This window comes from Notolepis coatsorum, assembly GCF_963971535.1.
Source record: "Notolepis coatsorum genome assembly, chromosome: 5".
In the NCBI taxonomy this organism is placed as follows: domain Eukaryota; kingdom Metazoa; phylum Chordata; class Actinopteri; order Aulopiformes; family Paralepididae; genus Notolepis; species Notolepis coatsorum.
In genome coordinates, this window is record NC_140169.1 from 149,454,911 (window position 1) to 149,743,268 (window position 288,358).

The window sequence follows — 288,358 nt, forward strand, 5'->3', positions numbered from 1 at the left end:
GCTAAAGCTTGCAGTGTGAACGCAGCCTAATGGACCCAAGGTTTAGATTATATATGGCCTGCTGCTAGCTTTAGCTGGCAAGTGTAACCAAACAACGTTCTCATTCCACAACTGCCTGCCTGCTCATAGACCGTGGGGTCTGGCCTGTTTCCTGCTTGTTTACCGATGACTCTGAGAACATTATTGGCAGCTGTCATAAACGGCAAATTATGATTTTTCATTAGGGTTTGTTTTCGCCGTCCCACAGGGATTCGCCCCCGGTCCCTTAATAATATTATGAGAATTAATTGGCTTGACTAATTACAAAAGGTCACATTTTGTGCAGCCCGGCCTTGTCTAATTCACTCCGCGTCCTCCCGAAAGTACAGGAGATTGACAGCCGCTGGGGAATCGAGGAAATTAGGTTTCATCATCCTGGTACAGACAGAGCGGGTGACTGTCTTGATCTGTGATGATGGGCAACTGGTAGCCCGTTGGCGGCATGGTACCCTACCCACGCACACCCTAAAAACATCCCACTACCATATTATGCTGCCCAAACCGGCTCCTCACATAAACCATTTAAAATCATTTTGAGACAAAGTGTTGTTTGTTTGACAGTGGCTCAGGAGGTAGAGTAGTCTGAAGGTTCCCGGTTCGATTCCCGACATCTAGGAATGTCAGACAGAAACGTGCTCCGTCCGGCATGCGTTCAGGATCGTACCGCCGTCCGAGATGCGTTCAGGATCGTACCGTCCGAGATGCGTTCAGGATCGTACCGCAGTCCGAGATGCGTTCAGGATCGTACCGTCCGAGATGCGTTCAGGATCGTACCGTTTTGAAAACGCCTGAGTGAGAATCATCCAGGCAGCTTTCAGGGAAGCGTTTGGGTACTTGTCTTGAAGTCTGTGGAGATGATTCCATTTAGATTCTTCTCAGAGAAATAGCTATGACGGAATCATATATAATAGCCTACATCATGTGTTTTACAGATGATGCTGAGCTATCTTGGAATTCTTTACATACAAAAATATATGTTGGTAAATGCCAATAACAAAAATAATTATTTTTAGCCAATTTCCAAGCAAACTAGGTTTGCTTGACAAATAAGACCCAATGATTGTCAATCACACCCAAGCAAGTCCAGCTAGGAGGGGAAACATATAATATTAGATTAAAATGTTTTGTCATTATGCAGCACAAGTGCAGTACAAGAAGTTTGGCATCCAACCTGAGTGTAAATGTAACAGTAAAGTGCAATAGTGTTATACAATGTACATGTGATTAAACTGGGTGTGGAATATCTAAATGAGTACTACTGAGTAATAGTGCTAATCAGATGTATGTACAGAGTTGTAGTATTAATATGTACAGTGATACAGGTATAAAGACACTATGGTAGTAAATCATACTGGCCAGCAGTGTAACTAGTAAGAGTAGGATACCGTAATTCCTCTAATAGTAACCCCGGCTTGTATTTGTTTCAACTGTAGCGGATACCAGGCTTGTATTAGGAGGAGGCATGTATAAGAGAGAGGCCTATATTTCAAATTTTCAAACAGATCATAATGAATAAATCAACATTTTGTGTCAGTTTGAACCCAGTCAAATGTACTGGGTTCATTTATTCAAACCAAGTACTGTATGAAATACGGTAGTAAACAGTGCAATTACAGGTGGTCAAAAAAAGTTAAATAAAGTAAAATAGTGCAATCACAATACTGGTATAATAATAATAACTTCGTTTTATACAATTCTGAGGTAGGCTTACTCTCTTGGTAAACATTAACACCATACCATTATATGGTATTTACTGCACAGCCAGGCCAGCATATAACAACAATAACAAAATATATTGCCTATGGTAAATCCGTTGAGGGAAATACCGTAATTCCTCTAATATACATGAAACCCGGCTTGTATTAGGAGGCCGGCTTATAATTGCTTAGCTCAACAGCGCACCCGGTCATTAATAGAGACCCGGTTTTTAATTGAATACCGGTTACTATTAGAGGAATTACGGTATGTACAGATCAGGGTTTTTTTTTTGTCGGTCTGAGTGTCCGGTAGATTTCAATCTACCGGATAAATGGGATCAATTCCGGTCAGAGTTTATTGAGCTTAAAAACAATTGATAGGCCTATATAAAGAATGACATCCTCAAGGCATTTATAATATTTTAACTTAAAACTAGGCAACTTTTGCGTATATACAGTCATTAATATATTCCAAATAAAATAAGTCCCTCGAGACTTCGTGCTGCTGCCGACTTGAGGTGTCGGTGGGCAGTCTGCCCGACATTAATAAACAGCAGTCTGTTATAATCACATTTTTATGAGCTAACGAATTCCGTTATATGGGACATTTGTATTAATTATATCAAGCGAAGAACTGAGAAATTTGGCAGAGAGAGATGGCAACATTATCGTGGGTTTGCGTGATGTATATCTCCACCTCCCAACGACTTGGTGCTGGTCATAATGTCCGGTGAAAATAATTCCCTCTAAGCACAATTTGATTATTTGAATTGTATTAAAATAGGCTAAAATTAAATGGCCTATGCGATGAACGAAACAATCATTACATTTGTTTCATTGTTGCTTCACCAAGCAGGTCTAATAATGTTGTCAGCGGGAGCTTGCTGCTAGATTTGCGAGAAGCATGCAGCTGCAGACCCGCAGAGCAGCAGTGTTTTCAGGTCCGGTCTGGGGACCGCTCAGCAGCGCCCCCCACCCAACAGCTGAATTGCCAATGGCTGAATTGGAGTACTGCACTGTGCCGGCAAGGCTGGTGGGTTCTGTGGCTCCGCAGCTGCATGCTTCTCGCAAACCCAGCACTAAGCTCTCACTGACAACATCGTTAGACCTGCTTGGTGAAGCAACGATGAAACAAATCACAAATGTAATGATTGTTTCGTTCATCGCATAGGCTATTTAATTTTTGCCTATTTTAATACAATTCAAATAATCAAATTGTGCTTAGAGGGAATTATTTTCACCGGACATTATGACTGGAGAGATTAAATATGTTGGACTTCAACAGATTTTGTCGGTCAAATACCGGTAATTACCGGCTAACGGAAACCCTGGTACAGATGTATATAGTAAAGGACTATGTGCAGGTAGGGCCTAAAAAAATAATGGTTTGTTTCCGGTTGCCGACCGATCCTGCCGATTTAGGTGCGACCCAATATATTTTATGAGTTTAAAAAAAAAAAAAAATCATAGAAATCTTAGTCAAACCTTTAGTATTATGATATTAAACATGCTGGCAGAGTACATGCATCCATGTTGTTGTGAACATTTTAATTAAATAAAGAAATTCCCTATCCATAGTCGCCGTGGGAAAGAATAAAATAAAAAAATAAAATAAAATAAATTCCCTACCTACCCATGGCCTTAACTGACAACAAACAGGAAATAAACTATTTTTTTTGTTATGCCAAAGTACAAAGGTATGTATGCAGTCAGAATAAATTAGATTAGATTAACTTTATTGTCATTACTAGGGCTGTCTTAAATACTTCGAAGCTTCGAAGCTTCGTTCGATGGCACAAGCTTCGAACAGTAAAAAAAAATCGAAGTTTAAAAAAAAAAAAAAAAAATTACTTCGATTTGTGTGTGTGTGCACTACCCATCCCAGTTAGGACAGCCGAATCCCGTCCAATCTTTCGCCGTCGACTAAAGACTCACTTCTTCAACCATTATCTGAAATGATTAAAAAAATAAATTAAAAAAAAATCTAACCGTGACTAACCTTACTGTCATGCATTTGTCCTAATAAACTAACCTACACTGTAACACGCAACACTTTGATGAACATTGTTACTCAGCTGATAGAGTTGTACCCTTCTTGCTGTCTTGTCGTACAGAACTTGTAAGTCGCTTTGGATAAAAGCGTCAGCTAAATGACTAAATGTAAGTGTGTGTGTGTGTGTGTGTGTGTGTGCGCGCGCCTTGTAGAATTCCACACATAAGAAAGAAAGATACTGGGATGAATAAACAAAATAGGAAATAAAATGTAGAAATGCATGCAATACATAAATAAATATGAATCTCCATATATGAAATATAACATTTAGATAAGGTGCTACTGAGATGTTTTGGTGAGTTCTTTGTTTTTTTGTGGAAGTTGCCCTTCTTAAAAATGCATGAACATTCACTGATAATTGGTCTGTAGTGGAGTCTACAAGGTCTACATTGCCGGACCATGTAGAATCCGGACCTTGTAGACTGACATAATTCTGTGCATAGTTTAGTCTACACAGGCCATATTTCAAATAATCAAAATCTTAGATCTTCATTCATCTTAAACATTCTTGATTTGGGGGATTGGTAGTTCCCATGAAATCTGAAGTTGTTCAAACGACAACAGCGATCCACCTTGAATTAAATCACACAGCCGAGTGAAACCTTGTTGGATGCGTCACAGTCACGAAAGGGGCTACTTAATTAATTAATCCAACCCACTTTATTTATAGAGCACATTTAAAAACAACAAAGTTTACGAAAGTGCTGTAAAAGTCCCACAACATAAGATAAAAAAAAAAAAAAAAATATTATTTTTTTCTCTCTCGAAGCTTCAAATTAAAATCGAAGCTCGGCCCGAAGCTTCGATTGCCAAAAAAAGCTTCGAAGGTCAGCCCTAGTCATTACACAGTACAAGACAGTGCAACGAGATTGTGTACCTCCAACCAGGATGTGTGACAATCAACAGTCAGTTGCAATATAAGACACATATAAATAAAACTGTACAGTAAAGTGCAATGGTTAGCACAATGTGCAATGGTGAGAATAAAAAATTATAATAAAAATAAAGTCTACATATGCTATGGCTATATACACAGGTATACAAGTAGAGTTTTTGATTCAAAAGTCTTGACAGCTGAGGGGAAGAAACTATTCGTGGTCCTGTTGGTTCTGCCTGGGAGGCTGCGGTAAGCGTGCCCCAGAGTGAGTACCCCGCAGGCGGGTAAACAGTCCATGGTTGGGGTGAGAAGCGTCTCTCTGATGATGTTCCGTGCTCTCCGTGAGCACCGCTTCTCATAAATTGCGCAGATACGGGGGGAGTGGGGTCTTGGTGATGCGTTGGGCTATTTTCACTACCCTCTGCAGTGATTTCCGGTCCTTAACACATTGAGTGCCACGGACGCTTTTTGTCGTTAGTTCATGCCGACCTTTGAGTGCCCCCGACGCTATATAGCGTTTGTTTGTCGTTTTTTTTTATTGGCGATTTGAATTCATATTTCATCAATCGAGCCTCGGGTTAGTGCTGCAGAGTCTCTCTGAGCTCAATTGGGAAGATACTGCACCCTATCGTCTCTCCCTGTATAACTGCACCCCATTACTTTACACTGATGCAGGGGGAGTGGTCAGTTTGCTCATTTAACTTTTCCGTCAGGCCAACTGAAGGATCGATTGTGCTCACCGGCCCGGAAAACGTGTGGATTATGTATTTACAGGACTCGACACTGTAATCAATAAGCGTGATCGATATTTGGAATGGCGATCAGGAATTGGAATAATCTTTTTGGATAACATCTGATCTCGGGTAAGGAATTTATTTTACCAGTCTTAGGATAATCAGAGCTGTTTTCACAGAGATATAAGCGTTTGCCCTGTGTGTGTGTGTGTGCGCGGTGATCGCTGATGAGGTAATGAGAGAATCGATTTTTCAGCCCGCCTCTATAGCGTGCAGAAGTACACGTATACTATCGATAATCTAGCGTTTATTTGAAAACGATTCATAAATAGGCCGAAAAATTACAACGTTTTTGTGTATGCTAGAATATTCCAGTAAATGCCTTTTATCACGGACTCTATATATTTTCCTGAAAAACGAGGGCTTTTCAAAATGCTATAAAACGAAAATGAACCAATAAAAAAAAAAAATAATAATAATAATAATAATAATAATAATAATAATAATAATAATAATAATAATATTAATAATAATAATAATAAAAAAAAAATCCGTTTTGACAATGTTGATTGCAAACAAGTCATTGATAAGCGACAGGCAGATTAGACACATAGCCATAATGTAAGACAGAGATTATGCGTTCACAACGCTATCATTGAAGTGGGTGGTGGCATTTAACCATGTTTCCAATGTTAATGGCTGGCACTCAAACTGTTAACGGTGCAGTTGCCGTACCAGACTGAGATGCAGGTGGTGAGGATGCTCTCAATCGTACAGCGATAAAAGTTCACTAGCACAGGAGGGGGTGGGTTGAGTTTGGCCAGCTGGCAGGGTGTAGTGCTGCGGAGATGGCCGTACTCCTGTTCTGGCGGTAGGCAAACTGGTAGGGGTCAAGTGAGGGTGGTAGGCAGGATTTAAGGTGAGCCAGGACTAGCCTCTCGAAGCACTTCATGATGGTGGAGGTGGTCATTGGGGCTCTCTGGGGAGGTGTGTTTAGGGACAGGAATGATGCCAGAGGTGACTTTGAAGCATGTGGGAACTTTTGCCTGGGCCAGGGACAGATTGAAAATCTCAGCCAGATATATATCTGGTATATACTTACAGCATTATTGTATTTCATCTATCTATATGCTATCATCCAGAGCTTTGGGTTATATGCAGGTGTGTACAAGTAAGTATATAGAGGGGTTATATGCAGGTGTTAATTAGGGGTGGGACGATACATCGATCCAGATCGATACATCGATGTAATTATCAACGATCGAATCGGATCGATGCGATGTAATAAGATCGATTCATATCGATACTCTTATTTTGAAAATCCTGTGGCAAGTCTCATAACTGATTGTGTTAAATGGGCATATGATATCATCTCATATCGATCGCAGGCACCTGAATCTAATCGTATCGTATTGTATCGTGAGAGACTTTGTGATATCGGCAAATATCGTATCGTTGTCCAAAGAATCGATATCGTATCGTATCATGATGAAACTGGTGATTCCCACCCCTAGTGTTAATACAGAGATGTGGGTGATGTACCCCAGTACTAGTAGCTTTCAAACCATGTCAGGCTCATTCAAATGATCAATCTCGAGCATTTTAACATGCTCCCACGCTCCTCCTTCACGACATCATCAAACTCAGTGTCTTGTTATTGTTTTGAGTGAGACCCCTAGCGGCAGAAAATTACATACTGTACATTTAACCAACATAAAACTGAACAAGCTAAGAAAGACGGACGGATCCGTATCGTTCCTAAATGTTTCCTAAAGAGGACTGCAGTCACTCTGCACATTAAACAGAAATGCAGAGCGATGAGTGCACCGCTGTGTGATCCGGCTGCTGGACTTCTTCTTGTTGGGCCCAGGAATGTTTCAGATATTTAGGGCTGCTCCCCTGCTGGCAATAACACTGAGAAGCAAGGTGATGCATTACTACCCCCCCCCCCCCCCCTCCCTCCCTCCCTCCCTCCCGGTGGCCAAGACGAGGACCGCATTCTGTTGCAACCCCAGAGCGGGTGACGTATGTTTATTTGTGTTACGGGCCCTCGCCTTTCCGTCACCCATGGGTGTAAGTTATAACTCAAGACTAGAATATTATCTTAAGAAGTAGCGTATTTGATGCAATATGCCAGGATCCTCATTTTAAGCAGAATTTGCTTTAAATGTGCCTCGATTCTGATATAGATAATGTCTCAAAATGATGAGATGAAAGAATTAAATGAATGAAGAATACATATATATTTCTTTACATTATTTGTACCTTAATGGAATTTTTTTTTGGCCTACTTCTAATAAATACTTTCATTGCAGCATACATTATTTCTCATGCATTTTTCTTCTCAGCTAAGTAGGCAAAATACACACTCAATTAAAAGGATCTGTTGGTTGACACGTTTTGAGTTTTTCCAGATCCGTTCAGCCAGTTAATAGAATGATTAGATTAGATAAAAATGTATTTGTCATCATACAACACAAGTACAGTACAACGAAAAGAGGTTTGGCATCCAACCAGAGTGTGACTGTAGCAGTAAAGTGCGATAGTAATTTACAAGTACAGGTGATTAAACTGGGTATGAAATAGATAAATTAGTAGTACTAATTTATCTAGAATCTAGATCCCTGATTCGCTCATCCCCAGGTGGGGTATCATTGGAAAGCCACACTCATTGGTTACAACTAGGTAGGCCTGCCGCGATAAGCAATAAATCGATTAATTGCTGCGATAATTTAAATGAATGCAATGATTTTGACGGACGCGATTAATTGCTATTTGCGCGTTTGTTTTAATGAGGCGGAACCAGTGCCCCTTGTCAGTCACTGTCCGTGTTGGGAGGCGGGCCGCTGGCTTTACTACAGCACAGCACAGGAGCTCCGTGGGGCAACACCACATAGCTTAACTACATTTCTCAATAGTGTTGCTCCTTTTAACCAAGTAGCGTTATTTGTAGTGTAACGTTAGAATAACACAGAATAACGTTAATACAATTACATGCATCATTGTTTACAATGAACGGGTGGGGCTAGTCAAAGGACTGGAGACGGGGACAAGTTAAACATGAATTAATTTATTATAACAGGTCGTTTTCGAGTCGTGCTGCAGTGCCTACGCACCACAGCTATTCTATTATAATACTGCTTTGACGCTTCCTCCTCATCGTTGATTGCCTGTAGTAGCTGCATCTAACGTTAGTAGCTAACGTTAAAACTAAAAAACACAACCGGACGAGACAAGTTGTCGGCTAGGATAATCACAACAATACTTCCGGTCCGGTCGGTGGGCTTCAAAATAAAAGTCTTAAACACCGGAAAAGACGGAGCGGTGGGCTTCAAAATAAAAGTTTTGGGAAATAAATTTCTCAAAAAAATTCTCTAACCGGTCGCAATAATATCGCTTATCGCGATATTTTCGGGGGCAATTAATCGCCCAGCAAAATGTGTTATCGTGGCAGGCCTACAACTAGGGATGGGTACCGAATTCGGTACTTTTAAAGGTACGTACCGAAACACGTCGGTACTATCGAGTATCGATTCACGTGAGATCCACCGGTGCCAACTTTTGGTACTATGCGCAAAAAAAATTAAAATCCGATGACGTCACGTTTTGTTGACCGCAAAAACGAAACCGCACGTTAAGGCACAATACATGTTTTCAAACTCTCTTTGGGTGTTTGCAATTCATGGGGACTGGGGAGTATATGTCTCTGATATCTATCTTGGTAGTGGGCAGGTTGTTAGAAAGTGTAGCTCAGTTTCCACATCTGCTCTGTCTGACATGGCTGTTAGCCTAGCCACGGAGCGTCTTTAGAGAGGAGATTGAATCCGGGACACAATGGGACACTGGCTCTGTTCATGGTCACAAATGGATTCCAGCTTCATTTATTTACTACAGATGACAAACGTGTTGTTTCTGTTTTTCTTTTTTACATACTTGCGCCACACGGAACAACTGATCACTACAGCCCAGCATCATATTACTGTAGCCAGTCTCTTGAAACACCACTATCTCCAAACGTTCTTTTGCTATGTGCTCGCGCTGCCACGGCGGTGGGTTTTATTTTTAGCGGTCGGCTTACTCCTTCCATAGTTTCACATATTTGTAACCCATTTGACGTTCTTAAGCTGACATTAGCTAAGCTAACCGTCGGACATAACGTTAGCTCCTAGGGCTACAGTGCAAGCTGGCACAACTCAGTCAGGACAGAAGAGTAGAGGATGTGATGTCGGTAAACAACAAGCCACACACACACCGCAGAGCGGGTCTTCTCCAAGCGGGGGTGGAGCAAAAAGAACTGCTAGAATACTCAATCAGCAGCAGCGTAGTTCATTGCTGCTAGATTGTTTGTTTGTTTAATCAGTTGTAAAATACTTTACATTAGTAAGATGTAAATAATAATAAAGTAATAATAATACATTATTTATTTATTAAATATTAAGTTTGGATTTTTTTTTTTACAACTGAGGTAGGTAGATACAATTTTTAGAGACTAAAGTACCGAAAAAAGGTACCGTTGGGTACCGGTATCGGTTCAAATGTGAAAGGTACCCATCCCTAGTTACAACCCTGTCCAATAATTCTCGAGATTGCCAAATGATTTACGGAGCTAGAGCCTCGGAAGTCGGGTGTGGTATTCGGAAAAAAACAAGTCTGCCGTGTACTTCGGCGCACACCTCACATATCAGCATGTAACTCGAGAACCGCTGAACAACAAAGGCAACAAATAGGGCTTTAATTCGATATATATATTGTATTAAAAAATATGCACACCGAGCCGCTAGAGGTCGCCAAAGTACCGGTGGGCAAATCGTCCTCAAGAGGGCCGCGCCGTTGCACGTTAAGAGGTTAACTTAAACAAACTCCAATTCCTGTCTTTCAGATCACCAACAGAAAGTGCCTTTGAGACGACATCCCAGACGTGAAGCCGGTCCGCGTCACCGTTAAGGCCACACCCCCGTGCCTCCGTAGGAATACGCCTCGTTCCCCCTTCTAGTACCCGAGGAACCCCCCCAAGGAACGGGATCGAGTTGGACGTGCCGAAAGGATAATAACAGTCCTGACATCGGTATATTGGGAGGCGTGGTCAGCGGAGTGGGCGTGTCCCCGGAGTGAGCCCCGCCCTCACACCCACACTCCAGCTGTGGTCTGCCGCTGATGTCACTGACTGACGGGTGATTTCTAGCTGATCTATCGGCCAGCTGTCAAGTCTATTCTGCTCGCTGATGGAGGCCTCATCAGGTTCCTGTATTTGAGGATCCCCCCCCCGCCCATCAGAACCAGAAAGATCCCCCCCCTCCCCCCTCCCATCAGAACCAAAAAGATTGCATCAACTTGCAGTTTCTCTTCAGTGTATGGACAACTGATCAACAAGTAGGATAGAGGTCACCCCCCCCAACCCCCCCCCCCCCCCCCCCCCCCTCTGTAAAGATGGCGTTGAACATGTCCTCGATGCGGGACACCAAGTGGCTGACCCTGGAGGTGTGTCGGCAGTTCCAGCGCGGCACCTGCTCGCGGGGCGACGAGGAGTGCAAGTTCGCACATCCGCCCAAGAGCTGCCAGGTGGAGAACGGCCGGGTCATCGCCTGCTTCGACTCGCTCAAGGTGAGGGACGCCGCCACGCACGCCACACTCGCCACGCTCTCTCCTCCCGACGGCCCAACAAGCCTTCATTTTACAATACAAAACATTGAGGTTGTTTTCTGAAAAACTAGTTTTTATGCATTTTACTTAGTACACACAAAGTCTTGGAACTCCATTTCCCTAGCACCTACACACACCAAACTTTCCACATTTCCATATTCCCATCCATATTATATGCTTCTCGGTATGGAGGGGTTTGTGGATATAGCATTCATAGCCGGGGTTTATTGTAAATTTTATACCAAAACTAGGCGAAAAAATAATAAATTATGACAGTATTTACGGATGTATGGGCTGATAAGAGGACATAGCCACAATCCCCTCCCATAAGAAGTTTCGTTTTGAATGTATCGACAAAATGCATACATTTGCATATATAAACATAAAATTCAGAAAACTTGCAATATATTTTTTCTTAGTTTATATGTACATAACAAACTGGGAAAGTTTCATAGTGATATCTATTCAAATATTTTGTTTTGCCTATTAGCGGGTACTGTCTCTTTGTTTCCTCTGTTCTGTAGAATAACCAGCTGAAACTGTGGGCGAACATCTTTATTTACCACGTAATTCGCGGCGACTTTAACCCTTTCACTGCCACACGACAGCCGGGTAACCCTTTCACTGTGACAATACAGAAGGTTATAGCCCTTTACTATCACACAACCGACGGCGATGCTCCCATCATTAGCCTCATTAGCTCCGCGGATGCCGTGGGTTGGTCCAGTGCTGGCTTCCAATTGTTTCTTTTGTTATTGTATTCTTGTTGTTGTTGTGTAATATGGACCTTGAGTCTGAAATAAAGTCTTCATCATCAATTGGATAAGATAAGATAAGATACTGCGCCTGCAATGAGCCTGTTATTTTCATACAGTAAGATAAGATATTCCTTTATTGATCCCCTTGGGGGAAATTTGCGTGTCATAGCAGCATGGAGGAGGGGGGAGGGGAGGTACAGGTATGGGTAGAGTTGTTCCGATACCGATACTGGTATTGGAAAAGCCGCCGATACTGGCTAAAATGCTGGTATCGGTATCGGCGAGTACCCTCTAATGCTGCGCTCCGATACCATATGACGTAATTTATCAACAACACTGGTCTGTTGAGTAAGCATTATAAAACAAACGTGTGCTTAATCGATTAAAGTGTCAATGCCATTTGTCATTTTAACAGCAGATACTTTCTTAAATGTCATCGTCCCGACAGAGCGGTGTTGACGGAGAGCTCATGGGTTCGCTTGGTGGCTGGTGTTATTAGCGTCAGCTAACCGAAAGCTAGCTTTAACATTACCTTGGCTAAAGTTGGGGCTATTCATATAATCCAGCAATAATGGCTGCAGACCTGCAAGCAAAGTACAGCAAGTTGGCAAAGGAGTATTCCAAGTTAAATCACAATGTCACCAGTAACGTTACAGTCTTCTATGGTCTTCCCATATACCGGTAGCTCATGCTAGCTAACGCTAACGTCGTCATTGCACAATTGCACGTCGCGTACACAATTAATGACATGTTGCGGACAGCCATATCGGCGACAATGTTTAGCTTTTAGTGCCAAATGATAAGAGTCTGAGGCGGAGTCTCAAAAGAGAATGTTGAATATTTATTGTGCAAAAATCACAACAGATACGACCAGGGCCGCCTGGGAGAAATGCGAGGCCCTGTGCGAGATTTAACGCGAGGCCCCCCCCCCCCCCCCCCCCAAAAGGTAAAAAAAAAAAATTATATATATATATATATATATATATATTTTTTTTTTTTTTTTTTTTTTATACAGTCAACATATTCTTAAATAATAGCGCTGCCCGAGGCGGGGCATGATACAGTCAACATATAGCAAAAGAGAGAGCGAGAGAGAGCTCCCGTTCTACAGTCAATATACAGTGTACAGAGAGAGAGAGAGAGAGAGAGAGAGACACATTGGAAAGAAATTGAAATGCTATTTGGCCCTAAACAGAGAGTACACAGTGGCAGAATACCTGAGCACTGTGACTGAAGATCCTTGAGCACAGCCTAGCCATCGAGAAAGGCCGCCATAGGCAGACTGTGTGTGTTAGAAAGAGAGAGAGAGAGAGAGAGAACATGTGTGTTTGTCATGTGTGTGTGTGTGTTAGAGAGAGACTATAGCATGTATGAGAGATTCAAAAGGACAAAGATCAACAATCCAACAAGAAGAGCGTCTATACCAGAGAAACCAAAGCAGCAAGGAGCCAATGGCCGACATCAGCTAAATAGGCTAGCCAGGTACTGTGACACCAGGCCACGTGACACACAGCTTTGGCCAACGGCCCAACGCTACCCAAGCTACACAAACGACCATTCACACACAGCACATGTCGTATCTCCAAATGTTGTGAAGTAGCATATGTTTTGCCTGGAAAAAAACATCGTTATTAACAAAACATTCGGGAGGGGAAGGAAGGAAGAGTGGGGTAATGTCATGACATTTTACCTGCACGAGGAACACAGGTCTCCACGTTGACGAAAGGCCTCTCGCTGTCGGGACAAAGCTATGGCCAGAGCCTTGTCATGGTGCAGGCCCGACTACATCTTCTGTCAAAGATGATGTCGTAGTCAGAGTGCCAGGGCCTGCTATTCTCAAGGCTAACTGATAGCATCAAACGAACGTTCCCAGCTGACGCTAAACAGCTAACTGGCTAACAGTTAGCTCAATCAGGCACCTGGCTGCATGTAGTAGCCGCATAGCTTGCTTCTGCGTTAGCTAACAGCTAACAAGCTATGCGGCTACTGTCTACATACAGCCAGGTGCTCTCAGCAGGCACACACAGTTAGCTACTAGTAGTACTATATATTAGCTACTAGTCGACCAGTTTGGCTCCAGAAAGAGAGAAAGATAGATAGGTCAGGACAGGTCCACGGCGGGTATTTAATCATAGGTTGACTCACATAACGCAGTATCAATGAATGCGGCGCGGCCGGCGCCAGTGGTGAAGTTGGAAGGAGACTTGGCCCACGGTGTAATTCTTCTTCTTCTTCTTCTTCGAGTACTTTCCGGCAGACTGGACACCTTTCGGCATATTGCTGCCTAACAGATTTATCTGCTCACAAGTTCTCTTCTTCTTTTGAAAAGACATCCACTCGCCTCGCTCCTCTGAATAGCGCTGAATTATCTACCTCGTGTGTCTTCTTCTTCTATTTGGTATTACGGCGGTCGGCGGACGGGCCGGAAACACTATCCTAAAATCTGTAGAGCAGCAAATCCGCAGAAACCGGAAAACTGCAGTCTGCAGAGCCAGGAAGTCAGACACATTCTACAAACGTGTCTAATGTGAAATATATAAGCATATAAGCAAAACTAGATTTTAGGTCTGTGATGAAAAAGGGCCTCGCGGGAAGGGGGGCCTCGCAAAAAAATAAAAAAAAATAATAAAAAATAATAAAAAAAATAAATAAAAAATATTTTTTTTTTATTTTTTTTTTATTTTTTTTTTGCGAGGCCCCCCTTCCCGCGAGGCCCTGTGCGACCGCACTGCTCGCACACCCCCTGAGGCGGCCCTGGATATGACTGCTACTGAACGGAGCCTTGTAGACAGACTGAGTAGGGTATATCTGCAGAGCCAGTGGGTAGCGAGTGCAGCAACGTATAATGTCCGTGTGGATCATTGGAGTAGGGTATATCTGCAGTGCTGAAGCCCCATACTCATTGATTAATGATACTAATACAAATCTATACAATCACCTGTTGTTGAATAAATACCATTACTTTCTAGTTATGACTAAAAAACAGTATATATAAAACAGTATTTGTTAAAAAAAAAAAAAAAATTATATTTATAAAAAAATTATATAATATCGTTTTTTTTTTTTTTTATGTATGCACTGGTATCGGATAAGTATCGGTATCGGCCGATACCCAAAGCTTAGGTATCGGAATCGGATCGGAAAGGAAAAAATGGTATCGGAACATCTCTAGGTATGGGCAGGGTAATAAATATATACAATTTGATCTGAATATATTAAATATGAGACAAATAAACGGTGTAACCAAAGGTGCAGATGAGGGTCTGTATGCCCCATCGGTTATATATGTTAAAAATAAATATAGGGATTATACTATGAGTAAGAGTATCCACAAGGTGCAGTATACACAAGGTACCCTAACTGGCACGATACACGTTGAAGTCCGTGTAGGTTTTGTGGTCAGACATTCCTAATACTTCTAATAATAGGCCGGCTGGGTTTATATGAAACAGTCCAGCAGCCCACCCATGTATTGTTTCTGCCCAAATATTTGAATCCCAAGATGTCAAGCAGAAGCAGAAGATTTCTTGTCTTTTTTCTTTGCATTATGGTTTCTTGTGTTGCGTTTCCTTCTCAGCGCTGTGGGGCTTCAGAGCGGGTTGCAAGATTAGCCTTATTTAGTGATTTTAGTAGGGCTGTCCCCGACTAAGGATTTGGATGGTCGACTAGGATTGGCAAAAATTTGACGTTAGTCGACTATTGGTCAACAAAAAAGAAATAAAAAAATTATCATTCCTTTTGGGCTGTGGGGGGTGCTTAATGTCTGAAGGAGTCGACTGAAGGCTTGTTGTCCTCTGCAAAAGCATGCAATTGGTCCACTGATGGATACATCTTGATATTTGTCTAGTCTAGTGTGTTCATTAGATGGGTGAAATCCTCTTTCAGTGCCTCTGTGCCTGTTTTCGTAGGCAGTTAGCCTCTGGTATGCGTGCCATTAGCGTTAGCCACGCTCCTAGGACTCTTTTCTTTTGGAAAGAATGATACAAATTAATTTATTAATTTATTATTATATTCGACTAAGAGGTTGGCCAGTCGACTATGGCTCTTTTCGACCGATTAGTCGACTAATCGATTAATAGGGGTCAGCCCTAGATTTTAGTCTGCTGAGTTCCTCATGTGCCCCCCCCCCCCCCCCCCCCTCTCTAGCCCCCGCAGTCCCTGAACCCGAACCCGTGAAGAACGCTCCCGCTAGTCCCGTCTTTGGCCCGGTGTCTTTGGCCCGGGTCGAGACTTTCACCGTGGAATCGATCTCCCATGGAATCGCCATCTTATCGCCTCGCTGTCTAGTCTACACACAGCCCTGTTCTCCTGCCTGACGTAAGGGCCCTGTGCTTTCAGCAATTCGGATAACGAGGGATGGAATCACAGAACCTGGGAGATTTAATTTCAAACCTTAATTTAAACTCGAAAAGGCAACAGAGGGTTTACCTCGTTTAGAGTCGAGTGTAGCTCCAGTCTCTCTCCGCTGAACAGTATTAATCTCTGGTAGCTCCAGTCTCTCTCCTCTGAACAGTATTAATCTCTGGTAGCTCCAGTCTCTCTCTGCTGAACAGTATTAATCTCTGGTAGCTCCAGTCTCTCTCTGCTGAACAGTATTAATCTCTGGTAGCTCCAGTCTCTCTCTGCTGAACAGTATTAATCTCTGGTAGCTCCAGTCTCTCTCCTCTGAACAGTATTAATCTCTGGTAGCTCCAGTCTCTCTCCGCTGAACAGTATTAATCTCTGGTAGCTCCAGTCTCTCTCCGCTGAACAGTATTAATCTCTGGTAGCTCCAGTCTCACTGAACAGTATTAATCTCTGGTAGCTCCAGTCTCTCTCCACTGAACAGTATTAATCTCTGGTAGCTCCAGTCTCTCTCTGCTGAACAGTATTAATCTCTGGTAGCTCCAGTCTCTCTCTCTGAACAGTATTAATCTCTGGTAGCTCCAGTCTCTCCGCTGAACAGTATTAATCTCTGGTAGCTCCAGTCTCAGTCTCACTGAACAGTATTAATCTCTGGTAGCTCCAGTCTCTCTCTGCTGAACAGTATTAATCTCTGGTAGCTCCAGTCTCTCTCTCTGAACAGTATTAATCTCTGGTAGCTCCAGTCTCTCTCTGCTGAACAGTATTAATCTCTGTGGTAGCTCCAGTCTCTCTGAACAGTATTAATCTCTGGTAGCTCCAGTCTCTCTGAACAGTATTAATCTCTGGTAGCTCCGGTCTCTCTCCACTGAACAGTATTAATCTCTGGTAGCTCCAGTCTCTCTCCACTGAACAGTATTAATCTCTGGTAGCTCCAGTCTCTCTCCACTGAACAGTATTAATCTCTGGTAGCTCCAGTCTATCTCCACTGAACAGTATTAATCTCTGGTAGCTCCAGTCTCTCTCTGCTGAACAGTATTAATCTCTGGTAGCTCCAGTCTCTCTCTGCTGAACAGTATTAATCTCTGGTAGCTCCAGTCTCTCTCCTCTGAACAGTATTAATCTCTGGTAGCTCCAGTCTCTCTCCGCTGAACAGTATTAATCTCTGGTAGCTCCAGTCTCTCTCCGCTGAACAGTATTAATCTCCGGTAGCTCCAGTCTCTCTCCGCTGAACAGTATTAATCTCTGGTAGCTCCAGTCTCTCTCTGCTGAACAGTATTAATCTCTGGTAGCTCCAGTCTCTCTCTGCTGAACAGTATTAATCTCTGGTAGCTCCAGTCTCTCTCCGCTGAACAGTATTAATCTCTGGTAGCTCCAGTCTCTCTCTGCTGAACAGTATTAATCTCTGGTAGCTCCAGTCTCTCTCCTCTGAACAGTATTAATCTCTGGTAGCTCCAGTCTCTCTCCTCTGAACAGTATTAATCTCTGGTAGCTCCAGTCTCTCTCCGCTGAACAGTATTAATCTCTGGTAGCTCCAGTCTCTCTCCGCTGAACAGTATTAATCTCTGGTAGCTCCAGTCTTTCTCTGCTGAACAGTATTAATCTCTGGTAGCTCCAGTCTCTCTCCGCTGAACAGTATTAATCTCTGGTAGCTCCAGTCTCTCTACACTGAACAGTATTAATCTCTGGTAGCTCCAGTCTCTCTCTGCTGAACAGTATTAATCTCTGGTAGCTCCAGTCTCTCTGAACAGTATTAATCTCTGGTAGCTCCAGTCTCTCTGAACAGTATTAATCTCTGGTAGCTCCAGTCTCTCTCCACTGAACAGTATTAATCTCTGGTAGCTCCAGTCTCTCTCTGCTGAACAGTATTAATCTCTGGTAGCTCCAGTCTCTCTCCGCTGAACAGTATTAATCTCTGGTAGCTCCAGTCTCTCCCCGCTGAACAGTATTAATCTCTGGTAGCTCCAGTCTCTCTCCGCTGAACAGTATTAATCTCTGGTAGCTCCAGTCTCAGTCTCACTGAACAGTATTAATCTCTGGTAGCTCCAGTCTCTCTCTGTTTAACAGTATTAATCTCTGGTAGCTCCAGTCTCTCTCCGCTGAACAGTATTAATCTCTGGTAGCTCCAGTCTCTCTGAACAGTATTAATCTCTGGTAGCTCCAGTCTCTCTCCGCTGAACTGTATTAATCTCTGGTAGCTCCAGTCTCTCTCCGCTGAACAGTATTAATCTCTGGTAGCTCCAGTCTCTCTCCACTGAACAGTATTAATCTCTGGTAGCTCCAGTCTCAGTCTCACTGAACAGTATTAATCTCTGGTAGCTCCAGTCTCTCTCCGCTGAACAGTATTAATCTCTGGTAGCTCCAGTCTCTCTCTGCTGAACAGTATTAATCTCTGGTAGCTCCAGTCTCTCTCCACTGAACAGTATTAATCTCTGGTAGCTCCAGTCTCTCTCTGCTGAACAGTATTAATCTCTGGTAGCTCCAGTCTCTCTCCACTGAACAGTATTAATCTCTGGTAGCTCCAGTCTATCTCCACTGAACAGTATTAATCTCTGGTAGCTCCAGTCTCTCTCTGCTGAACAGTATTAATCTCTGGTAGCTCCAGTCTCTCTCCGCTGAACAGTATTAATCTCTGGTAGCTCCAGTCTCTCTCTGCTGAACAGTATTAATCTCTGGTAGCTCCAGTCTCTCTCCGCTGTACAGTATTAATCTCTGGTAGCTCCAGTCTCTCTCTGCTGAACAGTATTAATTTCTGGTAGCTCCAGTCTCTCTCCGCTGAACAGTATTAATCTCTGGTAGCTCCAGTCTCTCTCTGCTGAACAGTATTAATCTCTGGTAGCTCCAGTCTCTCTCCTCTGAACAGTATTAATCTCTGGTAGCTCCAGTCTCTCCTCTGAACAGTATTAATCTCTGGTAGCTCCAGTCTCTCTCCGCTGAACAGTATTAATCTCTGGTAGCTCCAGTCTCTCTCCGCTGAACAGTATTAATCTCTGGTAGCTCCAGTCTCTCTCTGCTGAACAGTATTAATCTCTGGTAGCTCCAGTCTCTCTCCGCTGAACAGTATTAATCTCTGGTAGCTCCAGTCTCTCTCCACTGAACAGTATTAATCTCTGGTAGCTCCAGTCTCTCTGAACAGTATTAATCTCTGGTAGCTCCAGTCTCTCTGAACAGTATTAATCTCTGGTAGCTCCAGTCTCTCTCCACTGAACAGTATTAATCTCTGGTAGCTCCAGTCTCTCTCTGCTGAACAGTATTAATCTCTAGTAGCTCCAGTCTCTCTCCGCTGAACAGTATTAATCTCTGGTAGCTCCAGTCTCTCTCTGCTGAACAGTATTAATCTCTGGTAGCTCCAGTCTCTCTGAACAGTATTAATCTCTGGTAGCTCCAGTCTCTCTCCACTGAACAGTATTAATCTCTGGTAGCTCCAGTCTCAGTCTCACTGAACAGTATTAATCTCTGGTAGCTCCAGTCTCTCTCCGCTGAACAGTATTAATCTCTGGTAGCTCCAGTCTCTCTCCACTGAACAGTATTAATCTCTGGTAGCTCCAGTCTCTCTCCACTGAACAGTATTAATCTCTGGTAGCTCCAGTCTCTCTCTGCTTAACAGTATTAGTCTCTGGTAGCCCCAGTCTCTCTCCGCTGAACAGTATTAATCTCTGGTAGCTCCAGTCTCTCTCCACTGAACAGTGCAGTCATTGAGCTCCTCATCCTCATGGCTCGGTAGTAAGCAGGCCTCTCGTGCGTTTCTCTGTCATCCCGCTAACGGCAGCGCTGATCTCAGTCAGACCTGCGAAGGGAGCGAAGGCAGACGGAAAACAAGTTATTACTGTTTCCCACACAGGTAGCCGGGTCTATTTGTGGACCCTGACGCAGTGTGTATAGTGCGCCACCAGACAAATTACATGTGTTCCTGGACATAATTTGTCTGAGGTAACGCATGCTGTGTAGGAGAGAGGGAGACTAGGTTATTTGTGGCGGCAGGCGGTCGGAGGGCAGTGGGAGACAAGAGTTGAGAAGAAAGGTCTGTGTTAAAGGTGCTGTAAAGTGGTGTTTTCTTTGTTAAGATACGCGTTAAATAGCTCTACATTCCAACAGCCATCATTGATATACTGAGTGTCTGGTCAGTAACATGGGTCTCCCAGTCCCTCCGCTCTGCAGTAAACAGCCATCACTGATATAGAGTGTCTGGTCAGTAACATGGGTCTCCCAGTCCCTCCACTCTGCAGTAAACAGTCATCACTGATATAGAGTGTCTGGTCAGTAACATGGGTCTCCCAGTCCCTCCACTCTGCAGTAAACAGTCATCACTGATATAGAGTGTCTGGTCAGTAACATGGGTCTCCCTCAGCTCTGCAGTAAATGGAACATACTATTCTACTATACTATTCGATCGTCAGTAACGGCATTCGCATTGAACACTAAAAACTGTTATCAGCCCGATCGCTATGAAAGCATTGCAGGATCAAGCTAGAATTGACGTCAAATCGCCCTTACCTTCGGCCGGGAGTAATCCAAAAAGAATATTCCAATTTCTTGATCGCCATCTGGCATCTGGTAGATCCAATCCCCATTTGATCGACGGCATAAACGACCATGACATACGGATCGGGCATAGTTGACGGGCTTCGATGTAACCGGCAGAACTGTGCACCTCCCCGAGAATAAAAAATTGAAATCCGAGACCTGGCGTCATTCCACAGCCCAGTATACAATGTTAGAAATGTAGCTCGATATCGTCGCCTGGTAGGATGCGGCCGGTACTGCACCTTTGGATTCCCACTATGCATTTTTCAGGCAACACACAGCTCCCTGAGATTGAATAGGGTATAGGGTATATCGAGACAATACTCATCGTTAAACAGAGGTTCAGCACATAATACAGTCGCACCAACATTACAACAGCTGCTCCCTTATCCTGGATTTTCAACACTGCAGCACTCTCGGTTTCCTTGATATATTGAGTGGTAGTTTGTTCCTCTCCACTCCACCTCTATATCAGTGGCGTCGCGTGGGTAAAATAACAGGGGAAGCCAAAAAAAAATTATTAAAAAAAAAATTATTAAGTCAAGCAGTCACCATGTACACTACAGTATGGCTCGGCGGCCAGTCAAACTTTCTTTTTATTTATTTAACAGATTGCAGAATGGGTACAATACAGTACGGCTCAATACACACAATTATATAAGGGGATGCAGACCAGAGAAAGACGTTTCTTGTTTACATCAGGGTCATTAATACTGCTGGAGCATTGGTTCATTTTTGGTCCGATTTTTCCTTGCACGATTTTGCGCGCTGCGTGGGAGCAAATTCGAGACACATATTCGGTTGCAAAAAGGTGTCCCACGGTCTCCTCTATGGCCGTGAATATTTTCACGCGGATCGGAATCACGGCGCGCCCGTGGGACACTTTTCCGTTTCGGCAAGTTTATTCCACGCTTTCTGTTTTCCTTTTCTAAGCATTTTCGGGGCTACATGTGAATGATTAAAAGTTGCGGGACGCCCAGATGTTTCCACGATAGAAAGCTTGCGTGGATCCCATAATAGGCTCACTTAATACAGCGTTTTTAAAATCACGCGACATTTTCAGGGTCGCAAGCCGACCTTTTCCCCTCGTTTTCGATGATGGAAGTGATTTAGGAAAAGCTTCGGCACGCCGAGAGGTCCCCGTGGATTTAATCTCGCGAGGATCGGGGCAATATTCGGCCCGTGGGAACAGTTACGGGTTAATACAATGTTCAGAGTGCAGAGGGGAAAATATGCTGAGTGTCTTCCTCACAGCCCCGTTTTAAACTTTTAGGGTGTGGCAGTCAGCTCGAATCTGATTGGCTAGGATCGGATTTGGACTCTATAATGCTGGAAGCCTGGAGAAAGAGACCTACCCCCTGCCTCTCTCCTATACTAGCTGCAGTGAGCACAGTGAGTCTGACAGTGTGTTAGAGGGAGTGAGAAGGAGAAGAGGGAGACATTTAAAAAAAAAAAAAAAAAAAAAAAAAATTATAACACAGATGAAAAAGAATGTAAACTATATTAATTTTTTTTTTTTTTTCATATTTGATATTAATTCATATTTTAATATTAGGGAGGCATGGCTTCCATAAGGATTCGCCACTGCTCTATATTTAAATGACAATTGACCTGTCTTCCTGTTGTGCTTACAGGGGACTACATTTCTCAGGCTTCCTCTTGTGTTGTGTGTGTGTGTGCAATCCTTTCAAGGTGGTTGTTAAAATGTGTTGGGGCTCTCCTGTTTAAAATCTTGTGGACCATCCCTAGCTGTAGTTGTTTGGCTCTAGCCTCGACTGGTAGCCAGTGGAGTTGTGTAAATTGAGTCCTCCCTATATGGGTTCTGGAGTTTAGGCCTAAAACTACTCTGATTAGTTTGTTCTGTGCTGTTTGGAGTTTATGTTGCAGGGGTTTGTTAAGGCTCTCCAGTACCATGAGCTGATGGTGTAGTCGAAATGGCACTGGACCATACATGAGGCGAGGGTTTTTATGCAGTCTAAGTTGAGAAAAATTGACTTCCTAGCTAGGAACCTTGTTCTGGCGCTTATCTTGCCCAGGACATTTAGGGCCATGTGGGCACCTCCTAGAGTCTCATCTAGGGATACAGGCCAGCCTAGATATTTAACTGAGGGCTGTGATGTGATAGTTGGACTTGACAGATCAACAATGTAGGGATCCCGTTCTGGCAGTGTCATCATGTCTCTTGTGCTCTGGTAGTGTCATGTATGTCTCTTGTCCCTGTTTTTTCTTGAATGTGTAGAAATGCAGCTGTTTGCCGTATCATGCTCTAAATTGCCCCTTGCGGGACTAATAAAGTTTTTTTAATTGGATAAAAAATTTCCCGACAGTGCAACTTGCTGTATAAAAGCAATAATAGTACACAAGAACCAGTGGAATATCAGGAATATTGCCGCTCTGTGATGCCTACTGTACCTCTCGTGGCTGCGGGCGCATCACAGCCGTGGCAATATTCCTGATATTCTACTTAGGGATGCACCGATATGAAAATTGGCTACCGATACCGATACCGATTGTTCAACTAACACAATCGGCCGATACCGATACCGATACTTGTGGCAAAAAATAAGTATTTGTAATTTTTTTTAAATTTTTTTAATTTTTTTTTTATATATTTTTTTTTAATATATATTTTTTAATGAAACTACTGTATATTTGTATGTGTGTTTGTATTTGTAGGCCTCTTTACTTACTTAAAAAAAGGAAACATCAAGAAATATGTTTATGGTATTAATTCCACCATGCCATGTATCACTATTATTATTATATCCCTCTCCCAGTATCGTCTGGCCGCTCTGGCGGCCTGCAGATGGATACTATTCTCTCAACCAGAGCTTTCAACCAATGCAATAGAACCATTTTGATTGACAGTCGATTCGGCCAATTACGCCACACCGCTAGCACCCACCTCCTGCTGTTCTTACCACCAATCGGCAAGCGTTTATTCATTTTTTACTTCGGGGCATGCCGCCATTGAAATTATCTGCTTGCGAGAGCACAACAAACTTAACGTAGCTAATACGTTAGCTGCCCGCCGACCATCGCTCCACAGGATGACCAAACGAGACACAATGATTTTACGGCAACAAATGTTATAATAAAACAAAGCCTTTCTATACATTTGTCTGGTTGAAAACTTTATTAACAGATTGCAGAATGGGTAGTTGGGTACGGAATGGAACTGAGCTATGAACAACGGAGTAATGCCTTGCTTGCTTGCTTGCTATCTTCGGGTAAATAATATGCTGATATTATTGAAGGTGTAAAACTAACTATATAACGTTAATGCCACAAAACGAATGTTTGTGTCATTTTAACAGCAGATACTTTCTTAAATGCCACATCGTCCCGACAGAGCGCTGTTGACTGGGAGCTGTGATGGGTTCGCTTGGTGGTGTTATTAGCATTGAACAGCTAACCGAAAGCTAGCGTTACCTAACGTTAAAGGTTTAGCCATAACGTTACGTTGGCTAAAGTTGGGGCTATTCATAATCCAGCAATAATGGCTGCAGACCTGCAAGCAAAGTACAGCAAGTTGGCAAAGGAGTATTCCAACGTAAATCACATTTTCACCAGTAACGTTAGTCTTCTGCCTCCCGGTAGCTCATGCTAGCTAACCTAGCTCATGTTAGCGTCGTCACTGAGCGACCACCTCGCGTACACAATTAATGACATGTTGCGGACAGCCATATCGGTGACAATGTTTAGCTTTTAGTGCCAAATGATAAGAGTCTGAAGCGGAGTCTCAAAAGAGAATGTTGAATATTTAGTAGTAACTTTGATGCAGTAGCTTGTGTGTGGGGGACTGGGGGCTGCGCCGTTGGCAGGACGCAACTGAATTTATCGGCTACTGCCATCGGCACATTCCAGCTTATCGGCCGATAGGCCGATAGCAGTCAACAAGGCACTTATCGGCCGATGCCGATACCCGACCGATACATCGGTGCACCCCTAATTCTACTGGTTCTCATGTATTATTGCTTAAATGACAATCAGAAATGTCAAGTTGCATGTTGTTATTCTAACCAGCTTAGTTCTGTTGCATTCCCACAATAAAATGTTCTGTAGGGAGAGATGACGGAGGCTCTCAAGTCTCAACCCAAAATATAACCCCCCATCCAGAGAGTTTAACCAACCGCCTGATCCCTGCATGGTATGCCGTTGAGAAGGGCAATTAGATTTAGGAGCAAAAAAAATTAAGTAAGTTAATAATAAACCTGTATGTACTCTTTTTCCACCCAACAATGTATCAGGAAGCGATAAGGGAATCGATAAATAATCGGATCGATAAGCAGAATCGATAATGGAATCGGTATCGATAGAATCGTATCAATTCCCATCCCTAATCACGACACTCTTAATGCATTTTATTACATGGCGTTTTGCCATTCGCCAAAATGCTTGATTGTGATTGGTCAATAGCGCTCTGTTGCCCCTAACAGTGGTCAATTATTTCTCGATAATTCACTGCTGCTATGGGCAACGCGCAATAATGACCGCTGTTGGGGGCAACAGAGCGCTATTGACCAATCACAATCAAGCATTTTGATCGCAGTCACGAAAGCTAAGCTTTTCCATTATGCACTACAGCTGCACTACATCAGGTGCAATCAAGTCCACACACCTGCCGGCGATGACAGCGGAGCAACAGAACAACTGCGTCTGCATTTGATCTCGTCTTGTCGATGGTGTAAAATGAATTACGTATATTGTTAGTAAGTTAGCCCTGTAATAAGCGGGATAATGTATAGCCTATACTCGGTCATTGTCGCAAAATAATTGACCTTCACTGCGTTTAGAACACCTCGGCTGCGCCTCGGTGTTCCAGAACGCCGTGTCGGTCAATTATTTTGCAACAATGACCTCGTAGCTATACATTATCCCTTACTTATCCACTCATCACAACACTCTTAATGCATATAATCCACTCCTCCAACACAGCAGCATTCACACCAGTAGCAATGGTGCAACGCTTCATCCAGCTGCTACTTTGAGACAGTTGCTTCTATACAATAGCTTGGACTCCTGCAATGGCCGCATTCGGCTATATTTTGTTATTTGTTTTGAAATGTGTTTTGGTAAGCAGCAGCGCTAATGCCCTCACCAAACAGGATTAAAATGCTCGCAGCCTCAGCCCACCCACACACACACACACACACACACACACACACACACACACACACACACACACACTCAAACTCAAACTCACCCATTAGACCGTCAGGATTGTTATGTCACACTGTAAGGTTTGGACCGTGGCTGGGATCTGATCAGACCTGCATTGTAGTACATGTGGTCACTGTCTAGTAGGGTTGGGCATCGTTTGGATTTGAACGATTCCGATTCTCCATTTCGACTCCTGTTCTAAACGATTCTCCATTCCGATTCTTTGAGGTGCAGGTTTGTTCAAATAACAAACTCAGCAAGACCGACGGCTTCTCGGTTACAGTGGGTGACAATATTATCACAAGGAAAGATGAAATTACCTACCTGGGTTCCATCCTAGAGGCTAATCTTTCCTGTGACAAAATGGCATCCAATGTAATAAAAAAAGTCAACTAACGAACGCGATTCTTGTACCGGATCTCCTCTCTGGTAAACAAGAATACCCTGAAGACTCTAGCAGGAGCACTCATTCAAGGGTACTACGACTATGCTTGCACCTCATGGTACCGAAGCACCTCAAAGGCACTAAAAAACAAATTACAAACATCTCAAAACAAGCTAGTCAGACTACTACTTGACCTGACTCCTAGAACCCACCTCACCCCTGCCCACTTTGACAACCTAGGATGGCTTAGAGTAGACGACAGAGTACAGCAACTTGCAATGGGCCTGGTCTACAAGATACACTACGCGACCAAGGTACCCATGTACATGTCAAAATACTTCCCAAAGGTCAGTGAATACCACGATCACTAGGGATGCCCCGATCGATCGGCCACCGAAATATGCAATCTGTGAATTCCGATAATTAGTCATATTCGCCGATAGCGGAAACCGATCAAGCGAAGCTCTCACTCGCTGTCTGTCTCAGACACACACGACCTGCAAACTGCCGCTGCTCCTCCTCCCTAGCCCCGCCCGCCCCCGTGTAGAGTTTGTAAACAAAGAGGTGCGGCTCCTCTGCTCGAGTCTGTAGTGCACTGCATTCGACCTGCGCTAACGTTAGCTACCTAGCTATCGTTACTGTTTAAACAAAATTACCCAGTCAACTATTCACGTTTAGTAGGCATTGTCTAACGGTATTTAGCTGGCTAGCTACCGATAGCTCCTGATATCAACAAATGATCCAGAAAGTCTAGTAGTTCATGTTCATACCTCAGTTAGCTTGCGTTAGCTGACGTTCGTTTACTGTTCAAAACGAAATGTCCCATTGAACTAAAGTTCTGTCTTAACGTCATCTAGCCGGCTAGCAGTAGCTACAGATAGCTCTTGATATCAATGTCTTATAACATTGATTTAATGCGTATTCGAGCTGAGGGCTTGCTGAATGTGAAACGACCAAAGCACTTAACGTTACCAATGGGGTCCCGCTGCAGCGCCGGAGAATCCTTTTGAGCTGGGCTACTAGAGTACACACAGACAGTGGAGCTGTTTGCAGATAGTGAGCATTTTGACTTGTTGCGTGGTGGCGATGTCTCGCAGTCGCAGATAATACAAGTACAAGTCTAATTATATAATATATATATTTTATAAAAAAAAAAAAAAAAAAAAACTTTTTATATAAAATAATTTTTAATTTCTTTTTAATCAAAAACAATCGGTATCGGATCGGTATCGGCCGATATGGATCACGACGATCGGTGATCGGTATCGGTGGCAAAAAACGTGATCGGGGCATCCCTAACGATCACAACACCAGAGGGAGCTCCACAAATCATGTAAAACCCAGATTCGGCTCAAACAAGGGACTAAACACGTTTCGCAATTATGCCACATCAATGTGGAACGCCCTACCTAAAGCTGTAAAGGAATGTGAATCACTACCCACTTTCAAAAACACTCTCAAAAAACACCTACGTGAGACTGCAATTCGAAACTGGCCCCTACAAATGTCCTAACCTAGTTGTACAGTAAATGACCAAGTAAGGCTTTATCAGTATTCCAATGTACAATGTAAAATGTGTGTGTGTCCCCTACCCAACCCCCCCCCCCGCCCCCCCCCCCCACCAATGTACAGCCCTCACCCAACCCCACCCCACCCATCCAACCTCCTCCAATGTACAGTTTCTACGCCAAATGTATATACACCTTTTCTGGACACTTTTGTATCACAAACAGTACTGTATTTGCAAATCTGATATGTCATAAATGTATAGATGTAGCAGTACTGTCTATCTGTATGTCATGTATGTCATATATGTTATGATGAATTGAAAATGGGGGACCCTGATGTAAACAAGACGAAAGTCTTTCTCTGGTCTGCATCCCCTTAACAATTGTATGTATTGAGCTGTACTGTACTGTACCCATTCTGCAATCTGTTAATAAACTTTTCAATCAATCAATCAATCAGGTCAAAACAGGTCACAGCTTATTTAGCAGGAGTTTATTTTTTTTATTTTTTTATCTTAAATTTTTTCAAACTATTCACATTGTCAGTTGACTTGATACAGTTTACTTTGGTTGCTGTACTGTAACTAGGGTATTAATTAACAGTCTTTTTTTTTAAGAATCGAAATGCAGGGGAGCTCCCGTAGCTCACCGCATATCTCGGCGCTATTTCTGCGTCGGGGAAAACCGTGCTCGTCACGGATCTGGGGGACATGAGTTCGATTCCCGGACCCGCCGTCATTTCTCAGAATGTCTTCCCCTGCTCTACATCCCATTTCAACCTGTTTCTGTCGGTCATGCTTGACCAGAAAAGCGATAAACGCTAAAAAATAAAGTAAAAAAAAAAAGTCCTATTAGAACCGGTTCTCGGTGCCCAACCCTTAGTTCCCTGGACATGAAGTGTATTATTCTCATAAGGGACAATTTCATTAAAATGTTGCCGTACAATGGGAAAACGTGCTGCTAGTCCGCCCTTCTCACAAAATCGTACAGATCACACAATCACACAATACTAGAATGAACAACTTAAATACACGCAAATGCAAAAAATAAGGATTATGGGTAGGGGAGGTTGAAGGCTGGGGAAAACAGGTGGGATTTGAAGGTGGAGAGTGTGGGGGAGTCTCTGATGGACTGAGGGAGGGAGTTCCAGAGTCGGGGTGCAGTGCGTGAGAGAAGGCCCGATCACCAACGTTTTTTAGCTTTGATGACGGGACAGTGAGGGAGGCAGTGGAGGAGGACGGGAGGGAACGGGTGTTCCGGAAGTCTACTTGGTAGACGATATAGACAAGACACGAGTGAGTAACATTATTGCACGTTCCGTTCACACAGTGTAGGATCCAGTAGTGTTTATAAATGTAATTGAGGTGACACAGGGTCACAGCAGCAGTTAAAGTGTCTTTAGCGTTCATAGTCTTGCACATTGTACCCGTTGGCGTTACGCTCTCAATACTATACTTTCACTTCTCCGATTCTGTGGAGAACTGTTTGACCTTCGCCCCCCACTGCCTCTGTACCTGCACACCTCTCTGCCTCCTTCACTTCTCTATTAGGCCTTGTCCAGACTCAAACGATTTTGATCTTTTTTGTTTCGTTTTCATTTAAAAAAAGGTTTCCGTAGAAACAAAAACATCTCAAGATAATAAGTGCGTGCCACAAATTTACAAAATAAATGTCTTTCCTGTTTTAGACGTCGCTCTTTTATTTTGAAAACCCCGACCGGAAGTGTTGTTGTGCCGTCCGGTTTTGTGCTTTTGAGCTGACCTAGTTTTCCAGAGACACACACCGCGGCGCAATGTACGTTCGGGAGTGGAAAGAGAGAGAGAGAGAGAGACCGCGGCTCAAACTACCTGTGTTGTATTAAAGTAATTAATTGATTGATGTTTAACTTGTACCTGTGTCTAGTCCTTTCGACTAGCAAACGTTGTCTGTATTTAACGTTACCTCAGGATACCACTGTCTATTGTATTTAGTTGGTTAGCTATTTAGCTAATGTTGATAGCATATCATAGCTTGCTGGCTACAGCTCAACACCATGCCGCCCATGGGGATACTATTTACTAAATTATGGAGGCTTTTTAATCGTCAAGGTAAGAGAGGATTTGTCATGATCAACTGAAGGGGTATGCTATGGAACAGTATGTGCTTGGCTACTACTTGGTTTTCAGAAAAAGTACATTTAGCTGTAAAAGCCCGATCAAGCTCAATAGCTTCTGTAACACTGTAAGGGAGATGTAAATCTGTTGTCGACGGTGGTTGGTGATGTTTGGCTGAGTTTGCACATGCGGGTTAAGGGAGAGGTGGGCTATCGCGTCATCGGTTCAGGAGAAGACGCGTATCGCTTGTAAAGATGGTGACAAATTGCGCACTCTGGAAGCCGGTCTCAGAAAGTAGCGTCTTCAGGCTGCCAGAACCGTGAACGCAGTTCCGTGTGGATGAAAGGTGCACTGCATACGATCAAATACTTTCACTGATACGACCGAAATCGGTTTCGTCTGGACATGGCCTTATTCTAGATTTGAGTTTTTGCCCTCTTTGATTTGAGCACCAAGACAAATTCCTACACGAGTACTTAAACATATAACTTCTTATCTGGTTCTGAGGGTAATGGAAGAAAGACATAAATATAGGCAATACAATTAGATCTGAATATAAGAAATGAGAAAAATCAAAGGTGCAGATGAGCATCTGTATGTCCTATTGGTATTATTATACGTTACAATAAATATAGGCAATAAAGAATTTAAATCTGAATAATATATATACTACTACGTTGTAGTCTGCGCAGGTTTTGGTGGTTGAGTCTTGTACACACTCTTTATCACATAGAGGAAGTTAGCACATGCTATACCATCCCCCACACCTCCCGTTATCACATAGAGGAAGTTAGCACATGCTATACCATCCCCCACACCTCCTTTTATCACATAGAGGAAGTTAGCACATGCTATACCATCCCCCACACCTCCCGTTATCACATAGAGGAAGTTAGCACATGCTATACCATCAGGGGAGGAAACTAACTTTTTGGCTTACCAGCCAACTGGCGAGTATCTGATTTTTTTTACCAGCCAGACAGATTTTTTACCAGACAAAAAAAATCGCTAATTGTGATAATTACTTCTTTGTATGTCAAGCCGCGTCAATGTTGTGTATGCATCTGGGTAGGCACACTGTGCCTTTAAGACAGCACGGTGGTCTTACGACAGTGCTGTGAAACACCGTCAAGTGTTGTGGTAACGTCAGTTGGGTTGGTGTGCTGTTGTGCACAGTGCACTGGTTGAGCTAGCCCCTTTCGTGACTGCGATGTGCAAGCCAGGGGCTTTTGAGCATGAAATAAAATGTCTAACCTTACGTCGTAGTCCGGTGCTTTTTTGGAAACATTATAGTCATAACAGATACATCTAGCTGGCTGCTTTGAGCACACGGGGCTAACGTTAGCTAGCAAGCAGCTATAGCTAAAACGCTAACTAGAAGCTAACCACTGTATACAGTTCCAGTAGACTAACATTACACCTCTGTGATTTAAATGTGTCCTTAGTAACTTATACTCGAGGGTTGTACTAGGGTTGGATGCAGTTTCCTGTTGGTCAGTCTGTCTGTTTTCCATCTTCTGCTGTGTTTAACGGTATCTGTTTGCGAGTGCTCCTGATGGCTAGCCTAGTACCGCGGGACTTTTATTATATGTCCGCGGGTTGGCCAGTACTGCGCAAACGTTTATTAAACGTTATATGTCAGCGGGTGGTCTTGTGCAGTGCTCTCGTGGCACTGTCAACTAAAGCGAACACTCAGAAGACGCGCACCGTTTGCCAGTGCAGTGATTGCAGAATGTTTTATTTTTTTGTATACTCGCCAGCAGGGGAGGAAACTAACTTTTTGGCTTACCAGCCAACTGGCGGGTATCTGATTTTTTTTACCAGCCAAACGTAAAAAATACTAGCATTTGGCCAATAAAGTGGCCTAATTTCCTCCCCTGTATACCATCCCCCACACCTCCCGTTATCACAGAGGAAGTTAGCACATGCTATACCATCCCCCACACCTCCCTTCATCACATAGAGGAAGTTAGCACATGCTATACCATCCCCCACACCTCCCTTTATCACATAGAGGAAGTTAGCACATGCTATACCATCCCCCACACCTCCCTTCATCACATAGAGGAAGTTAGCACCTGATCAATATACCATCCCCCACACCTCCCTTTATCACATAGAGGAAGTTAGCACCTGATCAATATACCATCCCCCACACCTCCCTTTATCACATAGAGGAAGTTAGCACATGCTATACCATCCCCCACACCTCCCGTTATCACATAGAGGAAGTTAGCACCTGATCAATATACCATCCCCCACACATCCCTTTATCACATAGAGGAAGTTAGCACATGCTATACCATCCCCCACACCTCCCGTTATCACATAGAGGAAGTTAGCACATCCTATACCATCCCCCACACCTCCCTTTATCACATAGAGGAAGTTAGCACATGCTATACCATCCCCCACACCTCTCTTTATCACATAGAGGAAGTTAGCACATGCTATACCATCCCCCACACCTCCCGTTATCACATAGAGGAAGTTAGCACCTGATCAATATACCATCCCCCACACCTCCCTTTATCACATAGAGGAAGTTAGCACATGCTATACCATCCCCCACACCTCTCTTTATCACATAGAGGAAGTTAGCACATGCTATACCATCCCCCACACCTCCCGTTATCACATAGAGGAAGTTAGCACATGCTATACCATCCCCCACACCTCCCTTTATCACATAGAGGAAGTTAGCACATGCTATACCATCCCCCACACCTCCCTTTATCACATAGAGGAAGTTAGCACCTGATCAATATACCATCCCCCACACCTCCCTTTATCACATAGAGGAAGTTAGCACCTGATCAATATACCATCCCCCACACCTCCCTTTATCACATAGAGGAAGTTAGCACCTGATCAATATACCATCCCCCACACATCCCTTTATCACATAGAGGAAGTTAGCACATGCTATACCATCCCCCACACCTCCCGTTATCACATAGAGGAAGTTAGCACCTGATCAATATACCATCCCCCACACCTCCCTTTATCACATAGAGGAAGTTAGCACATGCTATACCATCCCCCACACCTCTCTTTATCACATAGAGGAAGTTAGCACATGCTATACCATCCCCCACACCTCCCGTTATCACATAGAGGAAGTTAGCACATGCTATACCATCCCCCACACCTCCCTTTATCACATAGAGGAAGTTAGCACATGCTATACCATCCCCCACACCTCCCTTTATCACATAGAGGAAGTTAGCACCTGATCAATATACCATCCCCCACACCTCCCTTTATCACATAGAGGAAGTTAGCACATGCTATACCATCCCCCACACCTCCATTTATCACATAGAGGAAGTTAGCACATGCTATACCATCCCCCACACCTCCCGTTATCACATAGAGGAAGTTAGCACATGCTATACCATCCCCCACACCTCCCGTTATCACATAGAGGAAGTTAGCACATGCTATACCATCCCCCACACCTCCCTTTATCACATATAGGAAGTTAGCACATGCTATACCATCCCCCACACCTCCCTTTATCACATAGAGGAAGTTAGCACATGCTATACCATCCCCCACACCTCCCTTTATCACATAGAGGAAGTTAGCACCTGATCAATATACCATCCCCCACACCTCCCTTTATCACATAGAGGAAGTTAGCACATGCTATACCATCCCCCACACCTCCCGTTATCACATAGAGGAAGTTAGCACCTGATCAATATACCATCCCCCACACCTCCCTTTATCACATAGAGGAAGTTAGCACATGCTATACCATCCCCCACACCTCCCTTTATCACATAGAGGAAGTTAGCACATGCTATACCACCCCTCACACATCCCGTTATCACATAGAGGAAGTTAGCACATGCTATACCATCCCCCACACCTCCCTTTATCACATAGAGGAAGTTAGCACATGCTATACCATCCCCACACCTCCCTTTATCACATAGAGGAAGTTAGCACATGCTATACCATCCCCCACACCTCCCTTTATCACATAGAGGAAGTTAGCACATGCTATACCATCCCCCACACCTCCCTTTATCACATAGAGGAAGTTAGCACACGCTATACCATCCCCCACACCTCCCTTCATCACATAGAGGAAGTTAGCACATGCTATACCATCCCCCACACCTCCCGTTATCACATAGAGGAAGTTAGCACATGCTATACCATCCCCCACACCTCCCTTTATCACATAGAGGAAGTTAGCACATGCTATCCCATCCCCCACACCTCCCTTTATCACATGGAGGAAGTTAGCACATGCTATACCATCCCCCACACCTCCCTTTATCACATAGAGGAAGTTAGCACATGCTATACCATCCCCCACACCTCCCTTTATCACATAGAGGAAGTTAGCACATGCTATACCATCCCCCACACCTCCCGTTATCACATAGAGGAAGTTAGCACATGCTATACCATCCCCCACACCTCCCTTTATCACATAGAGGAAGTTAGCACATGCTATACCATCCCCCACACCTCCCTCTATCACATAGGGGAAGTTAGCACATGCTATACCATCCCCCACACCTCCCGTTATCACATAGAGGAAGTTAGCACCTGATCAATATACCATCCCCCACACCTCCCTTTATCACATAGAGGAAGTTAGCACCTGATCAATATACCATCCCCCACACCTCCCTTTATCACATAGAGGAAGTTAGCACCTGATCAATATACCATCCCCCACACCTCCCTTTATCACATAGAGGAAGTTAGCACCTGATCAATATACCATCCCCCACACCTCCCTTTATCACATAGAGGAAGTTAGCACCTGATCAATATACCATCCCCCACACATCCCTTTATCACATAGAGGAAGTTAGCACATGCTATACCATCCCCCACACCTCCCGTTATCACATAGAGGAAGTTAGCACCTGATCAATATACCATCCCCCACACCTCCCTTTATCACATAGAGGAAGTTAGCACATGCTATACCATCCCCCACACCTCCCTTTATCACATAGAGGAAGTTAGCACATGCTATACCATCCCCCACACCTCCCTTCATCACATAGAGGAAGTTAGCACATGCTATACCATCCCCCACACCTCCCGTTATCACATAGAGGAAGTTAGCACATGCTATACCATCCCCCACACCTCCCTTTATCACATAGAGGGAGTTAGCACATGCTATACCATCCCCCACACCTCCCGTTATCACATAGAGGAAGTTAGCACATTATATACCATTCCACACACCTCCCTTTATCACATAGAGGAAGTTAGCACCTGATCAATATACCATCCCCCACACCTCCCTTTATCACATAGAGGAAGTTAGCACATGCTATACCATCCCCCACACCTCCCTTTATCACATAGAGGAAGTTAGCACCTGATCAATATACCATCCCCCACACCTCCCTTTATCACATAGAGGAAGTTAGCACATGCTATACCATCCCCCACACCTCCCTTTATCACATAGAGGAAGTTAGCACCTGATCAATATACCATCCCCCACACCTCCCTTTATCACATAGAGGAAGTTAGCACATGCTATACCATCCCCCACACCTCCCTTTATCACATAGAGGAAGTTAGCACATGCTATACCATCCCCCACACCTCCCTTCATCACATAGAGGAAGTTAGCACATGCTATACCATCCCCCACACCTCCCTTTATCACATAGAGGAAGTTAGCACATGCTATACCATCCCCCACACCTCCCTTCATCACATAGAGGAAGTTAGCACATGCTATACCATCCCCCACACCTCCCTTTATCACATAGAGGAAGTTAGCACATGCTATACCATCCCCCACACCTCCCTTTATCACATAGAGGAAGTTAGCACATGCTATACCATCCCCCACACCTCCCTTTATCACATAGAGATTTTATTTTATTTTATTTTATTAGGGATCCCCATTAGCTGGTGCGATAGCAACCAGCTAGTCTTCCTGGGGTCCACACACAAAAAAACACACAAAAACAATCACTATTGCAAAAAACAAAATTATTAAAAGTCAGTACACACAATGCATAATGAACCTACTGTAACAATTAATATAGCTAATAGCTATAGCTATAGCTAATATAGCCATCCCCCACACCTCCCGTTATCACATAGAGGAAGTTAGCACATGCTATACCATGCCCCACACCTCCCGTTATCACATAGAGGAAGTTAGCACATGCTATACCATCCCCCACACCTCCCTTTATCACATAGAGGAAGTTAGCGCATGCTATACCATCCCCCACACCTCCCTTTATCACATAGAGGAAGTTAGCACATGCTATACCATCCCCCACACCTCCCGTTATCACATAGAGGAAGTTAGCACATGCTATACCATCCCCCACACCTCCCTTTATCACATAGAGGAAGTTAGCACATGCTATACCATCCCCCACACCTCCCTTCATCACAGAGGAAGTTAGCACATGCTATACCATCCCCCACACCTCCCTTTATCACATAGAGGAAGTTAGCACATGCTATACCATCCCACACACCTCCCTTTATCACATAGAGGAAGTTAGCACATGCTATACCATCCCCCACACCTCCCTTTATCACATAGAGGAAGTTAGCACATGCTATACCATCCCCCACACCTCCCTTTATCACATAGAGGAAGTTAGCACATGCTATACCATCCCCCACACCTCCCGTTATCACATAGAGGAAGTTAGCACATGATATACCATTCCACACACCTCCCTTTATCACATAGAGGAAGTTAGCACCTGATCAATATACCATCCCCCACACCTCCCTTTATCACATAGAGGAAGTTAGCACATGCTATACCATCCCCCACACCTCCCTTTATCACATAGAGGAAGTTAGCACATGCTATACCACCCCTCACACCTCCCGTTATCAAATAGAGGAAGTTAGCACATGCTATACCATCCCCCACACCTCCCTTTATCACATAGAGGAAGTTAGCACATGCTATACCATCCCCCACACCTCCCTTTATCACATAGAGGAAGTTAGCACATGCTATACCATCCCCCACACCTCCCTTTATCACATAGAGGAAGTTAGCACATGCTATACCATCCCCCACACCTCCCTTTATCACATAGAGGAAGTTAGCACACGCTATACCATCCCCCACACCTCCCTTCATCACATAGAGGAAGTTAGCACATGCTATACCATCCCCCACACCTCCCGTTATCACATAGAGGAAGTTAGCACATGCTATACCATCCCCCACACCTCCCTTTATCACATAGAGGAAGTTAGCACATGCTATCCCATCCCCCACACCTCCCTTTATCACATGGAGGAAGTTAGCACATGCTATACCATCCCCCACACCTCCCTTTATCACATAGAGGAAGTTAGCACATGCTATACCATCCCCCACACCTCCCTTTATCACATAGAGGAAGTTAGCACATGCTATACCATCCCCCACACCTCCCGTTATCACATAGAGGAAGTTAGCACATGCTATACCATCCCCCACACCTCCCTTTATCACATAGAGGAAGTTAGCACATGCTATACCATCCCCCACACCTCCCTCTATCACATAGGGGAAGTTAGCACATGCTATACCATCCCCCACACCTCCCGTTATCACATAGAGGAAGTTAGCACCTGATCAATATACCATCCCCCACACCTCCCTTTATCACATAGAGGAAGTTAGCACCTGATCAATATACCATCCCCCACACCTCCCTTTATCACATAGAGGAAGTTAGCACCTGATCAATATACCATCCCCCACACCTCCCTTTATCACATAGAGGAAGTTAGCACCTGATCAATATACCATCCCCCACACCTCCCTTTATCACATAGAGGAAGTTAGCACCTGATCAATATACCATCCCCCACACATCCCTTTATCACATAGAGGAAGTTAGCACATGCTATACCATCCCCCACACCTCCCGTTATCACATAGAGGAAGTTAGCACCTGATCAATATACCATCCCCCACACCTCCCTTTATCACATAGAGGAAGTTAGCACATGCTATACCATCCCCCACACCTCCCTTTATCACATAGAGGAAGTTAGCACATGCTATACCATCCCCCACACCTCCCTTCATCACATAGAGGAAGTTAGCACATGCTATACCATCCCCCACACCTCCCGTTATCACATAGAGGAAGTTAGCACCTGATCAATATACCATCCCCCACACCTCCCTTTATCACATAGAGGAAGTTAGCACATGCTATACCATCCCCCACACCCCCCTTTATCACATAGAGGAAGTTAGCACATGCTATACCACCCCTCACACCTCCCGTTATCACATAGAGGAAGTTAGCACATGCTATACCATCCCCCACACCTCCCTTTATCACATGGAGGAAGTTAGCACATGCTATACCATCCCCCACACCTCCCTTTATCACATAGAGGAAGTTAGCACATGCTATACCATCCCCCACACCTCCCTTTATCACATAGAGGAAGTTAGCACATGCTATACCATCCCCCACACCTCCCTTTATCACATAGAGGAAGTTAGCACACGCTATACCATCCCCCACACCTCCCTTCATCACATAGAGGAAGTTAGCACATGCTATACCATCCCCCACACCTCCCGTTATCACATAGAGGAAGTTAGCACATGCTATACCATCCCCCACACCTCCCTTTATCACATAGAGGAAGTTAGCACATGCTATCCCATCCCCCACACCTCCCTTTATCACATGGAGGAAGTTAGCACATGCTATACCATCCCCCACACCTCCCTTTATCACATAGAGGAAGTTAGCACATGCTATACCATCCCCCACACCTCCCTTTATCACATAGAGGAAGTTAGCACATGCTATACCATCCCCCACACCTCCCGTTATCACATAGAGGAAGTTAGCACATGCTATACCATCCCCCACACCTCCCTTTATCACATAGAGGAAGTTAGCACATGCTATACCATCCCCCACACCTCCCTCTATCACATAGGGGAAGTTAGCACATGCTATACCATCCCCCACACCTCCCGTTATCACATAGAGGAAGTTAGCACCTGATCAATATACCATCCCCCACACCTCCCTTTATCACATAGAGGAAGTTAGCACCTGATCAATATACCATCCCCCACACCTCCCTTTATCACATAGAGGAAGTTAGCACCTGATCAATATACCATCCCCCACACCTCCCTTTATCACATAGAGGAAGTTAGCACCTGATCAATATACCATCCCCCACACCTCCCTTTATCACATAGAGGAAGTTAGCACCTGATCAATATACCATCCCCCACACATCCCTTTATCACATAGAGGAAGTTAGCACATGCTATACCATCCCCCACACCTCCCGTTATCACATAGAGGAAGTTAGCACCTGATCAATATACCATCCCCCACACCTCCCTTTATCACATAGAGGAAGTTAGCACATGCTATACCATCCCCCACACCTCCCTTTATCACATAGAGGAAGTTAGCACATGCTATACCATCCCCCACACCTCCCTTCATCACATAGAGGAAGTTAGCACATGCTATACCATCCCCCACACCTCCCGTTATCACATAGAGGAAGTTAGCACATGCTATACCATCCCCCACACCTCCCTTTATCACATAGAGGGAGTTAGCACATGCTATACCATCCCCCACACCTCCCGTTATCACATAGAGGAAGTTAGCACATTATATACCATTCCACACACCTCCCTTTATCACATAGAGGAAGTTAGCACCTGATCAATATACCATCCCCCACACCTCCCTTTATCACATAGAGGAAGTTAGCACATGCTATACCATCCCCCACACCTCCCTTTATCACATAGAGGAAGTTAGCACCTGATCAATATACCATCCCCCACACCTCCCTTTATCACATAGAGGAAGTTAGCACATGCTATACCATCCCCCACACCTCCCTTTATCACATAGAGGAAGTTAGCACCTGATCAATATACCATCCCCCACACCTCCCTTTATCACATGGAGGAAGTTAGCACATGCTATACCATCCCCCACACCTCCCTTTATCACATAGAGGAAGTTAGCACATGCTATACCATCCCCCACACCTCCCTTCATCACATAGAGGAAGTTAGCACATGCTATACCATCCCCCACACCTCCCTTTATCACATAGAGGAAGTTAGCACATGCTATACCATCCCCCACACCTCCCTTCATCACATAGAGGAAGTTAGCACATGCTATACCAACCCCCACACCTCCCTTTATCACATAGAGGAAGTTAGCACATGCTATACCATCCCACACACCTCCCTTTATCACATAGAGGAAGTTAGCACATGCTATACCATCCCCCACACCTCCCTTTATCACATAGAGGAAGTTAGCACATGCTATACCATCCCCCACACCTCCCGTTATCACATAGAGGAAGTTAGCACATGATATACCATTCCACACACCTCCCTTTATCACATAGAGGAAGTTAGCACCTGATCAATATACCATCCCCCACACCTACCTTTATCACATAGAGGAAGTTAGCACATGCTATACCATCCCCCACACCTCCCTTTATCACATAGAGGAAGTTAGCACATGCTATACCATCCCCCGCACCTCCCGTTATCACATAGAGGAAGTTAGCACATGCTATACCATCCCCCACACCTCCCTTTATCATATAGAGGAAGTTAGCACATGCTATACCATCCCCCACACCTCCCTTCATCACATAGAGGAAGTTAGCACATGCTATACCATCCCCCACACCTCCCTTTATCACATAGAGGAAGTTAGCACATGCTATACCATCGCCCACACCTCCCTTTATCACATAGAGGAAGTTAGCACATGCTATACCATCCCCCACACCTCCCTTTATCACATAGAGGAAGTTAGCACATGCTATACCATCCCCCACACCTCCCTTTATCACATAGAGCAGTGGTTCTCAAACTTTTTACACCAAGTACCACCTGAGAACGTAGCTGGCTCTCCAAGTACCACAATATGGCCGGCGTTAAAATACAGTCTATTAGCTATGCACAGTTCACGCAGGAGGCAAATGTATTCCTAATACCATTATTTTTTTCATTTTTTATCTGACATTACAAGAAATCTAGAAATAAATGGTTATGATCAGGGCTGAAGTTGAATTAAAGATTTATGACTGTTTAGACTGCACTACTCTCTGTCACAGTGATCTCCTGGTTGTTCCCCACTTAGATTATCTAACTATCGCGCTGCCGCAACCAGAAACACTGTAGTCCAGTCATTATATGAAAAAACCTAGGACAAATTGCAACAGTAGCAAACTCAACTGATTTTGTATCCTCATTATGTCCTTAGTGAGGGAAAAAAAGTCCCAAGGAATCCCATCATGGGAAAGTTTTGAAAACGACCTATATATATTCATATAGAAAAATGCCTGTTATAACATAGTGGTGAAAATTTTACTTTTAGATATCACTATAAAAACTCACAAGCTGATTACACACACAAAGACAAGAAAAAAAGTCAATCACAACTTCATTGAATTATTCTGTTTACTCATGCAAATCACACATTATCTTATTTGATATGCAACAATTAGCATACACGCCAGAACTAATCAAAACATTTGATAAAGACATTTTTTTCTTCTTGGAATATTAGTAGATAGGCTCTGTGGAGCTCAGTCCACGAGGATGGGGCTCAAGGGTTTATGTCCGTGGGGATAGGTCCATGGAGATGGGTTTTTTTATAATAGGCGGAAATTACATATTTGTACAGCATGCAAAACACTACATGAATCTTGCACAAAACTACATGGGCTTAACATAAATGTGGTATGTCTGTATAGGGGAGGCTTGTAGGCAGGGGCGTAGCTGGGGGGGGGGGGGTAGCCTAGGATGATTCCAAGGGCCCAGCACTGGAGGGGGGCCCCACATTTATTATTATTTTTTTTTTTACTAGACATCACTCAGGTGTATTATTGATGCTCTCATTGATACTATGTTTGTTTCTGAAGTGTGTGTGTGTGTGTGTGTGTGTGTGTGTGTGTGTGTGTGTGTGTGTGTGTGTGTGTGTGTGTGTGTGTGTGTGTGTGTGTGTGTGTGTGTGTGTGTGTGTGTGTGTGTGTGTGTGTGTGTGTGTGTGTGTGTGTGTGTGTGTGTGTGTGTGTGTGTGTGAGATATATATAGAGAGAGAGGGGGGGCTTTGGTAGACTATTGCATTGGTCCATTCATTGAAGATGAACGCAATGCGACATCCTTTACTAGGCTCACCCACCAACAGTGCAGGTGCTGAACTGCTGATCCGAATGTATAGGTAAAAACCATATTATGCGTTTTCATCAATAAAAAAATTGCCAATATTACGCGCGCTCGCATTCACTGGGGGCCTACAAATACATTCTTTCATGGGGCCCAGAATCTGGAGCTACACCCCTGCTTGTAGGTACCCATGTAACCCATTTCCATTAACATATATTGAGGTAGAAGGCCAAGGGACCATTTGAAAAATGGTGATGGCCATATTTCCCTCCCCAAAAAATCGTCTTAACTTTGAATAATTAGGTATGTAGCCCCCTTTCCAATGAGGTAACGTGACATGGTTGGTCTCATTGGAAACCCGAGGTTGTCTAGAATCAAATGGTATCTTTACTTTTGAGCTACCTCAAAATTTGAACGCGTCACAATCTCTGAAAGACAGTGTCGTCAGTGATCCTGCCAGCAATCAAGTACATTGAAAAAAAACACATTTCCCATGATGGGATTCCTTGGGACTTTTTTTCTCTCACTAAAGACATATTGAGGATACAAAATCAGTTGAGTTTGCTAATGTTGCAATTTGTCCTAGGTTTAGCCTAATTCTGGCCTATAATGACTGGACTATAGGGGTAACAAAACATTGAAAAAAAAACACATTTCCCATGATGGGATTCCTTGGGACTTTTTTTCTCTCACTAAAGACATAATATGTCTTTAGTGAGAGAAAAAAAGTCCCAAGGAATCCCATCATGGGAAATGTGTTTTTAGCAAACTCAGCAAACTCAACTGATTTTGTATCCTCAATATTATTGAGGATACAAAATCAGTTGAGTTTGCTAATGTTGCAATTTGTCCTAGGTTTAGCCTAATTCTGGCCTATAATGACTGGACTACTGGCCTGGCCTGCTTCTAAGTTCAGAGGCCTGACTGCAAAAAAAAAAAAAAAAAAAAAAAGAAATGTTTTAGCTTTTTTGGAAATGTTTTCAAGTACCACCAGCAGTACCACCAAGTACCACTAGTGGTACGCGTACCACAGTTTGAGAACCACTGACATAGAGGAAGTTAGCACATGCTATACCATCCCCCACACCTCCCGTTATCACATAGAGGAAGTTAGCACCTGATCAATATACCATCCCCCACACCTCCCTTTATCACATAGAGGAAGTTAGCACCTGATCAATATACCATCCCCCACACCTCCCTTTATCACATAGAGGAAGTTAGCACCTGATCAATATACCATCCCCCACACATCCCTTTATCACATAGAGGAAGTTAGCACATGCTATACCATCCCCCACACCTCCCGTTATCACATAGAGGAAGTTAGCACCTGATCAATATACCATCCCCCACACCTCCCTTTATCACATAGAGGAAGTTAGCACATGCTATACCATCCCCCACACCTCTCTTTATCACATAGAGGAAGTTAGCACATGCTATACCATCCCCCACACCTCCCGTTATCACATAGAGGAAGTTAGCACATGCTATACCATCCCCCACACCTCCCTTTATCACATAGAGGAAGTTAGCACATGCTATACCATCCCCCACACCTCCCTTTATCACATAGAGGAAGTTAGCACCTGATCAATATACCATCCCCCACACCTCCCATTATCACATAGAGGAAGTTAGCACATGCTATACCATCCCCCACACCTCCCTTTATCACATAGAGGAAGTTAGCACATGCTATACCATCCCCCACACCTCCCGTTATCACATAGAGGAAGTTAGCACATGCTATACCATCCCCCACACCTCCCGTTATCACATAGAGGAAGTTAGCACATGCTATACCATCCCCCACACCTCCCTTTATCACAGAGGAAGTTAGCACATGCTATACCATCCCCCACACCTCCCTTTATCACATAGAGGAAGTTAGCACATGCTATACCATCCCCCACACCTCCCTTTATCACATAGAGGAAGTTAGCACCTGATCAATATACCATCCCCCACACCTCCCTTTATCACATAGAGGAAGTTAGCACATGCTATACCATCCCCCACACCTCCCGTTATCACATAGAGGAAGTTAGCACCTGATCAATATACCATCCCCCACACCTCCCTTTATCACATAGAGGAAGTTAGCACCTGATCAATATACCATCCCCCACACCTCCCTTTATCACATAGAGGAAGTTAGCACCTGATCAATATACCATCCCCCACACATCCCTTTATCACATAGAGGAAGTTAGCACATGCTATACCATCCCCCACACCTCCCGTTATCACATAGAGGAAGTTAGCACCTGATCAATATACCATCCCCCACACCTCCCTTTATCACATAGAGGAAGTTAGCACATGCTATACCATCCCCCACACCTCTCTTTATCACATAGAGGAAGTTAGCACATGCTATACCATCCCCCACACCTCCCGTTATCACATAGAGGAAGTTAGCACATGCTATACCATCCCCCACACCTCCCTTTATCACATAGAGGAAGTTAGCACATGCTATACCATCCCCCACACCTCCCTTTATCACATAGAGGAAGTTAGCACCTGATCAATATACCATCCCCCACACCTCCCGTTATCACATAGAGGAAGTTAGCACATGCTATACCATCCCCCACACCTCCCTTTATCACATAGAGGAAGTTAGCACATGCTATACCATCCCCCACACCTCCCGTTATCACATAGAGGAAGTTAGCACATGCTATACCATCCCCCACACCTCCCGTTATCACATAGAGGAAGTTAGCACATGCTATACCATCCCCCACACCTCCCTTTATCACAGAGGAAGTTAGCACATGCTATACCATCCCCCACACCTCCCTTTATCACATAGAGGAAGTTAGCACATGCTATACCATCCCCCACACCTCCCTTTATCACATAGAGGAAGTTAGCACCTGATCAATATACCATCCCCCACACCTCCCTTTATCACATAGAGGAAGTTAGCACATGCTATACCATCCCCCACACCTCCCTTTATCACATAGAGGAAGTTAGCACCTGATCAATATACCATCCCCCACACCTCCCTTTATCACATAGAGGAAGTTAGCACATGCTATACCATCCCCCACACCTCCCTTTATCACATAGAGGAAGTTAGCACATGCTATACCACCCCTCACACCTCCCGTTATCACATAGAGGAAGTTAGCACATGCTATACCATCCCCCACACCTCCCTTTATCACATAGAGGAAGTTAGCACATGCTATACCATCCCCCACACCTCCCTTTATCACATAGAGGAAGTTAGCACATGCTATACCATCCCCCACACCTCCCTTTATCACATAGAGGAAGTTAGCACATGCTATACCATCCCCCACACCTCCCTTTATCACATAGAGGAAGTTAGCACACGCTATACCATCCCCCACACCTCCCTTTATCACATAGAGGAAGTTAGCACATGCTATACCATCCCCCACACCTCCCTTTAGCACATGCTATACCATCCCCCACACCTCCCTTTATCACATAGAGGAAGTTAGCACATGCTATACCATCCCCCACACCTCCCGTTATCACATAGAGGAAGTTAGCACATGCTATACCATCCCCCACACCTCCCTTTATCACATAGAGGAAGTTAGCACATGCTATACCATCCCCCACACCTCCCTTCATCACATAGAGGAAGTTAGCACATGCTATACCATCCCCCACACCTCCCTTTATCACATAGAGGAAGTTAGCACATGCTATACCATTCCCCACACCTCCCTTTATCACATAGAGGAAGTTAGCACATGCTATACCATTCCCCACACCTCCCTTTATCACATAGAGGAAGTTAGCACATGCTATACCATCCCCCACACCTCCCTTTATCACATAGAGATTTTAATTTTTTTATTTTATTAGGGATCCCCATTAGCTGGTGCGATAGCAACCAGCTAGTCTTCCTAGGGTCCACACAAAAAAAACACACAAAAACAATCACTATTGCAAAAAACTAAATTATTAAAAGTCGGTACACACAATGCATAATGAACCTACTGTAACAATTAATATAGCTAATAGCTATAGCTATAGCTAATATAGCCATCCCCCACACCTCCCGTTATCACATAGAGGAAGTTAGCACATGCTATACCATCCCCCACACCTCCCTTTATCACATAGAGGAAGTTAGCACATGCTATACCATCCCCCACACCTCCCTTTAGCACATAGAGGAAGTTAGCACATGCTATACCATCCCCCACACCTCCCTTTATCACATAGAGGAAGTTAGCACATGCTATACCATCCCCCACACCTCCCTTTATCACATAGAGGAAGTTAGCACATGCTATACCATCCCCCACACCTCCCGTTATCACATAGAGGAAGTTAGCACATGCTATACCATCCCCCACACCTCCCTTTATCACATAGAGGAAGTTAGCACATGCTATACCATCCCCCACACCTCCCGTTATCACATAGAGGAAGTTAGCACATGCTATACCATCCCACACACCTCCCTTCATCACATAGAGGAAGTTAGCACATGCTATACCATCCCCCACACCTCCCTTTATCACATAGAGGAAGTTAGCACATGCTATACCATCCCCCACACCTCCCTTTATCACATAGAGGAAGTTAGCACATGCTATACCATCCCCCACACCTCCCTTTATCACATAGAGGAAGTTAGCACATGCTATACCATCCCCCACACCTCCCTTTATCACATAGAGATTTTTATTTATTTTTTATTTTATTAGGGATCCCCATTAGCTGGTGCGATAGCAACCAGCTAGTCTTCCTGGGGTCCACACACAAAAAAACACACAAAAACAATCACTATTGCAAAAAACTAAATTATTAAAAGTCAGTACACACAATGCATAATGAACCTACTGTAACAATTAATATAGCTTATAGCTATAGCTAATATAGCCATCCCCCACACCTCCCGTTATCACATAGAGGAAGTTAGCACATGCTATACCATCTCCCACACCTCCCTTTATCACATAGAGGAAGTTAGCACATGCTATACCATCCCCCACACCTCCCTTTAGCACATAGAGGAAGTTAGCACATGCTATACCATCCCCCACACCTCCCTTTATCACATAGAGGAAGTTAGCACATGCTATACCATCCCCCACACCTCCCTTTATCACATAGAGGAGGTTAGCACATGCTATACCATCCCCCACACCTCCCTTTATCACATAGAGGAAGTTAGCACATGCTATACCATCCCCCACACCTCCCTTTAGCACATAGAGGAAGTTAGCACATGCTATACCATCCCCCACACCTCCCTTTATCACATAGAGGAAGTTAGCACATGCTATACCATCCCCCACACCTCCCGTTATCACATAGAGGAAGTTAGCACATGCTATACCATCCCCCACACCTCCCTTTATCACATAGAGATTATTTTTTTATTATTTTATTAGGGATCCCCATTAGCTGGTGCGATAGCAACCAGCTAGTCTTCCTGGGGTCCACACAAAAAAAACACACAAAAACAATCACTATTGCAAAAAACTAAATTATTAAAAGTCGGTACACACAATTCATAATGAACCTACTGTAACAATTAATATAGCTAATAGCTATAGCTATAGCTAATATAGCCATCCCCCACACCTCCCGTTATCACATAGAGGAAGTTAGCACATGCTATACCATCCCCCACACCTCCCTTTATCACATAGAGGAAGTTAGCACATGCTATACCATCCCCCACACCTCCCTTTAGCACATAGAGGAAGTTAGCACATGCTATACCATCCCCCACACCTCCCTTTATCACATAGAGGAAGTTAGCACATGCTATACCATCCCCCACACCTCCCTTTATCACATAGAGGAAGTTAGCACATGCTATACCATCCCCCACACCTCCCGTTATCACATAGAGGAAGTTAGCACATGCTATACCATCCCCCACACCTCCCTTTATCACATAGAGGGAGTTAGCACATGCTATACCATCCCCCACACCTCCCGTTATCACATAGAGGAAGTTAGCACATTATATACCATTCCACACACCTCCCTTTATCACATAGAGGAAGTTAGCACCTGATCAATATACCATCCCCCACACCTCCCTTTATCACATAGAGGAAGTTAGCACATGCTATACCATCCCCCACACCTCCCTTTATCACATAGAGGAAGTTAGCACCTGATCAATATACCATCCCCCACACCTCCCGTTATCACATAGAGGAAGTTAGCACATGCTATACCATCCCCCACACCTCCCTTTAGCACATAGAGGAAGTTAGCACATGCTATACCATCCCCCACACCTCCCTTTATCACATAGAGGAAGTTAGCACATGCTATACCATCCCCCACACCTCCCGTTATCACATAGAGGAAGTTAGCACATGCTATACCATCCCCCACACCTCCCTTTATCACATAGAGGGAGTTAGCACATGCTATACCATCCCCCACACCTCCCGTTATCACATAGAGGAAGTTAGCACATTATATACCATTCCACACACCTCCCTTTATCACATAGAGGAAGTTAGCACCTGATCAATATACCATCCCCCACACCTCCCTTTATCACATAGAGGAAGTTAGCACATGCTATACCATCCCCCACACCTCCCTTTATCACATAGAGGAAGTTAGCACCTGATCAATATACCATCCCCCACACCTCCCTTTATCACATAGAGGAAGTTAGCACATGCTATACCATCCCCCACACCTCCCTTTATCACATAGAGGAAGTTAGCACCTGATCAATATACCATCCCCCACACCTCCCTTTATCACATAGAGGAAGTTAGCACATGCTATACCATCCCCCACACCTCCCGTTATCACATAGAGGAAGTTAGCACATGCTATACCATCCCCCACACCTCCATTTATCACATAGAGGAAGTTAGCACATGCTATACCATCCCCCACACCTCCCTTTATCACATAGAGGAGGTTAGCACATGCTATACCATCCCCCACACCTCCCTTTATCACATAGAGGAAGTTAGCACATGCTATACCATCCCCCACACCTCCCTTTAGCACATAGAGGAAGTTGGCACATGCTATACCATCCCCCACACCTCCCTTTATCACATAGAGGAAGTTAGCACATGCTATACCATCCCCCACACCTCCCGTTATCACATAGAGGAAGTTAGCACATGCTATACCATCCCCCACACCTCCCTTTATCACATAGAGGAAGTTAGCACATGCTATACCATCCCCCACACCTCCCTTCATCACATAGAGGAAGTTAGCACATGCTATACCATCCCCCACACCTCCCTTTATCACATAGAGGAAGTTAGCACATGCTATACCATTCCCCACACCTCCCTTTATCACATAGAGGAAGTTAGCACATGCTATACCATCCCCCACACCTCCCTTTATCACATAGAGATTTTTATTTTATTTTATTTTATTAGGGATCCCCATTAGCTGGTGCGATAGCAACCAGCTAGTCTTCCTGGGGTCCACACACAAAAAAACACACAAAAACAATCACTATTGCAAAAAACTAAATTATTAAAAGTCTGTACACACAATGCATAATGAACCTACTGTAACAATTAATATAGCTAATAGCTATAGCTATAGCTAATATAGCCATCCCCCACACCTCCCGTTATCACATAGAGGAAGTTAGCACATGCTATACCATCCCCCACACCTCCCTTTATCACATAGAGGAAGTTAGCACATGCTATACCATCCCCCACACCTCCCTTTAGCACATAGAGGAAGTTAGCACATGCTATACCATCCCCCACACCTCCCTTTATCACATAGAGGAAGTTAGCACATGCTATACCATCCCCCACACCTCCCGTTATCACATAGAGGAAGTTAGCACATGCTATACCATCCCCCACACCTCCCTTTATCACATAGAGATTTTTTTTTTTATTATTTTATTAGGGATCCCCATTAGCTGGTGCGATAGCAACCAGCTAGTCTTCCTGGGGTCCACACAAAAAAAAAACACAAAAACAATCACTATTGCAAAAAACTAAATTATTAAAAGTCGGTACACACAATGCATAATGAACCTACTGTAACAATTAATATAGCTAATAGCTATAGCTATAGCTAATATAGCCATCCCCCACACCTCCCGTTATCACATAGAGGAAGTTAGCACATGCTATACCATCCCCCACACCTCCCTTTAGCACATAGAGGAAGTTAGCACATGCTATACCATCCCCCACACCTCCCTTTATCACATAGAGGAAGTTAGCACATGCTATACCATCCCCCACACCTCCCTTTATCACATAGAGGAAGTTAGCACATGCTATACCATCCCCCACACCTCCCGTTATCACATAGAGGAAGTTAGCACATGCTATACCATCCCCCACACCTCCCTTTATCACATAGAGGGAGTTAGCACATGCTATACCATCCCCCACACCTCCCGTTATCACATAGAGGAAGTTAGCACATTATATACCATTCCACACACCTCCCTTTATCACATAGAGGAAGTTAGCACCTGATCAATATACCATCCCCCACACCTCCCTTTATCACATAGAGGAAGTTAGCACATGCTATACCATCCCCCACACCTCCCTTTATCACATAGAGGAAGTTAGCACCTGATCAATATACCATCCCCCACACCTCCCTTTATCACATAGAGGAAGTTAGCACATGCTATACCATCCCCCACACCTCCCTTTATCACATAGAGGAAGTTAGCACCTGATCAATATACCATCCCCCACACCTCCCTTTATCACATAGAGGAAGTTAGCACATGCTATACCATCCCCCACACCTCCCTTTATCACATAGAGGAAGTTAGCACATGCTATACCATCCCCCACACCTCCCGTTATCACATAGAGGAAGTTAGCACATGCTATACCATCCCCCACACCTCCCTTTATCACATAGAGATTTTTTTTTTAATTATTTTATTAGGGATCCCCATTAGCTGGTGCGATAGCAACCAGCTAGTCTTCCTGGGGTCCACACAAAAAAAAAACACAAAAACAATCACTATTGCAAAAAACTAAATTATTAAAAGTCGGTACACACAATGCATAATGAACCTACTGTAACAATTAATATAGCTAATAGCTATAGCTATAGCTAATATAGCCATCCCCCACACCTCCCTTTATCACATAGAGGAAGTTAGCACATGCTATACCATCCCCCACACCTCCCTTTATCACATGGAGGAAGTTAGCACATGCTATACCATTCCCCACACCTCCCTTTATCACATAGAGGAAGTTAGCACATGCTATACCATTCCCCACACCTCCCTTTATCACATAGAGGAAGTTAGCACATGCTTTACCATCCCCCACACCTCCCTTTATCACATAGAGATTTTTATTTTATTTTATTTTATTAGGGATCCCCATTAGCTGGTGCGATAGCAACCAGCTAGTCTTCCTGGGGTCCACACACAAAAAAACACACAAAAACAATCACTATTGCAAAAAACTAAATTATTAAAAGTCAGTACACACAATGCATAATGAACCTACTGTAACAATTAATATAGCTAATAGCTATAGCTATAGCTAATATAGCCATCCCCCACACCTCCCGTTATCACATAGAGGAAGTTAGCACATGCTATACCATCCCCCACACCTCCCTTTATCACATAGAGGAAGTTAGCACATGCTATACCATCCCCCACACCTCCCTTTAGCACATAGAGGAAGTTAGCACATGCTATACCATCCCCCACACCTCCCTTTATCACATAGAGGAAGTTAGCACATGCTATACCATCCCCCACACCTCCCTTTATCACATAGAGGAAGTTAGCACATGCTATACCATCCCCCACACCTCCCGTTATCACATAGAGGAAGTTAGCACATGCTATACCATCCCCCACACCTCCCTTTATCACATAGAGGAAGTTAGCACATGCTATACCATCCCCCACACCTCCCTTTATCACATAGAGGAAGTTAGCACATGCTATACCATCCCACACACCTCCCTTCATCACATAGAGGAAGTTAGCACATGCTATACCATCCCCCACACCTCCCTTTATCACATAGAGGAAGTTAGCACATGCTATACCATCCCCCACACCTCCCTTTATCACATAGAGGAAGTTAGCACATGCTATACCATCCCCCACACCTCCCTTTATCACATAGAGATTTTTATTTTATTTTATTTTATTAGGGATCCCCATTAGCTGGTGCGATAGCAACCAGCTAGTCTTCCTGGGGTCCACACACAAAAAAACACACAAAAACAATCACTATTGCAAAAAACTCAATTATTAAAAGTCAGTACACACAATGCATAATGAACCTACTGTAACAATTAATATAGCTAATAGCTATAGCTATAGCTAATATAGCCATCCCCCACACCTCCCGTTATCACATAGAGGAAGTTAGCACATGCTATACCATCTCCCACACCTCCCTTTATCACATAGAGGAAGTTAGCACATGCTATACCATCCCCCACACCTCCCTTTATCACATAGAGGGAGTTAGCACATGCTATACCATCCCCCACACCTCCCGTTATCACATAGAGGAAGTTAGCACATTATATACCATTCCACACACCTCCCTTTATCACATAGAGGAAGTTAGCACCTGATCAATATACCATCCCCCACACCTCCCTTTATCACATAGAGGAAGTTAGCACATGCTATACCATCCCCCACACCTCCCTTTATCACATAGAGGAAGTTAGCACCTGATCAATATACCATCCCCCACACCTCCCTTTATCACATAGAGGAAGTTAGCACATGCTATACCATCCCCCACACCTCCCTTTATCACATAGAGGAAGTTAGCACATGCTATACCATCCCCCACACCTCTCTTCATCACATAGAGGAAGTTAGCACATGCTATACCATCCCCCACACCTCCCTTTATCACATAGAGGAAGTTAGCACATGCTATACCATCCCCCACACCTCCCGTTATCACATAGAGGAAGTTAGCACATGCTATACCATCCCACACACCTCCCTTCATCACATAGAGGAAGTTAGCACATGCTATACCATCCCCCACACCTCCCTTTATCACATAGAGGAAGTTAGCACATGCTATACCATCCCCCACACCTCCCGTTATCACATAGAGGAAGTTAGCACATGCTATACCATCCCCCACACCTCCCTTTATCACATAGAGGAAGTTAGCACATGCTATACCATCCCCCACACCTCCCTTCATCACATAGAGGAAGTTAGCACATGCTATACCATCCCCCACACCTCCCTTTATCACATAGAGGAAGTTAGCACATGCTATACCATTCCCCACACCTCCCTTTATCACATAGAGGAAGTTAGCACATGCTATACCATTCCCCACACCTCCCTTTATCACATAGAGGAAGTTAGCACATGCTATACCATCCCCCACACCTCCCTTTATCACATAGAGATTTTAATTTTTTTATTTTATTAGGGATCCCCATTAGCTGGTGCGATAGCAACCAGCTAGTCTTCCTAGGGTCCACACAAAAAAAACACACAAAAACAATCACTATTGCAAAAAACTAAATTATTAAAAGTCGGTACACACAATGCATAATGAACCTACTGTAACAATTAATATAGCTAATAGCTATAGCTATAGCTAATATAGCCATCCCCCACACCTCCCGTTATCACATAGAGGAAGTTAGCACATGCTATACCATCCCCCACACCTCCCTTTATCACATAGAGGAAGTTAGCACATGCTATACCATCCCCCACACCTCCCTTTAGCACATAGAGGAAGTTAGCACATGCTATACCATCCCCCACACCTCCCTTTATCACATAGAGGAAGTTAGCACATGCTATACCATCCCCCACACCTCCCTTTATCACATAGAGGAAGTTAGCACATGCTATACCATCCCCCACACCTCCCGTTATCACATAGAGGAAGTTAGCACATGCTATACCATCCCCCACACCTCCCTTTATCACATAGAGGAAGTTAGCACATGCTATACCATCCCCCACACCTCCCGTTATCACATAGAGGAAGTTAGCACATGCTATACCATCCCACACACCTCCCTTCATCACATAGAGGAAGTTAGCACATGCTATACCATCCCCCACACCTCCCTTTATCACATAGAGGAAGTTAGCACATGCTATACCATCCCCCACACCTCCCTTTATCACATAGAGGAAGTTAGCACATGCTATACCATCCCCCACACCTCCCTTTATCACATAGAGGAAGTTAGCACATGCTATACCATCCCCCACACCTCCCTTTATCACATAGAGATTTTTATTTATTTTTTATTTTATTAGGGATCCCCATTAGCTGGTGCGATAGCAACCAGCTAGTCTTCCTGGGGTCCACACACAAAAAAACACACAAAAACAATCACTATTGCAAAAAACTAAATTATTAAAAGTCAGTACACACAATGCATAATGAACCTACTGTAACAATTAATATAGCTTATAGCTATAGCTAATATAGCCATCCCCCACACCTCCCGTTATCACATAGAGGAAGTTAGCACATGCTATACCATCTCCCACACCTCCCTTTATCACATAGAGGAAGTTAGCACATGCTATACCATCCCCCACACCTCCCTTTAGCACATAGAGGAAGTTAGCACATGCTATACCATCCCCCACACCTCCCTTTATCACATAGAGGAAGTTAGCACATGCTATACCATCCCCCACACCTCCCTTTATCACATAGAGGAGGTTAGCACATGCTATACCATCCCCCACACCTCCCTTCATCACATAGAGGAAGTTAGCACATGCTATACCATCCCCCACACCTCCCTTCATCACGTAGAGGAAGTTAGCACATGCTATACCATCCCCCACACCTCCCTTCATCACATAGAGGAAGTTAGCACATGCTATACCATCCCCCACACCTCCCGTTATCACATAGAGGAAGTTAGCACATGCTATACCATCCCCCACACCTCCCTTTATCACATAGAGGAAGTTAGCACATGCTATCCCATCCCCCACACCTCCCTTTATCACATGGAGGAAGTTAGCACATGCTATACCATCCCCCACACCTCCCTTTATCACATAGAGGAAGTTAGCACATGCTATACCATCCCCCACACCTCCCGTTATCACATAGAGGAAGTTAGCACCTGATCAATATACCATCCCCCACACCTCCCTTTATCACATAGAGGAAGTTAGCACCTGATCAATATACCATCCCCCACACCTCCCTTTATCACATAGAGGAAGTTAGCACCTGATCAATATACCATCCCCCACACCTCCCTTTATCACATAGAGGAAGTTAGCACCTGATCAATATACCATCCCCCACACCTCCCTTTATCACATAGAGGAAGTTAGCACCTGATCAATATACCATCCCCCACACATCCCTTTATCACATAGAGGAAGTTAGCACATGCTATACCATCCCCCACACCTCCCGTTATCACATAGAGGAAGTTAGCACCTGATCAATATACCATCCCCCACACCTCCCATTATCACATAGAGGAAGTTAGCACATGCTATACCATCCCCCACACCTCCCTTTATCACATAGAGGAAGTTAGCACATGCTATACCATCCCCCACACCTCCCTTTAGCACATAGAGGAAGTTAGCACATGCTATACCATCCCCCACACCTCCCTTTATCACATAGAGGAAGTTAGCACATGCTATACCATCCCCCACACCTCCCGTTATCACATAGAGGAAGTTAGCACATGCTATACCATCCCCCACACCTCCCTTTATCACATAGAGATTTTTTTTTTAATTATTTTATTAGGGATCCCCATTAGCTGGTGCGATAGCAACCAGCTAGTCTTCCTGGGGTCCACACAAAAAAAAACACAAAAACAATCACTATTGCAAAAAACTAAATTATTAAAAGTCGGTACACACAATGCATAATGAACCTACTGTAACAATTAATATAGCTAATAGCTATAGCTATAGCTAATATAGCCATCCCCCACACCTCCCGTTATCACATAGAGGAAGTTAGCACATGCTATACCATCCCCCACACCTCCCTTTAGCACATAGAGGAAGTTAGCACATGCTATACCATCCCCCACACCTCCCTTTATCACATAGAGGAAGTTAGCACATGCTATACCATCCCCCACACCTCCCTTTATCACATAGAGGAAGTTAGCACATGCTATACCATCCCCCACACCTCCCGTTATCACATAGAGGAAGTTAGCACATGCTATACCATCCCCCACACCTCCCTTTATCACATAGAGGGAGTTAGCACATGCTATACCATCCCCCACACCTCCCGTTATCACATAGAGGAAGTTAGCACATTATATACCATTCCACACACCTCCCTTTATCACATAGAGGAAGTTAGCACCTGATCAATATACCATCCCCCACACCTCCCTTTATCACATAGAGGAAGTTAGCACATGCTATACCATCCCCCACACCTCCCTTTATCACATAGAGGAAGTTAGCACCTGATCAATATACCATCCCCCACACCTCCCTTTATCACATAGAGGAAGTTAGCACATGCTATACCATCCCCCACACCTCCCTTTATCACATAGAGGAAGTTAGCACCTGATCAATATACCATCCCCCACACCTCCCTTTATCACATAGAGGAAGTTAGCACATGCTATACCATCCCCCACACCTCCCTTTATCACATAGAGGAAGTTAGCACATGCTATACCATCCCCCACACCTCCCGTTATCACATAGAGGAAGTTAGCACATGCTATACCATCCCCCACACCTCCCTTTATCACATAGAGATTTTTTTTTTTATTATTTTATTAGGGATCCCCATTAGCTGGTGCGATAGCAACCAGCTAGTCTTCCTGGGGTCCACACAAAAAAAAACACAAAAACAATCACTATTGCAAAAAACTAAATTATTAAAAGTCGGTACACACAATGCATAATGAACCTACTGTAACAATTAATATAGCTAATAGCTATAGCTATAGCTAATATAGCCATCCCCCACACCTCCCTTTATCACATAGAGGAAGTTAGCACATGCTATACCATCCCCCACACCTCCCTTTATCACATGGAGGAAGTTAGCACATGCTATACCATTCCCCACACCTCCCTTTATCACATAGAGGAAGTTAGCACATGCTATACCATTCCCCACACCTCCCTTTATCACATAGAGGAAGTTAGCACATGCTTTACCATCCCCCACACCTCCCTTTATCACATAGAGATTTTTATTTTATTTTATTTTATTAGGGATCCCCATTAGCTGGTGCGATAGCAACCAGCTAGTCTTCCTGGGGTCCACACACAAAAAAACACACAAAAACAATCACTATTGCAAAAAACTAAATTATTAAAAGTCAGTACACACAATGCATAATGAACCTACTGTAACAATTAATATAGCTAATAGCTATAGCTATAGCTAATATAGCCATCCCCCACACCTCCCGTTATCACATAGAGGAAGTTAGCACATGCTATACCATCCCCCACACCTCCCTTTATCACATAGAGGAAGTTAGCACATGCTATACCATCCCCCACACCTCCCTTTAGCACATAGAGGAAGTTAGCACATGCTATACCATCCCCCACACCTCCCTTTATCACATAGAGGAAGTTAGCACATGCTATACCATCCCCCACACCTCCCTTTATCACATAGAGGAAGTTAGCACATGCTATACCATCCCCCACACCTCCCGTTATCACATAGAGGAAGTTAGCACATGCTATACCATCCCCCACACCTCCCTTTATCACATAGAGGAAGTTAGCACATGCTATACCATCCCCCACACCTCCCTTTATCACATAGAGGAAGTTAGCACATGCTATACCATCCCACACACCTCCCTTCATCACATAGAGGAAGTTAGCACATGCTATACCATCCCCCACACCTCCCTTTATCACATAGAGGAAGTTAGCACATGCTATACCATCCCCCACACCTCCCTTTATCACATAGAGGAAGTTAGCACATGCTATACCATCCCCCACACCTCCCTTTATCACATAGAGATTTTTATTTTATTTTATTTTATTAGGGATCCCCATTAGCTGGTGCGATAGCAACCAGCTAGTCTTCCTGGGGTCCACACACAAAAAAACACACAAAAACAATCACTATTGAAAAAAACTCAATTATTAAAAGTTAGTACACACAATGCATAATGAACCTACTGTAACAATTAATATAGCTAATAGCTATAGCTATAGCTAATATAGCCATCCCCCACACCTCCCGTTATCACATAGAGGAAGTTAGCACATGCTATACCATCTCCCACACCTCCCTTTATCACATAGAGGAAGTTAGCACATGCTATACCATCCCCCACACCTCCCTTTATCACATTGAGGGAGTTAGCACATGCTATACCATCCCCCACACCTCCCGTTATCACATAGAGGAAGTTAGCACATTATATACCATTCCACACACCTCCCTTTATCACATAGAGGAAGTTAGCACCTGATCAATATACCATCCCCCACACCTCCCTTTATCACATAGAGGAAGTTAGCACATGCTATACCATCCCCCACACCTCCCTTTATCACATAGAGGAAGTTAGCACCTGATCAATATACCATCCCCCACACCTCCCTTTATCACATAGAGGAAGTTAGCACATGCTATACCATCCCCCACACCTCCCTTTATCACATAGAGGAAGTTAGCACATGCTATACCATCCCCCACACCTCTCTTCATCACATAGAGGAAGTTAGCACATGCTATACCATCCCCCACACCTCCCTTTATCACATAGAGGAAGTTAGCACATGCTATACCATCCCCCACACCTCCCTTTATCACATAGAGGAAGTTAGCACATGCTATACCATCCCCCACACCTCCCTTCATCACATAGAGGAAGTTAGCACATGCTATACCATCCCCCACACCTCCCTTTATCACATAGAGGAAGTTAGCACATGCTATACCATCCCCCACACCTCCCTTTATCACATAGAGGAAGTTAGCACATGCTATACCATCCCCCACACCTCCCTTCATCACATAGAGGAAGTTAGCACACGCTATACCATCCCCCACACCTCCCTTCATCACATAGAGGAAGTTAGCACATGCTATACCATCCCCCACACCTCCCTTCATCACGTAGAGGAAGTTAGCACATGCTATACCATCCCCCACACCTCCCTTCATCACATAGAGGAAGTTAGCACATGCTATCCCATCCCCCACACCTCCCTTTATCACATGGAGGAAGTTAGCACATGCTATACCATCCCCCACACCTCCCTTTATCACATAGAGGAAGTTAGCACATGCTATACCATCCCCCACACCTCCCGTTATCACATAGAGGAAGTTAGCACCTGATCAATATACCATCCCCCACACCTCCCTTTATCACATAGAGGAAGTTAGCACCTGATCAATATACCATCCCCCACACCTCCCTTTATCACATAGAGGAAGTTAGCACCTGATCAATATACCATCCCCCACACCTCCCTTTATCACATAGAGGAAGTTAGCACCTGATCAATATACCATCCCCCACACCTCCCTTTATCACATAGAGGAAGTTAGCACCTGATCAATATACCATCCCCCACACATCCCTTTATCACATAGAGGAAGTTAGCACATGCTATACCATCCCCCACACCTCCCGTTATCACATAGAGGAAGTTAGCACCTGATCAATATACCATCCCCCACACCTCCCATTATCACATAGAGGAAGTTAGCACATGCTATACCATCCCCCACACCTCCCTTTATCACATAGAGGAAGTTAGCACATGCTATACCATCCCCCACACCTCCCTTCATCACATAGAGGAAGTTAGCACATGATATACCATCCCCCACACCTCCCTTTATCACATAGAGGAAGTTAGCACATGCTATACCATCCCCCACACCTCCCTTTATCACATAGAGGAAGTTAGCACATGCTATACCATCCCCCACACCTCCCTTTATCACATAGAGATTTTTATTTTTTTTATCTTATTAGGGATCCCCATTAGCTGGTGCGATAGCAACCAGCTAGTCTTCCTGGGGTCCACACACAAAAAAACACACAAAAACAATCACTATTGCAAAAAACAAAATTATTAAAAGTCAGTACACACAATGCATAATGAACCTACTGTAACAATTAATATAGCTAATAGCTATAGCTAATATAGCCATCCCCCACACCTCCCGTTATCACATAGAGGAAGTTAGCACATGCTATACCATGCCCCACACCTCCCGTTATCACATAGAGGAAGTTAGCACATGCTATACCATCCCCCACACCTCCCTTTATCACATAGAGGAAGTTAGCACATGCTATACCATCCCCCACACCTCCCTTTATCACATAGAGGAAGTTAGCACATGCTATACCATCCCCCACACCTCCCGTTATCACATAGAGGAAGTTAGCACATGCTATACCATCCCCCACACCTCCCTTTATCACATAGAGGAAGTTAGCACATGCTATACCATCCCCCACACCTCCCTTTATCACATAGAGGAAGTTAGCACATGCTATACCATCCCCCACACCTCCCTTTATCACATAGAGGAAGTTAGCACATGCTATACCATCCCCCACACCTCCCTTTATCACATAGAGGAAGTTAGCACATGCTATACCATCCCCCACACCTCCCGTTATCACATAGAGGAAGTTAGCACCTGATCAATATACCATCCCCCACACCTCCCTTTATCACATAGAGGAAGTTAGCACCTGATCAATATACCATCCCCCACACCTCCCTTTATCACATAGAGGTAGTTAGCACCTGATCAATATACCATCCCCCACCCATCCCTTTATCACATAGAGGAAGTTAGCACATGCTATACCATCCCCCACACCTCCCGTTATCACATAGAGGAAGTTAGCACCTGATCAATATACCATCCCCCACACCTCCCTTTATCACATAGAGGAAGTTAGCACATGCTATACCATCCCTCACACCTCTCTTTATCACATAGAGGAAGTTAGCACATGCTATACCATCCCCCACACCTCCCGTTATCACATAGAGGAAGTTAGCACATGCTATACCATCCCCCACACCTCCCTTTATCACATAGAGGAAGTTAGCACATGCTATACCATCCCCCACACCTCCCGTTATCATATAGAGGAAGTTAGCACCTGATCAATATACCATCCCCCACACCTCCCTTTATCACATAGAGGAAGTTAGCACCTGATCAATATACCATCCCCCACACCTCCCGTTATCACATAGAGGAAGTTAGCACATGCTATACCATCCCCCACACCTCCCTTTATCACATAGAGGAAGTTAGCACATGCTATACCATCCCCCACACCTCCCGTTATCATATAGAGGAAGTTAGCACCTGATCAATATACCATCCCCCACACCTCCCTTTATCACATAGAGGAAGTTAGCACCTGATCAATATACCATCCCCCACACCTCCCTTTATCACATAGAGGAAGTTAGCACATGCTATACCATCCCCCACACCTCCCGTTATCACATAGAGGAAGTTAGCACATGCTATACCAAATCCCACACCTCCCTTTATCACATAGAGGAAGTTAGCACATGCTATACCATCCCCCACACCTCCCTTTAGCACATAGAGGAAGTTAGCACATGCTAGACCATCCCCCACACCTCCCTTTATCACATAGAGGAAGTTAGCACATGCTATACCATCCCCCACACCTCCCGTTATCACATAGAGGAAGTTAGCACATGCTATACCATCCCCCACACCTCCCTTTATCACATAGAGGAAGTTAGCACATGCTATACCATCCCCCACACCTCCCTTCATCACATAGAGGAAGTTAGCACATGCTATACCATTCCCCACACCTCCCTTTATCACATAGAGGAAGTTAGCACATGCTATACCATTCCCCACACCTCCCTTTATCACATAGAGGAAGTTAGCACATGCTATACCATCCCCCACACCTCCCTTTATCACATAGAGATTTTTATTTTTTTAAATTTTATTAGGGATCCCCATTAGCTGGTGCTATAGCAACCAGCTAGTCTTCCTGGGGTCCACACAAAAAAAACACACAAAAACAATCACTATTGCAAAAAACTAAATTATTAAAAGTCAGTACACACAATGCATAATGAACCTACTGTAACAATTAATATAGCTAATAGCTATAGCTATAGCTAATATAGCCATCCCCCACACCTCCCGTTATCACATAGAGGAAGTTAGCACATGCTATACCATCCCCCACACCTCCCTTTATCACATAGAGGAAGTTAGCACATGCTATACCATCCCCCACACCTCCCTTTAGCACATAGAGGAAGTTAGCACATGCTATACCATCCCCCACACCTCCCTTTATCACATAGAGGAAGTTAGCACATGCTATACCATCCCCCACACCTCCCTTTATCACATAGAGGAAGTTAGCACATGCTATACCATCCCCCACACCTCCCGTTATCACATAGAGGAAGTTAGCACATGCTATACCATCCCCCACACCTCCCTTTATCACATAGAGGAACTTAGCACATGCTATACCATCCCCCACACCTCCCTTTATCACATAGAGGAAGTTAGCACATGCTATACCATCCCCCACACCTCCCGTTATCACATAGAGGAAGTTAGCACATGCTATACCATCCCACACACCTCCCTTCATTACATAGAGGAAGTTAGCACATGCTATACCATCCCCCACACCTCCCTTTATCACATAGAGGAAGTTAGCACATGCTATACCATCCCCCACACCTCCCTTTATCACATAGAGGAAGTTAGCACATGCTATACCATCCCCCACACCTCCCGTTATCACATAGAGGAAGTTAGCACCTGATCAATATACCATCCCCCACACCTCCCTTTATCACATAGAGGAAGTTAGCACCTGATCAATATACCATCCCCCACACCTCCCTTTATCACATAGAGGAAGTTAGCACCTGATCAATATACCATCCCCCACACCTCCCTTTATCACATAGAGGAAGTTAGCACCTGATCAATATACCATCCCCCACACCTCCCTTTATCACATAGAGGAAGTTAGCACCTGATCAATATACCATCCCCCACACATCCCTTTATCACATAGAGGAAGTTAGCACATGCTATACCATCCCCCACACCTCCCGTTATCACATAGAGGAAGTTAGCACCTGATCAATATACCATCCCCCACACCTCCCATTATCACATAGAGGAAGTTAGCACATGCTATACCATCCCCCACACCTCCCTTTATCACATAGAGGAAGTTAGCACATGCTATACCATCCCCCACACCTCCCTTCATCACATAGAGGAAGTTAGCACATGATATACCATCCCCCACACCTCCCTTTATCACATAGAGGAAGTTAGCACATGCTATACCATCCCCCACACCTCCCTTTATCACATAGAGGAAGTTAGCACATGCTATACCATCCCCCACACCTCCCTTTATCACATAGAGATTTTTATTTTTTTTATCTTATTAGGGATCCCCATTAGCTGGTGCGATAGCAACCAGCTAGTCTTCCTGGGGTCCACACACAAAAAAACACACAAAAACAATCACTATTGCAAAAAACTAAATTATTAAAAGTCGGTACACACAATGCATAATGAACCTACTGTAACAATTAATATAGCTAATAGCTATAGCTATAGCTAATATAGCCATCCCCCACACCTCCCGTTATCACATAGAGGAAGTTAGCACATGCTATACCATCCCCCACACCTCCCTTTATCACATAGAGGAAGTTAGCACATGCTATACCATCCCCCACACCTCCCTTTAGCACATAGAGGAAGTTAGCACATGCTATACCATCCCCCACACCTCCCTTTATCACATAGAGGAAGTTAGCACATGCTATACCATCCCCCACACCTCCCGTTATCACATAGAGGAAGTTAGCACATGCTATACCATCCCCCACACCTCCCTTTATCACATAGAGATTTTTTTTTTTATTATTTTATTAGGGATCCCCATTAGCTGGTGCGATAGCAACCAGCTAGTCTTCCTGGGGTCCACACAAAAAAAAAACACAAAAACAATCACTATTGCAAAAAACTAAATTATTAAAAGTCGGTACACACAATGCATAATGAACCTACTGTAACAATTAATATAGCTAATAGCTATAGCTATAGCTAATATAGCCATCCCCCACACCTCCCGTTATCACATAGAGGAAGTTAGCACATGCTATACCATCCCCCACACCTCCCTTTAGCACATAGAGGAAGTTAGCACATGCTATACCATCCCCCACACCTCCCTTTATCACATAGAGGAAGTTAGCACATGCTATACCATCCCCCACACCTCCCTTTATCACATAGAGGAAGTTAGCACATGCTATACCATCCCCCACACCTCCCGTTATCACATAGAGGAAGTTAGCACATGCTATACCATCCCCCACACCTCCCTTTATCACATAGAGGGAGTTAGCACATGCTATACCATCCCCCACACCTCCCGTTATCACATAGAGGAAGTTAGCACATTATATACCATTCCACACACCTCCCTTTATCACATAGAGGAAGTTAGCACCTGATCAATATACCATCCCCCACACCTCCCTTTATCACATAGAGGAAGTTAGCACATGCTATACCATCCCCCACACCTCCCTTTATCACATAGAGGAAGTTAGCACCTGATCAATATACCATCCCCCACACCTCCCTTTATCACATAGAGGAAGTTAGCACATGCTATACCATCCCCCACACCTCCCTTTATCACATAGAGGAAGTTAGCACCTGATCAATATACCATCCCCCACACCTCCCTTTATCACATAGAGGAAGTTAGCACATGCTATACCATCCCCCACACCTCCCTTTATCACATAGAGGAAGTTAGCACATGCTATACCATCCCCCACACCTCCCGTTATCACATAGAGGAAGTTAGCACATGCTATACCATCCCCCACACCTCCCTTTATCACATAGAGATTTTTTTTTTTATTATTTTATTAGGGATCCCCATTAGCTGGTGCGATAGCAACCAGCTAGTCTTCCTGGGGTCCACACAAAAAAAAACACAAAAACAATCACTATTGCAAAAAACTAAATTATTAAAAGTCGGTACACACAATGCATAATGAACCTACTGTAACAATTAATATAGCTAATAGCTATAGCTATAGCTAATATAGCCATCCCCCACACCTCCCTTTATCACATAGAGGAAGTTAGCACATGCTATACCATCCCCCACACCTCCCTTTATCACATGGAGGAAGTTAGCACATGCTATACCATTCCCCACACCTCCCTTTATCACATAGAGGAAGTTAGCACATGCTATACCATTCCCCACACCTCCCTTTATCACATAGAGGAAGTTAGCACATGCTTTACCATCCCCCACACCTCCCTTTATCACATAGAGATTTTTATTTTATTTTATTTTATTAGGGATCCCCATTAGCTGGTGCGATAGCAACCAGCTAGTCTTCCTGGGGTCCACACACAAAAAAACACACAAAAACAATCACTATTGCAAAAAACTAAATTATTAAAAGTCAGTACACACAATGCATAATGAACCTACTGTAACAATTAATATAGCTAATAGCTATAGCTATAGCTAATATAGCCATCCCCCACACCTCCCGTTATCACATAGAGGAAGTTAGCACATGCTATACCATCCCCCACACCTCCCTTTATCACATAGAGGAAGTTAGCACATGCTATACCATCCCCCACACCTCCCTTTAGCACATAGAGGAAGTTAGCACATGCTATACCATCCCCCACACCTCCCTTTATCACATAGAGGAAGTTAGCACATGCTATACCATCCCCCACACCTCCCTTTATCACATAGAGGAAGTTAGCACATGCTATACCATCCCCCACACCTCCCGTTATCACATAGAGGAAGTTAGCACATGCTATACCATCCCCCACACCTCCCTTTATCACATAGAGGAAGTTAGCACATGCTATACCATCCCCCACACCTCCCTTTATCACATAGAGGAAGTTAGCACATGCTATACCATCCCACACACCTCCCTTCATCACATAGAGGAAGTTAGCACATGCTATACCATCCCCCACACCTCCCTTTATCACATAGAGGAAGTTAGCACATGCTATACCATCCCCCACACCTCCCTTTATCACATAGAGGAAGTTAGCACATGCTATACCATCCCCCACACCTCCCTTTATCACATAGAGATTTTTATTTTATTTTATTTTATTAGGGATCCCCATTAGCTGGTGCGATAGCAACCAGCTAGTCTTCCTGGGGTCCACACACAAAAAAACACACAAAAACAATCACTATTGCAAAAAACTCAATTATTAAAAGTCAGTACACACAATGCATAATGAACCTACTGTAACAATTAATATAGCTAATAGCTATAGCTATAGCTAATATAGCCATCCCCCACACCTCCCGTTATCACATAGAGGAAGTTAGCACATGCTATACCATCTCCCACACCTCCCTTTATCACATAGAGGAAGTTAGCACATGCTATACCATCCCCCACACCTCCCTTTATCACATTGAGGGAGTTAGCACATGCTATACCATCCCCCACACCTCCCGTTATCACATAGAGGAAGTTAGCACATTATATACCATTCCACACACCTCCCTTTATCACATAGAGGAAGTTAGCACCTGATCAATATACCATCCCCCACACCTCCCTTTATCACATAGAGGAAGTTAGCACATGCTATACCATCCCCCACACCTCCCTTTATCACATAGAGGAAGTTAGCACCTGATCAATATACCATCCCCCACACCTCCCTTTATCACATAGAGGAAGTTAGCACATGCTATACCATCCCCCACACCTCCCTTTATCACATAGAGGAAGTTAGCACATGCTATACCATCCCCCACACCTCTCTTCATCACATAGAGGAAGTTAGCACATGCTATACCATCCCCCACACCTCCCTTTATCACATAGAGGAAGTTAGCACATGCTATACCATCCCCCACACCTCCCTTTATCACATAGAGGAAGTTAGCACATGCTATACCATCCCCCACACCTCCCTTCATCACATAGAGGAAGTTAGCACATGCTATACCATCCCCCACACCTCCCTTTATCACATAGAGGAAGTTAGCACATGCTATACCATCCCCCACACCTCCCTTTATCACATAGAGGAAGTTAGCACATGCTATACCATCCCCCACACCTCCCTTCATCACATAGAGGAAGTTAGCACACGCTATACCATCCCCCACACCTCCCTTCATCACATAGAGGAAGTTAGCACATGCTATACCATCCCCCACACCTCCCTTCATCACGTAGAGGAAGTTAGCACATGCTATACCATCCCCCACACCTCCCTTCATCACATAGAGGAAGTTAGCACATGCTATCCCATCCCCCACACCTCCCTTTATCACATGGAGGAAGTTAGCACATGCTATACCATCCCCCACACCTCCCTTTATCACATAGAGGAAGTTAGCACATGCTATACCATCCCCCACACCTCCCGTTATCACATAGAGGAAGTTAGCACCTGATCAATATACCATCCCCCACACCTCCCTTTATCACATAGAGGAAGTTAGCACCTGATCAATATACCATCCCCCACACCTCCCTTTATCACATAGAGGAAGTTAGCACCTGATCAATATACCATCCCCCACACCTCCCTTTATCACATAGAGGAAGTTAGCACCTGATCAATATACCATCCCCCACACCTCCCTTTATCACATAGAGGAAGTTAGCACCTGATCAATATACCATCCCCCACACATCCCTTTATCACATAGAGGAAGTTAGCACATGCTATACCATCCCCCACACCTCCCGTTATCACATAGAGGAAGTTAGCACCTGATCAATATACCATCCCCCACACCTCCCATTATCACATAGAGGAAGTTAGCACATGCTATACCATCCCCCACACCTCCCTTTATCACATAGAGGAAGTTAGCACATGCTATACCATCCCCCACACCTCCCTTCATCACATAGAGGAAGTTAGCACATGATATACCATCCCCCACACCTCCCTTTATCACATAGAGGAAGTTAGCACATGCTATACCATCCCCCACACCTCCCTTTATCACATAGAGGAAGTTAGCACATGCTATACCATCCCCCACACCTCCCTTTATCACATAGAGATTTTTATTTTTTTTATCTTATTAGGGATCCCCATTAGCTGGTGCGATAGCAACCAGCTAGTCTTCCTGGGGTCCACACACAAAAAAACACACAAAAACAATCACTATTGCAAAAAACAAAATTATTAAAAGTCAGTACACACAATGCATAATGAACCTACTGTAACAATTAATATAGCTAATAGCTATAGCTAATATAGCCATCCCCCACACCTCCCGTTATCACATAGAGGAAGTTAGCACATGCTATACCATGCCCCACACCTCCCGTTATCACATAGAGGAAGTTAGCACATGCTATACCATCCCCCACACCTCCCTTTATCACATAGAGGAAGTTAGCACATGCTATACCATCCCCCACACCTCCCTTTATCACATAGAGGAAGTTAGCACATGCTATACCATCCCCCACACCTCCCGTTATCACATAGAGGAAGTTAGCACATGCTATACCATCCCCCACACCTCCCTTTATCACATAGAGGAAGTTAGCACATGCTATACCATCCCCCACACCTCCCTTTATCACATAGAGGAAGTTAGCACATGCTATACCATCCCCCACACCTCCCTTTATCACATAGAGGAAGTTAGCACATGCTATACCATCCCCCACACCTCCCTTTATCACATAGAGGAAGTTAGCACATGCTATACCATCCCCCACACCTCCCGTTATCACATAGAGGAAGTTAGCACCTGATCAATATACCATCCCCCACACCTCCCTTTATCACATAGAGGAAGTTAGCACCTGATCAATATACCATCCCCCACACCTCCCTTTATCACATAGAGGAAGTTAGCACCTGATCAATATACCATCCCCCACCCATCCCTTTATCACATAGAGGAAGTTAGCACATGCTATACCATCCCCCACACCTCCCGTTATCACATAGAGGAAGTTAGCACCTGATCAATATACCATCCCCCACACCTCCCTTTATCACATAGAGGAAGTTAGCACATGCTATACCATCCCTCACACCTCTCTTTATCACATAGAGGAAGTTAGCACATGCTATACCATCCCCCACACCTCCCGTTATCACATAGAGGAAGTTAGCACATGCTATACCATCCCCCACACCTCCCTTTATCACATAGAGGAAGTTAGCACATGCTATACCATCCCCCACACCTCCCGTTATCATATAGAGGAAGTTAGCACCTGATCAATATACCATCCCCCACACCTCCCTTTATCACATAGAGGAAGTTAGCACCTGATCAATATACCATCCCCCACACCTCCCGTTATCACATAGAGGAAGTTAGCACATGCTATACCATCCCCCACACCTCCCTTTATCACATAGAGGAAGTTAGCACATGCTATACCATCCCCCACACCTCCCGTTATCATATAGAGGAAGTTAGCACCTGATCAATATACCATCCCCCACACCTCCCTTTATCACATAGAGGAAGTTAGCACCTGATCAATATACTGTAATGGAAATTATTAAAGGACAAACGATGAGCCGCTTACATTAATCATTCTGAGTCATTATTAATAATAATAAGAAGGTTTATTTAATAAAGAAAGTTCATGACAGCGTGGCCACGCTGCCAGACCAGTCACCCCCCCAGAGGCAGACATGTTAACCCACTAGCGTCTGACAGGGGACTGGCCTAGAGGCCTGGTCAGACATACAATTGAATACATGAAATTACGTAGAAGAAAACAAAATGGCTGGTTAGAGAAATTAATAATACGACTATGTTATGGCTAAGCCTGGAAGGAAAAACAGCTCCATCTTACAGTTCCCATGACCTTGGGTTATAGCTCTATGGCTGGTAGGAACAGCAACTTCGTTACGACTGAGAGAATGATAGAGTATCTTAAAGAGACATACACACATTAACCAGTAAATCTGGTTGGACTGAAACTCTAGCTGTATGACATGATAAAATAACAGAGACTCATAATGACATGATAATATATTCCACGACAGTTCCCTCCTATTGATAATTATTAATCACAATCATTTATCATTTCATAAAGACAACAAAAAAATATTATCATTCAAACACAGATTATAATAACCCAGCAAAAACTATTTTTATTATCTAAAAAACAAAAGGTCCTCTGCATAGACCCTGTGTCACGTGCAAAAGAGAAGTTGTCATAACAGCAACCCTCATTAGCGTCTCTTTGCAAATGCCCAGACGGATGGTCGGAGGACTCAAGGGTACAGTGTCCAGTCTCTGGTTTTGTCAAGGCCATACTTCTCCCACCACCAAGCTGAAAAATTGAAATCACAAAAGAAAACACAGGGCAGTACCTTGCAAGATAGACTGCGCTCACGAAATATAACATAGCGAAAACAGAATACACGTGACTGCATTCTCCGGGAGATAGCCAAAACAAAACAAAAACAATCTGCAGACTCCTCACTAAGAATGAAAAAATAACTGGTTACTATTATAATGCACAACATATTACAAAATCTCCACCTGAATCAAAGAAAGTTCATTACATCATTACCTAACATCTTTTAGGACGATACTGTAATATCTGCATGTATTGTGGTTCAAACCTAAGCATTGTGGGTAAAACTTGCCTCATCCCGGAAACGGTCTCTTCTCCCTCCCCCGGTCGCTGGTCCAAGCACCCCCCCTCTGCAGTCCATGTATGCCGTGGCTCGGTCCTGATGATCCTCCCCTCCGATGCAAGGAGCCTGTCCGGTGAATGGCTTAGACCTGCTGGAAACTGTCTCTAAGATCTTTATCTCAGGACCACTGATCCTATCAGACTGGAGTCAGCTGTCGGTTGATGATCTTAGCGCCCCATCGTTCACTAGCCGATAGGCCCTCTGCCTCCTAGTTCTGGAGCAGATTGGGACAGCTTACTTTCACAGAAACCAGCTGTAGTCGGTCCCCCCACTCAGGCCCTTGGTTGTGGCCCTGATGGAACAGGCCTGCTAGAAACTGTCTCAGTGTCCATGCTGTAGCTGCAGAGTGGAGCTCTGGTCCAGTAGATTAGCTGGGCCAGCTTGTCTCCCCGTAATCAGCTGTAGTCGGTTCCCCCGTCAGGTTCTGGAAACCGTCTCACAGATCTGATGGTCACGGAGTACTGTCCATGTGTCACCGCTGTAACTGCAGAAGCCTGGTACAGACAGTGGTCCTCTGCGCGTCCTCCTCTTGGTCAGAGATGGGTGCCCGGACCGCAAGCAGAGTGAAGAGACCGTTCAGCGAGACCCCACCACAGAAAAAAGAAAGAAGAAAAAAAACCCATCAGTACATAGCTAAATCTTTTAATAACGAATCATTCTTAGATGATATTGTTCTTTCTGATACTTATTGTTATGGGAGATTTATAATATAATATGAGCAATAACTTGTAATGTTATCAGTACATGGCTCAAACACAACTGAACACAATCACGTGCACTCCTGTGACATACGAATAAGATTAAAGAGAGAGAAAGAAAATAAAGAATTAATAATAAAAAAACTGTATTCTGAAGCTGGACGAAGGTCATTCAATCACACTGTCACTCAGGGGTGACATGTTGTAGTTCTCACCTCCTTGCCAGAGGACAGGTCTAAGACTGAACTGAACTTAAAGGGGAGACACTGCAGGTGAACTAATATATATCACAATGAAACTTCCCCAGTTGACTACTTACATTAAGACACTACTTTTTTTTTTTTTTTTTATCACAATTGTATGTTCAAACATGCAAATGAGGCCTGATCTACTTAAATATGCACTAATTTGCATATAATTCCAGGACAGAAATCTGAACATTGGATAAAGCCATTTTCAAAATTATAGCTCCATTTTTGTCGACATATTAGAGCCAAAGGGGATTTTGGATATCTCTTTTTATCACTCCATAAATCAGAATATACTCCATTCAGTCATTGTTATGGCAAAATTCCATACTATGCCAAATCAGATATGAATAGAATCTGGACAAACCAAATAAACAAAAAATAAAAACCCACTCTCGCTGGCAGTGTGCTAAACATCCTGCCTCTGAACCACTCCTTCTATCGCCCTTTGCTAAGCCAACACATTTCGATCACCGTGTGTATTGAGCCCCACTGTACTGACTCCCCAATAAATCTACTTTAATATTGACTGGTTGAGTGGTGCTGCTTTCCCAGTTCCCTTTTCAATAAATATGACAGGATCTCAGCTAGTGGGGTTCTCTACCTAGGCATAAGTGACCATTGCCCCACAGTTTTAAGGAGGAATTTTAAATCAAATGTACTGTTCTGCGGGCAAGGCTGACTACTATGGCTGCTTTACAAGGAAAACAAAACGGATCTATGAGCAATAACTTGTTCTGAGGCCAAAGTTTGAAATAAGGAATGGAAAATAGTTTTAATTCCTCACACTGATCAATTGATAAGGAATGCGCAGTTGGTAATCAGACCATGTAAACAAATGTCCGATCACCAAGTGAGAGCGATCTTTCGTTCGGCAAGACAGTTAATACACACATATGACGTGGAAGGAGCTGGAACATCACCCTGAGGATTGGCTGAAATGACTATTATGGCTGCTTTACAAGGAAAACAGAACGGATCCCATAACAATGTCACTTATGGCCTTATAGCAAGGATCAACATAGATCATAACCAAATTGTTTTGACTGGCTAATGTGTGCCTCTCTTAAAGAGAAACGCACATACTACGCTGATACCTGATGACAGCGCCCTCTCATACAATACCAAAATCTTTAAAGAGGACTGTTGTTCATCGTGCCATCAATCATTGGAATAACTGCCCACTGAACATAAGTAAATTGAATAGTAAAGTGTCTTTCAAATACCACCTAAGAATGCACTACTTAAATATGTGAGCTGATGTTGATAATGATGTCTGCCCCCCCATTATACCTGTCTCTCCCCCCAATATATATATATATATATACACATAACATATATATATACATATATATATATACAGTGGCTTCCCCTCGCCACAATGTATAGCAAAATAAAGCGCTTTGACCCTTTTAACCTCCTTCCAGTTAAGAGTACCCTCCTCCCGTTCGGATGCACTCCTTCCCCTACTTAGATGCACCTCTCCCCGTAAGGTTTAGGCAGTCCGCTACGACGCAACAACCAGCTCCTTTCTCAGGACTGCCTTGTCCGACGTCGGCCCCTCTCCCCCAACAGAGATGCAGGTCTCCACTTCCGGCGGTAAGGTCTCCTCTCATGAACGGAAGCAGTCCCCTTATTTTACCTTCAGGTGCTCTATTGGAATGGAGACTTCAGCTCAGGCGACAGCTAATGGGGATCCTTTTCAACAATAAACCCGCCTTCTGGTTGTCATGCGACGTGTTGTCATGACAACTGCGTTTAACCTTTACACACACTTCAAAACGTTTCTCTACTGTTGCATTAAAGAGGTCACCCCTCTCCCTCGCTCTGGGCCTCCAGTACACTCTAATCTCAGATGTTCTAATGAGGAATGTCAACAAACATTCTCTCGCTGGCAGTGTGGCAATATGACTTGCTGCACAGGATAAACTAGGGATGGGCAAAAATAATCCAGATCGATTGATCACATGATGTACTCGAGTACTCGTGGAGGAAAACGCTGTACAAAATAAACTTATTTTCCGGTGTTTTAGACTTTTATTTTGAAGCCCACCGCTCCGTCTTTTCCGGTGTTCTAGACTTTTATTATGAAGCCCACCGACCGGACCGGAAGTATTGTTGTGTGATTATCACGACAGCCGCTTTGTATTCCCTTGTAAACGATAACGAACCAGAGCCGCGTTGGGAACCCTGTTGGTAAAAGCAATGACGCCTGCCGCGGACGTCAAGTTGATAAAGTTCCTATAATAACTTTACGAAACGTGTGAAGACATTTTGATCGACTTCTTTTTTTTTAGTTCATGTTATTAGATTAAGCACTTATTGTATACACATGAAGCACTAGATAGACTATTTGTTTAGTTCAATAGTTGTTCTTAAAGAAACATTCCCATCAGGCACCTCGCGGAACCCCTGTGTGCCCCGTGGTGTGCAGGCAATCTACCCGTTATGTCAGTCCTTTGACCACCCGCTAATGTGTGCCTCTCTCCAACGAGCAGGCAGATTCCCTAAGTCATGACAACAAAAAACAACGTCTCTAAGAGTCTCGTTGGCAAACAGGCCATAATGATTTCTGCAGGTCACATGAAATTAGATGATCGCCGTTGCTAGCAGCTACTATAAACATGCAAGTACTGAACAGGTCAAAACAGACTGAATGGCAAATGACGGTAGGCCTGAAAAACATAGGTAAATTCTCCCCACTCACAGTCCCGCGTTCCCGCCTCTTGTGAGAAAAAAAACCCTTATAGTACAGACAAAAATGGAATTAACCCTCAGAGCACTGCCTCCCTTGTCCATGACCCCATGAGAAAGTACCCGTATACCCTAGTTCTAAAGATAATCAACCCCTGTGGAACATACTGACTCACCTATTCACAGCCCAATTTCTCCGGCAGTAGCTATGTATTGATCACAGACACAAGTGTCAATCTATGTAAATATTGATGAGTATTTTGGTGGCTGATACAATAACAAGATACTAACTGACGTAAATTCACCCATGGCAATGTCAACACACACAAACGATGCAGATAAACACAAACGATGCAGATAAACACAAACGATGCAGATAAAATAGCGAATTGTTTATCCCCTATCACAGCGTGCGTGCATGTAAACGTGTGTGTGTGTGTGCCTACACAGACAGAGGAAAATATTTCTATGTAATATAACAGCGTGCACAGCCTGTGCTACCGTATGCACTTGTTTCTATTCTATCCTGTATTTAATAAAAATAATTACCCATATTTGTGCCTTTATGGCTGCTCTCTTTTTTTTTTTTATGTTGATTCAAAACAGGGTATATATTGAAATGTATTTAAATCCCAGTCTCAAAGGTATACCTAAACCCTATACACTTCATGATAACTTTGGAGCTACTAATACAAATTTCAGAAGGCCCATTGTCAGTGATTTGTTCACATGGCCTTAATATATTGCTGTACCTGTATCTCCATCGATCTGTGTGCGTGCATGTGAGTGTGCGCTATACTTTGCCTGAGCTCAGGTCGATGTCTCCCCGCCGTGCGTCCAGCCAATGCGCTGTGGGCCCGTCCCGTCCTGCACCTCCGCACGCCATTGTGCTTTTTTCCCCTCGAACACCTCCTTATAGGCTCTATAGGTCTTTACACCAATGCCCGGCGCACCGGAGTTGATGGTCGCCGGCGAGACCAGCGGATAGGAGACGGGACGGCCGGTGACGGTGACGCACACGGAAAGACACCGAGCCCAAAATCCAGCCCCGGGCACACCGTGGGAGAAAAGACAGAAAAACAGATTCTTAGCTTCTCCCGTCATGACCCCACAGGCCCCCCTTTCTGGCCCCTCTAAACAAACAGAAAATAAAAACCCACAATATGTGGCAGACAAATCGTTTCCTCTGAACACTTTCGAGAAAAAAGCTCTGTGGAGTAGCGTATCACGCCTAATTATCGGATACAATGCCCCTATCTTATTTCTTTTCAGAAAAAACTGCAGTATGACCAGATAAGACAGTGGAAAACTAATCACACGACCCCCTGACCCCCTATCTTTTGGCATCCCACGCACGGTCCAACTTCCCGCCTCCTTGTTAGGAAAACAACCAAAAAACCCAGAATCAGTGCCTAAAACCCTTTCCACTATACTCCACAGTACATTCTGCACACGCCTACAATATCGATACAAATGTAATTCACGCCTAATTATCGGAACATACCTCTTAATTTAAAGTGTCCAGAGGAAAACCATAAAAAAGGTACCCAAAAAAAACAATACTATGTACAAATTATGTAGCCCCCAAAAATTGGTTCCTCCTGAGCACTCGGAGACAAAAAGCTCTGTAAACAGCGTACAGCCAGAACATACCCCTTAAATCCCAGTACTCAAGGAAACACAGGGGGGTTACACACATTATCCTATATTCAATACCCCACTCGCATAAGTACTTTATAGATAGAAACAAAAACCGCTTTTAAACAGAATGGCTACTTTATACATAACCGCTTTTAAACAGAATGGCCACTTTATAAATAACCGCTTCTAAACAGAATGGCTACTTTATACATAACCGCTTTTAAACAGAATGGCTACTTTATAAATAACCGCTTCTAAACAGAATGCCCAGCTCACCGAATATCTCCCCCACGCTCCCATGGATTCTAGCCGTAGTTGGCAGCCAAACTGACGCTAGCAAGCGGTTCCTCACTCCCTTCCCATCATGTGCGGGGGAGTATTGAGGAGAAGAAAGCGCTTTCCCTGAAGCCCAAGACTTCAACCTGCCCGCATAGCGCCTCGGCTGGCGGCCAACTCGACCCCCATCGCTCTAAAATATATATTAACCTCATTAAAAAAATACCCCATAATTCTTCTCGTCGTCAACATATTTTATTATACTCGTGGTAGGCCCCCGCACCCCGTCTATAAGGCACGAGCCTAATCCCTGCCTAATACATTCGGGACGTACCAAGATTGAGAAACTATAGAAAAAACCATTGCCAGTCTACCAAGCACAGTAATACACCAATACAATGAAAAAAATAACCACTGCAGAGCACATAGTAATATACATTTAAAAAATAGCTCTGACCGGCACCATGTTCTAGTTTAGACCTCTAATTATAAATTTAAAAACAAAAAATGTTTTAAACAGAAATCAGAATGTCAACAGCTCACCGAGTGTTCCCTATCACGCGTCCCCAAGGTTCATGCCGGAGGTGACAGCCAAGCGGACGGCGCAGCTGGTTCTCTCCCCTCGGTGTCTCGCACGGAGGAGCCTCGAGACAGCGCTCCCCCGGAATTCCAGGATTCACCCTTTCTGCAGAGTCCGTTTGGCGGCCGACCTCGACACCCATCGGTTAAAAAAAAAACATCTCGTCGCCATCTGTAATGGAAATTATTAAAGGACAAACGATGAGCCGCTTACATTAATCATTCTGAGTCATTATTAATAATAATAAGAAGGTTTATTTAATAAAGAAAGTTCATGACAGCGTGGCCACGCTGCCAGACCAGTCACCCCCCCAGAGGCAGACATGTTAACCCACTAGCGTCTGACAGGGGACTGGCCTAGAGGCCTGGTCAGACATACAATTGAATACATGAAATTACGTAGAAGAAAACAAAATGGCTGGTTAGAGAAATTAATAATACGACTATGTTATGGCTAAGCCTGGAAGGAAAAACAGCTCCATCTTACAGTTCCCATGACCTTGGGTTATAGCTCTATGGCTGGTAGGAACAGCAACTTCGTTACGACTGAGAGAATGATAGAGTATCTTAAAGAGACATACACACATTAACCAGTAAATCTGGTTGGACTGAAACTCTAGCTGTATGACATGATAAAATAACAGAGACTCATAATGACATGATAATATATTCCACGACAATACCATCCCCCACACCTCCCTTTATCACATAGAGGAAGTTAGCACATGCTATACCATCCCCCACACCTCCCGTTATCACATAGAGGAAGTTAGCACATGCTATACCAAATCCCACACCTCCCTTTATCACATAGAGGAAGTTAGCACATGCTATACCATCCCCCACACCTCCCTTTAGCACATAGAGGAAGTTAGCACATGCTAGACCATCCCCCACACCTCCCTTTATCACATAGAGGAAGTTAGCACATGCTATACCATCCCCCACACCTCCCGTTATCACATAGAGGAAGTTAGCACATGCTATACCATCCCCCACACCTCCCTTTATCACATAGAGGAAGTTAGCACATGCTATACCATCCCCCACACCTCCCTTCATCACATAGAGGAAGTTAGCACATGCTATACCATTCCCCACACCTCCCTTTATCACATAGAGGAAGTTAGCACATGCTATACCATTCCCCACACCTCCCTTTATCACATAGAGGAAGTTAGCACATGCTATACCATCCCCCACACCTCCCTTTATCACATAGAGATTTTTATTTTTTTAAATTTTATTAGGGATCCCCATTAGCTGGTGCTATAGCAACCAGCTAGTCTTCCTGGGGTCCACACAAAAAAAACACACAAAAACAATCACTATTGCAAAAAACTAAATTATTAAAAGTCAGTACACACAATGCATAATGAACCTACTGTAACAATTAATATAGCTAATAGCTATAGCTATAGCTAATATAGCCATCCCCCACACCTCCCGTTATCACATAGAGGAAGTTAGCACATGCTATACCATCCCCCACACCTCCCTTTATCACATAGAGGAAGTTAGCACATGCTATACCATCCCCCACACCTCCCTTTAGCACATAGAGGAAGTTAGCACATGCTATACCATCCCCCACACCTCCCTTTATCACATAGAGGAAGTTAGCACATGCTATACCATCCCCCACACCTCCCTTTATCACATAGAGGAAGTTAGCACATGCTATACCATCCCCCACACCTCCCGTTATCACATAGAGGAAGTTAGCACATGCTATACCATCCCCCACACCTCCCTTTATCACATAGAGGAACTTAGCACATGCTATACCATCCCCCACACCTCCCTTTATCACATAGAGGAAGTTAGCACATGCTATACCATCCCCCACACCTCCCGTTATCACATAGAGGAAGTTAGCACATGCTATACCATCCCACACACCTCCCTTCATTACATAGAGGAAGTTAGCACATGCTATACCATCCCCCACACCTCCCTTTATCACATAGAGGAAGTTAGCACATGCTATACCATCCCCCACACCTCCCTTTATCACATAGAGGAAGTTAGCACATGCTATACCATCCCCCACACCTCCCTTTATCACATAGAGGAAGTTAGCACATGCTATACCATCCCCCACACCTCCCTTTATCACATAGAGGAAGTTAGCACATGCTATACCATCCCCCACACCTCCCTTTAGCACATAGAGGAAGTTAGCACATGCTATACCATCCCCCACACCTCCCTTTATCACATAGAGGAAGTTAGCACATGCTATACCATCCCCCACACCTCCCTTTATCACATAGAGGAAGTTAGCACATGCTATACCATCCCCCACACCTCCCGTTATCACATAGAGGAAGTTAGCACATGCTATACCATCCCCCACACCTCCCTTTATCACATAGAGGAACTTAGCACATGCTATACCATCCCCCACACCTCCCTTTATCACATAGAGGAAGTTAGCACATGCTATACCATCCCCCACACCTCCCGTTATCACATAGAGGAAGTTAGCACATGCTATACCATCCCACACACCTCCCTTCATCACATAGAGGAAGTTAGCACATGCTATACCATCCCCCACACCTCCCTTTATCACATAGAGGAAGTTAGCACATGCTATACCATCCCCCACACCTCCCTTTATCACATAGAGGAAGTTAGCACATGCTATACCATCCCCCACACCTCCCTTTATCACATAGAGGAAGTTAGCACATGCTATACCATCCCCCACACCTCCCGTTATCACATAGAGGAAGTTAGCACCTGATCAATATACCATCCCCCACACCTCCCTTTATCACAGAGGAAGTTAGCACCTGATCAATATACCATCCCCCACACCTCCCGTTATCACATAGAGGAAGTTAGCACATGCTATACCATCCCCCACACCTCCCGTTATCATATAGAGGAAGTTAGCACCTGATCAATATACCATCCCCCACACCTCCCTTTATCACATAGAGGAAGTTAGCACATGCTATACCATCCCCCACACCTCCCTTTATCACATAGAGGAAGTTAGCACATGCTATACCATCCCACCAACCTCCCTTCATCACATAGAGGAAGTTAGCACATGCTATACCATCCCCCACACCTCCCTTTATCACATAGAGGAAGTTAGCACATGCTATACCATCCCCCACACCTCCCTTTATCACATAGAGGAAGTTAGCACCTGATCAATATACCATCCCCCACACCTCCCTTCATCACATAGAGGAAGTTAGCACATGCTATACCATCCCCCACACCTCCCTTTATCACATAGAGGAAGTTAGCACATGCTATACCATCCCCCACACCTCCCTTTATCACATAGAGGAAGTTAGCACATGCTATACCATTCCCCACACCTCCCTTTATCACATAGAGGAAGTTAGCACATGCTATACCATTCCCCACACCTCCCTTTATCACATAGAGGAAGTTAGCACATGCTATACCATTCCCCACACCTCCCTTTATCACATAGAGGAAGTTAGCACATGCTATACCATCCCCCACACCTCCCTTTATCACATAGAGGAAGTTAGCACATGCTATACCATCCCCCACACCTCCCGTTATCACATAGAGGAAGTTAGCACATGTTATACCATCCCCCACACCTCCCTTTATCACATAGAGGAAGTTAGCACATGCTATACCATCCCCCACACCTCCCTTTATCACATAGAGGAAGTTAGCACATGCTATACCATCCCCCACACCTCCCTTTATCACATAGAGGAAGTTAGCACATGCTATACCATCCCCCACACCTCCCGTTATCACATAGAGGAAGTTAGCACCTGATCAATATACCATCCCCCACACCTCCCTTTATCACATAGAGGAAGTTAGCACCTGATCAATATACCATCCCCCACACCTCCCTTTATCACATAGAGGAAGTTAGCACCTGATCAATATACCATCCCCCACCCATCCCTTTATCACATAGAGGAAGTTAGCACATGCTATACCATCCCCCACACCTCCCGTTATCACATAGAGGAAGTTAGCACCTGATCAATATACCATCCCCCACACCTCCCTTTATCACATAGAGGAAGTTAGCACATGCTATACCATCCCTCACACCTCTCTTTATCACATAGAGGAAGTTAGCACATGCTATACCATCCCCCACACCTCCCGTTATCACATAGAGGAAGTTAGCACATGCTATACCATCCCCCACACCTCCCTTTATCACATAGAGGAAGTTAGCACATGCTATACCATCCCCCACACCTCCCGTTATCATATAGAGGAAGTTAGCACCTGATCAATATACCATCCCCCACACCTCCCTTTATCACATAGAGGAAGTTAGCACCTGATCAATATACCATCCCCCACACCTCCCGTTATCACATAGAGGAAGTTAGCACATGCTATACCATCCCCCACACCTCCCTTTATCACATAGAGGAAGTTAGCACCTGATCAATATACCATCCCCCACACCTCCCTTTATCACATAGAGGAAGTTAGCACATGCTATACCATCCCCCACACCTCCCGTTATCACATAGAGGAAGTTAGCACATGCTATACCAAATCCCACACCTCCCTTTATCACATAGAGGAAGTTAGCACATGCTATACCATCCCCCACACCTCCCTTTAGCACATAGAGGAAGTTAGCACATGCTATACCATCCCCCACACCTCCCTTTATCACATAGAGGAAGTTAGCACATGCTATACCATCCCCCACACCTCCCGTTATCACATAGAGGAAGTTAGCACATGCTATACCATCCCCCACACCTCCCTTTATCACATAGAGGAAGTTAGCACATGCTATACCATCCCCCACACCTCCCTTCATCACATAGAGGAAGTTAGCACATGCTATACCATCCCCCACACCTCCCTTTATCACATAGAGGAAGTTAGCACATGCTATACCATTCCCCACACCTCCCTTTATCACATAGAGGAAGTTAGCACATGCTATACCATTCCCCACACCTCCCTTTATCACATAGAGGAAGTTAGCACATGCTATACCATCCCCCACACCTCCCTTTATCACATAGAGATTTTTATTTTTTTTAATTTTATTAGGGATCCCCATTAGCTGGTGCGATAGCAACCAGCTAGTCTTCCTGGGGTCCACACAAAAAAAACACACAAAAACAATCACTATTGCAAAAAACAAAATTATTAAAAGTCAGTACACACAATGCATAATGAACCTACTGTAACAATTAATATAGCTAATAGCTATAGCTATAGCTAATATAGCCATCCCCCACACCTCCCGTTATCACATAGAGGAAGTTAGCACATGCTATACCATCCCCCACACCTCCCTTTATCACATAGAGGAAGTTAGCACATGCTATACCATCCCCCACACCTCCCTTTAGCACATAGAGGAAGTTAGCACATGCTATACCATCCCCCACACCTCCCTTTATCACATAGAGGAAGTTAGCACATGCTATACCATCCCCCACACCTCCCTTTATCACATAGAGGAAGTTAGCACATGCTATACCATCCCCCACACCTCCCGTTATCACATAGAGGAAGTTAGCACATGCTATACCATCCCCCACACCTCCCTTTATCACATAGAGGAACTTAGCACATGCTATACCATCCCCCACACCTCCCTTTATCACATAGAGGAAGTTAGCACATGCTATACCATCCCCCACACCTCCCGTTATCACATAGAGGAAGTTAGCACATGCTATACCATCCCACACACCTCCCTTCATCACATAGAGGAAGTTAGCACATGCAATACCATCCCCCACACCTCCCTTTATCACATAGAGGAAGTTAGCACATGCTAACTCCCCCACACCTCCCTTTATCACATAGAGGAAGTTAGCACATGCTATACCATCCCTTCATCACATAGAGGAAGTTAGCACATGCTATACCATCCCCCACACCTCCCTTTATCACATAGAGGAAGTTAGCACATGCTAACTCCCCCACACCTCCCTTTATCACATAGAGGAAGTTAGCACATGCTATACCATCCCCCACACCTCCCTTTATCACATAGAGGAAGTTAGCACATGCTATACCATCCCCCACACCTCCCTTTATCACATAGAGGAAGTTAGCACATGCTATACCATCCCCCACACCTCCCGTTATCACATAGAGGAAGTTAGCACCTGATCAATATACCATCCCCCACACCTCCCTTTATCACATAGAGGAAGTTAGCACCTGATCAATATACCATCCCCCACACCTCCCGTTATCACATAGAGGAAGTTAGCACATGCTATACCATCCCTCACACCTCCCTTTATCACATAGAGGAAGTTAGCACCTGATCAATATACCATCCCCCACACCTCCCTTTATCACATAGAGGAAGTTAGCACATGCTATACCATCCCCCACACCTCCCTTCATCACATAGAGGAAGTTAGCACATGCTATACCATCCCCCACACCTCCCTTCATCACATAGAGGAAGTTAGCACATGCTATACCATCCCCCACACCTCCCTTTATCACATAGAGGAAGTTAGCACATGCTATACCATCCCCCACACCTCCCTTTATCACATAGAGGAAGTTAGCACATGCTATACCATTCCCCACACCTCCCTTTATCACATAGAGGAAGTTAGCACATGCTATACCATTCCCCACACCTCCCTTTATCACATAGAGGAAGTTAGCACATGCTATACCATCCCCCACACCTCCCTTTATCACATAGAGATTTTATTTTTATTTTATTTTATTAGGGATCCCCATTAGCTGGTGCGATAGCAACCAGCTAGTCTTCCTGGGGTCCACACACAAAAAAACACACAAAAACAATCACTATTGCAAAAAACTAAATTATTAAAAGTCAGTACACACAATGCATAATGAACCTACTGTAACAATTAATATAGCTTATAGCTATAGCTAATATAGCCATCCCCCACACCTCCCGTTATCACATAGAGGAAGTTAGCACATGCTATACCATCCCCCACACCTCCCTTTATCACATAGAGGAAGTTAGCACATGCTATACCATCCCCCACACCTCCCTTTAGCACATAGAGGAAGTTAGCACATGCTATACCATCCCCCACACCTCCCTTTATCACATAGAGGAAGTTAGCACATGCTATACCATCCCCCACACCTCCCTTTATCACATAGAGGAAGTTAGCACATGCTATACCATCCCCCACACCTCCCGTTATCACATAGAGGAAGTTAGCACATGCTATACCATCCCCCACACCTCCCGTTATCACATAGAGGAAGTTAGCACATGCTATACCATCCCCCACACCTCCCTTTATCACATAGAGGAAGTTAGCACATGCTATACCATCCCCCACACCTCCCTTTATCACATAGAGGAAGTTAGCACATGCTATACCATCCCCCACACCTCCCGTTATCACATAGAGGAAGTTAGCACATGCTATACCATCCCACCAACCTCCCTTCATCACATAGAGGAAGTTAGCACATGCTATACCATCCCCCACACCTCCCTTTATCACATAGAGGAAGTTAGCACATGCTATACCATCCCCCACACCTCCCTTTATCACATAGAGGAAGTTAGCACATGCTATACCATCCCCCACACCTCCCTTTATCACATAGAGGAAGTTAGCACATGCTATACCATCCCCCACACCTCCCTTTATCACATAGAGGAAGTTAGCACATGCTATATTATCCCCCACACCTCCCGTTATCACATAGAGGAAGTTAGCACCTGATCAATATACCATCCCCCACACCTCCCTTTATCACATAGAGGAAGTTAGCACCTGATCAATATACCATCCCCCACACCTCCCGTTATCACATAGAGGAAGTTAGCACATGCTATACCATCCCCCACACCTCCCTTTATCACATAGAGGAAGTTAGCACATGCTATACCATCCCCCACACCTCCCTTTATCACATAGAGGAAGTTAGCACATGCTATACCATCCCCCACACCTCCCTTCATCACATAGAGGAAGTTAGCACATGCTATACCATCCCCCACACCTCCCTTCATCACATAGAGGAAGTTAGCACATGCTATACCATCCCCCACACCTCCCATTATCACATAGAGGAAGTTAGCACATGCTATACCATCCCCCACACCTCCCTTTATCACATAGAGGAGGTTAGCACATGCTATACCATCCCCCACACCTCCCTTTATCACATAGAGGAAGTTAGCACCTGATCAATATACCATCCCCAACACCTCCCTTTATCACATAGAGGAAGTTAGCACATGCTATACCATCCCCCACACCTCCCTTTATCACATAGAGGAAGTTAGCACATGCTATACCATCCCCCACACCTCCCGTTATCACATAGAGGAAGTTGGCACCTGATCAATATACCATCCCACACACCTCACTTTATCACATAGAGGAAGTTAGCACCTGATCAATATACCATCCCCCACACCTCCCGTTATCACATAGAGGAAGTTAGCACCTGATCAATATACCATCCCCCACACCTCCCTTTATCACATAGAGGAAGTTAGCACCTGCTATACCATCCCCCACACCTCCCGTTATCACATAGAGGAAGTTAGCACCTGATCAATATACCATCCCCCACACTTCCCTTTATCACATAGAGGAAGTTAGCACCTGATCAATATACCAACCCCCACACCTCCCTTTATCACATAGAGGAAGTTAGCACCTGCTATACCATCCCCCACACCTCCCGTTATCACATAGAGGAAGTTAGCACCTGATCAATATACCATCCCCCCACACCTCCCGTTATCACATAGAGGAAGTTAGCACCTGATCAATATACCATCCCCCACACCTCCCGTTATCACATAGAGGAAGTTAGCACCTGATCAATATACCATCCCCCACACCTCCCTTTGACACAAACTAGACACGAACCAGCACAACAGGAAGTTTGGTGAAAATCAACATGAACGTCCTTTTAAGGTAACAAGTGTCACCCTGGTAATTTTCAAGATGATGTATTGTCATGTGCACAACGGTTAAACGGACAGTTTGCCGTCCAGTGAAGAACTCACTTTGCTAGTCCGCCCTTCACACAACATCACACGGATCGCACAATACTAGAATGAGCAACTTAAATATTAGACACGAATGCTAAAAATAAGGAGATCTTAAAATAATGGTAGAAGATGCAGTATATCCAAGACACGAGTGAGTAACATTAACGTGATTGCACGTTCCGTTCACACAGTGTAGGATCCAGTAGTGTTTACAAATATAATTATATGTGGAGGTGACACCGGGTCACGGCAGCAGTTAAAAGTGTCTTTAGCGTTAGTCTAATACAGAGGTTTTTAGTAAAGCTTGGTAAAATTGAAACATTTGTCTGGAGATCCCTTATTCAAATCTGAACCCACTGGACTTGATTCTTTTTTATATTCTATTTTGGGGTTTTCTCCTGCACTGGGCGGAGAGGGGGGAGGAAGAGACGGGAGATCTACAATCGCTGCAGTCATGTGATGATGTCACGGCCCGCTCTCATGAATAGGCTGTTGTCTGCAGGAGTTCTGCAGTGTTGTCTCTCACTGGCTGGTCACTGGTGGAGCTGCAAACGGAACTTATTGTGCTTCTTTAACCCTTTCACTGCCACGCGACAGAAGGTTTAACCCTTTACTATCACACAACCGACGGCGATGCTCCGAAAGGGTTGACCGGCTGTCGTGTGGCAGTGAAAGGGTTAAGACTGGCCGTCGAAATGCTGCCAATAACCTGGTGGTCAGCTGAGTATTATAATAATGATAATAATAATAATATACTTTATTTGTATAGCACCTTTCATACAAGAATTGTAGCCCAAAGTGCTTCACACAGCAGTAAGACATATGATGGACATAAAATAGCATAGAATTGGCATAAATAGACAGTAGATGGGCATACAATGAGCAGAGAATTGACTAAATAAAAAACATTGCATTATAAAGTGCAGACATAAAAAATAGGGAAACAAGTCCAAGCACGCACTCCAGTTTTTTCAAATGTATTGGCCTGCCTGAAATCATGACGTTTCGGTGTGAACACACCTTCTTCAGAAATGGCTTGCAGGTAAATTTGTTTGTCTACTTTAAAAGATATTTAATGAGATAGCCCCCCTAATGTCCATAGGCAGGGTGTTCCATAGCTTTATCTAGCCCCCCTAATGTCCATAGGCAGTGTGTTCCATAGCTTTATCTAGCCTCCCTAATGTTCCTAGGCAGGGTGTTCCATAGCTTTATCTAGCCCCCCTAATGTCCATAGGCAGGGTGTTCCATAGCTTTATCTAGCCCCCCTAATATCCATAGGCAGGGTGTTCCATAGCTTTATCTAGCCCCCCTAATGTCCATAGGCAGGGTGTTCCATAGCTTTATCTAGCCCCCCTAATGTCCCTAGGCAGGGTGTTCCATAGCTTTATCTAGCCCCCCTAATGTCCATAGGCAGGGTGTTCCATAGCTATATCTAGCCCCTCTAATGTCCCTAGGCAGGGTGTTCCATAATAGCTTTGGTGCGTGATTAGCAACCTTCTTTTGGCTGCTGTTGGGAACCTTCAACCAATCAATCAATCAATCAATCAATCAATGATCGTAATGTTCCTGGAGGCACATAGTTGACAAGAGAACTGGCGATGTAGCTTGGTCCTGTTCCATTTAGTGCCTTGGCTTGTATATGAGGAGGAGGACCTTGAAATCTAAGTATATCTCGGTACAGCTGTAAACTGGAACTAGACCTAGCTAATTAATTAATGTGCTTCTCCAAGCGTCCGTGATACTGGAGTGGCTCTGAGGAAGGCGATGATGTCCAGCGATGAAGACCAGTCCCATGCAACATGAAGGAACCAGGCCTAGTCATTTTCTAAATATATTTTTATGCTCGGACTTCTACTTATAATGCTTAATAATAATAATAATAATTATAAATTTTATTTGTATAGCACTTCTCAGGAACCCGAAGTCGCTGACCGTAGGCAGAGAAACGGAGAAAAACAAAAGGAACATAAGACCACGGGGGAAACAGGGAAAACAGAAACATAAAGCCACAGTAACAAAGATCACAACAGGTTGGAGGGGGCGGGGGGGGTTAAGGTTGGGAGAACAGGTGGGTTTTGAGGCTGGATTTGAAGGTGGAGAGTAGGGCTGCAACGATTAGTCGACATAAAACTCGTCAACGCAGAATTTGTGCGTCGATGCGTCGTATTAAAAAAATATAATAATAATAATAATAAAAAAATGTTGCACTACCTATCTTTGTGAAAGTGGCTTCTCAGCTCTGGTCCAGCTGAAGACAAAGCAGAGGAACGGATTGGACATTGAGCATGACCTCAGAGTTGCTTTGTCTACCATCACCCCAGACTTTGAGACTCATGTCAGGAGCAAACAACATCCCCAGTTATCCCATTAGTTCCCTGGGATGTTAAGCTAAGAAGTCTGCTAAGAAGGATATATTATTTATTATTATTATTATTTTATTTCATTGCGTTTTTAGCCCTAGTTGCACTTTTGTTGCAACCCCAGTTATCCCATTAGTTCCCCCAAACTTACTGTCGGTCTGTTATGTTAAGCTAAGAAGTCTGCTAAGAGCCCGCAAAAGGAGCCGCGCCCACAGGAAGCAGAGACTGAGGGTGTGACAGAAATAATCGTTAGATTAGTCGACTAATCGAAAAAAATAATTGACAGATTAGTCGACTACCAAAATAATCGTTAGTTGCAGCCCTAGTGGAGAGTGTGGGGGGAGTCTCTGATGGTCTGAGGGAGGGAGTTCCAGAGTCGAGGTGCAGTGCGAGAGAAGGCCCGATCTATCACCAACGTTTTTGAGCTTGGATGACGGGACAGTGAGGGAGGCAGTGGAGGAGGACCGGAGGGAACGGGTGTTCCGGAAGTCTATTTTATAGCACTGTCATGCTGTAGCACTCTTAGTGTTACCTCGTATTAGGGCTGACCCCTATTAATCGATTAGTCGACTAATCGGTCGAAAGGAGCCGTAGTCGACTGGCCAACCTCTTAGTCGAATACAATAATAAAAAAAAAATATATATATAATTTTAATAATTCTTTTCAAAAGAAAACAGGCACAGAGGCACTGAAAGAGGATTTCACCCATCTAATGAACACACTATACTAGACAAATATCAAGATGTATCCATCAGTGGACCAATTGCATGCTTTTGCAGAGGACAAGAAGCCTTCAGTCGACTCCTTCAGACATTAAGCACCCCCACAGCCCAAATGGAATGATACACAATTTAAAAAAAATTTAAATAATTCTTTTTTTTTTAAATATATATTTTTTTAAGTCAACCAATAGTCGACTAACGGCACATTTTGGCCAATCCTAGTCGACCATCCAAATCCTTAGTCGGGGACAGCCCTACCTCCGTACCTCGTAGCAAGCACCTAAGTACAGGAAGTCTATTGTGATTCTTATAAAACCTCTCTTATATTCTGGTGCAAGGCTGTCTTTTCGCCACCACAGTGACCCTAGACTGGCCTGGGAGCCAGCGTTACCCTTGCATTCATTCAGCCGTAGTGCTGTGGGCCGTCACAGCGAGAACACGGGGACTTAAAGGAGTGTTGCAACATGTCACAGCAGAACTCAGACCAGTAGACACTTTGAGATCAGTACTGAACACCTAGAACCAAAACACCTAGAACCAAAACACCAACATTAAATTATCATTCTCTGGGATTTTATCTATCAATTACTCTCATTATCTCCTCCTCTCTCTCTTTTGTATATCTCCCTTTCTCACTCGCTCGCTCACTCACACACACACACACACACGCACGCACGCACGCAGTCTCTGGTCCAGAACCTACTGTGACCTCAGTCCAGTCTCTGGTCCAGAACCTACTGTGACCTCAGTGTCTCTGGTCCAGAACCTACTGTGACCCCAGTGTCTCTGGTCCAGAACCTACTGTGTCCTCAGTGTCTCTGGTCCAGAACCTACTGTGACCTCAGTGTCTCTGGTCCAGAACCTACTGTGACCTCAGTGTCTCTGGTCAGAACTTACTGTGACCTCAGTGTCTCTGGTCCAGAACCTACTGTGACCTCAGGGTCTCTGGTCCAGAACCTACTGTGACCTCAGTGTCTCTGGTCAGAACTTACTGTGACCTCAGTGTCTCTGGTCCAGAACCTACTGTGACCTCAGTGTCTCTGGTCCAGAACCTACTGTGACCTCAGTGTCTCTGGTCCAGAACCTACTGTGACCTCAGTGTCTCTGGTCCAGAACCTACTGTGACCTCAGTGTCTCTGGTCCAGAACCTACTGTGACCTCAGTGTCTCTGGTCCAGAACCTACTGTGACCTCAGTGTCTCTGGTCCAGAACCTACTGTGACCTCAGTGTCTCTGGTCCAGAACCTACTGTGACCTCAGTGTCTCTTGTCCAGAACCTACTGTGACCTCAGTGTCTCTGGTCCAGAACCTAATGTGACCTCAGTGTCTCTGGTCCAGAACCTACTGTGACCTCAGTGTCTCTGGTCCAGAACCTACTGTGACCTCAGTGTCTCTGGTCAGAACCTACTGTGACCTTAGTGTCTCTGGTCAGAACCTACTGTGACCTCAGTGTCTCTGGTCCAGAACCTACTGTGACCTCAGTGTCTCTGGTCAGAACCTACTGTGACCTCAGTGTCTCTGGTCAGAACCTACTGTGACCTCAGTGTCTCTGGTCCAGAACCTACTGTGACCTCAGTGTCTCTGGTCCAGAACCTACTGTGACCTCAGTGTCTCTGGTCCAGAACCTACTGTGACCTCAGTGTCTCTGGTCCAGAACCTACTGTGACCTCAGTGTCTCTGGTCCAGAACCTACTGTGACCTCAGTGTCTCTGGTCCAGAACCTACTGTGACCTCAGTGTCTCTGGTCCAGAACCTACTGTGACCTCAGTGTCTCTGGTCCAGAACCTACTGTGACCTCAGTGTCTCCTGTCCAGAACCTACTGTGACCTCAGTGTCTCTGGTCAGAACCTACTGTGACCTCGGTGTCTCTGGTCCAGAACCTACTGTGACCTCGGTGTCTCTGGTCCAGAACCTACTGTGACCTCAGTGTCTCTGGTCCAGAACCTACTGTGACCTCAGTGTCTCTGGTCCAGAACCTACTGTGACCTCAGTGTCTCTGGTCCAGAACCTACTGTGACCTCAGTGTCTCTGGTCAGAACCTACTGTGACCTCAGTGTCTCTGGTCAGAACCTACTGTGACCTCAGTGTCTCTGGTCCAGAACCTACTGTGACCTCAGTGTCTGGTCAGAACTTACTGTGACCTCAGTGTCTCTGGTCCAGAACCTACTGTGACCTCAGTGTCTCTGGTCCAGAACCTACTGTGACCTCAGTGTCTCTGGTCCAGAACCTACTGTGACCTCAGTGTCTCTGGTCCAGAACCTACTGTGACCTCAGTGTCTCTGGTCAGAACTTACTGTGACCTCAGTGTCTCTGGTCCAGAACCTACTGTGACCTCAGTGTCTCTGGTCCAGAACCTACTGTGACCTCAGTGTCTCTGGTCAGAACTTACTGTGACCTCAGTGTCTCTGGTCCAGAACCTACTGTGTCCTCAGTGTCTCTGGTCAGAACCTACTGTGACCTCAGTGTCTCTGGTCCAGAACCTACTGTGACCTCAGTGTCTCTGGTCAGAACCTACTGTGACCTCAGTGTCTCTGGTCAGAACCTACTGTGTCCTCAGTGTCTCTGGTCAGAACCTACTGTGACCTCAGTGTCTCTGGTCCAGAACCTACTGTGACCTCAGTGTCTCTGGTCAGAACCTACTGTGTCCTCAGTGTCTCTGGTCAGAACCTACTGTGACCTCAGTGTCTCTGGTCCAGAACCTACTGTGTCCTCAGTGTCTCTGGTCCAGAACCTACTGTGACCTCAGTGTCTCCTGTCCAGAACCTACTGTGACCTCAGTGTCTCTGGTCCAGAACCTACTGTGACCTCAGTGTCTCTGGTCCAGAACCTACTGTGACCTCAGTGTCTCTGGTCCAGAACCTACTGTGACCTCAGTGTCTCTGGTCCAGAACCTACTGTGACCTCAGTGTCTCTGGTCCAGAACCTACTGTGACCTCAGTGTCTCTGGTCCAGAACCTACTGTGACCTCAGTGTCTCTGGTCCAGAACCTACTGTGACCTCAGTGTCTCTGGTCAGAACCTACTGTGACCTCAGTGTCTCTGGTCCAGAACCTACTGTGACCTCAGTGTCTCTGGTCCAGAACCTACTGTGACCTCAGTGTCTCTGGTCCAGAACCTACTGTGACCTCAGTGTCTCTGGTCCAGAACCTACTGTGACCCCAGTGTCTCTGGTCCAGAACCTACTGTGACCTCAGTGTCTCTGGTCCAGAACCTACTGTGACCTCAGTGTCTCTGGTCAGAACTTACTGTGACCTCAGTGTCTCTGGTCAGAACCTACTGTGACCTCAGTGTCTCTGGTCAGAACCTACTGTGACCTCAGTGTCTCTGGTCCAGAACCTACTGTGACCTCAGTGTCTCTGGTCAGAACCTACTGTGACCTCAGTGTCTCTGGTCCAGAACCTACTGTGACCTCAGTGTCTCTGGTCCCAGCAGACCCTCAGTGTCTCTGGACCCCCAGCAGACCCTCCACAGAGACCCCCAGGATGGATGTCACCACACAGGCCTCTGCTGCTCCTCCAGCTCCTCCTAACACACTTAAGCAGCTTAATGTGGCGCATCATGGGATCACGGTAACTCGGGTCCCATGACCAGCCGCAAATTGGTAAAGAAGCGTGGAGCAGAACAGAGACACTAGAGCCATATGAAATCCGCGTTCACGGAATCGCGGACGGAATCGCGGAATTAACCAATAAAAATGGAATCAACTGCAAAACGTGGAATATTGCAGAATTTGGCCTAATCTGGACTGAAATTTCGTTTTTGTGTGGAACGTTTGGTGCACACGCGACCGGGGAGGCGGGGACTCTACAGCGTGTTACACACAACACAGCCGCGGTGCTCAAGCGTCTGGCTGCTTCAGTGTTAACATCGTCAAGAAGCTAAACAATTCCACAATAAGCCCTCAATTCAGAGCAGAACAGTATCCTAATGACTTTTATGCCTCCGGTGATAAGGTGTTTTGCTAATTCTGTCAATGTTCCGTGGACTGGACCCGCAAAAACACTTGCGACACTATTGTGATTAAATAGCTATAACGTTAGGACATGAATACATGATACATAGCTTCTAGCTAAATCTAGTGCACCCATCCATTTGTTTAATGCAAACGATTGTCATTATACACTGCCCTTTATAAACTAAATACACTTAAATAGCTATGTAACGTTATAGGACTATAGATGGAAATGATAGCTTCTAGAAGTTCTAGCTAAATCTGGTGCACCCATCCATTTGTTTAATGCAAACGATTGTCATTATACACTGCCCTTTATAATCTAAATAAACTTAAATAGCTATGAAACGTTACAGTACATATGACTATAGATGGAAATGATAGCTTCTTGCTAAATCTAGTGCACCCATCCATTTGTTTAATGCAAACGATTGTCATTATACACTGCCCTTTATAATCTAAATAAACTTAAATAGCTATGAAACGTTACAGTACATAGGACTATAGATGGAAATGATAGCTTCTTGCTAAATCTAGTGCACTCATCCATTTGTTTAATGCAAACGATTGTCATTATACACTGCCCTTTATAATCTAAATAAACTTAAATAGCTATGAAACGTTACAGTACATAGGACTATAGATGGAAATGATAGCTTCTTGCTAAATCTAGTGCACCCATCCATTTGTTTAATGCAAACGATTGCCATTATACACTGTGTGTCCTTTATAAACGAAATAAACTAAACTAAAGGTGCCTAAATTATGCATTACTATATTTCATCACAATATAATAGATATAGCTAGGTTACTGACATTGTGATAATGTCAGTAGTAGCTAGCTGTATCTATTGTTTACACTTGAAATATGTATTTTTATTTTGTCACAATATTAATTGAAAAATATTGTGTAAAATTGAACTGTATTTCTGAGTTGCAGCACTTAAAAACATTAAATGGACTGTTATATCTTATTCAATTGTGGACATTTATTCATTCCCACTTATTAGACACTATTTCTGATGGTAAAATGAGCATAAAAAGCAAAATACAGAATTCTGAAATATTAAAACGGAAAAAATGGAATTTGGGAAAAAATAAAATGGAATTTGGAAAATAATTAAACGGATTTCATATGGCTCTAAGAGACACGAGCCGGCGCTGTCCTTCCCTCCCACCTCCTCCTCCCGTGAGGCATGCATTGATACCGCTGTTGGTTACCGGGCCAACACAAGGCTCATAGCGCCACGGTGGTGTAGTGGTTAACACTGTCTCCTCACAGTGGTGTAGTGGTTAACACTGTCTCCTCACGGTGGTGTAGTGGTTAACACTGTCTCCTCACAGTGGTGTAGTGGTTAACACTGTCTCCTCACGGTGGTGTAGGGGTTAACACTGTCGCCTCACAGCACGGTGGTGTAGTGGTTAACACTGTCCTCACAGCACGGTGGTGTAGTGGTTAACACTGTCTCCTCACAGCACGGTGGTGTAGTGGTTAACACTGTCTCCTCACAGCACAGTGGTGTTGTGGTTAACACTGTCTCCTCACAGCACGGTGGTGTAGTGGTTAACACTGTCAGTGTCTCCTCACAGCACGGTGGTGTAGTGGTTAACACTGTCTCCTCACAGCACGGTGGTGTAGTGGTTAACACTGTCTCCTCACAGCACGGTGGTGTAGTGGTTAACACTGTCTCCTCACAGCACGGTGGTGTAGTGGTTAACACTGTCTCCTCACAGCACGGTGGTGTAGTGGTTAACACTGTCTCCTCACAGCACGGTGGTGTAGTGGTTAACACAGTCTCCTCACAGCATGGTGGTGTAGTGGTTAACACTCTTACAGCACGGTGGTGTAGTGGTTAACACTGTCTTACAGCACGGTGGTGTAGTGGTTAACACTGTCTCCTCACAGCACGGTGGTGTAGTGGTTAACACTGTCTCCTCACAGCACGGTGGTTAACACTGTCCTCACAGCACGGTGGTGTAGTGGTTAACACTGTCTTACAGCACGGTGGTGTAGTGGTTAACACTGTCTCCTCACAGCACGGTGGTGTAGTGGTTAACACTGTCTCCTCACAGCACGGTGGTGTAGTGGTTAACACTGTCTCCTCACAGCACAGTGGTGTAGTGGTTAACACTGTCTCCTCATGGTGGTCTAGTAGTGGTTAACACTGTCTCCTCACAGCACGGTGGTGTAGTGGTTAACACTCTCCTCACAGCACAGTGGTGTAGTGGTTAACACTGTCTCCTCACAGCACGGTGGTGTAGTGGTTAACACTGTCTCCTCACAGCACGGTGGTGTAGTGGTTAACACTGTCTCCTCACAGCACGGTGGTGTAGTGGTTAACACTGTCTCCTCACAGCATGGTGGTGTAGTGGTTAACACTGTCTCCTCACAGCACGGTGGTGTAGTGGTTAACACTGTCTCCTCACAGCATGGTGGTGTAGTGGTTAACACTCTTACAGCACGGTGGTGTAGTGGTTAACACTGTCTTACAGCACGGTGGTGTAGTGGTTAACACTGTCTCCTCACAGCACGGTGGTGTAGTGGTTAACACTGTCTCCTCACAGCACGGTGGTTAACACTGTCCTCACAGCACGGTGGTGTAGTGGTTAACACTGTCTTACAGCACGGTGGTGTAGTGGTTAACACTGTCTCCTCACAGCACGGTGGTGTAGTGGTTAACACTGTCTCCTCACAGCACGGTGGTGTAGTGGTTAACACTGTCTCCTCACAGCACAGTGGTGTAGTGGTTAACACTGTCTCCTCATGGTGGTCTAGTAGTGGTTAACACTGTCTCCTCACAGCACGGTGGTGTAGTGGTTAACACTCTCCTCACAGCACAGTGGTGTAGTGGTTAACACTGTCTCCTCACAGCACGGTGGTGTAGTGGTTAACACTGTCTCCTCACAGCACGGTGGTGTAGTGGTTAACACTGTCTCCTCACAGCACGGTGGTGTAGTGGTTAACACTGTCTCCTCACAGCATGGTGGTGTAGTGGTTAACACTGTCTCCTCACAGCACGGTGGTGTAGTGGTTAACACTGTCTCCTCACGGTGGTGTAGTGGTTAACACTGTCTCCTCATGGTGGTGTAGTGGTTAACACTGTCTCCTCACGGTGGTGTAGTGGTTAACACGGTCTCCTCATGGTGGTGTAGTGGTTAACACTATCTCCTCACAGCACGGTGGTGTAGTGGTTAACACTGTCTCCTCACAGTACGGTGGTGTAGGGGTTAACACTGTCGCCTCACAGCAAGAAGGTCCAGGGTTCGATTCCCGCTTGGGGACCAGGTTTCCGCGATGCCAGGTACCCAGGTGGGGTATCTCCCGGGCCTTTCTGTGTGGAGTTTGCATGTTCTCCCCGTGCTCGCAAGGGTTCCCCCTTCCCCCCGATAAGAGAAACCCAATGGAAAAACATGCACAACAGATCGCTGATGCTGTCACGTCCCTGACGAAGACGGGCAGGAGCACTTGGATTGATCCCCGGGGCGCGGTACCTCGCCGACGCCCTGTCTGCTCCCGGTTGCCCATGGGGGGAAGGACGACGGGATGGGTCAAGCGCAGAGCTCAATCGCATCGGCGACCCTAAAAAAACAGTCCATGTGTGTGTGTTCCTGTGTGTGCCGCCCATCACTGCATGTCGTTGCATGCCGAATAAAGACTTCTGAGTTAAGTCCTGCATTATTATATATTATTATTATAAATCCGATAACGGTATTGGTATCGGCCAACACATGGCTGAAATCAGATACCGTATCTTAAAGGAAAACTCCAACATTTTGGGAAATTAGCTTATTTGAAATCAACCCTGGAGTTAGACAAGAAGATGCATACCTTTTTTCTTCTCTGTGCATGCAGTAGGAGTAGGAAGACGTGCACCGTTAGCCTAGCTTAGCGTCAGTCACTGGAAGTAGGTTCCTCCATTAGCCTAGTTCCCAATGTCTTCCTACTCCTACTGCATGCACAGAGAAGAAAAAGGTATGTGTCTTCTTGTCTAACTCCAGGGTAGATGGCAAATAAGCTAATTAGCTTGTTTGTATCCAGGCCCAGAACCCATGGATCAGACCAACTCGGCATTCATTGTTCAACACTTTAACAATAGAATCCGTATCGGCTAGTGAAATAGTGGTATCGTCGCGTCCCTGTCCTTCACCCAGGGGGTGTCTTTGCCTCTTCTTATCAGCATGAGACGTTGTCCTTTTTTGGCTTTTGTGACCGGCCAGCCTCCTCCCTATAGAAACACTGGAGCGATGTGTCTCCCTCTCGGGGCACGTGGCACGTAGATTAATTCAGCCTGGCTGTGCTGAGCTCAGAACAGTTGCGGCCGTCAGTCATGACAGCTGAGTGGAGCTACTTCCTGTGGCACAGTCCTCTGGGACCGCACTGAGTCAGAGGACGTCTCTGAAGACAGTAGAGACCAGAGCAACCCTGCACTGGGTCAGAGGACACGTCTCTGAAGACAGTAGAGACCAGAGCGATGCAGCACTGGGTCAGAGGACACGTCTCTGAAGACAGTAGAGAGTCTAGAGCCATATGAAATCCGTTTTATTATTTTCCAAATTCCATTAAATCTTTTCCCAAATTCCGTTTTTTCCGTTTTAATATTTCAGAATTCTGTATTTTGCTTTTTATGCTCATTTTACCATCAGAAATAGTGTCTAATAAGTGGGAATGAATAAATGTCCACAATTGAATATGATATAACAGTCCATTTAATGTTTTTAAGTGCTGCAACTCAGAAATACAGTTAAATTTTACACAATACTTTTCAAATAATATTGTGACAAAATAAAAATACACATTTCAAGTGTAAACGATAGATACAGCTACTACTGACATTATCACAATGACAATGTCGGTAGCCTAGCTATATCTATTATATTGTGATGAAATATAGTAATGCATAATTTAGGCACCTTTAGTTTAGTTTATTTCGTTTATAAAGGGCAGTGTATAATGACAATCGTTTGCATTAAACGAATGGATGAGTGCACCAGATTTAGCAAGAAGCTATCATTTCCATCTATAGTCCTATGTACTGTAACATTTCATAGCTATTTAAGTTTATTTAGATTATAAAGGGCAGTGTATAATGACAATCGTTTGCATTAAACAAATGGATGAGTGCACCAGATTTAGCAAGAAGCTATCATGTCCTAACGTTATAGCTATTTAATCACAATAGTGTCGCAAGTGTTTTTGTGGCTCCAGTCCACGGAACGTTGACATAATTTGCAAAACACCTTATCGCCGGAGGCATAAAAGTCATTAGGATACTGCTCTGCTCTGAATTGAGGGCTTATTGGGGAATTTCTTAGCTTCTTGACGATGTTAACACCGAAGCAGCGAGACGCTTGGAGACTGCTGTGTTGTGTGTAACCCGCTCTAGCGTCCGCCTCCCCGGTCGCGTGTGCACCAAACGTTCCACCCAAAAACGGAATTTCAGTCCAGATTAGGCCAAATTCTGCAATATTCCACGTTTTGCAGTTGATTCCATTTTTATTGGTTAATTTCGCGATTCCGTCCGCGATTCCGTGAACGCGGATTTCATATGGCTCTAGTAGAGACCAGAGCGATGCAGCACTGGGTCAGAGGACACGTCTCTGAAGACAGTAGAGACCAGAGCAATGCAGCATTGGGTCAGAGGACACGTCTCTGAAGACAGTAGAGACCAGAGCAATGCAGCACTGGGTCAGAGGACACATCTCTGAAGACAGTAGAGACCAGAGCAATGCAGCACTGGGTCAGAGGACACGTCTCTGAAGACAGTAGAGACCAGAGCAATGCTGCACTGGGTCAGAGGACACGTCTCTGAAGACAGTAGAGACCAGAGCAATGCAGCACTGGGTCAGAGGACACGTCTCTGAAGACAGTAGAGACCAGAGCAATGCAGCACTGGGTCAGAGGACACGTCTCTGAAGACAGTAGAGACCAGAGCAATGCAGCACTGGGTCAGAGGACACGTCTCTGAAGACAGTAGAGACCAGAGCAATGCTGCACTGGGTCAGAGGACACATCTTTGAAGACAGTAGAGACCAGAGCAATGCAGCACTGGGTCAGAGGACACGTCTCTGAAGACAGTAGAGACCAGAGCAATGCAGCACTGGGTCAGAGGACATGTCTCTGAAGACAGTAGAGACCAGAGCAACGCTTCACTGGGTCAGAGGACACGTCTCTGAAGACGGTAGAGACCAGAGCAATGCTGCACTGGGTCAGAGGACACGTCTCTGGAGACAGTAGAGACCAGAGCAATGCAGCACTGGGTCAGAGGACACGTCTCTGAAGACAGTAGAGACCAGAGCAATGCAGCACTGGGTCAGAGGACACGTCTCTGAAGACAGTAGAGACCAGAGCAACGCTTCACTGGGTCAGAGGACACGTCTCTGAAGACGGTAGAGACCAGAGCAATGCAGCACTGGGTCAGAGGACGTCTCTGGTTATTTGAGGCTATTTGAGTAAAAGCACAGATTTATTGAAAATTGTATTAACAGATTGCAGAATGGGTACAATACAGTACGGCTCAATACACACAATTGCTAAGGGGATGCAGACCAGAGAAAGACGTTTGTCTTGTTTACATCGGGGTCCCCCATTTTCAATTCATAATGACGTTTATGACATACACGACATACAGATATATATCATGACAATTATGACATACAGATATAGTTACTTTCTAGCCCTGTTGCTAATGGAGATTTGACCTAATATCTTGCTAGTTTTTCTTTACTGATATACAATAGATAATCAATTTGTCTTATTAAATAAACATTCTACATCACTTTCTCCCTCTTGTGTAAGTAGGCCAAGTATTAAAGTAAGTTCCTCGCTTCAATCACATGTGAGGTGTCTTCTTGTACACGTCGAGAGAACTCCCTGGACAGCATGATGGTCCATCAAAGAATTCTCTGTGTAATTATGCTAAACAATTTTGCGGTTATTTAAAGCCCTCATCAGAATGTAGTTTAAAAATGTAGTGTTTGGTTTCTTTCTATGACATGACACAATTTTGTAGTCTAAATCAACAATAAAAAGCAAATAAAAAAGATAGTTCCGATTTACATATTTACACAAAGTGGTATCAAAGTTCCCATGAAACGGCTAGCAGAATGCTATTTGATTCCACATATTGTTGCGTTGTATACTGTAAAAACAGGAAGCTATGGAGGGATTTGTCATGGATATTGATTGGCATTTACAGTAGCCAATAGCGCTGAATGTGCTAGCAAGCAAATTTTAGCAACGTACGTTGCCAACGATACGCAACATTAGCTAGCAAGCTAACATTGAACATTTATTGTTTTATCTCGTATTTTTCTGCTATGATGCCCGAATTTCCCCAAGGGGATTAATAAAAGGAATATCTTATCTTAATACTACTAATGCTAACGAACTATTTTGAGCATAGCTGAAAGTAGGGCTTCACAATTAATCGTATTAACTACATGCCTGCTAAATCAATGTCTGACCAATCGCAGGTGCTATGCAGAGCAGAGGTAGGCTATTAAATATAATTCCATACCAGTGCCAACTCATTCATAATTAACGAGTGTCTTTGCTCTGAGCTGCATTGCACACTCAGCTTCTTCCCCCAGGCCATCAGAGCCTTGAACAATGAACATTGAGTGCCACAGAACACTGAACTATCCACACACAAGCACACATGAACACACACACGACACACTCACACACTAGCAGCCACTTTAACACTTTAACATGAGCGGGCACACACTCATGCCGCACACACGCACACTTATGGCCAAAAGGAAAGGCCACTTTAAATTAGTATAACAACAGGAACAGTGTATTGCACTACCAAAGCTACCTAGCATGTCCTATATGCTCTGTAAATAACTATGTACAGATACCGAGATGTCACACCATGTTACCTGTTACCTGTTTATTGCACAATGTTGTTTGTTTATTGGATTCTATTATATGTTGTACCACTGTATTGCACATCGTTGCGGGCAAGACCACCCGCATTTCATTGTATACTTGTATGCCGTGACAATTAAAACTCTTGACTTGACTTGATTCCTTCACACGTTCCTATTAAAATATACATGATGAGCGATGTAGCCTGCATTCACAGGTAAATAACGGTCTACCTCCATGATTTGGCCTAACCCTTTCACTACCAAAGGGTTAACCCTTTCACTGCCACACGACAAAGGGTTAACCCTTTCACTACCACACTACAGAAGGTTAACCCTTTCACTGTGACAATACAGAAGGTTAACCCTTTCAATGCCACACGACAAAGGGTTAACCCTTTCACTACCACACTACCAAAGGGATAACCCTTTCACTGCGACAATACAGAAGGTTAACCCTTTCGCTACCATTAACCATCTGTAGTGTGGTAGTGAAATGTTAACCTTCTGTAGTGTGGTAGTGAAATGTTAACCTTCTGTAGTGTGGTAGTGAAAGGGTTAAGGACAAACTGTGTAAATAGTAGTAGAATCACCAAGACTCTATCTAATAGGGGAAGATGACAATTACTTTTATTATGACACCAGACAGCCTGCAATTGAGACTTCTCATGTTGCTCTGTTTGTTTTATAGGGTGGGCATTTGCCTGTTATTTTAATTTGTAATTACATAATTTTTTTACCACATACAAAACGGAACCACAGGTGGGGTGTAAAATATGTTGACATTCTGCTATGAGCACAATCGTGCTCGAGGGCGGGGCTCTGGAAAATCTCCCTTAAAACTGTTTTAATATTGGCACTTTGGCAGGTATGTCATTCCATTAACCCTTTCACTGCCGCACTACAGAAGGTTACCCCTTTACTATCACACTACCGACGGGGAGTAAAGGGTTATTTAACCTTCTGTAGTGCGACAGTGAAAGGGTTAAAATATAATAATAATAATAATAATCACACACACACATCATTGGATGGGCAACGCTCTGTTTAGTTGTTTTCTTAACCCTTTCACTGCCGCACTACAGAAGGTTAACCCTTTACTACCCGTCGGTAGTGTGATAGTAAAGGGTTTAAACCTTCAGTAGTGCGGCAGTGAAAGGGTTAACCTTCTGTCGTGCGGCAGTGAAAGGGTTAACCTGCTGTCGTGCGGCAGTGAAAGGGTTAATCCTGATCACAATATCAAGCGAAACAATTGCAATAATTATTTTAGTTATAATCGTGCAGCAGCCCTAGCTGAGAGCCAGTCTGATGAGGAGGTGCAGCCCTAGCTGAGAGCCAGTCTGATGAGGAGGTGCAGCCCTAGCTGAGAGCCAGTCTGATGAGGAGGTGCAGCCCTAGCTGAGAGCCAGTCTGATGAGGAGGTGCAGCCCTAGCTGAGAGCCAGTCTGATGAGGAGGTGCAGCCCTAGCTGAGAGCCAGTCTGATGAGGAGGTGCAGCCCTAGCTGAGAGCCAGTCTGATGAGGAGGTGCAGCCCTAGCTGAGAGCCAGTCTGATGAGGAGGTGCAGCCCTAGCTGAGAGCCAGTCTGATGAGGAGGTGCAGCCCTAGCTGAGAGCCAGTGTGATGAGGAGGTGCAGCCCTAGCCGAGATCCACTCAGCCGATCCACTCTGGCCGATATGGCATACAGCACATCCAGGCCTTTTATAAGGAACTGGGTGTACGTGAAAATGATTTTAAATTGACTGAAGTAACTACTGAAGAGGTTATGAAAAAGCTCAGTATGCTGCAGCCAACAAAAGCCACAGGCCATGACAATATTCCCAGCAGATTTCTCAGAGACTCTGCTTCCATCATAGCTCCCATTGTAGCCCATATCACCAACCTCTCCATCAACCAGGGTCACATCCCGCAAGAACTCAAGCTTGCTAGGGTAACCCCTCTATTTAAAAAAGGAAACAAACTAGATCCAGGTAACTACCGCCCCGTTTCTATCCTTTGTTCCATATCAAAGGTAATTGAGAGGCTGGTATATGAGCAGATAGACAACTACCTGACTGAACATAGACTATTGTACCAGTTCCAATCAGGTTTCAGAAAATCACACTCCACTGACACCTGTTTACTGTACCTGACAGATTATATAAAACGGGAGATGGACAAGGGGAACTACTGTGGGATGGTAATGTTGGACCTGCAAAAGGCGTTTGACACGGTCAACCATTCCATCCTACTAGAAAAATTGAGAGCGATAGGCTTTGATAGCAAGTCAGCCAAATGGGTCAAGTCCTACCTGGAGGGAAGAGAACAGGTGGTAGACATCAATGGCACCTTGTCCTCGTCCCTTCCAGTGACATGTGGGGTCCCCCAAGGAAGCATTTTGGGACCTCAACTGTTTTTAATATATATTAATGACATGAAATCGGCATGCGATTGCAACCTGTTCCTGTTTGCTGACGACTCGGCACTCCTGGTCTCAGACAGGGATAAGTCTAAAGTGGAAAGTGTCCTGAGCAGTGAAATGAAAAAAATCTGCTCCTGGCTCAGTGACAATAAATTGTCTCTACATCTAGGAAAAACAGAGGCCATACTCTTTGGGTCAAACGCCAACCTAAAGAAATCCCAGGGTTTTAAAATTAGAGTAGGTGAAAACATTATTGAGGATAAAGAGGAGGTCACCTACCTGGGCTTTATTTTAAATAACAAACTTTCTAACGAAAAAATGGCACAAAAAGTTATTACTAAGGTCAATCAAAAAACCAAATTTTATTTAGAATTTCCTCATTCATAAATAGGAACGCTCTGAGGACCCTAGCTGGAGCCCTCATCCAATGTCACTTTGACTATGCTTGCACTTCATGGTACAGCAACATATCAAAACAAATGAAGACAAAGCTCCAGACCTCCCAAAACAAACTAGTGAGACTCCTGCACAACCTTCACTTTAGGACTCACCTAACGCCAGCCCACTTTAGCAGGCTGGGATGGCTTAGGGTTGAAGAAAGAGTACACCAGCTTAAAATGCTACTGGTTTTTAAAGTACTAAAAGAAACGGTCCCCAAGTACCTAGTCAATTATTTTAATAAAGTAGGAGATGTCCACAAACACGCCACAAGAGGAAGCCCCACAGACCTGGTCCCGCCGAGAGTCAGGACATGCATGGGGAAAGATGCATTTTTTTTTACTCGGCTACGGTAATGTGGAATGCCCTGCCAACATTTATAAAACTCCTGAACTCTCCTCTCGGATTTAAATCTGCCCTAAAAACATGGCTCAGCAGCAACTCAAATTGGTCTTAAAATGTTTTTTTTATCTCTTTTATCATAACTTGGCTTTTATTTCTTTTATCATGAGTTGCTTTTAAGGGTTTGCGGATTTTCTTTTAACATTAGTTAACTGTATGAGTTGTCAGGTTAGGTGTTTTTATAATTTTTTTTTTAGAATGCGTCCTGTCAGTGTACATGTCCATTTGTGTTTCTGTGCCTTTTTATGTTCCATGTATGGACCACAATGGAAACAAGCCTTGGCTTTATTGTGTTTTATCCATTTTTGACCTGCGTTATTGACACTGTTATTGTCTTGTCTTTTAAAATGTTTTTTGTCATACGATTTGTGTCAAAATAAAGTATTCAAAAAAGAGAGCCAGTCTGATGAGGAGGTGCAGCCCTAGCTGAGAGCCAGTCTGATGAGGAGGTGCAGCCCTAGCTGAGAGCCAGTCTGATGAGGAGGTGCAGCCCTAGCTGAGAGCCAGTGTGATGAGGAGCAGGAGGTGCAGCCCTAGCTGAGAGCCAGTCTGATGAGGAGGTGCAGCCCTAGCTGAGAGCCAGTCTGATGAGGAGCAGGAGGTGCAGCCCTAGCTGAGAGCCAGTATGATGAGGAGCTAATGATGCTAATGATGGAATGTCACCTAGGCTTGGGTATCCTTTTTTTCACACCGTTATACCTTTATCACATAATACCCCGTTAGCGTTACTGCGTTAGCATCTAGCCTTGGCAGACTATTTGATTCGTTAAGGGCTCGAAATTGCATGAGTTTTGGTCATATGCTCCCGAAATGCTCCCGTTGTTTGGCTACTTCTATGTGCAGTGAAAACTACTCGAATGCTTTATAACCTAGTCATTGATTTAGTTCAGGGTAATCTAAGATTAGCCGCAGAGCTAACGCTAGTTAGCGTGAGCTAACGCTAGCTAATCAAGCTCAGTAGCTCACAGAGAGAGATAAACAGCTGACAGCGGATAGTACAGGACGATACAAATACAATAAAAAGGCGGGTGGGGGCTGTTGTGTAAACCTTGTACTCTTTAGTTCACATATAATAAGAGACGGATTATTTGCTTGCTCCACCAGTGCACCACTCCACAACAACACACACCAACTCTCGTCACAACGCTTTACGGTATTTTCACAGCACTGTCGCAACATTACCGTAAAACGTGAACGCCGTTGTGACCCACTCGCTCCACTAGACTGGTCTCGCCCTCTGCTGGCGCGTGTGTGCACTACACTCAACTCCGTTTCACTGTAATAGAAGCTGAAGCGCATCTGTGATTTAGACGGTGACGGACGGTATTGATTTTCAATACCGTCTGTATTTCTAAATACCCCGGTATATCGTAATACCGTCATACCGCCCAAGCCTAGTGTCACCGTCGTTTGTGTGATAGTAACGGGTTAACCTTCTGTCGTGTGGCAGTGAAAGGGTTAAAAGGGCCAGACACTTACCATTCTACACTGGCGTTCTGCTCCCTGCGATGTAGGCCTAGTAGGTAGCAGCACATGTCCTCTTGAAGGACTGCGTGACCCACTTACCGAGGTCCCCGCTGGGCTCCCACTGACACCCTTAGAGACGCCGAAAGTGGGGAAATTATATTAATCCATTCCCACATTCATTTCCAAGCCTCTCGAATGGCTGTCGGAATGCGACTGTGCCATTTTTTTGTCACGACCATGCTGGTGGTTGTTGTTCCAAAGGGGCGAGGCAGGCGGGCCATTTCTCCTCATTACGTTTCTTTATGGAGATTGTGGGATTGATTGATTGATTGATTGATTGATTGATTGATTGAACACTTAACAGATTGCAGAATGGGTAAAAAATACAGTACGGCTCAATACAACAACTGCTAAGAGTATGGAGACCAGAAAAATACTTGTTCGTCTTGTTTGCATAAGGGTCCTCCATTTTCAATTCATCAAAACATTTAGAGACATACAAATATACAGTACTATAAAAATAGAAAACAAAAGGAGAGACAAATGTACATTAGAGGGGGCTGGGGTGGGGGGGGGGGGGGATTTTGACATTTACCGGGGCCAGTTTCGTATTGCAGCCACCAATTCGAGAGCGAATGGGAGAATGGGAGGGAATGGGAATGTCGAGAGGGAGGAAGAATCAGGCGGGATTTTATCCCAGGCCAGCAGGGTTACATGGGGTCCCAGAGGCGGGGTTCTTAACCAGAGGCGGGGTTCGTAACCAAGACCATCTCACTCTTTTCATTCTGATCTTTCTAACGGCTTGTGTGAAAACAGAGCGTGCATTCAGCATGTCGTCTGTTAAAGTACATTGAAACACTGTGGGTTTTTTTTTTAACACAAGAAGCAAATCATTCCCTCGTGTTGCGTTTTGGGAAGCGTTCGTTTTTCAGATGACCGAAAGCTAAGCTGACGCACAAGAACGAGTGTCATGGGACTCGAATGTGATGAGTAAACAAAATATTTACACTGACTGGAATGCGGGGAGTAAACAGAATATGTACACCGTGCTCAGCATTGAACAAAGGCTGGAAGGATTATGACTTATGAAAGCATGCACTGTCCCCTGAAACGTTTCAAATCCCTCCTGACCTGCACCCAGAGCACTAAAGAGTAAATTACTGCCGTTAGAAAACCTTGCGTCTGTGGTCCATTTAAAAGTCTAACCTACATTGCAGGGATGATTCCGTTACTCAAGCACTCGCTGTTTCAGCTGAACTCGACCGGTGTTTGAGGGTGCTGCTCGATTAACATTTTGGTTAGCAAAATGGTGGCGGTACCCTTTTTTCAGTACTTTCATTATAGCTCAATTGTAATTTATGTTGTAAAACTAAACTAAAGTCTAAACTTCTCAATTTCAACATTGTTATCACACAAACTAAAACCCCTCCCTCTCCCAAACCGTTCCTACAACAATTCATTTTTTATGTTGCATGATTGTAGTTCTTTGAATAGAGTGCGGGCAAGAACAGCCGTACAATCTAACAATAATTAGGGATGCCCCGATCGATCGGCCACCGATCGTTATCGGCCGATAATCAGTATAAATATGCGATCGGTGATCGGTGATAATGCTTTATTTTCGCCGATCGTCAAAACCGATCTCACTCGCTGAGTTCTGTCTCAGACACCGGGTGGTGCGGCGTCTGCTCATCCCTCCAGCCCCTCCCACACGCATGTAAACACGGGTCTAGTCTAGTGGGACGGGAGGACGGCGTCTCCCTGAGCTAACGTTAGCTACCGTTACAAAATGACCCAGTCAACTATTCACTTTTAGTTTAATACATGATGAGGCATTGTCTAACCGAACGGTATCTAGCCGGCTAGCTACTGATAGCTCCTGATATCAACAAATGCTCCAGCAATAGTCTAGTAGAGACGTGTATGATATAGGGCTGGGCGATATGGAAAAAAATCATATCGCGATAACGATATGATAATGTTATCATATTTCTCAATATCGATAATTATAGTTATTAATAGTATTAAAAAAAAAATTTACTTTACAATTTTTTATTTTAATTTTTTTTTAACAACAGATGTATGTTTATTTTGCAGCAATTCTTTGTTGTTGCCGCCATCTTTAGTGTTACATCCCCTCACACTCCAGTTCTCAGGCTGCAGCTGGTTTAAAAGCGAAAGTAAACCGGCTTCTCTGCTGGCTGTGGCTCCAGGGGAGTTGAACAGTTCTGGCTCTGCTAGTTTATTTTCTATCTTTTGGCGCTTTTTTGGTGGACAAACCACCGCACATGTGACTCGTGACTGGAGTCTAGCTCTGCTAGCACACAGAGCCTACTGTGTACAGACGGTTTCAAACTGTATTTTAAATTAGAAAGCAAACAAAATAAATGGACAAGAGAAAAATAAATCTCAATTTGGTCAGTATTGTCATTTGGACAAGCAAAGCCATTACTTTAAGTTGCAAGCAAGAAAGACAAGTCTGTCCACTGTCTCTGGTTTTAAAACTGCCCTGTTGCAGGTCACAAAAAAAAAAAAAAAAACGATCTTTCGATTTTTTTTTTATTTCGATATTCGATATCGATTATTAAAATATATCGCGATATTTATCGTTATCGTTATATCGCCCAGCCCTATATACAGTCATTAATATATTCCAAATAAAATAAGTCCCTCGAGACTTCGTGCTGCTGCCGACTTGAGGTGTCTGTGGGCAGTCTGCCCGACATTAATAAACAGCAGTCTGTTATAATCACATTTTTATGAGCTAACGAATTCCGTTATATTGGACATTTGTATTAATTATATCAAGCGAAGAACTGAGAAATTTGGCAAGAGAGAGACGGCAACATTATCGTGGGTTTGCGTGATGTATATCTCCACCTCCCAACGACTTGGTGCTGGTCATAATGTCCGGTGAAAATAATTCCCTCTAAGCACAATTTGATTATTTGAATTGTATTAAAATAGGCTAAAATTAAATAGCTTATGCGATGAACAAAATAATCATTACATTTGTTTCATCGTTGCTTCACCAAGCAGCCGGTCTAATAATGACAACGCTGTGTCAGCGAGAGCTTGCTGCTAGATTTGCGAAAAGCATGCAGCTGCAGACCCGCAGAGCAGCAGTGTTTTCAGGTCTGGTCTGGGGACCGCTCAGCAGCGCCCCCCACCCAACAGCTGAATTGCCAATGGCTGAATTGGAGTACTGCACTGTGCCGGCAAAGCTGGCGGGTTCTGTGGTTCTGCAGCTGCATGCTTTTCGCAAATCTAGCAACAAGCTCTCGCTGACACAGCGTTGTCATTATTAGACCGGCTGCTTGGTGAAGCAACGATGAAACAAATGTAATGATTATTTTGTTCATCGCATAGGCTATTTAATTTTAGCCTATTTTAATACAATTCAAATAATCCAATTGTGCTTAGAGGGAATTATTTTCACCGGACATTATGACCGGACATTATGACCAGAGAGATTAAATATGTCGGACTTCAACAGATTTTGCCGGTCAAATACCGGTAATTACCGGCTAACGCTGGTATGATAGCTCTGTTAGCTCACGTTAGCGCAAGTTAGTTCACTGTTCAAAACGAAATGTCCCATTCAACTAAATAGTTCACAGAGGCTTTGTATTAACGTTATATATCCGGCTAGCAGTAGCTACAGATAGCTCCTGATATCAATGTCTTATAACACTGATTCGACGCGTATTCGAGCTGAGGGCTTGCTGAGCACAGTAACGTTATACCAATAGGGTCCAGCTGCAGCGCAGGAAAATCCTGGCCGTAGCTCGAGGCTACTCGAGTATAGGGTCCAGCTGCAGCTCCGGAGAATCCTGGCCGTAGCTGGTGGCTACTAGAGTACACACAGACAGTGGAGCTTGTTGCGTGGTGGCGATGTCTCGCAGATAATACAAGTACAAGTCTAATTATATAATATATATATTTTATAAAAAAAAATGAAATAAAAATTATATAAAATTATTTGTAATTTTTTTTTAATCAAACGATCGGTATCGGATCGGTATCGGCCAATATGGCTCACGACGATCTATGATCTGTATCGGTGGCAAAAAACGTGATCGGGGCATCCCTAACAATAATTAATGTCAGCGTTTCACTTATATGCATTCAAATCATGAGCGTTGCTGCTCTGAATTAGACTACCCCCCAAATGCAAAAACATTTATAAAAATAAAAAAAATTATTAATATATATAGACATTTTAGATGGGGCGGTCGGGTGGCGTAGCGGAGATTGCGCTAGTCACCAATGCAAGAGGCTGCGGTCTCGACTCCCGGAGTCAGCATTGCCTGCGGCTTGGGCCGATCGTCATACTAACTTGTTTGGCTGAGTTAGCGGGAGGGAAATCGTGGGTGGTAATCTGGCATTGTGGACAGCGACACCTACAGGTCAGGTCTGGGCGCCTGCTCAGCGAAAGGCAGGAAGTGGTGAAGGCAGCGTGACCTCCCACGCGTTACACTTCACAAATGAGAGTCCTCGCTGCCAGGTGAAAAGAGAGCTGCTGGAGCTCGACTTCCGGTATGAGAGCAGACGGGTAACACACGTGCGGTGGAGCTCCTGGTCAAATGAGCGAAAAAACGGATAAATAGAGACCCGAAAAGTGATTAAAAATAAAAGATGCACATGAGAAGTAAGGAAGAGATAACTAATGTGAAGGAAAGAGAAATGGAGAACACACGAGAAGAGGAGAATTTGAAGAAACAGAGTCCCCGAAGCGAAGCCGAGAAGGGACGGGCGGAAGAAGGGGGAGGTCCCGCTGAGGCAGACACGGGAATGCCAGGATGGGCCGTGGTCATGCAGGCCGGGATATTGGAGACCATAACAGCGACGATAAAACGGAACACGGACACGATAAGGAACGATATTGGGAAGTTACGGGAGGAATTGAGGAAGGAACAGGAGGACTTCAGAGGTGAAATGAATACAGAACTCAAAAGGGTGGATGAGAAGATGGCGGAACAGGACAAACTTGACCGAGTTACAGACTAGAACGGCGCAAGCGGAGGAAGGGAACACAGAGATACACGAGGTGTTAACGTGTGCGATACAAGAACAGATGGAGACAAAGATATCGGACATGGAGGGGAGGTCACGGAGAAATAACATCAGAATATGGGGATTGAAAGGAGTCGAAGGGGAATCGGTGATCCAATATGTGGAAAAGCTTATCAAGGAACAACTGGAGGAGACGGGACTGGAAAAAATGGAGATACAGAGGGCCCACAGGGCGTTGGCTCCGAGACCGAAACCGGACAGACCTCCGAGGGCGGTGATTATTAACTTTCTGAGATTTGAGATTAAGGAATTGATACTCAGAACCGCGTGGACCAAGAAGATAGAAATCGAGGGGAAAAGACTGTTGTTTGATCACGATTACTTGAAAGCGGTAGCAATAACACGCAGGTCCTACGCGGGACTGAAGAGAATTCTGAAAGAAAACGGAATGAAATTCCAATCACCCATGACCTCGCTAAGGATTCACTGGAAGGAAGGGACGGTGACGTACGCGACGGCGCGGGAGGCGGCGGAGGAGATGAGGCGACGGGGGACGCAGATGGCGGAGGACGGAGAAGGAAGGGGACAGGAAGGCCAGACGCTGAGCCTGCAGCAGAGATTGGAGAAAGCACGCAGATGGACCAGAGTAGGAGATCGAAACCCGGGAGAGGAGGGAGGAGAGAGGAGAAGGCCGAGGTGAGACGTGACAGACCGAAGGCGGAGACGGACGAGGAGGCCAGAGACGGAGAAGGAGGGGAGAGGAGGCGGGAGGAGACGAACGGATGAGTACACGCACAAGAGATTGAAAAAACTATCCAAATAGAGACAAAATATAGAAACTGAAATAACATATACATAAACACACATTCCCATGTAGAGGCAGGATATAGGAACGAACATAACGTATACATGGACACATAATACACATGCTGATGGAGGAAATAAATGGAAATATAATTAGGTATGATAGACGGAACACAGAACATATTGAAACAAATACATAGACACACGCTGCGAGTAACACAGTTGGAAGGGATTAAGGGGATAAATGGACATCACATAGAAAATAGAGGGGAGGAAAAGAAAGTAAAAAGGGGTACACAGAAGACACCACACACGGGTTTGGGAGGAAGGAGGGACATTGGAACATATGAGCCACATTGAGAGGGACCTAGGAAATGGGGGTCTTTGATCAGAATGAAGGGCAGAGCGCTTTTGACCAGGAGCTCGACAGCAATAAAAACAGTAAGAAGGCTGGACAAAATTTGACGAGCGGTTGGGGGTAAAGGTTTCAAACCCCCAAGCCGTCAGGAGGAGGCCTCTCACTAGGAGAGCAATTACTCCTCACCCACCAGCAGGGGACAGGGGGGGACACAGGGACCCCCCGAACGCCTTGGGAGCACTTTATGTAAAGTTTATGTTTTTTATTTATGTTAATCATTATATGTATTCGGTGAATAGAGCGGAGGCTACAACCGGAGGGGGGAATGAATGTGACATGGGGGGGACTGACAGACGAAAGAAGAAGAAAGATGACAATGGTTAAAGGTATAAAAATGATGTCGTTAATGGAATGAATAATACGATAAAGAGGGGCAAAGTGATGTTGAAGTGTAAAAAAAAGTGAGATGGAAGTGATTTTTCTGCAGGAGACACATTTGGTAGCACAGGATCATGAGAAACTGAAGAGATTTGGATATGAAAATGCATACTATAGTTCCTTTAAACGGAACCTGAGGAGAGGAGTAATCACGTTAATCAAAAACACAGTCAAATTTGAATTGATCAAGGAAGTAAGAGACAAGGAGGGAAGGTTTGTTCTGGTGAAGGGAAAAATGGAGGGTCAAATGATTACGTTAGTGAATGTTTATGCACCCCCAGAGAGTGAGAGGGATTTATATGAGACCATTTTTGATACAGTATGATAGTGATGGAACTAGAAGGGATATTGATATGCGCGGGAGATTTTAATGTAGTATTGAATCACGACCTAGACACCATGAGTACTAGAAAAGGACGGGCACCAATCAGTAGATATATGAATATTCAGATGACTGAAATGGGAATTACAGATGTTTGGAGGGGGATGCACGCCATGGACAGGGAATACACACATTACTCACACCCGCACGTGACATATGCGAGAATAGACTACTTTTTGATGACGACGGGGGACAGCTACAGGGTACGGGAGAGCAGAATAGGAGTAGCGGACATATCGGATCACAGTGCCATATATCTGACAGTAGATCTAGAAGGGAGACTGAGGAACACGATCTGGAGACTAAATGTAGGAATATTGAATAACAAGGGGGTGGTGAGTCAGATCAAGGAGGAGATAGCCAGGTATAAGGAAGAAAATGACAACAGGGCGGTAGATCCGAACATTCTATGGGACACACTGAAGGTGGTGATAAAGGGGAAATTGATGGAGAAGACAGCAATGCTGAAGAAGGCCAGAACGGAGACATATCACAATCTGATAGGGAAGCTGAAGAAGCTAGAGGGGAGACACCAGATATCAAAAGAACAGGAAACGCTCGGAGAAATCAAAGAAGTAAAGGCCAGGATAAATAGGGAATTATTGACGGAAATAGAAAAGAAAGCGAGGTTCATGAAACAAACGTACTATGAAGGGGGACCAAAAGCGACCAGACTGTTGGCTAGGAGAATTAGGACGCAACAGAAGTTGAACACGATACACACAATAAGGGATACAAAGACTAATGAAATATTGAGAGACCCAGCTGAAATAGAGAGGACATTTAGAGAATACTATGAGAAACTATACACACAGCCAAAAGCAGCGGGAGAAGAGGAAATAGAAGCATATCTGGAGAAGCTAGAGTTACCATCGATAGGGAAAGAACAGAATGAAGAATTAAATAAAATAATTACGGAACGAGAACTGGAAGAGGCAATTAGAAGAGCTAAAAACAACAAATCTCCGGGGGGGGACGGATTCCCATCGGAATTCTACAAGACATTTAGAACGGAATTAGCACCCATGTTAGGGGCGGCGTTCAGACACACAATGGAAGAGGGCAAAATGCCCCCCCTCGTGGAAGGAAGCCATAATCACCACGATACCGAAGGAAGGGAAGGATAGAGAATTATGTAGTAGTTTCAGACCTGTGTCCATACTCAACGTGGATTACAAGATGTATACATCGATAATATCAAAGAGATTTGAGACGTTTATGCCAGACATTATAGATGAAGATCAAACTGGATTTATTAAAGGGAGACAGACACAGGACAACGTGAGAAAGACATTACACATAGTAGAGGAGATACAAAAACAAGGTGGTAGCGCGGTACTGATTAGCCTAGATGCAGAAAAAGCATTCGACAGTGTGAGCTGGACATTTCTATATAAAACATTGATGAGGTTCGGACTGAACTGGAGGGCGATGAAGATGATCAAGGCGCTATATCAAGAACCGACAGCGAGGGTTAAGGTGAATGGCAGCCTGACGGATAGAATCAGATTAGAGAGGGCTACCAGGCAGGGATGTTGTCTCTCACCAACGCTCTTCGCCGTTTTCATAGAACCACTGGCACAACTGATCAGACAGACCGAGGACATTAAGGGAGTAAGGATAAAGGGAACGGAATATAAACTAGGACTATTTGCGGACGACGTGATAGTATACATGAGGCAACCAGACAAGAGCTTCCCGGCACTGATGGATCTACTGAAGGAATATGGTCACTACTCAGGATACAAACTAAACGTGACAAAGACACAGACCTTAGCATGGAACTATACCCCAACGACGGAAATTAGGGAACAGTACGGGATAAGATGGGACATGGACAAGATTAAATACTTAGGGGTGAACATCACGAGAGGGGTGGGAAAATTGTTTGAGGTGAACTATACACAGATAAATCAGAACATCAAGAGAGACTTAGAGAGATGGACAGTAATGCCCTTGGACTTCAATTCAAGAATAGAGGTCATTAAAATGAACATACTATCAAGGTTACTGTACCTGTTCCAGTCACTACCGATACAAATACCACAGAATCAATTCAGGGAGTGGGACAGACTGATATCGAGGTTCATATGGGCGGGGAGAAGACCACGGGTCAGATATAAAACACTACAACTACCAAAGGAAGAGGGAGGGATGGCAGTACCCAGCCTACAAGATTATTATTATGCAGCGCAACTGAGAGCAGTGACGTGCTGGTGTAACGACAAATATGAGGCAAGATGGAAAGACATTGAAAAAGAAGGGGAGGGATACAAGGTACAAGCTCTGGTGGGAGATAGGGAACTATTCAAAGAAAAAGAGGGACTGTTAGATTCAATCACCAAATGCACCTTGACCATATGGAACAGAGTAGTAAAAACACACAAATTGGAGAAGCAGTCAGGGGTTCTGAGATGGATAGCACATGACAAGAGATTCAAACCAGGGAGGTTGGACCATGGATTCAGAAGGTAGGAGAGGGGGGGGGGGGGGGGGGGGGGGGCAACAGCGATATGCAAAATGATAGAGAAGGGGGAAATGCAAACATTACAAAAATTAAAGGAGACATTTGGACTAGAAAACAGGGACCACTTCAGATATCTACAGATTAGAGATTACTATAATAAAGAAATAAGAGGGGACAAGGACGAAGAACAGAATGGAATAATTAGGATGATAGTAAGGACATACAAAGGTGGGAAAGGAAGGGTAATATCAGCACTGTACCGGGCTATAATGACCAGCAAGGGACACACGACCGATTACATAAGGGAGAAATGGGAGAGAGAACTAGAGATAGGAATAACAGGGAAGGAATGGGGTAACATATGCAAGGTGCAACATTCAACAACAGGATCGAGGATATGGAAAGAGTTTGGATGGAAAAACATAATCAGATTCTTTATAACCCCAGAGTTGAAGGGAAAATATGCACCAACACAAAGAGCATGCTGGAGGATGTGTGGGAAGGAGGGGGCAAATCACACGCACATATTCTGGGGATGTCGGAAGCTGAAGGGGTATTGGGAGGAGATAGGGGAGACAATGATCAGAATATTAGGATACGGGTTACCACAAACGGGACTGGTGCTTTACTTAGGGGAACTGACACACAAGGGAATACAAGGGGGGGACAAATATTTAATAAAGATAATGTTGATAGCGGCCAGAAAAGCAATAACAAGACTGTGGTACAAAGAAGACCCACCGACAATAGCACAATGGGTAGGAATAGTAGAGGAGATACAGGATATGGAGAGGATAACACACATGCTGAGGTTACAGGAAGAGAAATTTGGAGAAAGATGGGGAAAGTGGGAGGATTACAAGGGGAACGAAAATTACATCACAGAGGAGGAACCAAATACAACACAAGAGGGCGAAGGATAAAGGAGGAAAGAAGCTCAAGGGGGGTCTCTGAACCCGTGTCACACACCTTTGCTTTAGTTAGTTTTTTCTATTATTATTTATGTTGGGTATGACAATTATTTTATGATTTTTGTACTGTATTATTTAGGTCTGTTGAACAGTGTTGTTTTATGGTATGTTTAATTTTAATTTCATGAAAGTACCCATATATGTATGTCGTTAAGTTATGGATGTCAATATAAATGTTATGTTGTATGTCCATAAGTGTTAAATAAAATGTAAGTTTAAAAAAAAAATAAAAATAGCTGCTGGCTGTCTCCGCATGTGTCGGAGGAAGCATGTGGTAGACTCTAGGGTACCGACCAGTAGGGGGAACATGCGCACAACGACCAGGTAGGGGAGGGGGGGAATTGGCATAACGACAAAAATTGGGATGGGGAGAAAAACATCGAAAATCAGGCGGAGAAAAAGAGGATTAAAAAAATATATATATATATTTTTGTATCATTTCATTTGGGCTGTGGGGGGTGCTTAATGTCTGAAGGAGTCGACTGAAGGCTTCTTGTCCTCTGCAAAAGCATGCAATTGGTCCACTGATGGATACATCTTGATATTTGTCTAGTCTAGTGTGTTCATTAGATGGGTGAAATCCTCTTTCTGTGCCTGTTTTCTTAGGCAGTTAGCCTCTCTGGTATGCGTGCCATTTTTTTATTTCGATATTCGATATCGATTATTAAAATATATCGCGATATTTATCGTTATATCACCCAGCCCTATATACAGTCATTAATATATTCCAAATAAAATAAGTCCCTCGAGACTTCGTGCTGCTGCCGACTTGAGGTGTCGGTGGGCAGTCTGCCCGACATTAATAAACAGCAGTCTGTTATAATCACATTTTTATGAGCTAACGAATTCCGTTATATTGGACATTTGTATTAATTATATCAAGCGAAGAACTGAGAAATTTGGCAGAGAGAGACGGCAACATTATTGTGGGTTTGCGTGATGTATATCTCCACCTCCCAACGACTTGGTGCTGGTCATAATGTCCGGTGAAAATAATTCCCTCTAAGCACAATTTGATTATTTGAATTGTATTAAAATAGGCTAAAATTAAATAGCTTATGCGATGAACGAAACAATCATTACATTTGTTTCATTGTTGCTTCACCAAGCAGCCGATCTAATAATGACAACGCTGTGTCAGCACGAGCTTGCTGCTGCTAGATTTGCGAGAAGCATCCAGCTGCAGACCCGCAGAGCAGCGGTGTTTTCAGGTCCGGTGTGGGGACCGCTCAGCAGCGCCCCCCACCCAACAGCTGAATTGCCAATGGCTGAATTGGAGTACTGCACTGTGCCGGCAAAGCTGGCGGGTTCTGTGGGTCTGCAGCTGCATGCTTTTCACAAATCTAGCAGCAAGCTCTCGCTGACACAGCGTTGTCATTATTAGACCGGCTGCTTGGTGAAGCAACGATGAAACAAATGTAATGATTATTTTGTTCATCGCATAGGCTATTTAATTTTAGCCTATTTTAATACAATTCAAATAATCCAATTGTGCTTAGAGGGAATTATTTTCACCGGACATTATGACCGGACATTATGACCAGAGAGATTAAATATGTCGGACTTCAACAGATTTTGCCGGTCAAATACCGGTAATTACCGGCTAACGGAAACGCTGGTATGATAGCTCACGTTAGCGCAAGTTAGTTCACTGTTCAAAACGAAATGTTGATATTTGTCTAGTCTAGTGTGTTCATTAGATGGATGAAATCCTTTTTCAGTGCCTCTGTGCCTGTTTTCTTAGGCAGTTAGCCTCTCTGGTATGCGTGCCATTAGCGTTAGCCACGCTTCTAGACCTCTTGGCTTTTGGAAAGAATGATATATATATATTTTTTTATAATAATAATATCTATATATATATAATAAAAACAATAATAATAATAATTGCATTCGACTAAGAGGTTGGCAGTCTACTACGGCTCCTTTCGATCGATTAGTCTACTATTCGACTAGTCGAGGTCAGCCCTAGTCATTTGTAATCAGATTTGTTATTTGACTTGCCACAAATCTCACCCTCATTGGTCCCACCCCACTTAGTGTCTAGTGATTGATTCCGTATTTACAGGTGAAGACTGACCTGAGGAACAGGCTGCAGGGAGACCATCTGGCCGCTTGTATGCATCTCAGCATCAATGGTCCCCCTACCAGTGAATTCCCCACCAAAGAGCCCTGGAGCTTTTCTTTCAAAAGCCCAGGAAAATGAAATGCTCTAAGGCAGAATGTAGCCTATGCCACCGAGACTTCTTAGGTGTAACGTGCTGTTGTAGTTTTAGACAGTTAGTATGTTCTATGTATGTCTATGTTTTCTATTTATATTATCTATTATCTATTAAATCATATATCTATGTTCAATACAAATAGTGTACATTTTCTTAAGTGTTGAGGCATGTCATTCATCTTGACATTTACCCTGATTACAACTACACTGCAAAAAAAAAAAATCTTATCAAGTGAAAATATCTTGTATTTGGTACAATAAGTCCAATATTGAGTAGAATTATCTTGAATTATCTTATCCCACTGGCAGATAATTTAGCTTATTTCAAGTATTCTTTTCTGATTTTGGTCAATTTAATCTTGTTTTAAGAAAACAAGATTAACATTTTCTTAAAACAAGATCAAATTGACAAAAATAAAGAAAAAAACTTGAAATAAGCAACATTTTCTGCCAGTGGAATAAGATCTATTGGACTTATTGTACCAAATACAAGATATTTTCACTTGATAAGATACATTTTTTTGCAGTGTACACATATGCAGCTACCTGGGCCTCCAGACCACTTCTAGTGTCAGCGGACACACCAAAAACATCCTAGCAAATTCACACACACATGACTTCATGAACATGAATAACCTATCTCGAACAATTCGAAGGTAATTTTAAGTTATTTCTCCGGCAGCGTGCGCTAATATCGATTCCGGTGTTGAACTTTTTTTCAGGGTAAACACTGAACGTATTTACAAGTCGTATTATGTTTTGCAAATAAGGAGACCTATAGATAACATCTCAAAGCACAAAAAATTGCCAATATCTCCATTTCAACCGTTTTCTGAATAGCGTGACATTTTGGGGTTTTCTAGAGAATCGTGACCTCCTTAACACTTTCAGAGCCCAAGCTTAATTCCTTTTTACCCCCTTGAATGCCCAGCACCACTTCAATGTTAGCGTTAATATCGCCTAATCTATGTTTTAAATTATGGCTGTGTCTAATCTGCCCGTCGCTTATCAAAGACTCATTTTCCAGTCAACATTGTCAAAGCGGATTGTTTTTTTATCAGTTCATTTCCGTTTTCTAGCATTTTGAAAAGCACTCGTTTTCACGGAAAAAAGAAGACATTCTATGATAATCGCCCTTTACTGGAATATTCTAGAACGTTGTAATTTTTCTGCCTATTTATGAATCGTTTTCAAATAAACGCTAGATTATCGATAGTATATCTGTACGCATACACGCTCGTGCCGCGAGCTGAAAATCGATTCTCCTAGTTCCTGACCGAAAACGAGTCTGATTATCCTAAGACTGGTAACATAGATTCCTTACCTGAGATCAGATGGTATCCAAATGGATTATTCCAATTCCTGATCGCCATTCGAAAAAATCGATCATTTTATTGATCCACCGCGTATACTGTAAAAACACATAATCCCCGCTGCTCTGAGGCTCCAGAGTGAAGCTGATCGACGCCGGTTACATGAGTGAGAAGTAAAATGTGGAGTCCGGGTTTTTTTTCTCATTCATTTTCATTGAGTTCAATCGAAACGGGTGAATTACCATCTGGGAGACGATAGGGGGTGCTTTTTTCACATCTGAGCGCCTGGGGTGGCTGAATTTCCAACGGTAGACTCGGTTGATGAAATATGAATTCAGATCGCTAATATAAAAAAAAAGAGAAAAACCGAAAACTCGGGTTGGGCAATCAAAGTGTTGACAAGTCGGGTTAGACCGTGCCGGGTCTTATATCAGGCATGCTGTTTTACATGCTCCAACTCATAAGATGGAATCATTATGGATTTAGAATCTGTAATGAATTGTATAATAATATTGGACTATCAATGTGCGTGTGAACCCCAGCCTGTATTGATGCATCCAGTATGAATTCTACACTTGGTGTTTCTGGACGCATCCAAGCTCTAGGACTGTGTTCTGGACGCTTGCCAGCTCTAGGACTGTCTTGTTTTTCTGTGGCATGGTGTTTAAAATTCAGTGCGTGGGCGGAGTGACCACCACAGCGAGCCGCTACACTGTGATTAGTCAACCCTATCTGCTCCAGTACCACTGGTTACATACAGGGACACTGCTGGGATCGTCCACAGAGCGAGACATAGCGACACACGGCAACATACCTGCTGCTTAATGCGTAGATTGATTAATCAGTCAAAACTGTCTGTTACCATTTTGTAATAATAACATCACCTCCGCTCGGCCTGCAGCAGGGCTCTCCGCTCACGGTCCGTACCGACGGCGTACAGGGGGCCCCTAGACTGGCTGGTTCTGAGGCAAGAACTTGAACTTTGAGTGAACCTCTTGACCTAGTTCATTAATAACTTGACCTAGTTCATTAACTCATTGGGTGCCATACCTGAGATAAGTCGGGTTATCTCGCCATGTGTTGAAATGTAAACGTCAGTGATGATGTTGTTGAAGGTGACAGTGCGGCAGGGCTCCTCCTCATGCAGCTGTAATACCAGAGACGGACCAGTGAATAACAATGTATTATACACAAATTACACACTGTGATCCCAGACGCTCTGATGTGACAGGTGGCGGCAGGTACAGGCTGATGTGAGAGTGTGTGTAGAGAGAGAGGCAGGTTGATGTGTGTATGTGTGTAGAGAGAGAGGCAGACTGATGTGAGAGTGTGTAGAGAGAGAGGCAGGTTGATGTGAGTCACGTGTGTGTGTGTGTAGAGAGAGAGGCAGGTTGATGTGAGTGTGTGTGTGTGGAGAGAGAGGCAGGTTGATGTGAGAGTGTGTAGAGAGAGAGGCAGGTTGATGTGAGAGTGTGTGTGTGTTAGGGGTGGACGGTATAAACGGTATGAATTTGCTCTACGGTATGGATTTTGACTATACCTTGTAACCAGGGGAGGAAACTAACTTTTTGGCTTACCAGCCAACTGGCGGGTATCTGATTTTTTTTACCAGCCAAATAGATTTTTTACCAGACAAAAAAAATCGCTAATTGTGATAATTACTTCTTTGTACGTCTTCGTCTAAATTGATTTTCAATCATAGTAAATTAATCACACTGTCTCTACTCTTCAAAATATTACATCATTAAATCACATATTAACATGAAAGAGGGAACTATTCTGGACTGGGTTGGGCTGAACTGGGCAGTGAAAGATGCTGGGTTGGGCTGGTCTAGGTTATACTGAATGATGAATTGAAAATGGGGGACCCTGATGTAAACAAGACGAAAGTCTTTCTCTGGTCTGCATCCCCTTAACAATTGCATGTATTGAGCCGTACTGTACTGTACCCATTCTGCAATCTGTTAAATAAAGTTTTCATTCATCACAGCTCAACTACTAGGAATGTGTGTCTGACTCTTAAGTGCAGGAAATATTCATCAGAAAGGGGGGACATGATGGAGGGAATGGAAAGAGCAGGTTTGACAGGAGCAGGGTTGAAGGGATTGATTGATTGATTGAAAAGTTTATTAACAGATTGCAGAATGGGTACAGTACAGTTCAATACATACAATTGTTAAGGGGATGCAGACCAGAGAAAGACTTTCGTCTTGTTTACATCAGGGTCCCCCATTTTCAATTCATCATAACATATTGGAGTGTGGAGGAAGTGGACAAGGCATTAAGCAAACAGGACTGAAATGGGGGACCCTGATGTAAACAAGACTAAAGTCCTTCTCTGGTCTGCATCCCCTTAACAATTGTGTGTATTGAGCTGTACTGTATTGTACCCATTCTGCAATCTGTTAATAAAGTTTTCAATCAATCAATCAATACTGGGTTGGGCAGTGAAAGAACCAAGCATTTCACTGTAATGTAATAGCTAAATAAAACAACTTGAACTTGACTTGTTACATTTGCACTCTGGTTGTATGCCAAATGTATTCTGGTTGTACTGTACTTGTGCTGTAAGATGACAATACATTGGAACCGAATCGACAACGCTAGGGGTTCAGCAGGTGTGTTCTGAATGCCAAATATGACAACATCACCGTTGTGAAGGGCATATGGGCGAGTGGTGATATGCTGGGAAACCCGGTAATAATAAAATGTCACTCGGCTGCATTTAAGCAAAGCCGCTCAGTATAGTCGTCCACTATGTTGAATGCGCGTTATGGTAGCTTGTTACATGCTAGGTAGCTAGCCGGCTAATGCTGGTTGACTTGTCATTCTCATCCGACTCGAAGGAGACGCGTCGCGTGCTGTTGTTCGCCCCCATGTCAGACCGCACCGATATCCGAAAGCGACGACTCTACATGCAATTATTTTCATCCACTCATGTGTTTTTGTAAGTTTGTCTACGTTGTCAAGCCGGCTGCCGGTGGCAGGAGTTTGTAGGTCTGCGCGCGCAGTGGTCTGTCCACTTCCCCTAGATGGGCGGCATCTTCTAGAAAACGAGTGTTCATTGGAGGAGCTTAGAGCGCATCTGTACAACGATGATGTTCATTGGTTATGGTCTGATTATTATGTGGCGCAAATGGGAGGAATCAAGGGGGGAGTCAGAGTTCGGTTTGTGTCAGTGAGCGAATCAGCAGATTGCAGAATGATTTTTTTGTTTTGTTTTGTAATTACTAGTACTCGCCAGACTGGCGAGTGCTCTTCATGAATTACTCGCCAAACGTAAAAAATACTCGCAATTGGCGAGTAAAGTGGCCTAATTTCCTCCCCTGCTTGTAACCGGTAGAGCAGCTCTAAAATAGCAATGATGTCATGTAACCACAGCGTGACTATTTCACTCATTTGCCCCTAAAAATAGATAGAATTAGTCATAGATAATAGATATGTGCAAACTGGAAAAAGTTATTAGGTGGCTTCGCGCAGTGGGCGTGTCAACACGCAATTGTAATTTCATAATAAACACATATCACCACGGCGCACAGCAAGTTTCAATTTCAGTTCCTGGCATTTTTAACCAGTGGAGAAAGGTACGAGATTTCCCTATCGTTTTTCTTATATGAATTATTCTACGTTAATAAAACATACCTGGTGATCAACTACAGTTTGCTGTGAACATTATGATATGTGTGTAGTGTTCTGATAACGACGGCTGGGCAGCGGGAGCTGGATGCTGGATTTTGCGAGAAGCATGCAGCTGCAGAGCCGCAGAGCCGGGCCGCTGTGCCTGCACAGTGCAATACTCCAATTCAGCCATTGTCAATTCAGCCGTTGGGTGGGGGACGCTGTTGAGCGGGCCTGTGACCGGACCTGAAAGCGCCCCTGCTCTGCGGCTCTGCAGTTGCATACTATTGGGATTTGTTGGGAGCAGCATAAGTCTCGACTCGGGACTTATTTTATTTGGAATATGACTATACGCAAAAGTAGCCTAGTTTTAAGTTAAAATATTATAAATCTACATGCCTTGAGGATGTCATTCTTTATAGCCTGCCTATCAGGCAAAAAAAATAATTCTAACGGAAACACTGATACCGTGATATATACCGTTACCGTCTATGCTTCAAATTATACCGTGATATAAATTTTAGACCATACCGTCCACCCCTATTGTGTAGAGAGAGGCAGGTGTGTGTGTGTGTGTGTGTGTGTGTGTGTGTGTGTGTGTGTGTGTGTGTGTGTGTGTGTGTGTGTGTGTGTGTGTGTGTGTGTGTGTGTGTGTGTGTGTGTGTGTGTGTGTGTGTGTGTGTGTGTGTGTGTGTGTGTGTGTGTGTGTGTGTGTGTGTGTGTGTGTGTGTGTGTGTGTGTGTGTGTGTGTGTGTGTGTGTGTGTGTGTGTGTGTGTGTGTGTGTGTGGGGAGAGGCAGGTTGATGTGAGAGTGTGTAGAGAGAGAGAGAGGCAGGTTGATGTGAGAGTGTGTAGAGAGAGAGAGAGGCAGGTTGATGTGAGAGTGTGTGTGTGTAGAGAGAGAGAGGTAGGTTGATGTGAGAGTGTGTAGACAGTCTCTGTACACACAGTCCTCATATCCCTCCTAGTTACACACAGTCCTCATATCCCTCCTAGTTACACACAGTCCTCATATCCCTCCTAGTTACACACAGTCCTCATATCCCTCCTAGTTACACACAGTCCTCATATCCCTCCTAGTTACACACAGTCCTCATATCCCTCCTAGTTACACACAGTCCTCATATCCCTCCTGGTTACACACAGTCCTCATATCCCTCCTAGTTACACACAGTCCTCATATCCCTCCTGGTTACACACAGTCCTCATATCCCTCCTGGTTACACACAGTCCTCATATCCCTCCTGGTTACACACAGTCCACCACACATGCATTTCATCAGAGAGGTCAGAGTGCAGGGTTCGCCCACAGTGCAGCGCCCCTGGAGCAGTTTTGAGGTTCAGTGCCTTGCTCAAGGGCATTTAGGCACCTTTTACATAGCAGCAGCCATTCGTCCTGGGTTTTCCAATAATTTACATGGTGACGACCCAGAAATATACATTCACTCATCACAAATATTCACAAAACACATGAAAAAAGAAAACAATAAATTACATACCTAAACAAAACAAACACTGCAATTAGACAAAGTAAATAGACAGGCTCTGACTGAATCCATCATGATCTAATTAATAGATGATTATCATTTAACATAGATGGCCCATGTAATCTTATGATGACGTCACAGCAAACATGTCAGTAAGCATGGCACGCCAATGATATTAGAACTGTAGCACTCAACACTTTGATGAACATTGTTACTCAGCTGATAGAGTTGTGCCCATCCTGATGACTTGTCGTACAGAACTTGTAAGTCTCGCTTTGGATAAAAGCGTTCAGCTAAATGACTAAATGTAAATGTAATGTAAATGAGTAACTGCCTTATTTCACTATGTAAGCATAGCACATATTTCTGTAGAGAGAGAGTGAGAGACTTACTGTACTCTCATTGAAAACAAGAGCTGTATTGAAATAGCCATTTGTTGTAAATTGCCACATAATGGCACATTTTTGTAATATGAACCGTGGTGAGTCAGTGCAGTAAAATCAGCCGATGCATGTCATATAGAAGCCTTGTGTTTTAACTTTACGAAACAGATGTTTCAGTGGCTAAAACGAGCACAATCCCTATTCATAGGCCGTAGCCACGCCCCCTCCACCAGACATTCTGTTTGGAAATGCCAGGGAAATAATGGACAATTACATTCCCTGTTACATGGTGATGTGTTTTCGCTGGCGTCTCCATGTGCTCTACTAAGATATCATTATCCCGGCTGTTTAAAATAGATTCATGTCGGGTTGGGTTGGGGGCCGAATCCGTGATTATCCCAGAGCCAGGCACATGGAAGGGCTGCGTTCACACTGCAAGGCCTTAGTGCTGCGTTCACACTGACAGCCTTAGTGCTGCGTTCACACTGCAAGGCCTTAGTGCTGCGTTCACACTGACAGCCTTAGTGCTGCGTTCACACTGACAGTCTTAGTGCTGCGTTCACACTGACAGCCTTAGTGCTGCGTTCACACTGACAGCCTTAGTGTCGCGTTCACACTGACAGCCTTAGTGCTGCGTTCACACTGACAGCCTTAGTGCTGCGTTCACACTGACAGCCTTGGTGCTGCGTTCACACTGACAGCCTTAGTGCTGCGTTCACACTGCAAGGCCTTAGTGCTGCGTTCACACTGACAGCCTTAGTGCTGCGTTCACACTGACAGCCTTAGTGCTGCGTTCTGACAGCCTTAGTGCTGCGTTCACACTGCAAGGCCTTTGTGCTCAATTCTGGTGTATTGCTCAGATCTGACTCTTTGTTTTGTTTGTCTGTTCTTTCTTTCCTGTCTGATTGCCGTGTGAACCAGACCGGCGCAGATGAACAATAAAGAAGTGATGTAAAAGTTGCATGAAAGTCGCACGACTCTTCAGACTGAGGTCGCGTTGCAAAAAGAAAATCAGACCTGTACCTGATTTAGGACCACATGTGAAAGTGGCCTGATTCTGAATTGAAAATATCAGATTTGTACTGTCGTGGAAAAAAAGAAAAAACACATCTGAGTCACATGTGAACAAAGAAATCAGAATCTGACCTTTACTAGTTACTATATCTATCCCTTACCTACTCTTACTAGTTACTATATCTATATCTGTACATATCCCGTACCTACTCTTACTAGTTACTATATCTATATCTGTATATATCCCTTACCTACTCTTACTAGTTACTATATCTATCTGTACATATCCCTTACCTACTCTTACTAGTTACTATATCTATATCTGTATATATCCCTTACCTACTCTTACTAGTTACTATATCTATCTGTACATATCCCTTACCTACTCTTACTAGTTACTATATCTATATCTGTACATATCCCTTACCTACTCTTACTAGTTACTATATCTATATCTGTACATATCCCTTACCTACTCTTACTAGTTACTATATCTATATCTGTACCTCTTACCTACTCTCACTAGTTACTATATCTATATCTGTACATATATCTTACCTACTCTTACTAGTTACTATATCAATCTGTACATATCCCTTACCTACTCTCACTAGTTACTATATCTATATCTGTACATATCCCTTACCTACTCTTACTAGTTACTATATCTATATCTGTACATAACCATTACTAGTTACTATATCTATATCTGTATATATCCCTTACCTACTCTTACTAGTTACTATATCTATATCTGTACATATCCCTTACCTACTCTTACTAGTTACTATATCTATATCTGTATATATCTCTTACCTACTCTTACTAGTTAGTTACTATATCTATATCTGTACATATCCCTTACCTACTCTCACTAGTTACTATATCTATATCTGTACATATCCCTTACCTACTCTTACTAGTTAGTTACTATATCTATATCTGTACATATCCCTTACCTATTTGGTGAAGTGTAACGCGTGGTAGGGCACGCTATCTCCACCAAGTCCTGCCCCCGCTGAGCAAGCGCCGACACCTGACCTGTAGGCATCGCTGTCCACAACGCCAGATTCCCACCCACCAGCTTCCCACCCCCTAATACTGCCAATTATATTAGTATGAACGACCAGCCAAGCTGGTAGCAACGCCGAGCGCTGGGCTTGAACCCAGCATCTCCTGCGTTGGTGACGAGCGCAATCTCCGCTACGCCACCTGACCGCCCTATTTAGCTGAGGCTTTTATCCAGCTTTTTATTACAGATTGTGTACAACAAGTCAGCAGGAAGGGTACAACTCTGGCAGCTAAGGGTCAAATAGTGTCGAACTTGAGTGTTACACTCTGCATAGTAGTATTGGCATGATAGTAGCATAGTAGTAAGTTACATAATAGTAAAAAGACAGTAAGAAGGTAACATCAGGGACCATGATGGAAACACATCGGGGACCATGATGGAAATAAGTGCTTGCACTTTCTCATGTTTTTATCCCTTGGATGCTGTCTTTACTCCACAATAAAAATCGATCAATCAACAAGATCCAGTAATAAGTAGCATTGGGTACCGTTCACATTTGAAACGATAATGGTACCAGTTCCTGTAATTCAGTATCGGTACCCAAAGGTACCTTTTTTGGTATTTACTATTTAGCGCTCTCTGTAATAACAAAAAAACAAACTTCTCAATTTCAACATTGTAATTTATTTAGAACATTTTGTTATTTATTGTTGTAACACACCACACAAACTAAATCACATGATCATGTTTAAATATCAACATTATCTGGCCATCCTCAGTAAATATTATCAGAATCAATCCTCTGATAATAGGTCTTTCTAAAGACCCAAGATATGGGACAGTAATAATATATATATTTGTGGAAAAGGCTCCCTCTTGTCTAGTATATTACACTCCTTACACTAAACATGTAAAGGAATGTGGTACCGATTGATCTAGCATGAATCAGTACTCTGTAGTACCGATGTAATTCGGTCAGTACCCTTAAAAGTACAGAGTACGGTACCCAACGCTAGTAATAAGACGCCAAATGATGAAAAACTTTTTATTTTTTATTTCTTGTATATAACACATAGCCAGCGCTGTGTCTTCCAACATGGAGGATTCTATTATATTAACCAGGGATGAGTGGTTGAGTTTTGAAAAGACGGCAGTCCATATAGACCTCCTTTCTCTGCGTTTCTCATTAAATCTCTCCGTTTCTTTTGGAACAAATGGCATTGGGAGAAGAAGAGCACATGACTGGTTTTCCTCAGTGAACGCTCATTTAAATATGTGCCCCCCCCCCCCCCACTAGGGACTTGTAACCTTTTGTTTACGAACAACACTGAACTGTGTCCCTTTTGGGCTGAGCAAACAGTTAATCTGCGTCTCCTCGATGAGGAATAGTGTCCCATTCATGTGAAATGTAAACGACGCATGGCTTGACCACAAAAGACCTTTAAATATATTCCGCGTCTATAGATTGGCTTCTAAAAGTGCCGTCGTGCATCGAAAAGTCGTTTTAAAAGATTTTTTTAAAAGCATGGTATCTTGTTTAATAAAGAAATATCAGTCTCATATTTTTCTAATATAACATTGTCACAGTGTATTACATTAATAATAATAATAATAATAATAATAATAATAATAATAATACATAATATAGCGCCTTACATAAGGTATCTCGAAGCACTTTACAGACATTGAATTATAGTACATGGACAGACACAGTACATGGACTTTTTTTTTTTTAATATTTCTTTTTTGGCGTTTTATCGCTTTATTTTTCTACTGGGCAGTCCAGTAGAGAGAGACAGAGGAGGAATGGGAGACAGAGTGGGGGGAAGACATTCGTCAAATAACGACGAGTTCGGGAGTCGAACCCGGGTCGGCCGTGTCGCGTCTGAGCGCGCTATGTGGTTCGCCACTGGGGCGCCCGCCCACAGTACATGGACTTTAACGTGTAGACAAAAACAAACAAACTCCGATGAGAAGCAGCAGCCAAACGCGCACGGCGTTCTCTCAGTGGGACGTGACGATGAACAAAGACTATGGTAGTGAGTCATACTCGGAAGCAGCATGACTAGTAAGAGTCAATCTACAGCTACAGCAGCAGAGTAGGGCAGGGCAGGTGGAAGCAGGCCTCAGCTACAGCAGCAGAGTAGGGCAGGGCAGGTGGAAGCAGGCCTCAGCTACAGCAGCAGAGTAGAGCAGAGCAGGTGGAAGCAGGCCTCAGCTACAGCAGCAGAGTAGGGCAGGGCAGGTGGAAGCAGACCTCAGCTACAGCAGCAGAGTAGGGCAGGGCAGGTGGAAGCAGGCCTCAGCTACAGCAGCAGAGTAGGGCAGGGAAGGTGGAAGCAGGCCTCAGCTACAGCAGCAGAGTAGAGCAGAGCAGGTGGAAGCAGGCCTCAGCTACAGCAGCAGAGTAGGGCAGGGCAGGTGGAAGCAGACCTCAGCTACAGCATTTAATAATAATTACATTACAATTACTTAAATTATCTATTTTACTTTTTCAAATTGGTAATGTAATTGACCTATCTCGAGCCATGCCCTCTTTTCTTGATCCTCCAATCACAACAGTCTCTTCACCCCGGAGGGGGGCGTGAGATGGGTCCGTTGGATCAATCCAAGGCTCCTGCATTATCTCGCCTCCAACTCTAATCCAATCACAGCCCTGATAACTAGAAACCTCCCAGTGGTATCGTTGTTCTCTTTGATGAATCGACAGTGTGGGTCAAATCCACAGCGACAATCCTAGAAGATAATTGATATTATTCTCAGGGGAGAAATGCACACACGTTAAAATGAGTTTCTCCGCATGATTGACTGATTTACTCGTTTGAATATGTAGGACAGAAGAGGCTAATCTCTGATTAGGCTAATTCTCCTGCCTGCTTGATTGACAGTGTGTTGGCAAACTAGCAGAGGTGTAAAGTACTTGAGTAATTGTACTTCGTTACAATACTTAAGCACTGTTTTGGGGGATTTGTACTTTACTCGAGTATTATTAGGTTTGTATACCTGTACTTTTACTCAATTACATTTCAGAGAAAAAAAACATACTTTTTACTCCTTACATTTAAAATGCAGACCTACAAAGTACAAATCTCGCAGGTCCAACAATTTAAATTAGTATATTTGTTTTTCTGGCCGAACTAACGTTAACGTTATTAATAATTTTTTTATTTAAAAACAGCCAATCAAATCCCCATCAATGGAAAATTAACCCGCCCATACCCATGCTGATTGGTCCTTGTGCAAGACTAGAAAGCGGGGATCTTTGCTATAGCTAAACACCTGCTATCAGAAGAATAGACTTTCAGAAAAAAGTTTTTACTTTTACTTTTTACTACTTAAGTACATTTAAAAGTAGAAACGTTTTGACTTTTACTCAAGTGTGTTTTTAGCCAGATACTCTGACTTTTACTTGAGTAAGCTGTTGAGACGGTACCCATACTTTCACTTAAGTATAGATTCTGGGTACTTTTCACACCCCTGCAAACTAGATAGTGTCTTCAATCCATATCCAATGGGAATCCAACAAATCCAAACCAAGTCTATGGTATAATGAATGAAAAAAGATGTGAAATGGAAGAATCTCAAATAATGAAAGGAGCATGGAGGAAAACACCAAGCTAAAGGTTCCTATTCGGAGTGTCTGACCACTAAGTGTGTCTGACTCTTAACCACCACAACCTGCACGGACCAGTTCAGCCGCCAGTTCTTTTTTTTTTATCTACTTTTTCTCCTGATTTTTCTATTTTTCTCCCGTCCCCAATTTCGTATTGTCCAAGTCTCGAACGTTGTTAGGCCATGCCTCCCACAAGCCGGCTGCAATGTGGACGAAGCCTTGCATCACGTGTCCCCTCCGGTACTCGAGGAGGCAGCTGTCGCATCTTTTCACCTGCACAGTGCGATCTCTCAGCGGCGAGGGTCTGCGTGGGAGGGACACGCCGCCCTCGTTGCTTCCTGATTCTACTGCGCAGGCGCACCAACCGGCCTGTAGGAGTCGCTGTCCACAACGTCCGATCCCCACCCACCAGCTTCATACCCCCTAATACTGCCAATTGTATTAGTATGAACGACCAGCCAAGCTGGTAGCCACGCCGAGAGCTGGGCTCGAACCCAGCATATCCTGCGTTGGTGGCGAGCACCTTGCCCATTGTGCCACCTAGCCGCCTTCAGCCGGCAGTTCTGTGTTTTTTTTTATTTATTTTTTTGCTAGTATGGGTGTGAAATTGGTATTCAATTTAGCTCTAAGTGGTATTAAAAATGTCTTAAAGTGTTACATTTTACCTTTTCACTGCCACACGACAGAAGGTTAACCCTTTACTATCACACAACCGACGGCGATGCTCCATCATTAGCATCATTAGCTCTGCATCCGTCTCGTTGAGCAATCTTCAAAAATGTTGATTATGAAAGTACAGGTTCTTACCTTCAAAATAACAAATCGGGCGGATATTTTTCAATCTATTTATGAACCATGAGGATTTGAGATGAGCTCGTTTTGAGCCACAGGCCTGGAGCTGTTTCTGTTAACAATGCATGCTAACAGAATGCTAACAATGCATGCTAACAGAATGCTAACAATGCATGCTAACAGAATGCTAACAATGCATGCTAATAGAAATATAGAATGCTTACAATGCATGCTAATAGAATGTTAGATTGATTGATTGAAAACTTTATTAACAGATTGCAGAATGGGTACAATACAGTACGGCTCAATACAGTACGGCTCAATTAGCATGCTGGACTGCTTTACCCAGTGGGGTGGGTTTCACATGGGCTCATGAAGACCGTGTCACAAACATCATTGGTAAGAACGGGGCTGTTGGAACCCATATAGGAGAAACATACAGGGGAAATACATCTATTTGCACTTATTCAAAAGGCAAGTACACAGAAAAGACACAAACTGTGGGGCAACAGTGGCTCAGGAGGTAGAGCAGTCGTCTGGTAATCCAGAGGTTCCCGGTTCGATTCCCGCTCCTCCCAGGCAGCGTGTCGAAGTTTCCATGAGCAAGACACTTAACCCCTAACTGCTCCCGATGAGCAGGTTGGCACCTTGCATGGTCGCCTCTGCCGTCGGTGTGTGAATGTGTGAGTGAATGTGTAAAATGTGAGGAACAAATTGTAAAGCGCTTTGGATAAAAGCAGTTATATAAAAAAGCTGCCATTTACCATTTTAATTATTGCCCCTTGGTGATGTCACAATCAATCAATTAGCTTTAATGACTGAATTAGCTGTGCTTTTTGGAGCCAGGACCGCTGCCTGTCTAACGTGCTGCCCGGTCTGGACACATGTTTTACTCTCGGGTGGAGCCAGACATGTGAAATGTGAGGAACAAATTGTAAAGCGCTTTGGATAAAAGCTGTTATCCATTTACCATTCACAAACTAGTTAGTATACTAGTTAGTCCTTGAGGTAGTCGGAAAGTAACACTCAATATGTACTGTAGACAAAGCACTGGTACTGGGCCCGGTGAGGCCCAACACCTCAATATGTACTGTAGACAAAGCACTGGTACTGGGCCCGGTGAGGCCCAACACCTCAATATGTACTGTAGACAAAGCACTGGTACTGGGCCCGGTGACTAGGCCCAACACCTCAATATGTACTGTAGACAAAGCACTGGTACTGGGCCCGGTGAGGCCCAACACCTCAATATGTACTGTAGACAAAGCACTGGCACTGGGCCCGGTGACGCCCAACACCTCAATATGTACTGTAGACAATAGGGGTGCACCGATGTATCGGTCGGGTATCGGCCGATAAGCTCGGATGTGCCGATGGCAGTAGCCGATAAATTCAGTCGCATCCTGCACAACGCCGGCCCCGCCCCAGTCCCCCACACACACACACACACAAGCTACTGCATCAAAGTTACTACTAAATATTCAACATTCTCTTTTGAGACTCCGCTTCAGACTCTTATCATTTGGCACTAAAAGCTAAACATTGTCACCGATATGGCTGTCCGCAACATGTCATTAATTGTGTACGCGAGGTGGTCGCTCAGTGACGACGCTAACATGAGCTAGGTTAGCTAGCATTAGCTACCGGGAGATGCAAGACTAACGTTACTGGTGAAAATGTGATTTGCGTTGGAATACTCCTTTGCCAACTTGCTGTACTTTGCTTGCAGGTCTGCAGCCATTATTGCTGGATTATGAATAGCCCCAACTTTAGCCAAGGTAACATTATGGCTAAACCTTTAACAATAGTTAACGCTAGCTTTCGGTTAGCTGTTCAATGCTATTAATAACACAACTCCCCGTCAACACCCTCTCTCGGGAAGATGGCATTTAAGAAAGTATCTGTAGGGAGCTCCAGTAGCTCACCACGTACCGCGAGTGCTATTTCAGCGCCGTGGACAACTGGGGCTGAGCGCGTTCGAATCCCGGACGGCAGCCGTGCCTTTCCCAGAGTGTCTTTCCCCCCCATCTGAACCCTTTCAGCCTGCTTCTGTCGGTCGAACTTGACCAAGTATGAATGCGAAGAAAAAGCGATAAACGCTAAAAGAACCAGGTGACTGGTCAAAGTAAAAAAAAAAAAAAAAAGTATCTGCTGTTAAAATGACACAAACATTTGTTTTGTGGCATTAACGTTATATAGTTAGTGTTACACGTTCAATAACAAGCATATTATTTACCCGAAGATAGCAGTAAGCAAGGCATTACTCCGTTAGTCCGTTCATAGCTCAGTTCCATTCCGTTGCTCATTCCGTACCCAACTACACATTCTGCAATCTGTTAATAAAGTTTTCAACCAGACAAATGTATAGAAAGGCTTTGTTTTATTATAACATTTGTTGCAGTAAAATCATTATGTCTCATTTGGTCATGCTGTGGAGCGCTGGTCGGCGGGCCGGGCAGCTAACGTAGCTACGTTAAGTAAGAACAATGGCGGCATGCCCGAAAGTAGAGATGTTCCGATACCATTTTTTCCTTTCCGATCCGATTCCGATACCTAAGCTTTGGGTATCGGCCGATACCGATACTTATCCGATACCAGTGCATACATTAAAAAAATATTATATAAATTATAAAACGTTTTTTTTTTTAATACAGCTACTGTTTTATATATACTGTTTTTTTAGTAATAACTATAAAGTAATGGTATTTATTCAACAACAGGTGATTGTATAGATTAGTATTAGTATCAGTAATTGAAAACTATCTCAATGAGTTCATCCACGGAAAGGTTGTTGGCACATTAGTTCCACACGGACATTATTCGTTGCTGCACTTGCTTCCACAAGAAGGCTCCGTTTAGTACCAGAGGCTCTGTTGTTGTGATTTTTGCACAATAAATATTCAACATTCTCTTTTGAGACTCCGCCTCAGACTCTTATCATTTGGCACTAAAAGCTAAACATTGTCGCCGATATGGCTGTCCGCAACATGTCATTAATTGTGTACGCAACGTGCAATTGTGCAATGACAACGTTACCGTGAGCTAGGTTAGCTAGCATGAGCTACCGCTATATGGAAAGACTAACGTTGCTGCCGGTGACATTATGATTTAACTTGGAATACTCCTTTGCCAACTTGCTGTACTTTGCTTGCAGATCTGCAGTCATTATTGCTGGTTTATGAATAGCCCCAACTTTAGCCAAGGTAACGTCAAAGCTAGCTTTCGGTTAGCTGTTCAATGCTAATAACACCAGCCACCAAGCGAACTCATCAGAGCTCCCCGTCAACAGCGCTGTCGGGACAATGGCATTTTAAGAAAGTATCTGCTCTGCTGTTAATGGCAATTGACACTTTAATTCACGGTCGATTAAGCACACGTTTGTTTTATAATGCTCACCCAGCGAAGTATGAGTATATAAAGTATCTACAGAGCCCAACGTCCGCAGTGTTGTTGATAAATTACGTCATATGGTATCGGAGCGCAACATTAGAGGGTACTCGCCGATACCGATACCAGCATTTTAGGCAGTATCGGCGGCATTTCCGATACTGGTATCGGTATCGGAACAACTCTACCCGAAAGTAGAAAATGAATAAACGCTTGCCGATTGGTGGTAAGGACAGCAGGAGGTGGGTGCTAGCGGTGTGGCGTAATTGGCCGAATCGACTGTCAATCAAAATGGTTATATTGCATTGGCTGAGAGCTCTGGTTGAGAGAACAGTATCCATCTGCAGGCCGCCAGACGATACTGGGAGAGGGATAGTGCTACATAGGGGTGGGACGATACATCGATCCAGATCGATACATCGATGTAATTATCAACAATCGAATCGGATCGATGCGATGTAATAAGATCGATTCATATCGATACTCTTATTTTGAAAATCCTGTGGCGAGTCTCATATCCGCCCAAGAACAACCGCAGTAGCTCCGTGTGTGTAGATGTTACAGCATAGCATTCTCCCTTTCTGTGTGTGTGTGTGTGTGCGCGCGTCTTTGGAAAGACCAGATGAGGTCAGAGGAGTTTGATGTTTAAATGTTATTTAAACATAAACAATATAATACATAATAAATGTAGGCCTATACATGATCATGCAACATCAACAAATTGTTGTAGGAACGGTTTGGGAGAGGGAGGTTGTGAGTTTTGAGTTCCAAAAAATGTAGCTTAAAGTTTAAAGCGCAATATATAAAAACGTGGCACTTTAGTGAACAGGAGGTCTATTTGTATTAAAAACAATAGATTGATTTTCCTTTAAATGTCTGGAAGAGCTCAAAAATACAAATGTCAAATGATATTTTCATTACCTTTTTTTTGTTGATCTAAATGTTACTGATTGTGTTAAATGGGCATATGATATCATCTCATATCGATCGCAGGCACCTGAATCTAATCGTATCGTATTGTATCGTGAGAGACTTTGTGATATCGGCAAATATCGTATCGTTGTCCAAAGAATCGATATCGTATCGTATCATGATGAAACTGGTGATTCCCACCCCTAGTGCTACATGGCATGATGGAATTAATACCATAAACATATTTCTTGATGTTTCCTTTTTTTAAGTAAGTAAAGAGGCCTACAAATACAAACATACACATACAAATATACTAGGGATGCACCGAATGGGAAATTCTTGGCCGAAACCGATACCGAAAATAGGAAACAGTTGGCCGAAAACCGAATGCCGAAAGGCCGAAAATGATTAATATAAATATATATATGTTTTTTTTTTCTTTTTTTTTTTTAGCTACCTGATTATGGCAAAAGACATGATTATGGCTAAACTTAACTTAAATAATATTAATAATCACTATTATGGGCCCATAAAACATTTATTCAGCACTTTTGAATGCATACATTAATTCCAGACTGTTAAGACTAAAAGACTACAACGATTGATGACGACTTCCTGTCCTCGCATTTCCATTTCCGGTTTAACGATACATTTTCAACAACAGATTGCTGCTAATTAAACACTTCATTTAAACGGAGTAACGTTAACGTTATGTCGAGTTCATACGTGTAGTGTAGTATGAACTCGTCATAACGTTAACATTACTCAGTGTCCACTGTTGCTGCCACCGTTGCGTCGCAGGTGGATGGTACACTGTTAGCTCCGTAGCTAATCCGCTCCTAGACTACTGATAGCAGTACCGTTAACGTCGGAGCTGATCAATACTCCGGTTTTTTCTAATTTAGTTTAGAACTGGGTTTCGGGGGGCATCCCTACTCCCAAGAGGAGTTAGTTATTACAGGCTGTAGAATGCAGGAAGAGCTGCCAAGCTGCTCACGTTACATGTTGCGCATGCTACCGGTATGTCTGTAGTCGCGTTTTGATGACGTCATCACAACAACACGTTATTTGACTTTCGGTCATATATTTTCGGTGCTAAAACCCTTTCGGCCGAAAGCCGAAAGAGCCGTTTTAACCATTTTCGGCCGATAATTTTCGGTAGCCGAATTATCGGTGCATCCCTAATGTTGTGAAGGGCCAGATTAAAGCTGAGAATCTACATTTATTGTTTTATATACATTGTATATTATTTATATATACACGGTATATCCCTTTAAGCCTGCGTTCGAATCATAGTAATATTCGCTCTCCTTATTGGATAACGCCGTAGGCGCCAGCCCGCAAGCCCCCAAAGTCAGGTTCAAAGACGAACCCAGGCATGTCACAACATGCCTGGAGACAGCGTATTGATTCGAGACAAGAACTGAGGTTTGGGACTAGATAATCACTTAAGTATATATATGGCGCAGGTGCGCACAGCAGCATTTCGGTAACAGTGAAGTGAGCAGCAGTGCGTCTAACAGAGCGTTGAGAACCACGTGCGAATGGAATAGTAAAGTGTCAGATTAATGCAGTAACGTCAAGTTCGACTTAGTTTAATGTGAAGTAAATAGTCGTTAATTTATTGTATATCGTGCCAACCCCAGTTCGTTCGTGTGTAGCATTACGCAGCGGTTCGTTCGTGTTAGCTAGTGGACCTTAGCCAGTGCGCGTGGACTAACTACCTTAGTACCAGCACACGAGGAGGCCTAGTCGGAGAACCTGCTGGACATGTGCACAGGAGAACCAGCGGCGGCGATTGCAGAACCATTACTGGTTGGATTATATTGATTGTGGAACGTGTTACCCGGAGAAGAGCATCGTTAATCTCCACTGTCGTTTGGAATTTAACCTCGTGAGGATTTACATTCGGGCTGGCCTCATGGACCGAGGCTAGCTGGCTATCATCGTTTGCTATCGAGCATTGGATTACAGTTATTGCTTTTGTTGCTGATCGTTGGATTTACAAGGACTGGCTTCTGTACGTGAATCCCCTTATTCTTCATTGAATCAGACTGAGTATCCGAACATTCCTCTATCCTCCAGACCTTACAACTCTGGGAGGAACCCAGTGTCTCCAGGCGGTACCAGCGTTGCCCTCTATAATTGCTATTATACGCCAGGTGGCGTCAGCCTAGTACCCATCGTAGGAATCATTCTATTCCCAGTGACTTATGCTACTGACTGACTTTATGCATATTCTTCGCCATACAAGCGCGACCCTAATTCTCATTCTGTAACCTAATGTTGCATAATAATAAAATACCCTCCAATACTATTTCTTTGTCAATGCCGTGTTATTATGAGTGTCCACCATATCTATTCGATGTACTGTCTGGCCAGTAATTAAAGTACATACCTAGCAGTGGTTTAATCTATCACAATCTTTAATACAGTCAGGGTTTTGTAACCCCTCATGTAACTGAGGGGTACAATTCCCTGACAGTATTGAATAAGTATGGTATCATTAAACCACTACTGCGTTATGTACATTACTACTGGCCATACAGTACACAGGTATATGTGATGAACACCCCCCCCAATAACACGGCTTAACAAGAAAGTACTGTTTATAATAATATTTATTAGAAGAGCACCAAGATTATCTTACATTATTTATTAAGATTGAGAGTTGCGCTTGTAAGGCGAAGAATGTGCATGAATAGGTCAAGAGCGTAAGTCCATGAGCATATTACGCAGGGGATAATGAATACCACCTGTAACATAAGAATTATATATGGTACACTAGTAGGTCAGCTGGAGATACTAAGGGGGTTCCCTCCGGTTGTAAGCCAGCAGGGGGGAGGAATGTTCGAATGCAAAAGTCTGGATCAACGGGGAATCAATAAGCTCCAGCTACGGGAGGCGGTACATTACTCCCTTGATCGGCAGACGAAAGCAGCAGCTATAATCCAAGTATGCGTGCAGCATAGGTGAAAGCCAGCCAGCCTCTCCTAGAGACGGGCTCGAGTGATGCTCCTCACGGGTAAATCCCACACAGCAGCGGGGTAGACGGTTCTCTGCTCCAGCAGCCACAGTACCAAAGCAATAATCCAGCCGGAAAAGGCTCTGCATTCACCGGTGTAGATTCTCCGGTGCACGGTACTTCACATTTAACTAGGTCGAACTTGACGTTATTTCACTAAGCTCTGACACTTTTACTATCCTATTCGCACGCGGTTATAAGTGCTTTATTCAGACGCAAGGTTTCTCACTTCACTTGGTCGTTGACTCGTGATGAAGGCTTCAACTTGTTGGGTTAACTCGTTTGAGGGTAACTTGACTTTAGGCTAAGTGCTGCTGTATCCACCTGCGCCGTATTTATACGTACGGTGAATAATCTAGTACCAGCCTTATTTCTGTCTCGTATTACTGCGCAAAACCGGGCATGTTCAGGCATGTCTTAGCGGTGACTTTGAACTAGACATTGGGGGTATGGCCGTGGCGCCTAGGGGATCGCTTCCAATAGGAGAACGAATATTATGGTCTGTCCTGTACCAGGTAAAGGGATATTCCGTGTATATGTACAAAGAATATACAAGGGATATCAAACGATATACAAATAGTATACATGGGATCTCAAGCAATAAATATATATATTCGGTTTAATCTGACCCTTTGTAACACCTCAGTTACAATTGGTCCTTCGAGCCGGAGGGTATCGGTAATCTTTAATATCATATTAATATTGATATGGCCAGCGGTGGACACTCTCCAGACGGCTCCCCCAAATTAGAGCGCCCGCGGCGCAAACGTCAGCCACCTCCATACCTGGAGGACTTCGCTTTCGTTTTACCTCCTAGCTTATCTAAAAAGACGTTAAGTACGGATAAAACGGATAGTTTAAGCATGCCCAATCCTATCGACTTGTCGGCCCTTCCAGTAGAGACCCCAGTGGGTTCAAACGAAACTGACTTAGCTCACGGGGGGACCAAGCGGGACATGACGTGACTATACCTCAAGACAGCGCCACCGGGATAGACCCCGGAGCGCCCCAGGATAAAGAAAGCGCCACCGGGATAGACCCCGGAGCACAACCAACCCAAGAGCGCGTACCCGAGACAGACCTCGGCACGCAACCAAGAGAACAGGTCTCCGCCAAGCCCTGTCAGCGCCCGATCACCTCCATCAGTGTCATCCCCCAGCGAGGCTGACCAGAGACTGGCGCAAGCCTTGATCGCCACGCTGACAGCTTCAACCGATAGAGACCGTATCCAGGGTGAGCGCGACCGTCTTCAAGCACAGACGCTTAGTGAGCGCGAACACTCTGCAGCGGAACGAGAGCGCCTCCAGGCGCAACAACGGAGTGAGCACGAACGCATCAGACTGGAGGAGAGGCGCCTCCAGACGGAAGAGAACATCCAGCGAGAACACGCCAATGCACAGCGCGAAGCGGAGCGCGACCGGCTGCAGGCGCAGATGATAGAACAATTGATCGCCAGGGCGACCCCCCCTCCACACGGAGCTCCCGGAGATCATCACGACACGGGTCTAGGGCACCTTCCCCTACCCGACAAATCTACACGGGACCCGGCCAACAGGAAGAACCTGCCTACGTCTCCGAGCCCCCTCCCCGACCGGTCTATACGGGACCCAGCCAACGGGAAGAACCGGCCTACGTCGCCGAGAGACTAACTAGAAGACTCCAAGACCTAGCGGAGGAAGAGGAGGGATATCAAGCCCACCAGCACGAACCTACTTTGGACCAGGAGGCCCAGTACAGCCCCGACCTCAGCCCAGAGTCACTGCGCTACAAACCCCCGACCCAACTCAAGGGTGAGCGTGATGTACAGTCAGGACCGAGGAGCAGCACCTGGGGGCCCGGCCTCTGGTACCCACCCAGTACTAACCCACGACTACCCGTACGGGGAGACTCGCCCAGGAGGCCTCTCCCCCTACGCTCATCGGTGTCCCAGCCATCCATGGCGTCTTACCTTGGCACACCGACGTTCCCAGACTTTACGCGCGAGGACAGAGCACAGTACACAGAATTACGCATGTGTTTAGAGACTATAATGTCCGATGTCCACGACGAGTCTTATAAATATGCCATCCTCCTCAAGCATCTCAAGGTGCCCAGAGCGCATAACATAGCGCTGGCATATTCGAACTCAAGCACCCCATACTCGGCTGCTCTGGTGGCCCTCGACGCGCGCTATGGACGCATATGGGATTACGTGATCCAAGAAATACGAGATATCGACCACCTCCCCCCAGCCAAAGACAATAGAGCACTGGATGACCACTCTATCAAGGTACAATCCCTCGTGGGGATGCTGGGGTCCCAAAAGGAGAAGGGGAGATATGAACTGTATGCAAATTCTAACGTGGAGCGGATACTGGAGAAGCTCCCTCCAGCCCGTCAAGAGCGTTTTCGGCGGCAGAAAGACCACCGTGACCCCAACGGCCCAGAACCATCCCTCCTAGACCTGTTTGATTTCCTCGCCAGGGAGGTCAGCAGTCTACGACTGGACACATTCGTGTGGAGTGGCTCTAGCCCTAGAGATGGACCGCGGAGGTTCAATGACAACCGCCGGTCAGTGACAGTTATGCACCAGGCCGAGTCAGTGCCGCAGCACAAGAACCACAACACCCCCCACGTGAAGGGAAAGTGGAAGATTGCCTGCCAGTACTGTGAAAATGAACATTGGCTGTCTCAATGTGACACCTTCAAGAAGCTGACCGCTGACGAGGTGAGTCAGTGGATCAAAGCGAACCGCCGCTGCTTCCGCTGCGCGCGCAGCCATATGGCAGCTGAGTGCCGCCTAAAGAAAAGATGCAGCAAGTGCGACGGCGCCCACCTGGAGGTCCTGCACGACAGCAACAAGAGGAGACCCGTACCACAAAGCAGCTCGAGAGTAAATGTCATGTATATAGACCCTGCGAAGAGCGGGAGCTCCCGAGTGCTCTTGAAGGTGGTCCGAGTGCTCCTAAGCTACGAGGACAAGGTCATGGACACTTACGCCGTCCTAGATGATGGGTCGGAAAAGACTCTCCTCCTCGCTTCCGCCGCAGCCCAGTTGGGTCTGCGGGGTACCGAAGAAACAATGACAATCCGTACCATTAGAAGAGACCTAAAGACCATAAAGGGTGAAAACATCTCCTTCACGATAGCAGCGGTCGAGCAGCCCGAGAAGCGGTATAGCATCACTAACGCCTTCACAAGCCATGACATAGGTCTGTCACGGTTAGGGATGCCCCCCGGACCCCGGTTTTAAACGGGAACCGGTACTATATTAGAAAATACCGGAGTATTTATAAGCTCCGACGTCCTCGGTACTGCTATCGATACTCTAGAGAAATTATTATTATTATTATTATTATTTACAAGTTGCGAACGATCTCTCCTCTCTCTGTCTCTGCACGAGAAGCGAGTCGCAGCGAGTCATTATTACACACACTCCTCGCGAGTCGCGCTACACATACATACGGGTACTCCTTAATGAAAGCGCTGTCAATAGTATGCAGCTGCAGCACGTCAGACAGCAGCGCTTACAAGCCCCGCACATACAAGCCCCGCACACCTGATGTGCTGCAGCTGGAAGCATCTCGGCGCTGTCTCCGTGCCGACGCGCGCTGCACACAGACACAGACAGCTCTGCATGGACTGAGTCGTGATGGCGGATAGAGCGAAGCGTTCACAAGTGCAACAAAACATTTGACAGTAAGGGTGGCAATACGAGCAATCTATCAAAACATTTGTTTGCAAAACACTATATTAGTGTGCAGAAATGCGCCGTATTCGACTGCCTTGCGCGCAGTGGTCCATCTGCATCCACGTCCACTGCAGCCGGTAAGCCAAGATACGGAGTTTCCTAGGCTAATAACGAATTATTACAAATAGGCTAATAAACAAAATAATTGTTTAGCTACAAATACTACAATCTAAAAACGTTTTATAGATCGTCAAGCTGAGGTCAGCCACCAATGTGTCCCAGGCCAGTGAGCCCACCACACGTCCTCCCTCTACCTCCACCACCCAAAGTCCTTTCTCCCTAGCAGCTAGAGGAAAGATGACAGAGGATAGGGTGAACGAGTGTCACAGGGCTGTGACAAAGTTTGTTGTCAAAGGCCTGCACCCGTTATCTACAGTGGAGTCCAAGGACTTTAGGTAACAACTAATCATTCAGTGTATATCGTTTTTTTTGTATACATAGTTGTCTAACTTGTCTGTTGTTGTTATAAGTTATTATTGAAGCAGCTATTCCCACCACTCCACACAAATTTACAATAATTCAATCATTTCTAATCTTTACTGTAGGGAGATGACCAATGCTCTCAACTGCAAATATAAAAATCATAAAAAAATTATCAAAAAGAACCGATAAGAGTATCGAAAAAGTACCGAACCGTTAAGCAGTATCGATAGGAGTAGTAGTATCGATAAAATCCTAACGATACCCATCCCTAGTCACGGTATACCTACCCCATCACACAGCTGACAGAGAAATACGTGCACCTACGTCAACTACCTATACCGCCCATCGACGGCGCCACCCCGACCCTGCTCATAGGATCCGACCACGCACACCTCATCGTCCCAACGGACCAGGTCCACATCGGGCCCAGAGGCTGTCCAGCAGCGGTCAAGACCCGCCTGGGTTGGACACTACAAGGCCCCCTCTCCGGGTCTTCCAACCGACCGACAGCCACTCGCTGCCTCTACACGAGGATAAACGAAGATGACACCACCCTCTTGCAGCACGTCGAGAGACTATGGACATTAGACTCGATGCCCTTTAAGAACGAAAAGAAACGAGTTAGTTCAAAGGAAGACACGTATGCCATAGCTCTCCTCGAGCAGAAGACAAAGAGGGTCGAGGTCGACGGAGTGATGAGATACGCAACTCCACTCTTGAGGCGAGAGGGGATGCCCACCCTCCACGCCTCAAAAGAAGCGACAGAACGCTATCTACTGAACACCGAGCGGCGTCTAGCCAAGGACCCCACTCAAGCCACTGTGTACCGCGCTGAAATCGACAAACTGATCACAGCGGGACATATCAAGAAAATTGACAATCAAGAGGCAGACCAGACGACCGAATCCTGGTACGTGCCCCACCACAAGGTCCACCACAACGGCAAGAACCGCATTGTATTCAACTGCAGCTACCAGATCGGACTACAGAACCTGAATAAATTGCTCCGACACTCGGCCCCTCCCTCCTCGGCGTACTACTACGTTTCCGCCAAGACAAGGTGGTCATCAGCGGCCACATCAAAGGGATGTTCCTGCAGGTGCGACTGGTGGAGGAGGACAAGCCCCTGCTGCGGTTCCTATGGAGAGAGAGGATCAACGATGAGCAACCCTCCATCTATCAATGGGAGGTCCTCCCCTTCGGCACCACATGCAGCCCATGCTGTGCTACGTTCGCACTACAAAAACACGTGACAGAAGACCCTGAAGCTGACGAGGAGGTCAGACAAAGCGTAGAGAGGAGTTTCTACGTGGACAACTGTCTACAAAGCGTCTCGACGCCAGAAGAAGCCGAAGCCCTCCTGCTTAAGCTCCGCGCCTCCCTGATCAAAGGCGGCTTCGATCTTAGGCAGTGGGCCAGCAGTGACCCTCAAGTACTTCGCAGCCTCTCCCCAGAGACAAAGGCAGCAAGCAGTGAGACCTGGATGGCGACCACCCCAGGTGAAGCACAGGAAATGACATTGGGCCTCGTCTGGCGCTTCAAAACAGACTCGCTCCATTACAAGCACACACCCTTGACCCAGGAGCAGGGAAGGTCGACCCCTCTACCGACCACTAGACGGAGCGTATACAGAACACTCGCAAGCCAATACGACCCGCTGGGGTGTATCCTACCTTACACCACTCGGGCGAAGATGCTTGTGCGAGAACTGTGGGACAAGGAACAGGGCTGGGACGACCCCATACCCGACCACCTAGCTTCCACCTGGAGAGAGTGGGAGAGAGAACTCAGCTCGCTCCAAAATGTGAACATTCGCCGGAGCTACTTCCCACCCACAGTGCGGCTGGAGACGTGCCAGATGGACCTGCACGTCTTCAGTGACGCCTCGGAAGTAGCCTACGGTTCGGTGGCTTACTTGCGAGCCCGAGAGGAGGGAGGAGAAGTACACACAGCTTTCGTCCTAGCTCGCTCAAGAATAGCCCCCCGCAAGCAACAATCGATCCCGCGTCTAGAGCTCTGCGCAGCTCTGGTAGGCGCGCAACTCGCCACGCTGATACAACGTGAACTCGCCATAACGGTGCAAAGAACAATCTTGTGGTCAGACTCCATGACTGTACTCACATGGATCCAGTCCGATTCTTGTAGATACAAGGTCTTCGTGGGAGTCAGAGTCACCGAGATTCAAGACCTGGCAGGTTCAGCGTGCTGGAGGTACGTTGACACCAAACAGAACCCAGCCGATGTCATCACACGGGGGATGTCCCTAGATGACCTCACACGTCCCAATATCTACAGTGACGGTCCTGAGTTCCTCAAGCTCCCGGAGGAGGAGTGGCCTACCCCCACCCCACGGGAGGCTAGTCAAGAGGAGGCAGAGATCAAGAAATCTATGTTCTGTGGGCTGACGCACATCCCAGCCCCCACTGACCCTAACATAGACGACTGCCTAACCTTTGAGAGTGCGCAGATAAAAACATTCTTGTGGCACCACCCTGAGGTTCCCCCCACTACAGACATCGACGCATCGAACTACGCAGAGGCAGAACTCCTTCTGCTACAGCGAGCCCAAAGAGACTCATTTCCAGATGAGCTAGACTGCCTGCAGGGAACAAAGCCAATCCCTTCAGACAGCCGACTGCTCCACTTGGCCCCCGAGCTCGACACCCATGGCCTCATCAGGGTGGGTGGTCGTCTGAGACGGGCCCCGGACTTAACGGATGACGTCAAGTATCCTATTGTCCTCAACAGTCGACACAAGGTCACCGAGCTTATCATAAAGAAATACGACGAGGATGTGCACCACGCTGGGGCAGAGAGAGTCTTCGCTGAGATCCGACGTCGTTACTGGATACTGCAAGGAAGAGAAGCAATACGTCGCTTCCAGCGGACCTGTCTAGACTGTCGCAAGTGGCGAGCACAGCCCAGTATACCTATGATGGCCGACCTGCCTCCCTGCCGCCTCCGACTCGGCGAGAAGGCCTTCCACTCCACAGGCGTGGACTGTTTCGGCCCGCTCTACGTCAAGAAAGGAAGAGGGACAGAGAAGAGGTGGGGCATTGTATACAAGTGCATGACCACCCGAGCAGTGCATATAGAACTCCTGCAGACCATGAGTACGGATTCATTCCTCATGTCCCTCCGGAGATTTATAGCAAGAAAAGGGAAACCATCTGCATTGTTGTCTGATCAAGGGACAAACTTCAAAGGCGGAGAAGGAGAACTGAGAGAGAGCTTCCAGGCCATGGGCCCAGAACTTAAGACCCGCCTCGCTCCCTCTCAGATCGAGTTCCAGTTCAACCCCCCGAACGCCCCTCACTTCGGGGGAACCTGGGAAAGAGAAGTCCGTTCCATAAAGACAGCTCTGTACGCCGTGCTTGGGGCCCAGACCGTGGCGGAAGAATTTCTCACGACAGTCCTCACGGAGATCGAGGGAGTATTGAACTCAAAGCCCCTCGGGTACGTCTCAAGTGATGTAGCAGACGTCGACCCAGTCACCCCCAACACTCTTGATGGGGCGGCTGGACCCTGCCCTTCCACAGGCGGTGTACAGACCTGAAGAAGCGAACGGCCGAAGAATGTGGAGATACAGTCAAGTATTGGCTGACCAGTTTTGGAACAGTTTCCTCCTCCACTACCTACCGTCCCTCCAAACCCGTCAGAAGTGGGTAAAGGACAGGGACAACTTAAAAGTGGACACAGTCGTTATGATCATAGACCAGTCACTACCCCGAGCTATGTGGCCGGCCGGCCGCGTAAGCAAAGTGATCACTGGTGCCGACGGGAAGGTCAGAGCGGCAGAAGTTATTGTCCAAGGGCGGACTTACACCCGACCCGTGGCGAGGCTGATAGAGTTGCCAGAGCTCCCTGACTCCCCTGATGACGATCATGACCCACTGACTTTGTAGATTGCCCTACTCCTCACAACAGATATTGAGCAGTTGACTGGACTATTAATCTGTCTCCCTTAACTAATTAGGTGCGGACTAATTACGAGGCGGCTGTTGTGAAGGGCCAGATTAAAGCTGAGAATCTACATTTATTGTTTTATATACATTGTATATTATTTATATATACACGGTATATCCCTTTAAGCCTGCGTTCGAATCATAGTAATATTCGCTCTCCTTATTGGATAACGCCGTAGGCGCCAGCCCGCAAGACCCCAAAGTCAGGTTCAAAGACGAACCCAGGCATGTCACAACATGCCTGGAGACAGCGTATTGATTCGAGACAAGAACTGAGGTTTGGGACTAGATAATCACTTAAGTATATATACGGCGCAGGTGTGCACAGCAGCAGTTCGGTAACAGTGAAGTGAGCAGCAGTGCGTCTAACAGAGCGTTGAGAACCACGTGCGAATGGAATAGTAAAGTGTCAGATTAATGCAGTAACGTCAAGTTCGACTTAGTTTAATGTGAAGTAAATAGTCGTTAATTTATTGTATATCGTGCCAACCCCAGTTCGTTCGTGTGTAGCATTACCCAGCGGTTCGTTCGTGTTAGCTAGTGGACCTTAGCCAGTGCGCGTGGACTAACTACCTTAGTACCAGCACACGAGGAGGCCTAGTCGGAGAACCTGCTGGACATGTGCACAGGAGAACCAGCGGCGGCGATTGCAGAACCATTACTGGTTGGATTATATTGATTGTGGAACGTGTTACCCGGAGAAGAGCATCGTTAATCTCCACTGTCGTTTGGGATTTAACCTCGTGAGGATTTACATTCGGGCTGGCCTCATGGACCGAGGCTAGCTGGCTATCATCGTTTGCTATCGAGCATTGGATTACAGTTATTGCTTTTGTTGCTGATCGTTGGATTTACAAGGACTGGCTTCTGTACGTGAATCCCCTTATTCTTCATTGAATCAGACTGAGTATCCGAACATTCCTCTATCCTCCAGACCTTACAACTCTGGGAGGAACCCAGTGTCTCCAGGCGGTACCAGCGTTGCCCTCTATAATTGCTATTATACGCCAGGTGGCGTCAGCCTAGTACCCATCGTAGGAATCATTCTATTCCCAGTGACTTATGCTACTGACTGACTTTATGCATATTCTTCGCCATACAAGCGCGACCCTAATTCTCATTCTGTAACCTAATGTTGCATAATAATAAAATACCCTCAAATACTATTTCTTTGTCAATGCCGTGTTATTATGAGTGTCCACCATATCTATTCGATGTACTGTCTGGCCAGTAATTAAAGTACATACCTAGCAGTGGTTTAATCTATCACAATCTTTAATACAGTCAGGGTTTTGTAACCCCTCAGTTACACCTAAAATATACAGTAGTTTCATTAAAAAAAATATATATTACAAAAAAAAAATTAAACTAAAAAAAATTACAAATACTATACAAATAATACACAAATATCGGTATCGGCCGATTGTGTTACTTGAACAATCGGTATCGGTGGCCAATTTTCATATCGGTGCACCCCTAGTAGACAAAGCACTGGTACTGGGCCCGGTGAGGCCCAACACCTCAATATGTACTGTAGACAAAGCACTGGTACTGGGCCCGGTGAGGCCCAACACCTCAATATGTACTGTAGACAAAGCACTGGTACTGGGCCCGGTGACTAGGCCCAACACCTCAATATGTACTGTAGACAAAGCACTGGTACTGGGCCCGGTGACTAGGCCCAACACCTCAATATGTACTGTAGACAAAGCACTGGTACTGGGCCCGGTGACTAGGCCCAACACCTCAATATGTACTGTAGACAAAGCACTGGTACTGGGCCCGGTGACTAGGCCCAACACCTCAATATGTACTGTAGACAAAGCACTGGTACTGGGCCCGGTGACTAGGCCCAACACCTCAATATGTACTGTAGACAAAGCACTGGTACTGGGCCCGGTGACTAGGCCCAACACCTCAATATGTACTGTAGACAAAGCACTGGTACTGGGCCCGGTGACTAGGCCCAACACCTCAATATGTACTGTAGACAAAGCACTGGTACTGGGCCCGGTGACTAGGCCCAACACCTCAATATGTACTGTAGACAAAGCACTGGTACTGGGCCCGGTGACTAGGCCCAACACCTCAATATGTACTGTAGACAAAGCACTGGTACTGGGCCCGGTGAGGCCCAACACCTCAATATGTACTGTAGACAAAGCACTGGTACTGGGCCCGGTGACTAGGCCCAACACCTCAATATGTACTGTAGACAAAACACTGGTACTGGGCCCGGTGACTAGGCCCAACACCTCAATATGTACTGTAGACAAAGTACTGGTACTGAGCCCGGTGACTAGGCCCAACACCTCAATATGTACTGTAGACAAAGCACTGGCACTGGGCCCGGTGACTAGGCCCAACACCTCAATATGTACTGTAGACAAAGCACTGGTACTGGGCCCGGTGAGTGCAATAGAGGCGATGCTCTCAGACGGACATCTGTATTGTTGTGAATAGACTTAGCAGTCCAGTACTATCCACCCAACAAAGAGGAGGCGAGGTCCGTTTTAAGAGATGAAGCTCCGGGGGGGGGGGGGGGGGGGCTCTCTCTGTCCATCCAACCGGTCCTATAAGCCTCTTGTAGCTGCTCGTTTCAAAGTCACCGTTTGAAAGAGTGCCGTGACATCGGCTCGGCTTTCCTCACAGTCGTGCCGCCGCTTAATGAGCCCGTTGTGTTCCTGTGTTTTGTTGCTTCACACATTGAAATGATATTTATCTCTTTACGATGAAGACGCACATGAGTGATCAAAACATACCTCCGGCTCAGTCAATCTTAGACACGCAGGGCGGTGATGGTAGCTCTGTGTGTGTTCAGTCACTGTGGTTTAGTTTTGACGTGGTGCTCTGTGTGTGTTCAGTCACTGTGGTTTAGTTTTGACGTGGTGTTCTGTGTGTGTTCAGTCACTGTGGTTTAGTTTTGACGTGGTGTTCTGTGTGTTCAGTCACTGTGGTTTAGTTTTGACGTGGTGTTCTGTGTGTTCAGTCACTGTGGTTTAGTTTTGACGTGGTGTTCTGTGTGTTCAGTCACTGTGGTTTAGTTTTGACGTGGTGTTCTGTGTTCAGTCACTGTGGTTTAGTTTTGACGTGGTGTTCTGTGTGTTCAGTCACTGTGGTTTAGTTTTGACGTGGTGTTCTGTGTGTTCAGTCACTGTGGTTTAGTTTTGACGTGGTGTTCTGTCTGTGTTCAGTCACTGTGGTTTAGTTTTGACGTGGTGTTCTGTGTGTTCAGTCACTGTGGTTTAGTTTTGACGTGGTGTTCTGTGTGTTCAGTCACTGTGGTTTAGTTTTGACGTGGTGTTCTGTGTGTTCAGTCACTGTGGTTTAGTTTTGACGTGGTGCTCTGTGTGTTCAGTCACTGTGGTTTAGTTTTGACGTGGTGTTCTGTGTGTTCAGTCACTGTGGTTTAGTTTTGACGTGGTGTTCTGTGTGTTCAGTCACTGTGGTTTAGTTTTGACGTGGTGTTCTGTGTGTTCAGTCACTGTGGTTTAGTTTTGACGTGGTGCTCTGTGTGTTCAGTCACTGTGGTTTAGTTTTGACGTGGTGTTCTGTGTGTTCAGTCACTGTGGTTTAGTTTTGACGTGGTGTTCTGTGTGTTCAGTCACTGTGGTTTAGTTTTGACGTGGTGTTCTGTGTTCAGTCACTGTGGTTTAGTTTTGACGTGGTGTTCTGTGTGTTCAGTCACTGTGGTTTAGTTTTGACGTGGTGTTCTGTCTGTGTTCAGTCACTGTGGTTTAGTTTTGACGTGGTGTTCTGTGTGTTCAGTCACTGTGGTTTAGTTTTGACGTGGTGTTCTGTGTGTTTTTTAGTTTTGACGTGGTGTTCTGTGTGTTCAGTCACTGTGGTTTAGTTTTGACGTGGTGTTCTGTGTGTTCAGTCACTGTGGTTTAGTTTTGACGTGGTGTTCTGTGTTCAGTCACTGTGGTTTAGTTTTGACGTGGTGTGCTGTGTGTTCAGTCACTGTGGTTTAGTTTTGACGTGGTGCTCTGTGTGTTCAGTCACTGTGGTTTAGTTTTGACGTGGTGTTCTGTGTGTTCAGTCACTGTGGTTTAGTTTTGACGTGGTGTTCTGTGTGTTCAGTCACTGTGGTTTAGTTTTGACGTGGTGCTCTGTGTGTTCAGTCACTGTGGTTTAGTTTTGACGTGGTGTTCTGTGTGTTCAGTCACTGTGGTTTAGTTTTGACGTGGTGTTCTGTGTGTTCAGTCACTGTGGTTTAGTTTTGACGTGGTGTTCTGTGTGTTCAGTCACTGTGGTTTAGTTTTGACGTGGTGTTCTGTGTGTTCAGTCACTGTGGTTTAGTTTTGACGTGGTGCTCTGTGTGTTCAGTCACTGTGGTTTAGTTTTGACGTGGTGTTCAACATATCGAGAGATGCTCCAGGACTGGATATATTGACTCCAAACAATTGAAGGGGGAGAAATATATATTGCCATTATTCTAAGCAAGTATGTGAAGATTCCTTGTTAATCCAGGATGAATAAATAATACAGTGAATAAGTAATGCAGAAGAAAATCTTATCCTATATATCCTAATGTGTTATCCTGTTTCTCCTCTGTCTGTCTGAACGCAGGGTCGATGCTCAAGAGAAAACTGCAAGTATCTCCATCCTCCTTCGCATTTAAAAACCCAGCTGGAGATAAACGGACGCAACAACCTCATCCAGCAGAAGACTGCGGCGGCCATGTTGGCTCAACAGATGCAGTTCATGATCCCCGGGGCGGGCATGCAGCACATGGTGAGTCAGGCACAACTCGTTAGTAAGAAACTTATATTGTGTAACTTCTCTGTGAGTTGGAAGCCGCCTGAATGCAAAGGCGAAGATAATATTCAATGGTTTTGTTGCAACAGGCGCACGTCCACCTACAAACGCCTCACGTTTTTTGAAGCAACGCTTTTTCGGGCGCTCCCGGTTGAAAAAGTTTCACCTTTAGCCACAGAGCATCACTGACATCAACGCCACCGTCTTGTCGACGGACCAATCAAATCAACCGAGGGGAGGGATTACAAATCCGAGGTATCTGAAGAGAAATTGACAGCCGGCGATGTTCAAAGCGTACGATAGTTAGCGTTAGCCGTCAATGCGAATGGTAGTAACGTATGTATGTAACTTATGTAGCGTTAGCTGAGGTAGCAACGGTAATCAGTAGTAATGTATGTAACTTATGTAACGTTAGCTGAGGTAGCAACAGTAATCAGTGGTAATGTATGTAACTTATGTAACGTTAGCTGAGTTAGCAACAGTAATCAGTGGTAATGTATGTAACTTATGTAACGTTAGCTGAGGTAGCAACAGTAATCAGTAGTAATGTATGTAACTTATGTAGCGTTAGCTGAGGTAGCAACAGTAATCAGTGGTAATGTATGTAACTTGTAACGTTAGCTGAGGTAGCAACAGTAATCAGTAGTAATGTATGTAACTTATATAACATTAGCTGAGGTAGCAACAGTAATCAGTGGTAATGTATGTAACTTATGTAATGTTAGCTGAGGTAGCAACAGTAATCCGTAGTAATGTATGTAACTTATGTAACGTTAGCTGAGGTAGTAACAGTAATCAGTAGTAATGTATGTAACTTATGTAACGTTAGCTGAGGTAGCAGCAGTAATCAGTAGTAATGTATGTAACTTATGTAACGTTAGCTGAGGTAGCAACAGTAATCGGTGGTAATGTATGTAACTTATGTAACGTTAGCTGAGGTAGCAACAGTAATCAGTAGTAATGTATGTAACTTATGTAACGTTAGCTGAGGTAGCAACAGTAATCAGTAGTAATGTATGTAACTTATGTAATGTTAGCTGAGGTAGCAGCAGTAATCAGTAGTAATGTATGTAACTTATGTAACGTTAGCTGAGGTAGCAACAGTAATCAGTGGTAATGTATGTAACTTATGTAATGTTAGCTGAGGTAGCAGCAGTAATCAGTAATAATGTATGTAACTTATGTAACGTTAGCTGAGGTAGCAACAGTAATCAGTGGTAATGTATGTAACTTATGTAATGTTAGCTGAGGTAGCAGCAGTAATCAGTAGTAATGTATGTAACTTATGTAACGTTAGCTGAGGTAGCAGCAGTAATCAGTAGTAATGTATGTAACTTATGTAATGTTAGCTGAGGTAGCAGCAGTAATGTATGTAACTTATGTAATGTTAGCTGAGGTAGCAGCAGTAATCAGTAGTAATGTATGTAACTTATGTAGCGTTAGCTGAGGTAGCAACAGTAATCAGTAGTAATGTATGTAACTTATGTAACGTTAGCTGAGGTAGCAACGGTAATCAGTAGTAATGTATGTAACTTATGTAACGTTAGCTGAGGTAGCAACGGTAATCAGTAATCCTGTAATCCTGTTTGCGGACGACTCAGCCCTGCTGGTCTCTGACAAGAACAAGTTACAGGTTGAAAAAACCCTCAGCTTGGAACTAGGCAGAATCTGCATATGGCTCGTTGATAACAAACTATCATTACACATGGGCAAAACAGAGTCCATTCTCTTCGGTTCAAATAACAAACTCAGCAAGACCGACGGCTTCTCAGTTACAGTGGGTGACAATATTGTCACAAGGAAAGATGAAATTACCTACCTGGGTTCCATCCTAGAGGCTAATCTCTCCTGTGACAAAATGGCATCCAATGTAATAAAAAAAGTCAACCAACGAACTCGATTCTTGTACCGGATCTCCTCTCTGGTAAACAAGAATACCCTGAAGACTCTGGCAGGAGCACTCATTCAGGGGTACTACGACTATGCTTGCACCTCATGGTACCAAAGCACCTCAAAGGCGCTAAAAACAAAATTACAAACATCTCAAAACAAACTGGTCAGACTACTGCTTGACCTTACTCCTAGAACCCACCTCACCCCTGCCCACTTTGACAACCTAGGATGGCTTAGAGTAGACGACAGAGTACAGCAACTTGCAATGGGCCTGGTCTACAAGATACACTACACGACCAAGGTACCCATGTACATGTCAAAATACTTCCCAAAGGTCAGTGAATACCACGATCACAACACCAGAGGGAGCTCCACAAATCATGTTAAACCCAGATTCGGCTCAAATAAGGGACTAAACACGTTTCGCAATTATGCCACATCAATGTGGAACGCCCTACCCAAAGCTGTAAAGGAATGTGGATCACTACCCACTTTCAAAACCTCTCTCAAGGGACACCTACGGGAGACTGCAATTCAACACTGGCCCCTGTAAATATCCTAACCCAACCCCCTCCAATGTACAGTCATTTACCTAGTATGGTTTTGTCAATAGTCCAATGTACAATTTTGTTTGTTTGTACAGTGTCTCCTCCCCCCCCCCCCTCAATGTACAGTTTTGCTTGTTTATACAGTGTGTGCCCCCCCCCCCCAACCACCTCCAATGTAAATTACCCAGTATGGTTGTCAATATCCCAATGTACCCAACCCCCCCCCCCACCCAACCTCCTCCAATGTACAGTTTCTACGTCAAATGTATATACTCCCTTTTCTTGACTCCTTCTGTATCACAAACAGTACTGTATTTGCAAATCTGGTATGTCATAAATGTATAGATGTAGCAGTACTGACTATCTGTATGTCATGTATGTCATATATGTCCTGATGAATTGAAAATGGGGGACCCTGATGTAAACAAGACGAAAGTCTTTCTCTGGTCTGCATCCCCTTAACAATTGTGTGTATTGAGCTGTACTGTATTGTACCCATTCTGCAATCTGTTAATAAAGTTTTCAATCAAGTAGTAATGTATGTAACTTATGTAACGTTAGCTGAGGTAGCAACAGTAATCAGTGGTAATGTATGTAACTTATGTAACGTTAGCTGAGGTAGCAACAGTAATCAGTGGTAATGTATGTAACTTATGTAACGTTAGCTGAGGTAGCAACAGTAATCAGTGGTAATGTATGTAACTTATGTAACGTTAGCTGAGGTAGCAACAGTAATCAGTAGTAATGTATGTAACTTATGTAACGTTAGCTGAGGTAGCAACAGTAATCAGTAGTAATGTATGTAACTTATGTAGCGTTAGCTGAGGTAGCAACGGTAATCAGTGGTAATGGATAACTTATGTAACGTTAGCTGAGGTAGCAACAGTAATCAGTGGTACCGCTCGTTGTGCCCTGTGCACTTGCTCTTCTCTATGTTCACCGCCTCGCGTTTGAGCGCACGAAAAAGGCGTCCAATGTGATCACAGCCTAAAGGTAAGGGGGAAACCCAAAAAGCATAATATGGTCTCTTTAACCCTTTCACTACCACACTACAAAGGGTTAACCCTGTCACTACCACACTACAGAAGGTTAACCTTTCACTACCACACTACAGAAGGTGAAACTTTCACTACCACACTACAGAAGGTGAAACTTTCACTACCACACTACAGAAGGTTAACCTTTCACTACCACACTACAGAAGGTTAACCTTTCACTACCACACTACAGAAGGTTAACCTTTCACTACCACACTACAGAAGGTTAACCTTTCACTACCACACGACAGAAGGTTAACCTTTCACTACCACACTACAGAAGGTTAACCTTTCACTACCACACTACAGAAGGTTAACCTTTCACTATCACACTACAGAAGGTTAACCTTTCACTACCACACTACAGAAGGTTAACCTTTCACTAACGCACTACAGAAGGTTAACCTTTCACTACCACACTACAGAAGGTTAATCTTTCACTAACACACTACAGAAGGTTAACCTTTCACTAACACACTACAGACTGTTAACCGTCTGTAGTGTGGTAGTGAAAGGGTTAAAGACAGCATGTGGATCAGTCGAAGCCCTTCTTCTCTTAGTTTGTCCTGTGCTCTTCGTGGGATTTGAATCCTCACCTTTGCTTTCAGCATCCTCATTTCTGTTTTACGACTAAGGCCTTTTTGGAAGCTCTTACTTTCCTCATTGCTTGTAACGGGGGTTCGCACAAGGTCCTTGAAGTGCTTTATTTTTCAACAAGGTGCTTAAAAAGTCCTTGAAATTAAAATCAACCATTCGCATTGAAAGTTTTGTTCCATGATATTTGTATTTATCCATGATAAAATTGTTCTGAATCACGAAATATAAAAAAAAATTGTTAAAGTGTAACTAATTGTCAGAAATTGGTTTTAAGTAGAGATGTCCGATATATTATCGTCCTACCGATATTATAGGCCGATATTGGCCTTAAAATGTAATATCGGAAATTATCAGTATCGTTTAAAAAAAAATTATATATTTTATTTATATATAAATTTATATATATAACCTTTATTTACCCAGGCAAGTAAGAACAAATTCTTATATACAAAAGCAGCCTCACCAAAAAGCAAACGCCTTTTGAGGGAAGGGGGGGGTGGGAGGCTGCAACAAAAACAATGTATGTACATGCATACAAGTAAATAAAATACAAAATTACAGTAGCAATAGTATACAAGGAAAATTACAATAAATAAGGGAGAGAGAGGGAGAAAGGGAGAGTGAGAACCAGAGGGAGAGAGAGAAGAAAAGGGGAGATGCACAGATAATGTTTACATTTAGAATGCCTTATTGAATGCATCCAGTGAAATTAACACATCAATGCATACTTTTATTGTCAAAAGTATGCATAATGTTGTGTTAATTCCACGACAAGAGATATGCACGTGAAAGACAAGACCCGCATATATCGTATCGGAAATTAAGAGTTGGACAATATCGGTATATCGGATAAAAAAAAAAAAGCCAATATCGAGCATCCCTAGTTTTAAGCCATAAATATTGGATCGGATTTTTATTTTATTTTATCCTTTTAAATGCCCTTTTAAAAATGAAAAATAATGCTTAGGTAAGTACCTTGAATTTCATTGTGCAATGTCTGTGGGAACCCTGCTCTCTCTCTCCTTGCAGCCCACGTTTCCCCTCGCCCAGGGGCTCGGCACCAACCCGGGTCTCAGCTACGCTCCGTACATCACCCCCATGAGCCACGGCATGGGCCTGGTCCACCCTGCCGAGATGATGCCCAGCACCCAGGTCATGGTCCCCGGCAGCCCCCCCGGCGCGCTCCAGGGCTCCTCCTGCCCCTCGCAGAAGCTCCAGCGCACCGATAAACTAGAGGTATCGGAGCACGGCGAGAGATTGTTTAGTTTAAATATTACTATTGACATGCATACCATTTTAAGGCATTCGTATGCACTTACCTTTTGAACGCTGTGTTTTGTGTTGAGGGGGATTTCTTTTTTATTATGGAATTACTTAAACAGCTGTGACCATGTATGCGGGTGCATTCATACACACACTTACATTTATTCATGTAGCATCCAAAGTGACAAGTCAGCAGGAAGTGTACAGCTCTGGCAGCTAAGGGTCAGTAAGATTGTTCACCAAACAGTGCTGAACTTGAGCTACAGTCGAGTGCATAGTAGTAGAGACATATAGCATAGTAGTATAGGCACGGTAGATTCCTTAGTAGCAGAGTGCATAATAGTAGAAGGCAGTACGAAGGTTAGTTGTTTTATTGTTCTTTTACATACTTGACCTCCAGGCCAAACGTCAGCCTCCTAGGGTGAAAACCAACTAGAAGGGTGGTCACACTTTTGTGGACCAACCAACCAAGCAAACAACAGCTATAGAGCTGCTGGTCGCAGCTGATAAAAGTGTCTTTCCCCCCCCGGTCAGGTGTGCCGTGAGTTCCAGAGGGGGAACTGCGCTCGTGGGGAGACGGACTGCCGCTTTGCGCACCCCAGCGACAGCCCCATGATCGACACCAGCGACAACACGGTCACCGTCTGCATGGACTACATCAAGAGCCGCTGCTCCCGCGAGAAGTGCAAGTACTTCCACCCCCCGGGGCACCTGCAGGCCAAGATCAAGGCCAGCCAGCAGCAGGTGAACCAGACAGCCATGGTGAGACAGAGCCCAGCGTGGTGCAACACACACACACACATCAAGGCTATGATGGAGCGGGAAATCTCTTGTAGTCAATGTAGACGAGCAACATTGGCCGACAGTTGTGATCCCAGTGTTTTTGTCTGCATTCAAGACGATAATCACCGCTGCTAGAGAAACGTTTACTGTATCACTTACTACGTAAACTTTATTTCTTTATTACATTTTGGTAATTTTACATTATATAATCCAAAACATTATACAGCCCATTTATTTGGAAACGGTACTCTTTAACGTAATAAAATACCCCCGAAATAAGATGAGCTTTAAAACCTGTGCTAGAACCAAAACTGGGATTTGACTTGGAGCCAAAACCAAAATAATCACACAATCACTACAACCACAAAATAATGTGGTTACACTGCACCACCCTGTGTTGTGTTGTTCCTTATAGCCTACAGTGTTGCCCACATTGCAGCAATACCTCCATCAACGCTGTTTCAGGCAATATTGCTCGTCTCCATTGCTCCAAACAGTTGCCTCTGTACGATTCTTTATACTAACCTGAAGATGAACCTTCGATTAGCATAAAGAGGAGTGCTATGTTCATCATGTCATAGAATGTGGAGCACTGCTTTAAATATTCCTTTTATTGATCTAATTTATTGTACATCAGATATTATTGTTTATGATCTACTAATAGGGTCATTACTTTGAACTTAAATCTACAAATAATGAAAGCATAAAATATTATCTTATGACTCCTGGTACTTTTTTTTTATAAACGAAAAGACCTAAACCTAGCTGAATCTTTGTATTCATGGCTATATCGGAAGTGAAGGAGATACAGTGGATTCTGTATTTTAGTCATTGAACGTCACTAGGTACTTGAGATCTAGTGCATTGGTGCAGTGGATAACGGGAGAGTTGGCTGAATATTCACACATTTTAAGAATCCATAGGTCCAGTCCAATTGATACTACAAAGAACTCAATTCACAAATGTATTGGGACTGTTCCAAATCATAGGAATAGACCTCTCAGATGCATCATATCTTTCCCCTTTTAAGGAGTTTTAGAAAGGCTTACTTACCAGTGGCTAAGACATGGTTTGTGATCAGTACCTGGTGAAGTGCAATGATCCCAAACATCGCAATATCTCTTAAGTGTTTTTAACTTCTTTTAACTTAACTTCTCCCTCTGCTCTTCATGCTTTACAGCAGTAGAGTAGTTTGCTAACATCTGCCAAGTAAACCTGTCTCTCGTCTGCTAAGCCCTCTATCTGACACTCTGAAAGTCTTTCTGAACGTAAACTAGACTTGGTGCTTTTAACAATTATATAATATATATATTAATTAATTTTAAAAAATATATATATTTAGGCACCTGCCCAGTGCCCTCTAATACTTTAACACGGCTCTCTCTCCGAAGCCACCCCGCTTCAATTAGCATACGTTAGATGTTCTTGCAGAAAAGACCTTGCGGACGCCTTGCATGCCTTCCATAGTGGTCTGCAGTGCCTGTGCTGTATGTTAGACTTGTAGACCTGCTACTTTACCTCGTCTTTCATGTATCTACGTACATTCTTTATACTACTTCATATACATTCTCTTTCCTTCTTTAAGTCTTTCTTTCTTTTAGTTTTCTTTGCATGATCTTAAGCTTATACTTTGGGCTCACAATAGCAAGTGATGCTTGTTTGGAATGCTATTGCTTTTCCTTTTTTGTTGCTTTTTGTTCAGCTTTAGACGTGTTCTTGTTTTAAGTAATTCAACTTAATTTCTAAATGATTAGACCTGTAATTAAGATACATCTCCAGGAATTAACTAAAATACAGCACAAATTATATGATCAGGGTATCTGCAGGGTATTAACAAGTCTTTAAAAAGTATTCAACTCATAATTCTCAATTTAAGGCATTAAAAGGTATTAAAACTAGGGATGTTCGATATTGGCTTTTTTTTTTACCGATATACCGATATTGTCCAACTCTTAATTTCTGATACCGATATCAACCGATACCGATATATGCAGGGTTCCCCCCCCCCCCCCCCCCCCCCCCCCAAAACTGAATAATCTCAGTTAATTAACATTACATATCTCTTGTCGTGTAATTAACACAATATTATGCATACTTTTGACAATAAAAAAAATCTGAATTTGTTCTTACTTGCTTGCCTGGGTAAATAAAGGTTAAATAAATGTAAAAAAAAAAAAAAAAAAATTTAATAATTTCCGATACCGATCATTTCCGATATCACATTTTAATGCCAATATCGGCCGATAATATTGGACATCCCTAATTAAAACATCTTAGATTTAATTTGCACAGGTATTACATTTGGGGGAGGGGCAGCCCGCTGTCAGGAGATGAAATAATATAAAATATATGAAATGTTCTTGTATTCAAGTCATTGTTGCGGCGGTCAGGTGGCGTAGCGGAGATTGTGCTCGTCACCAATGCAAGAGGCTGCGGTCTCGACTCCCGGAGAGTCAGCATTGCCTTGGCTCGGGCTGATCGCTATACTAACTCGTTTGGCTGAGTTAGGGGGAGGGGAGCCGTGGGTGGGTCCTGGGCGTTGTGGACAGTGACCCCTACAGTTCGGTCGGGGCACCTGCACAGCGAGGGTAGAATCTGGAGAGAGGTAGTGCGACCTTCCACACGTTACACTCTCCCAGTGAGAATCTGCGCTGCCAGGCTGGCTGCCGGAGGAAAGCATGCGACAGTCTCCGGCCTCCCGGACCAACAGTAGGGGGGAGTGCGCACCAACCAGGAAGGGGGTTGGGAATTGGCATAACGACTGTGGGATGGGAGAAAAAATCGGAAAAAGGAGGGGGGAAAAGATAATAAAAAAAAAATCATTGTTTTTTTGCTACCGGGAGCTTGGTGCGTCTGGCGAGAACTCGTATGGAACGCGTGATAATTTAAATTGCCGCGCAAGTGCAGCTGCCAGTTCAGTGTCGCTATGTGTTTAGTTTTTTTCCTAGTATGATCGTGAAATTGGTTTTAAGTTTATTTGCAAAAGGCAGACAGTGCATATTAATCAACATAACAAATTTAAATACGCCAGAATTAGCCAGAAGGCTAGATTTCATCTGTAGTCCCTGGCCAAGATGTTAAAAAAGGCATCAACCTAAAGTGATAAAAAAGGTTGTCATACATAACATACATCAAATAGGCCTACATAAAATACAATTCATCATCACAATATACAAATGTTTACAAAAATACACATATAAAACAGAATAAAGGTGAATTGCATACACACACAGTTAATGAATTTAGATTTTGTAATTTTTTTGTATTAAAGTGGTATTAAAAAGGTCTTAGAAAGTCTTAAATTTAATTTGTTGTAACCTGCAGATACCCTGATAATGATACAATGTTATTTTCTTGCATCTAAATGGAAAAGTTGTAAAAACCAGTGAAAACAACAGGAGAAGGATTCCAGTCCTACTCTCTCAGGTCTTCTAGGCGGCATTATGCTACAGAAATGTCTCACTTTAGAACCTGTGAATATTGTCTCATTAGACATCAGTATTAAAACAGAGCTCCACATTCTGTGCATTATGATAACCGGGGTGAACTCTTCTCTCTGCTCAGTTACTCTGACATTGTGTTTAGGCTAGCAACGTTTACATTAGGCTACGGTCTATATTTTTGCTTTTTCATTGTGTAATCCTTCATTTAGCTTCAAAATAACACTTTATTTCCTCAGTCTTGCGCATTATATATAATCCACTTCCTTAAAGCAGTAATTGTCAGTGTATGTATTCCTGCATTATATATATAATCCACTTCCTTAAAGCAGTACTTGTCAGTGTATGTATTCGCGTGTTCATCATTGCCTCAGTGTTATAGCTGTAGTGTGTTCTGATCATCATTAATAACCACTGATCAGCTATTATTGTCTTTGAGTGACCACTGTATCAACAAACACGACTGTAGTTACAAATAATAATCTATGCCATTGTACAGTGTTGTTTTTCTAAATCCTATTAGATTAAGCTATTGATGAGTAGTAGACTAGCCGCTGACCTACTAATCCAGGAGCCCTACTGTAGCTACTAGCTAGCTCTACGCGTGTCCTTGAATCAGTTATTTTGGTTACTGTGCATGCGTATTGTTTTGTATGTGGTATACTACATTCAGATTATTTTTGTTTTTGTTTTTTTTCCTTCTCACCTATCCACAATGCAATGCTGTCCCCCCCATGATGCACCTCTGCTTGCTGTTACCTGTATGTTAATACGCTTGACTCCCATTGGCCCACTGCCATCATGTGCTCGCTGCCTGCTATTAAAAGACTCAGTCGACAGCAATGAAGCGACCCCTCGAGGCAGCTGTAGACCTGGTACTTTGACCTTTCACCTTTTGCTTTGCATGGAGCTATTAATTGTACTGTAACAACTCACAAGAGATTTTTGTTTTTAATTTCGATCATTTATTTTGGTTTACTACCTCTTTAAAACCTCATCTCCTGTAGTTTGTGTACAAAATCATTCACCTTCAGTTTATCCCTTTGATTAATTAAGCCGATGGATATTTCTTTAAGTTTAAAATGTTTACCTGTGTTTACTTTAAGTATTACAGCCATTCACTTTAATGTTATCATAAAAACCTTGATGTTGTCATTCTGTTGTAGCTGTAACCATACAGGTATATTGTGCTGTATAGTCATTTCTGAACTGCTGTTTTGTTATTCAAATAGAAGTATAAGGCTGTGATCACATCGGACACCTTTTTCTTGCGCTCAAACGCAAAGTGTGGTGGCGTACATAGAGAATCTAAAGTGCACATACATTACTACTGATTACTGTTGCTACCTCAGCTAACGTTACATACCGGTAAGTTACATACATTACCACTGATTATTGTTGCTACCTCAGCTAACGTTACATAAGTTACATACATTACCACTGATTACTGTTGCTACCTCAGCTAACGTTACATAAGTTACATACCGGTACATTACCACTGATTACTGTTGCTACCTCAGCTAACGTCACATAAGTTACATACATTATTACTGATTACCGTTGCTACCTCAGCTAACGTTATATAAGTTACATACATTACCACTGATTATTGTTGCTACCTCAGCTAGCGTTACATAAGTTACATACATTACTACTGATTACTGTTGCTACCTCAGCTAGCGTTACATACATTACTACTGATTACTGTTGCTACCTCAGCTAACGTTACATACATTACTACTGATTACTGTTGCTACCTCAGCTAACGTTATATAAGTTACATACATTACCACTGATTATTGTTGCTACCTCAGCTAGCGTTACATAAGTTACATACATTACTACTGATTACTGTTGCTACCTCAGCTAGCGTTACATACATTACTACTGATTACTGTTGCTACCTCAGCTAACGTTACATACATTACTACTGATTACTGTTGCTACCTCAGCTAACGTTACATAAGTTACATACATTATTTACCGCTTACTGCCCTCCAGGCGTTGCTGTTCATATCTCGTCGTGGTAAGACCTGCTCGTACAAACAAGGTTTGTCTGAAACTGCCAAAATGAGCTTTGACAAAAGCATCGGAAACTATAGCAAAAAAAGGCAACGGGGGTCGGGGGGAGTGTTCAAAAAAGCGTCCGACGTGATCACAAGAGCTCAGAGCTCTTCAGCCAGTCAGACGGAAGAGTGACGGGTAGACCGTAGCTGGTTATAACATGTCTTCCTGTCGCGCCTGTAGGGGTTCCCGCACAGCATCATGCAGCCCCATCCAAAGAGACAAGCGCTGGAGAAGAGCAACGGGGCCCTGGGCTCTCTGGGGGCCCTGGGAGCTCTGGGCTCTATGGGCACTCTGGGCTCTTTGGGCTCGCTCAGCTTTTTGCACTACCAGCAGGCTCTGGCCAACGCACAGCTCCAGCAGTCCGCCGCTTACTATCCCACAGGTATGTTCTTACCACGAGTGTTGTTTTTTCTTTTCCCAGAGGGATGTGATTTAGGGACAACGTGTGCCTCCCTGAATTGAAAACTTGAGGAGCATGGGAAGGATCTGTGAAAATAATCGATTCTCTGTCTCTGTCTCTCTCTCTTTCTCTCTCTCTCTCTGTCTCTCTCTCTCTCTCTCTCTCTCTCTCTCTCTCTCTCTCTCTCTGGTTTCAGACACGGGCTCCATCTTTGGGTTTCCAGGAAGCACAGCGATGTACTGCCCTGCAGAAGCTAACCGCAGTAACTATAATTTTCTTTCCCAAAATTTGTTATAAGTGCTTATATACTTCTTCTCCGTCTGTTTTTATTTTGTGACAAAGTTTCAATCTTGACGGAGTTCAATCTTGTTCTATTTTAGAGAAAAGGGGTATAAAGAATTGCAGGGTTCGCACAAGGTCTTTGAAGTGCTTGATTTAAAAGAAATTATAATTAATGCCTGGAATTCCTTGAAAACAGCCCATTTTTTAACAAGGTGCTTAAAAATTGTAATTCAAATCAATCATTCGCATTGAAAGTTTTGTTCATCCATGATAAAAAAATTCTGAAACAAGAAATATAATTTTTTTTTATTTAAAGTGTAACTAATTGTCGGACATTGGTTTTAAGCCATAAATATTGGATCCGATTTTTTTTCCTCTAAAAATAACAGCATTTAAAAGTGAATTGTATCCTTTTAAATGCCCTTTTAAAATGAAAAATAGTGCTTGGAAAAGTACTTGAAAGTCATTGAATTTCATTTTGCAATGTCTGTGGGAACCCTGGAATTGATAGTCAAAGAACTTTAAATTATGTTTTTTTTGGTAGATATTTTATTGTTTTTTTCTGGGCAGGGGAGAGAGAGAGAGGAAGTATGGGAGGATAGATGGGCGAGACATTCGGTAAAGGTCGCCGGGTCCGGGAGTCGAACCCGGGACGGCCGTGTTGCACTGCAGTGCTGTATGTGGTGCGCCACCCTGGCACCCCAGTCAAAGAACTTTAAAGTAGGCATGCTCGATATTGGCTTTTTTACCGATACCGATATACCGATATTGTCCAACTCTTAATTTTCCATACCGATATCAACCGATACCGATATACCGGTATGCATGGTTTCCCCCCCAAAAAACGGAATAATTTCAGGTAATTAACATTACATATATCTTGTCGTGTAATTAACACAACACTATGCATACTTTGACAATAAATTAAATAATAATTTGTTCTTACTTGCTTGCCTGGGTAAATAAAGGTTAATTAAATGTTAAAAAAAAAAAAAAAAAAAAAAAAAAATTAAACCGATACTGATATTTTCCGATATCACATTTGTATGCCAATATCGGACATCCCTACTTTAAAGGCATTTATCTCAGTTTCACTGTTTGCGTACTTACCGTGGTTAGCTTCTGCAGGGCAGTGTAGTCTACGGTCATATGCCGTATTTCATAATTTTTTTTGTTTCAAACCTTTATTCCAACTCGTAAGCCACACATTACAGCGACGACGAGCGTACACAACAAGACACAGTTTATCAAAAGTGTATAGGCACAGTAGATGAGAATAAACGATAAAGAAGTCGACACAGTGGTCGGAGATCATACTTTTAAATGCAGCAAAAGAAGGAAGAACCTTCAGCTTCACAGTCGAGTCGAGTCGGAGTCCGAAGCTACGAGTCTTGAATCTTACATTCATATAGCGCCTTTCAGGAGACCCAAGGCGCTTAACAGCTAAGGGAGGGGGACAGGGAACAACGTAACAACAAAATAATAATCAAAAGGAAAGAAAGAAAGAAAGAAAGAAAACAAAAGAAAAAAGGAAATCAAGGGGCGCCCCAGTGGCGAACCACATAACGCGCTGAGTCGCGGCACGGCCGACCCTGGTTCGATTCCCGGACCCGTCGTTATTTGCCGAATGTCTTCCCCCCACTCTGTCTCCCGTTCCTCCTCTCTCTCTCTCTACTGGACTGCCCGGTAGTAAAAAGCGATAAACACTAAAAAATGTATCTATAAAAAAAAAGGGGGGGGGAAATCAGGCAGTCATTTACAAATTTGGTTTTGAGTTGGGATTTGAAGGAGTGCAGGGATGTAGCACTCCTGTAGCACCAGAGTTTTATTTGTCACGGCATACAAGTATACAATGAAATGCGGGTGGTCTTGCCCGCAACGATGTGCAATACAGTAGTACAACATATAATAGAATCCAATAAATAGCACTACGGATAGCACTACGGATGTTTGGAGGGAGTGAGTTCCAGAGGGTGGGTGCGGCCACAGAAAAGGCTCTGGGACCGACAGTCCGCATGTTGGTGGTGGGGATGGAGAGGAGACCGGAGTCAGAGGACCGCAGCCTCCGGGGCGGGATGTAGGGATGGAGGAGGTCCGCTAGGTACCGGGGGGCAAGGGAGTGAAGGGCTTTGTAGGTGATGAGGAGGATCTTGAAATTGATGCAGGACTTGACTGGAAGCCAGTGGAGGTGGATGAGGGTGGGGGTGATGTGGTGCCAGGACTTGGTGAGAACCCTGGCAGCAGAATTTTGCACAAATTGTAGCCTGTTCAGGGCATTACTGGGTAGCCCTATGAGGACAGAGAGAACATAACTTAACCCTTTCACTACCACACTACAGAAGGTTAACCCTTTCACTACCACACTACAGACGGTTAATGGTAGTGAAAGGGTTAACTGTCTTTAGTGTGGTAGTGAAAGGGTTAACCGTCTGTAGTGTGGTAGTGAAAGGGTTAACATTCTGTATTGTCGCAGTGAAGGGGTTAACCATTTGGTAGTGTGGTAGTGAAACGGTTTACAGTAGAGAACATAACTTAACTGCTTTCAACACGCTCATTTTAAGATAAGATATTCCTTTATTGATCCCCTTGGGGAAATTCGGGCGTCATGGCAGCAGGGGGGAGGGGTGGTACAGGTATGGGCAGGGTAATGGTAGAAAGACATAAATATAGGCAATAATATTAGATCTGAATATATAGAAACATGAGAAAAAATAAACAGTGTAACACTGTATGCCCTGTCGGTTATATTATATGTTACAATAAATATAGGCAATAAAGAATTTGAATCTGAATATATATATGATAAGAGCTACAGGTAGTCTCTATATATCTCAATCACCTACTCGAGATATAAACCCGTGGCCGCTCGATATCCCCCGGCGAGGTGCTAAACTCGCCAAGTTCTCGAGTCAATTACTATTTCTGTCTAGATTACTTCAAGTCACTGGTCTAGTTATATCCAGTTGATATGAAATGTAATCATGAAGAGTTGTTAATCTCTTCTTGTTTGTAATAAACCGAATGTATGTCTAGGAGAACTCTTATAGACTATAATAAACATAATATTATTATCATCATCATCATTATTATCATCATTTTACGAAAGGGATTGTAATACTGCTCATTTGAAAGCTTGGTTGTATTACTACTTTGTTAATAAGTATTACCACTGTACTAACACGTAATCATTGTTTGCACGCCCCAGTACCTCCTGTCCTCCTCTCCTCCTCCGCCAGCGGGACCAACCATCCAATCCTGCAGTGATTTAGACGGTCGATTTCCCACATAACTCGACAGAGTCCGTCGGACACAGAGATACCGGATCCCGCAAACAACAAACATTGCCATGTATATTATTTATACAGTACATAGCATATATATATATATATATATATATATATATATATATATATATATATATATATATATATATATATATATATATATATATAATATATCTTTTAGCTGAAAAGCATTAACCAGTCAATTGATTCAATCTGCATTAGGTTACAGTACATTCATAGTCACCCTCCATAAGAAATCAGGGCGTCGGCTGGCATCGGGGCACATTGCTGGCAGAAATCAGTCCAAGGACTCAAAAGATATATTATAAAAAGCTGTTTTTATTTAGAACGGTACAAAAAAGCACTGTATTGGAAATATCCATTACAGTTTAAAAGATTATATAAAACAAAACATCCTATCTTCTAAGATCGCAATGGCCTGACACGGCTTGTGCCTGCCATGGAAAACTCTGAAATTCTGGTCTCTCGACTGGGAGCAGTCCTTTTTATATCATGTCAAGACCTCTGTTCTATTGGCCCAAAAACAGTGATATCACTGTGATGTCATTTCACTAGCCAACCAACCTACACTACATACAGATGAATTCTCCTCCCCCTGTATTCGTCACAGTAACTTGAGCAACCGACTACCTTGTGCTGGAAAATCCCTATTCGTTACTAGCAGAGGCCCAAGGTCGTCTTCACATTCCTTAGTGGCCAAACAGTATTGACATGGAAGCAATATATGTACTATATAGTACATACAGTATATACATATATATACACATACTTGTACCAATCATTGGTTATATGTCTACTCTATGTAGGACAGGCAAGGGTTAACATGTGTGCCAACCTGCTGTTTTTTCATTGTGCAGAGCAGCATGCAGGCGCTGTCTCTATGGCCGCATTCCTAAGGGAAACTCCTTGCTGCATGTTGGGCAGAAGAGAATGGCCTGTGTACACTTGTGAATACAAAGTGAAGTGAATACACTTCCTGCATTATAAGTGTATCAAGAGTATACAGGTCATATACATAGCTCCAATCATATATAAGAACAGGATGTCATAATAACCAGTGTCACTAGTTGACTTGTGGCACTTAACATGTGTTTACACATAACGTGTTTCTTCTCAATTCCTTTCTGACTGGGCATTACCAGCCAGAATACATATCACATCTAGACACATACAGTAACATATGCCTAGATCTAAAACAGATATATACCATAAACATATGCTTAAACCTTTTACATCCCACAATTGACAGAGAGAACAGGATGTCATTATTAACTAGTGTCACTAGTTGGCTGTGACACTTTACAATATACTATGAGTGAGAGTAAAGTAAACCGTGCACACGTTTACTTTATACGTCATGCATTGTAGTAGAGCAGGTTTTTGAGCTTTTCCCCCCGTTGTGCTTCCTTCGCATTTCTTCTGCACTTTAGCGTTTATCTGTGCGCATAATTCACGTTCCTTCTACAAATTTGTTACAAATGAAATGTGAGTTAAGAGCTAAAGGAACTATCTCCAGGTAAATGAGGAAGCTTCAAAAAGTAGCAGTCATCAGGATCTGATCTAAACATTAACGTTGACAGATGGAATAACTGAAAATGAGACAATGGTCACATTCAGCTTTATAATTCACATTTTAGGCTGGAATTATTTGCCTTTTTTGATTTGGTATGTAACTGATTTGAAGTAACCATTTACATTTATTAACACATAATTTGCATTGCTCACGGATGAATGCAGGGGTGATGTGGGAATGAGACACATTTATACAGAGAGCTGTTCATTTGCAAATTATGCACAGTTGATGTCTGCAGTTGATGCCTGCAGACAGACCATTAAAAAGAGTCATCATGTCCTGACAGCAGCCTACCACTCTCTTAGTATGTTACCCGTATGGAGACGGAGTAGGAGAGACACAGGAGAGAAGGTTCTTTATTGAGACAGTAGGAAGGCTGAGAGGGAGACAGAGTAGAGGAGACACAGGAGAGAAGGTTCTTTATTGAGACAGTAGGAAGGCTGAGAGGGACACAGAGGAGAGAAGGTTCTTTATTGTGACAGTAGGAAGGCTGAGAGGGACACAGAGTAGAGGAGGTTCTTTATTGAGACAGTAGGAAGGCTGAGAGGGACACAGAGGAGAGAAGGTTCTTTATTGTGACAGTAGGAAGGCTGAGAGGGACACAGAGTAGAGAAGGTTCTTTATTGAGACAGTAGGAAGGCTGAGAGGGAGACAGATGAGAGGAGGTTCTTTATTGAGACAGTGGGAAGGCTGAGAGGGAGACACAGGAGAGAAGGTTCTTTATTGAGACAGTAGGAAGGCTGAGAGGGACACGGGAGAGAAGGTTCTTTATTGAGACGGTAGGAAGGCTGAGAGGGACACAGGAGAGAAGGTTCTTTATTGAGACAGTAGGAAGGCTGAGAGGGAGACAGATGAGAGGAGGTTCTTTATTGAGACAGTAGGAAGGCTGAGAGGGAGACAGAGAGACACACAGAGAAGGTTCTTTATTGAGACAGTAGGAAGGCTGAGAGGGAGACAGAGACACGGAGAGAAGGTTCTTTATTGAGACAGTATGAAGGCTGAGAGGCAGACAGAGTAGAGGAGACACAGCAGAGAAGGTTCTTTATTGAGACAGTAGGAAGGCTGAGAGGGAGACAGAGTAGAGGAGACACAGGAGAGAAGGTTCTTTATTGAGACAGTAGGGAGGCTGAGAGGGAGACAGAGGAGAGGAGGTTCTTAATTGAGACGGTAAGAAGGCTGAGAGAGAGAGACACAGTTCTCCACGCGGCCCCGGGGGAGTATTTCATAAAGCAGGAACAGCCAGTCGGCCTTTGAACCTTTGACCGGGAGTCAACTATATCTTTTATGTTTTGGATTTGAATCTGTAAAACTAAAGTTGAAACACTTGGTCTGGGAATGTGATTCGTGTTGATAATCGTTAATCGTGAACAAAATATCTCATCTTATCTTAGAGCTTATTGAATGAAATTTTTTGGAAAGTGATCTGGCCACCTGGGCGGTTTGTGAAGCGGCCTCCAGTACTTCAGTGGCGTCAGTGGACACCCCTGTCTCGTCTCGTCATCTCCGTCAGGCGTAGGGATGGGTCACGTCGGTACTACAGAGTACCGATTCACGTGAGATCCGCCGGTGCCACATTTCGGTACTGTAAAAAAAGATACGCAAAATACACGCTTACCTAGGATTTGACTTGATTCAACAACAAAGCAGTTGGGGCAATGGCAAGCCGAAAACTATCGCAAGTGTGGCTACAGACAAGCTCGCTGCAATATTATATATATTAACAAATTGTTCTAAATAAATAATAATGATAATAAATAATTTGAAGTTTGGATACATTTTTTACAACTGAGGTAGTAGGTAGATACAATTTTTAGACTAAAGTACAGAAAAAAGGTACCGTTGGGTACCGGTATCGATTCACAGGTACCGGTATTGTTTCAAATGAACGGTACCCAACCCTAGTCAGGTGAGAGGGTCTCTCGCGAGTCTATAACAAACGGTTCAAAGGATACAAAAAGGGGTGCGGCCTAAGGATCGGGGGAGTGGTCAACATAGACCATTTGAAGACCATTTGAAACTTTCGGACTTTTCAGTTTTACATTTTTTTGGGCTTTTCAGAGTTTATAAAAAAAATTCTGACTTTTCCGAGTTTTTGAAAATGTTTTGACTTTTTCGAGTTTTTGAAAATGTTAGAACTTTTCCGAGTTTTTGAAAATTTTCGGACTTTTCAGAGTTTTAAAATGTTTTCGTATTTTTCCGAGTTTTATAAATGTTTCAGACTTTTCCGAGTTTTAGAAATTTGTCAGACTTTTCCGACTTTTTGAAATTTCGGACTTTTCCGAGTTTTAGAAATTGTTCTGGACTAAGGGGGTGTGGCCTACGGGGGCGTGGTCAACATCGGAAAGAGGATATCCCTACACAGTACAATGGCACAACCCGCAAGTCTCTACGACAAACGGTTCAAGAGATACACTGAGGGGTGTGGCCTAATGGGGCGTGGTCTAATGATCGGGGGAGTGGTCAACATTGACCAATGAAAGAGGATATCCCTACCGAGTACAATGGAACAACCCGCAAGTCTCTACGACGAACGGTTCAAGAGATACACTGAGGGGGTGTGGCCTAAGGGGGCGTGGTCTAAGGATCGGCGGAGTGGTCAACATCGACCAATGAAAGGTGGTCAACATCGACCAATGAAAGAGGATATCCCTACTGAGTACAATGACACAACCCGCAAGACAGAGGGCGCTGTCAAGCAATTCAGTACTGCAACACAGAGGGTAACTTAAGGGTTAAGTCCAGGGGAGGTCATTGGCAGGTCAGCTGAGCCATGAGCCTCACAGCTGTTAGGCTGAACCAATCATGCATCAGGTGATGCAATCACGAATGGCTTTGCATTTTCACTTTGAATGTATTCCAATGGAGGCAGATGCATGACTGCATTGTCACGATAAGAGATGAAGCGTTGTGAAGCGCACATGAGCACTTCAAGGAGTAGGCGAAGGGTTGTGTGCGATATTGTGGCATTCCGTCGACAATTGTGGCCCTGGTGGCGATCGGAACAGAAGGGGAAAAAAGCTCAAAAATCATCGTATTTCTAGAGTGGGATTACATTGGTGTCTATGGGGAGGAGAACCTTCAAACAAATGGTCATCAGTTGAGATAGAAATGTCCAATTCAATTTATTTTTCTTTTGTGAGCGAACAGATGTTTTGATGTTTGTTTTTTTTCTACGTCCAAAATTGAGATCACTCTCGCAATTTACCCAAGGTAGTGGAAAAAAATTATTCCAGCTCCCGCACTCTAACTTGCAATGCATTTCCAATGGGACCGAAATGTTCCCGTTTAAAGTCTATTCGTAGTCAAACGGTGCGGTGAAACTTTCCGAGTTTGAATAGCGAATAGCCGGTCGTTTTGATACCTTTCACGTGTATGGGGCGCGAACGCTCTGGCACGAGTAGTGTTTGCAAAATCGGTGGAATAAAGAAAGAATAATAAAAATAAAAATAGTATAGATTACTATAGCTTAGCCAGGTCACCCACACTAATAAATAATTTGAAGTTTGGATACATTTTTTACAACTGAGGTAGGTAGATACAATTTTTAGACTAAAGTACAGAAAAAAGGTACCGTTGGGTACCGGTATCGATTCACAGGTACCGGTATCTGTTCAAATGAACGGTACCCAACCCTAGTCAGGCGCTGCTTTGTTTCCCCGCCTCGCGTCTCTAGCCTCGCCGGACGGCGATTAGCCTCCACTAAGGCTGTCAATCGATAAAAATATTTAATCTGATTAATCGCATGATTGTCCATAGTTAACTCGTGATTAAACGCAAGTTAATCGCATATTTTTTTTTATCTGTTCTAAATCTACCTTAAACTGATCGTTTTCAAGTTTTAATACTCTTATCAACATGAGACCAATGCTTGCTTTATGCAAAATAATCATGTTTATTTATTGCCACAATGAGAAATACTGTCCAGAATCGTCAAGTAATTAAATTAAATAAAAAGCCCAACAAAAAAATAGATGGGCAGAAAGAAATGATGAGCATACCAATTTACTAACTGTAACATTACATAGTAATGATTACTGACACAGTAGTGTGTTGAACTTTACACTTGAACTATTCATCCCCATTTTTTTGTTAAAGCAGCCATTTAACACAAAAGGATGACCCTCATGCATTGCAAATTTGCATACAATTCAAAACAAACAAAATAATTTAAAAGAAAATAATAATTTAAAACAATGAATAAAGTGTGCATGAAATAATAGGGGGAAGAAAAAGTTAGGAACTTGTTACATTCACCCACACAAGGGCTGAGTACCCCCCCCCCCTCTCTCTTTCACACACACTCCTAGCTCTCTCTGTTGCCCCTTCCTCATCTCTCTCACCCCCCCTCTCTCTCCCTCTCGCTCACACACACACACACACACACTTTGAGTCAGAAACAAACATAGTATCAACGAGAGTATCATTAACATGTTGAGTGCCAGCAACGCGTTTTGTCATTAGTTCATGCCGCCCTTTGAGTGCCGGCAACGCTATATAGCGTTTGTTTGTCGTATTTTCTTTTATTGGCGATTTGAATTCATATTTCATCAATCGAGCCTCACGCTAGTGTTGCAGAGTCTCTCTGAGCTCAATTGGGAAGATACCGCCCCCTATCGTCTCTCCCTGTGGTACCGCACCCCATTAGTTTAGACTTTCCTCATTTTACTTTTCCGTCAAGCCAACTGAAGAATCCATTTTGATCGCAGACCATCAGAACAGCATGGATTATGTATTTCCAGCACCCAATCGTGGGACGGCAAGTTCGGCGCCTATTTCCGGGTCTAACAGCCTGCAAACTACCTAACGCCTAGTTTATCACTGGTTAAGCTTAGGCGACTCTTTCGCAGTTGGTTAAGGTTAGAGTTTGGCATCAGGGCAGGCGTTCTATCGCCCTGCTCTAAGACAAACTCTAACCTTAACCAACTTCAAAAGAGTGCCTAAGCTTAACCAGTGTAGAAACTTGCGGTCCCACGATTGGCGCACATGTCACATGATCAGAAACACGCGTGGCCAATCAGAGACGCGGAAACACAAATTTGTTGTCGAAAGTACATGGACAATTTTTCCATGTCACACGCGCAAGCTTTGGATGATCACAACGAGAGAGAGGCCCATTGAACCCAGCAGGACAGTGAGCTTGTGGATTAAGCTGAAATCCACTTGTCCGGTCCGCTTGAAGCCTTTTTACAACGCTTCCGGGTTCCTGTTTTGCGCTCTGATTGGCCAGGTCATGTGACATGAGCGCCAATCGTGCGACGGCAAGTTTCTACACTGGTTAAGCTTAGGCACTCTTCAAAGTTGGTTACGGTTAGAGTTTGTCTTAGAGCGTGACGGCAAGTTCTTTCGCCGGTTAAGCTTAGGCACTCTTTCGAAGTTGGTTAAGGTTAGAGTTTGTCTTAGAGCATGGCGATAGAACGCCAGGTAGTTTGCAGGCTGTTCGACGCGGAAATGGGCAAACACGCTATTGGGCGCACATGTCACATGACCTGGCCAATCAGAGCGCCGGAAACGCGGATGCATTGTAAAAAGGCTACACGCGTCCGGTCCTTTTGAGTAAAAAAAATAAAAATATGTTTGATTCTAGTTGTGATTTTGAAATAAAATTTTCGGCACCCCCGAAGCTCTTGCCACGGTACACCACTGCTATAGGGATGGCACCGCTACCACCTTCTTCACTAGCCACAGCGAGTCTGGAGTACAGTATCTGCCCATCCCACATCTGATCCTTTACTGTTAATGAACGGTATAGATTGTAGACCATTAGTCACTGGCATCACTGGGCAAACATTATTGAGATAAAAGCCATTTTTCACCTTTTTGAGAGAGCTAACATTCTTCTGTGTTAATTTCAGACGTGTCACACATGGCTCATGGCAGTGGATTTCAGTATCGGGGAAGGGGAAGGGGGGGGGGGGGGTTTCCCAATACCAATGCTATTTTTTTTATAGCCTGGTATCTGTCCGATATCCCATCCCAGTATCGGTAGTTGTGTGTGTGTGGCCTCACGCCTGCTGCCACTAGGATGTCGCCGCTGTGTGTGGATCATGCTGAAAACAGTCTGGGCCTAACCTGCCTCTCTCCTCCCCCCCACCCTACCCACCCCCCCTTTCCATTGCATAACCACACAGGGTCAGTGTTGTGCATGACTCCTGCTACCAGCGTTGGTAGGTGCCTCGCTTGTTTTCTCTAATATGTCTTGCAATGAATAGAGAACATGGGGGGGGGGGGGCTGTTGACTTTAAAAGACATTCTTGTTATTCCAACGCTGCTTAGGATAAACAGCGGTCTGAGGCACGGGGGCGAGGCTAGCGCACTGTTTGAGAGAGGGAGGGAGGGAGAGAGAGAGACACTGTTTTAGGGAGAGAGGGAGAGAGAGAAAAACACTGTTTTAGAGAGAGAGAGAGAGACACTGTTTTAGGGAGATAGTGAGAAACACTGTTTTAGAGAGAGAGAGAGAGAGGGAGACAGAGGGAGAGAGAGAGACACTGTTTTAGAGAGAGAGAGAGACACTGTTTTAGGGAGAGAGAGAGAAACACTGTTTTAGAGAGAGAGAGACACTGTTTTAGGGAGAGAGAAACACTGTTTTAGAGAGAGAGAGAGCAGCACTGTTTTGGAGAGAGAGGGAGGGAGAGAGAAGCACTGTTTTAGAGAGAGAGAGACTGTTTTAGGGAGAGAGAGAGAGAGAGAGAGAGAGACACTGTGAGAGAGAGCAGCACTGTTTTAGAGAGAGAGAGAGAGAGAGAGAGAGAGAGGGGGGGAGGGAGAGAGAGGGAGGGAGAGAGAAGCACTGTTTTAGAGAGAGAGAGACTGTTTTAGGGAGAGAGAGAGAGAGATAGACGGGCCGCTAAACAGCGCTCTGAGGGGAATAAGATTCACCTTCAGTTCTTACTCTCGACTTTCCTCTCACGGGTTTTGATCACGTTGGGACAGACGTGCTTGTTCTTCTCATTGACCCACGTTTTATTTTATTATGGTTTTTTAACCCCTCAATTATTCATAATTATGACTTGTTTTTGCAGTGATAGTGTTGGCCTCCACAGCGCAGCACGCCCACTGCACCCTGGGAAATCTGATCATCAACACAGAGATCCTGTTTTATTTTACTTCTTCTTATATACATATGTAAATTTTTCATACACATACATTAAGTAAATCTCCTTTCAAAAAGCATAGTATTATAACATGACGTGCTGCTGTAGGGTCCACTGACCTCTTACCAGGATCTCAGACGATGAACACATTTCCTAACCTCTCTCTCTCTCTTTAGCGGCCCTTATTGTTTTCTTCTCTCTCTCTCTCCATGCCGTCTTGTTTTGCTGTGTGTGAGTGCTGCCACCTGCTGGTCTAACGATGGCTTTGCCGCTAATGTCATTCTCTGTTCGCCTCGGCAAAAGAAAAGAAAAAATTTATTTTAAAAAGAAAGAAACCGTTGCTACGGTGACCATAATGCTCCGCCTACCTTCTCATTGCTTCCATGGTTCCCCTCCTATCCTAGTCCCTATGATGTACAGTGCTGCGCCCGCTGCTGCGCCTGCCTCAAGCCACCCCTACGCGGCAACAGCGCCAGCCAATCAGGTTTGCTCCTTTTTTAAAGCTTTCTTTCACATGAATCCTTTGAGCTCTAAATAAGTGCTTGTTTTTCCAAATGGGGGGGGGGCTCGCTCTGCCCGACGAGTCGAGGCCGCCACGTGTTTAGAACTAATGACGCTGCATTTTTGCCAGCGGCCCTGACTGCACTTATTTAGAGGTCGCTCATCTGCATACAGTAGTTGTTTTGTGTTGCATTAGTTCCCTTTTTGCATGTATTTTTATTTTTTTTTGCTTTCTTCAATGTCGAGTAAACTTTTCTTCTTCAACATACAGTTACAACCTTCTTGAGTGAGGAGGGAGATTAAACAACAAACAGTTACAACCTTCTTAAAGGGGAACTATCTTATAAATGGCCTTTTTCAGTGTTTAGCATTGTTTCCTAGCTATGTGGACTTATATTAATATGATCTATGTCTCTAATTATCATATTGGCGCATTCTTCCAATTCTCCTCTCACAATATTCACCCTCACTGAACTGAGTCATCTGAAAATGTGCTGATTTGTGATGTCAGAAAGACACCGCTGCATGATAATGTTCAGGCGAGTCAGTAACTTACCATTGTGGTTGGAGCCCAGCCTCAAAACGGCTTAGGATCTTGAGGTAGAAAAATGCTGTTTTTGAGGACTTGATTAGAAATAAAAAACAATGAATTAAAAAAAATAAAAAATTACAGAGGTGTTCCATAAACTCACAGGAATTGTGTAAAAGTGCCCAAATAGTGAAAGAAATAGTAAAATAGTTCCCCTTTAACTCATTGGACGCCAGTCACGAGTATAGTCGGGTTAACTCGCCGACGCTTGAGCGCCAAACACGATTATAGTCGGGTTTTAATCGTTATTTCTTTTATTAGCGATATCCATCCAACCTGATGTTATCGTTGGGAATGGATCTGAGCTCGCAAAAGGGCAAATGCCGCCGCCTATCGTCTCCCGGATGGTATTACACATCATTGGATTGGATTGGCTGGGGATGTGCATAAAAAAAAAAGTCTGGTCCAGGTTTAACTTCTCGCACATGCAGTATCGTTGTACCACGTTGACTGGGGGGACTGGGAGCAGCGTGGATTATGTGTTTTGGATATATAACGTTGGATCAATAAACGCGATCAATATTTGGAATGGCGATCAGGAATTGGATTCATCTTTTTGCAGGACATCAGATGTGAGGTAAGGAATCTATGTTACGAATCTTGGGTTAATCAGATGTTCCTTTCACCGCCATCGGAGCGTGTGTGTGTGCCGTTGGCGCTGACCAATGCACGGATAAGCGATTTTTCAGCCCGCTTCTGTATGGTGCATGATGACACATATACTATCGATAATCTAGTGTTTATTTGAAAACAATTCATAAATCCGCCGAAAAATTTGGTGTTTTGTGTATTCCACTAAAGGGCTATCGCACCTTTCTCTGGAATTACTAGAAATCACCAAAACTATACTCTTATTTAAAACGGAAATGTACCTGAAAAAACAATCCGTTTCGTACATGTTGACTGCAAGCAACTCATTGATAAGCGACGTGTGTATTAGACCCATAGCCATAATTTAAGATATATTCTAAGCACTCGCAAATATCCCCGTCCTCCCATTGATTAAAGTGGTGGCCATCAAGCCATAATTTCCCGGAAGGGGCGTGGCGCTCAATGAGTTAAGTGAGGAGGGAGATTAAACAACAAACAGTTACAACCTTCTTAACACTTTGTGCGCCAACAACGAGTATACTTGTTATTGCCCGCCAATCATTGTGCGCCAACAACGAGGGAACTCGTTTTTGGGATCAATATTTCATTTTTTCGCCATGGCATTCATAATTCATCCAGCCTCCCTCCGGGACGCAGCTGGACCCTGTTCTGATATTGCAACGCCTCAATACCGCCACCTGGTGGATTTCGGGCGAGTTACACTCCACGCCAAACCGGAAGTGGCACTCGGTGCATCGGGGAAATTCCTCCGCCAGAGATATATTGTAACGTGGGTCTAGATACACACTCGAGTGCATTGGGATCGCTTTCGAAACGCAATAATCAATATGATTTCTGCGTTTATTGCGTCATACAAATGGGAAATGGATCTAGCAGATCGACGTCAAATAATTGGAATATTTTTCTCGTCTCTGCGAACGGTAAGAGGAATCTAACGTTATTTTCAGCTTGATTGTCCATTTCTTTGTTTGCAATCAGTCTGATCAACGTATCAACCCATACATTTACATTTAGTCATTTAGCTGAAACGCTTTTATCCAAAGCGACTTACAAGTTCTGTACGACAAGTCATCAGGAAGGGCACAACTCTATCAGCTGAGTAACAATGTTCATCAAAGTGTTGAGTGCTACAGTGTAGGTTAGTTTATTAGGACAAGTGCATCACAGTAAGGTTAGTTAGGGTTAGATTTTTTCTTTTTCTTTTTTTTTTCTTTTTTTAATTATTTCAGATAATTGTTGAAGAAGTGCGTCTTTAGTCGACGGCGAAAGATTGGACGGGATTCAGCTGTCCTAACTGGGGTGGGTAGTTCATTCCACCATTGTGGGGCAAGGACTGAGAATAGGCGGCTTCTCTTTGATGACCCTCCCGGAGCTTGGATAGGAGTAGGTCTGAGGTGGTCAGAAGATGCAGAGCGTAGGGGTCTTGAGGGTGTGTAGTTAGAGACCATTGACCGGAGGTAGGCGGGAGCGGTTCCCTTTGCCGCACGGTATGCTAGGTCGAGGGCCTTGAAGCGGATACGTGCAGCAATGGGGAGCCAGTGCAGGTCCCTAAGAAGTGGGGTGACATGGGCCGACTTCGGTAGGTTTGAGATCAGGCGGGCCGCTGCGTTTTGAATGAGTTGAAGAGGCTTGGTGGCAGTGGCCCGGGAGGCCAGCTAGCAGTGTGTTGCAGTAGTCGAGGCGGGAGATGACTGTTGATTGGACGAGGAGTTGGGTGGCTTCTTTTGTCAGGAAGGGGCGGATCCTTCTGACGTTGCTCAGGAGGAATCTGCAGGTTCTGGTTGTCGCTGCCATGTGAGCAGAGAAGTTCAACTGGTCGTCGAGGACAACACCAAGGTTCTTGGCGGTCGGGGACGTGGTCATGGCTGCATTCTCGACTGTGATGGAAAGGTCTGTCAGGGGGGAGGATTTGGCCGGCAGGTGGAGCAATTCTGTTTTGCTTAGGTTCAGTTTGAGGTGGTTGGTCGTCATCCAGGCGGAGATGTCGGACAGACAGGCCGAGATCCGCTCAGAGACGTGGGAAGGAGAGGAAGAGTTGAGTATCATCGGCATAACAATGATATGAGAAGCCATGAGACGTGATAATGTTACCCAGTGATTTAGTGTAGAGGGAGAAGAGAAGGGGTCCTAGGACCGAGCCCTGGGGGACACCCGTCCGCAGGGGGCGGGTGGCCGACAGAGTCCCTCTCCATGACACTTGGTAGGAGCGGTCATTGAGGTATGATGTCAGCCATGTCAGCGCAGATCCAGCCACTCCCATTCCTGCGAGGGTCGCGAGGAGGATCTGATGGTTGACTGTGTCGAAGGCTGCAGATAGATCTAGGAGAATCAGGACAGAGAGGCCTTTCGCTTTTGCTAAGTGAAGTGCCTCTGTGACCGCAATGAGGGCCGTTTCTGTGGAGTGGCCAGTCCGGAAGCCAGACTGATTAGGGTCTAGGAGTGTAAGAGATAAGCAGTAAGTTGGTTGGATATAGCACGTTCAAGTGTTTTAGAAAGGAAGGAGAGAAGAGAGACAGGACGATAGTTGCCTATGACGGTGGGGTTCAGGGTTGGTTTTTTTGAGGGGCGTGACTCTGGCTTGTTTTAGGGAGGTGGGGACCACCCCCGAGTTGAGTGAGGAGTTGATGGCTGCAGTTAGGAATGGGAGGATGTCCGGTGCTATGGTCTGGAGGAGTGGGGAGGGTAGCTGGTCCAGCTGGCATGTAGTCGGACGGTTCGACGTTACCAGTGTCAGGGTCTCGGCTTCTGTAATGGGAGAGAAATATGACAGAGTGAAGGATGAGGTTCTCGATTCAGTGTTTGGAATGGTTGGGAGAAGGAGCTGCGGATGTTCTCCACTTTTTCCTCAAAGAAGATTGCAAAGTCTTTGGCAGAAAAAGATGAGGGAGGAGGGGGTGGGGGGGGGAGTGAGGAGGGAGGACATGGTAGCATGCAGTTTGCGAAGATTCTTGGCAGAGGCCTCGATCCTATGGTGAAAGAAAGAAGCTTTGGCATTAGTAATGGTTTTGGAGAATGTTAACAAGAGGTTGTGATCGATGTCAGAAGTGAGGCGTGACTTTCTATACTTCCTCTCAGCCACTCTCAGGACCTGTCTTTGTTCTCTCACTGCATCCGTCAGCCATGGACTGGGTGGGAAACGGCGGGCAGGTTTCTCAACGAGGGGACAGAGCTTGTCGAAGGAGGTTCGTCACTGACAATCAAGGAATTATAAACTACACCCCCCCACCTTTCCTTCACGCATGATGAAGCACTGCATAATGTATACCGATCATATACATTTGAATTCTTTTATTCACGCATGATGAAGCATAATGTATACCGATCATATACATTCGAATTTTTTTATATAGCGTGTATAGGAAAGAAACGCCAATCGATAATCTATCATATGCATCGGGCCTATAACTCGCGTTTTAGGAATTACTGCAGAAAACCTTAAAAACATACTTATATTCACGACTGTATTAACACGACAATGTATGAATGAAAAAATATAACGTTCCCACATCCGGAACGATAGATACCCGATGTTGAATGGGCCATAGTCGATATAGCTATAATATTTAAAAAGTTATAGCCCTGCAAAGAAGGTAAACATCTCCATAGGCTTACAGCGCTGGCAGACTGGGCCCAAAGATGGGTACAATGCATGGCGGCCAATGTGTTAAGTGAGGAGGGAGATTAAACAACAAACAGTTACGGGGCGCCCTCGTGGCGCATACCATAGTGCCTCGCGCACCTACGCGGCCAACCCGGGTTCGATCCCAGCTCCCGTCGTTATTTGTCGCATGTCCTCCCCACCTCTCCTCCCGCTCACCCTCTCCTCTGTCGGTCCTGCGTGACCAATAAAGCTGTAAAAATGCTATAAAAAACAAAACAAAAAAACAGTTACAACCTTCTTAACACTTTGAGTGCCAACGACGATATTTCTTGTCCTAACTCGCCATGCATTGATTGTCAATGATGAGTTTTCTCGTTATTTCTTTTATTAGCGATATCCATTCATTTTCATCCATCCAACCTGATGTTATCGTTGGGAATGTGTCTGAGCTCGCAAAAGGGCAAATACCGCCGCCTATCGTCTCCCGGATGGTAATGCACATCATTGGATTGGATTGGGTGGCCATATGCATCAGAAAAAAAGTCCGGTCCAGGGTTTTCCCATCTCTGGCAAGCAGTGTCGTGTTACCAGATTGACTGAGGACCCTCAGAGCAGCGTCGATTATGTGTTTTGGACTATAACGTTGGATCAATAAACGCGATCAATATTTGGAATGGCGATCAGGAATTGAGTTAATCTTTTTGCAGAACATCTGATGTGAGGTAAGGACTCTATTTTACCAGTATTGGGTTAATCAAATGTTTTTTTCATAGCGATCACAACATATCTGTGTGTATGACGTTAGCGCTGACCAGGTCATGGATAATACATTACGGTTAACCTTCTGTGTAGTGAAAGGGTTAACCTGCTGTCGTGCGGCAGTGAAACCTTCCATATTTTTGCAGATAAAGGGTTAAACTGTTTGTTAGTGTGGCAGTGAAAGGGTTAACATGTTATTATTACCTCGGTTCAGATGTCGGAATCATCAAGTTCAAGTTTTGTTTTATTTGTCACGTATATAAGGTGCTTGGTTCAGTTTGAGGCCCCTGAGATTGTGCTTCATACAGTAAAAAAGTTTAAAGTATAAAGTCAAACCACCATACAAAATATACAAACTAAGGTACAACCTAAAGTACAGAATAATTGTATGCAAAATGCAAAAATTAGGTATCAGCAATTTGTTGCGTTGTTAACTAGCTAATGTTTGATATATTGCTTGTATATTACCTCAGATGGGGGTGACAGTGGCTCGGTCAGTAGAGCAGTCGTCTGGTAATCCGGAGGTTCCCGGTTCGATTCCCGCTCCTCCCGGGCAGCGTGTCGATGTGTCCTTGAGCAAGACACTTAACCCCTAATTGCTCCTGATGAGCAGGTTGGCACCTTGCATGGTTGCCTCCGCCGTCGGTGTGTGAATGTGTGAGTGAATGGGTCAAATTAATTGAACAAATTGTAAAGCGCTTTGGATAAAAGCTGTTATATAAATGCAGCCATTTACCATTTAAATAGATGGTATATTTATTTATTTTAATACAGGCTTCAATAGAACTGACACCATTGGACCTCATTCACTTAAGATTTCTCTCACGACAACCTCCTTGGAAGGTCGTAAGAGAAAGCCGATGACAATTACCCCCGGATTCACCAACGCTTGGAGAGGTTGTCTTAACTTGCCTTAGCGGTCCGCTCACAGTACGCCCGACTCTGTGGCGGCCTTAAGATGTGTACTGTACTTACTGTACGTACTACTACTGTATAGGGCAGTGCACACAGTATACTGTCTCCTAATGAAACAAGTAATTTGAATAATATAAGCCTACTGTTCATTCATTACACATGTAGGCTATACAGTGTGTGTGCGCGTGCGCTGAACAGGTGGCCAGGAGCACGCAACAAGACGGTCAGGGGAGGAAATTAGGCCACTTTACTGGCCAAATGCTAGTATTTTTTACGTTTGGCTGGTAAAAAAAATCAGATACCCGCCAGTTGGCTGGTAAGCCAAAAAGTTAGTTTCCTCCCCTGCTGGCGAGTATACAAAAAAATAAAACATTCTGCAATCACTGCACTGGCAAACGGTGCGCGTCTTCTGAGTGTTCGCTTTAGTTGACAGTGCCACGAGAGCACTGCACAAGACCACCCGCGGACATATAATGTTTAATAAACGTTTGCGCAGTACTGGCCAACCCGCGGACATATAATAATAAAAGTCCTGCGGTACTAGGCTAGCCATCAGGAGCACTCGCAAACAGATAACGTTAAACACAGCAGAAGATGGAAAACAGACAGACTGACCAACGGGGAACTGCATCCAACCCTAGTACAACCCTCGAGTATAAGTTACTAAGGACACATTTAAATCACAGAGGTGTAATGTTAGTCTACTGGAACAGTATACAGTGGTTAGCTTCTAGTTAGAGTTTTAGCTATAGCTGCTTGCTAGCTAACGTTAGCCCTGTGTGCTCAAAGCAGCCAGCTAGGTGTATCTGTTATGACTATAATGTTTCCAAAAAAGCACCGGACTACGACGTAAGGTTAGACATTTTATTTCATGCTCAAAAGCCCCTGGCTTGCACATCGCAGTCACGAAAGGGGCTAGCTCAACCAGTGCACTGTGCACAACAGCACACCAACCCAACTGACGTTACCACAACACTTGACGGTACTTCACAGCACTGTCGTAAGACCACCGTGCTGTCTTAAAGGCACAGTGTGCCTACCCAGATGCATACACAACATTGACGCGGCTTGACATACAAAGAAGTAATTATCACAATTAGCGATTTTTTTTGTCTGGTAAAAAATCTGTTTGGCTGGTAAAAAAAATCGGATACTCGCCAGTTGGCTGGTAAGCCAAAAAGTTAGTTTCCTCCCCTGAAGACGGTATAAATATGGAATATTAATAGTCTATTCCACTATAGCTATATCCACGCGATTAGCTTTAGTTTTTATTTATTTATCCACTGTCATTTGCAGTGTTGGTGTAGTGTTTTAATTTATTTGCGGACATCACGATGCCTCTTGAGCCATGACTGTGTAAATGTAAAACTTAATTTTTTATCATACAAATAGTCATATTTTTTATTATTATGATTATTTTATTCCAAGGATGTCTGTAGAGTTGACATGAACGCAATCACCATCATTCCTCCCAAATAAAGCCATTAAGAACACGGCGCACACCAGTCTGTCCGACTTACGACTGCTCTTCAGCACTCTTAGTTAGGACCCAATCCAGGAGAAGGGACCGTTGGTGAATCCCAAAATCGGCACCAAAATGTCTTAAGTGGAGCTAGGAGAAAAGTCTGTTGGTGAATGAGACCCAATGTCTGGCACCAAGCGGAGCATAGAACGCTGATATTCTGACGTATATATGACTATAGTTTTAGAGTAATCCTGTCTAATCCCAGAAAACGACGCTATGCAGCAATACCTGCAATTCACTAAAAACGTTGCCATTTCTCACCTGTACACGCTACTATTTCGAAAATCAGATCTATATTATCGGTATTATGTTTCATCATGAATGCATGAAAGGGTGGGGGGGGTCGTTTTTTGATGCTTTGATCGTCACCAACGTTACACACGTTACACACAAATGTTGTGATCGAAGTGAAGTCATGGTTGGATCACAGCAGGATTGATACCATATAGGCCTTGCCTTCACTAGGATGTACCCCAAAAAGAATATTCCAATTATCTGATCGCGAGTCCCAGTATTGGTGTCGATCGTGTCGCCAACATAATCCGCCACACATCATGCACTGGGAGCATTTCACGCTTCTCAATCCGATCGGGACAACCGCTCCCCTTGCGCGACAAAGAAAAATCAGACGGGAGACTTTTGATCGACGCACAGGCCAAGATATAATGTTTCAAAGGGTGCTCGATACTGCCACCTGGGTGGATGCGGCCGGTATTGCACTTTGGCATTCTCAAGATGATTCCCCATGTTAACCCCGAGTCTGTGTGCCTGTAATGAATGGAAATATCGAATAAAAGAAATAACGATGAAAACCCGACTATACTCTGGTTTTCGGGGGTCCTGGCGCTCAACGCATGGCGAGATAACCCGACTATCATCGGGTCTGGCGTCCAAAGTGTTAAAGATCCAATCCTCGATCAAAACATAAACAAAAGGGTATAAGGCCCCATGACTGAAACCCCAAAGTACGGTATTCGAGGAATTGTTTATTGTCTAATTGATCGACTGAGCTCTTGATACACGGACTATACGACAACAAAACCAAACCGTATAGTTTTAAAAGAGGTTTACATGTGGAAATGTTTGTAAACATTGCCGTAAAAAAGTGCCTGGTTGGCGGCTAAGTGGCGCAGTGGGCAAGGCGCTTGCCACTAACACGGGAGATGCTGGGTTCGAGCCCAGCAATCGGCGTTGCTTCCGGCTTGGCTGGTCGTTCATACTAATACAATTGGCAGTATTAGGGGGTGGGAAAGCCGGTGGGTGGGGATCGGACGTTGTGGACAGCGACTCCTACAGGTCGGTTGGTGCGCCTGTACAGCAGAATCAGGAAGTATCGGGGGCAGCGTGAGCCTCCCACGCGTTCCTCGTCGCCACTGAGAGATCGCGCTGTGCAGATGAAAAGATGCGACGGCTGCCTCCTCGTGTACCGGAGGGGACACGTGATACAAGGCTTGGTCCACATTGCAGCCGACCAGTGGGAGGCATGGTCTAACAACGTTTGAGACAGGGGAGGGGAGAAAGTAGATACAAAATAAAAGTGCCTGGTTGGACCGAGGGGATTCCACGGGTCCCGTCTGAACGCCCCCCCCCGGCTGAGTGTTCCCTCTTCTGCCCCCGAAACAGATTATCCTCAAGTAACCAACAGGAAAGGAGCGGAGTGCCAAGTGGTCGTCCTCAGGGGCAGGCAGCCCCCTACATACCACACCTACAGCCCACCCGCATGCTGACCAGAGGGGAGGGCGTGACCCCCGACCTCCATCAGCCCCCCTGTACATACCACACCTACTCCGCACCCAGCCCACCCGCATGCTGACCAGAGGGGAGGGCGTCACCCCTGACCTCCATCGCAGTACACATTATATACCCCCATCTTTTTCTTTCTTTTTTATATATTATGTAAACGTCACAAGATTTCCATATGTACAGTATAGGTATAACACACAATTGGTAGATTGTGATGGTTTTAATCATCAATATTTAACAATGACCCCCCCCCTACTCTCCTTTTTACTGTTTTGTGTGAACTCACAGGAAATGTATATCTCACAGTAATGATTGTTTTATCTAGTGCCAGATTGATTTTGTTTCTAAGCAAACAAACAAACAAACAGACAAACAAACGGCGCTGATGTTTTTAAACCCCGGATGGAATTCACATGGTCTCTAGACCGGGCTCCCCGAGGAGGAGAGGCTTCCACCTGTCGCTCACGGTGCTCCACCTCCTGGGTGCCTTCAGGTGAGCTGTCGCCGGTCAGCTGTATACCGGCAGCGCTGCCGCTGATGTATCTTTACCGCCTTTAAGGCAGTGAGACGAAAAGATGTTTCTGGCAGGCAGGTATATATATATATATATATATGTTTTTCAGAAAGCGTTGCAGCACGACGTGTCTTTGGCCCGGGTCGTGGCGGGGTCACAGTTTGAACCTTAAGAGATCCACACAACACTGGCCCTAGAAGGTTCTGTTGCTTCCGGACCGCTGGACTAGGTGTGGGGGGGGGGGGGGGGGGGTGCCTCTGCACAGACCTTTCCCCAGGATCCCCCACAGAGATGCACAGAGAGCCATGGAGCCCCGTTTGATGAGGTGTTGTTGTCCCAGGGACCCTGATCTGAGATTAGCTGTGTTGTTGACACCGGTTGTGATTTAGTGTGGAATCAATGTTGGAGGAGAGACGACCCTGCGAAGAGTGAAACCTAATAATCACGATGGACATAGTTACATGTTCTAGAGAACTCTCCCCTCAATCAACCCCTGGGTCGTCCCCAGGAGAACCCTCTTTAGGAACCAGTGGGTCGTCCCCAGGAGAACCCTCTTTAGGAACCAGTGGCTCGTCCCCAGGAGAACCCTCTTTAGGAACCAGTGGCTCGTGCCACTGTCGGGGGTCGTAGGTCAATAGATGAGGGGAGCAGACCAGGCGATCCTGGTTACAAGGTGGTAGCCGAGCTTATGAAGGTATGATCTTAAAACAAAATCAAATGTTCCATCCTGTTTTATTTGAATGTTTAGAAGTGCCTAAAGAAACGTATGTCTGCAGTCGCAAGCATCTTTTAAAGGCTCTGTGTGACAGAACAGTTGACCTATCTCCAACCCTGGGCCTTTTCTCTCCACCTTAGGTGTCCGAGGGCAGCGACGGTCGTGATTGGAGGATGGAGAGAAGAGGGCGGGCGTTTGAGATGCGTCAATCTCTCTTATCTGGCACTAATGTAATCCACCCTACCCGTTCATCTGCTTGCTGGGAGGAAATTAAAATGTTTTTGTGACGCCAATTTGACCTATCTTAAGCCCGCCCCTCTTTTCTTGATCCTCCAATCGCAACTCTCTTCCCTTGGACAAATGAAGTTTGAAGGGAGGATCAAGAGTGACATTATTACTCTATTCGTGGAGGATTCACCGTTACACAATTGTTTTGATTCAAGAATTGATATTGTTTTACTTTTCTTGGAAGACGTGTGAGCTCGGCATACGATAAAGGAAGCGGTCCGATGGAAGAGTCTCACCACGGCGTAGAGCTCGGTAACCCCGCTTTATCTGAAACCCGTCAAATAGAGCGACGGACGACACATTTCTGTGACGTCGGGTATGATGTTTGTCACATTATGCAATTCAAAGTCCTACCATTGATGTCAATCTCTTGTTGAAAACATGACATACTGTACGGAGGTGTGTGTTGGTGGACATGTGTCCAGCCAGCTCGCCTGTTGTTAGTATTCTGCCCCCTGCTGGGTTAGTGCAGAACTGCCCTGACTGACCCACAGACGGAGATGGTGCCCCAGTGAAATTATAACCCCCCTCCCTGCTTAGACATGTACACCTGTATCGATCACCTTTTATAATATACTTTGAGTTCTTGATATTGTTTTTTATTTTGCATAATGTGCAAAATGCTAATGTTTCTTTTTCCTTCTTTTTTTTGTTTCTAATGTCCTTTTCAAGTACGACCGAAATTAAGTTTGTGTTTTAGAAAAAGAAAAACAACCACAAAGTGTTTGTTAGCGTGCGTGTTTGACTAACTCGGACAAGACTTGGTGTTCTTATCAGCCCTTCTTCCGCGTGTTTGTGATTTATGCGTTTTCCTCGTGAACCTTTTTACACACATCGTCGGATGGATTATTAATAAATACACTTAAACGTAGGTTTATTAGTTTTTTCCGCTCGTTTTAGACCCACTTTTATAATGTATTCTGAAATGAATGTAATTTATTAAGCTGGCCTTTTGCTCCTCTGAGGTTTCCTCGTAGGGTCCTGTCTCGTTAGCCAATAGGAACAGCCGTCTGTGTCTCGTTAGCCAATAGGAACAGCCGTCTGTGTCTCGTTAGCCAATAGGAACAGCCGTCTGTGTCTCGTTAGCCAATAGGAAGAGTTTCAGGGATCGTGGGGAGGTGATGACGTACGGGTGGCTTTTAAACACAATAGAGGTGAAAATAGAGGTGATTGGGCAGTGTTGTCGTCAGGAGAGCTGGGGATTATTTAACGGGACAACATTTTGGATAATGAGCATTAAAGGAGCTGTAAGCGGTATTTTCTTTGTTAAATAGCTATTGTCTGACAGTCATCACTGATATAGAGTGTCTGGTCAGTAACATGGGTCTCCCAGTCCCTCCACTCTGCAGTAAACAGCCATAACTGATATAGTGTCTGGTCAGTAACATGGGTCTCCCAGTCCCTTCACTCTGCAGTAAACAGCCATCACTGATATAGAGTGTCTGGTCAGTAACATGGGTCTCCCAGTCCCTCCACTCTGCAGTAAACAGTCATCACTGATATAGTGTGTCTGGTCAGTAACATAGGTCTCTCAGTCCCTCCACTCTGCAGTAAACAGCCATCACTGATATAGAGTGTCTGGTCAGTAACATGGGTCTCTCAGTCCCTCCACTCTGCAGTAAACAGCCATCACTGATATAGAGTGTCTGGTCAGTAACATGGGTCTCCCAGTCCCTCCACTCTGCAGTAAACAGTCATCACTGATATAGAGTGTCTGGTCAGTAACATAGGTCTCCCAGTCCCTCCACTCTGCAGTAAACAGCCATCACTGATATAGAGTGTCTGGTCAGTAACATGGGTCTCCCAGTCCCTCCTGCTCTGCAGTAAACAGCCATCACTGATATAGAGTGTCTGGTCAGTAACATAGGTCTCTCAGTCCCTCCACTCTGCAGTAAACAGCCATCACTGATATAGAGTGTCTGGTCAGTAACATGGGTCTCTCAGTCCCTCCGCTCTGCAGTAAACAGCCATCACTGATATAGAGTGTCTGGTCAGTAACATAGGTCTCTCAGTCCCTCCACTCTGCAGTAAACAGCCATCACTGATATAGAGTGTCTGGTCAGTAACATGGGTCTCTCAGTCCCTCCGCTCTGCAGTAAACAGCCATCACTGATATAGAGTGTCTGGTCAGTAACATGGGTCTCTCAGTCCCTCCGCTCTGCAGTAAACAGCCATCACTGATATAGAGTGTCTGGTCAGTAACATGGGTCTCCCAGTCCCTCCACTCTGCAGTAAACAGACGTCACTGGTATCTCTTTCCAACTTTATCCAATCAGGAGAGAGAACCGTGGATATTTATTTTTACTTATCCAAGTTAAAGAAATTTGCTTACTGCACTGGCAGATTATTTTACCTGTTTAAAGCACATATTATTTTGTATCTAATAAAAGAATACATATATTATTTGCTTAAAACTAGTTCTTATTTCTGTCTGTGTGGGGTTCTCTCCAAACACTCTATCAGTGATGACTGTCGGAATGTAGAGCTATTATTTGAACATGTAGACCACTTATTTTAACAAAATAAATACCACTTACAGGATCTTTTAAGGAACAAAAAGAAATCGAGAACAATACTCCTCATTGTTGATTACTCATATCCACTGCCTCGCGTTGCTGTTGTATTGTCTTTGAGGCAGTGATACACTGAGAACCTTTTTTGGGCAACTCTGACGTACAAGTGGCCCAAGAAGTTACCTCGGCATTGATGCTTTAATCCCATTTAAAGAACATTTCGTTGCCATGACGCCATTGAATAAAACATTTTTACCCTCTGGTTCAATCTGCCTCCTGTTTCTGGGAGCAGGTCACATCCACGTCGCCCAAAACAAACGTGTCTTTGTCTGATGCATCGACTCCCATAGAGCTGTCGAGCTCGACGCATCTAATCCTCGTCACTTGTAGGACGAACACACCTTAGTCCCAGCAAGGCCATAGAATTGCTTTTATCGTGTACAAAAAGTGTATTGTATAGGTCACATTTTACAAAAAAGAAAAGTAATAAGAAAAATAATTTTCATTATAGTGTGGTATATTATAATAATTACATTGATTAGTTGCTGTGGCAACCTGAAGTTGCGATGATGAAAACTGTATTTTTGTAGTTGACGTAATTGTCTAGTTATTTTCTGCACCCCCCATTAGTGTACTACCGGGCCCCAGCGCGTTAGAGTGTACTACCGGGCCCCAGCGCGTTAGAGTACTACCGGGCCCCAGCGTGTTAGAGAGTACTACCGGGCCCTGTTAGAATGTACTACCAGGCCCCAGCGCGTTAAGAGTGTACTACCGGGCACATGGTGCCGGTTCACCAAGGCATCGCTTACCAGTACCTTGCTCTCGTAACCATATACTATTTTTTTTGTGTTTTAATGGCATGTTACACATCTCACGGGAAAAGGAGAAATATCCCACCAAAAGTCAAATGGATCAACAAACAGTCCCCCCCCCCCCCCCCTGCCCCGCCCTGGTGTTTTAGAGACAAACAGTCCCCCCCCCCCCCCCCCCCGCAAAGTCAAGAAGTTGTATTTGATGGTTCAATAGCTGTTTAGAGACAAAAGTCAAGAAGTTGTATTTGATGGTTCAATAGCTGTTTAAAATTGCACTTTGTTCCCAGAGTATAATTCTTATTTTTTTTCAAATTGTAGTTAAACTCTTATGTTTGACAATTTTGACCTAATTTATTTAACCTGAAAACAAAAAGGCATCATTTGACAGCGATACTACTGGTATTTTAAACTGGATGTTTAATTTCTTTTATTTAAATTTTTTGTAAATGCGTGAATGTCATACTACAGTAGTATGCATCTATAGCACGTGCCACTCATCCGAGAGTTCAGATCGCCCAGTCAGATGAGGTTATGGACAGTAAGAGAGTTCAGATCGCCCAGTCAGATGAGGTTATGGACGACAGTCCGAATGTTCGCTCTCACTGACCCCCAACAGCAACATTATCCAAAAGCACTTTCTGAACGGTTGGTAAACTGAACAGACAAGTTTTTTTTTCCTTTTTTTTTTTTTTTGAACTTTGCCTTACCTTTTGATGTACTTGTTTTCTTAAGTTTGTATGTGTTCTTTCTCGTGAAAGTTTATATATAGTGTGGTAAGTCTATTTCAATTAGATTTCAGTGAGTGATTCTGTGAGACGAGATACTCGCTGCAAGTTTTTTTTATTTTTTTTTCTACTTTTAATTATTGTTATTTGTTCGTTTTTCATTTTTGAGGCCAAAATGGTAGATTGTAACACAAACACTTTCCTGAGAAACGCTTGACGAGAGGACTGGCCCGTCATTCCAGATGGTTGTGTGCTCAAGTTTATGCAGAGGGTTTATATCAAGAAGTGGATATTCTCCATTTAGCCAAACATACTAACTGTAAAAAAAATAATGTTTTTACAGTATGTTTGGAATTATTTGTCAAATCACAACTTGGGATATGGGTTCTCGTGGTGGTGGAGGTGCTGCACCGACTGATGACGACCTCTCGTTAGAAACAACACTTTGATGATCATGTGGTCATGTGGCTGTTTGATGAGCGTGCTTGTTGAATTAACCCCTGCAGGAGCCAGAGACTCGGCCTGAAAGGACAAACCTTTATCCATTTTAAATCTGTTTATGTGACTATTTTAAATATTTTATTTGTGCATAATTTTGTGTTCTTTCATGTGAATAATTTTGTTCCAGTAAATAAAAATAAAAAAGCTGTAAAATCTAATGGTAAACAAAAATAAAAAAATAAAGAAAAAACAAAAATAATAAAAAAAAAAAGTTAAGTAAAAAAAGAAACAAGTGAGTTTGTTTGATTGTGCACTATATGAACTGTGTGTTTGCATCTGCGTTTTTCATGTGTGATTAATTTCAAGATGTTTATACTTTTACATTTTACAATTTCATATTCTACCATGGAAGGACAATATCTGACTTACAGTCAAATATATTTGTTAGTCTCATACACATATATTTTCCCTCTGGATCAATAAAGTATTTCTATTCTATATAAAATATATATATATTCTGTAGAAATGGCAGATTATAATAGGAGCATTTGGAACAGAGGACACATTTTTGCTTAGAGGTGTTACTTCTGTGCCATCAGAGGGTTTTGTCTGTTTGTAGACGTTCACTAGTGTAAGTCTGACATATTTCACTAGACGGTCGCATGTGAAGACATCCTGTGTGGTTGTTGCATGAGAGAGAGAGAGACGTTAAGCTGCTGGCTGGATTCTGTACCATAAGGATGAAGTGTTAACAGGTAAGATACGGACGCCCTGCCCTTCAACACTCTAGATCTGATAGACAAAAGAGGCAGCATTATAGGTCTTCTTCACCAATTCCAATTATTACATTTGTTATTTCCTTTCAAATTGAGGGGCCGCGGTTTATAAAATGTTTTTTTTACAACAACTAAAAACGTCTGAAACTCTTTTAACTCAGAGTAGCTTCATGATTTACTGCAGAATTAGTTTTACACCAGTAACTTGGCACCGTTATTGCTTTAATAGAACTGTCGTTATCTCAGTGGCTTTGTGGGATATAGCTCCTGTATGCATAACGGTTATTACAAAATAACAATATAGAGCATATACCCACATGTAAATATAGAGCTAGTTAACAGTTATTACAAAATAACAATATAGAGCACATACCCACATGTAAATATAGAGCTAGTTAACCGTTATTACAAAATAACAATATAGAGCATATACCCACATCATGTAACGGTTACATAATCGGTTTGTGTTACATATCAATGCTGTCGTCTGGTCTGTCCCAAGTTTACCGGCGCTGAGCAGCTTTCGAACAACAGCCCCAGCAGCTAACATCATATCATCAGACAGCAGCGACACTATAGCTGCAGCAGCGGCGGCGTTACCATGGCAACAGCATCATCAGACAGCAGCGACACTAGCTGCAGCAGCGACGTTACCGTGGCAACAGCATCATCAGACAGCAGCGACACTAGCTGCAGCAGCGGCGGCGTTACCGTGACAACAGCATCCGCTGCACTCTGCTCCTCTTGGATACACGTCCCCCGAGCCGCCGCTCTGATTGGACGAGCCCTCCTGGGACGTCATTATCACCGGGGTATAACCGGATGATGATGGGGATTTTAACCCTTTCACCGCCGCCGCACTACCAACACGGTTAACCCTTTCACTGCCCCACACGACAGAAGGTTAACCCTTTACTATCGGTCAGCCGTCGGTTGTGTTGTGTGATAGTAAAGGGTTAACCTTCTGTCGTGTGGCAGTGAAAGGGTTAACACATGATGAACGGATCTCACTGGCTCCCCCGGTGATGAGGGCGGGACAGAGCGAGCGGACGTCACCATTGGGCTGTTGTTCGCACATCTGTCTTCCTGCGCGGGGAGGGGAGGCAGGACCCGGGTGTCTACGGAAGCCGAGTGGGGCCTAGTGGCCGGTAACGGGGGTCTCTCTCTCTCCACCCGAGAGGAGTACGGCGGCCGGGACGGTGCCACGGTGGTGATGATGAGCGAATAATAAAGCAACGAAGAGAAGACATGTCAGGGAGAGATGGTGGTGATGATGATGATGATGATGATAACGAAACAAAGGGACGAAAGTTTGTTTTATTAATAAGACTATATAGTATTTATTATTTCTCAACATTTTCTTAGCTCGCCTCAAATCCGTTCTTCTTCCAGCTGGGGGTCGTCGGCCAGTGTCTTCGATGGAGCAAGTTTTTTTTTTCTGATCATGCAGAGAGAGAGGGAGAGGATGGTGGGCAGATGAAGAACAACCAGCACGATTTATTCTTTTTTCTATTCCTCCTCTGATTTTTGTAAATCGCACCAGTCCTCCCCTTGATGCTCGTCTCGTCATCAATGTCTGGACCTTCTATTATAATGAACTCCGTCCGTCGCGTCTTTGTGCTCCGGAGCTGAGAGGAGACAGTACTGTGTTTATTACTGACAGCCCGTTCAGATGGTTGTGGATGTAATAATAATTCATAACGGTGGTGGGGGGGGGGGGGTATTTTAGCTCGGTTCAATAATGTTGAGATCGATACCTTTCGCCAATAATCTCTTGACGATGATTTCAACTTTCCGCTAATAATAATAACAACCGGGAGGAGAGGAGGGAGCAGCTATCATGCGCGAGTATAAAGTGGTGGTTCTGGGCAGCGGCGGGGTCGGGAAGTCCGCCCTCACGGTCCAGTTCGTCACCGGGACCTTCATCGAGAAGTACGACCCGACCATCGAGGACTTCTACCGCAAGGAGATCGAGGTGGACTCCTCCCCGTCGGTGCTGGAGATCCTGGACACGGCCGGCACCGAGCAGTTCGCCTCCATGCGGGACCTCTACATCAAGAACGGCCAGGGCTTCATCCTGGTCTACAGCCTGGTGAACCAGCAGAGCTTTCAGGACATCAAGCCGATGCGAGATCAGATCATAAGAGTGAAAAGGTTGGTACACAAATAAAAATGATTCATGTCCAGATTGTGTTTCATTGTGGATGTTGTGTAGGGTTCTAATCCCTGCCTGGCATATAGGCCCTGTGCTGCTGTCAGGATGGGGGCCTAGGCCTGCTCCATGTGTCACAAACAGTACTGTATTTGTAAATCTGGTATGTCATAAATGTATAGGTGTAGCAGTACTGTCTATCTGTATGTCGTGTGTGTCATATATGTTATGATGAATTGAAAATGGGGGACCCTGATGTAAACGAGACAAAAGTCTTTCTCTGGTCTGCATCCCCTTAACAATTGTGTGTATTGAGCCGTACTGTATTATTGTACCCATTCTGCAATCTGTTAATAAAGTTTTCAATCAGTCAATCAATCTCTGGAAGCTGCATTAGTGGAGATGCTGGACTCCTTGAGGGCAGTGTACTGTACAGTATAGGCTACACAACGCGTGTCTGTTCGGGTACAGGACGGCTACCTGGCCACCTCCGTGAAGCGTTGCACTCCTCGTGTCCTGTAGTAACGCCTCCACACTGTACTCTCTTCAAGTTCACATCTTCTGATATTTCATAGACATTTTCAAACGCGTTTTCTCTGTAGCCTCTGTGGACTCGTCTCTATAGCTCCCCTGTTCTCACAGCCCGCATGCTGAGTGACAGCCTCTCTTAGACACATCACACATGTCCATCAGGGATGTGAGCGCCAGGCCCTCCTGGCAGCGCAAGGTGCAGTAGATACAGTAGATATCATCAGTGAGAGTACAGTAGAGTACAGTAGATACTGTTCTGATGTTCGCTGGTCAACTGTGCCGGATGCTGCAACCTCTTAAGAAACAGCCAGAATACCCGGGAGTCCATCATCCAACAGAGAGAGAGAGAGAGAGGAGAGAGAGACAGAGAGAGAGAGGGAGAGAGGGAGAGCGAGAGAGAGAGGGGGAGAGAGGGAGACAGGGAGAGGGAGACAGAGAGAGGGAGAAAGATACAGAGACAGAGGGAGAGAGAGAGGGAAAGAGAGATACAGAGAGAGAGAGACAGAGAGAGATAAAGAGAGAGAGAGGGAGACAGAGAGAGAGAGGGAGAAAGAGAGGGAGAGAGACAGAGAGAGAGATAAAGAGAGAGAGAGAGGGAGACAGAGAGAGATAGAGACAGAGAGGGAGACAGAGAGAGAGAGAGAGATGGAGAGAGAGACAGATGGAGAGAGAGACAGATGGAGAGAGAGAGGTAGAGAGAGAGATAAAGAGAGACAGAGGGAGAGAGAGAGAGAGAGAAAGAGAGGGAGAGAGAGAGGCAGAGAGAGATAAAGAGAGAGAGAGACAGAGGGAGAGAGAGAGAGAGAAAGAGGCAGAGAGAGAGAGAGAGGCCTGCTTTATGACACCAGACCCTCAAAAACACAACTAAAGCAATATGGGGGGGGTTCTGGAGTCACAGCATTAGGAGGAAGCACACTTACTGTGAGAGCCCAATTTCTGCCAAGAAGAAGTGTTTTTAATTAACAAGCGCAAGCTGTTTTGGGAAGAAGGGAGAACAGAAAAGCAGAGCGGTCCAAACCAGGAGACAGGATGGAGGTGGTCTGATGAACGAGCGCCGTGACGAGGATGAGGTAGATATGAGGTCACAGGTAGATATGAGGTCACTGCCGGAGTGGGAGAGAGAGAGGGGGGGGGGGGGGGGGGGTGATTGATACACGGAGGGGTTAAGCGAGGGCGTCTGATTAGCCTGTCCGGTTCGCTGGTAGACGAAGTAACGGCTGCACACCCACCGTAACCTCGTTTTAACACTTTGCCAGATTAAAGTCGTGTTTGGGCCTAAGTCGTTCAGTGCCAAAAACGAGAAAATTCATTTCTGGGTCGTTATTCCTTTTTTTCGATATTTGTATTCATTATCCACCCAGGGAGCCTGTTGTTGCCATATGGAATGAGTCTGAGGTCCCCAAGGTGCAATACCGGCCGCATCCCGCTAGACGGCGGTATCGAGCACCCTTTGCAACCTTGTATCTTCCCCTGTGGGACGGCCAAACGTCTCCGGTTTCATGTTTCCTAGTCGGGCGAGGGCAGTCGTTCTGCCGGTTCCATCGAAGCGCGTCAAATAACCCCGATCCATATGTTGTGGTGGATTATGCCGTGGGCCAAATGGGCATTGGATGTACCAGATGGCGATCAAACAATTGGAATATTATTTTTGGAATACTCCCGATCACAGGTAAGAATGATCTGACGTCAATTTTAGCTTGATCGTGCAATGCGTTCATACCGATCGGGCTGATAAGCGTTTTTAGTGTTCAATGCGAATGCCGTTACTGACAATCAAATAATCAGAAACGACCCCCCCCTTTCATGCATTCATGATGGAACATAATACCTATGATATAGATTTGATTTCGGGATAATAACATGTACAGGCAAGAAATGGCAACGTCTATAGTGGAATTGACGTATACGGCTATAACTCAGCATTTCATGAATTACCCTAGACCGCTCTAAAACCATACTTATATTCACCACGGTATAACACAGGAACGTATGGATGGAAACATTTATTCTTTTTCACATATTGAACGATAGATAGGTGATGTCAAATGGGCCATAGTATTGTATCCATATAATATAGAATATAGTTATAGCTCTACAAACAAGGTGACGTATCCCTATCTATCTACTGGTGGCGTCGCCCTCGTGGCGCATACCATAGTGCCTCGCGCACCTACGCGGCCGACCCGGGTGCTACATTCTGAGTGCATAGTAATATAGACTAGGGCTGGGCGATATGGCCAAAAACGTTATCGCGATAAAATGATAAAATTATTTTCATATAACTCGACATCGATAATTATCGTCGATATAATGTCTGTCAAGTTTAATTAACTTCTTATGCCCGGCGCCGATGGACGGGCTATTAATAGACTTGTTTTGCTGCTGCGAATGTCTCGAGTTGATGTCGTCATCAGTCCGCGCACGTTAGCAGTTAGCCAGAGCAAGCAGTGTATCCCATGACAATGTACTAAATATCCCTAAAATACTCCGTTCCGCCCCAATACATTGCAACGACGTCCACCGTATACCCCACACTACTATAACCGTGGCGTCAGAATTCACGCCACACACACACTCGGCACGTAAACTATAAAATAGCGCCGTGCAAGCTAATTATCCTAGTCAGCCAAACTATAAAATAGCGCCGTGCAAGCTAATTATCCTAGCCAGCCATGTTTCCAATGTACTAAATATCCCTAAAATACTCTGTTCCGCCCCAATACATTGCAACGACGTCCACCGTATACCCCACACTACTATAACCGTGGCGTCAGAATTCACGCCACACACACACACGGCACGTAAACTATAAAATAGCGCCGTGCAAGCTAATGATCCTAGCCAGCCTTGTTTACTACCCAGAGGTGCAGCGCGGGTCTCCTTCGCTCTCGGCCATCTCCTTCACTGATTGGTTGTTAGTTCGTGTGCTCATATCCAAGCTTGGAAAATCGATATATCGAAACTTTGCGACCACGTTTCATGTTTATTTCGAGGAAATAATTTATCGCGATAGTTATCGTTATCGTTTTATCGCCCAGCCCTAATATAGACATAATTTAGCATTATAGGTAGTAGTATACATATAGTAGCATAGTACATAGTAGTAAGACTTATTAGCATGATAGGTAGTAGACTAGTAGTATAAGGATAGTAACATAGTAGTAAGGTACATAATAGTAAAAAGACAGTAAGAAGGTTAGTTTTTTGTATAATAAGTCTACCTGTATGTTCTCTAGGGCTTGTTGTTTATCAGTGTTCATCCTTTCTACACCAATGGTAGCCTTGTTGTTTATCAGTGTCTACTCTATAGATATTATATACTATAGAATGATACTAATACTAATCGAACCCCCCCTTCCCCCCATGTTAATAATATGATTTTGTTATTAATAGTGAACGTGACATAATCAAACAAGTGAGCTATCTGGCTGCTGTCATTGCTAACAGCTAGATATTTGCGAGTCGCAGCAGGCTAACGTTGTTTCCAGGAACAAAAGCATTCATTCAGAAAGTTACATCGTTGATGCTTGAAATGTCTGAGCTTCCTGTAATGCTACCTGGCTAGCTAGCGAGCTGTACCCAGCATGCCGTTCAGCGGTGTAACAGTTAATATGGTCCCGTCTCAACACAGTGTAGGTGCCAGTATAAAAACAAGACTATTTGAATATTTGAAAATCGATGCCCATCTCTACTATGTAGTCAATCAACACAAACATAATACTCCATATAATATTTTGTATAATGTATATTTACTGCTGTGATTCGCTCAACCTTCCCACTAGCAATTCTGCTGCCAGTTTCAGTTCTCCATGCTCCCCTGAGAAGGAGCTGCGTCGTTAGCTCGTCTGAGAAGCAGCGTTAGCTCCCCTGAGAAGCCTCGTTAGCTCCCCTGAGAAGCCTCGTTAGCTCCCCTGAGAAGCCGCGTTAGCTCGTCTGAGAAGCCGCGTTAGCTCGTCTGAGAAGCCGCGTTAGCTCGTCTGAGAAGCCGCGTTAGCTCGTCTGAGAAGGAGCAGCCTCGTTAGCTCGTCTGAGAAGCCGCGTTAGCTCGTCTGAGAAGGAGCAGCCGCGTTAGCTCCCCTGAGAAGCCTCGTTAGCTCCCCTGAGAAGCCTCGTTAGCTCGTCTGAGAAGCCTCATTAGCTACCCTGAGAAGCCTTGTTAGCTCCCCTGAGAAGCCGCGTTAGCTCCCCTGAGAAGCCTCGTTAGCTCCCTTGAGAAGTCTTGTTAGCTCCCCTGAGAAGCCGTGTTAGCTCCCCTGAGAAGCCTTGTTAGCTCGTCTGAGAACCCTCGTTAGCTCGTCTGAGAAGCCTTGTTAGCTCGTCTGAGAAGCCTCGTTAGCTCGTCTGAGAAGCCTTGTTAGCTCGTCTGAGAAGCCTCGTTAGCTCCCCTGAGAAGCCGCGTTAGCTCCCCTGAGAAGCCTCGTTAGCTCCCCTGAGAAGCCGTGTTAGCTCCCCTGAGAAGCTGCGTTAGCTCCTCTGAGAAGCCTCGTTAGCTCGTCTGAGAAGGAGAAGCCTCGTTAGCTCGTCTGAGAAGGAGCAGCCTCGTTAGCTCGTCTGAGAAGCCGCGTTGGCTCGTCTGTGAAGGAGCAGCCTCGTTAGCTTGTCTGAGAAGGAGCAGCCTCGTTAGCTCGTCTGAGAAGGAGCAGCCTCGTTAGCTCGTCTGAGAAGGAGCAGCATCGTTAGCTCGTCTGAGAAGGAGCAGCCTCGTTAGCTCGTCTGTGAAGGAGCAGCCTCGTTAGCTCGTCTGTGAAGGAGCAGCCTCGTTAGCTCGTCTGAGAAGGAGCAGCCTCGTTAGCTTGTCTGAGAAGGAGCAGCCTCGTTAGCTCATCTGAGAAAGAGCAGCCTCGTTAGCTCGTCTGAGAAAGAGCAGCCTCGTTAGCTCGTCTGAGAAAGAGCAGCCTCGTTAGCTCATCTGAGAAAGAGCAGCCTCGTTAGCTCGTCTGAGAAGGAGCAGCCTCGTTAGCTCGTCTGTGAAGGAGAAGCCTCGTTAGCTCGTCTGAGAAGGAGCAGCCTCGTTAGCTTGTCTGTGAAGGAGCAGCCTCGTTAGCTCGTCTGAGAAGGAGCAGCCTCGTTAGCTCGTCTGAGAAAAAGCAGCCTCGTTAGCTCGTCTGAGAAGGAGCAGCCTCGTTAGCTCGTCTGAGAAGGAGCAGCCTCGTTAGCTCGTCTGAGAAGGAGCAGCCTCGTTAGCTCGTCTGAGAAGGAGCAGCCTCGTTAGCTCGTCTGAGAAGGAGCAGCATCGTTAGCTCCCCTGAGAAGGAGCAGCCTCGTTAGCTCGTCTGAGAAGGAGCAGCATCGTTAGCTCCCCTGAGAAGGAGCAGCCTCATTAGCTTGTCTGTGAAGGAGCAGCCTCGTTAGCTTGTCTGAGAAGGAGCAGCCTCGTTAGCTCGTCTGAGAAAGAGCAGCCTCGTTAGCTCGTCTGAGAAAGAGCAGCCTCAGAGAGAGAGAGAGAGAGAGAGAGGTCATCATTCGGCACGCATGCGATGCATGAATGCGATTCGTATCTGCGATTAACCCATCCCGTCGTCCTTCCCCCCCAAGGGCAGCCGGGAGCAGACAGGCGTAAACGTGAGCCGCGCCAGGGGACCAATCCAAGTGCTCCTGTCCGTCTTCGTCAAGGACGCCACAGCGTTAGCGATCTATTGTTGTTGTGCATGTTTTTCCATTGGGTTTATCTTATCGGGGGGGGTAACCCTTGCGAGCACGGGGAGAACATGCAAACTCCACACAGAAAGGCCTGGGAGATACCCCACCTGGGTAACTGGCATCATGGAAACCTGGTCCCCAAGCGGGAATCGAACCCTGGACCTTCTTGCTGTGAGGCGACAGTGTTAACCACTACACCACCGTGCCGCCTCGTTAGCTCGTCTGAGAAAGAGCAGCCTCGTTAGCTCGTCTGAGAAAGAGCAGCCTCGTTAGCTCGTCTGAGAAGGAGCAGCCTCGTTAGCTCGTCTGAGAAAGAGCAGCCTCGTTAGCTCGTCTGAGAAGGAGCAGCCTCGTTAGCTTGTCTGTGAAGGAGCAGCCTCGTTAGCTCGTCTGAGAAAGAGCAGCCTCGTTAGCTTGTCTGTGAAGGAGCAGCCTCGTTAGCTCGTCTGAGAAGGAGCAGCCTCGTTAGCTTGTCTGTGAAGGAGCAGCCTCGTTAGCTCGTCTGAGAAGAAGCAGCCTCGTTAGCTCGTCTGTCACTCAACTCAGGCTAAAATACACCGGTGGTTCTAGACTCATATAAACGTTCCCATAAATCTATGACTCCAGGTAAAAGAACGAGGTCAACATGTGTTTCCCTCATAAGAGATTTGCAGGGAGAAAGGTATGTGAGCGCCAAGCCCTCCTGTTACCTTTGGCGTGTGTGTGTGTGTGTGTGTGTGTGTGTGTGTGTGTGTGTGTGTGTGTGTGTGTGTGTGTGTGTGTGTGTGTGTGTGTGTGTGTGTGTGTGTGTGTGTATGAACCACTCCAAAGGCGTCACCCCTAAGCCCTAACCCCTCGTCGGGTAACTGATGCCAAGGGCACTCGGCCGAGCTCTGGAAGTCCATCTCTCACAAACTGGAACTGGCTGATGAGTGGTCCTGCTCTTCCTGTCTGGCAAACCCGTTTTTACCAAGAAACAGCGACGTTCAGATAAATATAGTGGAGTGAGAAGTAGGGTCGGGCTCCGTGTAAGGGTGTGGACGTTACAGGTACTTCTAAATGTAGAAAGTACAGTAGGATATTTTTTTTAGATTCCCACAGTACAAGACAGTGCAACGAGATTGTGTACGTCCAACCAGGATGTGACAATCAACAGTCAGTTGCAATATAAGACACATATAAATAAAACTGTACAGTAAAGTGCAATGGTTAGTGTTGTGAAGGGCCAGATTAAACCGAATATATATATTTATTTATATATATATATTTAATTGTATTTGTATATTCTCTAATATTCCCTGATATCCCTTGTATATTCCTTGTACAATATGCATTGAATATCCATTCTAGCCTACTGAACATCCCATAATAGTCTCCATTCTACTATTGGTCGAGACCTTGGTGCCAGGCTGCCATACCCCTCAGACCCAGTTCAAACGTACCGCTCCACATGTACGAACAAGTCCTAGTTCCGCGTAGGAATCTGACTACCGCACCACTAATGGGACTATTTGTTCATAGTGCGTATATATACTGCGCTACTAAAGTAGGACTTTCTTTTCAGTCCAGTTTCTTACCCTCCAATAGAGTCACAGACGTAAAGCCTCCCCGCGACGCCACGTGTGGGAGTAAGGCCAAGTTCGCCTACCATCGGTATTGAGACATCGTGTATATTAATATTTGAATAGTCATATTTGGCACTATATCGTCGAGTTGGACGTAGTCTATTAAGCTAATAATAGTCTGTTAATATATAGTGCTTCGTGCGGTGAGAATACTACCGTAGTCAGTACCCCATCGTTTCGGGCAGAGAACTGGCTGCTTACCCAGGGTGGTTGACCCCACGTGAAGCTGCACCCGAGGAGCCCCAGAGCCGACGAGCGAGTGGACCTGTATACCGGATTATTCTACCGACGACAGCCCGCCTTCCCAGGCACGGATTATGCTTTGTATACTTTGATTATTCCATGGATAATGACCCCCGACACTGCCGTGTGTTGGAACCCCCCCCCCCCTGGAGAGGACGCAAGGTGAGGAGACGCTCTGCAAGACGAGGTCGCTTCACGTCTCTCCCCCGTGGACCGGAGAGAGCCGGCCCACAAAGAGTCCACCTGCTTTCATCTGTGGTCCAAGGATCGCCGGCGCATTGAACGGCACTACAGTGGGTTCACCTGGGATACCCTTGGCCGGATGAGGCAGCCGGATTCTACCCCCCCCCCACTCCTACTCCTGTCGGCTTACAAGCGACCGGATTAACCCCCCCTAGTGTGTCCAGTATATAATCATTAAAGTATCATTGCTGTTATTCCTTAAACTATTCCAGGTCGTATATGTACCACCTGCGCCTTCAGAGATTGGACATTCTCTATTGATATACCGACGAATACTCTTGCCATAAAAGTGCATACTAATTCCATTCATAAATGTGATTGATTTGATTAAGTGCTTGTTCTACACACCATCGCTGTGTAGAAATAAAGATCTATTTCTAATTCGTACATTTGTGTTGGATCCGTTTCATCTACGTGACAGTGTTCATCATAATATATTTATGCCGTGTACTGGGTGGCCGAATATTAAGTACAAAGGTAGTGGTAGTAAGTATCATATCTAGTAATACAGTCAGGGAATTGTACCCCTCAGTTACAGTTAGCACAATGTGCAATGGTGAGAATAAAAAAAATTTAAAAAATTAAAATAATGTCTACATAAGCTATGGCTATACACAGGTATATAAGTAGAGTTTTGATTCAAAAGTCTTGACAGCTGAGGGGAAGAAACTATTCGTGGTCCTGTTGGTTCTGCCTGGGAGGCTGCGGTAGCGTGCCCCAGAGCGAGTACCCCGCAGGCGGGTGAACAGTCCATGGTTGGGGTGAGAAGCATCTCTCAGATGATGTTCCGTGCTCTCCGTGAGCACCGCTTCTCATAGATACATGAGATGGGGGGGGGGGTCTTGGTGATGCGTTGGTGATGTTCACTACCCTCTGCAGTGATTTCCGGTCCTTAACGGTGCAGTTGCCGTACCAGACTGAGATGCAGGTGGTGAGGATGCTCTCAATCGTACAGCGATATGTACTTCTAAATGTAGGAGAGTAGAAAGTACAGTAGGATATGTACTTCTAAATGTAGGAGAGTAGAAAGTACAGTAGGATATGTACTTCTAAATGTAGGAGAGTAGAGCGGCTGGGTGGCGCAGCGGACATTGCGCTCGTCAGCAATGAAAGAGACTGGTCTCGAATCCGGGGGTCAGCATTGCCTCCGGCTTGGGCCGGCCGTCATACTACCTCAATTGGCAGAGTCAGCGGGTGGAAGTCGATGGGTGGTAATCTGGACGTTGTGGACAGCGACTCCTACAGGTCGGTTGGGGGACGCCTGCACAGCAGAGACAGGAAATGGCGGGGGTAGTGTGAGCCTCCCACATGTTACACCTCGCCAATGAGAGTCCGCGCTGGCAGGTGAAAAGATGTGACAGGCTGCCTCCTCGTGTATCGGAGGGGGGCACGTGATGCAAGGCTTCTATCCTCCCTACAACTGGCCAGTGGGGGGCATATGCGAGCAACGTTCAAGACAGGGGAGGGGAGAATTGGCACAGAGGGTAATTGGGATTGGGAAAAATTGAAGAAAGAGGAGAAAAAGTGGATCAAAAGAATAATAAATGTAGGAGAGTAGAAAGTACAGTAGGATATGTACTTCTAAATGTAGGGGGAAATAAGCAAACAATTTAAAGCATATAAAATCATAACAATAAGACACAAAGACAAGGAAAAAAGCAAGGATAACACTCACATACAGACACACACACAGACACTCTCACACACACATACAGACACTCACACACACAGACACTCTCACACACAGACAGACACACACACAGACACTCTCACACAATCACACATACAGACACACACACAGACACTCTCACACACACACATACAGACACTCACACACACAGACACTCTCACACAATCACACAGACAGACACACACACAGACACTCTCACACACACACACACACACACACACACACACACACACACACACACACACACACACACACACAAACACACACACACACACACACACCGACTCCCAAAGTCTATTATTCTTTTGAGTCACAGAGGATGCATTCTCTCCTGGCAAGACGCCAGCCTCTCAATATACACAACATAAACATAGGCCTAAATAACTTCTAATCTAACCTCGTGGTTCCGTCCACATCATATAGACCCTAAGCTTCACAAGCTTCCAGCGAGATGTAAGACCATTAGCCGACTTAATCTTGTGTTTGTATCATGGAGTCACTAGGCCTTCCTTTGAGATCAGAGGCCTTGGGAAGGAAGTCCTCTTTGATTTCCACTCATAGCCCGTGACCGATGTACGATGTGCGATTCATACTTTATTTAGAGAGGCGTGTCTGGGAACGGTGTGTTCCTGGACCGTTCGTTTACAGGGAAACGTTTAGGCTACATGGAAAAGATCAAGTTAGGGATTGCTTACATTTTACATTTACATTTAGTCATTTAGCTGAACGCTTTTATCCAAAGCGACTTAAGTTCTGTACGACAAGTCATCAGGAAGGGCACAACTCTATCAGCTGAGTAACAATGTTCATCAAAGTGTTGAGTGCTACAGTGTAGGTTAGTATATTCGGATGACAGTAAGGTTGGTTAGGGTTAGAGTTTTTATTTTTTTTATTATTATTTGAATTTTTATTTCAGATAGTGGTTGAATAAGTGCGTCTTTAGTCGACGGCGAAAGATTGGACGGGTTTCGGCTGTCCTAACTGGTGGGCAGTTTGTTCCACCATTGTGGGGCAAGGACTGAGAAAAGGCAGGTTCTCCTTGATGACCCTCCCGGAGCTCGGATAGGAGTGGGTCTGAGACGGCCAGAGGATGCAGAGCGTAGAGACCATTGACTATTGACTGGAATAGTCGTTAGATTGAGTTTATGCAAATATTGTTTTGTAAATATAAAATTAGTTTTTTTTACCGGCACCTACATCGTGTAGTGTATTGAGAGGGGACCCTATTAACTGTTACACCGCTGAATGGCATGCTGGGTACAGCTTGCTAGCTAGCCAGGTAGCATGACAGTCTGTTAACAGCTGGGAGAACAGAAAAGAAAGATGAAGAAAGAGAGACTCGAGATGTTACCAATACCGTGTAGCAACGTTTTAGACACACATTTGCATAAAATAGTGCATTAGTGCAATAAAATAGTTGTCGTCTACAGTACAACAATCACAGTCTGGAATCTGCAAATAGACCCTTCTTTCTCATAGCTGAATGTTCATAATCTACTCTGTAACATTACAAAGCTTTGTTTAAAACACTACAGATGTATACACTATTCAAGACTAAATGTGTTTTGGATATAATACTGCTGTCTAAACACAACCCTGGCAGCCAGATACTTAGTACAGATCCATCCGGCTCTTATAAATGGAACCTCTACTGCAAGGGTGCAGTATGGTTAACGCCTCGTTAACAGCACTGCCAGGTTAATGGTGCATAATTACCACAGTAGCAGTAGCAGAGCAGAGCAGAGCAGAGCTCAGAGTCCTGAGAGCTGCATCTGTACTTCCGGTCACCTTCATCTGGTCACTGTGTTGTTGTAGCCACCGGGTAAATCGCGATTTTTTATTAGTTTGTCATGACAAACCAATTACATAATCCAACATATGTGTAAAGGCACAACATATTCCAGTTAACGGTATCTTTTTTTAATGATTCGTTATGGCGCAATCAATACTTCCATGCGTTCGGGACCTCCATGTTTTGGGGGTATTCATCAGAAAAATCGGATTCGGCTCCCATCCGGGATTCGGCTCCCATCAGTCGGCAAGAACTGCAGGTTTTCAGCCTCTCTCCTCTCTCCTGGAGCTTAAGGGGGAGCTTAGTATTCCTGCCTCTGAGGAGCGCGTCGTGGCTCATGCGCATGTGCGCGCTCGGCCAATCAGAGCAATTCAGAGCAACGCGGAAGGGCATGTTGGTTGCCTAAAGTGTTCACGCATCCCGGCCGTCAGACGTGGTGCAGCAGTAGAAGTGTCCTCGTTCCTCTCAGTGCAGCCATCTTGTATTGTGTTGTTTAAAACCCCTGCAAGAAAACAAGCCCCCCCCCCCCCCTCCCAGATCAATAATCTCCTGATTGGTCAATTAACTAAATCAACTAACTGACCACGTCTGACAATGTCTGACCACTACGTGGGGGCGACAGTGGATCAGGAGGTAGAGCAGTTGTCTGGTAATCCGGAGGTTCCTGTTTCGATTCCCGCCCTTCCGGGCAGCGTGTCGAAGTGTCCTTGAGCAAGACACTTAACCCCTAATTGTCTACTCCGGTCTATTACCATAATACTGTTTCAGCGTCCATGTCCCTCTAATGTTCATAGACTGAGGCCATGCTTTTACTAAACCCATAAATTAGAGCGATGTCATTTTAGTCTCTCTCTCATTCTCTCTCTCTTTCTCTCTCACTCTCTCTATCTCTCTTCCTCTCTCTCTCACACTTTCTCTCTCTCTTTCTCTCTCTTTCTATCACTCTCTTTCTCTCCCTCTCTTTCTCTCTCCCACTCTCTTTCTCTCCCTCCTCTCTTTCTCTCTCTCTCACTCTCTCTTTCTCTCTCTCTTTCTCTCTCACTCTCTTTCTCTCACTCATTCTCTTTCTCTCTCTTTATTTTTCTCTTCCACTCTCTTTCTCTCCCTCTCTCTTTCTCTCTCTATCTCTTTTTCTCTCTCTTTCTCTCTCTCACTCTCTCTTTCTCACTCACTCTCTCACCCTCTCTCTCTCTCTCTCTCCCTCTCCTCTCTCTCTCACTCTCTCTCTCTCTCTCTCTCTCTCTCTCTCTCTCTCTCTCTCTCTCCTCTCTCTCTCTCTCTCTCTCTCTCTCTCTCTCTCTCTCTTTCTCTCTCTCTCTCTGGTGTAGGAGTGTGGTGTAGGAACTAATTTTAGACATTGGGTCAGCATTGCTATTGCTATACATTTCAGATCGCTGGCTCTTGTAATTTGTCAGCGGAGGAATCTGATCAACGGGTGAAATCAAATGCATCTCTTCTAGCCTGTAGAGAGAGTGTGTGTGTGTGTGTCAGCGTTTCCGTTAGCCGGTAATTACCGGTATTTGACCGGCAAAATCTGTTGAAGTCCGACCTATTTACTCTCTCCGGTCTTAATGTCCGGTGAAAATAATTCCCTGAGTCTAAGCACAATTTGATTATTTGAATTGTATTAAAATAGGCTAAAATTAAATAGCCTATGCGATGAACGAAACGATCATTACATTTGTTTCCTCGTTGCTTCTAATAATGACAACGACGTCGTCAGCGAGAGCTTAGTGCTGGGTGTGCGAACTTTTGTGAAGCTGCAGAGCCAGAGCACTATCAGCACAATGCAGTATTCCAGCAGTACTCCAATTCAGCCATTTTCAGCCAATGTTGGGTGGGGGCGCTGCTGTGCGGTTCCCAGAAAAGAGCCAATAACACTGAATCAGCTGCTCTGCAGCGCCATACTCTTTGCAAATAAGTCGTTGCGAGGTGGAGAGAGTCGTCACGCAAACCACGATAATGTTGGACTTATTTTATTTGGAATATATTAATGACTGTATATGTGAAGTTGAACATTATGATATGTGTGACGTGTCTGATACAACGAGGTGAAGCGATGTCGACTCGAGATTCATTTGGGGGTGCGTGTGACAGAGCTGCTGCAGCGGGAGCCTGCGGGGCGGGAGCTTGATGCTGGTAGCGTATCGCACTAACTTGAGAGGCGAGAGATAGTAATTTGATTCTGCAAATCAATTTCTCATTCTTCGCTTGATGTAATTAATACACATGTCCAATTATAACGGAATTCGTTAGCTCATAAAAATGTGATTATAATAGACTGCTGTTTAAAACTCTGACCCGGAATATCTCGAATATGTCCGGTGATAGAAATCTTGCAGGACACCCAGACCGGCACGAATATGTTCTAACGGAAACGCTGGTGTGTGTGTGTGTGTGTGTGTGTGTGTGTGTGTGTGTGTGTGTGTGTGTGTGTGTGTGTGTGTGTGTGTGTGTGTGTGTGTGTGTGTGTGTGTGTGTGTGTGTGTGTGTGTGTGTGTGTGGTGTGTGTGTGTGTGTGTGTGTGTGTGTGTGTGTGTGTGTGTGTGTGTGTGTGTGTGTGTGTGTGTGTGTGTGTGTGTGTGTGTGTGTGTGTGTGTGTGTGTGTGTGTGTGTGAGAGAGAGAGAGAGAGAGAGAGAGAGAGAGAGAGAGGAGAGAGAGAGGAGAGAGAGAGAGAAGAGAGAGAGAGAGAGAGAGAGAGAGAGAGAGAGAGAGAGAGAGAGAGAGAGAGAGAGAGAGAGAGAGAGAGAGAGAGAGAGACTGGGTTACTGACCAGACACTCTATATCAGTGATGGCTGTTTACTGCAGAGTGGAGGGACTGGGAGACCCATGTTACTGACCAGACACTCTATATCAGTGATGACTGTTTACTGCAGAGTGGAGGGACTGGGAGACCCATGTTACTGACCAGACACTCTATATCAGTGATGACTGTTTACTGCAGAGTGGAGGACTGGGAGACCCATGTTACTGACCAGACACTCTATATCAGTGATGGCTGTTTACTGCAGAGTGGAGGGACTGGAAGACCCATGTTACTGACCAGACACTCTATATCAGTGATGGCTGTTTACTGCAGAGTGGAGGGACTGAGAGACCCATGTTACTGACCAGACACTCTATATCAGTGATGACTGTTTACTGCAGAGTGGAGGGACTGGGAGACCCATGTTACTGACCAGACTCTCTATATCAGGATGGCTGTTTACTGCAGAGTGGACTCAGTGGAGGGACTGGGAGACCCATGTTACTGACCAGACACTCTATATCAGTGATGGGCTGTTTACTGCAGAGTGGAGGGACTGAGAGACCCATGTTACTGACCAGACACTATATCAGTGATGGCTGTTTACTGCAGAGTGAGGGACTGGGAGACCCATGTTACTGACCAGACACTCTGTATCAGTGATGGCTGTTTACTGCAGAGTGGAGGGACTGAGAGACCCATGTTACTGACAGACACTATATCAGTGATGGCTGTTTACTGCAGAGTGGAGGGACTGGGAGACCCATGTTACTGACCAGACACTATATCAGTGATGGCTGTTTACTGCAGAGTGGAGGACTGGGAGACCCATGTTACTGACCAGACACTCTATATGTCTGTTTTCACAGAGTGACTCCTGCCACTGAATTGTGATGGATGTCAATCTAGAGTGACGTAAAGGTCACATAAACTTCTGACCTGACTGAGGTCGCGTTGCTCATCACACCTGTATCTGATTTAGGACCACATTATGAAATTGAAAGGATCAGATTCAGATTTGGGGCCACTTTTGCCTGCAGTGTGAACATAGCCATAGATTAGTCCTCTCTCCACCTGATCTTGCTCAGTTTAAATCTGTAGCCCCCCCCCCCCCCCCCCCCCCCCAGGAAGGAATACATTTCCTTTTCGCTACAAGGGAGGATCCAAAAAGAGACTTGAGATAGAGACTTCTAAAGTACTATCTCAGCTGGTAGCTGGTTCTCTTATTATTTATTTTTATTATACTCCTGAATAACGAGCGTCTTCTTCTGGCAGATCCCACCTTTGCAGCGTCTCTGCATTGAGCTCTCTCTGCTTGCCGTCAGTAGAGCCTGTTTTTGAAAAAAGCCTTTTCAGAAATCCCTGAACTGTCCTCAGCCTGTGCTGCACTGTGACAGGGGATGTTGTGGGGGCCCTGACTCGGCTGAAAGCGGTCCCCCTGGGGAGAGATGCTCGGGGCCCCTGACTCTGCTGAAAGCGGCCCCCTGGGAGAGATGCTCGGGGGGCCCTGACTCGGCTGAAAGCGGTCCCCTGGGGAGAGATGCTCGGGGGGCCCTGACTAAGCTGAAAGCGGTCCCCTGGGGAGAGATGCTTGGGGGGCCCTGACTCGGCTGAAAGCGGTCCCCTGGAGAGAGATGCTCGGGGGGCCCTGACTCGGCTGAAAGCGGTCCCCTGGAGAGAGATGCTCGGGGGGCCCTGACTCGGCTGAAAGTGGTCCCCTGGGAGAGATGCTCGGGGGGCCCTGACTCGGCTGAAAGCGGTCCCCTGGGAGAGATGCTCGGGGGGCCCTGACTCGGCTGAAAGCGGCCCCCTGGGAGAGATGCTCGGGGGGCCCTGACTAGGCTGAAAGCGGTCCCCTGGGGAGAGATGCTCGGGGGGCCCTGACTCGGCTGAAAGCGGCCCCCTGGGAGAGATGCTCGGGGGGCCCTGACTCGGCTGAAAGCGCCCCCCTGGGAGAGATGCTCGGGGGGCCCTGACTCGGCTGGAAGCGGTCCCCTGGGGAGAGATGCTCGGGGCCCCTGACTCTGCTGAAAGCGGTCCCCTGGGGAGAGATGCTCGGGGGGCCCTGACTCGGCTGAAAGCGGTCCCCTGGGAGAGATGCTCGGGGCCCCTGACTCGGCTGGAAGCGGTCCCCTGGGGAGAGATGCTCGGGGCCCCTGACTCTGCTGAAAGCGGTCCCCTGGGGAGAGATGCTCGGGGCCCCTGACTCGGCTGGAAGCGGTCCCCTGGGGAGAGATGCTCGGGGCCCCTGACTCTGCTGAAAGCGGTCCCCTGGGGAGAGATGCTCGGGGGGCCCTGACTCGGCTGAAAGCGGTCCCCTGGGGAGGGATGCTCGGGGGGCCCTGACTCGGCTGGAAGCGGTCCCCTGGGAGAGATGCTCGGGGGGCCCTGACTCGGCTGAAAGCGGCCCCCTGGGAGAGATGCTCGGGGGGCCCTGACTCGGCTGAAAGCGGTCCCCTGGGGAGAGATGCTCGGGGCCCCTGACTCGGCTGGAAGCGGTCCCCTGGGGAGAGATGCTCGGGGGGCCCTGACTCGGCTGAAAGCTGCAGACCCCTACGCTAGGGCTGGGCGATAAAACAATAACGATAATTATTGCGATATATTTTAATAATCGATACTAAAAATTATATCGATAAAATTATATTTTTTTTAATACTAATAAAAATATAGATAATTATCGATATCGAACGATATGAAAAATCTTATCGTGATAAAAAAATTTGCCATATCGCCCAGCCCTACCCTATGCAACATGGCTACATTGTGGAGACCAGGTTCTCCAAAGATTCACTCTTTAGTCCCAAACTAAACATCAATGGGACTTTAAAATTGTGTTAGAATTATTATTTTTCCATCAACCCATGCTGTGTTGTTCAATGCACCCATGTGATTGTTTAGTTAAAGGAACATGCCAACATGTTGGGAAATTAGTCAGACAAGAAGATTCTCATCTCTCTGCATGTGGTACAGAGAGAGAGAAAGAGACCAGGGCCTAACAAAATTAATAGTTGGTTTCAGGTTGCCGACCGACCCTGCCGATTTAGGTGCGACCCAATATATTTTATGAGTTTTTTTTTTAAATTATTAAAAAAGAAAAAAAAGATTTTTTTTTTTTTTTTTTTTTTTTTAAGAATAAAGTTTCATAGAAATCTTAGTCAAACATTTAGTATTATGGATATTAAACATGCTGGCAGAGTACATGCATCCATGTTGTTGTGAACATTTTAATTAAATAAAGAAATTCCCTATCCATAGTCGCCGTGGGAAAGAATAAAATAAAAAAATTAAATAAAATAAATTCCCTACCTACCCATGGCCAAACTGACAACCAACCTGAAACCAACTATTAATTTTGTTAGGCCCAGACCCCAGTGTGCCAGCTAGCTTACCCGTTATGACTGAAAGTGGATTCGGACCATTAGCCTACCGTCAAAAGTAATGAAATACACTTTCCACCAACTCCAAAACTGTCTTATTTACATGTTGTGAGTTGTGTGTGTTTATCACGTGTAGCAATAACAGCCTCTGCCTGTTCGACCGCCGCAGCCTCCCTTCTTGCCCACTCCGCTTCCAGGGTTAATTGATTGGCTGGTGGGTTAATTCATTGGTTGGTTGGTGGCTTAATTGGTGGGTCAATGTGTTAGTTGGTGGGTTAATTGGTGGTTGAATTTGTGGTTTAATTGGTGGCTTAATTTGTTACTTAATTGTTGGCTTAATTGGTGGGTGGATTGGTTGGTTGGTGGGTCAAGTGATTGGTTGCGTTTTTAACTGGTGTGTTGCTGGCTTTGAAAGAGTCAGGGACACAAAGATCCACCTGCCAAAGATGGTCAGGAACCACTAGAGTGGAATGAGATAAAAAAATGATCTTGCTTGTTTTTAAAGCTCTTAACACATTGGGCGCCGGGGGTTGTGCCCATCATTGTACCCAGTCTGCCACTGTTGAAAGCCTATGGAGATGTTTACCTTCTTTCCAGGGCTATAACCTTTTACATTTTATTGCTATATTGACATTACTATGGCCCATTAAACATCGATTATCGATCGTTCAGGATGTGGGAACGTTATATTTTTTCATTCATACATTGTTGTGTTAATACCGTCTAGAATATAAGTATGTTTTCAAGGTTTTCTGCTGTAATTCCAAAAACGAGAGTTCTGTTACGTTAAGGCTTCGCTCAGCACCAGTAGCACTGTACTTCACTTCGTGTACATTATATACACTGAATAAAAAAATTCCACCATGTACCTTTACATCCCCATATTCGTCTGACCACACCCCCTTCCGCTTACCTTCATAAGCAGGTGTGTGGTCACCTACTCGCCTCCTTCTTCACTTTCACCACAAGGAAGTGCCTCGGTAGATCCCCACTTGACGAGGTTGTTAGCTGAAGAAAGTTGAGACGTGTTTACATTGTGCTTATTTTTTTCTTCTCTCATATATATTCGATAGAAAAACCTAAGTCATAATGTCTACTCCGGAGGGTCGTGTTCGCAGCGCCACTCTCCACCAGCGATTCTCCATTTCCGCCTCCGCCGTACGTCCTGGAGCGGGGCTGTTGCCTCTCTCGTGGTTGACAGCCACGCCTGGTAGGCGTCCGATGAGTAGTTCGCCTCTCCAAGGAGCTGGTGCACCGGTGCCGTCGCCTATGCGATGGCCTGGTTCTGGCTCTGGTTCCTCTGTTTCCGAGGAATCGTCCGCTGTTGGGCTGCCGGTTCCTTTGGTTCCAGGGGATTTGAGACGCAAACTTTTTGCGTCGGCTCGCTCCCGTCGCAAGATGGTGGCTTGCAAATGCGAACGGCCAGGGTTTGGTGAGTTGCTGGAGCCCAGCGTCGGTCTCTACATGCCCGATGGAAACAGAGGATTACATGGTAGAGGCGGACGGGTTCTTATTTGAAGGCCCGGTGGAGACAGGTATCCCGCCCATCCAGGTAACACTGGAGGGGGGTGAGATGTCTCCTTGGGGCGCCTCGTTTGAAGACGTTGGAGAGGAACCTCTGACTCGTCGGCGGGATGCCCTGCTATCAGCCACATCGGAGTGTGGCTCCTTGACCAGTAGCAGCCTGCTGTATGTGAGGGATGCGGGCTCGGTGGAGGAAAGTCTGCAGGGGGAGCTGCGGGCTTTGTTCCCCGAGCTCATGGCGGTGGCGGCAGTCGCAAACGGCGTGCCGCTGCCGCAGCCACTGCCTGTTCCTGTCCCTGATGATCTCATAGGTCATTTATGGCAGCGTCACCCGGTTGTCAAGGGAAATCGGCTAGGCGGTTGGCTTACTGGAGCGACCAGTCATTTATCGCCGGAACACAATCTCTAGCTGCTGCGTCTAACATCGCACAGCTGGCAAGATTCATGTCCGGGATATTGACGGGCGGCATGGAGCTGAGTGATGTACAACATGACCAGCTCTCCCAGGCGGCAGGAGCTGTCCTGCATCTGACTCAGCTGCAGGCCATAGCCGCTGGGAAAGTGCGCGCCCTGGCGACTCTGAACCAGCGCCACCTTTGGCTGGAGCAGGCGCGTGTGCCGGAGAAGAAGAGGCTTCCACTTCTGACGGCACCCCTCTCCGACGCTGGACTGTTCGGGAAGGCCCTACAGTTGATGACCTCGACCTGTAGAGAAATGCAGGAGGAGCGCTCCGTGCTTCAACCTCATTTTCCCCCTCCCGATGTTGCCGGTGGGGTCAGACGGCTGCCACGACGTCGAGCGTGACTGCTGCTACCACCACAGGAGAGAGAGCGCCGCCGCTACAGCCGACCCATCTACGCCCGGAGGTGACGGTAGGGATCGTCGAGACCAGCCGCCAATTGCTTACCGTCCCTCCGGGGCTCCACGGGGTGGCAAATCCCGAGCGGCTCGTGGCGGCAGGCGCCGCTAGACACAGTGACTTTTTTCCCCTGTGGTCCCCTCTGTTTTTCCCTTCCCGGCCCTAACATATTATGATTTTGTTCAAAAATAAAGAGTCCCCTCTAAAGGGGGACTGTATTTTTTGTTAACAAACTGTGTGTTTATTCACCAAACATATGATGGGGTTGCAAAGTGTGAATCTTCACTAGTATGGGTTGATAGGAGGGTTACGTTCATGTTAAGAGCTTTAAGCAAGGTCTGCAGCCTACACTCGGTTGAAAAAGGTTTTTTTCTGCCTCGGCCTGAGTCTCCACATAAGGTAGAGGTTTATTGTATGTTCTGTTGCTTGCACGAGTAATGTTGAGCTACAACACTGTTGTGTTGGTTGCAGTAATGCTCGTATGAACACGTACCACGGCTCAGCCGTTCTCGCTCTCTCTATCAGTGTTTTTCTATGTTCAACATGGATGCGGGTGTAGGATTCACACACACACACGCGACTTGGTTTTGTTGTAAACCCTGTTCACAGTTGACTAGCATGCATTGTATTAGCTTGCGCTATTCATTAGCATTGCTATTAAAGGTATCGTGTGCTAAAGTTGTTGCTGTGTGCAAGGGAAGGGCTTGTGAGGGGGTACCGGATAAACCCCTCCTTCCCTCTTCTGATTGGTCAGGGGGTTTATTCATCTCTTGTTGGTCCAGTCAGGGCTAAGTCGTTAGACGACTTGGCTGGGAGGGGGGGGGGGGAAGGGTTCCCTAAACTCTGCTCCTATTACACAGGTGTTGAGTATTGGGTTTCCCCCCGTCATAGCACACGTCATTACGCACGTTGCTATTTGACGATGGCTTCCGTGAGTTAGGCCGTATGACGGTCTGTTGTTGTCAAAGTGTCGGGATAGAGCGTCGATACGCTCGATATATGTGTAACTTGAGTCGGTTGGTCACATGACTCAAGATTGCCATGGCTTTTTCACTCTATGACTCACGTGGGAAGCCTCCCTGAGGAGCTCCGTCTAATCCTCTGTGGTGGGGGTGACTGGATATAAAAATGTAAACAGTTTTATCCTCAGCTGTGTCAAATGGGGTTCATACAGTCGGTGCTTCTTTTCTTTTTTAATAAAAGAGTGTGGAGTATAGGAAGCACCACACCCCTCTTGTCATTTCTCCCAGGCGCCTTGAGGATTCAATGAAGGGTCTACATTAGCCTGTTCATTGATGTGGTTGTGTCCCGACGCATGCATGGTGCTAGCTCGGGGTGTTTCTGATGGGAAACATGCGGGTAGCTAGTACGCCTTGGTTGCTTGGGTGGCGCCCTCTTTTCATGTTTTTGATCGACACGCATATCTGTCCCTTCTCACGGAGTAGGCTGGTCGGCGTGGTTAGGGCACGGGACTGGTTCTGGTCACGCTGGTCCAGGTCAGTTAACCCGTTGTCCGCCGGGGATGCAGATCTGCTGTTCTGGTACCCTGAGGGACTTAGGCTTTTTTCGGGGGGAAAAATGCCGGGTCGGCCCGGGGTGTCACAAGGTTAGGCGTTATGGAGACCCTTGTTGGGTACTCTTTTGTACCTGGCACTATCTTAAGGGGCTGGTTCTCTTTTCTTCGCTCCTCTCTCACGCTTGGCGGAGAGAGGGCTGTTGGGGTGGTCTTCTGGACCTCCTCTGGTAACCCTATGTGCTTCCCGAGCCGCCGGGCCCGGTCCGAAGTAAAGTTTCGTTGATACCGTAGACCTGGGATAACCCTTTTTCTTGAGGGGTTATAGGAACAACCACCGCATTGGTACCAAGGGGGTGGTTGATTCCCTGGTGTGTTGGAGCAGAGTCAACTCCCGGGTTACCCGGTTGAGTGTGCCCCTGCACGTTCATGACGTCTGCCAATCATGTCAGCCTTCTCTGGCTCAACCCCTCTGGGTGGGTTTTTTTTTAATGGAGGCTTTGTCATGGTGATCAACAACGCCAGCATGCGCCCCTTCCGCCGGGCGGGCTGTTTTCAGCTGACTCCTTTGGCGCCTGTCTCGTCCGCAGTGCTCCAGGCTCAGGTTACAGCCTGCTGCCTGGTTTCCCCGGTGCGCTGCCTGCTTCCGTTGGTTAACTTGAGTGCTTACGGCCATGCTGACTGCCTGTGTTTCAGAGTCAGTGTGCCAGGTGGTGTGCTATTGGGGGGAAAGGGCCCGCTCTTGGAGGGGCCCTATCCGAATACGCTGGCGATGTGGGGGGCGGTGTCACTAAGTGACCACCTGGTGGGGTCTTGATGCCTGGCGTCATTGACCTCTCCAGGCCCCCTTTTTCCGGGGGATCCAGTCCCTTCAGTGGGACTGGGTCTTCCTTTGCGCTCCGCTGCTACGGCCTTGCCACAGGGTTGGGGTTGCTCTTGACCCCGTGATTTTGGGGGCAGTAACGAGGTTGTTCCTTCTGTTCGTTCCCTGGTGGCATGCAGGTTGTGCGTGTGTGTAGTCGTGGGGTCAAGCCACGGTCTGCTCATCCTGTGCGTTGAGTTGCTTGAGTTCCTCTTCGCCTGGTCGGATCCGTCGCCCTCCCGTAAGCCTCCACTAGGGAGGGTGTCCTCCATTAGGGAGGGTCGGGGGGGCTCGGTCCTCCCCGGTCTGATGGTTGTGGGGGGCCTCAGCGGGGTGTATTTGTCAAGCTAAGGCTCCCGCTCAGCCCCCGTTGTGCTACTGGTGCTGAGCGAAGCCTTAACGTAACAGAACGTAAGGTTATTAATATAACCAAGTTCTGTGAGTTATGGTGCGCTCAGCACCAGGACGCCGCTGCTGCCCTTGATCTCGCCTTGTGGTGAAAGTTTGGGAAGGAGGCGAGTAGGTGACCACACACCTGCTTATGAAGGTAAGAGGAAGGGGGTGTGGTCAGACGAATATGGGGATGTAAAGGTACATGGTGGAATTTTTTTATTCAGTGTATGTACACGAAGTAAAGTACAGTGCTACTGGTGCTGAGCGCACCATAACTCACAGAACTTGGTTATATTCATAACCTTACGTTATAGGCCCTGACGCATATGATAGATAATCGATTGGCGTTTCTTTCCTATACACGCTATATTAAAAAATTCAAATGGATATGATCGGTATACATTTTGCTTCATCATGCGTGAAGGAAAGGGGGGGGGGGTCATTTATAATTCCTTGATCGTCAGTAACGGCTTTATTTAGTATGGGTTGATATGTTGAGCAGATGGTTTGCAGTGAAATGAATAAACAATCGGGCTGAAAATAACGTTATATTCCTCTTACTGTTCGCCGATGAGACTGGAGGAAAAAGATCCCAATTATTTGACGTCGATCTCCTACATCCATTTCCGGTTTGTATGGCACAATAAACGCCGAAATCATATTGATTATTGCGTTTCGAAAGCGATCGAAATGCACTAGAGTGTTTGTCTGGATCCACGTAACAAGATATGACTGCCGGAGGGATTTCCACAACGCACCAATCGCCACTTCCGGTTTTGGCGATTGGTGCGGCGGTATTGAGGTGTTGCAATCTCATACAGGGTACTGCTGCAGTCCGGAGGGAGGCTGGATGAATTATGAATGCCATGGCGAAATTTTTTTATATTGATCCCAAAAACTATTTACGCCATTGTTGGCGTTCAACGCATGGCGGGCAATAACGACTTACGCCGTTTTTGGCGACCAATGTGTTAATGGTCTGGCACCGTCCTGCCTCTGCGACTGCCTACATAGATATGTTCCAAACCGCCCCCTCAGGTCCTCTAGTGCTGACCTGCTCCAGGTGCCTACAATGACAGGTAAAAAATACGGCGAAGCAGCTTTTTGTTTCTATGGGCCGATGGCGTGGAATAATCTCCCACTACATCTAAAACAGGCAGCCTCTGTGGATAGCTTTAAAGCACAGCTCAAGACCTATTTTTATACTCTGAGCTGAGCTGATTTTAAAATCCCTGTTGTCATTTATGCTTTTTAGCTATTTTCTTAATCCTGTTTTGCAATTTTTTTTGTGGTTTTAAACTCCTTCCCAAAATACTCCTTCAAAATACTTCCCAAAGGTGAATACCACGATCACAACACCAGAGGGAGCTCCACAAATCATGTTAAACCCAGATTCTGCTCAAACAAGGGACTAAACACGTTTCGCAATTATGCCACATCAATGTGGAACGCCCTACCCACAGCTGTAAAGGAATGTGAATCACTACCCACTTTCAAAACCACTCTCAAAGAACACCTACGGGAGACTGCAATTCGAAACTGGCCCCTGTAAATGTCCTAACCCAACCCCCTCCAATGTACAGTAAATTACCAAGTGTATGGTTTTGTCAATATTCCAATGTACAGTTTTGCTTGTACAGTTGTACAGTGTTCCCCACCCACCCCTCCTACCAAACCCCCCCCCCCCCCCCCCCCACCCCACCCACGAACCACCTCCAATGTACATTTGAGCTGTACTGTATTGTACCCATTCTGCAATCTGTTAATAAAGTTTTCAATCAATCAATCAATCAATCAATCCTGCTTTTATTTTGCTTTATTGTCAAATGTTGTGTTTTTTGCTCTGTTAACACATTGACCGCCAGCAGCAGGGGGCGCTGATCCCCCTTCAACGCCAGGTCTTTATTCAATGGATATAGTTTTAGAATGGCAAACTTGCGAGTCCTAAAACTATATTTTATATTATATCTATGGATCTAATAACGCTGTCGCCTGCAGTGAGTTGCTTCTGGTCAACATGCAAAAAACGGATTGTTTTTTCATCCGTACATTTCCTTTTTATACCGTTTTGAATAAGAGTATGGTTTGGGTGATTCTGAGTAATTCCAGGAAAAGACGAGAAAAAGGCATTTTAGTGTAATCCAGTCATCAAGTTGTAATTTTTCGGCTGATTATCTAATCATCCTGAAATCAACGCTAGATTATCATTATTATATCTCCTCGTGCATACATGAAATGGCCCTCGTAGCGAGGCGCTCGCCCCCCCCCCCCCCCCCCACCGCAGCCAACGGTAGAAAGCACACACAGAGTCCACACAGATAGCTTTGATCGCGGGAGAAAGAAATATCAGATTTTATATATAGAGTAGCAGTGGTTCTAAAACTGTGGTACTTGGTGGTACTGCTGGTGGTACTTGAAAAAAAATGTAAATACAAATAAAAATAAATGGATATAATTTTTTTAATTTTAATTTTATTTTTGCAGTCAGGTCACTGCACTTAGAAGCAGGCCAGGCCAGTGTTTCTAGTTGCGGCGGTGCGATAATTAGATAACCTAAGTGGGGAACAACCAGGAGATCACTGTGACAGAGAGTAATGCAGTCTAAACAGTCATACATCTTTTATTCAACTTCTTCAGCCCTGATCATAACCATTTTTAAATCTGACATTACAAAAAATCCATCAAAATCTGTGTTGTTGTTAATCATTGACACATGCCTAGTCTGTAATAATCCCCCCCAGAAAAATTTACTTCGCATTTGATATATTGAAAATATTTTACTTTTTGTGTGTACAATTCGAAAATGTATTGAATATGTGTTTAGTTTTTGTTTTTATATATATAATTTGTGATGCCCATCACAAACACTGGAATTTAAAGGGTAAAAATTCTAAAATTCCTGCACCAGAATGCAGGAAATTAAGTCTTTGTAACAAAATAATTCCTGGTTCTCTTAGAGAGAGAATGAAGGACAATTGCTTGCTCTGTGTGAGAGAGAGAGAGAGAGAGAGAGAGAGAGAGAGAGAGAGAGAGAGAGAGAGAGAGAGAAAATTAAGTACATTTGCTGAAGTACAGTTGTTCTTAATTTTCTCACTTGCTATGTGAGAATGTTAGTTATTATGTTCTCAATGCCCCTTGCATTGTATGAGTTGTATGGAAGAGTTTGCTCTAGTGCTACCCCTTTGTACATTGTGGCTTTTTATACCGTTTTGAATAAGAGTATGGTTTGGGTGATTCTGAGTAATTCCAGGAAAAGACGAGAAAGAGGCATTTTAGTGTAATCCAGTCATCAAGTTGTAATTTTTCGGCTGATTATCTAATCATCCTGAAATCAACGCTAGATTATCATTATTATATCTCCTCGTGCATACATGAAATGGCCCTCGTAGCGGGGCGCTCGTGTCCCCCCCCCACCGCAGCCAACGGTAGAAAGCACACACAGAGTCCACACAGATAGCTTTGATCGCGGGAGAAAGAAATATCAGATCAACGCAAGATTTTATATATAGAGTAGCAGTGGTTCTAAAACTGTGGTACTTGGTGGTACTGCTGGTGGTACTTGAAAAAAAATGTAAATACAAATAAAAAAAATGTATATAATTTTTTTTATTTTATTTTTGCAGTCAGGTCACTGCACTTAGAAGCAGGCCAGGCCAGTGTTTCTAGTTGCGGCGGCGCGATAATTAGATAACCTAAGTGGGGAACAACCAGGAGATCACTGTGACAGAGAGTAATGCAGTCTAAACAGTCATACATCTTTTATTCAACTTCTTCAGCCCTGATCATAACCATTTTTAAATCTGACATTACAAAAAATCCATCAAAATCTGTGTTGTTGTTAATCATTGACACATGCCTAGTCTGTAATAATCCCCCCCAGAAAAATTTACTTCGCATTTGATATATTGAAAATATTTTACTTTTTGTGTGTACAATTCGAAAATGTATTGAATATGTGTTTAGTTTTTGTTTTTATATATATAATTTGTGATGCCCATCACAAACACTGGAATTTAAAGGGTAAAAATTCTAAAATTCCTGCACCAGAATGCAGGAAATTAAGTCTTTGTAACAAAATAATTCCTGGTTCTCTTAGAGAGAGAATGAAGGACAATTGCTTGCTGTGTGTGAGAGAGAGAGAGAGAGAGAGAGAGAGAGAGAGAGAGAGAGAGAGAGAGAGAGAGAAGAGAGAGAGAGAAAATTAAGTACATTTGCTGAAATACAGTTGTTCTTAATTTTCTCACTTGCTATGTGAGAATGTTAGTTATTATGTTCTCAATGCCCCTTGCATTGTATGAGTTGTATGGAAGAGTTTGCTCTAGTGCTACCCCTTTGTACATTGTGGCTGTGTCTGACAAAAGTTTACAATAAATAATGGTATTAGGAATACATTTGCCTCCTGCGTGAACTGTGCATAGCTGAATAGACTGTATTTTAACGTCGGCCATATGGTGGTACATGGAGAGCCAGCTACGTCCTCAGCTGGTACTTTGTGTAAAAAGTTTGAGAACCACTGATTTAGAGTATTTAAACCCCGCCCCCACGGCTCAGATTGGCTCAGAAAACACACCAGCCCATTTCCAATGGAGTGCAATAGCTCCGCAAGGCAGTAGAGGGCGGTGTTGACCGTCTGCCAGCTCAGACAGGGTCTGAAGGGTCTGCAGAGGCTGCAGCCATGAATTATGAATAGATATAGCGAATAAAATAAACAACGATCCCAAAATAACTCATTGTTGGCGCTGAACGCATTGGCGGGCAATAATGAGTTAACTCGTTCTTGGCGCAGATTGTGTTAAGCACTTTGAGCTGCATTCTATGTATGAAAGGTGAAATTATTATTATTATTATTGAGCCAGAACTAGGGCCGCCAGACAGGACGTGTCCTCCAGACAGGAAGAGGTGTCCTCCAGACAGGAAGAGGCTGTGTCCTCCAGACAGGAAGAGGCTGTGTCCTCCAGACAGGAAGAGGTGTCCTCCAAACAGGAAGAGGTGTCCTCCAAACAGGAAGAGGCTGTGTCCTCCAAACAGGAAGAGGCTGTGTCCTCCAAACAGGAAGAGGCTGTGTCCTCCAGACAGGAAGAGGCTGTGTCCTCCAGACAGGAAGAGGTGTCCTCCAAACAGGAAGAGGCTGTGTCCTCCAAACAGGAAGAGGTGTCCTCCAGACAGGAAGAGGCTGTGTCCTCCAAACAGGAAGAGGTGTCCTCTAGACAGGAAGAGGTGTCCTCCAAACAGGAAGAGGCTGTGTCCTCCAAACAGGAAGAGGTGTCCTCCAGACAGGAAGAGGCTGTGTCCTCCAAACAGGAAGAGGCTGTGTCCTCCAGACAGGAAGAGGCTGTGTCCTCCAAACAGGAAGAGGCTGTGTCCTCCAGACAGGAAGAGGTGTCCTCCAGACAGGAAGAGGCTGTGTCCTCCAAACAGGAAGAGGCTGTGTCCCCCCCCCCCCTAGGATGGGTGTTTGCAGAGAGAGAGAGAGAGAGAAAGCGCGCGCTCCAGTACAGACTGGCTTTATGTAGGTGTCTGTAGTACATGATGTAGGCTGTGTCTGTAGGCTGGACATCACCGACATCTAAGAAGGGAGATCCCCCCCTTGAATGGCCCTTCTAAGGTTTCTCCCCTCCACATTGCCTGTGTGGTGCTTTTTTCCGATTGCTAGTTTTTTTTGTCTGGAAGCGTTTGTTCTTGATTTATTGTGATGTTTCTTCTCGTCTTGTTTAAAGAAGACTTGTCCGGCCCATGGGTACATTAACCTGTGATTGCGGGCTTTACAAATAACTTTGATTTGGTTTTATTTGATTTCAAATCAAAATCAAATCAAATCAAATGTATTTGTAAGGCCCGACAACACACGTTAATGTCCCCATGGGCCAGACAAGTCTTCTTTAAACAAGTCAAGAAGAAACATAACAATAAGTCAAGAACAAAATAAGAACACCATAAAGTCCAACAAATTTAAAATAAATGAATGCAATGCGAACACTCCCAGACATACCCACGCGAAGGTAAGGAAAAACTCACTAAAACCTAACAATAGAGAAAAATGCACCACAGGCAGTGTGGAGGAGAGAAACCTTAGAAGGGCCATTCAAGGGGGGATCTCCCTTCTTAGGCCATGTTTAGACGGAAACGCTAGCAGGTGAATCCGAAAGAAAAAAAAATCGGATGTGCCTTTTGTTTATACGGCAACGGCATTTTTGTGGGGAGAATCCGCAAAAAAGTGAGACCACTGTTGTGGCTGATGGTTGTTAACACAGCAGGAGACGATAGTTCCAATTTCAACAGGCAATTTGTTTAATGAAAGAAAGTTTAACAGCAGAGCTATGGATCAGCAGACGGTCACCACAGTTGAAGAAAAACACTCTAACTTCTCAATCCCTCTGCTTGTCCCATAAATCCCTTCTCAGCCCTGCCCCCCCATGACAGATATGATGACGTACATATTATATCAGATATGACATGACGTACATTAAAATGACACATAGATTTAACATCGAAGAGAGATGCGATTAAGTGAGATGTGTGTGTGTATATGTATGTGTGTGAAAGAGAGAGTCAAGATTAGTGAGATGTGTGTGTGTATATGTGTGTGTATGAAAGAGAGAGTAGTGAGATGTGTGTGTGTATATGTGTGTGTATGAAAGAGAGAAAAGATTAGCGAGATGTGTGTGTGTATATGTTTGTGTATGAAAGAGAGAAAAGAACAAGATATGATGTATAAGATTAAAGCACCCGATATGATGTACAAGATTAAAAGCACACAACGTGATGTACTGAAATGTCTATCTGCCTATCTCCAAGTTGTTTTAAGAACATCAGCCAGACCGTCTTTCAGTACTGCTTAGTTGACCCATATTAAACTAGTTCACTTCATATACACATTTTCCCCAACACCACCTTCCTGGGTGGAAATCCTAGAAACGATACATTTTTGCGCTATCATCTGAACAGTCAAACCGCATAAAACTATGACGAAAGGCTCTCGTCGCGTACTGCTTGTGTCACAGGCATGCGCCAGTAGCCTAGAAGCGTAAACAAAGCGAACAAGCATGTCTGATTATATCCATGGAGATCACCTGAAGGCTACATTGGCAGTACTTTTAAATACACAAGAATCAGTCCAGTGGCTATCGCAACTATTAGTGACTGGAGCCACTGTCTGTGTGAATCTGCTTTGGATGCCTTTGGTCCAATCACATTCCCCCACCCACAGTCTGCGAATCAGAGGCAGAGTAGGGCGGGTCTTCACAGCATGCCTGGTTGTCTCAACGTCTCAACGACCTGAGGCAGTGTAGCGTTTGGGTTGCGTGAATATTTTCCCTAACGGAGTTGCACTTCCGCGTTCGGTTTGTGCGATCTGATTGGCCACTGACGTTTCTGGTCATGTGACATCTGCGCCAATCGTGTGACAGCGGGGCTCCGTCGTCTCGAGTCGACACAGCCTCGTCTGCACGCAAAATTCCATCCCGAAACACTAGTCTAAACGCAACATTAAAAGTGAGACCGCAAGACGACTTTTGCGGTTTCTGTTCAGACTCTCTCTGTCTAAACATGGCCTTAGATGTCGGTGATAGTAGTGTTGCAGACTGACCGTTGGTAAGCATGCACTCATGTTGGTAGTGAATACTGAAATTGGTATCAGATTGAAGGATCTTTAGTTGAGTCACGTCAACGTTGAGGTCATAGGTCACAGCCTAGCTTCTCACAGCGGGCAGCCTGGAATCACATCTTCTTCCTCTCTCTGTAGCTTACAGAGATATCTGGTTAACCGTCTGTAGTGTGGTAGTGAAAGGGTTAACCGTCTGCAGTGTGGTAGTGAAAGGTTAACTGTCTGTAGTGTGGTAGTGAAAGGGTTAACCGTCTGTAGTGTGGTAGTGAAAGGGTTAACCGTCTGCAGTGTGGTAGTGAAAGGGTTAACCGTCTGCAGTCTGGTAGTGAAAGGTTAACCGTCTGTAGTGTGGTAGTGAAAGGGTTAACCGTCTGTAGTGTGGTAGTGAAAGGTTAACCGTCTGTAGTGTGGTAGTGAAAGGGTTAACCGTCTGTAGTGTGGTAGTGAAAGGGTTAACCGTCTGCAGTGTGGTAGTGAAAGGGTTAACCTTCTGTAGTGTGGTAGTGAAAGGTTAACCTTCTGTAGTGTGGTAGTGAAAGGTTAACCGTCTGTAGGTGGTGAAAGGGTTAACCTTCTGTAGTGTGGTAGTGAAAGGGTTAACCGTCTGTAGTGTGGTAGTGAAAGGGTTAACCGTCTGTAGTGTGGTAGTGAAAGGTTAACCTTCTGTAGTGTGGTAGTGAAAGGGTTAACCTGTAGTGTGGTAGTGAAAGGGTTAACCTTCTGTAGTGTGGTAGTGAAAGGGTTAACCGTCTGTAGTGTGGTAGTGAAAGGTTAACCGTCTAGTGTGGTAGTGAAAGGGTTAACCTTCTGTAGTGTGGTAGTGAAAGGTTAACCTTCTGTAGTGTGGTAGTGAAAGGGTTAACCGTCTGTAGTGTGGTAGTGAAAGGTTAACCGTCTAGTGTGGTAGTGAAAGGGTTAACCTTCTGTAGTGTGGTAGTGAAAGGTTAGCCTTCTGTAGTGTGGTAGTGAAAGGTTAACCTTCTGTAGTGTGGTAGTGAAAGGGTTAAGCTTCTGTAGTGTGGTAGTGAAAGGTTAACCGTCTGTAGTGTGGTAGTGAAAGGGTTAACCTTCTGTAGTGTGGTAGTGAAAGGTTAACCATCTGTAGTGTGGTAGTGAAAGGTTAACCATCTGTAGTGTGGTAGTGAAAGGGTTAACCTTCTATAGTGTGGTAGTGAAAGGTTAACCGTCTGTAGTGTGGTAGTGAAAGGGTTAACCCTCTGTAGTGTGGTAGTGAAAGGGTTAAAGCCCAGCAGTTCTTCCCAGCTGGGAACAGGATGGTTGAGATTAAAGTCGACTGGGGATAATATTCAGGTCTCAGATCAAAGTCGGCTCCTTATTAATACGTTTATTTCGCATTGGAACCTGCCGCCCTCAGGTCTCCTGCGAGACGCTCTGGCTCCTCCTGATGGCTTAAAGGAGCATCACAGCCGCTTATTCCCCCGTGTCTCTCTCTCCAGCTCCGCTTGGTTCGTTGTCACCTGTTACCACAGCGATCAAGGATGAGGGTGAGAGTGAGGTGTTTTTTTTCAGTCAAATAAAAACATACATAATTTAGGAGGATGAATATTTCAGGGGGCAGTGCCGGCCTTTGGAAGCTCTGATGATGCTGAGAAGGTGTCTGGGGGCGCGGACTTCTCCTGTGGTCTGATATCGTCTGCATGGTCTGTGGTCTGATTATATCGGCCAATATCATGACGGACGTCATAAGGCCACAGGGGTTCATGGCCACAGTTCAAACCCCGCTGCACAACCTTCACACTCCACTCTGGTCGGTGGCAGTGACTCAGTGAGGCGCCCGGATGTGTGTCACCGGCCAGGCTACAACCACTCGTCTACCGAGGCTGACCGCCCGCAGGTGCCACTCCTCGGGCAATCAGCCCAATCAGTGAGACGAGTGGCGTCTGGGAAGGGGAGAAAGAAAAAGGAATAAATACAAAGACACCACATACAAACAACATAACAAATATTACATATACTAACCTGATGTTTACATGGTGTTACAAATACGATAATAAATGATAATGACCAACCCACGTACGTCACACTGATTAATCGATAACAAAATAGTCGTTAGTGACAGCCCTAAACATTAGTCCAAATATCATCCCAGTCAAACTCAGAGTTTGTAATCAGGGTATCTGTAGGGTATTAAAAAGTCTTAAAAAGTATTAAATTCATAATTCTCAATTTAAGGCCTTAAAAGGTGTTAAAAAGTCTTACATTTCATTTGAACAGGTATTAAATTGGGGAGCTCCAGTAGCTCACCACGTACCGCGAGTGCTATTTCAGCGCCGTGGACAACCGTGCTCGTCACGGATCTGGGGCTGAGCGAGTTCGAATCCCGGACTGCAGCCGTGCCTTTCCCAGAGTGTCTTCCCCCCCATCTGAACCCTTTCAGCCTGCTTCTGTCGGTCGAACTTGACCAAGTATAAATGTGATAAACGTATAAAAGAGCCAGGGAAATGGCCAAAGTTTAAAAAAAAAAGAACAGGTATTAAATTTGGGGGGGGGGGGGCAGTCGGGAGATGGAATAATATTGAATATATGAAATGTTTTTGTATTCAAGTCGTTGTTTTTTGTGGGGCTACCGGGAGCTTGGTGCGTCTGGCGAGAATTTAAATCTGCGCACAAGTGCAGCCGCCAGTTCAGTGTTGTGTGTTTTTATTGGTTTTTGCTAGTATGGTCGTGAAATTGGTATAGAATTTAGCTCTAAGTGGCATTAAAAAGGTCTTAAAAAGTCTTAGATGGCACTGAGTGCGTTTTCGGGCCTCCTGGAAACAGTCCAGCTCCATCTCGCCCGCCACACGGCAGAGAGTTCAAAGGTCACAGGATTATGGTTCATTCCTGCCCTCAGGGGAAGCAGGGTCCTATCCATTTCCTGTTCACCAGCGGGTCATTCCCTCCCTCCCTCCCTCCCTCCCTCCCTCCCTCCCTCCCTCCCTCCCTCCCTCCCTCCCTCCCTCCCTCCCTCCCTCTCTCCACTGGTTAGACATAGCATCATGAGAATACAGTCCAGCGCGTGGGACAGAGGAGGAGGCTTCGGGCCAGGCTGCCTTCCTCCCTTCCTCTTCCTCCCTCCCTCTCTCCCTGCCTCCCTCCCTCCCTCCCTCCCTGCCTGCCTCCCTCCCTCCCTCCCTCCCTCCCTCCCTCCCTCCCTGCCTCCCTCCCTCCCTCCCTCCCTCCCTCCCTCCCTCCCTCCCTCCCTCCCTCTCTCCCTGCCTCCCTCCCTCCCTCCCTGCCTGCCTCCCTTCCTCCCTCCCTCCCTCCCTCCCTCCCTCCCTCCCTCCCTCCCTCCCTCCCTCCCTCCCTCCCTCCCTCCCTCCCTCCCTCCCTTCCTCCCTCCCTCCCTCCGTCTCTCCCTCCCTGCCTCCCCCCCTCCCTCCCCGCCTCTCTCCCTGCCTCCCTCCCTCCCCCCTCCCTGCCTCCTTGTCTCCCTCCCTCTCTCCTTGCCTCCCTCCCTCCCTCCCTCCCTCCCTCCCTCCCTCCCTCCCCCTCCCTCCCTCCCTCCATCCCTCCCTCCCTCCCTCCCTGCCTCCCCCCTCCCTCCCTCCTTGCCTCCCACCCCCCTCCCTCCCTCCCTGCCTCCCCCCTCCCTCCCTCCTTGCCTCCCACCCCCCTCCCTCCCTCCCCCCTCCCTCCCTCCTTGCCTCCCACCCCCCTCCCTCCCTCCTCCCTCCCTCCTTGCCTCCCCCCCTCCCTCCCTCCCTCCTTGCCTCCCTCCTCCCTCCCTCCTTGCCTCCCACCCCCCTCCCTCCCTCCCCCCTCCCTCCCTCCTTGCCTCCCACCCCCCTCCCTCCCCCCTCCCTCCCTCCCTCCTTGCCTCCCCCCCTCCCTCCCTCCTTGCCTCCCTCCTCCCTCCCTCCTTGCCTCCCCCCTCCCACCCCCCTACCTCCCTCCCTCCCTCCCTCCCTCCTTGCCTCCCTCCCTCCTTGCCTCCCCCCCTCCCTGCGCTCGGATCGCTGGCCCGGTTCAGAAAGCAATATTTCAAGACGATGCACAACAACGTTTTTTAATCAAATTATTTATGGATGGCAATGATTTATTGATAACTGCCTTTACGTGCCAGAGACATTTTCACTTTCGAGCGCAATTACGCCTCGAGCGTGTGGTATTTGTAATGCGTTTAAAGCATGCATTAATTCCCCGTGCATTAATGTGCAGGGACTATCGATGACTGTCTTGACTGGAGGCAGAGAATGAAGTCACTTTGCTCTGATTGACTTCTCCAATACGGACTTATCTATTTAGCCTGACATCAGATCCCCCTACATTATGGATCACCAGCAGACACAGGAGAGCACAGCTATGATACCACATGGAGGACATTAGTGAGCATTTCTTATTGCAAAGTCCATGTTGCTCTTAAAGGAAAACGCCAACATTTTGGGAAATTAGCTTATTTGCCATCTACCCTGGAGTTAGACAAGAAGATGCATACCCTTTTTCTTCTGTGTGCATGCAGTAGGAGTAGGAAGACACGCACCGTTAGCCTAGCTTAGCGTCAGTCACTGGAAGTAGGTTCCTCCATTAGCCTAGTTCCCAATGTCTTCCTACTCCTACTGCATGCACAGAGAAGAACAAGGTATGCATCTTCTTGTCTAACTCCAGGGTAGATGGCAAATAAGCTAATTTCCCAAAATGTTGGAGTTTTCCTTTAAAACCGCAGTGCGTGATGTAGACAGGCAGTCGAAGACCGTTGTTGATGCAGGTGTTGGCAACAGGGACCCTTTCTGCTCCACCACTTGGGTTGAAGAAAATCGGGAGATGGCTGAGGAGAAAAAGCCAATTGGTGGTAAACTGCATTGGGTCCAGTTGCAGATGCTATAGGACGTCCCCCCCAACTTCTCTGATCCATCTTCCTCTGTGGAAATATGAACGAGAGCCAGACCAAATACGTTAAATCATAAACTCTGGAATGTTAACACCAGAAGCGCACATAATGAGTTTCCAATGTAGAGTCTCTCTCTCTCTCTCTCTTTTTTGAATTTCTTTTACACATGCAAAAAAAAATCAATAAGTGATGCCACTTATCGATTTCACGCAGTTATGTGGTCTCAGCCTTAAAGGTCCCATGTTTTGCTATTCCTTTCACTATTTGGGCACTTTTAAACAATTCCTGTGAGTCTATGGAACACATCTGTAAGTTTTTTTTTCCAAAAAATTCATTGTTTTGTATTTCTAATCAAGTACTCTCTAAAGCAGCATTTTTCCACTTCAAGATTTCAAGCTGTTTTGGGCTGGCCTCCGCCCATAAGCGCTTTGAGTGACAGTCACCCACACAGCGTGATACATATGAGAGAGAGAACGAGCGAGAGAGAGAGGATAGATTGCTCCGTGAGCGTGCGTGTGCGCTGTGTGAGCGGCTCCTCGCGATTGTGTGTAAAATGCAGGTGGAGAGAGGGGGAGAGTCGGGGAGAGGGAGACCGCTTCCGCATTATTTCCACTCGCTCCGTGGTAGAGCGAATGGTTGATTGTGGGCGGTGACTACAACCAGATCAGCGCCTTGCCACGTAGGATAGCGAGTCAATTCTGAACGGCTTGGTTCAGTGGGGGAGGATCTTGTCTGAGCTGAACTGAAGAAACAGGAGTGGCTAGAGATTTCACATCAAATCAGTGTTGGTACGACCCCACATTGCTAGAAAACAATGCTAAACACTAGGGCTGTCTTAAATACGTCGAAGCTTCGAAGCTTCGTTCGATGGGCATGGGATTCGAATATGAAAATAAAATTTGAATATATTAAAAAGATTTATTAAAAAAATGTATTATTATTATTTTTTTTTTTTTGCAGAATCAACTCTGCCTCTCTTCTTTAACTACAACAAGCAATGCTGTTTGTTATTTTTAGATGAGGTCGGACTGCCTGTATCAGTTCCGCAACCGTTCCTATTTCCGGGGTAGGCCTGATTGGCCCCGACAGGCACGTGACCCGCCTCGGCCACGCCCCGCGGCAGCCCCAGCGGCAAGCGCGCTACTGCTGGAGTTCGCTTCGCCTTTCACATCGCTGCCGTTGGCGAAAGCAGGATGAGAGGCGAGAGCGTAGATTTCGCTGTGTATCATTTAATCATTTAACATTTGAAAGGCATACATTGTTGTCATACAGAAGTACAGAATACTTTTATCCAAAATGCTTCTTACTGTTACACTGTTAGAGACTGTGCTAGACAAATTAATGACTAATTCGGTCAGAAATAACGTAACTAATAACGTTAGTAAGCACTGCTTATATGCTTATTATGTCTGCGGGGTACAGTAAACGTTTCTCCCGGTACATTCTGAAGAGCACACCGCTGTATGTTGGAGAACCAGCGGTCTTCCGCTCCTCCTCACTCGAGTGAGACTAAAGCCGTGCACAGCTCAGCCCTGTGAGACGCGAGCAGGAAGGAGCTGGGAGTCCTTCCAATCGGAATATGTTGTTTCTTTACACATATGTTGGATTATGAATATGTCTTTATAGCTACAAATGAATGCTGCCAGGCTGGTCCGCGACCCTCCGTGCTGCGATCACCAGCGGGGAGAATATGCTCACGCGAGCGGCATCGCTGAGCTCTGGTGACGGTCTTATTGGGGCTTATGTCGAGAACAGCAGTAACACAACATTGCAACTGTTGTGTTACTGCTTTCTGACCGAATTAGTCATTCATTTGTAGCTATAAAGACATATTCATAATCCAACATATGTGTAAAGAAACAACATATTCCGATTGGAAGGACTCCCAGCTCCTTCCTGCTCACATCTCATAGGGCTGAGCTGTGCACGGCTTTAGTCTCACTCGAGTGAGGAGGAGCGGAAGACCGCTGGTTCTCCAACATACAGCGGTGTGCTCTTCAGAATGTACCGGGAGAAACGTTTACTGTACCCCGCAGACATAATAAGCATATAAGCAGTGCTTACTAACGTTATTAGTTACGTTATTTCTGACCGAATTAGTCATTCATTTGTCTAGCACAGTCTCTAACAGTGTAACAGTAAGAAGCATTTTGGATAAAAGTATTCTGTACTTCTGTATGACAACAATGTATGCCTTTCAAATGTTAAATGATTAAATGATACACAGCGTAGGGCTGGGCGATAAAACGATAACGATAACTATCGTGATAAATTATTTCCTCGAAATAAACATGAAACGTGGTCGCAAAGTTTCGATATATCGATTTTCCAAGCTTGGCTCCGTTCAGCCTCGGCTCAGCACACTCACTAACAACAACCAACGTTACGTGATGACGTGCTTACGCACAACAGCTAACAACCAATCAGTGAAGGAGATGGCCGAGAGCGAAGTAGACCCGGAAGGAGGTAGGACTCACTCAACAACAAGGCTTGCTAGGCTAATTAGCTTGCACGGCGATGTTTTATATATTTACGTGCCGAGTATGTGTGTGGCGTGAATTCTGAGGCCACGTTTATAGTAGTGGGGGTATACAGTGGACGTCGTTTCAATATATTGTGGCGGAAGAGAGTATTTTAGTGTCATATTTAGCACATTGTCATGGAATACACCGCTTAGGACTAGCTCACTAAGCTAGGCTAACTAGCTTGCACGGCACTGTTTTATATATTTACGTGCCGAGTATGTGTGTGTTTTGAATTCTGAGGCCACGTTTATAGTAGTGTGGGGTATACAGTTCGTTTCAATATATTGTGGCGGAAGAGAGTATTTTAGTGTCATATTTATTGTCATGAGATACTCCGCTTGTCGGCTAACTGCTAACGTGCGCGGACTGATGACGACATCAACTCGACTTGAGACATTCGCAGCAGCATAAGAAGTTAATTAAACTTGACAGACATTATATCGACGATAATTATCGATATCGAATTATATGAAAATAATTTTATAATTTTATCGCGATAACGTTTTTGGTCATATCGCCCAGCCCTAACACAGCGAAATCTACGCTCTCGCCTCTCATCCTGCTTTCGCCAACGGCATCGATGTGAAAGGCGGAGCGAACTCCAGCAGTAGCGCGCTTGCCGCTGGGGCTGCCGCGGGGCGTGGCCGCGGCGGGTCACGTGCCTGTCGGGGCCAATCAGGCCTACCCCGGAAATAGGAACGGTTGCGGAACGGTTGCGGAACTGATACAGGCGGTCGGACTCGGCACTGACAGATTTGTGTTCATTGTGCTGCTTTTATAAAGCCTCAAATGACGGCTTACAATATTTCATGAAAGCAAAGTGTTTCGTTTGTCTAAGATTTAAAAAGGTTTAAACGTTACAGCAGTGACAAAGTTGAACAAAGTGCTGTACAAGTCCCACAAAATTTTTATTTTTTATCATTTTCTTTTTTCTTTTTTTTTATCTCGAAGCTTCAAATTAAAATCGAATCTCGGCCCCGAAGCTTCGAATTCCAAAAAGAAATTCGAAGGTCAGCCCACTGGAAAAATTTAGATTTATTTTTTAGCGTTTATCGCTTTTTACTACCGGGCAGTCCAGTAGAGAGAGAGAGAGAGGAGGAACGGGAGACAGAGTGGGGGGAAGACATTCGGCAAATAACGACAGGTCCGGGAATCGAACCCGGGTCGGCCGTGCCGCGACTCAGCGCGTTATGTGGTTCGCCACTGGGGGGCGCCCGGAAAAGGCCATTTATAAGACAGGGGACCTTTAAAAAGCTGTAAATGCACCGTTACCCTTATGAACAGTTCTTGTTTTGCGCGCGTATGTCCCACAGGTACGAGAAGGTGCCGGTGATCCTGGTGGGGAACAAGGTGGACCTGGAGGGCGAGCGTGAGGTGTCCCAGGGCGAGGGCCAGGCACTGGCCGAGGAGTGGGGCTGCCCCTTCATGGAGACCTCGGCCAAGAGCAAGACAATGGTGGACGAGCTGTTCGCCGAGATCGTGCGGCAGATGGACTACGCCGCGCAGCCCGACAAGGACGACCCCTGTTGCTCCTCCTGCAGTATACAATAGCCAATCACACGCGGCCGGGGAGGCGGGGCCAGGAGGAGACAAATGGGGCGGGGCCAGGAGGAGACCAGAGTCTACTTATAGAGGAAGTCAAATCTGGCTTCCAGCAGAGAAATATACATAGACACACATACACACACACACACGCACACGGACACACACGCCTAACTAAATGGACGATTAACAATCTCATGATGGTTTGAACTTGGTGGATTCTAACTATTTTTTGGTGCATAGAAATCAGTCATGACATAATTAATAATAACGATTCATCAATAACGAATGGGGGGATTTGAACGCAAGGAATTTGCCGCAAGAGAAATGGACAGACGGAAGAAGGAACGTGTGACTCGCCTTATGTTTCTCTTCTATGGTTTTGTTTGGGTTCCTCTTTTCTTTTTTTATCGTTTGGGTTGAGGAAAAGGAAGCGTCGTCATCGTCGGCGTAGAACTTTACCGGGACAGGTTTTCTACTTGTTTAGGTTGTTCTACAACTAATCTGCTTTGGTAAAAAAAAATAAACAAGAAAAAAATTATAAAAATAAGGATTTTGTTAACATTTAGTTTTTATGACCCGACTTTCCTCACAGCCACATCTAGTGGGAGCTTTCTAACGTTACGTTGCCATGACGATAGCAATAGCTACTGTAGGCTACTACACACACACACACACACACGCTCACAGACCCCAGATCAGATCATTCCTTCACATGTTTTTTAACATTCGATGAATAATTGATTAGCGTACCGGGGCTTTCTCTCTACCGTCCTCGTCTCACGACGGGCCGGCTGGTGGGTTTTGTACTCATCGCCGTGCCGACGGGCGGAACCAAAGCATTCTCTCTCTCCCTCTCTCTCTCTCTCCCTCCCCCCCCTTCTCTCTATCCCACCCTCCCTCCCCCCTCTCTCTCTCTCCCTCCCCCCTCCCATCCCTCTCTCCCCCCCCCCCCCGGTTGTTTATGTATGCAGAGTATTCTAAATGTATAGTAACAAAATAGTAACAAGGATGATGATGGCGACGATGTTGATAATGGCGATGATGATGATGATGATGATGATGATGATGATGATGATGATGATGATGATGATGATGATGATGATGATAACAAGAATAATCAACGGTAGTGTAAATATTTTGTATGGAAGGCCCCGGCTCAGAACACGTGGGACATGTCGACTGTATGCATGGCTCGTCGAGAACAAACTAACTAAACTGACTTTTATCGTTATGAGATTTAAAACTATAGGCTGTGGAGAAAAGAAATGTGCAAAAAGAAAACCCGAACACATAACACGTCTGGATATGGACACTTTGTCTCTCAACTGTACATATATGTTGCCACGGGAACCAAGCTGTCCCCCCGTGTTACCATGTTTCATTGTTGATTTTCTATTTTTTTATGTGACCATTTCCCTCTTTAGCCCCGCCCCTCCCCCCTCCCCCCTCTTTAAATGAATGGTGACACAGTTTCATTTGACACCTAAACAATTAAAGTGAGTTTAACACGAAATGTGTCAGACTGCTGAGCATTGAATGATGACCAAGGGGAGTGGGGGGGGGGGGGCAATTTAAGCAGGGGGGTCTGGGGGGCACTTTAAGCAGGGGGGTCTGGGGGGGCACTTTAAGCAGGGGGGTCTGGGGGGGGGCACTTTAAGCAGGGGGGTCTGGGGGGGGGCACTTTAAGCAGGGGGTCTGGGGGGGGGGGCACTTTAAGCAGGGGGGTCTGGGGGGGGCACTTTAACACTTTGAGTGCCGGGACACGTCTTTTCACGTCTTTGCTGGCCATGCTAAAGTTGCCGGGGGACGCTCAATATTTCAAAAATCTGCGATCGGATTCATAATGTCCCTCCGCTGGCCTGAGATCCACCAGCAGGACCCACTGAGCTCTCTGGCGGTTCAGGAGCGCCATCTGGTGGCCGATCGGCGCAATCGCCAAAACAGGATGTTGAATAGAGGTTGTCATGACGACCGTAGTACTTCCGGGCGCTCGCTATGGTTCATGGGACTCTGGCTCGTCCCGCTACACGGTGATCGATTGGCAATAACTCGATAAACAACATGATTTGGACGTATATACCATTATACAAGCTGGAGATGGACCGGGTAAAAATATATCCCATAATGATAAAATTTCTACTCAACGATGATCGCCCAACGGCGCGCGGAGACTGGGGTGAGTTTCAGCGTGTAACGTTACCGTCTTAGATACTAACTGTTATTATCAACATTTGACCCACATTAGATGATTGGTATAACGCTGCCCACGGAATTATAAACGCCCCCTCGCCCATCCGGTCAACATCAGATGACGTGTAGTAACTTCTAGAAGTACGTCTAGTTGGAATTTTTTATATCGCGCTGATTGCCATCAAACTGTATTTCATCATCAATATAATGCATTTGGGGCTATATATCACGTTCTGGAGAAAGCTGCAGAAAGAGATGAAAACATACTTATACATTAGACCATACTTTACTATGAATATGTGAATGAAAAAGTTTAACGTTGCTACACAATGAACAATACATATAGGACTTTGAATGGGCCCTAATAATGGCAATGTAGCAATAGAATTTAAAAAGTTATAGCCCTGCAAAGAAGGGGACTTTCTCCATAGACAAATAGCGCTGGCAATCTATGGTATATCATGAATTTAACCTTAGGCAACCAAAGTGTTAAGCAGGGGGTCTGGGGGGGGGGCACTTTAAGCAGGGGGTCTGGGGGGGCACTTTAAGCATCTGGGGGGGGGGGGGGGGCACTTTAAGCAGGGGGGTCTGGGGGGGCACTTTAAACAGGGGGTCTGGGGGGGCACTTTAAGCAGGGGGGTCTGGGGGGGGCACTTTAAGCAGGGGGTCTGGGGGGGTCACTTTAAGCAGGGGGGTCTGGGGGGGGGCACTTTAAGCAGGGGGGTCTGGGGTTCCACTTAATTTCCTGCATTCTGGTACTTTTATGCACAGATTTGTGCCTTTTCTGCATCACTTCATGGTGGAAACGTCTGTATTTATGTCAAGGAGAAGACGACACGTGGCCGGAGAACAAAACCTTCTAGAAAGTGTTGTTTTCTTTCAGAATGCTATTTATATAAGGATACCCAATATAATACACTGCTTTTGGACTATATTACCATATTATGTGTTAACAATACCGACCAGGTTTTAGTGTAAAGTGTAGATAGGAGGTTTTAGTGCCTCACAATGTGTAGATAGGAGGTTTTAGTGCCTCACAAAGTATAGATAGGAGGTTTTAGTGTCTCACAAAGTGTAGATAGGAGGTTTTAGTGTCTCACAAAGTGCAGATAGTAGGTTTTAGCATAGATATATATAGAACACTAGATAGCTTACCCGGGCTGCCGGCCAATGGAGAGCGATGTCACTGAACCGCCGCCATCTTGCCCAGGTCAGCCTTGAGTGAGAGTGAGTGAGCTGCACAGACAAATATACTCATAACTCGCTGAAATATTGACGGATTTACAAACGGTTTGGTTTATTACAAGCATTATTAACGTGGCTATGATTCAAGCGGTTTGTAAAAAAAACATCTTTAAAAAAAGATTTTTTATAAGTATGCAGTATCATAACTACATCTTTGATGTTTATAGCAAACCAACCCGTTTGTAAATCCGTCAATATTTCAGCGAGTTATGAGTATTTTTGTCTGTGCAGCTCACTCACTCTCACTCAAGGCTGACCTGGGCAAGATGGCGGCGGTTCAGTGACGCTGGTGACTCCGCCTTAAGCTATCTAGTGTTCTATATATATCTATGGGTTTTAGTGTCTCGTAAAGTGTAGATAGGAGGTTTTAGTGTCTTACAAAGTGTAGATAGGAGGTTTTAGTGTCTCGTAAAGTGTAGATAGGAGGTTTTAGTGTCTCACAAAGTGTAGATAGGAGGTTTTAGAGCCTCACAAAGTGCAGATAGGAGGTTTTAGTGTCTCACAATGTGTAGATAGGAGGTTTTAGTGCCTCACAAAGTGCAGATAGGAGGTTTTAGTGTCTCGTAAAGTGTAGATAGGAGGTTTTAGTGTCTCACAAAGTGTAGATAGGAGGTTTTAGTGCCTCACAAAGTGCAGATAGGAGGTTTCAGTGTCTCGTAAAGTGTATGTTACACCCGCTAAGTTCCTAGCTTTAAGAAAGACACAAGAGTGTAGGTTAATTTAACCATAATATTTATTACATAAAAAGGAGTGGACAACATTACTATAAGCCCACTTCAACCTCATGCTCAGGAACCCCAATCAGTCTTGACCGGGCAGGGTTTTATTCACAGCAACCTGGTGACACTTCACACAATGAAGGAGTGTAATATCAATTGTCAATAAATAGCATGTCATACGATCAATTGTCAATAAATAGCACTTCATACGATATCGATTGTTAATAAATAGCACTTCACACAATGAAGGAAACTTTATCACACATCAATAAATACCACGTCAAGAACTGTATAAAAAGGGATGTCAAACTTCTCACAATGAAGTAAACAGATATCCTACCACTCTGTGATTCAACTTGTGCAAACTGTGCATAACCACGGCATCCATATGATAATGGCACACTAAGCCTGCCCGTGTTCACGTCTGAGAGAGGTACCTTGTACATGGGTTGGTGTTATGGTGGGGGGGAAACGGACACACAAATAAACATACATGTAAAGAAAACTAATCCGGCCCAAGGGCAAGACCCAATTCTTTTTGCTTGTCTACCGGCCCATTGGCCCGGGCGGATTAGACATTATATTAAACTACCAAACAATATACTAAAAGTGTTTCACGACAAGAGCAGCTGGACCACTGGTGCTCTGCCGGGAAACAAACACAACAGTATTAAAACACTTTATTATTAAAACAATAACACGCATAATTATTAAACAACATTACATGCTAAAACAAAGTACTACATTTAAAATACCTGGTTCGTCGGTGGTCCTATAATCCTACCGACTACTTTCAATCCCGCTGGGAACCAGGCAAGTGATCTGGAACAAACACTCCATGTCACACATATTGCCGAGCACCTTAAAACCTGCTATTCCTATACCATAATACTACCACTGCCTACCTTAGCGTGTAATGCTTGTTCCTGCATTCCGGAGTGAGGTGTGCACCTACCTCACTGCACCGGCCGCAACAAACAATTCCAACTAACGTTCCTCCCGCAGGTATCCCCCTATAACGGAACCTGGCTCATTGAGGCCCCTCCTCCTTTCTCATTAATGCCACCTGTCACATACACCCCCTCCAAATGTATCGGCGTCCCGACGATATACCAATACAATCTACTACTTGGGGAAAACCTTAAACTGCAGATTTAGGGAGTCTAAACGGATTATCGTGTTTGCCTGCAGTACTCCTATTAGACTTCCTGAGGCCTTCCACCACCACTGGGAAATCTGTCTCCAAGTCACCATCCCCTCCTTCCAACACATCATCCTCTGGACCAAGCTCGGATTCTGACATTGACCCCTCACTATACGACTCCAACGGCCGTCCTTCTGTCAATGTAACATCTGTATCCTCCACCCCATTGTCTCCTCCATCCCCCTGCTCCTCCTGCTCTTCCCCCAAATCATGGCCTGCATCAGGCCTCAACCCACCTATGGGCATACCTCTCATCTCAGTCCGGTGGACATGCCGTACCGGACCATCCTGAACTGCAGGGGTGATGGAGTAGACTACACCACGTTCTGCAGGGCACTGTACCACCCGGTAAGGGGTCGGTTCCCAGACATCCTGAATCTTGTTACGACCCTTCACCCCATGGTTACGGACATATACAAGGTCTCCCTCCCCTATAAATGGATCTCTCACTTGCTCTTCCTGTTTCTTATCTCTGTACTCCCTCCTTGTAGCCAGGCACTGTCGTACATGGCTATACGCTCCCTCCAGTGACTCCTGGTGCTCCTTTACCCAGTCCTCTAGACCCTGCTCCGCCTCCTCTAACCCCTCCCCTAGCAAAAAATCCACAGGGAGTCGGGGCTCCCGGCCAAACATTAAAAAGTAGGGAGTCATGCCAGTGGACTGATGCACGGTGGTGTTATAGGCATAGGTTAACTGAGGAAGGTGCCGCGGCCAATATCTCTTCTGGTCTGGGGGCAGTGTGCGCAACAAATCATGTAATGTGCGATTATATCTTTCACACTGACCATTTCCCTGAGGGTGGTAAGGGGTAGTACGAGACTTGCGAATCTTGTAGACCTTGCATAACTGCCTGACCAACCCACTCTCAAAGTTTCTTCCTTGATCTGAATGGATACGTTCAGGAGGACCAAACAAATTAAACCACTGTTTAACCAGAACATCAGCTACGGTACTGGCCCGCTGATCCTTAGTGGGAATGGCCTGGGTGTATTTGGAAAACACATCTGTTAAGACCAGCACATTTTCTCTTCCATTTGAAACTAGTTCCAACATGGTGATATCTATAGCCAGGATTTCATGTGGCCTAGAGGCCTGTAGACTGCCCATAACTGGTTTAATTTTTGGCTGTACAGCTTTAGCCAACACACATCTCCCACACTGCAGACACCATTTCTCGACATCCCTGTACATATTTGGCCAGTAACACCGCGAACGCGCAAGCTGCAACGTCCGCTCCACCCCCTGATGCCCATGATTATCATGCAGCTGAGTGAGCACATCTTTATGTAAACACTGTGGTAGTACAAGCTGATAGATCTCCTTACCACCATCAGGAGATTTACACTGTCGATACAGCACTGTCCCTTCCTCTCTCAGGCGCCCCCATTGGCGTGCAAGCTCCTTGGTACCCTGGCCAAACCTCTCCCTCTCCTTTGCATCGGGTGGCCTGGCTTTTCTCCAACAGGCCAACAGTGGTCCAATAACTGGATCTTGTTCTTGCAACACGGCTCTCCTTGGAACAACCTGGAAGCACAGAAATGTCAGACTGGATGCCAAAGAGCCCTTCCTCCCAAACATCTTCCTCCTCCGAGGCCTCAGTCGTACTGGGCTCCCTGTACCGGCGAGACAAGGCATCCGCATTACCATTCCTAGTCCCAGGACGATATTTTAAAGTAAGGTTAAATGGAGCCAGCTCGCCTGCCCATCGTTGCTCTACTGCACCAAGTTTAGCTGTGTCTAGGTGGGTAAGTGGGTTGTTATCTGTATATACAGTGCAGGAACCCCCTAACAGATACCCTCTGAATTTCTCCGACACTGCCCACTTAAGAGCAAGAAACTCTAGTTTCATAGAGCTATAGTTCTGCATGTTCTTTTCTGTAGGTTTAAGTGCCCTACTAGCATAAGCGACAGGCCTGAGCTTCCCTCCATGTTCCTGGCAAAGTACTGCCCCCAACCCTGCATGACTAGCATCAATCTGTAACACAAATGGCTTATGAAAATCTGCATAGGCCAACACTGGTGCAGAGATCAGCGCCGTCTTTATCTGGCCAAAATTCTCTTCACACTCTGGTGTCCAGACCGGGGCCAGTGGCTTCCTGGGAGTCTTACCCTTTTTTATGCCTGGGGACAATTGTGCTGCTGCATGATTTAAAGGAGCAGCCATCTTTGCAAACCCAGCTATAAAGCGCCGATAGTAACTAGCAAACCCCAGAAAAGATTTGAGCTCGGCCAGATTAGTGGGAGTCCGCCACTCCTTCACAATTGCTACCTTGTCCGGGTCTGTTGCCACTCCCTCAGCCGAAACTACATGGCCCAGATATTTCACTTGCCTCTGAAAGAAATGGCATTTAGAACCCTTTACCTTGAGCCCCTGCTTCTGTAGCCGAGAGAAAACTTCCTCCAGCCTCTCTATGTGCTGCTGAACAGAGGAAGAGAACACAATCACATCATCAAGGTACAGTAAAACAGACTGATAACGGCAATCTCCGAACATGCGCTCCATAAGGCGTTGAAAAGTGCTAGGAGCATTGCACAATCCAAATGGCATCCTATTAAATTCGAATAGACCGAATGGAGTACAGAATGCCGTCTTTGCCCTATCCTTTTCCACAACCTCCACTTGGTTGTAGCCACTGGCTAAGTCCAGAGTTGAAAACCATTTAGCTCCCACCAGTCCATCTAATGACTCCTCAATCCGTGGCAAAGGGAACGCATCTTTCCTAGTCTTAGCATTGAGGCGACGATAGTCTACACACATTCGGTTTCCGCCGTCTTTCTTCTGTACCATGACAATGGGTGATGCATAAGGGCTACAACTCTCTCTGATGATCTGGCTGTCCAGCAGTTGTTTTATGTGGGCCCTCACCATATCATATTGAGACGGGATGATGCGACGGTACGGCTGCCGTACAGGAGCATCATCTAGCAGGGGGATCTCATGCTGAATCAGATTGGTACAGCCCAAATCAGCTTAACTTTTTGCAAACAGACCGTTATATTTATTAATCAAAGCTGCCGCTTGTTGTTGCTCAGATGCATCTAATCCCTCAAAAGAATTAGGCAAAACCCAGTCAGCCCCCCCCCCAGCTTCAGTTCCTGGAAGGGACACAGATGCTGTGCACTCATTGTTAATCACATCCCTGCAAAACTCAACCTGAGGAGCTGGTTCTGATACTATAGTTACCATGCTCACCGTAGCGATGACCCTGCGTGGGGTTAGCCAAACATCAGAGTAGCCCACATTAGTGATTGGTACATATGTTATCCCTGCTTCAGCTGTCACTAGGGCAGGTGAAACCAACAGCCCTTCTGGAAGTACCCCCTCACCTGGCCGTAATGGCTCCACCAATAATTCCATGTGCTGCTGTGAATGGACCTTAGGACATGTTACAGGGACCATTATTAATGTAACGGCAGCTACACAAAATGGCCGCTTACCTCTCACTCTGACTCTGAAGGGCTCAGGGGAATTGGCCATGGTCTCCTCCACTTGGCAGTGTCTAAGGGCTCGTCTCCATTCCGGGGCCTCTGTCACTCTAGGATCCTCAAAAAGACTGGAGCCAGACTGTACAAACAACTCCTGATAAAACCCCTTGATTACATTCATACCCAGTACTCCCGGGGTTAACCTTTTTTTATGCTGCATTTGAGGGTCATCTGCATCTCTTACTACCAGGACACCCCTGCCCGTGATACATTTTCCCAAAATCGTGATGTCCAACTCCAAATAACCCAGGTATGGCAGCTCTAGACCATTTCCTGCCCGAAGATCTAACCATGCACACTCATGTAACTGAGCATCGGTGAGGTGACCAAAATGTTCTTTAAAAAAACTCTCAGTCATCGTTGTGACCATGGACCCAGTATCCAATAATGATGGAACCACAATTTCCCCCATCTTAACCTCCACTACTGGACATTCACTCACAAGTGTCGACATAACAGATGGATTTCGTCCTGAATTAAGCTTAGTCTCAGGGTTTATATGACTTTGCTCGGTAGTAGTGGGCTCTCGTCCCTCTGCTTGGCCTGGTCCCTTTTTGGGCTGGGATGTTTTTGGGAGAGCTGCAGTGCAGTAACGTGCTATATGGCCCCTTTGATCACACCGAAAACAGATAGGCTTTCCATCAGGAGCAGGAGCTCTTCTAAATCTAGATAGAGGTTGAGCCCCACCTTCCTGTTTGAAGGGCTGCAATGCTTTCATTAGCACATCCAATTGTCTCTGTTGAGCCTCAATGAGGGCTTTCAGTTCAGAATAACTTGATTTATTTTCAATTGGCTCACAGGACACTTGTGCCTGGACTTCATTCGAAAATGGAGGGGAGTGATTATCCTTTTTAAATGACCGTTTTTCACACTGCGCTGTCCACTCAACAGCCTCCCTCCGTACATCCCTAATTTTCCAATTAGGGTTCACACAAATTTTGTCTCGTAATCTTATACTCAAACCATGGTCCTTGACCCCCTCACAAAATTGGTCACGCAGGTCTCTTTGGGACTTAGGCTTAGCCTGTGCGTCTGTTTGAACAATCTGATCCATTTGGGACATAAGGGCATGGGAATAGTCCAACAATGACTCCCCCTCACGTTGTTTGCGGTTAAAAAACCTGCGCTGAAGAGAGATTAGAGAGTGTGAACATCCATACACTTCTCTCAATATCTGAATTATTCCACCAACAGTCTCTCTCTCTTGTTTGGGAAGATATTTAACCTCTACCCGGGCCGCCCCTTCTAAATGGTTATACACACAATTAGCGTTTTCTTTTTCAGACGATTTTAACTGGATATGGTTCTCAATCAGTTCAATCCATTCTTCCAGGGTAGGAGAGTCTGCGTTATCCAGATTGCCCGAGAATTTGGGTACCTTTTCACTTTGCTGGATGTACACCAACCGTGTTCCCCCTTGAGCCCCTGCAGCTGGCTCCACATTGTCCCCAGTGCTGCTCGAAGCTCCTGGTTGAACGTCTGGCTGCAGTCTCTGCAACTCCTGCTCCAACTCCTGTATGCGCTGCGCCATCGCGTCTGGCTCTATGGCCTATGAGAACTGATGAGAAGACCACAATGGCCCTGGATCCTCTCTGCTGCGTGGCCCTGGCCCACCGCTGCTCTTGCCGTTTCACGTGCTCAAAAATAAGGAAAAAAAACATGTAATCCGCTTCCCCCATGAAAAGATAAATGCTTACTTAGCTAGGACTACTGACTACGCCAAATGTTACACCCGCTAAGTTCCTAGCTTTAAGAAAGACACAAGAGTGTAGGTTAATTTAACCATAATATTTATTACATAAAAAGGAGTGGACAACATTACTATAAGCCCACTTCAACCTCATGTTCAGGAACCCCAATCAGTCTTGACCGGGCAGGGTTTTATTCACAGCAACCTGGTGACACTTCACACAATGAAGGAGTGTAATATCAATTGTCAATAAATAGCATGTCATACGATCAATTGTCAATAAATAGCACTTCATACGATATCGATTGTTAATAAATAGCACTTCACACAATGAAGGAAACTTTATCACACATCAATAAATACCACGTCAAGAACTGTATAAAAAGGGATGTCAAACTTCTCACAATGAAGTAAACAGATATCCTACCACTCTGTGATTCAACTTGTGCAAACTGTGCATAACCACGGCATCCATATGATAATGGCACACTAAGCCTGCCCGTGTTCACGTCTGAGAGAGGTACCTTGTACATGGGTTGGTGTTATGGTGGGGGGGAAACGGACACACAAATAAACATACATGTAAAGAAAACTAATCCGGCCCAAGGGCAAGACCCAATTCTTTTTGCCCGTCTACCGGCCCATTGGCCCGGGCGGATTAGACATTATATTAAACTACCAAACAATATACTAAAAGTGTTTCACGACAAGAGCAGCTGGACCACTGGTGCTCTGCCGGGAAACAAACACAACAGTATTAAAACACTTTATTATTAAAACAATAACACGCATAATTATTAAACAACATTACATGCTAAAACAAAGTACTACATTTAAAATACCTGGTTCGTCGGTGGTCCTATAATCCTACCGACTACTTTCAATCCCGCTGGGAACCAGGCAAGTGATCTGGAACAAACACTCCATGTCACACATATTGCCGAGCACCTTAAAACCTGCTATTCCTATACCATAATACTACCACTGCCTACCTTAGCGTGTAAAGCTTGTTCCTGCATTCCGGAGTGAGGTGTGCACCTACCTCACTGCACCGGCCGCAACAAACAATTCCAACTAACGTTCCTCCCGCAGGTATCCCCCTATAACGGAACCTGGCTCATTGAGGCCCCTCCTCCTTTCTCATTAATGCCACCCGTCACATGTAGATAGGAGGTTTTAGTGCCTCACAATGTGTAGATAGGAGGTTTTAGTGCCTCACAAAGTGTAGATAGGAGGTTTTAGTGCCTCACAATGTGTAGATAGGAGGTTTTAGTGCCTCACAATGTGTAGATAGGAGGTTTTAGAGCCTCGTAAAGTGCAGATAGGAGGTTTTAGTGCCTCATAACGTGCAGATAGGAGGTTTTAGTGCCTCACAGAGTGGAGATAGGAGGTTTTAGAGCCTCGTAAAGTGCAGATATGAGGTTTTAGTGTCTCACAAAGTGCAGATAGGAGGTTTTAGTGCCTCACAAAGAGCAGATAGGAGGTTTTAGTGTCTCACAAAGTGTAGATAGGAGGTTTTAGTGTCTCACAATGTGTAGATAGGAGGTTTTAGTGTCTCACAAAGTGCAGATAGTAGGTTTTAGTGTCTCGTAAAGTGTAGATAGGAGGTTTTAGTGTCTTACAAAGTGTAGATAGGAGGTTTTAGTGCCTCACAAAGTGTAGATAGGAGGTTTTAGTGCCTCACAAAGTGCAGATAGGAGGTTTTAGTGTCTCGTAAAGTGTAGATAGGAGGTTTTAGTGCCTCACAATGTGTAGATAGGAGGTTTTAGTGCCTCACAAAGTGCAGATAGGAGGTTTTAGTGCCTCACAAAGTGTAGATAGGAGGTTTTAGTGCCTCACAAAGTGTAGATAGGAGGTTTTAGTGCCTCACAAAGTGTAGATGGGAGGTTTTAGTGCCTCACAAAGTGCAGATAGGAGGTTTTAGTGTCTCGTAAAGTGTAGATAGGAGGTTTTAGTGCCTCACAATGTGTAGATAGGAGGTTTTAGTGCCTCACAAAGAGCATATAGGAGGTTTTAGTGCCTCGTAAAGTGCAGATTGGAGGTTTTAGAGCCTCGTAAAGTGCAGATAGGAGGTTTTAGTGCCTCGTAAAGTGCAGATAGGAGGTTTTAGTGCCTCGTAAAGTGCAGATAGGAGGTTTTAGTGCCTCACAAAGTGCAGATAGGAGGTTTTAGTGCTTCACAAAGTGCAGATAGGAGGTTTTAGTGCCTCACAAAGTGCAGATAGGAAGTTTTAGTGCCTCACAAAGTGCAGATAGGAGGTTTTAGTGCCTCACAAAGTGCAGATAGGAGGTTTTAGTGCTTCACAAAGTGCAGATAGGAGGTTTTAGTGCCTCGTAAAGTGCAGATAGGAGGTTTTAGTGCCTCGTAAAGTGCAGATAGGAGGTTTTAGTGCCTCACAATGTGTAGATAGGAGGTTTTAGAGCCTCGTAAAGTGCAGATAGGAGGTTTTAGTGCCTCGTAAAGTGCAGATAGGAGGTTTTAGTGCCTCACAATGTGTAGATAGGAGGTTTTAGAGCCTCGTAAAGTGCAGATAGGAGGTTTTAGTGCCCCGTAAAGTGCAGATAGGAGGTTTTAGTGCCTCACAAAGAGCAGATAGGAGGTTTTAGTGCCTCACAAAGTGCAGATAGGTTTTAGTGCCTCACAAAGTGCAGATAGGTTTTAGTGCCTCACAAAGTGCAGATAGGTTTTAGTGCCTCGTAAAGTGCAGATAGGTTTTAGTGCCTCGTAAAGTGCAGATAGGTTTTAGGGCCTCGTAAAGTGCAGATAGGAGGTTTTAGAGCCTCACAAAGTGCAGATAGGTTTTAGTGCCTCGTAAAGTGCAGATAGGTTTTAGGGCCTCGTAAAGTGCAGATAGGAGGTTTTAGTGCCTCACAAAGTGCAGATAGGAGGTTTTAGTGCTTCACAAAGTGCAGATAGGAGGTTTTAGTGCCTCACAAAGTGCAGATAGGAGGTTTTAGTGCCTCGTAAAGTGCAGATAGAAGGTTTTAGTGCCTCGTAAAGTGCAGATAGGAGGTTTTAGTGCTTCACAAAGTGCAGATAGGAGGTTTTAGTGCCTCACAAAGTGCAGATAGGAGGTTTTAGTGCCTTGTAAAGTGCAGATAGGAGGTTTTAGTGCCTCGTAAAGTGCAGATAGGAGGTTTTAGTGCCTCACAATGTGTAGATATGAGGTTTTAGAGCCTCGTAAAGTGCAGATAGGAGGTTTTAGTGCCTCGTAAAGTGCAGATAGGAGGTTTTAGTGCCTCACAATGTGTAGATAGGAGGTTTTAGAGCCTCGTAAAGTGCAGATAGGAGGTTTTAGTGCCCCGTAAAGTGCAGATAGGAGGTTTTAGTGCCTCACGAAGAGCAGATAGGAGGTTTTAGTGCTTCACAAAGTGCAGATAGGAGGTTTTAGTGCCTCACAAAGTGCAGATAGGAAGTTTTAGTGCCTCACAAAGTGCAGATAGGAGGTTTTAGTGCCTCACAAAGTGCAGATAGGAGGTTTTAGTGCTTCACAAAGTGCAGATAGGAGGTTTTAGTGTCTCACAAAGTGCAGATAGGAGGTTTTAGTGCCTCGTAAAGTGCAGATAGGAGGTTTTAGTGCCTCGTAAAGTGCAGATAGGAGGTTTTAGTGCCTCACAATGTGTAGATAGGAGGTTTTAGAGCCTCGTAAAGTGCAGATAGGAGGTTTTAGTGCCTCGTAAAGTGCAGATAGGAGGTTTTAGTGCCTCACAATGTGTAGATAGGAGGTTTTAGAGCCTCGTAAAGTGCAGATAGGAGGTTTTAGTGCCCCGTAAAGTGCAGATAGGAGGTTTTAGTGCCTCACAAAGAGCAGATAGGAGGTTTTAGTGCCTCACAAAGTGCAGATAGGTTTTAGTGCCTCACAAAGTGCAGATAGGTTTTAGTGCCTCACAATGTGTAGATAGGAGGTTTTAGAGCCTCGTAAAGTGCAGATAGGAGGTTTTAGTGCCTCGTAAAGTGCAGATAGGAGGTTTTAGTGCCTCACAATGTGTAGATAGGAGGTTTTAGAGCCTCGTAAAGTGCAGATAGGAGGTTTTAGTGCCCCGTAAAGTGCAGATAGGAGGTTTTAGTGCCTCACAATGTGTAGATAGGAGGTTTTAGAGCCTCGTAAAGTGCAGATAGGAGGTTTTAGTGCCTCGTAAAGTGCAGATAGGAGGTTTTAGTGCCTCACAATGTGTAGATAGGAGGTTTTAGAGCCTCGTAAAGTGTAGATAGGAGGTTTTAGTGCCCCGTAAAGTGCAGATAGGAGGTTTTAGTGCCTCACAAAGAGCAGATAGGAGGTTTTAGTGCCTCACAAAGTGCAGATAGGTTTTAGTGCCTCACAAAGTGCAGATAGGTTTTAGTGCCTCGTAAAGTGCAGATAGGTTTTAGTGCCTCGTAAAGTGCAGATAGGTTTTAGGGCCTCGTAAAGTGCAGATAGGAGGTTTTAGAGCCTCACAAAGTGCAGATAGGTTTTAGTGCCTCGTAAAGTGCAGATAGGTTTTAGGGCCTCGTAAAGTGCAGATAGGAGGTTTTAGTGCCTCACAAAGTGCAGATAGGAGGTTTTAGTGCTTTACAAAGTGCAGATAGGAGGTTTTAGTGCCTCACAAAGTGCAGATAGGAGGTTTTAGTGCCTCGTAAAGTGCAGATAGAAGGTTTTAGTGCCTCGTAAAGTGCAGATAGGAGGTTTTAGTGCTTCACAAAGTGCAGATAGGAGGTTTTAGTGCCTCACAAAGTGCAGATAGGAGGTTTTAGTGCCTTGTAAAGTGCAGATAGGAGGTTTTAGTGCCTCGTAAAGTGCAGATAGGAGGTTTTAGTGCCTCACAATGTGTAGATAGGAGGTTTTAGAGCCTCGTAAAGTGCAGATAGGAGGTTTTAGTGCCTCGTAAAGTGCAGATAGGAGGTTTTAGTGCCTCACAATGTGTAGATAGGAGGTTTTAGAGCCTCGTAAAGTGCAGATAGGAGGTTTTAGTGCCCCGTAAAGTGCAGATAGGAGGTTTTAGTGCCTCACGAAGAGCAGATAGGAGGTTTTAGTGCTTCACAAAGTGCAGATAGGAGGTTTTAGTGCCTCACAAAGTGCAGATAGGAAGTTTTAGTGCCTCACAAAGTGCAGATAGGAGGTTTTAGTGCCTCACAAAGTGCAGATAGGAGGTTTTAGTGCTTCACAAAGTGCAGATAGGAGGTTTTAGTGTCTCACAAAGTGCAGATAGGAGGTTTTAGTGCCTCGTAAAGTGCAGATAGGAGGTTTTAGTGCCTCGTAAAGTGCAGATAGGAGGTTTTAGTGCCTCACAATGTGTAGATAGGAGGTTTTAGAGCCTCGTAAAGTGCAGATAGGAGGTTTTAGTGCCTCGTAAAGTGCAGATAGGAGGTTTTAGTGCCTCACAATGTGTAGATAGGAGGTTTTAGAGCCTCGTAAAGTGCAGATAGGAGGTTTTAGTGCCCCGTAAAGTGCAGATAGGAGGTTTTAGTGCCTCACAAAGAGCAGATAGGAGGTTTTAGTGCCTCACAAAGTGCAGATAGGTTTTAGTGCCTCACAAAGTGCAGATAGGTTTTAGTGTCTCACAAAGTGCAGATAGGTTTTAGTGCCTCACAAAGTGCAGATAGGTTTTAGTGCCTCACAAAGTGCAGATAGGAGGTTTTAGTGCCTTGTAAAGTGCAGATAGGAGGTTTTAGTGCCTCGTAAAGTGCAGATAGGAGGTTTTAGTGCCTCACAATGTGTAGATAGGAGGTTTTAGAGCCTCGTAAAGTGCAGATAGGAGGTTTTAGTGCCTCGTAAAGTGCATATAGGAGGTTTTAGTGCCTCACAATGTGTAGATAGGAGGTTTTAGAGCCTCGTAAAGTGCAGATAGGAGGTTTTAGTGCCCCGTAAAGTGCAGATAGGAGGTTTTAGTGCCTCACGAAGAGCAGATAGGAGGTTTTAGTGCTTCACAAAGTGCAGATAGGAGGTTTTAGTGCCTCACAAAGTGCAGATAGGAAGTTTTAGTGCCTCACAAAGTGCAGATAGGAGGTTTTAGTGCCTCACAAAGTGCAGATAGGAGGTTTTAGTGCTTCACAAAGTGCAGATAGGAGGTTTTAGTGTCTCACAAAGTGCAGATAGGAGGTTTTAGTGCCTTGTAAAGTGCAGATAGGAGGTTTTAGTGCCTCGTAAAGTGCAGATAGGAGGTTTTAGTGCCTCACAATGTGTAGATAGGAGGTTTTAGAGCCTCGTAAAGTGCAGATAGGAGGTTTTAGTGCCTCGTAAAGTGCAGATAGGAGGTTTTAGTGCCTCACAATGTGTAGATAGGAGGTTTTAGAGCCTCGTAAAGTGCAGATAGGAGGTTTTAGTGCCCCGTAAAGTGCAGATAGGAGGTTTTAGTGCCTCACAAAGAGCAGATAGGAGGTTTTAGTGCCTCACAAAGTGCAGATAGGTTTTAGTGCCTCACAAAGTGCAGATAGGTTTTAGTGTCTCACAAAGTGCAGATAGGTTTTAGTGCCTCACAAAGTGCAGATAGGTTTTAGTGCCTCGTAAAGTGCAGATAGGTTTTAGTGCCTCATAAAGTGCAGATAGGTTTTAGGGCCTCGTAAAGTGCAGATAGGAGGTTTTAGTGCCTCACAAAGTGCAGATAGGAGGTTTTAGTGCTTCACAAAGTGCAGATAGGAGGTTTTAGTGCCTCACAAAGTGCAGATAGGAGGTTTTAGTGCCTCGTAAAGTGCAGATAGGAGGTTTTAGTGCCTCGTAAAGTGCAGATAGGAGGTTTTAGTGCCTCACAAAGTGCAGATAGGAGGTTTTAGTGCCTTGTAAAGTGCAGATAGGAGGTTTTAGTGCCTCGTAAAGTGCAGATAGGAGGTTTTAGTGCCTCACAATGTGTAGATAGGAGGTTTTAGAGCCTCGTAAAGTGCAGATAGGAGGTTTTAGTGCCTCGTAAAGTGCAGATAGGAGGTTTTAGTGCCTCACAATGTGTAGATAGGAGGTTTTAGAGCCTCGTAAAGTGCAGATAGGAGGTTTTAGTGCCCCGTAAAGTGCAGATAGGAGGTTTTAGTGCCTCACAAAGAGCAGATAGGAGGTTTTAGTGCCTCACAAAGTGCAGATAGGTTTTAGTGCCTCACAAAGTGCAGATAGGTTTTAGTGCCTCACAAAGTGCAGATAGGTTTTAGTGCCTCGTAAAGTGCAGATAGGAGGTTTTAGAGCCTCACAAAGTGCAGATAGGTTTTAGTGCCTCGTAAAGTGCAGATAGGATTTAGGGCCTCGTAAAGTGCAGATAGGAGGTTTTAGTGCCTCACAAAGTGCAGATAGGAGGTTTTAGTGCTTCACAAAGTGCAGATAGGAGGTTTTAGTGCCTCACAAAGTGCAGATAGGAGGTTTTAGTGCCTCGTAAAGTGCAGATAGGAGGTTTTAGTGCCTCGTAAAGTGCAGATAGGAGGTTTTAGTGCCTCACAATGTGTAGATAGGAGGTTTTAGAGCCTCGTAAAGTGCAGATAGGAGGTTTTAGTGCCTCACAATGTGTAGATGGGAGGTTTTAGAGCCTCGTAAAGTGCAGATAAGAGGTTTTAGTGCCCCGTAAAGTGCAGATAGGAGGTTTTAGTGCCTCACAAAGAGCAGATAGGAGGTTTTAGTGCCTCACAAAGTGCAGATAGGTTTTAGTGCCTCACAAAGTGCAGATAGGTTTTAGTGCCTCACAAAGTGCAGATAGGTTTTAGTGCCTCACAAAGTGCCTCGTAAAGTGCAGATAGGAGGTTTTAGTGCCTCACAAAGAGCAGATAGGAGGTTTTAGTGCCTCACAAAGTGCAGATAGGAGGTTTTAGTGCCTCGTAAAGTGCAGATAGGAGGTTTTAGTGCCTCGTAAAGTGCAGATAGGAGGTTTTAGTGCCTCACAATGTGTAGATAGGAGGTTTTAGAGCCTCGTAAAGTGCAGATAGGAGGTTTTAGTGCCCCGTAAAGTGCAGATAGGAGGTTTTAGTGCCTCACAAAGAGCAGATAGGAGGTTTTAGTGCCTCACAAAGTGCAGATAGGTTTTAGTGCCTCACAAAGTGCAGATAGGTTTTAGTGCCTCACAAAGTGCAGATAGGTTTTAGTGCCTCACAAAGTGCAGATAGGTTTTAGTGCCTCACAAAGTGCAGATAGGTTTTAGTGCCTCACAAAGTGCAGATAGGTTTTAGTGCCTCGTAAAGTGCAGATAGGTTTTAGGGCCTCGTAAAGTGCAGATAGGAGGTTTTAGTGCCTCACAAAGTGCAGATAGGAGGTTTTAGTGCTTCACAAAGTGCAGATAGGAGGTTTTAGTGCCTCACAAAGTGCAGATAGGAGGTTTTAGTGCCTCGTAAAGTGCAGATAGGAGGTTTTAGTGCCTCGTAAAGTGCAGATAGGAGGTTTTAGTGCCTCACAAAGAGCAGATAGGAGGTTTTAGTGCCTCACAAAGTGCAGATAGGTTTTAGTGCCTCACAAAGTGCAGATAGGTTTTAGTGTCTCACAAAGTGCAGATAGGTTTTAGTGTCTCACAAAGTGCAGATAGGTTTTAGTGCCTCGTAAAGTGCAGATAGGTTTTAGTGCCTCGTAAAGTGCAGATAGGTTTTAGTGCCTCGTAAAGTGCAGATAGGTTTTAGGGCCTCGTAAAGTGCAGATAGATTTTAGTGCCTCGTAAAGTGCAGATAGGTTTTAGTGCCTCGTAAAGTGCAGATAGGTTTTAGGGCCTCGTAAAGTGCAGATAGGAGGTTTTAGAGCCTCACAAAGTACAGATAGGTTTTAGTGCCTCGTAAAGTGCAGATAGGTTTTAGGGCCTCGTAAAGTGCAGATAGGAGGTTTTAGTGCCTCACAAAGTGCAGATAGGAGGTTTTAGTGCTTCACAAAGTGCAGATAGGAGGTTTTAGTGCCTCGTAAAGTGCAGATAGGAGGTTTTAGAGCCTCGTAAAGTGCAGATAGGAGGTTTTAGTGTCTCACAAAGTGTAGATAGGAGGTTTTAGTGCCTCACAAAGTGTAGATAGGAGGTTTTAGTGCCTCACAAAGTGCAGATAGGAGGTTTTAGTGTCTTGTAAAGTGTAGATAGGAGGTTTTAGTGTCTCACAAAGTGTAGATAGGAGGTTTTAGTGCCTCACAAAGTGCAGATAGGAGGTTTCAGTGTCTCGTAAAGTGTAGATAGGAGGTTTTAGTGCCTCACAATGTGTAGATAGGAGGTTTTAGTGCCTCACAAAGTGTAGATAGGAGGTTTTAGTGCCTCACAATGTGTAGATAGGAGGTTTTAGTGCCTCACAATGTGTAGATAGGAGGTTTTAGAGCCTCGTAAAGTGCAGATAGGAGGTTTTAGTGCCTCATAACGTGCAGATAGGAGGTTTTAGTGCCTCACAGAGTGGAGATAGGAGGTTTTAGTGCTTCACAAAGTGCAGATAGGAGGTTTTAGTGCCTCACAAAGTGCAGATAGGAGGTTTTAGTGCCTCGTAAAGTGCAGATAGGAGGTTTTAGTGCCTCGTAAAGTGCAGATAGGAGGTTTTAGTGCCTCACAAAGAGCAGATAGGAGGTTTTAGTGCCTCACAAAGTGCAGATAGGTTTTAGTGCCTCACAAAGTGCAGATAGGTTTTAGTGTCTCACAAAGTGCAGATAGGTTTTAGTGTCTCACAAAGTGCAGATAGGTTTTAGTGCCTCGTAAAGTGCAGATAGGTTTTAGTGCCTCGTAAAGTGCAGATAGGTTTTAGTGCCTCGTAAAGTGCAGATAGGTTTTAGGGCCTCGTAAAGTGCAGATAGGTTTTAGTGCCTCGTAAAGTGCAGATAGGTTTTAGGGCCTCGTAAAGTGCAGATAGGTTTTAGTGCCTCGTAAAGTGCAGATAGGAGGTTTTAGTGCCTCACAAAGTGCAGATAGGAGGTTTTAGTGCCTCGTAAAGTGCAGATAGGAGGTTTTAGAGCCTCGTAAAGTGCAGATAGGAGGTTTTAGTGTCTCACAAAGTGTAGATAGGAGGTTTTAGTGCCTCACAAAGTGTAGATAGGAGGTTTTAGTGCCTCACAAAATGCAGATAGGAGGTTTTAGTGTCTCGTAAAGTGTAGATAGGAGGTTTTAGTGTCTCACAAAGTGTAGATAGGAGGTTTTAGTGCCTCACAAAGTGCAGATAGGAGGTTTCAGTGTCTCGTAAAGTGTAGATAGGAGGTTTTAGTGCCTCACAATGTGTAGATAGGAGGTTTTAGTGCCTCACAAAGTGTAGATAGGAGGTTTTAGAGCCTCGTAAAGTGCAGATAGGAGGTTTTAGTGCCTCATAACGTGCAGATAGGAGGTTTTAGTGCCTCACAGAGTGGAGATAGGAGGTTTTAGTGCTTCACAAAGTGCAGATAGGAGGTTTTAGTGCCTCACAAAGTGCAGATAGGAGGTTTTAGTGCCTCACAAAGTGCAGATAGGAGGTTTTAGTGCCTCGTAAAGTGCAGATAGGAGGTTTTAGTGCCTCGTAAAGTGCAGATAGGAGGTTTTAGTGCCTCACAAAGAGCAGATAGGAGGTTTTAGTGCCTCACAAAGTGCAGATAGGTTTTAGTGCCTCACAAAGTGCAGATAGGTTTTAGTGTCTCACAAAGTGCAGATAGGTTTTAGTGCCTCGTAAAGTGCAGATAGGTTTTAGTGCCTCGTAAAGTGCAGATAGGTTTTAGTGCCTCGTAAAGTGCAGATAGGTTTTAGGGCCTCGTAAAGTGCAGATAGGTTTTAGTGCCTCGTAAAGTGCAGATAGGTTTTAGGGCCTCGTAAAGTGCAGATAGGTTTTAGTGCCTCGTAAAGTGCAGATAGGAGGTTTTAGTGCCTCACAAAGTGCAGATAGGAGGTTTTAGTGCCTCGTAAAGTGCAGATAGGAGGTTTTAGAGCCTCGTAAAGTGCAGATAGGAGGTTTTAGTGTCTCACAAAGTGTAGATAGGAGGTTTTAGTGCCTCACAAAGTGTAGATAGGAGGTTTTAGTGCCTCACAAAATGCAGATAGGAGGTTTTAGTGTCTCGTAAAGTGTAGATAGGAGGTTTTAGTGTCTCACAAAGTGTAGATAGGAGGTTTTAGTGCCTCACAAAGTGCAGATAGGAGGTTTCAGTGTCTCGTAAAGTGTAGATAGGAGGTTTTAGTGCCTCACAATGTGTAGATAGGAGGTTTTAGTGCCTCACAAAGTGTAGATAGGAGGTTTTAGAGCCTCGTAAAGTGCAGATAGGAGGTTTTAGTGCCTCATAACGTGCAGATAGGAGGTTTTAGTGCCTCACAGAGTGGAGATAGGAGGTTTTAGTGCTTCACAAAGTGCAGATAGGAGGTTTTAGTGCCTCACAAAGTGCAGATAGGAGGTTTTAGTGCCTCACAAAGTGCAGATAGGAGGTTTTAGTGCCTCGTAAAGTGCAGATAGGAGGTTTTAGTGCCTCGTAAAGTGCAGATAGGAGGTTTTAGTGCCTCACAAAGAGCAGATAGGAGGTTTTAGTGCCTCACAAAGTGCAGATAGGTTTTAGTGCCTCACAAAGTGCAGATAGGTTTTAGTGTCTCACAAAGTGCAGATAGGTTTTAGTGCCTCGTAAAGTGCAGATAGGTTTTAGTGCCTCGTAAAGTGCAGATAGGTTTTAGTGCCTCGTAAAGTGCAGATAGGTTTTAGGGCCTCGTAAAGTGCAGATAGGTTTTAGTGCCTCGTAAAGTGCAGATAGGTTTTAGGGCCTCGTAAAGTGCAGATAGGTTTTAGTGCCTCGTAAAGTGCAGATAGGAGGTTTTAGTGCCTCACAAAGTGCAGATAGGAGGTTTTAGTGCCTCGTAAAGTGCAGATAGGAGGTTTTAGAGCCTCGTAAAGTGCAGATAGGAGGTTTTAGTGTCTCACAAAGTGTAGATAGGAGGTTTTAGTGCCTCACAAAGTGTAGATAGGAGGTTTTAGTGCCTCACAAAATGCAGATAGGAGGTTTTAGTGTCTCGTAAAGTGTAGATAGGAGGTTTTAGTGTCTCACAAAGTGTAGATAGGAGGTTTTAGTGCCTCACAAAGTGCAGATAGGAGGTTTCAGTGTCTCGTAAAGTGTAGATAGGAGGTTTTAGTGCCTCACAATGTGTAGATAGGAGGTTTTAGTGCCTCACAAAGTGTAGATAGGAGGTTTTAGTGCCTCACAATGTGTAGATAGGAGGTTTTAGTGCCTCACAATGTGTAGACAGACAATCGCTCACTAGATGTAAGTGGAGGGAGAGGACGCAGGCGTTTGTTGTTCGCCGCTTCTCCGTCTGATTTGACATTTTAATTATATACAAAGCCAACTTTTTAGATTAATAACTTTGAGAACTTTTATATTGTTTATATATGTTTTAACTTTTTGTGATTTTTACTCTGATCTCTATACGGATACATTTTTGTTTAATGTTTTTTTCGACGGCTGTTATCAACTACACGGGCCCATTGTCCTCCATTTGAATCCTATTCAACATCCACTGAGATATTTCTCCAAGTTCCATCTTCTTTCCTCGATGCCATGGATCATCTGACCAGCTCCGTGGATCCAGCCCAGGGCTAATTCAACAAATAGCTCCTGGCTAATAACAACAGTTAAGTCCAGGGTTGTCTGGACTTAATATGGCTAAACGTGGTGGTAATCTACACCCTACACCAAGCTAAACGTTAGAGTGTTTCAAAGTGTCCTACCTTGGGATTATTGCACGGGTTTGGAATGATCTGACGGCTGTCAGAGCTTCTTCCTGCATCGCCCAGGCTCTGTTGCTGCCGAGCACCAGCTGACTACCGTTAGCATTCGGCTAACTGTTTCAGCGCCGGTATGCTGAAATACGTCATCCCGCAACTCCTGTGTCTCAACAATTACAACCTCCCAACGCTCGCCACAACAATAAAACAACTTGGACCTCTTCGCCGGCCTCGTTACATCCACAGAGGCACCCAGAGGAAGCTTGTTTACTCCCAACATGGACATGCAGCTATTCCATCAATCTGTTCTGCTGGTCGCCGTGTCGCAGATCTGACGCGTCATCGGAGCTCTGTGACCGCTGGTGCTAGTAGCCCGGGAAACCCCGCGAGACTTCTGCATTTTACCACGGGGAGTAACGCGAGATCACAACCCGCAAAGGATTTCAGAAATCGTGGAGTGGATTCTAGCCTACTCCGGCCCTTACAGAGACTCACCTCATTACCAAAAGTCAAAATAGAACTTCTAAATACACAATCTCTCAATAATAAATCATCATTCATACAAGACCACATTATTGACAAGGAGATAGACTTCATGTGTCTCACTGAAACCTGGCACCAGCCAGAGGTTTACTTCACATTAAACGAAGCCTGTCCTCCTGGCTACAGTTACCTGGAGAAAGCCCGCAGCACCGGTCGTGGTGGAGGCTTAGCCGTTATTCACAGAAAGGAACTGGAACTGTCCCCCCTGCCCCTGCCTGTACTGTCCTCATTTGAATGCCTTGCTTTCAAATGTAAACCCCCTCTCCTCATGACAATGCTACTGATTTACCGGCCACCTAAACCCAACTCTGTTTTCATCCCAGAGATGCAGGACCTCCTCACTACACTCTGCACAACCTCTGCCAATATTATAATACTTGGAGATATAAATATTCACGTCGACACACCCTCCTGCCACCCTGCAGCTGAGTTTCTGCTACTCCTGGACTGCCTTAACCTCACACAACACATTGATGTCCCCACACACACAAAGGGCCACACGCTCGACCTGGTCATCACAAACTCCGCCCCCATCAACAACCTGCTAGTCTACGATCTAGGGGTATCCGACCACAAGACCATCTCAATGGAGCTGTCTTTCCAGTCTCCACTCAACAAGCCCAAGCGCCAAATCCGTTTCAGGAACCTCAAAAATATCAACCCGGACACCATGACCCTGGACCTCCAGCTTCTCTCCTCTGTCAACTTCTCATCAGCAACTGAGTCAGTGGACTTCTACAATAAATCCCTGAACAGTCTTCTGGATCTCCATGCCCCTGTTAAATCCAAAATGGTCACCTTCGCACGCTCAGCCCCCTGGTACACCAGCGAGCTGCGTAGTATGAAGACTGCTGGGCGTGTCCTTGAGCGGCGACTCAAGGTCTCAGGACTCACTGTACATAAATTGGCCTACCGTGAACACCAGAAGGCCTACTCAAAATCCCTCAGTCTGGCACGGTCCCAGTACTACTCTTCCATCATAAATGACAGTCCTGGAAACTCCAAGCAACTATTCTCCACCATCAACCACCTCCTCAAACCCCAAATATCACCTCACTCTGATTCTTCTGAGGAACAGTGTAGCAACTTTGCCACCTTCTTCAGGACCAAAGTTGACACCATCCGCTCCCTCCTCTCTAGCCCCTCTGCCCCTCCAGTCCAAACAGTTGAACCACAGCCGGCGACTACTCAACCTCTCTGCTGCTTTTCAATCATCACACAGCGAGAGGTTGAGGAAATCGTCAGGAAAATGAAACCTTCCACTTGTATCCTGGACCCCTTTCCCTCAGCCCTGGTGAAATCCAATATTGTCACTATGAGCCCTCTCATCACCAAGGTCATAAACCTCTCTCTCCAGGCTGGCCATGTCCCCTCTGCCCTTAAAACTGCAGTCATAAAGCCACTAATTAAAAAACCCTCCCTAGACCCGGAAATCTTGGCTAACTACAGACCTATATCCAACCTCCCATTCCTATCTAAGGTGCTGGAGAAGGTAGTTGCCGCTCAGCTTCAGGACCACCTAAACTCGAACCAACTTCTCGAGAAGTTCCAGTCAGGTTTCCGCTCTGGCCACAGCACAGAAACTGCCCTGGTCAGGGTCACCAACGACCTATTGATGACGGCTGATGCTGGCTCTCCTTCCCTCCTCATCCTCCTTGACCTCACAGCAGCCTTCGACACCGTCGATCATGACATCCTCCTTCACCGGCTCCAGTCCACCATCAGACTTTCAGACTCTGTCCTTGAGTGGTTCAGATCCTACCTCACCGGAAGAACGGAGTATGTCTCCTTGGGAGAGGCAGGGTCTGACACCCATCATGTCACCTGTGGTGTCCCACAAGGATCAGTCCTCGGCCCCACCCTATTCACCCTCTACATGCTCCCCCTTGGCTTTGTCATCAGCCGGCATGGAATATCATTCCACTGCTACGCTGATGACACCCAACTATACCTAAAAATAAACCCCACCCCTTCCACAGTTCTGCCATCTTCCACGCTGACCACATGCCTGGAGGAGACCAAGGCATGGATGAAGCACAACTTTTTACAGCTAAACAGTTCAAAAACTGAAGCCATTATCATTGGCACCCCACACCAGGTTCGTTCATCCACCATCACCACCATCACCTTTTCCGGCCAAAACATCACCCTGTCACCAACAATAACCAACCTAGGGGTAAAATGGACCCTCACCTGACCTTTGAGGCACACATAAATCAACTATACAAAAATTCTTTCTACCACCTTAGAAACATCGCCAAACTACGCCCCTCACTCACGCTGTCAGATGCCGAAAAGCTCATCCACGCCTTTGTTTCCTCCAGGCTGGATTACTGCAACGCACTCCTTATCGGGATTCCTAGCAAGAACATCCAAAGGCTACAATGTATCCAAAACAGCGCTGCTAGGATCCTGATGAGAGTGCGGAAATACCACCACATCACCCCCATCCTCAAGTCCCTTCACTGGCTCCCTGTCTCACTCAGGATTGAATTCAAAGTCTCCCTGCTCACCCACAAATGCCTCTACGGAAACGCCCCCCTATACCTCAAAGAACTCATCACCCCTCACTCCTCCTCTCGACATCTCCGCTCTGGCCAGGCAAACCTCCTCCAGCGCCCAAGGACAAATCTATGCACTATGGGAGATCGGGCTTTTTGCTCCTCCGCTCCCAGTCTGTGGAATGCTCTCCCTGACTACCTGAGAGCACCACAGACTGTGGATGTTTTTAAGAAAGGCCTCAAAACCCACCTTTTTAGTAGAGCCTTCTGTTGACCTTTTATCAATTTTTTTTTGCTCCACACATTTTATGTTCTTTTACCAATTTATTTTATCAGTTTTATTGTAACTGAGGGGTACAATTCCCTGACTGTATTGATAAGTATGGTATCATTAAACCACTACCGCTTTATGTACTTTAACTACTGGCCATACAGTACACGATATCTAAATATGATGAACACTTTCCCACAATGAAATCGGGTCCACACAAAGGTAATAATCAAATATTTAATATATAGCAAAGGGTACATATAACATTTACTATTACGTTTATGATTTGAATGCACTTGTAAGGCAAATGAGTACTCGTAGGCAAATCAACACTGAATGTCCAATATCTGGTTACGCAGGAAGCAAGTATACAACCTGGCTCTTAGGGAATTATAACGATGGCACAATTAATGATTATAGCTGGATATACTGTAGGGGTCCTCCCGGTTGTAAGCCGGTAGGGGGGGTAGGAGAGCCGTCGGCAGTATCCCGTCTGGTCAACGATGTCTAGGGAGACTTCAGGTACAGAAGACAGTGCAGTAGAATCTTGATCCACAGATGAATACACCTTGGCTCTCTTGTAGGCTGTAGCTGTAGCTGTAGCTCCACAGTGAAGAAGAAGCGAGGCGACCTCAGTCTGGTCTGAGCGCCGTCTCACCTTGACTCCTCTCGGGGTAAATCCAACACTCACCGGTGTTGGCGATTATCCGCTCCACAAATCAAAGTACCAAAGCAAATATATATTCCATGCCGCATAGGGCTCAGCAGTCGTCGGGTAGGTAATCCAATGTACAGGTCCACTCGGTCCTCGCCTAGAACTCCTCTGCCCAACCTGGTTAAGACTCTAGATAACACGAGGAAGCGACGGGGATGCTGCTCACTTTAGAACTCTAACCGCACAATGCACCATACACGATAGACTATTATTACTTAATAGAAATACGGTGCCAAACTCTGACAATTCAGCTATTAATTCGCACGAGGTCTCAATGCTATTCTAAGGCCAAACAGGCCATACTACACCGCACGCGGTATCGTGGGGTGAGGCTTCACGTTCTGTTACTTAGTTGGGTAGAAGGGTAAAGGACTAAGGGATAAGAGGTCTTCTACATTTACTTGCGCCATATTTATATGCACGGTGAACAAATAGTGCCACTCTCTTTTCGGTAGCCGTATTCCTGCGCAGAGCCGGGGCTAGTAGAGACATGTTTCGTCGGTACCTTTGAACTTGCCCCTGGCGCCTGGTCCTTTTGTCCAATAAGAGAATGAACTATTATGGGCTATAGTAGACTAAAGGGATATTCCGTGTATATGTACAAGGAATATACAAGGGATATCAAACGATATACAAATACTATTCAATATATATCCATAAATAAATATATATATTCGGTTTAATCTGATCCTTCACAACAGCCGCCCCCTAATTAGTCCCACATAATTAGCTAAGCAGAGACAGATTAACCGCACTGTCCACTACTCAATGTCCGCTGTAAGGGTCAGTCAGTTCACGAAGTCATAGGGTCATGGTCGTCATCGATAGTATCGGGGAGCCTTGGCAGTTCTATTAGCCTCGCCACGGGTCGGGTGTAGGTCCGCCCGTGGACGAGCACTTCAGCTGCTCGGACCTTTCCATCGGCACCGGTGATCACTTTGCTTACGCGGCCAGCCGGCCACATAGCTCGGGGTAGTGACTGGTCGATAATCATGACGACTGTTCCTTCTGTCAAATTGTCTCTCTCTTTTACCCACTTCTGGCGGGTCTGTAGAGACGGTAGGTAGTGGAGTAGGAAGCTGTTCCAAAACTTGTCAGCCAGTACTTGACTGTACCTCCACATTCTTCGGCCGTTCGCTTCTTCAGGCCTGTACATTGTCTGGGGTAGCGCGGGGTCCAGCCGCCCCATCAAGAGTGTGTTGGGGGTGACTGGGTCGACATCTGCTACATCACTTGAGACATAACCGAGGGGCTTTGAGTTCAATACTCCCTCGATCTCCGTGAGGACTGTCATTAGGACTTCTTCCGCCACGGTCTGGGCCCCAAGCACGGCGTACAGGGCTGTCTTTATGGAACGTACTTCTCGTTCCCAGGTTCCACCGAAGTGAGGTGCGTTCGGGGGATTAAACTGGAAGTCAATCTGGGATGGAGCGAGGTGGGTCTTAAGTTCTGGGCCCATAGCTTGGAAGCTCTCTCTCAGCTCTCTTTCTCCGCCTTTGAAGTTTGTCCTGTGATCAGACAACAATGTAGACGGTTTTCCTTTCCGTGATGTGAATCTTCGGAAGGCCATAAGGAATGAGTCTGTGCTCATGGTTGGGAGGAGCTCGATATGTATCGCTCTGGTGGTCATGCATTTGAATACAATACCCCACCGCTTCTCGGTTCCTCTTCCTTTCTTTATATACAGCGGGCCGAAACAGTCCATACCGGTGGAGTGAAAAGGCTTATCGCCGAGTCGGAGGCGACAGGGAGGTAGGTCGGCCATCCGGGGTATACTGGGCTGGGCTCGCCACTTACGACAGTCTAGACAGGTTCGCTGGAAGCGCCGCACTGCTTCTCTCCCTTGCAGTATCCAATAACGACGTCTGATCTCCGCGAAGACTCTCTCTGCCCCTGCGTGGTGCACATCCTCGTCGTATTTCTTTATGATCAGCTCCGTGACCTTGTGTCGGCTGTTCAAGACTATCGGGTACTTGACGTCATCCGGTAAGTCTGGGGCTCTCCGCAGACGACCACCCACTCTGATGAGATTATGGGCGTCGCTCTCGGGGGCTAGGTGGAGCAGTCTGCTGTCTGATGGGACGGGCTTTGCTCCCTGTAGACAGGCTAGCTCATCGGGGAACGAGTCTCTCTGGGCTCGTTGTAGTAGAAGAAGTTCTGCTTCTTCGTAGTCAGCTGCTGAAATGTCAGTTGTGGGCTGAACCTCTGGGTGGTGCCACAGAAATGTCTTTAGCTGCGCACTCTGTAGGGTGAGGCAATCGTCTAGATCGGGGTCTGTGGGGACGAGTGTGTGTGTCAACCCACAGAACATAGGTTTCTTGTTCTCTGCCTCCTCTTTACTCGCCTCCCGTGGGGTGGGTGTAGGCCACTCTTCTTCGGGGAGCTTGAGAAACTCTGGTCCGTCACTGTAGAGGTTGTGACGGGTGAGGTCATCCAGGGACATTCCCCGGGTGATGACGTCAGCTGGGTTGTGTTTGGTGTCCACATACCTCCAGCTCGCTACTTCTGTTAACTCTTGAATCTCGGTGACTCTGACTCCCACGAAGACCTTGTATCTGCACGAATCAGACCGGATCCATGTGAGTACTGTCGTGGAGTCTGACCACAAGATTGTTCTTTGCACCGGGATGGTGAGTTCACGTTGGATTAACGTGGCGAGCTGCGCTCCTGCTAGGGCTGCGCAGAGCTCTAGACGCGGGATAGATTGTTGCTTTTGTGGGGCTATTCTTGAGCGAGCCAGGATGAAAGCAGTATGTATTTCTCCTCCCTCCTCTCGGGCACGCAAGTAGGCCACCGAACCGTAGGCTACTTCGGAGGCGTCGCTGAATACGTGCAGGTCGATCTTGCATGTCTCTGGCCTCACTGTGGGTGGGAAGTAGCTGCGGTGTATATTAACACCTGGGAGTGAGCGGAGTTCCGTCTCCCACTCTCTCCATGTGGATGCAAGGTGTTCGGGTATGGGATCGTCCCAGCCCTGGTCCTTGTCCCATAGCGCTCTTACAATCATCTTTGCCCTGGTGGTGTAAGGTAGAATACATCCCAACGGGTCATATTGTCTGGCGAGTGTTCTGTATACACTCCGTCTGGTGGTCGGTATTGCCGTCGACCTTCCCTGCTCCTTGGTCAGGGGTTTGTGTCTATAATGGAGCGAGTCTGTTTTGAAGCGCCAGACTAGTCCTAGTGTCATTTCTTGGGCTTCTCCTGGGATGGTCGCCATCCAGGTGTCGCTGCTCGCTGCCTTGTCCTCGGGGGAGAGGCTGCGCAGTACTTGCGGGTCGCTGCTGGCCCACTGCCTGAGATCAAAGCCGCCTTTGATCAGGGAGGCGCGGAGCTTGAGTAGGAGAGCCTCGGCTTCTTCTGGCGTCGAGACGCTTTGTAAACAGTTGTCCACGTAGAAACTATTTGTCACACTTTGTTGGACCTCTTCATCTGCTGCTGGGTCCTCTGCGACGTGTTTTTGTAGTGCAAACGTAGCACAGCATGGGCTGCATGTGGTTCCGAAAGGGAGGACTTCCCATTGATAGATGGCTGGGTGCTCATCTCCGATCCTCTCTCTCCATAGGAACCGCAGCAGGGGCTTGTCCTCCTCCACTAGTCTCACCTGCAGGAACATCCCTTTGATGTCGCCGCTGATAGCCACCTTGTCCTGGCGGAAGCGTAGTAGCACGCCTAGTAGGGAGGGGCCGAGTGTTGGGCCGGCCAAGAGTTCTTTATTCAGATTTTGTGATCCGATCTGGTAGCTGCAGTTAAACACAATGCGATCCTTGCCGTTGTGGTGGACCTTGTGGTGCGGCACGTACTATGATTCGGTCGTCTGATCGGCCTCTTTAATGTCAATTTTCTTTATGTGTCCCGCTGTGATTAGTTTGTTAATCTCAGCGCGGTACACAGCTTCTTGAGCGGGGTCTTTGGCTAGGCGCCGCTCTGTGTTCAATAGATACCGCTCCGTCGCCTCTTTTGTGGCGTGAAAGGTGGGCATTCCCTCTCGCCTCAGGAGTGGAGTTGCGTATCTCATCACTCTGTTGACGTTGACTCTCTTTGTCCCGTGCTCGAGGAGGGCTATAGCGTAGATATCTTCCTTAGAACGAATGTCTTTCTTTTCGTTCTTAAAGGGCATTGTCTCTAGTGTCCATAGCCTCTCGACATGCTGCAGGAGTGTGGTGTCTCCTTCTGTCGCTCTGGAGTGGAGGCAGCTAGTGGCTGCTGTTCGGTTAAGAGACTTGGCGAGGGGGCCTTGTAATGTCCATCCTAGGCGGGTCTCGACTGCTGCAGGGCAACCTCTGGGTCCTGTATGGACCCGGTCTATCGGGACTATGAGGTCTGCATGGTCGGAGCCTATCAGCAGGGTCGGGGTGGCACCGTCTATGAGCGGGATAGGGAGTTGACGCAGGTGCACATATTTATCCATCAGCTTGGCGATGGGGTAGGTGTACTGCGATAGTCCTATTTCTTGGCTGGTGAAAGCATTAGTAATCCTATACCGTCTCTCGGGCTGCCCGCTTGCTGCGATAGTGAAGGATACATTCTCGCCCTTTATCGTCTTTAGATCTCTTCTTATTGTCCGAATCGTCATCTGGTTCTCGCTCCCCCGCAGCCCCAGCTGGGCCGCAGCGGACGCGAGGAGAAGGGTCTTCTCTGACCCGTCATCAAGGACGGCGTAAGTGTCCATGACCTTATCTTGGTAACTCAGTGTTACACGGACCACCTTTAAGAGCACCTGGGCGCCGCTGCTGCTAGCGGGGTCAATGTACATAACACTTGCCTTTGTGCTGCTGGATGGTGCAGGCTTTCTTTTGTTACTGTCGTGTAGGACATCTAGGTGGGCTCCGTCACACCTACTACACCTCTTCTTGAGGCGGCACTCGGCTGCCATGTGACTGCGCGCACATCGGTAACAGCGCCTGTTGGACTTTATCCAGTGACTCACTTCTTCAGCGGTCATCTTCTTGAACTGGTCACATTGTGACAACCAGTGTTCCTTCTCGCAGTACGGGCACACCATCTTCCACTTCTCTTTCATCGAGGGGGTACTGTGGTTCTTGCTGCTCGGTACTGATTCTGATTGGTGCATGACAGTCACCGATCTTCGGCCATCGTTTACTCTCCTAGGTCCCTCTCTGGAGCTTGGTGTGCTCCGCACGAACGTATCCAGCCGTAGGCTGCTGACTTCTCTCGCCAGGAAGTCGGCTAGGTCTAGGAGGGATGGCTCGGGACCGTTAGGATCACGGTGGTCTCTTTGCCGCCTGAAGCGCTCCTGTCGGGCGGGCGGCAGCTTCTCTAAAATCCTCTCGACGTTCGAGTTTGCGTATAGTTCGTGCATACCCTTTTCTCGTTGCGCCCCCAGCATCCCTACCAGGGATTGTACTTTGATAGACAGGTCGTCTAGTGAGCGATTGTCTGTTGCTGGGGGTAGGCGGTCAATATGCCTTATCTCTTGTATTACGTAATCCCATATACGTCCATATCTTTGGTCTAGTGCTGCTAGAGCCGCTGTGTATGGGGTAGTAGAGGTGGCATAGGCCAGCGCTATGTTGTGCGCTCTGGGCACTTTCAGGTGCTTCAATAGGATCGCATACTTGTGGCGTTCATCAGCTACATCCACCATCATTGTCTCTAAGCACATCCGTAGCTCCGTGTACTGTGCTCGGTTCTCATGGGTGAAGTCTGGAAACGTCGGTGTGCCAATGTATGACGCCGTGGATGGCTGGCACATCGGTGAGCGTTGGAAGAGAGGCCTCCTGGGCGAGTCTCCTCTTACGCCTCTCGGTGGGCTGGTACTGGCACGGTACCATGGCCCGCTGGTCCAGGTGCTATTCCTCGGGACTGGTCGTGCGTCATGCTCACCCGTGAATCGAGTCAGGGGTCTGTAGCGCAGAGCCGCGGGGGTATAGCCTGGGCTGTACTGGACCTCCTGGTCCTGTGGAGTAATGTGCTGCTGTCGGGCTTGACTCTCCTCTTCTCCCTCTTCTTCCTCTGCCAGGTCTTCTAGATCCTGTAGTCGTCTATTTAGCCTCTCCGCGGTGTCCGCTGTTCCTTCCTTGTAGCTGGGTCTCACTTGGACCGGTCGGGGAAGGAGTTCGGAGGGGGGTGTGGGCTCTCTCTGGCGGTCGGGCTCAGGGTCGCTTAATCGGTTAGGGGAGGGTGCCCTTGACCCGTGTCTTGACGAGGCCCTGGAACCCCTTGTGGAGGGAGGGGGTGTTGCCCTGGTGATCAGCTGCTCCATTAGCTGCGCTTGTAGTCTGTCGCGCTCGGCTTGTAGTCTGTCGCGCTCGCCTTGTAGTCTGTCGCGCTCGGCGTCGCGCTTGGTGAGATCTGCTTCTCTTTGGGCACCGGCAGCGGCACGCTGGGTGTCGGCCCGGTCTCTTGCCATATTCTCTTCCGTCTGAAGGCGTCTCAGCTCCAGACGTATGTGCTCTTCTTCGCTCCGTTGCTGTGTTTGGAGTCGATCGCGTTCACCCTGAAGTCGATCGCGTTCACCCTGAAGTCGATCGCGTTCGGTAGAGGCTGCCAGGGTGGCGAGGAACGCCTGTGACAGCATCCTCTCTGCCTCGCTGGGGGAAGACGCTGGTTGAGGTGATCCGCTCCTGGCAGTACCGGTCGGGGATGCGTTCCCCTGCGGGGAGTCCTGGAGTTCTATCTCCTCGGCGCTCTCCTCATCTTGTTCCGTGCAGAGTTCCATCTCTGAAGGGTTGTCTTCCTCCCGGAGCTCTTGGGGGACTACTTCTTCGGTCTTGGCGGGGGGTAAAGTCGTGTCAGTTCCCTCCTGGTCCCCACCGTGAGCTTGGTCAGTTACATTAGAACCCACTAGGGCCTCTGTGGTCGGGGTATCCTGCTTGATAGGGTCGGACATAATTTTACTTTCTACTTTTACCGCGTTTACCGTTTGTAGAAGGCTAGGTAGTATACTGGCAGCGTAATCCTCTAAGTACTGAGGTGGCTGTCGTCTACGCTGCGGGCGTTCTACTTTAGGGGGACCGTTTCGTGGAGTGTTCATCATAGGCCATTTCAATATTAATACCACTATATTAATATTACACTGATTACCATCCGGCTCGAAGGACCAATTGTAACTGAGGGGTACAATTCCCTGACTGTATTGATAAGTATGGTATCATTAAACCACTACCGCTTTATGTACTTTAACTACTGGCCATACAGTACACGATATCTAAATATGATGAACACTTTCCCACAATGAAATCGGGTCCACACAAAGGTAATAATCAAATATTTAATATATAGCAAAGGGTACATATAACATTTACTATTACGTTTATGATTTGAATGCACTTGTAAGGCAAATGAGTACTCGTAGGCAAATCAACACTGAATGTCCAATATCTGGTTACGCAGGAAGCAAGTATACAACCTGGCTCTTAGGGAATTATAACGATGGCACAATTAATGATTATAGCTGGATATACTGTAGGGGTCCTCCCGGTTGTAAGCCGGTAGGGGGGGTAGGAGAGCCGTCGGCAGTATCCCGTCTGGTCAACGATGTCTAGGGAGACTTCAGGTACAGAAGACAGTGCAGTAGAATCTTGATCCACAGATGAATACACCTTGGCTCTCTTGTAGGCTGTAGCTGTAGCTGTAGCTCCACAGTGAAGAAAAAGCGAGGCGACCTCAGTCTGGTCTGAGCGCCGTCTCACCTTGACTCCTCTCGGGGTAAATCCAACACTCACCGGTGTTGGCGATTATCCGCTCCACAAATCAAAGTACCAAAGCAAATATATATTCCATGCCGCATAGGGCTCAGCAGTCGTCGGGTAGGTAATCCAATGTACAGGTCCACTCGGTCCTCGCCTAGAACTCCTCGGATGAAAGCACCACGTGTGGTCTGCCCAACCTGGTTAAGACTCTAGATAACACGAGGAAGCGACGGGGATGCTGCTCACTTTAGAACTCTAACCGCACGATGCACCATACACGATAGACTATTATTACTTAATAGAAATACGGTGCCAAACTCTGACAATTCAGCTATTAATTCGCACGAGGTCTCAATGCTATTCTAAGGCCAAACAGGCCATACTACACCGCACGCGGTATCGTGGGGTGAGGCTTCACGTTCTGTTACTTAGTTGGGTAGAAGGGTAAAGGACTAAGGGATAAGAGGTCTTCTACATTTACTTGCGCCATATTTATATGCACGGTGAACAAATAGTGCCACTCTCTTTTCGGTAGCCGTATTCCTGCGCAGAGCCGGGGCTAGTAGAGACATGTTTTGTCAGTACCTTTGAACTTGAACGCCAGGGGCTGGTCCCTGGCGCCTGGTCCTTTTGTCCAATAAGAGAATGAACTATTATGGGCTATAGTAGACTAAAGGGATATTCCGTGTATATGTACAAGGAATATACAAGGGATATCAAACGATATACAAATACTATTCAATATATATCCATAAATAAATATATATATTCGGTTTAATCTGATCCTTCACAACATTTATTATTCTATGTTTCTCTGCTATTTTATGTTTTAGTTTTGCCTATTTTTATATTCTTTCTTTCCTTTATTCTCGCTAGCTTTTAAGTCCCTTTAACTGTAGCGCTCTGAGAGTTGCCCCGCAACTGTAAAGCGCATTACAAATGAAATCTATTATTATTATTATTATTATTATTATTAGATAGGAGGTTTTAGAGCCTCGTAAAGTGCAGATAGGAGGTTTTAGTGCCTCATAACGTGCAGATAGGAGGTTTTAGTGCCTCACAGAGTGGAGATAGGAGGTTTTAGAGCCAAGTAAAGTGCAGATATGAGGTTTTAGTGTCTCACAAAGTGCAGATAGGAGGTTTTAGTGCCTCACAAAGAGCAGATAGGAGGTTTTAGTGTCTCACAAAGTGTAGATAGGAGGTTTTAGTGTCTCACAATGTGTAGATAGGAGGTTTTAGTGTCTCACAAAGTGCAGATAGTAGGTTTTAGTGTCTCGTAAAGTGTAGATAGGAGATTTTAGTGTCTTACAAAGTGTAGATAGGAGGTTTTAGTGCCTCACAAAGTGTAGATAGGAGGTTTTAGTGCCTCACAAAGTGCAGATAGGAGGTTTTAGTGTCTCGTAAAGTGTAGATAGGAGGTTTTAGTGCCTCACAATGTGTAGATAGGAGGTTTTAGTGCCTCACAAAGTGCAGATAGGAGGTTTTAGTGCCTCACAAAGTGTAGATAGGAGGTTTTAGTGCCTCACAAAGTGTAGATAGGAGGTTTTAGTGCCTCACAAAGTGTAGATGGGAGGTTTTAGTGCCTCACAAAGTGCAGATAGGAGGTTTTAGTGTCTCGTAAAGTGTAGATAGGAGGTTTTAGTGCCTCACAATGTGTAGATAGGAGGTTTTAGTGCCTCACAAAGTGCAGATAGATTGATTGATTGATTGATTGAAAAGTTTCTTAACAGATTGCAGAATGGGTACAGTACAGTACAGCTCAATACATACAATTGTTAAGGGGATGCAGACCAGAGAAAGACTTTCGTCTTGTTTACATCAGGGTCCCCCATTTTCAATTCATCATAACATATATGACATACATGACATACAGATAGACAGTACTGCTACATCTATACATTTATGACATATCAGATTTGCAAATACAGTACTGTTTGTGATACAAAAGTGTCCATAAAAGGAGTGTATATACATTTGGCGTAGAAACTGTACATTGGAGGAGGTTGGATGGGTGGGGTGGGGTGGGGTTGGGTGGGTTGGGTGAGGGCTGTACATTGTAGGTGGGGGGGGGGGGGGGGGGTTGGGTAGGGGACACACACACATTTTACACTGTACATTGGAATACTGACAAAGCCTTACTTGGTCATTTACGTACAACTAGGTTAGGACATTTGTAGGGGCCAGTTTCGAATTGCAGTCTCACGTAGGTGTTTTTTTAGAGTGTTTTTGAAAGTGGGTAGTGATTCACATTCCTTTACAGCTTTAGGTAGGGCGTTCCACATTGATGTGGCATAATTGCGAAACGTGTTTAGTCCCTTGTTTGAGCCGAATCTGGGTTTTACATGATTTGTGGAGCTCCCTCTGGTGTTGTGATCGTGGTATTCACTGACCTTTGGGAAGTATTTTGCCATGTACATGGGTACCTTGGTCGTGTAGTGTATCTTGTAGACCAGGCCCATTGCAAGTTGCTGTACTCTGTCGTCTACTCTAAGCCATCCTAGGTTGTCAAAGTGGGCAGGGGTGAGGTGGGTTCTAGGAGTCAGGTCAAGTAGTAGTCTGACTAGCTTGTTTTGAGATGTTTGTAATTTGTTTTTTAGTGCCTTTGAGGTGCTTTGGTACCATGAGGTGCAAGCATAGTCGTAGTACCCTTGAATGAGTGCTCCTGCTAGAGTCTTCAGGGTATTCTTGTTTACCAGAGAGGAGATCCGGTACAAGAATCGCGTTCGTTGGTTGACTTTTTTTATTACATTGGATGCCATTTTGTCACAGGAAAGATTAGCCTCTAGGATGGAACCCAGGTAGGTAATTTCATCTTTCCTTGTGATAATATTGTCACCCACTGTAATCGAGAAGCCGTCGGTCTTGCTGAGTTTGTTATTTGAACCGAAGAGAATGGACTCTGTTTTGCCCATGTGTAATGATAGTTTGTTGTCGGCGAGCCATATGCAGATTTTGCCTAGTTCCGAGCTGAGGACTTTTTCAACCTGCAACTTGTTCTTGTCAGAGACCAGCAGGGCTGAGTCGTCCGCAAACAGGAACAAGTTGCAGTCACAAGCTGACGACATGTAATTTGCATAAATTAGGAATAGTAGCGGTCCTAGTATGCTTCCTTGTGGAACACCACAGCTCACTGTGAGGGGGGGGGATAGGGTACCGTTTACTTCCACCATCTGTTCCCTCCCCTCCAGGTAGGATTGTATCCAGCTCACTGATAAACTATCAAAACCAATTGCTTTTAGCTTGTCAATCAGAATGGTGTGATTGACAGTGTCGAAGGCCTTTTGTAGGTCCAGCATGACCATGCCGCAGTATTTGCCCGCGTCCACCTCTTGTTTGATGTGGTCGTTCAAGTAGAGAAGGCATGTGTCAGTGGAGTGGGATGTTCTGAAGCCAGATTGGAATTCGTAGATTAGATTTTTTTCCGCAAGGTACTTTTCGATCTGTTCGTATACTATTTTTTCCATGACTTTCGAGATGGATGTAAGGATAGAAACAGGGCGGTAGTTACCCGGGTCTAATTTGCTGCCCTTTTTGTGCAGGGGTGTTACTCTCACAATTTTGAAGTCCTTGGGGACGTGTGCCTGTTTTATGGAGAGGTTTATTATGTGTGTGATGACTGGGGTGATGGCTGCTGCTGAGTCTGGAAAGTGCAAAGTGCAGATAGGAGGATTTAGTGCCTCACAATGTGTAGATAGGAGGTTTTAGAGCCTCGTAAAGTGCAGATAGGAGGTTTTAGTGCCCCGTAAAGTGCAGATAGGAGGTTTTAGTGCCTCACGAAGAGCAGATAGGAGGTTTTAGTGCTTCACAAAGTGCAGATAGGAGGTTTTAGTGCCTCACAAAGTGCAGATAGGAAGTTTTAGTGCCTCACAAAGTGCAGATAGGAGGTTTTAGTGCCTCACAAAGTGCAGATAGGAGGTTTTAGTGCTTCACAAAGTGCAGATAGGAGGTTTTAGTGTCTCACAAAGTGCAGATAGGAGGTTTTAGTGCCTCGTAAAGTGCAGATAGGAGGTTTTAGTGCCTCGTAAAGTGCAGATAGGAGGTTTTAGTGCCTCACAATGTGTAGATAGGAGGTTTTAGAGCCTCGTAAAGTGCAGATAGGAGGTTTTAGTGCCTCGTAAAGTGCAGATAGGAGGTTTTAGTGCCTCACAATGTGTAGATAGGAGGTTTTAGAGCCTCGTAAAGTGCAGATAGGAGGTTTTAGTGCCCCGTAAAGTGCAGATAGGAGGTTTTAGTGCCTCACAAAGAGCAGATAGGAGGTTTTAGTGCCTCACAAAGTGCAGATAGGTTTTAGTGCCTCACAAAGTGCAGATAGGTTTTAGTGCCTCGCAAAGTGCAGATAGGTTTTAGTGCCTCACAAAGTGCAGATAGGTTTTAGTGCCTCGTAAAGTGCAGATAGGTTTTAGTGCCTTGTAAAGTGCAGATAGGTTTTAGGGCCTCGTAAAGTGCAGATAGGAGGTTTTAGAGCCTCACAAAGTGCAGATAGGTTTTAGTGCCTCGTAAAGTGCAGATAGGTTTTAGGGCCTCGTAAAGTGCAGATAGGAGGTTTTAGTGCCTCACAAAGTGCAGATAGGAGGTTTTAGTGCCTCACAAAGTGCAGATAGGAGGTTTTAGTGCTTCACAAAGTGCAGATAGGAGGTTTTAGTGTCTCACAAAGTGCAGATAGGAGGTTTTAGTGCCTCGTAAAGTGCAGATAGGAGGTTTTAGTGCCTCGTAAAGTGCAGATAGGAGGTTTTAGTGCCTCACAATGTGTAGATAGGAGGTTTTAGAGCCTCGTAAAGTGCAGATAGGAGGTTTTAGTGCCTCGTAAAGTGCAGATAGGAGGTTTTAGTGCCTCACAATGTGTAGATAGGAGGTTTTAGAGCCTCGTAAAGTGCAGATAGGAGGTTTTAGTGCCCCGTAAAGTGCAGATAGGAGGTTTTAGTGCCTCACAAAGAGCAGATAGGAGGTTTTAGTGCCTCACAAAGTGCAGATAGGTTTTAGTGCCTCACAAAGTGCAGATAGGTTTTAGTGCCTCGCAAAGTGCAGATAGGTTTTAGTGCCTCACAAAGTGCAGATAGGTTTTAGTGCCTCGTAAAGTGCAGATAGGTTTTAGTGCCTTGTAAAGTGCAGATAGGTTTTAGGGCCTCGTAAAGTGCAGATAGGAGGTTTTAGAGCCTCACAAAGTGCAGATAGGTTTTAGTGCCTCGTAAAGTGCAGATAGGTTTTAGGGCCTCGTAAAGTGCAGATAGGAGGTTTTAGTGCCTCACAAAGTGCAGATAGGAGGTTTTAGTGCTTCACAAAGTGCAGATAGGAGGTTTTAGTGCCTCACAAAGTGCAGATAGGAGGTTTTAGTGCCTCGTAAAGTGCAGATAGGAGGTTTTAGTGCCTCGTAAAGTGCAGATAGGAGGTTTTAGTGCTTCACAAAGTGCAGATAGGAGGTTTTAGTGCCTCGTAAAGTGCATATAGGAGGTTTTAGTGCCTCGTAAAGTGCAGATAGGAGGTTTTAGTGCTTCACAAAGTGCAGATAGGAGGTTTTAGTGCCTCACAAAGTGCAGATAGGAGGTTTTAGTGCCTTGTAAAGTGCAGATAGGAGGTTTTAGTGCCTCGTAAAGTGCAGATAGGAGGTTTTAGTGCCTCACAATGTGTAGATAGGAGGTTTTAGAGCCTCGTAAAGTGCAGATAGGAGGTTTTAGTGCCTCGTAAAGTGCAGATAGGAGGTTTTAGTGCCTCACAATGTGTAGATAGGAGGTTTTAGAGCCTTGTAAAGTGCAGATAGGAGGTTTTAGTGCCCCGTAAAGTGCAGATAGGAGGTTTTAGTACCTCACAAAGAGCAGATAGGAGGTTTTAGTGCCTCACAATGTGTAGATAGGAGGTTTTAGAGCCTCGTAAAGTGCAGATAGGAGGTTTTAGTGCCCCGTAAAGTGCAGATAGGAGGTTTTAGTGCCTCACGAAGAGCAGATAGGAGGTTTTAGTGCTTCACAAAGTGCAGATAGGAGGTTTTAGTGCCTTACAAAGTGCAGATAGGAAGTTTTAGTGCCTCACAAAGTGCAGATAGGAGGTTCTAGTGCCTCACAAAGTGCAGATAGGAGGTTTTAGTGCTTCACAAAGTGCAGATAGGAGGTTTTAGTGTCTCACAAAGTGCAGATAGGAGGTTTTAGTGCCTCGTAAAGTGCAGATAGGAGGTTTTAGTGCCTCGTAAAGTGCAGATAGGAGGTTTTAGTGCCTCACAATGTGTAGATAGGAGGTTTTAGAGCCTCGTAAAGTGCAGATAGGAGGTTTTAGTGCCTCGTAAAGTGCAGATAGGAGGTTTTAGTGACTCACAATGTGTAGATAGGAGGTTTTAGAGCCTCGTAAAGTGCAGATAGGAGGTTTTAGTGCCCCGTAAAGTGCAGATAGGAGGTTTTAGTGCCTCACAAAGAGCAGATAGGAGGTTTTAGTGCCTCACAAAGTGCAGATAGGTTTTAGTGCCTCACAAAGTGCAGATAGGTTTTAGTGCCTCACAAAGTGCAGATAGGTTTTAGTGCCTCACAAAGTGCAGATAGGTTTTAGTGCCTCGTAAAGTGCAGATAGGTTTTAGTGCCTCGTAAAGTGCAGATAGGTTTTAGGGCCTCGTAAAGTGCAGATAGGAGGTTTTAGAGCCTCACAAAGTGCAGATAGGTTTTAGTGCCTCGTAAAGTGCAGATAGGTTTTAGGGCCTCGTAAAGTGCAGATAGGAGGTTTTAGTGCCTCACAAAGTGCAGATAGGAGGTTTTAGTGCTTCACAAAGTGCAGATAGGAGGTTTTAGTGCCTCACAAAGTGCAGATAGGAGGTTTTAGTGCCTCGTAAAGTGCAGATAGGAGGTTTTAGTGCCTCGTAAAGTGCAGATAGGAGGTTTTAGTGCTTCACAAAGTGCAGATAGGAGGTTTTAGTGCCGCACAAAGTGCAGATAGGAGGTTTTAGTGCCTTGTAAAGTGCAGATAGGAGGTTTTAGTGCCTCGTAAAGTGCAGATAGGAGGTTTTAGTGCCTCACAATGTGTAGATAGGAGGTTTTAGAGCCTCGTAAAGTGCAGATAGGAGGTTTTAGTGCCTCGTAATGTGCAGATAGGAGGTTTTAGTGCCTCACAATGTGTAGATAGGAGGTTTTAGAGCCTCGTAAAGTGCAGATAGGAGGTTTTAGTGCCCCGTAAAGTGCAGATAGGAGGTTTTAGTGCCTCACGAAGAGCAGATAGGAGGTTTTAGTGCTTCACAAAGTGCAGATAGGAGGTTTTAGTGCCTCACAAAGTGCAGATAGGAAGTTTTAGTGCCTCACAAAGTGCAGATAGGAGGTTTTAGTGCCTCACAAAGTGCAGATAGGAGGTTTTAGTGCTTCACAAAGTGCAGATAGGAGGTTTTAGTGCCTCGTAAAGTGCATATAGGAGGTTTTAGTGCCTCGTAAAGTGCAGATAGGAGGTTTTAGTGCTTCACAAAGTGCAGATAGGAGGTTTTAGTGCCTCACAAAGTGCAGATAGGAGGTTTTAGTGCCTTGTAAAGTGCAGATAGGAGGTTTTAGTGCCTCGTAAAGTGCAGATAGGAGGTTTTAGTGCCTCACAATGTGTAGATAGGAGGTTTTAGAGCCTCGTAAAGTGCAGATAGGAGGTTTTAGTGCCTCGTAAAGTGCAGATAGGAGGTTTTAGTGCCTCACAATGTGTAGATAGGAGGTTTTAGAGCCTTGTAAAGTGCAGATAGGAGGTTTTAGTGCCCCGTAAAGTGCAGATAGGAGGTTTTAGTACCTCACAAAGAGCAGATAGGAGGTTTTAGTGCCTCACAATGTGTAGATAGGAGGTTTTAGAGCCTCGTAAAGTGCAGATAGGAGGTTTTAGTGCCCCGTAAAGTGCAGATAGGAGGTTTTAGTGCCTCACGAAGAGCAGATAGGAGGTTTTAGTGCTTCACAAAGTGCAGATAGGAGGTTTTAGTGCCTTACAAAGTGCAGATAGGAAGTTTTAGTGCCTCACAAAGTGCAGATAGGAGGTTCTAGTGCCTCACAAAGTGCAGATAGGAGGTTTTAGTGCTTCACAAAGTGCAGATAGGAGGTTTTAGTGTCTCACAAAGTGCAGATAGGAGGTTTTAGTGCCTCGTAAAGTGCAGATAGGAGGTTTTAGTGCCTCGTAAAGTGCAGATAGGAGGTTTTAGTGCCTCACAATGTGTAGATAGGAGGTTTTAGAGCCTCGTAAAGTGCAGATAGGAGGTTTTAGTGCCTCGTAAAGTGCAGATAGGAGGTTTTAGTGACTCACAATGTGTAGATAGGAGGTTTTAGAGCCTCGTAAAGTGCAGATAGGAGGTTTTAGTGCCCCGTAAAGTGCAGATAGGAGGTTTTAGTGCCTCACAAAGAGCAGATAGGAGGTTTTAGTGCCTCACAAAGTGCAGATAGGTTTTAGTGCCTCACAAAGTGCAGATAGGTTTTAGTGCCTCACAAAGTGCAGATAGGTTTTAGTGCCTCACAAAGTGCAGATAGGTTTTAGTGCCTCGTAAAGTGCAGATAGGTTTTAGTGCCTCGTAAAGTGCAGATAGGTTTTAGGGCCTCGTAAAGTGCAGATAGGAGGTTTTAGAGCCTCACAAAGTGCAGATAGGTTTTAGTGCCTCGTAAAGTGCAGATAGGTTTTAGGGCCTCGTAAAGTGCAGATAGGAGGTTTTAGTGCCTCACAAAGTGCAGATAGGAGGTTTTAGTGCTTCACAAAGTGCAGATAGGAGGTTTTAGTGCCTCACAAAGTGCAGATAGGAGGTTTTAGTGCCTCGTAAAGTGCAGATAGGAGGTTTTAGTGCCTCGTAAAGTGCAGATAGGAGGTTTTAGTGCTTCACAAAGTGCAGATAGGAGGTTTTAGTGCCGCACAAAGTGCAGATAGGAGGTTTTAGTGCCTTGTAAAGTGCAGATAGGAGGTTTTAGTGCCTCGTAAAGTGCAGATAGGAGGTTTTAGTGCCTCACAATGTGTAGATAGGAGGTTTTAGAGCCTCGTAAAGTGCAGATAGGAGGTTTTAGTGCCTCGTAATGTGCAGATAGGAGGTTTTAGTGCCTCACAATGTGTAGATAGGAGGTTTTAGAGCCTCGTAAAGTGCAGATAGGAGGTTTTAGTGCCCCGTAAAGTGCAGATAGGAGGTTTTAGTGCCTCACGAAGAGCAGATAGGAGGTTTTAGTGCTTCACAAAGTGCAGATAGGAGGTTTTAGTGCCTCACAAAGTGCAGATAGGAAGTTTTAGTGCCTCACAAAGTGCAGATAGGAGGTTTTAGTGCCTCACAAAGTGCAGATAGGAGGTTTTAGTGCTTCACAAAGTGCAGATAGGAGGTTTTAGTGTCTCACAAAGTGCAGATAGGAGGTTTTAGTGCCTCGTAAAGTGCAGATAGGAGGTTTTAGTGCCTCGTAAAGTGCAGATAGGAGGTTTTAGTGCCTCACAATGTGTAGATAGGAGGTTTTAGAGCCTCGTAAAGTGCAGATAGGAGGTTTTAGTGCCTCGTAAAGTGCAGATAGGAGGTTTTAGTGCCTCACAATGTGTAGATAGGAGGTTTTAGAGCCTCGTAAAGTGCAGATAGGAGGTTTTAGTGCCCCGTAAAGTGCAGATAGGAGGTTTTAGTGCCTCACAAAGAGCAGATAGGAGGTTTTAGTGCCTCACAAAGTGCAGATAGGTTTTAGTGCCTCACAAAGTGCAGATAGGTTTTAGTGTCTCACAAAGTGCAGATAGGTTTTAGTGCCTCACAAAGTGCAGATAGGTTTTAGTGCCTCGTAAAGTGCAGATAGGTTTTAGTGCCTCGTAAAGTGCAGATAGGTTTTAGGGCCTCGTAAAGTGCAGATAGGAGGTTTTAGAGCCTCACAAAGTGCAGATAGGTTTTAGTGCCTCGTAAAGTGCAGATAGGTTTTAGGGCCTCGTAAAGTGCAGATAGGAGGTTTTAGTGCCTCACAAAGTGCAGATAGGAAGTTTTAGTGCCTCACAAAGTGCAGATAGGAGGTTTTAGTGCCTCACAAAGTGCAGATAGGAGGTTTTAGTGCTTCACAAAGTGCAGATAGGAGGTTTTAGTGTCTCACAAAGTGCAGATAGGAGGTTTTAGTGCCTCGTAAAGTGCAGATAGGAGGTTTTAGTGCCTCGTAAAGTGCAGATAGGAGGTTTTAGTGCCTCACAATGTGTAGATAGGAGGTTTTAGAGCCTCGTAAAGTGCAGATAGGAGGTTTTAGTGCCTCGTAAAGTGCAGATAGGAGGTTTTAGTGCCTCACAATGTGTAGATAGGAGGTTTTAGAGCCTCGTAAAGTGCAGATAGGAGGTTTTAGTGCCCCGTAAAGTGCAGATAGGAGGTTTTAGTGCCTCACAAAGAGCAGATAGGAGGTTTTAGTGCCTCACAAAGTGCAGATAGGTTTTAGTGCCTCGTAAAGTGCAGATAGGTTTTAGTGCCTCGTAAAGTGCAGATAGGTTTTAGGGCCTCGTAAAGTGCAGATAGGAGGTTTTAGAGCCTCACAAAGTGCAGATAGGTTTTAGTGCCTCGTAAAGTGCAGATAGGAGGTTTTAGTGCCTCACAAAGTGCAGATAGGAGGTTTTAGTGCTTCACAAAGTGCAGATAGGAGGTTTTAGTGCCTCACAAAGTGCAGATAGGAGGTTTTAGTGCCTCGTAAAGTGCAGATAGGAGGTTTTAGTGCCTCGTAAAGTGCAGATAGGAGGTTTTAGTGCTTCACAAAGTGCAGATAGGAGGTTTTAGTGCCTCACAAAGTGCAGATAGGAGGTTTTAGTGCCTTGTAAAGTGCAGATAGGAGGTTTTAGTGCCTCGTAAAGTGCAGATAGGAGGTTTTAGTGCCTCACAATGTGTAGATAGGAGGTTTTAGAGCCTCGTAAAGTGCAGATAGGAGGTTTTAGTGCCTCGTAAAGTGCAGATAGGAGGTTTTAGTGCCTCACAATGTGTAGATAGGAGGTTTTAGAGCCTTGTAAAGTGCAGATAGGAGGTTTTAGTGCCTCACAAAGTGCAGATAGGAGGTTTTAGTGCCTCGTAAAGTGCAGATAGGAGGTTTTAGTGCCTCGTAAAGTGCAGATAGGAGGTTTTAGTGCTTCACAAAGTGCAGATAGGAGGTTTTAGTGCCTCACAAAGTGCAGATAGGAGGTTTTAGTGCCTTGTAAAGTGCAGATAGGAGGTTTTAGTGCCTCGTAAAGTGCAGATAGGAGGTTTTAGTGCCTCACAATGTGTAGATAGGAGGTTTTAGAGCCTCGTAAAGTGCAGATAGGAGGTTTTAGTGCCTCGTAAAGTGCAGATAGGAGGTTTTAGTGCCTCACAATGTGTAGATAGGAGGTTTTAGAGCCTCGTAAAGTGCAGATAGGAGGTTTTAGTGCCCCGTAAAGTGCAGATAGGAGGTTTTAGTGCCTCACGGAGAGCAGATAGGAGGTTTTAGTGCTTCACAAAGTGCAGATAGGAGGTTTTAGTGCCTCACAAAGTGCAGATAGGAAGTTTTAGTGCCTCACAAAGTGCAGATAGGAGGTTTTAGTGCCTCACAAAGTGCAGATAGGAGGTTTTAGTGCTTCACAAAGTGCAGATAGGAGGTTTTAGTGTCTCACAAAGTGCAGATAGGAGGTTTTAGTGCCTCGTAAAGTGCAGATAGGAGGTTTTATTGCCTCGTAAAGTGCAGATAGGAGGTTTTAGTGCCTCACAATGTGTAGATAGGAGGTTTTAGAGCCTCGTAAAGTGCAGATAGGAGGTTTTAGTGCCTCGTAAAGTGCAGATAGGAGGTTTTAGTGCCTCACAATGTGTAGATAGGAGGTTTTAGAGCCTCGTAAAGTGCAGATAGGAGGTTTTAGTGCCCCGTAAAGTGCAGATAGGAGGTTTTAGTGCCTCACAAAGAGCAGATAGGAGGTTTTAGTGCCTCACAAAGTGCAGATAGGTTTTAGTGCCTCACAAAGTGCAGATAGGTTTTAGTGTCTCACAAAGTGCAGATAGGTTTTAGTGCCTCACAAAGTGCAGATAGGTTTTAGTGCCTCGTAAAATGCAGATAGGTTTTAGTGCCTCGTAAAGTGCAGATAGGTTTTAGGGCCTCGTAAAGTGCAGATAGGAGGTTTTAGAGCCTCACAAAGTGCAGATAGGTTTTAGTGCCTCGTAAAGTGCAGATAGGTTTTAGGGCCTCGTAAAGTGCAGATAGGAGGTTTTAGTGCCTCACAAAGTGCAGATAGGAGGTTTTAGTGCTTCACAAAGTGCAGATAGGAGGTTTTAGTGCCTCACAAAGTGCAGATAGGAGGTTTTAGTGCCTCGTAAAGTGCAGATAGGAGGTTTTAGTGCCTCGTAAAGTGCAGATAGGAGGTTTTAGTGCTTCACAAAGTGCAGATAGGAGGTTTTAGTGCCTCACAAAGTGCAGATAGGAGGTTTTAGTGCCTTGTAAAGTGCAGATAGGAGGTTTTAGTGCCTCGTAAAGTGCAGATAGGAGGTTTTAGTGCCTCACAATGTGTAGATAGGAGGTTTTAGAGCCTCGTAAAGTGCAGATAGGAGGTTTTAGTGCCTCGTAAAGTGCAGATAGGAGGTTTTAGTGCCTCACAATGTGTAGATAGGAGGTTTTAGAGCCTCGTAAAGTGCAGATAGGAGGTTTTAGTGCCCCGTAAAGTGCAGATAGGAGGTTTTAGTGCCTCACAAAGAGCAGATAGGAGGTTTTAGGGCCTCGTAAAGTGCAGATAGGAGGTTTTAGTGCCTCACAAAGTGCAGATAGGAGGTTTTAGTGCTTCACAAAGTGCAGATAGGAGGTTTTAGTGCCTCACAAAGTGCAGATAGGAGGTTTTAGTGCCTCGTAAAGTGCAGATAGGAGGTTTTAGTGCCTCGTAAAGTGCAGATAGGAGGTTTTAGTGCCTCACAATGTGTAGATAGGAGGTTTTAGAGCCTCGTAAAGTGCAGATAGGAGGTTTTAGTGCCTCGTAAAGTGCAGATAGGAGGTTTTAGTGCCTCACAAAGAGCAGATAGGAGGTTTTAGTGCCTCACAAAGTGCAGATAGGAGGTTTTAGTGCTTCGTAAAGTGCAGATAGGAGGTTTTAGTGCCTCGTAAAGTGCAGATAGGAGGTTTTAGTGCCTCACAATGTGTAGATAGGAGGTTTTAGAGCCTCGTAAAGTGCAGATAGGAGGTTTTAGTGCCCCGTAAAGTGCAGATAGGAGGTTTTAGTGCCTCACAAAGAGCAGATAGGAGGTTTTAGTGCCTCACAAAGTGCAGATAGGTTTTAGTGCCTCACAAAGTGCAGATAGGTTTTAGTGCCTCACAAAGTGCAGATAGGTTTTAGGGCCTCGTAAAGTGCAGATAGGAGGTTTTAGAGCCTCACAAAGTGCAGATAGGTTTTAGTGCCTCGTAAAGTGCAGATAGGAGGTTTTAGTGCCTCACAAAGTGCAGATATGAGGTTTTAGTGCTTCACAAAGTGCAGATAGGAGGTTTTAGTGCCTCACAAAGTGCAGATAGGAGGTTTTAGTGCCTCGTAAAGTGCAGATAGGAGGTTTTAGTGCCTCGTAAAGTGCAGATAGGAGGTTTTAGTGCTTCACAAAGTGCAGATAGGAGGTTTTAGTGCCTCACAAAGTGCAGATAGGAGGTTTTAGTGCCTTGTAAAGTGCAGATAGGAGGTTTTAGTGCCTCGTAAAGTGCAGATAGGAGGTTTTAGTGCCTCACAATGTGTAGATAGGAGGTTTTAGAGCCTCGTAAAGTGCAGATAGGAGGTTTTAGTGCCTCGTAAAGTGCAGATAGGAGGTTTTAGTGCCTCACAATGTGTAGATAGGAGGTTTTAGAGCCTTGTAAAGTGCAGATAGGAGGTTTTAGTGCCTCACAAAGTGCAGATAGGAGGTTTTAGTGCCTCGTAAAGTGCAGATAGGAGGTTTTAGTGCCTCGTAAAGTGCAGATAGGAGGTTTTAGTGCTTCACAAAGTGCAGATAGGAGGTTTTAGTGCCTCACAAAGTGCAGATAGGAGGTTTTAGTGCCTTGTAAAGTGCAGATAGGAGGTTTTAGTGCCTCGTAAAGTGCAGATAGGAGGTTTTAGTGCCTCACAATGTGTAGATAGGAGGTTTTAGAGCCTCGTAAAGTGCAGATAGGAGGTTTTAGTGCCTCGTAAAGTGCAGATAGGAGGTTTTAGTGCCTCACAATGTGTAGATAGGAGGTTTTAGAGCCTCGTAAAGTGCAGATAGGAGGTTTTAGTGCCCCGTAAAGTGCAGATAGGAGGTTTTAGTGCCTCACGGAGAGCAGATAGGAGGTTTTAGTGCTTCACAAAGTGCAGATAGGAGGTTTTAGTGCCTCACAAAGTGCAGATAGGAAGTTTTAGTGCCTCACAAAGTGCAGATAGGAGGTTTTAGTGCCTCACAAAGTGCAGATAGGAGGTTTTAGTGCTTCACAAAGTGCAGATAGGAGGTTTTAGTGTCTCACAAAGTGCAGATAGGAGGTTTTAGTGCCTCGTAAAGTGCAGATAGGAGGTTTTAGTGCCTCGTAAAGTGCAGATAGGAGGTTTTAGTGCCTCACAATGTGTAGATAGGAGGTTTTAGAGCCTCGTAAAGTGCAGATAGGAGGTTTTAGTGCCTCGTAAAGTGCAGATAGGAGGTTTTAGTGCCTCACAATGTGTAGATAGGAGGTTTTAGAGCCTCGTAAAGTGCAGATAGGAGGTTTTAGTGCCCCGTAAAGTGCAGATAGGAGGTTTTAGTGCCTCACAAAGTGCAGATAGGTTTTAGTGCCTCACAAAGTGCAGATAGGTTTTAGTGCCTCACAAAGTGCAGATAGGTTTTAGTGCCTCGTAAAGTGCAGATAGGTTTTAGGGCCTCGTAAAGTGCAGATAGGAGGTTTTAGAGCCTCACAAAGTGCAGATAGGTTTTAGTGCCTCGTAAAGTGCAGATAGGAGGTTTTAGTGCCTCACAAAGTGCAGATATGAGGTTTTAGTGCTTCACAAAGTGCAGATAGGAGGTTTTAGTGCCTCACAAAGTGCAGATAGGAGGTTTTAGTGCCTCGTAAAGTGCAGATAGGAGGTTTTAGTGCCTCGTAAAGTGCAGATAGGAGGTTTTAGTGCTTCACAAAGTGCAGATAGGAGGTTTTAGTGCCTCACAAAGTGCAGATAGGAGGTTTTAGTGCCTTGTAAAGTGCAGATAGGAGGTTTTAGTGCCTCGTAAAGTGCAGATAGGAGGTTTTAGTGCCTCACAATGTGTAGATAGGAGGTTTTAGAGCCTCGTAAAGTGCAGATAGGAGGTTTTAGTGCCTCGTAAAGTGCAGATAGGAGGTTTTAGTGCCTCACAATGTGTAGATAGGAGGTTTTAGAGCCTTGTAAAGTGCAGATAGGAGGTTTTAGTGCCTCACAAAGTGCAGATAGGAGGTTTTAGTGCCTCGTAAAGTGCAGATAGGAGGTTTTAGTGCCTCGTAAAGTGCAGATAGGAGGTTTTAGTGCTTCACAAAGTGCAGATAGGAGGTTTTAGTGCCTCACAAAGTGCAGATAGGAGGTTTTAGTGCCTTGTAAAGTGCAGATAGGAGGTTTTAGTGCCTCGTAAAGTGCAGATAGGAGGTTTTAGTGCCTCACAATGTGTAGATAGGAGGTTTTAGAGCCTCGTAAAGTGCAGATAGGAGGTTTTAGTGCCTCGTAAAGTGCAGATAGGAGGTTTTAGTGCCTCACAATGTGTAGATAGGAGGTTTTAGAGCCTCGTAAAGTGCAGATAGGAGGTTTTAGTGCCCCGTAAAGTGCAGATAGGAGGTTTTAGTGCCTCACGGAGAGCAGATAGGAGGTTTTAGTGCTTCACAAAGTGCAGATAGGAGGTTTTAGTGCCTCACAAAGTGCAGATAGGAAGTTTTAGTGCCTCACAAAGTGCAGATAGGAGGTTTTAGTGCCTCACAAAGTGCAGATAGGAGGTTTTAGTGCTTCACAAAGTGCAGATAGGAGGTTTTAGTGTCTCACAAAGTGCAGATAGGAGGTTTTAGTGCCTCGTAAAGTGCAGATAGGAGGTTTTAGTGCCTCGTAAAGTGCAGATAGGAGGTTTTAGTGCCTCACAATGTGTAGATAGGAGGTTTTAGAGCCTCGTAAAGTGCAGATAGGAGGTTTTAGTGCCTCGTAAAGTGCAGATAGGAGGTTTTAGTGCCTCACAATGTGTAGATAGGAGGTTTTAGAGCCTCGTAAAGTGCAGATAGGAGGTTTTAGTGCCCCGTAAAGTGCAGATAGGAGGTTTTAGTGCCTCACAAAGAGCAGATAGGAGGTTTTAGTGCCTCACAAAGTGCAGATAGGTTTTAGTGCCTCACAAAGTGCAGATAGGTTTTAGTGTCTCACAAAGTGCAGATAGGTTTTAGTGCCTCACAAAGTGCAGATAGGTTTTAATGCCTCGTAAAATGCAGATAGGTTTTAGTGCCTCGTAAAGTGCAGATAGGTTTTAGGGCCTCGTAAAGTGCAGATAGGAGGTTTTAGAGCCTCACAAAGTGCAGATAGGTTTTAGTGCCTCGTAAAGTGCAGATAGGTTTTAGGGCCTCGTAAAGTGCAGATAGGAGGTTTTAGTGCCTCACAAAGTGCAGATAGGAGGTTTTAGTGCTTCACAAAGTGCAGATAGGAGGTTTTAGTGCCTCACAAAGTGCAGATAGGAGGTTTTAGTGCCTCGTAAAGTGCAGATAGGAGGTTTTAGTGCCTCGTAAAGTGCAGATAGGAGGTTTTAGTGCTTCACAAAGTGCAGATAGGAGGTTTTAGTGCCTCACAAAGTGCAGATAGGAGGTTTTAGTGCCTTGTAAAGTGCAGATAGGAGGTTTTAGTGCCTCGTAAAGTGCAGATAGGAGGTTTTAGTGCCTCACAATGTGTAGATAGGAGGTTTTAGAGCCTCGTAAAGTGCAGATAGGAGGTTTTAGTGCCTCGTAAAGTGCAGATAGGAGGTTTTAGTGCCTCACAATGTGTAGATAGGAGGTTTTAGAGCCTCGTAAAGTGCAGATAGGAGGTTTTAGTGCCCCGTAAAGTGCAGATAGGAGGTTTTAGTGCCTCACAAAGAGCAGATAGGAGGTTTTAGGGCCTCGTAAAGTGCAGATAGGAGGTTTTAGTGCCTCACAAAGTGCAGATAGGAGGTTTTAGTGCTTCACAAAGTGCAGATAGGAGGTTTTAGTGCCTCACAAAGTGCAGATAGGAGGTTTTAGTGCCTCGTAAAGTGCAGATAGGAGGTTTTAGTGCCTCGTAAAGTGCAGATAGGAGGTTTTAGTGCCTCACAATGTGTAGATAGGAGGTTTTAGAGCCTCGTAAAGTGCAGATAGGAGGTTTTAGTGCCTCGTAAAGTGCAGATAGGAGGTTTTAGTGCCTCACAAAGAGCAGATAGGAGGTTTTAGTGCCTCACAAAGTGCAGATAGGAGGTTTTAGTGCTTCGTAAAGTGCAGATAGGAGGTTTTAGTGCCTCGTAAAGTGCAGATAGGAGGTTTTAGTGCCTCACAATGTGTAGATAGGAGGTTTTAGAGCCTCGTAAAGTGCAGATAGGAGGTTTTAGTGCCCCGTAAAGTGCAGATAGGAGGTTTTAGTGCCTCACAAAGAGCAGATAGGAGGTTTTAGTGCCTCACAAAGGGCAGATAGGTTTTAGTGCCTCACAAAGTGCAGATAGGTTTTAGTGCCTCACAAAGTGCAGATAGGTTTTAGTGCCTCACAAAGTGCAGATAGGTTTTAGTGCCTCACAAAGTGCAGATAGGTTTTAGTGCCTCGTAAAGTGCAGATAGGTTTTAGTGCCTCGTAAAGTGCAGATAGGTTTTAGTGCCTCGTAAAGTGCAGATAGGTTTTAGGGCCTCGTAAAGTGCAGATAGGTTTTAGTGCCTCGTAAAGTGCAGATAGGTTTTAGGGCCTCGTAAAGGGCAGATAGGTTTTAGTGCCTCGTAAAGTGCAGATAGGTTTTAGTGCCTCGTAAAGTGCAGATAGGTTTTAGGGCCTCGTAAAGTGCAGATAGGTTTTAGTGCCTCGTAAAGTGCAGATAGGAGGTTTTAGTGCCTCACAAAGTGCAGATAGGAGGTTTTAGTGCCTCGTAAAGTGCAGATAGGAGGTTTTAGAGCCTCGTAAAGTGCAGATAGGAGGTTTTAGTGTCTCACAAAGTGTAGATAGGAGGTTTTAGTGCCTCACAAAGTGTAGATAGGAGGTTTTAGTGCCGCACAAAGTGCAGATAGGAGGTTTTAGTGTCTCGTAAAGTGTAGATAGGAGGTTTTAGTGTCTCACAAAGTGTAGATAGGAGGTTTTAGTGCCTCACAAAGTGCAGATAGGAGGTTTCAGTGTCTCGTAAAGTGTAGATAGGAGGTTTTAGTGCCTCACAATGTGTAGATAGGAGGTTTTAGTGCCTCACAAAGTGTAGATAGGAGGTTTTAGTGCCTCACAATGTGTAGATAGGAGGTTTTAGTGCCTCACAATGTGTAGATAGGAGGTTTTAGAGCCTCGTAAAGTGCAGATAGGAGGTTTTAGTGCCTCATAACGTGCAGATAGGAGGTTTTAGTGCCTCACAGAGTGGAGATAGGAGGTTTTAGTGCTTCACAAAGTGCAGATAGGAGGTTTTAGTGCCTCACAAAGTGCAGATAGGAGGTTTTAGTGCCTCGTAAAGTGCAGATAGGAGGTTTTAGTGCCTCGTAAAGTGCAGATAGGAGGTTTTAGTGCCTCACAAAGAGCAGATAGGAGGTTTTAGTGCCTCACAAAGTGCAGATAGGTTTTAGTGCCTCACAAAGTGCAGATAGGTTTTAGTGTCTCACAAAGTGCAGATAGGTTTTAGTGCCTCGTAAAGTGCAGATAGGTTTTAGTGCCTCGTAAAGTGCAGATAGGTTTTAGTGCCTCGTAAAGTGCAGATAGGTTTTAGGGCCTCGTAAAGTGCAGATAGGTTTTAGTGCCTCGTAAAGTGCAGATAGGTTTTAGGGCCTCGTAAAGTGCAGATAGGTTTTAGTGCCTCGTAAAGTGCAGATAGGAGGTTTTAGTGCCTCACAAAGTGCAGATAGGAGGTTTTAGTGCCTCGTAAAGTGCAGATAGGAGGTTTTAGAGCCTCGTAAAGTGCAGATAGGAGGTTTTAGTGTCTCACAAAGTGTAGATAGGAGGTTTTAGTGCCTCACAAAGTGTAGATAGGAGGTTTTAGTGCCTCACAAAATGCAGATAGGAGGTTTTAGTGTCTCGTAAAGTGTAGATAGGAGGTTTTAGTGTCTCACAA

At 45.1% G+C, this 288,358-nt stretch overlaps 2 protein-coding genes across 6 annotated transcripts; both read left to right on the top strand.

Moving 5' to 3' along the window:
* The first annotated feature begins 10,791 nt into the window (after positions 1–10,791).
* Positions 10,792–191,077, top strand: mbnl2 (muscleblind-like splicing regulator 2). Of its 5 annotated transcripts, none has more exons than XM_084315169.1 (10): positions 10,792–11,001; positions 151,359–151,523; positions 156,652–156,858; positions 157,420–157,647; positions 161,936–161,983; positions 163,356–163,557; positions 163,772–163,837; positions 174,864–174,899; positions 176,231–176,310; positions 185,952–191,077. In XM_084315169.1, the coding sequence occupies exons 1-10, from the start codon at positions 10,828–10,830 to the stop codon at positions 185,964–185,966; spliced, it is 1,221 nt and encodes a 406-aa protein (XP_084171295.1). In that variant the 5' UTR covers positions 10,792–10,827; the 3' UTR covers positions 185,967–191,077. The 5 variants fall into 5 exon arrangements, with proteins under 5 accessions (XP_084171295.1, XP_084171296.1, XP_084171298.1 ...); XM_084315170.1 differs by having other exon boundaries at positions 161,942–161,983; XM_084315172.1 differs by lacking the exon at positions 174,864–174,899.
* Positions 191,078–194,614: 3,537 nt separating this feature from the next.
* Positions 194,615–235,992, top strand: rap2aa (RAP2A, member of RAS oncogene family a). Its single transcript, XM_084314594.1, has 2 exons — positions 194,615–195,009; positions 234,299–235,992. The coding sequence occupies exons 1-2, from the start codon at positions 194,696–194,698 to the stop codon at positions 234,534–234,536; spliced, it is 552 nt and encodes a 183-aa protein (XP_084170720.1). The 5' UTR covers positions 194,615–194,695; the 3' UTR covers positions 234,537–235,992.
* Positions 235,993–288,358: the final 52,366 nt, after the last annotated feature.

Bases quoted from the DNA above. Each gene is read 5' to 3' on its own strand.
- mbnl2 (XM_084315169.1), top strand. From the start codon at position 10,828: ATGGCGTTGAACATGTCCTCGATGCGGGACACCAAGTGGCTGACCCTG. The intron at 163,838-174,863 runs GTAACTATAATT...ATAACCACACAG, and splicing joins CCCTGCAGAAGCTAACCGCA to GGTCAGTGTTGTGCATGACT. The intron at 174,900-176,230 runs GTAGGTGCCTCG...CTCCTATCCTAG, and splicing joins GACTCCTGCTACCAGCGTTG to TCCCTATGATGTACAGTGCT.
- rap2aa (XM_084314594.1), top strand. From the start codon at position 194,696: ATGCGCGAGTATAAAGTGGTGGTTCTGGGCAGCGGCGGGGTCGGGAAG. The intron at 195,010-234,298 runs GTTGGTACACAA...TATGTCCCACAG, and splicing joins CAGATCATAAGAGTGAAAAG to GTACGAGAAGGTGCCGGTGA.